The sequence below is a fragment of the Phyllostomus discolor genome, chromosome 8 (assembly GCF_004126475.2).
Source record: "Phyllostomus discolor isolate MPI-MPIP mPhyDis1 chromosome 8, mPhyDis1.pri.v3, whole genome shotgun sequence".
Taxonomy (NCBI): Eukaryota; Metazoa; Chordata; class Mammalia; order Chiroptera; family Phyllostomidae; genus Phyllostomus; species Phyllostomus discolor.
Window position 1 is genome coordinate 35930434 of NC_040910.2, and position 288358 is coordinate 36218791.

The window sequence follows — 288358 nt, forward strand, 5'->3', positions numbered from 1 at the left end:
GGGCCCCTGAGAAAGGCAGTGCCACGTGCCTCATGGCAGGCGAAGGGAGCGGCAGGCAGTAGTGAGCGGGGCCGCAGATGAGAACGCGAACCTGGAGACCCTCGGCCAATGTCGCTGCACCTACAGGGGGAGGAAAACCCTTCCATGGTTCTTTGTATGTAGAACATTTTATTTTTTGTACCTTTTAGGGGAAATAATCCTACTTAATAAACGTTTGTAAGATGCCACAGACGCTGGGGCACAGGGCTAAGCCATGCTCTTAACTGACCTCTCCAGGCTGGGTCTTCTTAGTAGGCTATTCGGAATTTACAGACAGACAGGTCTCTAAGCCAATCCTTTTCTTATTTTTAGATTTGGGCCCGTGTTGCATTTTTTTTCCATATATGAATTGAATGTTTCTCCATTTAAAACAACCCCAAATTCATCATTTTTAAAAAGATTTATTTATTTTTAGAGAGAGGGGAAGGGAGGGAAAAAGAGAGGGAGAGAAACAGCAATCAGTTGCCTGTCCTACGTGCCCTGACCTGGGACTGAACTGGCAACCTTTCGAGGGACAGCGCCCAGACAGCTGAGCCACCCACTCCAGTCAGATCCATCCTAAAGAATCAAATGCAGGGAACGGTTCCTGTGGGGAGGAAACCTTGACTAAGGGCCACACTCCCTAAGTCACAAGCGTGTCAGACTCCGCCTGCTGGGGACAGACAGGAGGGGGCGCCAAGCATTTCTCTGGGCGGAAGTGTCCACACAACTTTGTGGTAGTCAAGAGAGGAAGAAGTACAGATGAGAAATTGTGGCATTAAGGATGATTGTGATGGCCCATTGTGGATGGCAGATGAAAACATATGGAAATTTCTAGATTTCCACACATGAAAACAGAGGCTTTCAAGCTGGAAAGACAAACATACCTCAAGTTCTCCCTGTGCAAACGTCAGCACAAAACCACAATAATTTGCATTAAAACAAAAGCTCATTTTCTTGTGCTGGAAGGCTTTGTATGTAGTTTAAGTCCAGAGTTCGAATTCTGTCAGTTTTCATATGCTCACCCTGATTTTTTGTCCCTACACCACACAAGTAACTTACTCCTAACCTTGCCCCTCCAATAACAACACCTAGTTTATTTCAGGAATTATGGCATCTGGATGAGTTGACGAATTTGCTTTTGTCAGTGTGTCTGAGTAAGTCGCTTGCTAGCCTCACGCAGAATTTAGAAACTAGATACATGACTTAAGCTTTGAAAACTGAAGTGACTCCGCGAGAATGTGCCGAGGGTTGCACACCGCGCTTGGTCCCCAGATGCAGGTCCTGCCTGGAGAGCAGGTTCCGGTCCCCACAGGTGCAGGGTGAGGGTGCAGTTTCTTGCAAAGGGGGCAGGGCAGGCCCGTTTGCTTTGTGCAGCCTCTCTGTCGAGTAGTCAAGACTTCTGGAATCTCCCGCCAGAGATACTGCATCAAGGAGGACTGTTGTGGCCATTATTTTAGCGTCTTTACCATGTACGGGCCTTGTAATCTGTAGCCGATCTTTCTGTAGTAATTCCTGGTGCCAACCCCTGTGAAGAAGCAAAAATACAAAAGTAAGAAAAGAATCTCTACTAAGCGTAACTACAGCAACCCTCAAAATCCAGCAAACGCTCCCCTCTTAGCCAGGCTCATCCCCACTCTCGTCCACAACAGACCAAACTACATCTCAGACCGAATCTCGTTGTAGTAAGTGTGGACCATGTCTATCATTTTGAATTCAGATGCATCAACGTATGGAAACTGTATTTCCGAGCCTATGCACACACAGTCCTGTTGGCGGCTCCTTCCACTGGACTGGACGCGCACGCTGCCTTCACTGCGAGGAGGCCCATCCGAACTCCGGGTCCCGGGGAGTCGGGGAGTCGGGGAGACGTGGAGCCGCCAGGAGCGGAGGTACGCTGCGCCCTGCGCTCACTGCCACAGTCGCTGCTCGTGAGCGGCAGTTTCAGCAAAGTACCATCAGTCCCATTAAATTAATGCTACTTAATTTTAATAGTTTTATTTGTTTTGATTGGTAGATTTATTTTGATACATGGTCAATGTACATACCGAGAGTTTTTACCACTTTTATGTTTGCAAACATTTAAGGAACAGTAGCTAACTTAAGTCAGTCCAGAATACAGCACAACCACACAGAAGCAGCTGAGCTCCCCGGAGGACAGAGCATGGCTCACCCGGCAGGACCCACCGGGGTGGTCAAAAGAGTGGGCGCTCGGTCAGTGAGATAAGGCCTGGACCTGCCACGTTACAGGTCTGTGGGGTGGGCCAATCAGCTAATCTCCCTGAACCCCCATTTTACCGTCTGTGTAAATACCCGTGTTTAAGGATGCTGAGTATTAAAGGGGGACTCCACGAAGCGTGATTAGTCCAGAGTCCAGAGAGGCCGGTACCTCAGAAACACTGGCTGTTAATGACCTGGTTTCCGATGCTATTCCCAACTTCATCTTTTGCTACCATCTCCCCTTAAACACTATGCTTCAGGCTCAGTAAATTTTTAGTTTTTTTAAGTACCTGTGTGTGTGTGTGTGTGTGTGTGTGTGTGTGTGTGAGGCAAGAGCTTCCAGGTCTTTGCTCATGTGGTTCCCTCTAGCGAGTTAACTGAACCCGAGGAGGGGGCTGTGGGAGCCTGCAGTTTACAGCCCGTTGGTTAGAAGCACAGGTAACAGCCTGCATTTGTGACTGGACTCAGAAGGGGAAGCAGTCTCGTGGGACTGAACCCTGAGCCCGCGGGATCGGACACTACCTCCCTGGAGACAGTGTTGGAAATGAGCTGAGCTGCAGGACACCCAGCTGGTGCTGCAGAACTGCCCGATGTGTGGCAGACCCGCACAGCTGCGTCGGTAGGTCACAGGGCTCCGAGAGGAGTGTGTGTGCTGTAAGTGAAGACCATAGAGATTGTCTTTACAGTGCTTTGCCCCCCACAGCGAACCGTGATCGCTGGTCTGCCTCCACCTAGGATGAGCTCTATTTATCTTGTTCACCACCTTGTATGGCCAGTGATCGGTATTGTGCGTGAAATCAAATAATTGCTAGCTCTCTCACGCCTAGCCTAATTCTTTAGCCTAAACGTTTGCTCTTTAGGAACAGGATTCCCCATCATGTTTTGTTTCCTGCTCCCTTCGATGGAGCTAAGAAAACCACATCCTGCGCTAACAGATCACGGGAGAATCTCCCTTTTAATCCAAGGACTGCAGATACTCACCCCGCACAATACCACCTTGTCTCTGCATCTGTCATTACTTCTGTTATTCACTGTGGCTTGGGACAGAGCAAGGGGAAGACAAAAACACGAAGAATAACAGGCCAGGCAGCAGCTCAGACCCACTGAGTGCAGGAAGACATCTGAAAGCCCTCGGAGGGGCACACTTTATCGTTTGTACTATATCCTGAAGTTCTGTATCTGCAGGCACATCCTGCGAGCCAGCAATTACACCCCCAAGTGAAGAGAGAAGTGAATTCTTACATCCATTCTTACAAATGACGTGCTGTTCATAAAATCCTAAACAGGAAATAACCTAAATATCTATCAATAGTAGAACAGATAAACTGTGTCATGTTCACACAGAATGGAATCAATGAAACACTATAGCCATCTGCAACAACCTGGGTGAATTGCACATGTAATTTTGCATGAAAGGAACCAGATATAAGAGACTCCATCAACACAGAGGTCAGACACAGGCAAAACTAGTTTTATGGCAGCAGAAGGTGGAGTAGTGGTTACCCTGGGGAGAGGATTCGGACTGAGGAAGGGAACAGACACACGCAAAAATTAATCCAGTGGCACTGTACTACGTGTATGTCGTGTCTCATGGAAAACCTCACATTCATCTAATAGGTGTTTCCGTGTGCTCTGAGAGCTCAACCTGCCCACCACAGTCAGTGAAAAAGGGCAGAAGGAGCAGACAGACAGGCAGGTGGTTAAGAAACCGCTGTCAGAATGACCACTACACCATACGGGTGCCTCTGGAGTCACTCAACACAGCATTTCGTCTCTCTAGGGTCCCACTTGCAGAAACTATTTTTCTACCTCCTTTTCCCCCACTTTAAATTCCACGCTCAAACCGAACTATGCGGCATGGCAGCCCTCAGTGGAGACGCAGGTACTTCAGTGTGAAAACCCAACTCTTCTGCGTCTCCGGTTACACGCGGGGACTATTAGCACGGGCAGGCGAGCCTGAGGATTTCAATCAAAGGAGAGACGGACTGACTCGTGTTTGAAAGAGATCAGTGTGACTGGGGCTCTGAGAACAGAGGGGGAGCTCCAGGAGGTCAGGGCTTTTGTCTGTTGTATTCACTGCAGAGCTGCCAGTGCCCAGAGACATGCCTGGCACGTGTTCAAGAACTCAGATTATTTTTTCAATGGATGAGCAGGTGATCAAGGGCAGAAACGGGCAGACCAGGTAAGAAGCTATTGGGATAATCCAGAGAGATACAGTGATGTCGCAAAGTCATGGCAGTGAAAAGTGGGTGGTGTCTGGGAACGTTTTTAAGGCCGAGTTAAAAGGATTTGTTGATGTATACATGCTGTGACATAAAGAAAGGGGCACCGATGATGCAAAGGTTTTTGGCCCGAGGAAAGGAAGGGTCCTGAGAAAAGGACTGGCCACCTATGGAGACTGGGGAGTCAGCGAGAAGAAGGGGTGGAGGGGACATCAGGGGCTCGGTTCCGGCCACGCTGCTGACGAACCGGCTGTCAGATGTCCACATGGAGATGCCGAGTGACATGTGGCTCTGACAGCCTTTCTTGGTCTTAAGAGACACAGGGAAGATGGTCTCTTTACATGGGCATTGTGTTGGAAAGTAATTTCTGCCGGGACAGGTGTCTCGGAAGGGGAGCTGGCCGGGGATGAAGCGGTTGTGAGAAGGCGACGGCGCGGTCCTTTCTGAGTGCCGCTGACCCATGGGCTTCCTGAGCTCTGACGCTGCTCTGCCTCGGGGGCTGCTATGAAGTAAGACACTTTCCATCTGGTTTATGCCATTCTGTTTTGGAAGTGTTTTGTGCTGTGGTAAAACAGATAAAATTTACAGTTTGCACCATTTTCAAGTGCACAGTTGAGGGGCGTGACGTACATTTACACTGTTGCACAACTCTCACCACTACTCATCTCGGAACTCTTCGTCGGTAAAACGGGAACGCCACCCTCCAGTCCTTCCCAGTCCCTGGCAGCCACGTTCTACTTCCTGTCCCTGTGGGTCTGGTTCCTCTAGGAACCTCTGTCAAGTACACCTGAACAGCAGTTGTCCTTTTGTGACTGGTTTGTTTCACTTGGCACCTTCAAGGTTCCTGCGTGTTGAGTTGAAGCCATTTTGAGTTTCCCGTCACTTCCCGGAGTACTGTGACTGGCAGGTGAGCAGGAGGACAGCGAGGGATAAACCCATGAGACCAAGCCACCATGGAAATCACAGCTCAGAGTGGTGAACTGACTGTGCTACCCTCCTACTGGACCCGCTAACGGTGTGTCCCAGGACGAAGCTCACATTCCTCGGCCTGATGCACAAAGTCTTTTGTGCCCAGTCTGGTTCACTCCTGCTTCAGTTCCTGCCACAGCACGCCCCGCTGCTCACAGTCCGGGACTACCCAACCAGGCACCAATTCCCCAACCCACCGTGCGGGCTCTCCTGCTGCCTGTCAGCGGCTCCCCTCCTGAGTGCGCCCCCATTCATCAGCTAGGACACCATGCCCCCCCCATCCTCCCAGACACCTCTGCACAGATTTCACCTATCCACAGAGAAACTGGGATTCATAACCCCCTCCCTCGGTGCTGGCTGTTCTATTGTTTTGGTGATCAGGCCGTGCTTTATTTTACTTGTATGTCTGCATCCCCTCTTAGAATGTAAGTTCTCTGAAGTCAATGATGTCTATCATTAGGGCTCAGCACAGTGTCTGGCATGTAACAGGCAATAAATGCTTGCAGATTTATTGCACAGGCATACCACACTTACTGTGCTTTGCTTTACTCTGTTGCACTTCAGAGACTGGATTTTCATCAACACTGAGGCAAGACCCTCTACCAGCAAAAAGGTTATGTCTTGCTGAAGGCTAAGATAAATTAACACAATTAAAATGTCCATAATGCCCAAAGCAATCTACAGAGTCAATTCAATCCCTATAAAAATACTAATGGACTTTTTCACAAATCCTAAAATTTACATGGAACCACAAAAGACCCCAAATAGCCAAAGCAATCTAGAAAAAGAAAAACAAAGTTGGAGGTATCACGCTACCTGATACTAGACTATACTACAAGACTATAGCAATCAAAACAGCATGGTGCTGGCATAAAAACGGACATTTAGACCAATGGAACAGAAGGGAGAGCCCATAAATAAATCTAAGCCTGTATGGTCACTTAATCTATGACAAATGAGACAACACTATACAATGTAGTAAAGACAGTCTCAGTAAATAGTGTTAGGGAAAGTGGAGAGACACATGCAAAAGAATAAACCGGACCACTTTCTTATACCACACACAAGAATAAACTCAAAATGGATTAAAGACTTAAATCTAAGACCCAAAACCATAAAAATCCTAGGAAAAAACAGGCAGTAAATTCTTTGACATTGCTGTTAGTAATACTGTTTTCTTGGGCAAGGGAAACAAAGGGGACTACATCAAGTTACAGGGCTTTTGCACAGTAAAGAAAACCATCAACAAAATGAAAAGACAACCTACTGAATAGGAGAAGATATTTGCCAATGTTACATCTGGTAAGAGGTTAATATCCAAAATATAGAAAGAACTCATACAACTTAACAACCCCCCACCACAACCCAAAAACTGACTAAAAAATGAGCAGAGAACCTCAAGACATTTCTCCCAAGAGGACATACAGATGGCCAATAGACATATGAAAAGATCTTCAACGTCACTAATCACCAGGGAAATACAAATTGAAACCACAATGAGACACCACCTGTTGGAATGGCCGCCATCAATACATCAGCAAGTGCTGGAGAGGACGTGGAGAAAAGCAAACACTCGTGCACTGTTGGTGGGACTGTAAAGTGGTGCCCCCCCAATTAAAAACAGAACTACCATATGATCCAGCAGTCCCACTTCTGGGTATTTGTGTGAAGGAATCCAAAACACTATTTCAAAAAAGGATGCAACCCCCTGTTCATTGCAGCATTATTTACAATAGCCAAGATGGGGAAGCAACCCAAGTGTCCACTGATAAAGAGTGGTTAAACGGGATGGGGTGCATCTGTACAATGGACTACTACTCAGCTACAAAAAAGAAATCTCGCCATCTGTGACAACCTGCATGGACCTGGAGGGTGTTATCATGCTAAACGAAATTAAGTCAAATACCATATTTCACTTTTATGTGAAATTTGAAAAATCAAATAAATGAACCAACAAAACAGAAACACACTCACAGATACAGAGAACAAACTGATGGGTGCCAGATGGGAAGAGGTTTGGGTGAAAAAGGTGACGGGATTAAGAAGTGCAAACTGTCAGGTACACCGTAAGGTACAGCCGAGGAAATACAGCCAGTCGGTAATACTGTAATAACTATGTCAGCTGTTAGATGGTTATTAGATTTATCAGGGTGATCATTTTGTAAGTTGTATAAATGTCTAGTTACTATTGTACACCTAAAACTAATATAGCATCTCCACTGTAATTTAATTTTTTTTTCTTTTAAAGATTTTATTTTTAGAGAGACAGGAAGGGAAGGAGAACGAGAGGGAAAGAGAAATGGATGTGTGAGTGATACATCGACTGGTTGCCTCTCACATGCCCCTAACTGGGGACCTGGCCTGCAATCCAGGTATGTGCCCCGCCTGGGAATTGAACCGGCGACCCTTTGCTTTATAGGCTGGTGCTCAATCCACTGAGTCACACCAGCCACGGTAATTTTTCTTAACTAAAAAAAAAAAAAAAAAAAAATACAGTTGACCCCTGAACAGCTAGGTTTCCCCTTGTACAAGTGGACCTGCACAATTGAATCCCGCATTGTCCCAGGGTCAACTGTACTGTGGAAGTGCAACTGTGGAAGGTTAACTTGGTTACGTGTGGATTTTTGAATGTGTAGGTTGTCAGCACTCCTAACACCCACATTGCTCAAGGGTCAACAATATTTCCCAAAACATGCCACAGCCCGCATGTGCCCACCATAAACAGCAGCAGCGTGAGAGAGACGCAGTTCCTCTGTCTAACGCAGGACCAGACAGCTGCTGGATAACCACCGAGTTCAGTGACCAGCAGTGCCCTGATCTGCTGAGCTTGCCAGCTAAAAGAGCATCTCTGTCCCTCAGCATTCCTCGGTAACGAGCCCAGTCGAGCAGCCAGGTGCCCCGGGCTCTCTACTGCTGCCTCACGTGGGGTGGGCCCGGGCACCAGCACCTGGTGCGGGGGCACTCAGGCTTCCGGAGGGGAAGGCACAACGCTGGAGCTGGCTTGAGTCCTTGCTCTTTCCAACAGCACGCCATGGCGCTGTGATGGAACGTCTATTTCTGGACCCTCTGGGAAGCTCTAAGTATTCTGAGGAAAGAAGTCTGACCTCTAGCCAGTCTGAACTCCAACCTCTTTTTACTTAAAAACCCCCATTTGTTTTCTTTGTGCCTCTTGCTTCTTGAAAAAAGGACCCCCCCCCCCCCCCCCCCCCATTTCTGGCCAAACTATCAGTATGTCAGCCAGCTTGGAAGGGAACACAGCAGCACCTGGGCGGGATGAAGACCACACTGAATCTCTCCCCATGGTTAGGAGGGCTCCCAGACAGCCCTTGTCACAGTAACTTTCCTTTTGTTTGCCAGCCAAGAAAAAGCAATTACATTTCACGGCTGACGTCAGCCAACCTCCTGCACTGACGTGGGCAGGCTGTCTCACGAGCCTCAGCGTAACCCGCTCCTGCCCTTGAGGAGAGTTACTCATCCCCCACCTGAGGGCCTGGCCTGAGTGTGGTTCTGCTAATCCCCGGGCTGGGGAGTGAGTAGGAGTGAACCTATCCCAGTACGTGCGATGATCCTCAGGGTGCTCCAGCAGCACAGTTGGCAGTCGCCAGAGCCCTGAGGATGGGAGGTGGGGGCACAGTCCCAACGCTTGCTTTATTTTATCCCCCAAGTGACTTCACCCACTAGAATTTACCTGTATCGTGGGGCCTTATTTCTGTCCTTAGAGACAGGGTAAGTACTTTTATCTTCACCACTTTACCAGCTGTGCTGATGATAAAATGAGATAAGGTGACAAAGAATACCTGGAAATGTGCTTAGAGTGAAATTCTGAGATTTGGCTTTAGTGATCAGTGCTGGACACAGGTATTTACCTTCCTGGCCTCCACCTCAGGACAAACATGTCTTTTTGGGAGAAGAAAAGAAAACTTTTCTGTGAATGTATAAACTTTAGATATTAAACTGACAGGTGACACCCCAGCTGCAGAGACCTCAGACAGAGTGCAGCCCCTGGCAGAGTGCTAAATGAAAGGACACCGTCTGTTCAGCATGGGGGGAGAGGAGCAGAGAGCCGGTCGGGGCCGGATGGAGAGCCTCCTTTGGGTTTCCGTGGCTGGCTGCCACAGCTGCCTCCCGGGACCTTGCGAATAGGGACTCGTCCTTTCTCTAATCCCTCTTCTGCACCAAATGCCTTCAAGCCTCAAGCCCTTAGCTGTGGGAAAAATGATCTCTACACTTTCTGATCCTGCTTCCCCCCTCATCATCCCACCTCTCTCTTTTTAAATCCTCACCTAAGGATATCTTCATTGATTTTAGAGAAGGGAGTAGGGGAGGTGGAGAGGGAAGCATCGATCAGTTATCCCTGTAGGCACCCTGACCAGGGAGCAAACCCTCAACCTTTTGGAGTGTGGGTTGATGCTCCGACCAACCATGCCACCACCTGGGGCCAGGGCCTGCTCCCGCTCTTTGAAAGATGTACACCATTTAGCTTAAGACACAGTTTTGTTTATTCTAAATACTGAGGAAGAAAGGCAACCACACAAAATGCACATGCCAGTTGCCTCTTAAGAAGATTAATCAAAGATGAAAATGGAACAAACCTGGCTATTTACTTCAATTCCATTCTGATTAGAACACAAAGGGAGAAGAAGGCAGAAGGCGTAAGCTAGTTACGTGGTACCCGAACTGGCTGCAAAACAACTCTGAGCCTCTCCACGTCACTATAAGCCCTTTCTTTCCAAGGGGATAAATCCAACAGAGTATAGGCTCAGACACTGAAAGTAAACGCATTTTTCCTTTTAATAGAAAGTCAGGAGCAGGAAATGAGCCAAAACCCAAACTGGCTTATATTCTAACTCCATTTAAAAACAACCAAATGGAGCAACAACTTTACAGTTGTTTATACTGAAGTGTAATATAAAGCTAGAGGAGGAACACACTTTTTCAGTACTTAAACACTCACTGTAAGGCATTGTAAGCTAGGTGCTCGACATGTATCAACTTAATTTAAAACCTAACATGGCTGGAATTAGTCTTCCAGGAGAAACCTGAGTTTCAGAAAGGGCTGTCACTCAAGTTCACACAGCCAGGATGCAGCACTGGAATGCAGCGGCAGCCTGCCACCGTGGCTCACAGGGCACCAGACGCCGCTTCCCCCACGCTGGCCTTGAACACCGTGTCTGCTCTGGGAACGGCACGTGCTTTTCTATTACAGCACCGAGAGGACATCTGACTTACCTAGATCCCTGTACCTCCCACACAGGGGACCAGTTTTCCAGTGCCCTTTGCTGGACGCACCACCAGATGGGACAAACTCGACGACTGTACTTCCACCGCAGTGAGAGGGTTCCTGGGAAATGGGAGCAACAAGGCACACCAAGGGGCTGATGGCTCAGGCAGGCAGTGAGACACTTTGTCAACAGACAGTTTTACAGACGTGAGCACAACTGGGGAGGAAGCTTTTCAGTAAGGACTCGGTAATGCATGGCCATCCTTGTTAAAAGATAAAGACAATGTGAAGTTTTGAGGGAAAAAGCAGTAAAGATGGAATAATGATGGGAGCTAGACCCTACCGGAAGGGCAGACAAATCAGGAACATTTAAGCTCATGGAAAAGAAGGCGCTGAAAGGGAAGACAGACTCGGAGCTCGTCACTCAGTGAAAACCTCCTTCAAGAATGAAGCAAAATAAGGACACTTCATACAACCAATACTGGAATTGTTGTTATCAGCAGATTATTACTAAAATAAATTCTCCAGGCACAAAGAAAACAATACTTACAAATTACCCAAAAAGTCATCAGTAGTAAAACAGATATATTATTCAGGATCACTTAATATCCACATCATAGAATCATACGTACATAAGTGAAAATAAACAAACTAACTTAGCAAGGCTGCAAAAACTGAAGAGCACAGAGAGTGGGAAGTACACCAGTAAAGCTAAATGAACACAGACTGTATATAACAACAGTAACAATGCCTTGTGGATTTTTGAAAATATATCACACACAGAAACCTCAGAAAAGAGGACAGCTAAATGGTCAATAAATGTATGAAAAGACAGTCAACTTCATTAGTCATCAGGGAACATAAACTAGAACTACCAAGAAAAACCACTACACACTCGTCACAGTGAACTGAGAACCTCACACACTCCTGGTGGGAGTGAGAACTGAGAGCACTTCAGACAAGTCCTTTGCAGACAGTTACAGCTGAACATTCATACTCCCTGCAATCCAGCGATGCCAGCCCTAGGTACATAGTCTGGAAGTGTGTGTTTATGGGTCCCAAGACACGTATACAAGAATATTCCTAAGTCCGAACTGGAAGCTACCCAAACATCCAGCAAGAGTAAAACAGATCAGCTGTGAGGTATCTGCACAACAGGACCCTACTTATCAGTGAAAATGAATAAGCATGGCCACACACAATGGGATCCTCACAATATTGCACAAAAGTAGCCAGAACAGTAACAAAAAATACTTTAAAAAGGATCCGAACAAAACTATATACCTAAGGGATTCACAATTAGGTAGTGAAATACAAAGGAAAACATGGAAGGAAACACCAAAAACCATTAGGCTCCTGGGGGTAGGTGTGGGGGTGGGGTAGGGGACGGGGACCATGATTGGGAGGAGTCAGCAGGGGGCACTTCTCGGGTGCTGATTACGTTCTTGACCTTGTTTAACTTCTGATGAACTTTCCTATCTATTTGTTATAGTTTATTGTCAACTTCTGAAAATGAAAAAGAGAAAAGATTTAAGTAATTCTAACTCTGTGAATGCCTGTACAAATGGGGAGATAATTCTCCATGCACATGGAAATCCAGGCAAAACTGGGTTCAGTGGTTTCAGCCCCATAAAGAGAAAGAGTATGACATCACTAATGTGTTTTAATAGAGAAGGAAATACTGAAGAAAATTTATGTGATCAAGTATTTATTGAGTATGTACTAGGGAGCCTAGATATTAAAAGTTTTATCTCCTGGAATTCTTAAAAAAAAAAAAAAATTCTAGGCTTATAAATTAGACATTTTCAAGTCTGAAGTAGGAAAATGAATTGAAATCTGGAGGCACATTGTCTGTTATCTTTTTAAATTAAAAAAAATTTATTGATTTTATTGAGATGACACTGGTTAATAAAATTATATAGGTTTCAGGTGCGCAATTCTATGGTCCATCATCTGTGGGCTGTAATGTGTGTTCACCAGCCAAAGTCATGTCTCTTCCCATCATCACTTATCCCCTTTCTCTCTCTGAGTTTTCCCCCCTTAATCCCTTCAACTTTTTCACCCGCACCCCAAAACCCCCTCCCCTCTAAGAGCTGTCAGTCTGTTCCCTGTGTCTATAAATCTGTTTCTATTTTATTTATTTATTTTGTTCATTAGAGATTCCACATGTAAGTGAAATCATGTGGTATTTGTCTTTCTCTGACTGGCTTATTTCACTTAGCATAATACTCTCCAGGTCCATTCAAGCTGTTGCAAAAGGTAAGATTTCTTTCTTTCTTTTTTTTTTTACAGCCAAGTAGTATTCCATTGTGTGAATGTACTACACTTTTTTATCCACCCATCTACTGACATGCACTTTGGCTGCTTAAAAATATTGGCTATTATAAATAATGCTTCAATGATCATACGGGTGCATATACATTCCTATTCTAAGACATTACCTTTGTTAGGACATTAAGTTGTCCTTCATAGCTAGTTATGTGTTACACTGAATTAAAACTGAGCCCACATCACATTCCTAAAGCTAACCTTGAAAAGAGAAAGAAAATATGCTAATTCTATCTTTTGAAATTACAACTGATTTTTCTGATTAGATGCAAAATTGAGATGATTCATGATTACTTAATAAAAAAATCAGTGAAATAAAAACAAATGAAAGAAACTTTGTTTTAATTACTTCAGGTTTCAGTTAATCAACTATTTATTGAGTGCTTGATATATGCCTACCAGCATTAATTCAAGGCAAATGTATTCATTAGTTTAATCCATTTGCTACTGAAATGAGACTATACATCTCATTGATCTCTTAGTATGATGGCAATTTTTCACTCTTTGACAATGCACACTGATAGGAGAGTTGGGCAAAAGCTTTTATTATGAACATTTAAAAATGAACCAATTAACTCAATGACCCTAAGTCTCTGAAAGAAATATTTTTTCTTGAGCTATTAAAAAAACTTACAAGGTTACCCATACATAATCTCAGCTCTTCAAAGTAGTTGGTTATTGCAAATCACTATTACAACACATTAGTACATTATTCTCTGTCATTTTGGAAGACACAGAGACTATCTCAGGAGAGGTATAAGGAGCAACCTGCTACCTAAGGGTTCCTCTATCCATTTTGAGGTAGTGTACTAAGATAATAAAGTGAAAATGAACCGAGAATAAAAGCAGGTAACTTACAAAGCAAGTATGGAGAGTCTAAACAGAAGCTGCTGTGGCAACTTACTGTGTGGATGTGGTGATGCTAATGGGCTAGCCTCTAGTTCTCAGGTCTCTCCCTCCGACAGAGTCTGCCGGAGGAGGGCCCACACTCACCTCATTCAAAGCGGGGAGGCTCTGTTCCCACCGGTGTGGGATGTCTGCTGTCACAGATCTCTCTCACCACTTTGCTCATGTGCCGAACCATCAGTGTGCCATCTAAAGAGGGATCCCTTCTATCTGTGGTCTTTTTAAAAAAACAGACTTTTAAGAGGGAAAATGGGGCGTAGGTAATTCCAGAGACCACCCCTCCGCAGAAGCCACCATGAAGCTGGGAAGAGACCCTAGTCAGAACCAACTACGTTGGGACACTAGAATTGATGAAGCTCTCCCAGTAACCAGGGGCGAGTGCCTGATCTTTGGTGAGACAGCAGCGGGTGAGAGCCACCTACCCCTCTTTCCTAGAGTGGCTGGCTGTAGCCCCCAAATCTTTGGGCCTGTTCAGATGCTTGCCTTTGTTTTGTTCCCTCACTCCCCACTCTGCTGGCTTTCCCCAGAGTGTGTCTATTTTAAGACGGGAAAAGACATCATCCCTTCTCACTTCTTTTAAAGGTCCAGACACTTAAGGAAATCCCTGTCAGGTCACAGGCTGATTGCAGAGATAATGGAACAGAAACTTCAGTGGCCACATATAAAGAATATGCTCTGTAAAAGTCACTCTACAAGCTGATGACTACAGTCCTCAAGAGTAATCCCTGAGGAGGGGGAGAATCTTGACCTTTATAGTACTCAAATGTGCAGTTCTCAAAAAAAAAAAAGTGTACAGAAAACAGAAAATAAGACTTCTTCACAGGAAATAAAGAATTGGAGAGAAACTACACTTGAGGAAGCTTAGACACTGGGATGACGAGGCAAAGTCAACTGCATGAAATGTGCTCAAGAGCTAAAGGAGACTGAACAAAGAACTAAGGAAACAAACAACAAATGCAAAAATCAACAAGTGCAACTACGACAAACTAAAAAGCTTCTGTACAGCAAAAAAATAATCAACAAAGTATAAAGGCAACCTAGAAGATGGGAGGAAGTATTTGCAAACCACACAGTGACTAAGGGGTTCATAGCCAAAATATGCAATGTACAGATGCAATATACAGATTGTGGATCATAGAAATGTACACTTGAAAACTATATCATCTTATCAACCAGTGTCACCCCAATAAATTTAATACATTTGAAAATATATAAAGAACTCACACAACTCAATAACAAAAAAACAATCAGATTAAAATATGGGCAGAGGAACTGAACAGACACTTTTCCAAAGACATTCACATGGACAACAGGTACATGTAAAGGTGCTTAACATCACTAATCATCAGGGAAATGCAAATCAGAAGCACAGGGAGGTATCACCTTGCACCTGCTAGAATGGCCATCATGATGAAGGCGAGGTAAGCACTGGTGAGGATGTGAGGAGAAGAGGACCTTGTGTACTGCTGGTGGGAACGTAACTCGGTGTGGTCACTGTGGAAAATGGTATGGATGTTCCTCAGAAAATTAGAAACAGAACTACCATTTGATACGGCAATTACTCTTCTGCACATATGTCCAAAGAAAATGACAGAGTACTGAAGCAATACATGCACCCCCTTGTTTGCTGCAGCGTTATTCGGAATAGCAAAGATGCAGAAACAACCTAAGTGTCTTGTCAAAGGATGAATAAAGAAACGTGGTACATAAATACAATGGAATATCCCTCAGCCATAAAAAAAGAAGAAAACCCTGCCATGTGCAACAACATGGATGGACCCTGAGGGCATTATGCTAAGTGATGTAAGTCACAGAAAGGCAAATACTGTTCCATCTCACTTGCATGTGGAACCTAAAGGAGCCGAACCCGTGAAAACAGACTAGATGGTGGGCTGGCGAAGGAAGGGGAGGAAAGGAGAGAGATCGTTTAAGGGCGGAAACTTGCGGCAGTCCTAAAGATCTAATGCACGGTGTAATGATTACAGATAATATCATATTAAAGTCATCAAAATTGTTAAGAGACTAGAACTTAATTATTCCCACCACACATACACACAAAAAGAAAATTATGTGATGTGTTGGAGGTATTAGTAACATTACAACAGCAATTATTGGGCTGGCCAAAAACTTTGGGTTTTCTCCCCCCTAAAAGATGGTTCTAGTAGCGCTTAGTTGTCTTTAACTTCATTCGACACAATTTTGTTAGATTGTATGGTGACAGCTGTCATATCAGATGCATTTAAAAAAAACATTAAAATTGGTTAATTTTTGTGTAGACATTTTAATATTGAAGATGGAAGAAAATAACATTAAGCAACATGTTTGGCATATTATGCTTTATTATTTCAAGAAAGATAAAAATGCAACTGAAATGCAAAAAAAGATCTGTGCAGTGTATGAAGAAGGTGCTGTGACTAATGGAACCTGTCAAAAGTGGTTTGCGAAATTTTGTGCTGGAGATTTCTCACTGGACGATGCTCCATGGTTGGGCAGACCAGCTGATGCTGACAGTGATCAAATCGAGACATTAGCCGAGAACCATCAATGCTATACCATGTGGGAGAGAGCCAACATGCTCAGAATATCCAAATCAATCAAGTTATTGGTGAAAATAAAATCTGTCTTTTATTTTATGGAAAAAACTAAATGACCTTTTTGGCCAACCCAACATATTGCAATATATAAATGAACTGAGGGGTCCTCAGTAAGACTGACAGCTGATACCAGAAACCAGGGATGACAGAAGGCAGTGGGACGACAGAATAAACACCTGTCAACTAAAATTCTATATCCAGCAAAAGTATCTCTCAAGAACAAAGGAGAAATTGCTGCATTTCCTAATAAAGTAACCTAAGGAACTTTGTTACCACAAGACCTACCCTACAAAAGTCCTTTAGGCTGAAATAAAGGATATTAGACAGTAACTCAAAGCCCAATGAATAAATAAAGAACACTGGGGTCAAAGTAACTACATAGATAAATGTAAAAGCCGGTGTTAGTAGACTTTTGGTTTGCAAATCTCTTTTTTTCCATATATCATTTAAAAGGCAAATTCAGAAAACAGTAACTGTAAGTTTATGTGTGGTCACACGGGTCTAAAGATGTGATCTGTTCCAATAACAATGTGAAAGGGAGGCAGGGACGTGCTGGGAGCCGAGTGCTCACATGCTGTCAGAGTTCTGATAGGCTTTTATAAGTTTAAGATCCTAACTGTAATCCCCAAGGTAGCCACTAAAATATAAAAGGAGTGAAAACATACAAAGTATGAAAAAATACAAAGAAAAAAGATGTGCATCAGTAAAATTAGAAATGAAAGAGGAGACATTAAAACCAACTTCACAAACACAGAAAGGATAAGAGAATACTAAGAACAATAATGAGTATGTGCATCAATACACTGGATAACCTAGTTGAAATGGACCTAGTCCTAGAAATACAAACTACAAAAATAAGGAACAGAAAGTCTGTATGGTCCTATAACAAATAAGGAGATTGAATCAGTCACCAAAAATCCCCCAAAAGAAAAACATGACCGGGTGGTTTGCTGGTGATTTCTAGCAAATGTTTAGAGAATTAACACCAATCCTTTTCAAATACTTCCAAAAAAAAAAACTGAAGAGAAGGGAGGGACACTTCCTAACTCATCCTACAAAGCTAGTGATTCCCTGATACCAAAGCCAAAGACACTACAAATAAAACTACAGACCACTATCCTTTGTGAATATATATAGGAGAAAATATTTGTAATTTGCAGATCTTAAAAGAGTACAGTGTCCAGAAAATAACAACAAAAAGACAACCCAATTTAAAAAATGAGCAAAAGACATTTTTTCTAAAGAAGACACATAAATGAGAAGTGCACAAAAAATGTTCAACATCATTAGCCATTAAGAAAAAGCAAGTTAAAACCCCAGTAAAACATCACTTCACACCCAGAAGGATGGATATAAAAAAAATGAAAATAACAAAATAAAAGTGTTGGCAAGTATATGGAGAAATTGAAACCGTTACACATTGTTGATGGGAGGGTAAAATATTGCAGCCACTGTAGGAAACACTTTGGTGATTCATCAAGAACGTTAAACAGAACTACCATTTGATTCAGCAACTCCATTTCTGGGTATACACACAAAAGAATAAAAGCGGAATGTGAATGGATATTTGTACACCAAAGTCACGGCAATATTATTCATCTAGCCAAAAGGTAAAAACAACCCAAATACACACACTGAGTATTACCTTAAAGAGGAAGCAAAATCCGATTTGTGTTACAGCATGCATGAACCTTGAAGATATTACACTAAACGAAATAAGCCAGACACAAAAGAACACAAATTATATGACTCTGTTTGTAGAGACAGAAAGTAGATTAGAGGTTACCAGAGGAACTGGGAGTTACTGTTTGCTTCATGAGCAGAGTGTTGGTTCGGGGTGATGATGTTTTAGAAATAGAGGTGATGGTTGAACAACATTGTGAATTTAATGCCACTAACCGCACATTTAAAAATGGTCATAATGACAAACTTTGTAATATACAATTTACTACCTTCCTAAATAAAAAAAAAACAATGACTTTAAAGTACATTAACTATCTTCAGGTGTTTGTGGGGGAAGGCATGTGTTTTCAGGGTAGGATATGCCCAGAGGAAAATCAGGTACCCTCAGCCCAAAGATGGTCTCCTATGTTCTGAACTTAGAAGATGTAAACGGCCACTATCACAGACCTACAGTGTTGGTTGGACAGGCTCACAACGGGGGACAGAGGAACGTCCTCACGGAAGAGAGATGCAGGCAAATGCAGGTGCTACCTGTGAGGCCAGCCCAACTCCACTTAGGACAGTGTGAGGTGTAGCTCTGCTGCCGTGATTGGCATATGGAAATCTGATACTGGCACTGGGACAAGAAGCCTTGAAGGTCTGTCCAAAGATAGTCCTAAGAGAAGGCTAAATGAAGTTTCCCAGAAGAAAGACACTGGATGCCTATTAACTGCAAGTTAATGAAAACGCCTTCTATTGCTTGGTATCCAAAGATGGCCACCAGAGCCACTGTCTCAGAGAAGTGGAATTTACTTCTCCCTTTAAATGTGGGCTGGCCCAATGACTTCTTTAAACAACAGAATGAGGCAGACGTCACACTGAGGCAGGCAGTCTCAAAGATGACCCCGAAGTTCACTGTCTACTGGTGTTAACAGTGTGCAATCCCTGCCCTTTGAGGGTGGGCTGGACTCACCCACTTGCTTCCAGACTCGGTTCTAACGATCGTGGCTTCCATCTCAAGGCTCCCTGTCTCTATGGTCACTCGGCTCGGGGAAGTGAGCTGCCATGTGCTGAGCAGCCCCCGTGAAAAACTAAGACCAATGACCTGCGAGGGACAGAAGCCTGCCAAAACTGCACGGTGAGCTTGGAAGTGGATTCTTCAACCCCAATTGAATATTGAAATGATTACAGCCCTGGCTGACACATTTACTGCAGCTTTACAAGATACTTTGAGCCAGAGGCACCCAGCAAAACCACTGCCAGATTCCTGACCTACAGAAGCTGTGAAAGAACTGCTGGTTGTTTCTCAGTCACTAAGTAAGCCAACAGAAAAGAAATGCAAGATGACCTGGAGCTTCTAAGCCTAGGTCTTCCCTTCCTTCCCCTTCGAATCCAGCCTTCCCGCTATCAGAAGTGTGAAGAACCAAGGTGCTCATGTCGACAGTCTCAACTGAGCATCCCTTACCAGCCAGAACTAAGACTACAGACCAGCCACCTGAGCCAGCTGCCAGCCAATTAAACCACTCCAGCCAAGGCCCTAGACATCATGCAACGGAGATGAGTCATCCTCTTTATGCCCTGCTGAATTCTGCCTCACAGAATCACCCAGCAAATAGAATGGTTGTTGTGTTTTAAGCCACTACATTTTGGGGCGGTGTGTTACACAACGATGAATAGCAAAACCACCACTAGTCAGTAGGACGTGCAGTAAGAGGTCACAGACCCCGACAAGGTACAGATCTGGGGCTTCTGGACTGCTACACCAAACGTCAGTGATTCATTCATAAATGATGGATAACTGGACAACTGGATGCTTAGGGAGGTAAAGGATGGGGCTGCATAAGAAAACACTTTCTAATGGTCTAGCAGGTAATGTCTTGGAAATGTGAGCTACTGGCCTGAGACAACAGTTTAAACTGGCTGACCACATAAAAAATTGCCTGTGTATGTCCTGCTGGCATTTAAAATGCCCAAACTAAAAGGCTCTAAAGAAACCAGTATGTTGGTTGCTACTAAGAAAGGAAGCATCAATATTCTCCAGGATTATTTAGTTATCTGCTCACTCAAAGGGGAGGGATCTGTCAAATCTCAGTCTCTAGCAGATCTAAAAGAGAAAAGTTTTATCAAACTGAATGGATTACAGCACTATCGAATACTTAGAGACAAGAACAGTACTATTACATGGGAGTTACATTGAAAAGGTGTTAACAGTGCAAATGAACTGGAAAACAAAGTCTGCAACAGACAGCAGGTGGTGAGGAGAGAAGGCTTCCTTCCCCAGAAAAGAACGTGTGCAGCGTCCAACTCTACAATGAAGGCAGTCTTTGAAATCAAAGCTCCCAGAGCTCTTGGGAATATTATTAGGAACTTCATGATATAACCTATTCCTAGTACCAAGGGAAAGTGTACGACCATCACTTTCTGTAACCATAAACTAAGGGACAAAGATGGAGCGAAAAAACCTACAAAGGCAAGTGTGCCAACATCAGCAGGGCCATCCTCTGTGCCGTTAGCCTGCGTGTTTCTGAGACACAGGAACACTCGACAGCACAGACCTGGGAGGAGTCATGGCACTTGCCAACCACTGTTCCCTAAACACCGACAAACTACTGCCTCCTGGCATCACTGCTTCTGCCTAGAAAACGTCACCAAATACTCAGTTGCCCACAAGGGCTAAACAGTGGAAACTCACTAGTGGCCTATTCAGAGCTATCTGAAAAATATGCACTAGTCAATGCAGTCACGTGATGCCAAGTGAGGAACAGGTCTAACGCACCCAATATGCCATGTGCTACAAAGTGGTACCTGATTCACCTACAAGTGAGTCAACATCAAGTCGGGAGTGAAGAGCGCAGGGAAAAGCTGCGCCACACTGCCTTCCGAGTCCAGCTGCAGCACGGACAGCACTTAGCCAAATTTCGCTAATCTGTTACCTAACAAAATAGCATTCCATGTCATCACTGCCAGCCTGATTAATAATGATGCCGAAATAATAAAGTCCTTGTAAAAGCAGTTTTTACATTGTATTTATTATCTTTAATAAGATATTAACCACTCCAAAAAGAAAATCCCATTAGAACGTGCACCAAAAAAAAAAAAATGTATGATCACTGTAAGAACACCAAATGGAAGAAACTGAGGAGCATGCAGAACCCTAACAGTGTGCATTTAATGGGGGAACAATGTACTGGAAGATAAATCATGTGAAGAGATGAAACGGAAACCAGGAAGGAGTGCACCACCTTCCCCCTCCTCCCTGAGAGGCCCGCAGTCACACACGCACAGGCAGCACGAGCTGGTCTGCACTTGGCAGACTTCCTGTGTCCATTAGCAAGCTGAAACGAGGAAAAGCTTTTCCAGGCATTTTGTTAAGGATTATGAGTCCATTACCAGACAGATCCAGTTACAAATGTACCCTTCTTTTCTAGTAGATTACAATGCAAAGAGTGTAAAACTGCCTTTACCTCAAACGGAGGGAGACGTGTTGCAGCCTAGAACACAGGTGAAGTTTCTGGGGTCCAGTAAGTAAATCTCAACTATTTGTAGTTGAATGAAACAGAACAACTGTTATTTTCTGCCCACGTATCATTTTGTTAATTAGTGGTTGTGGGGCAAAGGCCATTCATTTCAGTCCCGAGAAGCCACGCTGGACTATACATGGCACAGGCGCGCTGATTTTTGTTCACCAGCAGGAACTGTAGACGTGGCTTTAGAGTCGTAACTGAGCATCACGACTGAGGATGATCTCATCTCCACAGTGACGCGTTTACTCACCCTGTATTTAAGCTCCTTTACCCTCTTCTTTGCATTTTTAATAGCTTTAAACAAAATGGCAATCAGTCTCTGACTTTGGTGATTTCTGTCATCAACCATTCAGACACTTTCCTCATTTCTCATCGCCATTGTGTGACATCAACCTTGTACAATTCCTGGCCAATGGCCATATTAATTTTCTACTTGAAAGAACACAAATAGAACACTGCTTATGACGAAGGTAGGAGGGGGAGCTTGGAGGATAGCTGTTTGTCCAGATGCATAGCAATTAGCTTTGCGAACAGAAACAGTAGCATGCTTGGATCTGACACCTAACCAAAAGTGCCACAAGGAAAATAAACCCTATTCTGTTGGGGGTAGGGGGTATTGAGTGGCTTTCTGAATAGTGGCCACTGACAGTTATATTTGCTTTTTTGGAAATGGTATGAGCAGTGTGACATCAGAGATCTTCAGTTTCCATGGTGATTATTAGTGATGGCATTTCAAATGTGGTTAGGTTCCACTGTATAATTTTTTGTACTTTACACCATAAGAGAGGGTGGAGAAAGGACTGCTTCATCTTAACATTTTTAATTTAATTTAATTTTATTTTATTTTAATCATTGTTCAAGTACGTTTTTCTGTCCTTTACTCCCATTCCAGCCCACCCACCCATCCCTCCCCACCTCCCTCCCATTTCCATCCCCCTGCTAATTTTTGTCCATGTGTCCCTTATACTTGTTCCTGTAAGCCCTTCCCATTCTCCCCATATTAACATTTTTAAAGGAAAGAATGCGGATCATCCAAGTACATAAACATCATGACTTTTAGGTAGCTACAATTTGTTAACCTTAAACATGTGTGTTGACAGAAGCTATACATCAGTAAGCTGGTGAGAGATACTAAAGCACTTGGACTTAATAGGGACTAATTAATTGCTTAGACATTTGGAGCAATTGACTGTTTTTTTCTACCTACAGATTATTTTATAAACCGGTTTTTCTTTTACAACTGATTTACCCACATTTCATATGCAGGAAAAGATCATTTTCTTACTCTTAAGCAATGAATCCTGAATTAAGAAATAGTTTAAGGGAGAAAAACTTATCTTCCTTTGCAGTGTAGGACAACTGCTGGGGGGAAGACCCAGAGCTCTTTAGCCCGATAAGAACATCCCTCAAAGGCAGGCCCACATCTCGTACTTCCCCCATCTCCCCTCTCAGCCCCTGGCCCCTCGCACACAGGAGATGCTTAATATACTTAGTGGGTTTGATGTTCCTGAAGCTAAATATTTCATTTTTGCTTTAATCTTCACATTCAGAGTTGATGGTTAAGTTTAAAACATTTGGTTTAGTTACTAAGAATTATACATAGTTAAAAATAGAAAAAAATAAGCAAAAGTCTAAGAAAGTATTTCATTTGATTCTGCTGAAAAACAAGTTTTTAATTTTCTCATGTAGCTGTGAAGTTAATCTTTTAAAAAAGATAAATCAGTTACAAACCTTATATTAATACCAAGCATTCTTTTTTCTATTAAAAAAACAAATTTATCTGTAACCTCAATATATTTTGTGTACAGAAAGTATATACTAGTTTTTCTGACTAGTGATTTAAATCAGATCTACTGTGTAGTTAATACTATTGTCTAGAGGCAGAATCAAAGATTACAAATCCAAGTATCAGAGAAAATCTGCTGGCAAAACGAAGGGAGGTCACAATGCATCAGAATGTAACTGAAAAACAAGTGTTACGTGAATGCATCAGAATGTAATTGAAAATGAACTCTACATGAATGCATCCTCACAGTCACAGCAGCCAGAAGGAGAAGGGATCTGTCCCTCCCTTACTCAAGCTACTAGTTATGCCAGGACAGAGTATCTAGGCCACCACTGTGCACGACGAGTTTTACAAAGGCCTACAGATCAGAACAAAGATGAATTTACAAGTAGATGACAAGGTCAAAAATAAAAAAAAAAAATTTAAAAAGTGGGACATTTAGGTCACAAAGGACCAGCAGTTGTGACTGAAGTTAAAATAGGATTAAGCTCCTTAGTCTTCGTTTTTATCATCAAACACCCAGCCCACAATGAGACTAAGGTCAGCTGATGAAATTAAAGGCTGCCCTAAAAGGGTGTCAGAAAAGAAAGTACTTAAAAGGCAATCAATAGAACAGTTGGTCACGTGGAGAGCTTAAAGAAATTAAGACACTAAGGGGCAGAATTCAAGGCTGTTAGGACTGTAAAATATGACGTAAACCACTCTTTTAGTAAGAAAATAAAGGTCCACGAAGATCAAGTGAAATTATCCAAGGTCACAAGAGTTGCGGTCAATGCAGAAACAGAATCTGGGCCTGTGTCCCTTCTTACACCCACAGCTGCTCAGGAGGTACTGGGAGCGAGCGCAGCACCCGAACACTGGCACTACCACAGAGAGACGTGCAGGCTAAGGATCAACCAATGGAGAGCGGCTGTTCCACTCTTTACAAAAACCAGTTTAAACACACACACACCAGTGTATATAACACACCATGTAAAGTCTATGATTGTCTAACCACTAAGCTGTATACCTGGAACCAATACAAAATAAAATAGAAAGCAAACTGTAAAAAACACACACACACCAAAGTAAAAATGAACAAACATGGAAGGATAAAAATATACAAAACATGTTATAAAAATAGGGAGTTCTGGCCAAGATGGAGGCATAGGTAGATACGCTTTGCCTCCCCGCACAACCAAAAGGACAACAACCAATTCAAAAGCAAAAAACAACCAGAACTGCCCGAAAACTGAACTGTACAAAAGTCTGACAACCAATGAGTTAAAGAAGAAATATTCATTCAGACTAGTTGGAAGGGTGGAGATGGGGAACCAGGGCAGAGAGGATGCACAGCAGGATGGCAGCTGGTGGACTCATTGGTCAAACATTTGCATGCAGATAAAGCGGGAGGAACAACTGGGGAATGAGACACCGTGCAACTGAGGGTTCCAGCGTGGGCAAGATAAGGCCTCAGAACCTCTGGCTGAGAAATCTGTGGGGGTTGCAGTGATGGGAGAAATTGCCAGTCTCTGGAAAGGAGGGCGAGAGCTGAGCAAGCGGCAGTGTCCCCTGTCTGACCCCTCCCCTACCTATAGCACCAACATACAGAGATGTGGGTTGCCCCGCCCTGGCGAATACCTAAGGTTCTGCCCCTTACAACGTAGCAGGTGTGCCAAGATAAAGGCATATGGCCCAAATGAAAGAACAGATCCAAACTCCACAAAAAGAACTTAGTGATAAGGAGATAGCCAACCTATCAGATGCAGAGTTCAGAACACTGGTCATCAGGATGCTCACAGAAATGACTAAGTATGGCCGCAAAATAAATGAAGAAGTGAAGGCTTTACAAAGTGAAATAAAGAAAAATATATGGGGAGCCAACAGTGAAAGGAAGGAAACCGGGACTCCAATCAATGATTTGGAATAGAAGGAAGAAATAAACATTCAACCAGAACAGAATAAAGAAATAAGAATTCAACATAATGAAGAGAGGCTTAGGAACGTCTGGGACAACTTTAAATGTTCCAACATCCAAATCATAAGGGTGCCAGAAGGAGAGGAGGAAGAGTAAGAAATTGAAAGCTTCTTTGAAAAAATAATGAAAGAAAATTTTCCCAAACTGGTGAAGGAAATAGACATACAAGTCCAGGAAGCTCAGAGAATCCCAAAGAAGTTGGACCCAAAGAGACACATCATAATTACATTACCCAAAATTAAAGGAGAAAATCTTAAAAGCACCAAAAGAAGAGAGTTACCTACACAGGAGTTCCCATAAGACTATCAGCTGATTTTTCAAAAGAAACCCTGCAGGCAACAAGGTGCTAGAAGGAAGTATTCCAAGTCATGAAAGGCAAGGACCTACATCCAAGATTCCTCTACCCAGCAAAGCTATCATTTAGAATGGAAGGGCAGATAAAGTGCTTCCCAGATAAAGTCAAGTTAAAGGAGTTCATTTTCACCAAGCCCTTATTATATGAAGTGTTAAATGAACTTATCTAAAAAAAAAAAAGATCAAAACTATGAACAGTAAAATGACAACAAACTCACAACTATCAACAACTGAACCTAAAAGAAACAAAAACAAAGTGAACAATTAGAATAGGAACAGAATCACAGAAATAGAGATCACATGGAGTATTATCAGTGGGCAGGGGGGAGAAAGGAGGAAAAGGTGTAGAGATTAAGCAGCATAAGTAGTAGGTACAAAATAGACAGGGGGAGGTTAAGAATAGTATAGGAAATGTAGAAGCCAAAGAACTTATATGTACGACCATGGACATGAACTAACGGGGGGAAATGCTGGAGATTCGGAATGGGGGTACCAGGCAGAGAAAAAAATAGGACAACTGTAACAGCATAATAAAATATACTTAAAAACCAAGTAAGTTATAAAAATAAACACATTAAATCTGTGTTCCTTGAAGTTCTGAATAATGGACATTTCAGGTGTCAAATATAAACAGAGCTGTAATGTATTACTAAATTACAGAAACAAAATGCACCATACACGGAACAAAGGTTCTAGCTTCATTTGAAGGGTGACCAGGTCTGGAGTCAGACAGAAAGCCAAGGCCCCATGTGGTTTTCCCTAAAGAAAGCCATGCGGGCTGATGGCCGCAGTGACCGGAGCAACGCTTCCTTCCCCCCAGAGGTCACAGAGGTCCTCTAGCTCTCCCAGGATCGCTCCTCCGGAAGCCACTGCCCGAAAGAGACACCCTACAGAAATCTAGCAGTCTTACTGTGGGAGCTGATAGGGACAAAGGCTCTTCCCTGTTATTTTTAGCAAGTCTCTTCTTGTTATTTAAAAAATTCTACAAGCAGAGGACCTGAAATTGCACTATTATTTAGATTATAATAAAAAGCTAGAAAGAGTACAGATGCTGATTTCCATTTCCTGCTCATAAAAAGCAGAAACTGAGGCTCTTATGGGCAACTGAATGTGCGCTCAGGCAAGCCAGGGGCCCTCTCTGCATGTATGATATCTAAAAAGAAGAGACACCAAGAAGCCAAATGAAGTAAGTGGAGAAGTGACAGAACACTGATGCCCTCAGTTTTAAGACTGATTAGGTCTCCCACAGATGCTAGAAAAACATGTGACTGTACTTCAGACTTTGAGAGTGCAGGCCGGGCCAGGGTCAGAAAGAGTATCCTCACCTTAACGGTTTGGAAGAGACATTACACTTGTAGGAGAATAGCAAACCCTGCTGCTCAGTCAGGGCTGAAGGTAACTGGCACAGGTAACACTGGGAGCTGGTTAGAAATGCTGGCTCTCAGGCCCCAGCCCAGACCCAATGAGTCAAAATCTGCATCTTAGCAAAACCTCCACATGATTCACAAGTGCACCGAAGCTGGAGTTCTGTGCTGGGACACTGCAGTGCTCTGGCAAAAGGCTACTGAAATTTCAGGTGACCATAACCCTTCTCAGATGCACGCTGAGAATGAGTTCTGGGTTGGTCTGGCTTTTCCTGGCACCACCAGGACAGGCTGCCTTCTGGTCAACCACAGACTGAACAGTGGAGAGGTAAACATTTATCATCACATGTATTAATAACAATCAGGCGAACCCCACTTAGTTCCCTCTTCTTTAGCGGGATTAAAGATAACAGAAAACAATTATAAAGCTAGCTGTGTTAAGAAATGCTCTATTAATCTGTCTGGATAACACCGAAAACCATGGCCAGACTAAACGATGAAGTGAGCTTGGGTCATTACATCTGCGTAATTATAATCATTAAAAGCTAGGCAAGGATACTGATTTATTAATGGGCAACAACTTACTGATTTTTTTAAAAAAAATCTCATTTCAACTTTCATTTTCAGAGAAAAGATTATTTTCTTTGAAGAAAACAATCTGTCTTTAGGAATGGAATAGTCTAATGAGAGAAAACAAACAGTGCAGGAAAAATAACCTAAATTTTGATCATGGTTTTTGCCACGTTAGCTTCTTACTGGGGACAGCAATTTCGGTAAGGACACGCTACTGAGGAGCAGGACGGAAAGGGTGCATACGTCATTTCTTGGTTCCGCTGACCTAGAGCCTCCTCTTCATGCCTGTTTCCCCAATTATCTGATGCCCTAGATAAGGTGTGGGGAAGCTTCCAAACAGGGAAAAGCTGTTCCCGCAGAGCGAAGTCACTGTAAACAACAGTTATGGATCAAGAAGCCCTGCCTTTGAACATCTTGTACTGGCAACTAAGATTCTATTTTAATTTTCTGAACAATACTGATAATCTCCACATTGGTTTACATTTTTCTCGGCTCCATACCTTCAAACTCGTATTTTCCCCAAATCTCTGGGCACAAAGCACGCGAGAGGAGATGAGCACAACGACCAGTACGATGGATGGCGAGGAAGCCAGGACCCGGACCACTGGTCCTGCTGCTCAGAGACGGGAGGGCTCCCGAAAGCTCCATCCCACCAAACTGCTCCGAGAGAGCTTCTGTGTGTTTGCGCGCAGGTCTTTCACGACTCAGTTCTGACCGACTTTTAACATGAACAGGCGCAAGAGAGGCCTGAGGTGGTTTTAATTGTGCTACCAAGTTAAAAATGTGAATGAATCTTGAACTTTGCCCTCCCCCACTTACCTGATATAACAGCTATTTTCCCAGATCCATGTTCTTCTCGAGCTATTCTTTCTGCTTCCTCCATCAGCAGCATGCCAAATCCCTGTAAGGAGCAATAAAGAGCGTTGCAGATTTAAGGAGAAAAGAAGTCACTAAGGGGGATCATAAAACAAGAAGACTAATACGTAGCACTTGCTAAAATCTGTTAAGAGTGGCAAAAAAACCATTATGGGAGTAAGGAAACAGAAACCATTCAATTACACCAAAAGGACACTATCGCAGCCTAGTAACAAAAGGAAAAGAAAACTCTGTAACAAAAGACAAAAGGTTATTTTATGGATGATGAAATCTACCCAAGACAAGGGGTAACTGCTTCTTAACTTCTGCCTGTTTTTAAAAAAGTTCTAAGCAATCTCCAGGCAATAGTCTTAATTCATCAATTTTGGGGTCTATGCTATATCCACCACTAGTTTTTTCTAAAATTTAAAGAAAGTGAGTTATTTATTTCTGTAGGTGGTTGGGGAAAAGTGGAATAATGTTCCACTACATACCATACAGCCTGCATTTATGAAGTGGTTTAATACTTCATAAGTGCTTTCGCATTATCATCTCCTTTGAGTCTGTAACAGTAAATCAGTAGAAACTGCCGGTATTAGACTATTTCTAATGTTCAAAAACAGCAATGTCATATGGTTCAATCTAACATTATATTTCACTCAACTGAGTCTCAATTTGCCTCTTCCTCCTCCCCATCACACCCAAAAGTGTGTAATTTGGAGAGATGATATCTCTAAATCACTAAAACACTGGTTCCTCTGTTTCTGTACTTCCCTTTGCCCTTTCTTCTTTTCCTGTCTCTTCCTCCGCTCCCTTCCAACCCCCATTCCATTTGTCTTTCCCTCCTCTGGGCAATTTCTTAACTAGAGTCAAACAGAAATGAAATACAGGATACCTGATGCTGAAATTTAGTGGGGTCCCGACTGCTCACAGGGACTACACTTCCATACACATGCAGCTCTCGGACTATGGAGACACCGCCAACCAATTCGAAACGGAAGGTCTCCTCTGAACACTTTCGTAATCGTAGAAGGCCAATCAAAATGTCTTGATCTGGGTCTTCGTATGATAAGAATGTTTCCCAGCCACCATTTGCAACATAGTCTCTCCTTACCAGTTCAACCTATGTAATAAGAAAAAATGAAAATAAAAATATCAAAACACATTTTTAAAAAAATTAGAGAACCAAGTTTATTTTTACAATTATATGTATTTATTTAGGCTAATATTCACAATTAGGAATAAAGAATAAATAATCATGACTTATGTTCCTTTCTGTCTAATGTTAATAGGAGTTCATGCCTTATATAAAAGAACAGCAATTTTACAGTTTCGTAAGTATTTGAACTTCATTAACCTTGAGAATCTTACAAAGATCTGGCTAGTAAAGCTTCCATGCAGTTAAATCTCCATGAAGAGTCTCTAAGGTAAAATTACACATACGTAAGATGCACAGTTCTGGGGAGAGCCCCTGAGCCCCAGAACTGTCAGGCACAACAGTTTCATTTTCTAGTCCTTACCTGCCCCACTAAAAACCCACTTTTGTGTGTGTGTGTGGGGGGGAGGGGAAGAACATGTGTCCAAAGTCACTTGCTTGTTCCTTGATGGCATTCCACGATGCCTTTAAAATATGTCTAGTTATGAGATTAAAACATTAAAGAAAGCCCAATTACTGGAGAGTGGCTTTTGGGGAAGGTTTTTGTAGTAGCAATCTACTTAGGCTTTTGATTCTTCAAGTCATTGTTAAGTGGCCCTTACATTTTGCATAAATATAAGCAGTATGTAACCATATGCATAGAGAGAAAAGCCAAGCCTTGTACTGGCAACAAGCCTACATATGTGAGAATGGTCACACTGATACATTCTGAAAATGGCCCGACTGTATCCATAGTGAGGTGAACAATTCAGACTAATAGTATCTTCCTTCTTTTTTGTTTGCTAAATAACAGGACTGCACGAGAATTTGGCAAAATGATTAACTGAGGGAAATGACAATGAAATAACTCGTTCTGAGACCAGAAATATCAATGCAGATCTCAACAATCCTAGCCTTTCCAAACAGGGTTCCACAAGAGCTAAATCCCCAAGAAAAATGCACACACAGCCAGACACTGCAGACACGCAGGAGAGAGGGTGATCCATCACAGACAATAAATGCTTTCAGGCATCAGGCTTAGGTTTTCTGGAGCCCCTGTCTGCTGATAAGGGCTGACCTAGCTGCCTGATTACTGCTGGTGGGCACACAATCAGATAAGCAGATTACATCCAGCTTTACCTGAATGTGGCCACTAGTCACAATGTGGTTATTACATTCAAATTCAAATTAAATAATATTTAAAACTCAGTTCCTCAGTTGTACTTGCAACCTTTCACCTGCTTAAAAGTCACATGTGACTGGTGGCTGATTCCACGTTGGAGGGCACAGATTACAGAATATTTACAACACTGCAGAAAGTTCTACAGAACAGTGCTGATCTGGAATGAAGTTCAGACTTGGGTTTTCCTAACCTGGCTCTTCTAGAAATTCAGCCCCCCTCACACTTGGCATTCCTGGCTTGACATCTGTATCTGATTCACAATTACTCTGTGCTCTTAGTTTTACTCATTAGCTTCTAGGGCTCAGACCCACTGGTAAGAAGGAGTGGATCCAGGCTTGACAAAAGATTGATGAACAGGACCTAATCTCTCAATGAAACGAAGAAACTAACCTGGTATGGCCGTACTTTGTGATGAATTTCTTGAATTCCAACCTCTCTGGTTCTTACATCTCGACACTGGCAAAAAAAAAAAAAAAAAAAAAAAAGGGAGGCAATTAATTACAAAACCAGTAACTAATTTCATTTTTACTGAAACCTCTCCACCAAACCCTGGGTTCAAAATTAAGTTTGGACATAATTTACATTGAGAAAAAGAACTGCATTTAAAAATGAAGCCATCTTTAATAAATCTGAGGACTGGAAACATGAAATGAAAAATGTACGAAGTTAGTATATAGCATTGCTTTTAAATTAAAGTTAGAATTCAAAGATCTATATATAATATTGGAAGTAAAGAACATGCATCCTAAAACATGATAATAGTTTTAACCAGGGAATGTAACTGTATTCCTGATTTTTAAAAACTCTCACCACTTTATGACAGTTAATATTTTTACCTGCCATATATTTTTAACTGCATCATCACAGTTGTATCACTTTAAAAATATCAAAAACAGTCTTTAGCTAAAGACTGCTGTTTTTTTTTGTTTTGTTTTGTGTTGCAAAGACAGGCACTGTGGAAAAAAGGATGGGAGGCAGGGAGGGAGAAGGAAAGGAAGAAGAAAGGGAAAAAGAGGCCCAGACCCATTTATCATATGACCTGGGGCACAGTCACAAACAGCTCCTTGAGTGTCCTTGGGAGGCATAGAGACACCGCTTGCAGATGATGTGCATGCAGGGGCTGGTCTGCACGGCCAAGCACGTGTGATGCCACTCTCGCTTCTATTCCACATGCTACGCAGCCTGACATTTATACTTACAAAGTCCTTCTAGTGTTCAACCGTGTGTCCTATGGTCAATTTTCCCTACAGAATAAATTATAAAAACTATTTTCCGGATTCTAACATATTCTACTGGTAGGAAAAGATCATCCTAGAAAATGTGATGATGTCATGACATGCAAGTGAAACTACCAACAGTGTATTTAAGAAGGACTGCCATATATAAACATAACTCCACAAGAAATATTAAGAGCTCATTATTCAGTCCTATAAAAACAAAGCTATTTCCATGCTGCAGGAAGCAGTCCAAGGCAATAATGCTTCACTGATGCAGATTTCATGAACTCAACAAAAATTTATAGCAAACAAAGACCACAGGTCTCTGTAACTGCACATCTATTATATTTACACCTTGTCTTTTATTAAAAACAGTAGCAGTTCTATACAGTAACATGCATGTGAACATACTACATTTACATGCTCTTAATCACAGTTTACTGAGAAGCTCTCGAGGTTTATGAGGGTGCAGGGTTAACGACAACAGCGGGATGATGTGGTTATCAGGACAACCGGGCCAGCTCAGTTACTCTGCCGCGGCATTCTCAGAGGAGACGGTCAGAGCAGGCACACCATCCTGCTTGGTGCTGTTAATTACCATAAACACCGTGAGCTGTTTCTCTGGAACTTAAAATTGTTTAATTTGGGGGGGGGCGTGGGGGGGGTAGAATGGGGGAGAATAATCCAATAATGTTCACAAGCTCTCCTGTGGACAATTTTATGAAAGTTTTTCTCCATAATAATTTGGGTAAGAGAATAAAATTTCTTTGGTAAGTCTTCAAACATAATATACAATTCTCAAAACAATTAATTTCCAAGTGCAGTCTAAAAAAAAATAAACCCCAGGATTTATTTATAAAAAATTGTGTATTCTTACATTTGAACTGTCACCTTCGAAGTACTCTCTATTTAATACAATATACCTATCAAGACATTTTTCCCACTGCTCAAAACAGTTTTTGAGCTCGTTGATTTTGATGCCCTTTTAGTGCTTCTGACATTTTGTTTCATCTCTTCCACATCAGCAAAATGTTTCCCTTTGAGGACTTTTTTTCATCCGGGAAAACAAAAATGGCCACTCAGGGACAAACTGGGTAAATAGGGAGGGTCATGGGGGTCATGCCGTTTGTGGCCAAAAACTGCTGAATACTCAGCACACTGTGGGCAGGTGGTGCGCTCGTAAGTCACCCATCATGAAATGGGCAACTGCGTTGAAAGAGTCTTCAACCACCCCCCCAAAAAAACCCAAACAAAAACCATGCACTGAGGCTGAACACAGCCGTCATAGCACCACCCGCTAGTACACTGCAGGTGGATGGGATGCTAGAACACTCACTAAGCAGGGGAAGCCTATACTACGGTGGACCCGCCCTCCAGATGATAATTCTGTTTTTGTCTGGGCCCCACCTCGTATTATGCATGTGAACACCCCACAGCTCCATTCTAGACCTCAGGAATCAGAATCTTGGAAGGCAGAGCCCAGGAACCAATGCTCAGTCTGACACCACTCCTGGCCTTCTCTCTTCAGCAGCTGTAAGTCGTTTCTAGGGCCCTGAGTCTGAAACCCTGTGGAGATTTAAGAATCATCTAGAGAGCCCTGGCCAGGCGGCTCAGTTGGTTAGGTTGCAGGTTCCATTCCTGGTCAGGGCACATGCCTAGGTTGCGGGTTTGATCCCCAACAGAGGCCCAGATGGGAGGCAACGGACCGATGTTCTCCTCTCTCACCCCCACTCCCCTCATTCTTCTCTCTTTAAAAGCAATAAACAAGTCCTTGGGTAAAGATTTAAAAAAAATCACCTACAAAGATTTAAATTGCAGACCCCTGGGCTCTTTGTGCTTCCAGGGGCAGCAGAAAGGACGTATTCAGTAAATACCTGTGAAATAAATAACTGAGCGAACAGACATGAGGGTGAGGTGGGGTGAGGGGGACTGATGCTGTGGCAATCGCACTGTCTGGTAATTACTTCATGCATGTAATCCTTTTTTCTTTAAATGCTGTATTCTCATATTCTTCTATAACCATCAGTCAAGAATTGAACACTCAATACTTTAAAAGAAAAATGTTTTTTAAAAAGGGAGTTGAGCACATAGTTGGCAATCTGAGTAGGTAAAAACACCCTGTTACACCAACAACTCTTTCAGAAGAGAACAGAAGGGGTGTAAGGGATGAGACGCAGCCTTCGCAACCACCAGCTTCAACTCCAAAATGTCATTCAGGAAGGATGCCTTCAACGTGTGAAAGCTTTTGGACCAAACTCATATGTTTGTAAGTGTGAAAACATTGCAGCTTTTTGTGTTTCAGAGTCCTCTGATCTCAACACTTACAGACAGACTCTTACCTGTATTCCCAGGTCTTTCATTCTTGCGAATGCCAGCTCTCTCAGGTTACCATGCTCGACTCCTGAGCTGACTAAGGGCATTGGGATATCTCTGCAGGAGAAAAAAAGATGAGTGGTTGCAAAATATAAATCATTCTCTACAGCAGTAGGGTAGGAATATTTTAAAAAGGAAAAAAAAAAAGCAAACAAAAACAGAAACCAAAAAAGAAAAAACCCTACCACGCAGATCAGAAAAGAAGAGGCTGAGTGTTCTCCCCTGGAGGCGAGGTTCAGAGCCTCCCTGCCCCCCAGTGTTCCCACCCATGTGATTATGGTTTTCACCCACTGCTCAGGGCTTTCTGAGAAGCACCTGATGGAAATCACTTTATGATATTACAAAGTGGAAACAACTATACAGTAACCATCAGTAATGATTTTTGACCGAAGAGACATTTGTACTAAACAAAACAACAAAAAAAATGTAACTATTTTTTCTTTTTTTAAGCAAAATCCATTTTGTTTATAGTTGCTGAATGACAAGTAACCAAAAGCCTGGCTTACCCAACAACTGGTCTCAAAGAATATTTTTTTTCCTATTTCCCAAAACCTAAATTAGAAGCGAGTCTGCATCAGAAGAATAACAGCTTGCCTACAGATACAAGGACACAGAATTTATCTCCCAGAATTAATATAGTGTCAAGGGCCAGACATTAAGGAGCCTTCAATCAGAAGTTGACATTATGAATTCCATTTTACATCCTCTTCTAGACAAAAATCAGTATCTGAAGAGAAAGCAGTTTTCAAAAACCTGAAGAATATGCTCAGCGCCCCCTGCTTTCTACTCAAAGACAAGGCCCCCATTTGTTCCAATATCTGGTTGACTAGAAGAAAGGTGCAGAATACACAATTATCTTTTCTTCTCATTTCTGCTTTTGAATCAACTTGAATCTTTTCCTTCTCTTTTTCCTTACCTCTTCAAATGTTAAGTAAACACAATTAGCTACTTCATCCATTAACCCTAATAAGATATTTCTCACTCACTAGAAAGTATCAAAAGCCAATTAATTAGCATTAAAAACTAGACACAATAAGTCTACTTGGCTCTGGAAGTCAGTAATTTCCATAAAGACACTATAAAACAATGATAAGTCAAAATTCTCTAAGACAACTCACCAGGGAATTCAGAGCAAGAATAACAGAGCCAAAGTTAAAGTTTTCCAAATGCCCTTTTTTACTGTAAAATATTTTATAAATAACTCACAAATATGTGCATGTACTTTCACAAAGTAAAATGTAAAAACATTTTATACATGATATGAACAAATAAAACCAATGGCAATCACTGTCAGTACCATACATGACAGACACATTCACCTCTTGGTACTCCTGGTGGCTGCATTGTGTTAAAGGCGCCGCAAACCCTGAACTAGCAAACACTGAAGCACTGATCCTGGGGAAAACGCAGGGTGAGGCTCCTGTGAGCCTCGAGTCACATTTTCCTTAACTGACCAGTACACAACCTTGTTCTATTTGTGTTTCCGTTTAAAGGCACTTTACTTAACACTGATTCACTATATTGCACCTGGGGCCAGTGGCACTATGACTCACGCCCCAATGAAACTTATCTGACCCTGTATTTTCTTCATGTAGCACATCGCAGCCTTCTTGTGCTTAGGAACACGAGAGAGAGTGCCCCAGCCCTACGCCTGGGGGCTGTTTTTAACAGCACAAAAACATTTTTAAAAAGTGTTATCAAATAGGCCGCAGAGAGGACACCGTTCACAGCATGAGAGTGGAAACACACACACCGTATCCCACCATGTCCTGCCCCTCCCTCATCAGCCCTGCAAGGGCCCGTCTGGCACGCACTGGTGACTCCTGTCGGTGTCGCCCTCCCTGCAATGGTGTCCGATGGTCCTAGCTGTTTCTACCATCACAGCTGCATTTATTCAGTGAGCTTGTATTGTAAGGAAGAGCCTTCCCCTTTCCCTGTTCATTCATTTATTTATGAACTCATGGATTCCTGTTTTATTCAGTGAGTTGTAATCCGGTATTTACACATTATTCTTTTGCTTAAATTAGATTTGGCCCGTGGGCATGAATTCAGGCTGGCTTCTGAATTCTTGCAACACGTTCCCATCATTCTTTGAATAGTTCCTTACTTTCTGGAAATAAGATTTTCCAAGTTTATCTTGTATGTTTAGCTGCACCAGCCCTGGAACCGGTCATTTTTCCAGGCAGCCCTGACTCCTTTCAGTGAAGAGTGGTATTTAGACATCAAGATCTGGGCACTCGCTGTGCTCACAACGGCTGAGGTGACACTCTCTCTAGACACTCTCAGTGCACACCACTAAGGAACATATGTATACACATTTACATACATGTACACAAACCATGCTTGTGGATGCCATGATAAAAGCTGATGGCAACCATTCTAGTATTAATTACACGACAGATACAGCAAAACAGATACCTATAACTATTTCCATATATAAATTAAAACGCCCATGAGTTCATGCTGAAAATTACAACTCTAATCCAGTGCTTAAGTATTCTTTCCAGCTTTTCATCATTCAGTGTTTATAAATCCTTTGAGAGAGGGACTGACAGTGAGAAATCTGGCTCTCTTATCTTTAGCATATTTACTTACTTGCTAAATCAGATAACTTATTTGTTCACGGTAAGCACTCTCCCGAGCATTCTGCAATCCCTGCAGAATTGCAGAATTCTGCACCTCTACAATCCCTTCCCTTACTCCATTTCTTCAGATGCCAGGGATGCTGCTGTCAATGCCTCTGTGGTACTGCTCCACAGGTGAGGGCTCTACAAATATTGCCAACTATGGGCCAGTACTTTGAAAAGACGCTGAAATTTGCAATGAAATTAAACACTCTAAGGAGTAGGTTTTATTATACAGGGTTGTTAAGCATTAAGTGGACAGAAAGAATTACCAGCAGGGCCCACTAGTGACTTGGGGGCCCAGTGCAAAATGAGAACAGAGGGCCTCACCTTAAAAAATTATGAGTAATCTCGAGAGAGAGCAGAGCATCAAGCCAAGTATAAGTTCCTACGAAACCACACGGGTCACGTGTCCTTGAAGGGGCTCTATGATCCCAAAGCACAAGTCATTGAGTATCTGATAAAACAGGGCTTTAAAATGATGTCCAAAGTTTCTGTCTTTAAATTTATGAACTACAAAAATGCAACACGGCTCTAAGGGCCTGTGGCAGCGACATGCCTGGAGTGCACCAGATGGGAGTTTCTCCTCATTAAAGAATAGGAATGTGGCAATCTCCACTTTCAGCGATAAAGCCTTTGTCACTGAAAATGAAGGAAGATAATTCTTTGTATGCAGAACATCTTCTATGGGAAAGCAGTGTGTATTAAGCGATCTGGACAGAAAGGCAACGTTACAGTCTTCTAGAACTTCGAAACCCACGTGAGATTACTGGCCATATGAACTTGCTCCATCCATCTTGGTAGCAACTGAAGTTATTTTTAGGTTTCTCAATTTGCTTCAATCTAGGTGCACTTTCTTGGCTTGAAGAAAAATTACATTTAATAATATTCACTTTTCTATTTCAACAGGTAGTATATTTTTTAAAAGTTTTATTTACTGATTTGAGAGAGAGAGAAATATCAATTTGTTGTCCCACGTATTTATGCATTCGTGGCTGATTCTGGTACGTGCCCTGACCAAAGATCAAACCCACAAACCTGGTGCATCCAGACGACACTCTCATCAACTGTGCTGCCTGGCCAGGGCTCAACAGGTAGTATTTCAGTCTTAGTGGTGCTAATATTTGCAACTTGCTCATCAAAAAAAACCTTTCAAAGTGATGTCCAGCGCTTTTTTGGCCTGAAGCTTCTCACACTTCAGAAGCAGGTTTTGGCGGCACACTGGCATTCCTTCCCTAACGCTCTGCAGTGATTTAAGTCTTGTACTGAGGAGGCTGCTGCCAAATAGCCAGTGGGCAGCCCCAGTTTCAAGGGTCTCTGCCGCGTGTCTGGGCAGAATCTCACAGACCGCACCCTTCAGGCCTGCAATGCAGAACCGTCTGTTAGGGTGCTGCTTCGTAACAACACCCGGTAAGAAGTTACTGACTCAACTGTCATAAAATTAGTAGTGTAAGTTAGTTAAGGGGAAAAACAGAGGGTGCAAGGGACATGACCAATTAAAAATATCAGTAATCAATTAGTAAAACATAGTATTTAGGAAAAAAGTATAAAACACTTTATTTTCACTTGAAATATCTTCCCTTCTACTTTCCTTCCTCAGTTCCTCCCTGTTGATAACCTGTCTAAAACAGTTTCTAAAATTTTATGAACACTACTTACATACGGCCTACAAATGGCAGAAGCTGTCATCGGTAGAAATGAAACAGCCAGATGTTCTGAAGACACAGAACACAAAGACATATGTGACTTCCATTTACTACGATTTACAGTAAAAATCAGAAATAAATCAACTATAATTATTAAAATTGCCTGGATGAAACACTTTATAAGGCAGCTTTCTCTTTCACCAGTAGTTAGAGATTCTCAGAATCTCTTTAAAAGTTTAAAACTGAAGAGAGAAGAAACGATGCAGAGTCAAAACCCTGTGATTCTCTTTTCTTCCATCAGAAGGTTTCTCAGCCACTTAGTCCTGTCTCTAAACACCTGTGCTTCCCCTGCACAGATGTGTACACACAAGGCTGCTCTGCCCGAGCACAGCTACCAAACTGCTGTGTTAAGTGTACTAGGTGACCGTGGACAAGGCTTTTTGGCTCCCCTGTCTTCTTATCTGTGCAGGAGGAGAGAATTCAAAGGCCCCTAAAAGGGAAAGGGAAAGGGAAAATTTATGAAGCTTCTTTTTGGAGCTATTTCAATAAAAAGTGCCATCTCCTTTTTGATCCAAATTCCATGACTGGAAAATTATGTATAAACAGACAACTGATATAAGAAGAAACATAATCAGTTACATGGAAAAAAATGTTAATCCTTGTTGTAACTAGGGAAATACAAATTAACACCTCTAGGTAAATGAAATAAAAAACATGATCATCTGTAGTGTTGTGGTAAAACCAGCAACTATTTATTTACCCTAACCTGGTATTATCCTTTTGGAAAATCATACCAATACACTTAGCGAAAATTAAAGCATTCATTTATACCCCCCTGTTCCAGAAACAACAACGACAGCAGCAGCAGCAGCAGCAGCAGAGACGCTTAGATCTCTCCCACCGTGTGTTGGGCTGCACCGCTCTGCCAAGTAACTCTGACGTGAGTAAAAGTTCTGCATACATGCATTTTAGCTGTAGTGGAGGCTAGGAAGATTACAATTAAAAAAATAAAAAAAACATAGAAGCAACTAATGTCCAACATTAGAGAACAGTTTACCGAATAAGACAAATTAAAATGCTAGACTACTATCTACATTAAAATTATAACTATGGAGATTATGCTAAGTCTTTAACCAAAAACTGCCAATATATAAAATGTATTTCTGTGTAAAGATGCATCCCAATTTTACAAGGAAATTTTTGGAAAAATAAAGTGAGACTGTTATTAATACATATATTGAAAGTGATTTTAAAGTAGCTTTACAGAGAAAATATTACTTTGTTCATATCAATATAGTACTATATAGCTGGAAATTAAGAAAATATAAGTTCTGGATAATCAGTAACATTCTACAGACTACTGGAAAAAAGTATAAAATCACACTGTTAAAGAGAACTGTACTGGGACTTGTGAACAGCGGCTCATGCCTCAGCACTGCAAAGGTCTGCTCTAGAATTTCAGTGATTACTGACAACGAAAAGCAAGTCAATATAAACTAAATCTGAATCATTTTTATGCAGTAACATACAAAGAAAATAGAAATAAAAGTGCGTAGAAAGTAAGCAAATTATAATTAATTTGAATAAATTCTTATGCAGGTATTCATAGTAATAGTTCAGTAATAGTCAATGCAAAACATGAAGTAAAAATGTATCTCAAGAAATTCTGCCCATGCTTACAGAAGAACAAATGCTGAATTGAACATTAATCCACAGTAAGTTAGTAACATTAAAAAAGCCAGAATTCTAATAGAAACTTGTATACCAAAATAATAGCTGTACTAAAAACAAAAAATATAAAAAATAAAGTGGAAAATACCATAAAGATTTTAATCCTTACACTAAAAAGCCTAGAAGAGAATCACAGTCAAAGTGAAGCGAGTTATCTGCCCCAAAGCATGGAAATCCGACATCACAGCTGGACTCCAGATGACTCGCTCCACCAAAGGCATTCACTGTGTCGGGAACTGAGTCATCACCACCTTCAATGACCAACTGTCCTCAGACTCACTAGAGACACTGCTAATTCCACACTTCTAAGGAGATTTTACCTCTTGTTTTACAGCATGTATTCCATTAAGTGCTAATTCACCTGCAACATGTGAAGTAACAGAGTGGCACTCCTGAATGCTAGGCCTGCGCTCACCGGTCCCCCGGGAACCGTTACTTGACGTGCTGCTGCGACGGAAACAGAAGGGCCAGAGCGAGGCCGGGGCTCTGCTGCTGGCTGAGTCCCCAGGGGGCCGGGGTGACGGGGTCACGACAGGAGAACTGAGCACAGGGAGGTCTCTTTCATCAGCCTCGAGTAGGTTTTCCCTACTCACACCTTTCTCAGCATACAGCCTTACAGCTGTTCTGTGTGCACGTCCCTACTTCTTCCTGTCACGGCCTCTCTACAACCTTTCTATAGAGACCGTCTTCGCTGCTCGTTTTCTCAAAATCCTCTCAGAACAGTGCCCCACGGTGATGTTTCAAAGTCTACAAAATTAAGCTTTTAATGTTATAGCAATGCCTCTATTGCTCCTGACTCACTGATTACAGCAGAAAGTGTAAAGCTGAAAGTGCAGGGGCGAGGGCAAGCTCTTCCTCTGACTGCCTGTGTGATCTGCGCCTCCTCCCCCTTGAATGACTATGAGTTACCTATCTATGTCGTCTGTGGCTGTGCAACTTCTGTCCTGTGATATCTGTTGCCATGCTGGGAGGTGTAATCTTTTGGTTACCCTGTAGTTTAAGTGCCTGACATTAAGCATTTTGATTGTACTGTGAATGCTTGACATTAAGTTTTTGATTGTCAAGGCATCCATTTCAGAAGGCATCCATCCTGAATAAACATGTTAGCAGCAGTCACAGCCACCAGCAAACAACCACATGAGGACTGAGGTGCCTCCACTCATGAAATTCACTCTTCCAGAAAGCCCTGGGTATCCTGGATAACTGACCATTTGAGCAACCCCATTTCTCCCTTCCTGTACCCTAACTCCCATTTTAGGCTTTAAATTAGCCAATAAAAAGTGAACCCTTAAAAACCTAGGCCCCACCCTCAACTCCTAAGAAAGGCAGAGCTCCAGGTCTGTGCTCTCTCCCATCCCCCCAAACCTGCTGTGCCTGTGGGCTTGTCGGGCACCCTCCAGGACCGTAATAAATCTTGTCCCTCACAGAGTTCCCCAACAATTTTGATAAAGTGCATTTCACAGTCACAGGAGAAAGCACAAGGGCTCATCCCACCACTATATCGCCCCCCGCCCCCCACCCCCACTTGGGGTAAATGTCTGTGGGGGCCCACCACAAGTAATCAGGCCGAGTAAGTGCCTCTGGCCTTCCTAGCTGAGACGGTCAGGATCCGCAGGCTGAGACCCACAGAACAGTGATACTGCCATGCTCTGCTGTTGGGAAGTGGTATTTTCACGCTGCTCTGGCTGCCCACATTCATTAAATGCAAATCATCGTTTTTTGTCTTTCCTAATAATACTTATTGCATCTTTGTTTTCCATCGTATTAATTTCCATTTTTTGAAACAATCTCAAAGTTATAGAAAAGTCCCATATGCAGTACAAATAACTGTTTTCCTTAACTATTTGAAAGTAAACTGAACCAAGATGTCCATCCCAACACCCCTAGAACACTTTGAGTGTTTCCTACAACGAGGATATTCTCTAACATAACCACAGGACGACCACCAAAATCAGGGAATTAGCATCAACACTTGACTACTGTCCCAGTCTCCACTCCAGCCTCACCAGTGTCTCACTAGTGTGGTTCACAGCAAAAGGATCGCGTTGTATTTAGCTGTCACGTCTCCTCAGCCCCCTTCAAAATGGGACCCTTTCCTCGATTCCCCTAATTTTGAAGATTATAGACATTTATTTTCTTAGAAAGTTCCTCAATTTGGGTTTGTCTGGTGCCTCCTCGGGATTAGATTCAGATTACGGAGTTCTGGCTGATGACACAGAAGTGACAGCACAAACACCACGATGTGTACCGCAACTGCTGACATTCACACTGAGTGGCCACCAGGCCTCTCCAAGGTCAGGTTACCCTTCTCCACATTGTAATCAGTAGGTACGCTGTGGGGGGCACTCGGAAACAAGTCAACCCCACTACCTGTGGCAGGTATGTTCTACAGAGTTGCCGTGAACACTTAATGACTGAATGTCATAACTGCTCCTAGAGGAAATACAGGGTTAGGTTCCTATGCGCCTCTGGTCACAACATTTCCATCAATGGATCAGTACATAACTCGCTTTATTGTGCTTGTGTTTCTGCATAAGGACACACATACATACACTCAGTAACCCCGGACTTGCAGCCAGTGGTGCTGTAACCATGGCTGGGTGCAGCTTACCTAACACATGTATTTTCTCATATGGCATAGCATAGCCTGCCTACACTTAGAAACACTACACAACACTTCCATTACTACACTGAGGCCATTTTAACAGTGAAATCACCAAGAAACAGCACAAAAATGCAAAAAAAAAGAAAATGAGACATTAAATAGACTGTGAAAAGGGGACACACACAGATGGCCTCCACCCCCCACCACTGCCATTCCAAAACACCACAAAGTACACTTTAATTTTCTCCTTTTTCATACCTGTAATTCTCTTTTCAGATAACAAAAAACTCAGCTCCCGTTATCCTCAATATTATCTACATATTAGGTCATACTTGCTAGATGAAGCTTCTGCAAGCACCCTGTGTTTTGTTGCCGTCCTCTCCTCTGCTCCCTGTCAGCCCGGGCATCCTGTGCCAGATCAGCCCTCTGCGGGATGCCCACTTCGCCACATTCGGGCCTCAGAGCTGCACCACCCCGCTGCTCCCTCCACAGGAGCTCACTTCTCACCCCGCTCTGGCCCTGTGGCTCCCGACTTCTCCAAGTGACTTGCCTACACTGTTCAGCACCTCCTAATGTCTTCTGGACTTGACTGTGCCGAACAGGCTGAAAAGGGGGAAGGACAATGCAAACGATTCTGACAGCTCAACTGTCTACTCACTCAACTGTCTCCTTAGTATTTTTAAGTGTATTTTAAAATACACAGATCATAGAGGCAATTTGGATCCTTAAGCTGGACCAGTAATTTAAGGAAGTTAAGAAATCAATATGTTGTGGCAGAAGTATGATCTAAATGTCCTTTGACCGGTAAGCAACTCCATTATTTTATAGCCTTGGTAATTTTCCTTTGGTTGACAATTCTGCTTATTCTCGGTGGTCATTATTTTGTATTATTACTAATGCCAAGTTTTGTACTCAGTGGGTACTAGTTGCAACAATAGGCTGTACGTGCATTTACATTACCTTTTGACCTTGTACAGTAGCTCCCCCCCTTATCTGAGGTTTTGGTTTCCTCAGTTTCAGTTACTGTTGGGGACTGCTCTGCCTGGTTTCAGAAGCTGTAACCCCCTTGGCTAAGGCTGAGTAAGAGACCTTAGGGCCATAAGCCACAAAGGAGACAAAGCTTATCTCCCTGGCAGGAACACCGCCTCTGTCCCTTTACTTCACCCTGCTTGGCCCCAGGCAGATGACTGGTTAGCCAATGATGGGTAAGATTCCTCAAGGGAGGGATGACCTAAGACAGGCACAGTCATGAAGGGACCCTCAGGGAAGGACTTGGGGGGCTACAGAAAAAGGGGGTGATGGACCCTCAGCCCTGGGCTTTGACATAGCCTGAGTCCTCATTCTGTCTGCAAGAAGTCTCCTAATCTCTTGGCCGCCTTACTTCCCCTGCCTGATTTAAGCCCAAAACAATGCTGGAGGTGGGTGCGGCCCTGGGCAGGAATGGGCGGTTCCCTGGGGCAATTCAGCCTAAGAAAGAATGCACAAAATCCTGTGAAACCTGCTTGCTAAGAACACTGTCAATTTTCTGATAAGGGTCCAAGCCTGAAATGAGTTTGTTTCCCCAAGGTTTATAGTCCTTCATCTAACTGACCCTGACCCAGAATAAGCCCTCATAGTTCTCTGTATGTTATCTATTGTTTGATCCTTACTGCCTGACAATGATTGATGAGCTTTACCTGTATTCCTGTGTAAACTGAACCCAATAAAAATCCACTAAGGAAAAGGCTCCTGGCCCTTCTCCTCTGAGAGTTCGGCCACCTCTCCTCCCCAAGCAGATCATGTCTTGGTAGACTTATTCTCATCCATGGCGGATGGGGGCGCAGGGCCCTGTGGGCAGAGCACCCCACACCTTATCTGTGGTCAACCTCCATCCAAAAATATTAAATGGAAAATTCCAGAAATAAACAATTTACAAGTTTTAAACTTTGCACCACTCACACCATACCCTTCTACCCAGGACGTGAATCATCCCTTTTTGGGCACATCTTCAATGTGCACGTCGCTCATTCATTAGTCACTCGCCGGTGTCTCGGTCATCAGACTGACCATCACACTGTGGTGCTTGTGTTCAAGTAACCCTGGTTTTACTTAATAATGCCACATTCATGTAACTTTTATCACAGTATACTGTTAAAATTGTTCTATTTACTATTAGTTACTGTTGTTAATCTCTTCCTGTGCCTAATTTATAAATTAAACTTCACGTAGGTATGTATGTATAGAGAAAAACACAGTGTATGTAAGTATTATCCACAGTTTCAGCGTCTGCTGTGGGGCTGGGACACGCCTCCTGCTGGTGAAGGGGGCCTGCGGTATTGGTGATACAGGACTCCACGCAGCTTTTCACAGGGTGGTGGGAATGTGCCTAATGGCCAGCAAATACAGGAATGGTTTTGTTCATATTGTAGGTAAATAGCTAATTTTACGGCTTCTAAATTTTCCCCTCAATGTTCTATTTCCAGTTAAAAAAAAAAAAAGCCCCATAATTGCAAGTGAGACCTTAATTTCTCTCTATGAAAAAAACAGTTGCTTTCCTTCATGCCATGGGGAATATGCCCCTCTTTCCCCATAGTTACATTAATATCTGCAAAGAAGGACTGTTGGTGCTCTGCTTTATCTTCAGCGGCTCTAGAACAGGGGTAACAGACACAGGGCCACACTTCCCCTCCCACACCCACTTGGCATGTACCTAGACTGAAGTAGACCTGGCAAGGAAATCCTGCCCTAGATCATAAGCTCCTGGACCAGGCAGCATACCTATTACCTGCATGGTTCTACCTCCTGGATTATGAACAAAGGGAAAGAGGAATCCATGGATAAATATGATACTAGCAAAGTGGCTTAGACATAGTGTCCTTTCATCTCCATCCCTGTCTATTTATGGTTAGCATTCCAGGTGTCCCTTTTTTAATTAAAAAAAAAAAAATCCAAACCCCTCCATATGAACTCAGACTGCTCTCATTAGAAATTGTCAACAGGTAGTCACTGACTACTTCCGGCACAACAGATAACACACTACCTCTGCACTCGGTACACTCGAGTCCATGGAGGCACAAGGGCAAGAATCCGAGCCACTAACTCGATCAGGTCGCTGGGAGAGTAGCTCTTGTATCTCCCTGATTTCCACAGCTCATACAGCCCGGTTCCGCGAATCACCAGGGTCGGGTAAAGTTTTAAACCATCAGGACGAAAAGCAGGGTTTTCAAAAAACTCCTGTGAATAGAGAACAGAAAATTACTTCTCCATTAGTTGTGTGTAGAGATTACATGTGCAAGTTTCAAACCTGGCCCAGCTTCTCTCACATACCCACTTGGTCCTTCGACTGCCTTTCCTTTCCTTTCCATTGAGGGAGGGGAGGCAGACAGGATTTACTGTTTATACAGCCTCACTGGAGCAAAGCATGTGTCTGCTGGACCCCAAAGTCCCCTCAGTCCAGCCTGTCCACTGCTGTACCCTCACCTCATGCCACTCTCACCACCTTGCCTTTCTGCCTCTGCAGAGGCAATTTCCTCTGCCTGGAAAGTTCACCAATTTTTCCTCATCTAGCTAATCTCCAGGACTCAGCTTAAATGCCACTTCTTCACAGAGGCCTTCCTGACCTTCAAATATAAGCTGCCTCACTTAAAAAAAAAATCCTACTGAATTGTATATTACTGCTTTTTTAACATTATCATACTGACAATTTATCCAGTGCCCACCTTTACCCCTCAACTGTATCCTCTTTCAATAATGAAATATATTATTTAAACTTTTAAAAAGCTGTGACAGAGATCATCAATCATCTGGCCTGCAAACCTAAAATATTTACTCTGGCTCTATGCAGAAAGTATACAGATCCCTGATTATGACTATTTTGTCCTCTGACCAACTGGCACCATTCCTAACCTGAGATACACACTGTCCATTTATTCTGGACACGGAGCAATACGTCTAATCCATCTACTATGACACAGTCATTTCCTGTACGATATCATCCCAGCTGGCTGCCGTACTTCTTTATTTGGGATATAGCAAGAAGACATACGGCATTCACCTTTCTATGACTTTGCACTGCTAATTTGTTCTTATCTTGATTTTGCATGATATATGATGAGGAATGAAGGTGGACTCGTACAGTTCCCTTTCACGCCCACGCTAGCATTAGCATCTCTTCAGCCAGCAGTACTGTATCTTGTGAACTGTAAAAAGGCTTTTTATCTTGTGCTATACTATTCTCGCAGAGCCATCCATTGTTTAACTTGCTTTACAAAGAAAGAAAACTGTAGCGTACTTGCTCTCTCACTGATTAGTCATATTCTTAAAGTGCTGTGTTCTTTGTGCACAATTTGGTCTTAAGGATATTCTTCAGTAATTGCATGCAATTTTCCTTGTAACATTTTTATATTGAAGATTCATCAGGTCTTTAATAAATATTCTATAGCCACCCATGAGGAACATGTATGCAATCATTCTCATCCTAGTTTGAATCCATACTGGGACATGGGATTTCAGAAAAGTACTTCTGATACTCGTATAGTGAATTTCAGAGACATAAGCGCTGACATTCTCCTTTAAAAAGAATGATATATGAAATTGGTTCTGGACTTCTGGTTAAACATTGAGAATTAAAATATGTGTTTCTTTTCCAAAACCATGGTAAAACAACAGGAAAGAATTATTTTTTAAAGTATAAACCTTGAAGAACAGAGAGCATCAGAGGAGACAGGAGGGAAACAGGTGATGCTGATAGATTTCTGAAAGCCAGAGAACGACAGGAGACTGGTAAATGACTTTGCAGGTGAAGAGGACCGCAAATCAAGCTCCTGTACAGGGGCACAGACAGCAGTGAAAGGCCAGCTCAGGCACACCACAGTCCCAGAAGTATCCATAAATCACCAGCAGCAAGAACTGGGCAGGATGGAAGAGAGCACTGGATCAAAATCAGCACCGGAAAGGATTTATCCTCCCCTCGTCCCTTCCTTCAGCAGCCACCTGCCTGTGTTTTCACTGGAGAAGCTGGAAAGCCGCTGGACTCTGAAGTCCCAGCCACAAAGGAAAGCCTGGGTGAGGGTCAAGAGTGAAAACAGGGAGCGTGAGTGAGGGCCAGCACACGACTGGGGGACTCCCTGCCTGCAATTTTGTGACAGGAAGTTAGAGGGTTCATCTCTGGGTCAATTAAACAGCACTAGATAAGAGTTCAAGACACTGACATCTGGGAATTCCCAGAAGAAAGGAGAACACATCACACGCACACCTCCAGTGAGGCGCACTAGCAGCGGGCCACATCGAGCCTGCAGTCTGACTGTTAGGGCCCTCCCTTACTTTGCAAGTGTGACCATTTGGCTAGGGGCCAACTAAAAACATGAAGGAAGCCTAGGACATGAAAAGCCGATCAAAACAAGAAGAAAAAAAGGATGTGGAGGACAACTGGGGCATTGAGTGAAGGAAAATAACTTAAAAAAATCAACTATAATTCCATCAGAAAGATAAGAAAAGCTATATTAATCCATAAAAAAAGAACAAGGTATTAGAGAAAATCACACAGCCAGAATATAGAAAGAATGCTTAGAAATTAAAACTATAACAAAACATAAATATTTAATAGGTAGGCCAAAAGATAAAGTTGAGCAAATAGTAAGCAAGCAGAAAAAAAGGGCACATAAAACCAGAAAATATCGTATGATCAACCTGGGATGGCCAACAGCTGCTTGACAGGTTCTGGGACAAGAGCATACGAAATGGAAGGGGGAAATCATCCCGCGCAGCTGGCCTGTACCTGAGGATTCCCCACGCACAGACTGAAAATATCCAGAAACAATGTTACACTGTTACTGACACATACTGTGTTGTTAGGCCTACAGTGGATGCACCTGTACTGAACGTGTAGAGACTTTTTTCTCGTCAATATTCCCTAAACCATACAATATAACTACTATTTTCATAGCATTTACACTGCATTAGGTATTATAAATAATCTAGAGATGATTTAAAGCATATGGGAGGATGTGTGTGTTAAATATAAATACCGCCCCATGTTATACAATGGACTTGAGCACCTCAGCATTGTTATCCAGAGGGGTTCCTTGAATGAAACCCAAGAGTACCAAGGCACTGCTGTAGTAAAAAAAGTTCCCTTGTGACAGGATCCTCCAATATCTAACACAATTAATTTAAAGCCTCTTGCCAAGATACACCACTGTAAAATTGCACTACACTTGGAAAAAGAGAATTTCCTAAAATATTTGTGAAAAAAAAACAACAACAGGCTTATATACATTACAGGACTCAAGAATGAGAAACACAGGGTTAAGAAGGAACACAGATTTGTTGGCTATCTGAATATCCTATTTGTGAGGCACCTGTTCAAGTTGTTTTGCCCATTTTCCTACTGGGCTGTCTGCTTTTTCTAACTGATACGCAGAAATTATTTTAAGGCAATTTATAAGTTAATTTTGCAGAGAATTTTTCTTTGGAGAGAAATCAGACTTCTCATTTTAGCTCTTTTTGTCACTCATTTGCGAGGATGTAGTTAGAAAGGCACACGGTTGTCTCCTCTTCCCTGTGGGTTTCTCGACAAGGATTACAAACAAGCAGATAAATCTATTAACATGAAGGGCTGTCTTTGCAGTATTACTACTGAACTAATCTTGAAGGCAGTCCCCCCTTTTCTATGGTTGTGCTTTCCATGGTTTCAATTATCTGTGGTCTAAAATTTTAATGGTCTAAAAATATTAAATGGAAGATTCCACAAGTATGCAATTCATAAGCATTAGCCTGCCTGCTGTTCTGAGTGGTGGGATGAGGTCTCTCGCCCAGACGTGGCTCATCCCTCGCCCAGCACATCCACTGTGCACATTACATACCCACTGGCCACGTGGCGGCCACTCAGTTCCCAGACCAACTGCCAGGAATCGCAGTGCATATGTTCAAGTGACCCTCATTTTACTGAATAACGGCCCCAAAGTGCAAGCTTGGTGATGCTGACGACTCAGATGTACCAAGAAGCTGTAAAATGCTTCCCTTATATTAAAAGATAAAAGTTCCTGACTTTACAAGGAAAGAAAAATAATCATATACTGAGGCTGCTAAAATCTATGGTAAGAATGAACCTTCTATCTGTGAAATTGTGAACAAGGAAAAGAAATTTGTACTTAGTTTTGCTGTTGCACCTCATACTGCAAAGGTTATGGCCACAGCGTGTGGTAAGTGCTTAGTAAAGATGGAAAAGGCACTTAAAGTGTGGGTAGAAGATATGAACAAAAAGACAGCGACGTGCTGTGCCAGAAAGATTGAGCCTAAACAAAGACTCCAGCAAAGGATTCCTTAAAAACGAGTAACTTCAGTCATATGACTTTTATTACAGCATGTTGCTGTCACTGTTCTATTTTTAGTTATTGCTAATCTCTCACTGGACCTAATTTATAAATTAAACTTCATCATAGGTATGTGTGTGTAAGGAAGAACAAAGTATATATAGGGTTCAGCACTGCCCACGTTACAGGCAGCCAGGCGACGTGGGAAGGTACCCCCTGTGGATGGGGGGACTACTGTCATTTCAAAGACACTAGGGAAATGAACACTGAGACTCAGCTACTTGCTATGACTTGAAACGTGACATATTTTCTTCCAAAGGTACTTATATGAATGCTGGCTATACCACTGGTCCACCTAGGAGCTGTGTTAAAGGAAGTAAGTTTCAGGTGCCTTTCAGGCTTGGAGTCTGAGTTCCCAGCTACCAACTAGTGAGGAGAGAGCCTGAAACCCACCACCCAGCCGATGCGGGGGAGTCAGTGACAGGGCCGTCTGTGAATTGATGCTGTCTCACAAGTAGGCCATCAGCTGTAATTCACTGGCTTCAAAATGGTAAACTTCTTAAAAGGAAAGAATTACTAACTTCACAAATAAGGCACAGTGAATTCCATGCTTTATTAACAAAGCAAAAGTTAAAGTATTTTTGTGGATGAAGATAACTTGCTAAGTATTTTCATCACCTTCTCCAAAAGGAAATCCCTAAGATACTTTCCTTATCTGAGAATCTGAAGAAAGTTTTGACCAGTGTCATTTCCCAAGACAAAGCTAACATGAATTAACACAATGATAGAGTAAAAAGAAAAAATCCCGAAAGTCCCAGAATTAAGTGTCAGAATTCAAAAAGCAGAAAGGGTAGACGAAAACAGTCTTTTCTTTCACTCACTAATGAAATTCTGGAAGAGAAAGGCAGTTCTAAGCTTAGAAGCATCTGAAGAAATCATCAAGGAAGCAAGCAAGCCATTTGAAAACAGGAACAAAAGTAAAAGGCCAAAGAGAGGTTGGCAAAAATATCTGTAACGAATATGAAGAACAATAAATCCAGAATGCCCTTACCTAGGTGTTCATATAAATTAATATTAAAAACATTTAAACCCAATAGAGTAACTGGTCAGAGGACACAAACACACAATTCTAAAATGATGAAGGAATTATAATTATTACATATAAATATAAAAATATGTTACTATTGTTATAAACTGCATGTTGAAGTGCACATTAGCAAACATAAAAATATTTTATATGTGTATACGCAGAAAATACAGAAGCAGAAGAGAACTGTTTGGAGGAAAGGTAACCCTGCTGAAATGAGTGTAAATAGCTACGACTCTCTGGAAAGCAAGTAATATGGTGAGATTCTTTTGATACTTATACCTTTACCTGATAATTCTAGCCCAGGGAATTTATCCTAAAGAAATAAAATTATTTTGCATAATTTATTTTGCATAAATAATTTTATGCAAAAATAGGCATAAAATTATTTACCTGCAGTGCTATTTACAGTATAAAAACTGGTAGTATCTTTGACTTAAAAAAAAAATCTGAAAGTGATTAAGCAAAGTATGACATGTTTATTCAATGGCAATTAAGCAGATATTGGAATATGCTAACATTTTAACAGAGACCCGACTATAACATGGGTAAATGCTTGTTACAATGCTAAGTGAAAAAGCCATTGAAGTAACTACCTGTCATGTAAAACTGTGTCTGCGTGTATACATGTATTAACCACTGCATACCCCCCACAAAAAGCCTGAGCACAACAGCATCCTAAAAGGGAATAAAATAAGATGTTAGGATTTTACTGGGTGTTGGGGCTGTGCGTGACCCCTCCTGCTCTAGTGCGTTTCCACTATCCTGTAACGAGAATTGCTGTAACATGGGAAAAATAGCCAACGGTAAGTCATCAAAAAGAGCAGAGAGGCAGTAGCATGCAGAGGCGTTCCACGTCAGACTGGTTCCAGGGAACACTTACTATAAACTGTTCAATGTCCCTCTCCAGGCCCACATTCGGCAGGTCGGGCATCATATGAGCCACAACTTTGAAACCACAATCTTTGGCCAGGTGAAATGACTCACACACTGCCTTCACGGTGTGGCCCCTGCGGAGAGAAAAACCCACCAAGTGTAACGCAAATGAATGGGCAGCAAGGTTAATGGAGGATACACAATCTCTGAGACGGGTAATGCAGACAGTGCGGTTGTGGGAAAACCTCGGAAAGTCATTTTTAACATCTCCACCTCTGAGAAGGTCTGGAAGTAAATAATGTTTACTTTTTTTAAAAGATTATTTTTAAAAAATTGCTTTTAGAGAGAAAGGCAGGAGAAGGGGGGGGGAGAGAGAGAAAAAGAGAGAAACATCATTCGTTTCACTTATTGATGCACTCATTGGTTGATTCTTATATGTGCCCCGAGCAGGGACTGAACTCATGACCCTGGCAGATTGGGACGATGCTCTAACCAGCTGAGATACCCAGCCAGGGCCTCATTATCACTCGAGGTATTTCTCAGAAACTCCCTTATGCACCTACTCAAAGTTCTGACACTAAAATTATTTGGTTTAGCATTATCAGGCAAAATAAGCTTACAAATGTAAATATCTAAGTTAAAAACCAGAATAATGAGCTCAAAAACCACACAGAAGCAGCATCCTATTATTTTCTTTCCGTTTAAAATCTTTTGAAATGAAAGAGTGAGAGAGGGAGGAAGAGAGGAGACACACACACACACACACACACACACACAACACCTGCGCACAAAACAGATTTCACTCTGGTGGGTTGGAGGGTCTTTAAAACAGGGAGAAGACAGAATGACTCAGTGACAAGACAGAGTCATTCTGGGCCAGTTGGGAAAGTCATCTTCATGTGCTTGTGCCCCATTCCCGTAGGAAACGAGCCCTAGTAAGAGTCTGGGGCTACTGGAGACGGAAGCCCCGAGTCAACCCTTTCCCCACCAACAGTGTTCCTGTTCTCCACGAGACAGTCCTGGAGACCGTGGACTCCATCTCAGGCTCTGGATGCTCTCATCCATTTCCAGGGCTTCAACGTCTAAGAACTTCCCAATTTATATGACTAGGCTAGGTCTCTCTCCTGATAACCACACCCAACTATCCAGTACTTGAGCACTGCACTGTGGAATACTATAGTTCGATAGAAACATGTGGTTACTCAAGTTTGCATTTAAATTAATTAAAATGAAAAGATCCAGTTCCTCAAACGTGCTATCACATTGGAGCGCATTGGGATAAAACTCTTCAGCCATCACAGGGCAGATCTGTTGGACAGCCTTGCTCTAAAGCCGAGTTTCCACAAGTACCTGACACTCGGTATATCTACAGTGAAACTCATCTTCCCTCCAAGCCTCCTCTCCTTCCCCGTCTCTCTCACCCCGCGCCCCCTCCACTAAGTCACCAAGCCCTGTCGCCTTCACTTTTCAGGGCATCACTTCTGGCTTAACTGCAACAGACTCTTAAGGGGTCTTCCTTCTAGCTCGTTCTTCATCCATTCCCACACCGTGCTCCTTATAAAGTGGTCTTTCTAAAATACAGATGTGCTCATATCACAACTTAGCTCACAACGTGTCCTTGGATTAAAGCCCAAACTCCCTGGCCGGACTCTAAGACTCGTAATTTGGCCCCTCTGTGCACCTTGAAGCCTCACCCCTCGCCACCTCAAGCCCCGCACCTCTGACCAAACCGAACCACTCCGAATTCCCTACATGTGCCATGTGCTCCCATCCTCAGCACTTCACTCCTATTTTCCTTGCCTGAAGCAATTTTCCTCTTCCCCACCTAACTCATACTCTTTCCATAAATTAGATGTCAGCTTAGATGTCATTTTCTCAGAAAGCTTCCCTAACTTTCAAGAGACTCTTTCCTCTCCACAGGCGCCTCCCCAGCACAGCCCTCCACTGCTGTAGCAGCCCCACCCATGTTCCCACCACCTCTCCCAGGGAGAGCGCCCCCGACAAGAATGCATTCTATTTGGGTTCATTTTCTCAAGCTGATTCCTCCCTGTGCTCAAAAATATTCAATAGCCCCCTGTTACCTAAAGGAAACCCCTCAGCCTGGCACTCCCCCTGACTGGTCCTAGGGTGCTGCCCGTGCATGTTTCTCTGCCTCCCCTGGACTTCTCTCTCCTGGCACAACCCTCAGCCATGTCTACACACGCCCTATTAACATAGCCTGGGAGGTCCAACGCAGCCTCCTCTGTGAAGCCCACCTTCCCCACCCGAGGTCAGTGATTTCTGCTGCTCAAAACACTCCTGAAATCTGGTGTTTTACTGATTTACCAATTAATCACAAAGCTCCTTACACAGCTAACCTTCCATGTGTATCCTTTCTCCTCAGCTGAGTGGTATGTCTCTAGAGAGAAGAGAACTTCATGTGGCTCTATCAACCCGTACTTCTTTCCTTCCTTGCACCCCCAAATTTCTCAGAGTTTACTCCCACTGCCTCACCAGCCTTCTCACTACCCTGTCTTCTGGAATCTGCTTCACAAAAACTGATCTCTTATATTTCACCTCCTTGCTGTTCCTTGCTGTTCAAACCTCTTTCTCTGTTCCCATTCTCCTTTGCCTTTTCTCCTGCTTTAAACTACTGACCTTGAGATCTGCCTTCTGCTTCCCACTTTGGAAAAGGCTGTGTATGACAAGACTAGTAAGAGATATACAAGCATGTGTATGGGCAACTAGAAAAGAGCCATCAGAGAAAGACAGAAAGAGGGGATGGGGTTAAGAGCACAGATGGAAGAATGACTCTAAAGGAGGAATACCTGTACCTCTTTCTCTAAGAGTAGGAAGAAGGGGAAATGAGTATGAACATATTTAATTGGTGGGAGTAAGGAAGGCTTGTGCAAGACCATTTGCCACCATCTTACCTGTTGGTATCTCTGGCCACATCTTCATAGACACTCTGCACCCCAATCTCCAGCCTTGTGCAGCCATAGGTCAACATGTCACTTAAATGCCGCTTCATGCAATAATCAGGTCTGGTCTCGATGGTGATCCCAATACACTTTGTGAGGCTCCTCTCAGAATACCTGCAGAGCAAACCTGAAAGTAAACAACCTGCCACAGCTTTAGGACACGTGCTCCGATTTAAAGGGTTGTCTTCTCTTTGTCCTCCCAGTATAAGGCAGTGGTTAAGACTGCAGGCTTTGGAGTCAGCGTGCCTGAATTCGAATCCTGGCTCCGCTACTTCCTGGCTATGCAAACAGGAATGGTATTAACCCCTCTGTGCTTCGGCTCCATTACCTTCGAAATGAGGATAACAGCACCCACACCTCACAGAACCGACACAACTGAAGCAGCATAATACTGTCATCATCATCATCATTATTCTTCTGCAGTATGCCGCGAACATAATTTCCTTAAAAGCAGTCATTTCAACCATGAAAATCCTATTTTTCAATTCCTAGCCAACAATCTTTTTGTATAAGTGAAAACCATCTGCATTATTTATTTCCAATTCTATATTTTTGTCATGTGATAAAAAAGGGAGGGAAGGTAGATGTAATGATCATAGGAATAATTTAGGTGAAGTATCTTCTACATACAAAAAAAGTCTGCCAAGCCTATTAATCTTAGCAATGATTTACAAAATTAGCAATCTTTTTTCTCTTTTACTAAAGCCACATATCACAGTAGTGAGTACCACATTAGATTCAAGCTGTTTGAGTTAATGGCCTTAATGCTGGCCCAAACCCCAGATAAATAAAAATGACTCGCCACGGGGGGAAGGTTGATGTGAGGGGACAGGAACTAATGTTCAGAGGCACTGCGGCCAAGCACTGCGCTATATACTCCATACATACGAAGTGCTCCGTCAGCTCTACAGAGTGTGTCTTATCAGCTCCATTCTACAGATGGAGAAACTGAAGTTCAGAGGGGTTAAATACTTGTCCAAGGGCGTACAGCTTCCTAAAACCCAACTTAGGATTTAAAGTAGAGTTCATCGGACTTCAAAATCCTTGCTCTGTACTTCACTGTATCACGCTGCCCAGACAGCGTCAGACACCAGACCTCTCTCCGCTTCACCTTCTCTGCTGTGCCAGGCCCCGGCGGTTCTCCAGGAGGCGCCCTTCCTCAGCTTTCTCGCTTCCTTGGGGACAGTGCGGGGAGACTTTTTTTTGCCACTAAATTTAATTTCCTTCTTTTCAAAGAAGTTCATAGCTCTTTCTTAAAAGCAAACATTATAAAACTTCCATAATTTTTGGCTACTCCTTCAGGTATACTCCTTTATTAACTGTCGATTAAAACTGACTTAATGTTGATGTTAATAATAACTATTAAGAAAGTTAAGAACCACAGAACTGGAAGACTAATTCTGAAGTTTTTCACTGTAGACATTCAAACTCTTTGGTACTCTTCACTACTGTATTCTATAAGGTTTTGTATAGGATTACAGATGCAGTAAGACTAAAGGCAAACAACTAATTCAGAGTTACTATTGGATGAACCATAAGACAGAAAAAGGGCTCATGTTTCATCAAAAATTCTAAGAAAGAGCACTAAGTCATCTGACTTCTCAGAAACAACGGAATCAGAAAGTCCCGTGCCTCTCCGACAGGCAGGCACCAAGGCCTGCAGTAATAAAGTACATAATGCCATACAATACATGTATCTGGGAAAGAAAAAACACATTATTTTTAAAACCAAAACAAACACATATATTGTGGAGAAAACAAACTGCATGCAAGTTGATTTAAAAAAACAAAAAGCAGAAAACTCTGGGCATAAGTAAGTGAGAACATCTCAGAATCAGACATCCTGCAAAACAGAAGGTCACCAGTTGCTTCCCAGTGGGGCACATGCCTGGGTTGCGGGTTCGGTCCTAGATGGAGTGTGCACAAGAGGCAACACACTGATGAACCTCTCCCTCTGTTTCTCCCTCCCTTCCCCTCTGTCTAAAATAAATCTTAAAAAAAGAATCAGACATTCCAAAATTATGTTATAAATCTTCCTCCTAATTGATATTTTTAAAAGTCTACAGTATTTGTTAAAGGACGCCATTAGGTCAGCAAGCTCAGTGGCATGAGAGCACCTCGCACCACCGGGAAGAAACTAGAGGGCAGGCAGTCATGCATGTGGGGATTTGTCCAGAGGAAAGAACATTCACTAGCTAACCCTTCTACTGCACAGCTTGTCAAAGGCCCAACCAAGACATACGGAGGGAGCGGCTACAAGGATGATAAGGTCTCTGCATAAGTAGACAGAACCTAGTATAGTACAGAGGCAAATCTTATTCTCAAAACAATTTACCTCCATTTCAAAAATGTCTTTCACCTGGGGAAATATCATTACCTTTCACAGGAGCAGAAATGGAAAAATAAAACATCATTCAAGTTTTAAAAAGCCAACATTTTATTTATAAAAGGCTTTTACCACTATTTTCATTTGAAAAGCATTAAGCAGAAATAAGAAGAAGGTCATCTTTCCTACAAAATCACTGTATTTTTATTAGAATTTTTTTGTTAATGTTATATTCAGTCCTACATATCACTGAACCTGACTTTTCATTTAACAGAGATGTAGAGATATCAATATGACTGTTAATATGTAAATATGTGCATTTACATATTTACATATTATTTCGACTTATCTAAGTAACATATTTGAGATGACATTTTATGGCCTGCTATAATTCTCTGTATCATTCAGACAGTCATCCAACAGTATGGCTATCTTAGTCCAACTCCCATACCTTCCAGGGGCCACAGACTTCTTAAGTTCTTGGTCATCCAGGAAATGTGCCAAACATCCTCCTGCCCTGACCATAAGCTTCTAAGAGACAAAGTCAGGACTTATACCCAAGTCTTCTGATTCCCATTTTATTGCTCTTTTGGGGGTAGTACAGGGTCTTAAAGACCTCTACCTATCACTGTGGGGCTATGTTTTCCATATGCCATAGGAGGGGCACCAATGATAAAAGATGCTACTCTTCTCTTAAAGCATAACTTAAGCCAATGACATGCTAACAGCACCTTTTTTTTTTCTTTTTTAAACAAGGGGAGGTAGGGGAGTAGATTGGACAACAACATGGAAATTTAAAACAAAAATCAAATGCTACCTACCCAATCTTCAAAACACAGGTCAAATCCATTTCTCCTCCCCAGGGACCTTCCCGCACCTCCCAGTAACTGACGACTCTGTGCCCCACTCCAAAGCACTCTGCCTGCATAACAAACACAGTTTGCCCTCTTATTCATGGGCATGCCTGTCTCTCCATTTTGACAGGAAGCTCCTGGAAGGCAGTATAAGCTTGAATACATTTGAAAGTAACTGCTTAAGGACTTCAGCACTAAAAACACTCCTTCAATATAAAAAAATGTAATCATGAAGAATGAATACATGAATTAGGCATAACTGAAGATAAAGGAGGTCTCTCTTCACTCCTAGAGCTCCCTCTAGATAATTCTGTTTACCTTTCATCTTGCAAACAACCAACCCTAGAAGACACCTAGCACTAGGTCAGGTATTCTATAGGAAGTAGAAATAATGATAGTTCTTGTCCCAGATGTGCTTAACAATCTAGCTGCAAGGATAAGACATGCAGATAAAACCAAGGACCACTTAAGAACAAAGCTAGAAGTGGCAGAAATAAAAACAGACATAGATTATTTCTTGGGAAGCATACTTCTATTTCAGAAAGGAAGAAAGTAGCTCTAAAAGTGACTTTACTGTCTGCTTGCTCAAGGGACACTGAGAGAATACAGCACATCGAATGTTAGTCTCTTTGTAGTCTTCTGGAAACTGGTGTTTGATTCACTCCAAGAAGGCTGCGGCATCAAAGGGCACTTCTCATCACTGTCACTGTGCTGTAGTCCTCCTCCAAAGCCTCTGTCATTACGGAAGCTGGACATGCCTCAGTCTAGCCCTGGGTGAAACCTCACCAGCTCCAGGCCCCACTTCCTGAACGGCTCACGGGAAGTTTCCTACATGGACGTCTCTCTACCTCCAACTCCACCTGCTCAAACCACGTTGCAAATAATAATAGTAAATGCTATTTACCATTATTAAACTAAATAATAAAAAATTAGAGTAATAATACAATTGAAAAGGATAATAGATGAAATATTAATTTTCATTAGTCACAATGTACAAACTCTTTTCTGCACCTACAGTCCCAAAATGAGTAAGCAGATTCTATAAACGTCTTTGGACGGCCAAAGATCTGACCCAGTAATAACCCCTGGGGTCCTGGGGTTCTGGGGTAATGCCTAGGAAGTAGCACCACAGAACACAGTTTTCCCCCTCTATAATCATATCTGGGAAATATCTCAATAAAATTCTGTTTTACCAAGGGTGTCCAACCTTTTGGCATTTCTGGGACATACTGGAAGAAGAAAAGTTGTCTTAGGCCACACATTAAATACACAAACACTAATGAAAACTGATGAGCAAAAAAAGGTTTTAAGTAAGTTTACAATTTTGTGTTGGGCCGCATCCATAACCATCCAGGGCCGCAGGCTGGACGCCCTGTGAGACAGCGCTGTGCTAGCGATATTCTAGACTTAAGAATGACTGAGCTAAATGTTTGGTGTGTTGGAGGATTAAAAATGAACTATCCCCCCACCTCTTGTTTGAGGTGGTGGTCAAGTCTGCTCCCTGGCTTTTGGTAGTTATGCCAAGAAGATCTATAAAATAACAGGGCTCTGCCCAACACAAACTGCAGAAACAGAGAGGAACAGAATTTTGATTTCTGAATGAGTCCTACTTATGAAAAACTAAACTGGTGACACTTTGGCTTAGGAACTAGTCAGGGACCCTTGTTCCTTCATTCATGCTGGTTGACAAGGTTTAACATGTATGAAAAACATCCCGTAACATTTTGAGTTTTGATTCTTTCAATTGCTGACAAGAATGCTATAATCTTATACTAATCAGACAGCAAAAAAAAAAAAAAAAAACAATAGCAACACACTATTAACAGGAAGGGGAAAAATCATATACGGCACTTCTTTTAATATTATATTCACATTCAAATATAAGGGCTATATACAGGGTCCTGCAGAAGTAAGGCCTGCTTGAGTGTGGTTGATATGGGTATAATAATTTATAGTTTTAATTTGAACATTTCACCTAAAATGTCATGTGGTGTGCTTGAGTGTGATATTGTTATGCTACAGAATTACATGCCTGTGATTTTGTAATAAAAGGAGGGGCATTATTTGTGCTGGACCCTGTATACAAATGAATCATGGAAACTTCTCATTGTCAGAAAGTGACTGCTCAATGAAAACTAACTTAAGAACACATATTTTAGATAAAAATTCTCATGTCAATACATATCCTTAAATCACAGAATGTCAGAGAAAGAAGTGATTTTAGAGATAATATAGTTCCACTTCCCACTTTTATAGACAAATAAGCAGCTTGAACCAGGATATAATGCCAGTTAACAGCAGCAGTGTGGAACCTGCACCTGCTGATTCTCGACACACAGTTCTTTCCCTGGCACTCGTCGCACACATACCACCCACTGTCTTGCCTTAAGGCACTGAACTAGATATAAGGGATCCTCTCTCATAAGAAGATATTTCTTTAAAGGATATGAAAAATGCATTATACAAAATTAGACAGTAACAGTATTCATTAACACTATTATTCTTGGCTACTGAAAATCAAAGGGAGAGGTGATTAAACTGACCGATGAAAATGCAATCATTTTAATAATTATAGTAAGTATTAACAGGCAATTAAAACACAGACACTGTAAAAATGGATTATAAAAAAATCCATCTACTATAGATTGCTGTCTGCAAGAAATCCACTCCCAATACAGAGACAAATACAGACAGAAGTACATGGATGGAAGAAGATGGACGATACACAGGAAAAACAGTAGCACATGTGTGCTGTAATGGCTAACTTAACCTCAAATAAAGGAAACTTCAGGGATAAAAGATGTTTCATAATGATAAAAAGGTAATTTCATAATGATATAAAGCTCACACATCAGGAAAACAGAGCATCTGTAGTGTGCATGCAGCTGATAACAGATCTTTAAAATAAATGGTCATAATATAGTTCAAGAAGTGGTAATTCTTCAACCACAGTTGGATACTTAATATTCCCCTCTTAGCAACTGAAGAACTAGATAGAAAAACCCCCAAAGATAATCTGAACGTTATAGCCAACCACCTTGACTTAACTGGTATTTACAGAACACTCCATCCGACAACTGCAGAACACACGTTCCCACAAATACACACACAGTGTGCTTACCAAGAAACACCATATATATACACCAGGCGATGAAGTCAGTCTTAATTAAAAAAACTTTAAAAACCGAAGTCATACAGAATAGACCCTCTCTGACCAAAATGGAATTAAATTAGAAATCAATAACAATAAGATGTCAAAAAAAACCTCCATGTATTTGGAAATTAAACAACCCATTTCTATATGCTCTATGGGTCAAAATATTAAAAAATTTAGAATTTTTAATTGAATAAAAATTAAAATACAATATATCAAAGTGTGTGAGATTCAGCTATAACAGGAAAATGTAAAGCTTTAAATACTTATATTAGAAAAGAAAAAAGGTCTATAATTCTGGCCAAACTTCTGTATCTTACTGAGGTCAATAAAGAACAAAGTAAACCCAAAGAAAGTAGAAGATAAAAATTAAAGCAGAAGACAATGAAGTAGAGGAAACAAAGGCAAAAATTAATTTTATAAAAAGAACACCAAAACTGATAAACCTCTAACTAATCAGGAAGAAAAGAGACTACAGATTACCAGCACCAGGATTTTAAGAGGGGTGATCACGACCACCCTACAGACAGACATTAAAAGTATAATAAAGAATATTATGAAAGTGCTCTGGCTAATGTGGCTCAGTGGACAAACTGGCGGCCTGCAAACCCAAGGGTCACTAGTTCAATTCCTAGTCAGGGCACATGTCTGGTTTGTGGGTCAGGTCCCCAGTAGGGGGCGTGCAAGAGGCAACCACACATTGATGTGTGTCTCTCTTTCTCCCTTTCCTCTCCTCTGTCTAAAAATAAAGTCTTAAAAAAAAAAGAATATTATGAACTTAATGCCAAAAAGTTTGACAACTTGAATCAAACAGACAAATTCCTCGAAAAATATCACATGCCAAAATGGACAGAGATGAAAACAGAAAATCTGAATATCCCTGAATCTATTAGAGGTGCTAAATTAACCACCTAAGGTCTCCTATAAAAAAAACTTCAGCTTTGGATAGTTTCACTGGTAAGTTCTTGGAATGTCTTGCAGACATTCATGGAAGAAATAACATTTATCTCATATGAACTCTTTCAGAAAAGACAGAACATTTCCCAGGTTTTTTCTAGGGCTGGCATAACACAAACACCAAAACCTGACAAAGAAATTAAAACAAGGATATTACAAACCACCATCCTTCATGACCATAGACACAAAGTGCTTTACAAAGCATCAGCAGGTTGAACCCAGAGGTAAATGAAAAGGATGTTATGACCAAATAGGGTTTATCCCAGGAATACAAGGTTAGTTTAATGTTTAAAAAAAAATCAACCAAAGTAATCTATATTATCAGGATAAAGGCGGAAAAGCATGTGAGTATTTAAACAGATGCAGAGAAATCACGCGATCATTAAGTAGATGCAGCGAAACCATCAGATAAATGAAGTCAGTGATAAAACCTCTCTCCAACTGAATAAACGTTATCTACAAAAAAACCCTTAAGTAACACTGCACTTAATATTAAAATATTAAAAGTTTTTTCTGTGCTACTGGAAAAAGACAAAGAGGTCTACTTTTACCATACCTGTTTAACACTGTACTGAATGTCACAGACACTGCAATAAGGCAAAAAAAAAAAAAGGAAAATCCAAAAGGAAAAATTAAAAACATACTGTATTTGTAGATTACATAATTGTTTATAAAGAAAATCCTAGCAGATTTACAAAAACTTTTAGAACTACATAGTGAGCTTCGTAAGTTCATGAGTTTAATATACAAAAATGAACAGTACATCTATATATAGTTGGTTCTCTGTAGGTTCCACACTTGCAGATTCAACCAGTCGTGGATGGAGAATATTAAAGAAAATAAGTTACCTTGCTGCTGACGTGTAGTTGGGGCCTATGATGGTTGCTGAGTGCGTCTGTACTGAACACGCACAGACTTGTCTTTCTGGCCATTGTTCCCTACACAATACAGTATGACAACTGTGTACAGAGCGTTTACACTGCATTAGGCATTGTAAGTACACAGGAAAGATGATTTAATGTGTATGGGGAAATGTGCATAGGTCACATGCAATACAATGCCATTTTATCTCAGGGGTTGAGCATCTGTGGAGTTTGGTGTCTGCAGGGGGTCCTGGAACCAATCCCCCACGGATACTGAGGAACAACTATACCAGCCGCAAACAATTTGAAAAAAGATTCATTTCTATAGCACTAACAACCATATTTTGAAATAAATTTAACAGAAGGTTCACAATATCTCTACATTTACTGTTAAGAGAAATGAAATGAAACCTAAGTACATGAAGAGACAGACTACGTTCATGGATTGGAAGACTCAATGTTATCACACTATTTTCTCTGAAGCGTTCCAAAGTTGTTTCTAATTTCGTAAATCTGAGAACATTAGTTTTTAAAATTTTCATTTATTGATTTTAGAGAGAGAGAGAAACTCGATTTGTTGTTCCACTCACTGATGCACTCACTGGCTGATTCCAGCGAGAGCCCTGACCGAGATGGAGCCCACCACCTTGGTGCGCTGGGATGGTACTCCCCAGCTGCACTGCCTGGCCAGGGCGAGTGCTCTAAACTGTTAACAACCCCAATCTCACCCCACTTTTTAAGAGGAATGACAAGCTAACTTTACACTTTATGTAGAAACACAAAGGACCTAGCGTATCCAAAGCAGTCTCGGAAAACAATGTCAGCACAGGTTTACACTATTTGACTTTAAGGCACACTATAAAGCTTAGTAATCAAGACAGGGTGGTATTGTTATAAGGACTGAAAAACAGGTCAGTGGAACAGAGGAGAGGCTAGCCTCACATGATACAATCGATTTTTGACAAAGATGACAATACAATCTTAGTGAGAAAGGAAAGTTTTTACATAAGTGATGTTGAAACAATTAGATATCCATATGGGAAAAACAGAAACATAGACTCCTACCTCAACACTACACACAAAAAAGAATTCAATATAGATCATAAGCCTAAATATGAAAGCTAATTATAAAAACTAGAACTAGAAGAAAACATAGAGTATTCTCTTCCCTTGGAAGCAGGCAAAGGTTTATTAGAGATAATATAGAAGGCAAAAACTGTGACAGGAAAAACTACTAAATCAGATTTCATCAAAATAAAAAATTTAGCCCTGGCCAGTGTGGCTCAGTTGGTTGGAGTATGGTCCCATGGACTGAAAGGTTGCCAGTTCGATTCCTGGTCAGGGCATGTATCCAGGTTTCGGGTTCTATCCCTGGTAGAGGCACATATGAGAAGATAACCAATCAACATTTCTCATCTCCCCGCACTCCTCTCCCCCCCCCCCCCCCCCCCCCCCCCCGCAACATTCCCCTTCCTTCTCCCTTCCCCTCTCTCTAAAAGGAATGAAAAAATGTCCTCAGGTGAGGACTAAAAACGTTTATGCTCAAAGATTATCATTACCATAATGAGTAAGTCAAGCCACAGACTGGGTTTTCCTATTTGCAAAATGGAGAGCTAACAAAGGACTGCTATTCAGGATATACATAACAGACAAAAAAAATAGGAAAATTTTAACAAACACTTCACAAAGAAAATATATACAGAAAGCATAAGCATATAATAAAGTGCTCAACATCATCAGCTAGAAAAATGCAAATTTAAACCACGATGTGGCACCACTGCACACCCACTAGGATGACTAAAGACTGACAACAGCGTCTGTCGGTGAGGATGTGGGACTGAACGCTCTTGTGTTACTGGTAGGAGTACAAATGGTGCAGCCACTCGGCAAAATGCCTGGCAGTTTCTTGTAAAACTTAACATATGATGCAGCAATTCCACTTCTAGTCATTACTCAAGAGAAATGCATGTTTATATTCACAAAAGTATGTTCCCTAAAATTTTATTCATAATAGCCACAAGCTGGAAATGGCCCTGGGGTCCATCCACAGAATGAATAAACAAACTGCTCTCTGCATGCACTGGGATCCTACTCAGCCCTCGAAAGGTAGCGACTACTGAAGCACCCAACAAGGCTGACAAATCTTTCCGTGCCCGAACCCTTACACGAAGGCACAGGCATACCTCCTTTCATTGCACATCACGGATACCGCGTTTTCTGCAGATCGAACATTTGTGGCGACCCTGCTTTGAGCAAGTCCATCTACAGCATTTCTCTAACACGCCCAGATGATGGTTAACATTTTTAGCAATCAAGTATTTTTAAATTAAGGGATGTACATCGTTTTTTAGACATAATGCTTTTGCAAACTTAACAGACTGTAACATAACTTTTATATGCACAGGGCAACCAAAAAATCCACGTGATTCGCTTTATTGCAATGTTACTCATTTTACTGGGGCAGTCTGGAGCCAAACCTGCAGTATCTCTGAGGCACGCCTGTATGTGCTGTATGGGTCCGTGACATAAAGTTCTAGATTAGGAAAACTGACCCGCAGATGGGGAAATGCACACAACAGCTGCCTCTGGGAGGTACAGATGAGAATCTACTAGAAAGGGCACAAGGAAACTTTCTGGGATGGTGACAATGGTCTCTATCTCAGAAGCATTTTGCTGCATCAGCATTTGTATTCGTTAGAGCTCATCAAATGATACACTTAAGAACTCTGCATTTTATTATGTGTGACTCAACTATAAAAGACACTACAAACTGAGAGCAAGTTAATCGTGTGCACAATAATGTACTTGGTACTGAAGTCTGCAACCTAGTTTGAAATGTATCTCAAAATAAAGTAGGAAAAAAGAGGGACTGATGGATGGAGGAATGAATAGTTTAATAAGTATGTGATAAATATGGGTGGTGTTCAGTTTTTGTTTGAAACAAAATGTTGGAACAAAACAACTAATACCACTTTTTAAGATGTCTAAGATTGTATCCTAGGTTAGGCTGTCATGAGAATAAGGATCCTGGTCACCATCTACAAAAATCCAGCTGACCAAGGGAGGAAGTAAAAGTGGGCAACATATAAAGGGCAGGGGAGCACTGGAGTCGAAATGCAGACAGGCCGGAGGTCTGAAGCCTTCCAGAAGTCAGGCCCAGGGCCGCAAGGCAGGAGACGGCCACCTTCAGGCATTTTTGGGCTGCTTTTTCTTTCTTCCTAACTCTGCAAGTCTATGCAATTGTCTCCTGGGGCTGGTACCCAGCATTTCCTAGCACCTAGCTTTTCTAATAAAAGCAAGACATAGTTGAAGTATTCAAAGTCATTGACTGGGGTGGAAGAGGGAGAGGAAGAACTGGAAACAAATTAAAAATTCCAATGGGAGAGGGTATGACTCACCCACTTCTTGATAGGTAACTATCCTTTTAAACTGCATCTTGAGAAAACAGCCAAGGAGCATTAAAGATTGACTGTAAAACTGCTTCTGGGCAGGTCTGATAAAAAGGAATAAAACTATTTAAAAAGGTGGTTCTGAGTTATTTGGCAACATTTGCATTCTGGTGAATGCGTGACTCAGCCCCTACTACCGGTCCTTTTCATCTCCAGAGCTATGACGTTTAGAGGACGACAGTCACCAGTAATTGTTCTCCCTGGAGAGAATGGAGGAGTCTCAGGCTAGCTGATAGAAATCAGTGATTATCACTTTGCTCGATTTAATGAGTCTTCACAGAAACCTCCCCTGCTTTGTCCTTGAGCTTTCTGTTCACTCAGCTTTCCAATTTTTCCATCTGCAAGGATGTAACATACTTTTTGCTACTAACTTGCCATAAATAACTAAGTTCACCTTTTTATGGCTTTTTCTTACTCTAATTATAATTTTCACTTGAGGATATGTTTACTGACTTTAGAGGAAAGGGAAGAGAGAGAGAAATATTGATTAGCTGCCTCCTGTACGTGGCCTACTGGGAATCAAACCTGCAACCTTTTGGTGCATGGGACAAAGAAGCTCCAACCAGCCACCCAGCCAGGGCTACTTTTTAATCTTTTAACTAAGAAACAAAACTTTAATTAGATTAGACACATGATAACAAAACAGGGACACATGAACTAACTTCGTGAACAGACTTTTAACCTTAAACATTGTTGACTCATCTGTCACAATATGTATTTTTAACTGAACTTAAAATTAACCTTTTAAATAAAAATCTCTCCTAAGCTAATGAAAATATTACATCTGTGTAGTTAGTAAGCAAAAACAACGAATACCAACTAATAGTAAAATAAATCTGAAGTTGTCCACTTTCTGTCTGAGAGGGCAGCCACCCTGGGTAGCCCCCTGCAGCTCCAACGAACACCCCCTGTGTAAGACCACACAGAGAGCAACAAGGTACCCCCCCCCCCCCCCCCCGAACATCTGCAGAAAACGCGTTGGTTCCACACCCCGCACCTCTGGGCTGCTCTTCACTTCACAAAGACGCTAACATCTGAAAAGAGTTTTCTATGTCTCTGGGCTAGAGCACGAACCAGGCTACCATTTCTTCAAATTATATGACATTCTCCTCTTCCCCTCCAAAAAAAAAAAAAAAAAAAAAGGCAACTCTATTCTTGGAAGTTAGTAGTAGAAATTTACCTCAACAAAGCAAACGAAATGCCACAAACCAGCTTTGTAAGGTTATCTAATAAAAGCACAGAGACGACGAGAAAAGAGCAAACACGTCAAGCGCGGCTGGGCAGAATTCCGGGTGACATTTACGCATGGCTTTACGGCTCCCAGATTGTACTTTTATTACTTCCCCAGAGCCATTCATGAGATCCGCTGCAATGAAGACTCAAGTTGTATAAATTTTCATCGGAAAGTAAAGTGTTTGTTGCCCTCTTGAGGTAAACTGGAGAACGGAAAGAAAACAAGGCTGGCTCCTCACCACAGGAGGCGGCTTTGTTCTCCAAAGAGCTTGTTCTACAGACTCTGAGAGCCAAGCTGGCCAGTTGAAATGCTGTTTTCACCCCAACGACAGACAACTTCCAAATACCACTGGGCATTAGAACATTTCTGCAAAAATGAAGTACAACCTCACACCAAGAATAAAGCAAAATTTTTAAAGTTTGGACTGATGAAAACATCAAACCAGGCATATTCTAGAAATTCATTATGAAGATCTTCAGTTGGCCCAGCTCACGGGATGCAGGGAACCTCCACTGGGCTGTGAAAAGCTTTGTGCCAAAATTTTATAGGGGTTGCAGAGGACTGAGGGGCAAGGCAAGTCCAGGATATTTTTATAGCTCGATTCCACTTAACAGGCAAGCCCTACAACTCAAGAATAGCTGCACTGAAAAACAGGGTGTGTGATATATAAGCATGGGCAGAAAAATTTAATGGTCTTGACACATTATCCTGCTAGGGAATTAAGTTTAGTCAGTAGCCCTCTGAGGTGCTGTTGCTATTCCAATGTCATGGGGTCTTGAACTAATCAAGGTTGTTTTCCTCAAATTATACTTTATTCTACACTATCATTTGATTTCAGTATTATTAAGAAGACTGAGTTGGACTACATCACCTCTCAGAAGTCAAAGACTTCAGAGCTTTACTAAAACGCATGACTCACACACACTTCTGAGTGACCAAGGTTTTGAATGAGCAGTAACAGTATGGTCACCATCTCATTCTGCTGCTAAAGCCCCAGTCGGAGGGAGAGGTCACACCGGCCAGCTGCCGCTGGAAATCCAGATTCATGGACACAGAACTGACTCGTCACATTCATGACCTGAGGCAATCCAAGCAGGCTGCTCACACACTCTCCCAGTGCTGAGCTCCTCACACAGGCCCCTCAAGGAACCATTGACACTCATTTCAACTTAAGAAAAAGTCTGTTTTTTTTTTTTTTTTTTTTTTCATTTTTACAAACCCAAAGGAAAGCAGAAGTTAAGAGGACAGGGGAAGTAGGATGGGCAGGAAAAGATGTCCCTAGCACCAATTCCCTAAGTATCATCTATGAGCAGATAATCCCCAAAACAGTACCACTGGCCCGGGCATCTTTTGTTCAGCCTGCCCAACATCTACTTGGATGTATCCTATGCATTTCAAACTTAACGCATCTAAAACAAAAACCGAAACCCTTGTAATTTTCTCCCACACACCTGTCTTCCCTCTGTCCTCATCTCAGTATACCACACTACTCATCAGCCATCTCCTACAACCCACACCTGAGGGTCATCCTTGATTCCTCCCTCTTCCTCACCCCAGCTCAACCCACAGTCCTGTCAGCGGCAACAACAAACACAGCTCTGATCAGTCCTCTCCTCTCCTCTCCGTGGTTACTGCCACCACCCGCACCCGAGCTGGGATGGATTCGACAGTCTTCTCTCTGGGTTCCCGCTTTGGCTCTCATACCCCTCTAACCTGTTAGCGAGACGATACCCAGAACTATCTTATTACCCTGAATATGACCCTCTCCTGCTTAAAACCATTCATTTACTTCCCACTGCATTTCAAACAGAAGTTTAACTCCTCGAAACCATACATAATCCAGCCCATCCCTAACTCTCATCACTGAGCAGGTAATCCCCTCTGTTCACTGGAATCTATCTGCCTTGGCCTCCTCTGTCCCCAGAACACCCCAAGTCCTTCCCCATTTCAGTGCCTTTCCCTTCTTTCTCTGCACTTGGTCTGACTGAGTCTTCCTTACGTTTCAAGTCTCAGCTTCAACATCACCACCTCGCCCAGAGACTAACCCCATTTACCCTCCAGCACAGCAGCCTACCGTCTTATTATTCAACTAGTAAACTGTGCGTGCTGTGAGGGCAAGGAGAGCACCGTCTGTCCATCAGGTTGTTCCCGGTGCTGGCAGCAGCGGCGCATGGCACCATGTGTGCCCTCCACAAACACCCAGTAAATGAAGAACCAGGGTACATTAACTAGGTGTTCCTGAAACTTCTGAAAATAAAAACTATTTTTAAGACTTTCACTTCTTAAATCCCTGAATTATGTATGAACATTGAGATATGAGGTAACAAAAGAATGCATAATTCTCTTCTGTTTTGTCAACTAGCATTTGGAATAAATGATCCTATTATAAACAAATTATTTAATACTTTTTAAAAAGTGGCAAATAATGAAATAATGGTTATTAAATAACAGTCACTTGTTTTGTTGATTTTATAGCAGCTAAACGTTTCAGGTAAAGAGAACCCAGCACTCTTTTTAGGTGGGCTGAAAAGTCACCTACCTCCATCACCTGCTCCTGCAGGTGAGGCCAGCCCGAGGCTGAAAAGACCCCCACAGCGACTTCATGAACCCCTCTTTCTCTGAGGACCCTGATGTCCACACACCTCATTCACACGCGCGTGCGCACACACACACACACACAGCACAGCACTATTTCCCTGGGAGCAATCCATCCCACAAAAGAAGTAACTCCAAGAACCAGAGACGGACGCGATGACAAATGTCACCGTAAACCTACTGTGGCAATCGTGTCACGACACAAGCAGGCCAGACCACAGTGCTGTGCGCCCCTGAACACAAAGTGCTATGTGTCAGTCCAGCCCAGTAAAACTGGGGAAATGTATTTAACCTTATGATCCATCAAAAGTATACAAATAAAAATAACGAAATCTGGTGACTTGCCCCCTCACCCCTGCATTCTCCGGAAAAGAACCAGGAATGGAGATGTCGAGCTGAAGGAGTTCTTATAAGCTGCTGCTAGGAGGGTGCACTGACACCCATTTGGGAGAATAGGACAAAATAAGGATTGCTTACTTGATTGCCTCGTAAATATTGTTGGAGGTATGTCCTGATAAGGCATCATGTAAGTTTCGAATAAAATAATCTCTGTATTCTTCTGGAAGGGCCATAAATGTTCCACCCATCACAATAAACTCCACTTTATCCACACTGTGGCCAAGCTGCTTCAGCTGAAAGACATGAATTCATCAGCATTAAAAAGATACAGTCACTAACCTAAGAGGGTATTGCAAATTTCTAATTTTACTTTGCAGTGTTTTCATCAGTATAGTTTAAAAATGAGGAGCAGTTAAACACATTTAGCAAATTCTGTGGATTAAAAAAATAGACTCCAGAGTCTGAAAGAAAAAAAAATTATAGCTCAAATAAGGAGGGAGAGTGAGAATTAAAAATAATAAAAAGTTTGCCCTGGCTGGTGTGGCTCAGTATGAGTGCCGGCCTGCAGACCAAACAGTCACTGGTTCAATTCCTGGTCAGGGCCCATGCCTGGGTTGTGGGCCAAGCCCCCACTTGGGGGGGGGGGGGGGCGATGCAAGAGGCATTAATTGATGTACCTCTCACACATTGGTGTTTCTCTCCCTCTCTTTCTCCGTCCCTTCCCCTCCCTCTAAATAAGTAAAATCTTTAAAAATAATAATAAAAATCTTGATGTTAATACCTACAGAGTTGAGTGGAAATTTAAAAACACATAAAGTATAAACTAGAATGCAGTAAAGGCAAATAAGAGGCAGTCTTTATCAACCATGTATTTATGTCAGACTATGTGGTAATCTTGGGGACAAAGAAGATAATTACATGCAATATAATCAGGACTGATGCAAATGAAAGAAAAAGACTGGATTAGACATAAGAATTAAGAAAGCAGTTTTAAAGTAACACTTTAAAGGTTTAAATCAGTTGTTAAGATTCTGGACATAGGTGATACTTCAAGTCTGCTTTTTGAGGGGAAAAAAGGAAAATAAAGTGTGATGGATAAAACATGAAATATGACATCTCTACTACTAGATATGTAATAGTATAGATCTTTGATTTTGTCAGCTACAATAAGCCAAAATTCTAATTTTCAAAACCAGATTTTTTAATTTCTTGCAATACCTTGGGCTTGAGAAAGACTGGGTGAAGTAGCTACCAAATTATGAACTCAAATTAATGTACTATGTAAAGGATGTCTACATTTAATATGTAAAAAAGGTAACTTTTTAAACATTTGTTCCTGAAAAATAGCAAATAATTTATACATATACTCATCTTTGTGTATGTATACATATTTAACATATACATATGCATAAATACATGCATATGCATATACATTAAAACATATACTGGTATACTACTTTCCATTTGAGATTTTGTAGTCGTCCTACGAGATGCTACTATGAAAACTACTGGCAGTGTTCATATTTTTTTTCAATTGGACAAGTTTAAACTTGCAAAACCTATAGAAATAAAACTGCACTAATGTTCAGATTTCTTGAACAAAAGCAAGGCAATTTACACAGCACTTGTTTTTAATCAGTTACATGAGGTACAGTTTATATACAATGAGCCACTGAAGTTTAAGCGTGAATGGGTGAGCCTGGGTAGACGTTCAAATTGCGTAACTGCCATCACAAGCACAATACAGGGCAAGCCCCCAGCCCTGAGTGCTGCTCCTGTCCTCCCGCAGTCGGTGCCCTGTTCCTCCTCCAGAGAGCCGGCCACAGAGCTCCTCCCCCAGCTGGGGGAAACTACGGTTCAACCCAGGCGCCTACTGTCTAAGAGTTTCCCCACATCTCCAGTCTGTAAATTTCATCCATAAATGACTTTCTACAAATTGAAAGAAATTCATAGAATATAAACCCTTAAAGAAAATAACAGTCTCTAAAGAAAAGTTAAAAAGATATTTTTGATCTTGCTAGCTATTGCAAAATAGTCTCCCTCCTTCAGATGGATATTAAAAAGTTACAATGGGGAAAAACATTTTTAGTTCTTATTTCGGGTACAACTCAAATCAAGCAATAATACCTTCTAAGTACAAAAATCTAATTTAAAACTGCTTTTAGAAAACTCACCTGCTCTATTCGGTGTCTTGTCTGTAGATAAGGGTCGTACCTAGCACGAATAGCCCGCATGGAGGTTGGCTACGAAAAAAAGAAGATCCTGTTATGCCCACACTTAATTAAAAATAAAAAGTAGTTTCAAAGGGTGCATTAATCTTTCTCAGGCTTCAAACTAATGTCCTGAATAGCATCTGGCTGGTCTCCACCCCGACTGTCATGAGTATCTGAGCAGCAGGGCATCTTCTTAGACCATATTTATCTTCATATGAACACTTATGGAAACCTATACAAATTGTTACACTACTCAGAGACACAGATGTACATACATATTCAAAAGAGTTATTTGGTAGAATAACCTTTAAACAAGGTCATTAAATGTAACATAGTTCCTTGTGGCTTAACAAAAAAGCTTTTATTTTTTTTAAAGATTTTATTCATTTATTTTTAGACTGAGGGGGAAGGGAGGGAGAAAGAGAGGAAGAAAAACATCAATGTGTGGTTGCCTCTTATGCACCTCCTACTGGGGACCTGGCTCACAACCCAGGCATGTGCCTTGATTGAGAATTGAACTGGCAACCCTTTGATTTGCAGTCCGGAGCTCAATCCACTTAGGTACACCAGCCAGAGCTCAAAAAAGTCTTTGTTTTTACATGATGGAATATTCTACAGCCGTGAACACACCGATATAATATGTTCTCTAAAATATACTGTCACGTGAAAAAGGCAAGGTGCAACATTTTGATACAGTAACTTGTGTGTAAAAAGTAGGATAAAGACTCTCTCTGTGCTTATACGCCCATATAGTATCTTTGAAGGATGTAGAGGAAAGATAATCTGATTGTCTGCTGGGGAGGGGGGAGCAGAAAGGGGTGGAAGGGGACAGGAAAGACAAGGAACTGTTTCAGTAAATCCATCTGTATTTTTAAAATTTTGAACTATGAAAAACAGGCTAAAAATGTGTGTGTGTTTATATATGTGTGTATATATATGTATATAGGTGTGTGTATATATGTATATATATATATATAAAGAAAAAGTCACACGGTTCGCTGGCTGCTGATCTCTTCTGGAGAGGCTGACTGCTTCAGAAGCTTGCTCATTGGCTTCCTGCTTTCACTCTCACCCCCACTCTAACCCTTTCCTGCCATCAAATGCTCTTTTAAAAACCAATATTGGATTATATCATTCCCTTAAGTCTTACTGGCTTGTCATGACATCTATAATGAAACCCAAACTCCTTGCCTTGGCTTCCAAACGACTATGGCATCTCTCTGTCCAATCTCATTCTTCCCCTGACCCTCCCTGCTCCAGAACCCCACTGTCATTCCTAGCACAGCTCCTTGTTCTGGCTATTCTCCCTGAAAGAAATGCTCTTTGCCCATATTCTTGAAAGTCTCCTTCTTGTTATTCAAGACTCAGTTGAAATATCACCTCCTCAGAGAATCTTTTTCTAACCACCACAGCTAAAGTATCCACCCAGCTAGACCCTATGATTTTACTTCTCTGCTTAGCATTTACTAGTACCTGGTATTTTTTCTCGCATGTGTCTTTACTGTCTATCTCCCATTATTAGAATGGAAATCCTGCAAGACAAGGACCCTGTGTTTTTTCACTGCTGCACACACAGGGAGTACAATGTAGTGACTGAGGAGCGCAGAATTCAAAACCTGGCCTGTCACTCATTAGCGGTAAGTTTTAAGACTTCTAGGCCCCAGTTTCCTCATCCATAAAACCAGAATTAATAGTGTCTACCTTCAAAATACTACTGGTAGGCTTTAAACTTGTAAAGCACTTATGTTTGATATATATTAATAACAAATGCTCACATAAGTATTTCTCCAAGTAACTAGAAAAATGTCGACACTTGGCAAATATCTGGTGAATAATTTTTGTAATCAGGGAAAAATAAAAATTTTAAGAAAGCTAGTACTTGTAAAAGCACATTCCAGGTAGAGTGCGATGTGACATTTCCTCAAGACGACCTCACACTACTTTACCTCATATCCAGTGTAAGACTGTGTCGAATACTCAAAGTCTGAATCAGGTCCCCCAGGGCAGTACCTGCCAGCACAACACAAGAATGAAGATGTCAGATACGAAACTTAGTTCCACAGGCCAGTTCAAACATGTGCTGTCCCCATAAAGTCTGGACATCAAACAAGCTTCCCTTTCAAATCCTAACAGAAGAGTCTACACTTTTGCAGTGTCTGCAAATAATACATTTTCTACTAACAAGAAAACAAGATAAACATATAAGGGAACATTATTACAGTCATTTTCAGAATATTGCAGTCACTATTTTTCCAGAGATTCAAGCTTTTAGGGACAATAACAGGACCTAAATTTTCCTAAGTCTGGACTGATATTCACAGTGCTCTACTGGTAACTATACTGGTAACTATACTTAAGAATATTATGCTCTCATTTACTCTTTCTACCTGGAATTATGCATATTCTTCTGTTAATTTTCCAATTACCTAAATTTTAAAAGCTTAAAGGTTATTTATAAACATAATTTTATTTTGGTTATTTTTCTGACCCAAATTTATTAAAAATTTCTGACAGTTGGAATTTCCATGTTTCATTTATCAAGTTAACAAAACTGTCTACTAAAGTTAACAGAATGTTTGTTTTGAGTTCTATATAACCTATGTATTTTTATTGTACATTGGAACAAATTAAAATCTTTGTTTCATTTCTGAAGCATCGAAATAGCCTATCTATGGTTGCTTGTTTCAAAGGACTAACTTACGAATTTATTAAATCAAAGTTTTAACTATTCCCTGCAGGCACTAGTCAAGGCTCTGGGGGACTTATTAGTGGAACTGAAATACACACACACAACTTATCAAATTCATCCTACTTACACACATATATTTCCTGTGAAACTGATGTGTGGACATCTGTGGGGCTTGCACATCACCGCCACAACAGCAATCTACAGAGGAAAGATGGATTAAGAAAGCCATCATGGAATAACCGGCAGAAAACCCTGGAGCGGGCTCGCTGTCAGAAGCGGGCGAGGAATGCCGTCGCAGCGGCACAAGGGGCTTCAAAGGCCCTGGAAAAGCTGTGGTTCTGCGGCTGAAGCAGTGGGTGCCAGGTGATCTCTCTTCAGTGGGATTTGAAAATAATACTGATGTCTTTCAAATGTACCTACGCACTGTCTATACTAGTTTGTATTATATTTTTAAATAAATAAAAAAATAAGCAATTTTTAAAGTCACAGTGATTTTTAATCTGGTTTGTTTTACTAAAATAGCCTAGGAGAAAAAAACTACCATACGCAATTCTGTACAATTACATCTAAACCTAACCTTTGTAACTCAAACTCCTCATGGACACACTAGATCTCAATATTCAGAGCAGAGATGATTAACTAGGAGTCGGACTTCACAGAGTGTGTGCAAAATATTCTCAGAGGGGTTTTCAGAGCCCAGGCCGGGTAAGGAGAGTGTCTGCTTGAGAAAGGGGGGGATGGTGGAAATAGAAGACTGGTTACACAGAGGAGCAGTCAGTCAAATACAGGCACACACTAAGGTGAATGCAAGCCAGCTTTCTTACTGTCAGAGAAGTTCTAAGTATGGAAAAGGAGGGAACTACAATGAACTCTGTGGGCTGCATGGACCTGAAGGTACTATTGTGAACTCACTGATTTCAACAGACTGATACACAAATAAATATGGATGTGGATGCGTTATGTGTGTGAATGTATGCATGCATGTATACATACACATTTCCTAGCTTGGCCCGCATAGAGGGCCAGGAAACAGCAACACCCTAGCAGCAGTGGGCCTATCTGGCACTCTGACCTTGGGCTCTAAATACCAATCTCTATAAAAAGAAACCAGGACTCCTGAGAGAAATAGCTCATTCCAGGAGCAAAGAAAAGTATATGATGAGCCTGCAACATTTTACTATGACCAAAAGCTAGAAACTGCTCTAAGAATGATGGGGACATGTAAAGAAAAAGAAAAGACACAGAAATCAGGTTGAAAGGGCTCCCGCTGGTCAAAGCTGGGATACTTTGTGCATCAGAATAAATAATGACTGTAACCCACCAAATAGGAAACCATTAATCCATTCATACAAATAAATGATAAGTAAACTAGAAGTCTGATAAGGAACAGGAGGATATTTACATAGTTACAAAATACTTTGCCACACAAAACTAAAGAAGGAAAAAGAGTAACTTTACAGAGGAGAAGCCTGCCATTCACCACTGGGATCACAATGAACGACACCGGTGGCCAGACAGAAGGGAGCTACGCACCGCCCGATGGGTCCAGTAAGAATGCAGAGTCACTTCTCTAACGTGCCAGCCCAAGACACAGGACCTGAATTGAATTATGAGGAAACACCTGATTAAGCCGAACTGAGGAACATGCTACAGTATAATTGGCCTGAAATCCTCAAGTGTTAAGGTAATGAAGTCAAGGAAGTAAGAAGTGTCCCGACTGCACAGGCGTGATAACTAAATAATGCAACATGTGATTCTAAATTGGGTCTTATAGGTCATTACTGCAACAGCTGGTGAGGCCTTGACCGAGGTGTGAGGATTAGGTAATCTGTGTTTATCAGTGTGAAATTCCTGATTTTGATGGCTGTATTGTGGTGATGTAAGAACACGTCCTTGTGTGTAAGAAATATGCACTGAAGTTTTCAAAGCCATGGGTTTCACAACTCACTCTTTAAATGACTGAGTTGGAAAATGTTCTTTGTACTGGACTTTTAACTTCCCTGTAAGTTTGTGATTTTCCTTCATAATAAAAATTATTAAAATATAACAAGTCATAGAGTAATGACCTAGAGAACCCCCCAAATATATATCCTTTCAGATCTGAATTAAAAAACTAAGAGTTTGAAACAAATGTTTTTATTTAAAATGAGACACGACCACATACACCGCTGATGAGGTCAATCTGATTCAACGACGTTTTCTTGAGGGCCGACGAGACAGGCCAGGTTCTGAGCTACACAAAGCAGGTGGGGCCTGAGACTTCAAAAATATTAATGCATTGCCTCTGCCCTCTAAAACCATATTACCTAGCAAAACTTCAAGTCATATAGAAATAGACTGAAAGAAGGTGAAGGATTAGTCAAAGAACACATAGGAGGAGCCCGCGGACATGCACAACAGTTGGGGACTGACTGTGGAAGTGGGGGGGTGGGCTGGATGGGGGGGTGAGGGGGAGTGAGAGGGACAACTGTAGTAGCATAAACAATAAATATTTTTTAAAAGGAACAGGCTACTTCAATACCACGTGCATGTGGGAAACACTAAGAACGCCAGAAGAAAGGAACAAACTGGCCCGGACCGGGGGAGTTAGGAAAGCCCTCCCGGGGCTGACAACCACGCCGAGCGAGAGCTGACTGAGTTGACAAGGCGGGGGCCGAGGAAGCGGTGCGCAGTTGTCCCCAAACGCTTTTAAGGAGCAGGATTCTCCTCTCAAGTCCATTTTACCCAGAACCCCAATTTATAAGGAAGATTAAAAGCAACAGCAGCCCTGGGCGAAGTGGAGATGAGACCTGCTCCCACAGCTTCTCTGCGCTATTCTCCATGGCAGAACTGCTAAGGAGCCTTGTGGTTTTGTGTGATATAGTTAAAAAGTTACTGATAGAGTAGAACAAGCAATGACTTTGGAGTCAGCCAGAGAGGTGTAGGTGTGAATCTTTTCTCTGCCCCTTACTGTGCATTTTTCAATTTTGGAAAATGAAGACGATACTTACCTATCTCTCAAAACTGTTCTGAGGATTAAATCAGAAAACACACCAGCACAGTGGCTGGGATGTAGCAGGTGGGCAACATACAGTAGCTACTGTTGTAATTAATAGTGACCTACTAATAAAGGATAATAATTACAGTGTTTTATGCAAAAAACAAAATAACAACAACAAAAAACCCCTCAAATACAAACTTAAAATACATCACTGACCTAAATATAAAATGCAAAACTATAAAACTTCTAGAATATAGCACAGGAGGCCCTTGGTTTTGCCAAGAGTTTTTACATACAACATCAAAAGTGCAATCCATGAAAGAAAAAACCTGGAAGTTGGACTACATTAAGACTTGGAAGTTCTGCTCTGAGAAAGATACTGTGGAGAGAATAAAAAGACAAGCCACAGACAAGACTGGAAGAAAACATTTGTAAAATACCTCTCCTGATAAAAGACACCTATCTTCAATATATAAAAAATCCCTACAACTTCACCCCCCCCCCAAATAACCCAATTAGGAATAGGGCAAAAGAGCTAAACAGACACCCCAACAAAAAAGATGGATAGCAAATAAACATATGAAAATATATTCAACATCATACAGCATTCAGGAATTGCAAATGAAAACAAGACAGCACTACACACACCTACCAGAATGGCCAAAATCCAGAAACTGACAATACCAAATGCTGACAAGCATGTGGATCAACAGGAAGCCTCATTCACTGTTGATAGGAATGCAAAATGGTATAGACATTTTGACAGTTTCTTACAAGCTAAACAGTCTTATCTTATGACCCAGCAACCACACTCCTAGGTATTTACCCAAATGAATTGAAAACTTACAGTACACAAAAACCTTCACACAAGTATTTATAGCAGCTTTGTTCACAACTTCCAAAAACTGGAAGCAACCAGGATGTCCATCAATGGGTGAACGAACAAACTGTGGTATGGACAGTGGAATATTATTCAGCACTAAAAACAAATGAACTATCAATCTACTAACAAGACATAACCTTACATGCATATTGCTAAATGAAAGAAGCCGATCTGAAAAGGCTACATACTGTGTGACTCCAGCTACATGACGCTCTGGAAAAGGCAAAAGTATGGAGACAATAAATAGACCAGTGGTTGCCAGAAGTTTGGAGCAGGGGACAGGATGAATAGAAGAGAGTTAAGACAGCGAAGCTATTCCATACGACACATGGCATCATGCATGTGGTAAAACCCATTGAATGCACAACACTATGAGTGACCCTAATGTAAAAACTATTAGCTTCAGTTAATAATAATGTAATAATACTGGTTCATCAATTATAACAAATGCACCCAACCAATGCGAGGTATTAATAATAGGGCAATCTGGGAGAAGGACAAGGAAGTATGTGGAAACTCTGTGTACTTTCTGCTCCATTTTTCTGTAAACCCAAGACTACACCATAACAAACAAACATAAAAACAAAGCCCTGCCAGGGTAGCAGCAGGAATAAAAGCATGGCGGTTAGGATGTGCAGCACACAGAGGAGGACAGTCAGCTGTGTGCTTGTGAGCGTGTGAACAGATGTCACTCTGGTGACACTGCAGAAGACAGGTTTGGCACAGGCACGACAAAGCAGACCAGTTAAGAAATGACTGAAATAATCTAAACGAGAACTAATAAAAGCCAAAACCTTCGTACCAGTGGTGGCAGAAATGGATGACACACCTCGTGTCTTTTGGAAACCGAGTGAGGGGGGGCACTGGGAACTAATGCGGACAAGAAGCATGAACGAGCACGTCTGAGGTCAGTCTGGGTTAGGTTACACTCGAGTATCTACAGGCAGCCAGCCGAAGGAGAGATGTCTATCAGGCAATGTGACGTGAGCTTGGCTTGAAGAGAGGTCGGAGCTGGAGTTAATGAGTGACATCACCACGGAAAGCATGAATGTTTAGAGGCAAGCACAGTAAGAGTAGCCCTCAAAGAAATGAAGCGAGGCAGGAGGAGGAGCAGAGAGGACGGGGCTATAAAAGCCAAGCATATCAGGCTGAAAGGTTGCTCAATCTTTGTCGTCCATAGCGGCAAGCTCATTCATAATGCCAGAACCCCAACATTCAAGACAATCTATAAAGCGTATTATTTAGGGATGTGGAAGTAAATGCCAAGTGATCAGCTAAGAGTTAAAACTGGCTGCCCTTTGTGGAAAAGGGGGGGAGGTGAGAGCTTTGGAAATACTGGTTTTAAAGAGCCTTTCCACTAGGTACAAAGAAAATAAAAACACTTGAGTACAAAGGAGAAAAGACCAGGACTGGTGGTACTTAATTAGCCGCAAAAGTGATATAACCCAGGAGATACGGCCCCCAAACAAGTCAACACAAGCTGCAATCATGAGAAACATAACACTCTCATTCAAATAACAGAATGGCCATCTTAGGTCACATCAGGAACACAGAATTCAACTCTGGGTTCCCTATTTTACGAGGGTCCAGATCCTCTCTCTCACACTCATCCTGTTCCTCTTAGAGCCCCTACCCTAATGCAGGCTCTCGCCACTTCACACCCAGGTCAAACCCAGACTATCCTCACTAGTTTTGTTGTCTCTAACCTGCCCTACATCTTGTATCCAAAGTAATTTTCTGAATATCTGTTTTGTTCATACCACTCCTTTTCTCGAAAATCCTTATAGTTCCCTACTGTCCAGTTTCTTTGGTGGACATTTAAGGCCTTTTACAAGCTGGCTTTTCAACCCAACGTCCCGAGTTCTCTCCCAAAGGCATGATCACTTGCAAGCTCCACACTTCTGGGCTCTCCCTGGTCCCTTCAACTGAAAGGATGTCTCTGTCCTCTGCACTCCGTGGCCCTCCCTGTCGTGTCAACCTTGCACAGTTACCATCTACGGAAGGTCAGCAACCATTAATTACCTTTTAACAGTGCCTTTTCTAAACAGCAATTATTTTGAAAGCCACAAGCTTAATATGACCAACAATATCACACTGTCAAAATCACCAAGCCTCAATCTATACTTTTAAAGACACAAAACATCATTTCCTCTTTTAAGCACAATGAATTTTTCCCCTCTCTGTGCCCTCCTAGCATTCTGCACACACCTCCACTCCAGCATGCCTCACAGCATACAGACTACGTCTGCCTGAATCCCCTCACCCCCACCTCACTACCTGGGTCATTCATGGAGGCAGGGCTTTCTGGCAGGACAGATACACAGACAACATTACATGAACAACAGCACTCACCCCACTGGCAGTTCTGATGGGTTTGGCCTTCAACTTGGGGACCAGGACCTTTCGATACTGAGGCGGGACTGCGGCAATGATGTCCACCAGGCGAGGCTGTGCCGAAAGGCCGTATTTGGCAGCTGTCTTCGTTTTCACCCTGAAAGTAAAGCATCCAGCATGATCAAGATCACAATATTTCAAGGACAAGCTACCAAAAGGATAACCTACAAATAATACCATCAAGTCCTGTCGCTCCCCATCCTTTCACCAGATAACAATAGTGGCTTTAATGCCCATGAACATTGGGGGCCCAGACAGTGACACCATGTAAGTCTTGTTCAAAATAGGGGCACAGCTTCAAAGCACTCTACCCTTTTCTCAACCTCAGCACTACCGCATTTGGAAACCTGAATTCCACTATGGGGACCGTTCAGTCCCCCACAACTGGGGGGCGTGGAGCAGCACCGTCAGCCCCTACTCATTAGCTCTCCTCTTCCTGCTCAACAACCAAAACCGTCTCCGGACTCTGCCAAACGTCCACAGGGAGGGGCGGATCACAGCTGGCTGCAAACCGCTGTCTCAGACCAAACAAGTAAAGGACAGCTGTGCAAAAGTATTTAAAAACTTCTAATACAAAATATCATACACATAAAGGACATATAAATATACTTTAACTATTATAAAGCAACCACTTGTGCAACCACACCTCAAAAAATAGAATATGATCAGAACTTCTGAATACCCGTTTGCCCCCTTCCTGAGTATAACCCTGCCCTCACCCCCAGAAGTAACTTTATCTTGATGAATCATTCCTTACACTGTCACCTTAACTTCTCATTTTTAACCCATCTGAAAATATTCTGAGGTGTTTCCATCATTTTCTACAACTGTTAACTGAGTACCTGATATATATAAGAGAACACCTAGGGACTTGGTGTGTGAGGAGGGAGAAGGCACAGTCATTTCATGCTCCATGTTTGCAGACAGGCATGAACGAAAATAAATATGTATGGTAACACACACACACACACACACACACACACGAGTGCTTCGAGCATTCAGGAGAGTAACTCGACATGTACTGGGGAGATATTCTTGGAAAACAGGCAGAGAAACAAGATCAGGCTCCAGACACTCCGAGCAAACATGGAGATGACACTGGGAGCAAACAGGATGGCTTCTGTGAAGATGCAAAAACAAAAATACACACCTTTTAAGAACTATGGGTAGGCCAACTTTGACAAAAAGCAAAAGATCTTCAATGTAAAAGTACGGAAGTTTAAAAAGATGGAAGAGTGAACTGAAGCCAGACTGCGAGGCCTTACATTACGTGCTGAAGCTCCTACGCAGGGAGATGACACACGAAAAGGTAAGACAAAGGAAATCAGCCCAGCGGGAGCCGAAAGGGGACCGACAGCACAGACGACGGCAGCAGTCCAGACCTCAGTTGAAAGAGCCGGAGCAGGGAGTCGGTGGTGGGCATCAGCGTGAGAGTCATGAAGAAGCCAGAGCAGGCGAACTTCAGGCCCTAACTGGACCGGAGGAAAAGATTCAAAGATGGCACTGGCTTCAAGCGTGGGTGAAGGTTAACAATTAATCAAAGAGGATGTCTGAGTGGAAACTGGCTTTAAAGAAGATGCTAGCTTTAGATGTCTAAGTTAAAGAGAATGACAAAAAGGTACAGGAAGTAGAAATGCTCACTAGAAACAAGAGTTGTATAATTAGGAATATAGTCAACAAAGGGAAACAACTGCTAAAGACGTGGTGTACAAAAAAGATTAAAATATGTCTTCATAGTCAAAAAAAGAATACTTATTCTTTTAGCAAATATTTATTAAATAAGCACAATGTTCCAAGGAAGAGGTCAAACATTACAGCGTCTCAAGTAACAGACAAAAGGTCATGCACGTGGTGATTAGATCACCGCCAGCCCCAGGGTAGGGAGAGAGCCCTTTCATTAGGGTAGGTTTATACAGTGAAAATACAGTGGAAAATACAGAGGCAGAGATGGAAGACCACTCTCATTTGAGGGTGCGGCAAAGCCAAAGCTGGACATAACTGCGGAGAAGTGGATGAACGTGTCAAGGGAGTTTTAAGTGGATAAGGGTTGGATTGGATCAAGGGAGGCTGTCCCAGAAGAGGGCTCCCGCCTCCCCTGAGACTGCGGAGAAGAGTAGGGAAGGGAAGGAGGATGTGAAGTCACCCACCACAGAAGAGCGGAGTTCTGGAAACAGACGACGTAATTCCAAATCCCAGCTCTGCCCATCATTTGCTCTTGGACAAATTATTTAGCCTTTCTGTTTCATAGTACCCATCTGTCCAATGATGATGAGTACCTACCTCACACAGTTTTTGAAAGAATCAACTGAGTTAATATATACAATGCACTACTAACACTGACTGGGATACAGTAAACACCCAGGGGCAGGGCAGGGCCGAAGGCTAAATTCTCAGGTAAAACAAAACAATACAAAACAAAACATAAGATAGGAAACAAGTAGAATTTGGTAATTTTATTTTATTTTTTAAAGATTTTATTTATTTATTTTAGAGAGAGGGGCAGGAAGGGAGAAAGAGAGGGAGAGAAACATCAGTGTGTGGTTGCCTCTCACAGGCCCCCTACTGGGGACCTGGCCCGCAGCCCAGACATGTGCCCTCACTGGAAATCGAACTGGTGACCCTTTGGTTGGCAAGCCAGCACTCCATCCACTGAGCCACACCAGCCATGACAGAATTTGATAATTTTATAAGAGATCTACTATTTAAGAATAAGACTGACTTCTATTTTATAGATCCACTTACTTATTTTTTAAAAAGTTTTATTTATTTTTTAAAGAGAGGGGCAGGGAGGGAGAAAAAGAGGGAGAGAAACATCAATATGTGAGAGATACATCGATCAGTTGCCTCTCTCAGGCCCCAACCCAAACATGTGCCGGGAGCTGAATTGGCAACCTTTTGCTTTGCAGGAGGACACCCAACCCACTGAGCCACACCAGTCAGGGCTCCACTTACTTATTTAGATCAATGTCTTTCCCCTGTTCATGGGCTTCGATTAGTTGTTTAATAACATCTCCTATGGTCAGCATCATTAGCTCAGCGGGGCTGAGATCTCCTGGAAAGATAATATTTAACAATGTAAAAAAAAAATCACATTATTCAGTAAAGACTTTTTTTATTAGCAGTTTTCTTTCCAAAATCATTCCAACCATGCAAATATAGCTCAAGTTCATGAGATGCTAAACTCCTACTGTTTACAACATGATCGTATCTTTTGTACCTTTAATTTAAAACAAACACGGTCTCACCTATATATGGAAAGAGCTCACTTTAGAAGCACATACACCGCGAGAATGATAGAGACAAACATGATGAGAAAGAACCTGATTGCACAGGAAAGGCCCCAGTAATTAAATTATCTTCCCTTTATCTCCAGATTTGTAGTTACATTTACAAATGTGAGTACATCCGATTCTCAGAACAGAGTGAGATAGAACGGGAACATATGTCTGTCCCACGAAAATGCTATCAAGGGGTAAAGGTGAAACTCAAACCCAAGGTAGTACTTAGTTTGTAATAGAAAAGACGTGGGTTTATACTTGTCTAAGGATCTTAATGCATCTTTAAGATATAGTCTGTCCACCATCACAACCCTCTCATGGCAACGGAGGCCCCCTTCTCATCTAAAAGGCAACAGCAGAAGCTGACGTGTCCTTACACACTCCCATTCCTGCAATCGTGGCTGATTCATTCAAGGGCCAGCACCTACTCAAGTCAGGCCCATGTGAGCTCTTCTCCTCCAGGCAAAAAATACCAGTCTCTCTTCAGCGATGAGAACTGAGATTTCAGCTTGGGAGCTGTGAGCAAGCACGTTTCCTGTCCTTGAGAAAGCTAGTGTTCGGTGATAACAAAGTCTCTAGGAAGAAGCACTGGTGAGAAAGCCTGGCAGCTACGAAGCCCTTTCATTTACTTCATCTCATCTGAAACCTCACAACCCTAGAAGGTATACTGGTATCCCACTTTATAGATGTGAAAACTAAGGCAAGTTAAGATGCCACTGCAAATGGCACAGTTAAAACTCAAATCCAGGTCTTTTCTACACAACGGCCATGGTTTTTTCACTGTACCAAGCTACAAGGCTAACACAACAATCCAAGAGGAAAAAAGTCCATATATAATCAAAGGCTAAACGCTTTCCAAACAATGTAACTCGGTACTTCCAAGTTCCTCACAGCACCTCACGGGCCAGGTAACAGGGGCAGGGCCAGTAGTGAAGGCAGAGGAAGGGGGAGAGGATGGAAAGGGAGGGTCTCTTTCTCCATTTCAACCAAAGCAGCTCATCTTTCACCTGTTTAATACTGAGTGTCTGCAAAAGAATTTATTTAGAGGGGTAAAAAGGACTCAGATGATAAAAATATAAAGATTTGAAACCCACTTGTACAGCCCTTTGGCATATTAAGAATTAACTAGAGAAGTAAACTAGTAAGAAGAGGCTTCATGGAGGAAAAGTCACAGCGATCTTTAAGGAAAGGGCAGGATCTGAACAGGCAAAACAGATACCAATTCAGAGGGAACAAAGCAGGGTAGAGGAACTACCTATCTTTGTATGAAGAAGCATTGCCTATCCAGAATACAGGCTTTCTGATGAAGTTCAGTAAAGAATGGATTACAGAGTACATTGGCTATTAGGCAGACATTTAAATGGAGTCCAAGAGACCGTGGAGAACTACACATCCCCAAGTTTGGAAGTAAAAAATGAAAGTAATGTTTAAAGAAAATACATAGAGAAAAAAATGAGGATACAAAAATGATTCAGAAGGTGAAAAATACATAAGATCTGGATACTAAGCAAAAGGCTCTTGAAAGGCAACATTGTAAAAAAAAAAAAAAAAGAACACCCAAGATTTATGTGCAGTAAAAATCTTAGATGACAGGCTTCCTCCGTAGCTTTCAACCCCTACTGGCTGTGTGAAAATGGGAACATCAATGACTTCTAAGTTCCATTTCTTTACCTGCAAAACTGTGATAATACATATACATCTCACAAGGCCATTGTTAGAATCAACTGAAATAACATCTATGGAAGCCAAAGTACTATTCCAATATTAGTTATTGATTAAGGTGGGTTAGGAGGACGGTAGCCAGAATATGAGGAATAAACTATGTCAAGAGACAATTTCTAAGACCTAATAGGGTTTGGTGATAGATGAAATTAAAAGCGTAAAGCTGTCTGGCCGACCTGAGGAGCAAGTTAGAAAAGAAGATAACCAATTAATTCAGGGTATGTCGGGTTGGATGGCACAGACAACTGAAGGGAACTAGGGCACTTGTTGCTTCAAAATTCTGCAGTTGATGTCAAGGGGCATAGTAACTAACAGATTTCTTTTTTTTACTTGATGGTTTTTTGTTGGTTGGTTGGTTGGTTGGTTGGTTTTTCACAGCCACAGCCTGACCAACCAGTTCCATGTCCCAAGAATAATTCTGGGCTGAAAAAGTCATTTAACTCTTTGAATCTCAGCTTCATTGGTAAAATGGGGAGGATATCGACTTCAAAATTATTAGCAAGGCCTCAACAAAAGGTAGTTACTATCAGACTGACTGCTCAAATTAGTGTGCAAACACCTTTGAGAAAATATTTGAAATCTGACTCCGTCCTGTTGAGAAAGTGAAGATGGAATTCCTCCACGCTAACTCCGGAGATAACACAAATGAACAGAACTGTCCCCCAGAGTTCAAGAATAATTCAGGGTTGTTTTTAACTTACGCCTTGGGGGCGGGGGGGGGCACAGGAAAATAAAGAACCCCCGTGCAACGTGTTCGTAAAAAAAAATTCCTAACAAATTAGAATCCGAGAATGAGTTAAATCGACCGATCACGTTAACTACGTGGAGGTCATACCGTGCAATAAAGCTTTTTGTGCTACTTCTGGAAAAGATCCCAACTGATTGCCAAAAAGGAAGACAGTAGGGTAGGGTGGTTTAAAAAGAACAATAGGTAAGACGAAAAGGCAGAGGGCTGGAGCGGACGAAAAAATTGACTCCAGGGGGCGGAACTCTGGATAAGGCAGCGGATTCCCGCGGGGGAAACAAATGGTTCAGCTCTGGACGCCCAGGTGTGCACCCCTTCCCTGCCACCCCAAACCCCCTTTTCCTCTTTCTCCTTTTACGCACCTTTCCGTTTCTGCCTCATTTCTCCGCCGTCGCAGTTGCCGCCACCACTGGTAATGTAGCTAGCAAGTTGGACCACGCGAAAGTTGACAGCCACCAAGCGCCCCGCTTGTCGTAAAATGCGTCGTAAAGCTCCTTGCAGACCTCGAGGCTCACAAGGCCCGCCCCGCCCCTCGGTGGTGTCTTGCGGGACCAGAGGAGGCGGCGCAAAGCTTAGGACCTGGGGCTTGGGCGTTAAAAGCAGGGTTTGGGTAGTTCAGAGACAGGACGAAGCTTACAGGTAGAGGCTGCGGTGTGTACTTGGTCTCTGAAAAAGGGAAAGGAGACTGGGCAGGAACATGTGTGGGAGATCGCATGAAGACGAGCGATCTCCCGCTCGTCTCATAGTGTCATGAAAACTAAAATCAGAACTTGGAAGGGATTAGGCAGGAGTCAAGGAACAGAGCAGGCTTTGACGCCAGTTGAGACCAGTTGAGACACCTTGGTCTCACATAAAAGGCACATGTCATTGATGGCTGGACCTCCAAGTAACCCCCGAAGGACTCACGTATAGAGCCACCTGACACCACCGAGACCCCTTCACATTCATTATCCGGACCCCTGAATATGACCAGACATTTTGACGCCCATCTTCCAGTTCACCTGACAGCCACCATCCTGACTACCCGACATCTGACTGATAACTGTCCTGGACCAATCCTGGCCTAAGATTGCAGGACGAATAATTACCAAGAAGGTGCTTTTTGCTACAAGAGCTTTTAACTTTTTTTCTTTTTTTGGAACATTGCTGGCTTTTTGCCTAGCTGTGATTCTAGTTTGCAAACTCTAAGACCCTTGAATAAATCTCGATCGTTTAGTATTAGCAAAGCCTCCAGACTTTCTGAGTTCATTCAACAGAGGTCCGAGAAGTGATGGAGTGGCGTGGAGCAAAGCACAGCTCATGTAAGACATTGTAGGCCATTGTAAAGCCTTCGGCTTTTACTGTGACATGATCTATTGGAGAGTTTTTAAGCAGAGATATGATATGATTTATAATTTAAAGTATTTCTATTTGCTGTGTTGAGAATAGACCGTGGGGAGTGGGGAAGAGTAGAGCCGGGGAGAGTCATTAGATGGCTATAATCATACCAGGAGAACCCCAAACCTTGATGCACCTTAGAACCACCGGGAGGGTAGTGAAAAATCCCAGTGCTCAGACCACACTCCATACCAATGAAATCAAAATATCAAGGGTGGGAGCCATTAGTATTTTTTAAAGATCCTTGGGTGACTCCAGTGTGCAGCCACATTGGCAACCACTAAATAAGGTTAGAAATGATTACGATTTGAATCAGTGTAGAAAGCAGTGAACGTGGTGAGATGTATTCAGATTCTGACTATATTTTGAAAATTTCAACAAGATTTCCTGACAAATCAAATGTGGGATATGAGAGAAAGACAGAGACATCAATGTCAAGTGTGACATCAAAGCTTTTGGGCCAAAGAACTGGAACTATGTCATGGCTGTTAGCTGAAATGAAGAAGACTGTAGCTGCAGTGGGGTTTTAAAGGGATGATGAGGGAGCTGATCTGGACATGTGTTTGGGATGCTTAGTGAACAGCAAGGCATGGAAAATTTGGGGGCTGAAGATACCAGTTGAGAGTCAGAGGCATAGAGGTGAAATTTAAAGCTACAAAACAGGGTGAATATGGAAAAGAGAGGAAAGAGACCAAAAACTAAGCTTTGGGTGATCTATTATTATCGGATTGAAGAGAGAAGAGGAGTAATAGCAGAAGAGGCTACGCAGGTGCCTCTGGGAAGGTGGGAAGAAAACTGGAAGAGTGTGGTTACCTGGAAGCCAAGTGAAGAAACCGTCTTAAGGAAAAGGCATGGACCCACCGAGTCAAATGCAGATGATGGGTCAAGTAGGATGAGGATTGCAAATTGACTAGAATCACTGGGGACTTAAAGAACAGTCTCATGGAATGGTGGAAGTGAAGGCTTGACTGGAGTAGGTTTATGATAGATCAAGAGATAGGAATTTGAGACAGAGAGTTTAGACAACTCTTTGGAGACGTTTTGCCTATAAGAACCAGAGAAATGGGGTAGTAGCTGACAGGGAAGCTGAGGCCAAAGGGAGTGTATGTTTATTAAAATAGAATAATTAACAGCAAGTGTGTATGCCTCTGGGAGTAATCCAAAGCAGAGTGAAAATTTGATGAATTAAGAGAAAAGGGGATCCCTGGCCAGTGTGGCTCAGTTGTTTGGGCATCACCTCACAAAAGTGAAGGGTCACCAGTTCGACTGCAGGTCAGGGCACGTGCCTGGGCTGCAGGTTCCGTCCCCTGGTTGGGACATGTTCCCAGAGGCAACCAGTCGATGTTTCCCACTCACATCAATGTTTCTCTCTCCCCTCCCCCTTTCTAAAAATGAATAAATACAATCTTTTAAAAGAGAGAGAGAGAGAGAAGAGGGGAAAGAAAGTGCTCTGCCTAGCCCTGCAGGTGGAGAGAGGGGATGAAATCTGGTACACAAGAGGGGATGAAATCTGGTACACAAGAGAAGGAATCAGCTTCCGATAGGCACGTGGGTGGTGAATCTGTTAACAAAGTGGAAGGCAGAACGTGTGAGTGCAGATGCTGACAGGCAGTCGGGTGTGATGGTGGGTGGGGCTCTGTGGATGTTCTCTTTCAACTGCTTCACTATTCCAGTGAGTGCGGTGAAAATTCAGTCTGGTAAGCTTCCCTACACTTGTAACAGACCTAGCATTCGGGTGTCTAAGAGCAGGTATCAAGGAACATCATAAAGAATCCAAGAAGCTTTAAAAATGAGCAAAATTAATTTTTGTTATTAGGTACTTCTGATAACTATTGAAACAAGAACCAGCCAGTAGAGGGAGAGCTAAGCATGTGGGACACAATTATAAGTGTAAGGTGTGATTTTACCCAGAGATAAGATCCAACGCTAACGATGGTATTCACATTGGTTTTTCTTTGTTTTAAACTTTATATTGATATTTCTATGGTTTTCTGATGGATAAAGCACACCATCGTGACATAAGTTCAAAGCAGTTTTTAAGACCACAGTCTAACTATCTTTAATTCTTTTTGACCTCTTTGTCTTCTGAATTCTCCCTTTGGACTAAAAACATACCTGCAGTTACTGAGGGTTATCCTAGTAATGATTGAGTCTGCCTTAGAAGGTCAACCACTGCCTGAGGTTGAAGTTTAAAAAACAAACAGACCAGTCTTTTCCCTGTATTTCACATGATTGTTTCAGTGGTCAGACCCAGCAAAGTGGAATAGGTTGCACTTTCTTCTCTTCTGGACAGCATTTTATAAATATTTGTTCTGTTTTAAATATAAGTGTAAAATTTAAATTCCAGAAGGAGTTATTTAAAACTGTATGACTCATTTCTACAATCCAATAATCCAAGTTGTTGATTTGTGGTGAATTTCAAGACTTTGTATCAAGAATCAGTTTATCTTCATCACCTCCTATCATCCCTCTTTCCCAGTGGTCTTGTATTTGGGGCTGTATGAACCAGTGCTCTGTCTCTTTTGGGATTCAGGCTTTTTTCCTATAGGCTCAAGTAAGTCATATCCATCGAGATAAGTCTCACCCTCAAGGAAAGGATGCTGCAGGGTGGAAGCTGCAACCTACTTAAAAAGGAAAAAGAACTAATATCTGCCTGCTTGCAGGAATAGGTAAGAGAAGACTGTAAGATCCCCGATTCACGTACTATGCCATTTGAATGAAAGGGAGGAAATAGCACGATTCAACTTCTGAGGAAGGAGGTTGTTTGTAAATAACGCTCTGATGGCAAATCAGTTTCATTTCCGCTTGCGTAAATGTGAACTTTGTGACCGAGGCCACAAAGCGCTGCCTGCCCCAGCCGGTCCCACAGGTTCTGTGCTAGGGCAGGGAAACTGCTACTGTCTCCGCTCTGGACCCCTGCAGCCCAAGCAGAGAAAGTGACGCCTGGTAAGTCATTTCTTTTGTGTCATTTATGCTGTCACTTATGGTTGGTTTCTTATAAAAGTTGACTTTAGACTTTCAGAAAAATTGAGATGACAGAACAGAGAGTCCCCCTATAACCTACACCCAGTTTCCTCTCTTACCTTACATTAGTATTTGTTACATATTTGTTATGGTGAATGAACCAATATTTATAACATTATTATTAACTAAAGACTATGCTTTATTCAGGTTGTCATAGTTTTTATTCACTGTCCTTTTGGTGTTCTTAGACTCCCATCCAGGATATCCCATCACATTTGCTTGTCACGTCTCCTTAGGCTCCTCTGGGCTGTGACAGTTTCTCAAACTTCCTTTGTTTTTGATGACCTTGACGGTTCTGAAGAGTGCCGGTCAGGTTTGGAGGAGCACAGATTAGATATTCTGTAGGATTCACCTCTACTGAGATCTGTCTGAGGTTTTTTCCCCATGATTAAACTAGAGCTAGGAGTTTAGGGGAGGTAGAATTAAAGTGCCGTTCTTGTCAGATCTCATCAAAAGTACACGCTATGTACGTGACTTAGGACTGTTGATGTTGACCTTGCTCACCTGGCTGAGGCAAGTGTTTGTCAGGTTTCTTCATGGTTAGTTTACTCGTTCCCCTCCTTTCCATACTGCCTTCTTCGGAAGGCAGTCGCTCTGCACAGCCTCGGAATTTGTGTGTGTGTGCGTGCGTGCACATGTGGAAGATTTGTTTCTTCTCCTTCTCTTGGTTTTCACAAAATAAATCATTTCTTGAGGGAAAGTGAATTCTACTTTCTTGTTTGCTTAAGTAAATTTAAGGTTGTGTAAAGGCCAATGAACTTGAAGTCTGGAGGAGCAGGGCTGAGTTTGAATTGTACTTAATCAGATGATTTTAGGCAAAGTCAGGAAGCATTCCCCTCCAAGGAAAACGCAGATTGCCGGCATCCTGGGGGCAGTGTTACTGTCATCCTGCGCTCCATGAACTTTTCAGCAGGCTTGGGGGAGCAACATGAGAGGATTCAAATTCTGATAAAGTACGTTATGAAAATACCTGCTTATTTTACTTACCTGTTTATCTGGGGGAGAAGGACGTAGAATATCGTGTCACTCCAGTGCCTTCTCTAATGTGTCTGCCTCTGGCAGCTGCGCTTCATCTGCTGCACAGTTCAGCTGACGTGTCGACAGTGAAAATAGAACTCTTTCCCTCGGGGGGTGGAAGGCCCTTGTTTCGCTTTTGCTTCTAAGCTTCTGTGTTTAAATTGCCCCTTTGGGACTTACTAGTCTGAAAAGTCCTGCAGTGCCCAATAGGGTCGTTAGAAAATGTCACCAACACCAAAACTATTGAAACCTTAAAAAAAGGAGATAAATCCTAGATGCCATCAACATTTCATCATTTTATTAAGCATCTCCTCCTTTTCCCTATTTCATTAAGTCACCTTTCTGTGGAAGGGGATGAGGCTTTACCAAAGACTCTTTTTTTAAAATATATTTTATTGATTATGCTATTACAGTTGTCCCATTTTCCCCCTTCACTCCCCTCCACCCTGTACACCCTCTCCCACCCACATCCCCCCCTTTAGTTCATGTCCATGTGTCATACTTATAAGTTCTTTAGCTTCTACAATTCTCATACTATTCTTACCCTCCCCCTATCTATTTTCAACCTACAATCTATGCTACTTATTCTCTGTACCTTTTCCCCCTCTCTCCTCCTCCCATTCCCCTGTTGCTAACCCTCCATGTGATCTCCATTTCTGTGGCTCTCTTCCTGTTCTAGTTTATTACTTAGTTTGTTTTTTTGTTTTAGGTATGGTTGTTAATAATTGTGAGTTTACTGTCATTTTACTATGCATGTTTTTTATCTTCTTTTTCTTAGATAAGTCCCTTTAACATTTCATAAAATAAGGGCTTGGTGATGATGAACTCCTTTAACTTGACCTTATCTGAGAAGCACTTTATCTGCCCTTCCATTCTAAATGAAAGCTTTGCTGGATAGAGTAATCTGGGATATAGGTCCTCTTCCTTCATGTTTTGGAATACTTCTTTCCAGCCCCTTCTTGCCTGTGAGATCTCTTTTGAGAAATCAGCTGACAGTCTGATGGGAACTCCTTTGTAGGTCACTGTCCCCTTATCTCTTGCTGCTTCTAGGATTCTCTCCTTCATTTTTACCTTGGCTAGTGTAATTATGATGTGCCTTGGTGTGTTCCTCCTTGGGTCCAACTTCTTTGGGACTCTCTGAGCTTCCTGGACTTCCTGGAAGTCTATTTCCCTTGCCAGAATGGGGAAGTTCTCCTTTATTATTTGTTCAAATACATTTTCAATCTGTTGCTCTAACTCTTCCCTTTCTGTTACTCCTATAATTAGGATGTTGGAACGTTTAAAGATATCCTGGAGGTTCCGAAGCTTCTCCTCGTTGTTTTCAATTCTTATTTCTCCATTCTTTCCTGTTTAGTTGTTTCTTTCTTCCTTCTGGTCCACTCTATTGTTTTGAGTCCCAGTTTCCTTCCCATCACTATTGGTTCCCTGTGCATTTTCCTTCATTTCTTTTATTGTAACCTGCATTTGTTCATCTAATTTGCGCCCAAAATCAATCAATTCTGTGAGCTTCCTGATCACCAGTGTTTTGAACTGTGCATCTGATAGGTTGGCTATCTTTCTGTCGCTTACAATAATGAGTCCTGGGGCATTGATTTGTTCTTCTGTTTGGGACATGTCTCTCTTTTTTTGGAGGGGGGGGGTCTGGTCGCTCCTGTTATGGTAAGGGGGGGAGCCTTAGATGTTCACCAGGGCTGGGCACCCTAGTCGCTAGATTGTGACGTTGTATGTGGGGGCGGGGTCGGGAGGGAACAATGGTGGTAGCTCCGTTCTCCCTGGGACCCCAGTCCACTCTCTGGGATCCTGGGCTGTGTGTTCTACCCTGCTCCACAATCGCCACCCCACTGGGTCTGCCAGCCACCGCCCGTGCACTCAGGGTCCACCCACTGTGACCCTGCGCACCCCAGATGCCCCACATGCCCCCGGCTGCCTTATGCGCCCAACTCTCCCTGATCTCCGCGCCACAACCCGTGCCTGGCTGCTCGTCTCCGCCCCTCCTACCGGTCTGGATGAACAGGTCTACTTCAACTTCTTGGCTGTCCGACTTCCATTCAGATAAATTTTCTGTCAGTTCTGAGTGTTATTCTGCCTCTAAATCATTGTTGTTCCGATCTTGGTTGTGCATGGAGGTACGGTGCGTCCACCTATGCCTCCATCTTGGCCGGAAGTCCCGCTTTACCAAAGACTCTTAAAGGAAGACGGGATAGAAGCCTCAAGGTGATTGGTCACTGGGGACATGAGTGAGGGTCAGTTTATCAGTTAGGGTGGCATCTGTGCTCCCACAGGAAATAGACTTTGTTCAGGTAAATACTAGTCCTGATTTTTAGTTTAATTGTCTTCACCAAATATTCTGAAAATAAATAACATCTGTACAGATGCTTAAGTGTTTATAGAGCAACTTTGTGTGAAATACTGTATTTAAGCCCCACAAGGAACTCTGGATATAGGTGTTTTTATATTCTCATTCCATATGAGAATAAACCGAGGCTCAGAGAGGTCAGGTGATGGGTTCAGTGTTATACTCAGTACCGGAGCAGGATCCTCAACTCCAGGCCTTCTGACTCCAAATTATGAATAACTTTTCCTGCGCCGTTCACTCCCTGGAGTATAAGTCCTGTGTGTCCACACAACTGGCCGTTTTGTTCCCTGACGTGTTTCCAGCATCTAGGACAGTGCCTGGTACACAGACACCCTCAACAAGTGTTTGTTGAGTGAATGAATGAATGAAGGCATACAATTCCTGCCATTATTAATCTTATCATCTAAGACATTTCAAAGATACACATCATTCACTCAACAGCTATTTATTCAGTACTTACTAGCACTTCTTACATTTATTAAAAATAGGGAGTAAACCAAAGTTGATCAAAATGCCCCTTGAAGAATTTAGCTAATTTAAGCATTTTGATTTTTTTTCCTCTTAGTGCTACTTTGGGGTGGGGTGAGTGGAAATTAAAGGAAAGCAAGAATAATGCTGGGAGGAGTCAATGATGTGAGAGGCAAGGGAGGGTGAGATGAGATTCTGACTGAAGGATGTTGGTCATTCTTAATAACTGCATTCCGTTCTGCGTCAGACACAGAGCAAATGCAGTGGCAGTGTACTACTCAGTCCTGCCCCCCAAACACACACACACACACACACACACACACACACACTCCCTCTTGTTTTGCCTCTGAAGGCTCTGAAGAATTTTTAGGCAGCAGCTTCAGTTAAGTCTCTAAGTACAATTCTGTCAAGTTTCTCTGCTCCCTCCTATTCAACAGCCTTCACTCCCCACCTGCTTTTGTCATACATTTGAAGGAGCCCCTCATCTGTAGACACTGTCCCCTCCACTGTCCCACCGGAGCTCCAGAGGCCTTGTTTAAATAGTACCTAGTAGAGGCTGCTTGACGGGTTGGAGAGAGCACTGCACTTGGAGTCACTCTGCGGCCTTGGACGAGTTCTCTCCCCTCTCGGGGCCTCAGTGTCCCTATCCCTAAAAGAAGGGGCACCAGAGTGTTCTTGGTATAATTCCACTATGTGAGGCTGTTCTCTCGTGTGGGAGAACTACTGCCCATGTGTCACCTCGGTTATGTTGTTTTAAGAAAATGACCTTAGGCAAACACAAACAAAAGAGAGAGTGGGAGAAGCAAGAATAACTGTCAAAAGTCATAATTATTTAGCAGGAAGCTGGCTCTGTGCAACCTTCCCATATCAAGCTAAATATGTAGAGAGTCTCATTTAAAAGGCTATTCTTAGGCTGAGGTGCACATGAATTCAAATAAGTACTAACAGCAAAGCTTAAGTGCTAACCACATAGTTGAAATACAAGTGAAATAAACCACAAATGAAAACCATGCCTGTATGAACCGTACATATGGGCTGTTTTTAATTGCTTCTCCACAGAAACCACACTTTCACGAAGTTACACCATCATTAACTGCTTCTCTTTGGGGGGGGAAAGCGAACTCCAGTATGATTTGCAGAAGGACTATGCACCTATGAATTAATTACTCCTTACAGCAAAACAAACCTAAATTCAGTCATCTCAGTTATGCTATTTTTTATTACACAGGAGCCCTAATTATCGGTACGGTCTTGGTTTCAACAATAGGTGTCATTTCAAAATAAAACTTTAATCTTTTTGGCACCCAGTGAAACCAGAGGACCTGCACACTTTAGGGACCAGTTTCATCTTCCATTCACAGATGGGAAAGCAAAGGCCCAGGGTGATGAAATGATTGGCCGAGTCCTCCAGTTCCTGCGATTGGTGCAAAGTCAGACCTGGACAGCGCGTGCTCCCCTGATTTCTAGCGCCCTGCCCTTGGCACTGCATCGTCGCTTACTCACTGCAGTGACTGTGCCCTGAGTGTCTGCGCCACGTTCCCTCTTCCTGTTAACTGGGGTCTTTGGTTATAGGTTGTTCTTGTTCAGGGCCCAGCACTTAACTTCATTTCCTGTTGCCTCCTCAGCCTGTTTGTAAATGATCGATCCCTTTCCATTTTCCAAGGTCTTAGTTTGCCAATCAAGTGGTCCTGCTCCTGCCAGTTTTTGAACAATGGCAGGGGGGATTTAAAGCCCAATTCACCACCGGCACAACGCAAATAATTTCCAATTTTTTCGAATTTCAAATGGCTCAGTACAGGCACCACAGACGTTGCGACAGTGCGAGGCCCACAGCTCGGTGGCTCCACTGCTCAGCTAAACCCCGTCTGGCCTCAGATGGGCACAAGCTGACAGCCGGGGTGGCCGTCGTGTGTGCGGGCCTGATACATAAAGTCCGATTAAATGAAGCTCCTCTGACTCAGAAGGGAGCCCAAACCACTGCCCATGCTCCAGAATCTGGTGAATTTGGTGGACTCCTGTGCTTCTGCCCAGCACCCACTTCTCTCTCCCACAGAAGGGCCTTCCTCACTCTCGGCGTTTGAGTGGTGGTGACACCGACTGATTCCTTCCTTAGGGCCTCCTCTGCCTCCTCTGTTTCTCCTGGAGCTTCCCTGTCAGGACACAGGTAGTCCTGGAGGTCTACAGTGCATGCCTCCAGCGGAGGACCGCACATTTTGTTTTGTTTCCAGCGCCCGCTGTGATATGATCCTCACATTCCGTGGGACTGTGGCTCATTGCGCTCCTGTCTTCAGAAAACAATGGGTCTCTTCCCCAGAGTTCCTTGTTAGTTCTGTACGGAAAGTTACCGATAGGCATTACTATAATTTTGTGCACATTATCTCTCACCAACCCTTTTTTCTCCTAACTCACTTAGGTTTTAATGTGGGTTAGCAATTCTAACTCAGCATTTCAAACTAGGAATTGCTTGGGTGTCTCATGAATTTGAGTGACTTCATGGGGTGGTGCTTCCACTGCTAGCTTTACTGGCGAACATTGCAAATAAGAACATAGACTCTTGGATTTGAAGTAGGCTTAAAATTCATCTAGTCTAAACCAGCGTAAGTTCACACTCCTCCACAGGCAGAAAATTCATTACTTTCTAAGGAAGATCATTCCATTTTGGACAACTCTTGCTACTAGAGAATGTTAAGCCAAAATGTGCTTCCCTGTACCTTCCACCCGGGAGATCTCGTGATCCCCCCCTTGGGGCCGCAGAAAACACGCATCGTACCTTTTATATGCTGCTTGAAAGTCACATATTTGAAGACGACTATGAATCCTTTCCAGATCTTTTGCTCTGGTCTGTGTCTTCCTTTCTTCAAGTTAAGCAATTCCAATTCCTTAATCATAGTACTCACTATTACTGTTGCTTTACCTGCACACCTGCCTATTTGTTCCTCTTCTGTTATACACTTTAAGTCAGGGCTCTAATCATACCAAAACCAAATTTGGTTTCTAAACGTCCTTTGGTGTAGACCCTCATCAAAAACTTCCCATTATTTCATTCACTCAGTCAGCATTCATTGTCAGTCATTGCATTTCATGATTGAAATGCAACATTGAAGGAAACACAGCCCTGCCCTTGCCTAGCTCACGGCTCTGGAAGAGGGAGAGACCTAAGCATGGTAAGCACTGTCACAGTGGTGTGCTCGGAGCACCGGTAACACACCAGGGGAATGATGGGGAATCAGGACACAGTTTCACTGGGGAAAAGCTAAAACGGGATCTTGAAAAAAGAGTAAGAATTCACCGAGAAGGAGAGGGGAAGGGTGCCCCACAGAGCAGGAATGGCATGTGCTAAACGCAGGGGAGTTCCATAGGGTACCCTGCCTTATAGAGTTGTAAGGAATTGGGGTGGTCTGAGTGGGGGGTGCAAGATAAGGAATGGAGAGATAAGGACCTGAGGCTCAAGACCTCGCACATAGTAGGGGTTCATATCCCTTTCAACAACACCCACCAACTAGAGAAACCATTTGGTTAGTTAATATCCACCAGCAAAACTAATAGCAAGAGGCTCTTTCAGCTGATGAGTTGTGATCTTCGTTTGGGGTTAATGTGTAAATGAGGCACAGCCTCCCTAACTAACGGCCCATGGGTCTAATGAGGGTTGACAGATCAGGTGGGGTTTTGCATATTTCAGAAGGGCTGGTGACTCTCTGCTTTGAATGACACAGCTGAGTGACCCACACAGCAACGTCAGATTTGGGGAGTAAGCACTTACAGTCCTCCCCGCTTTGTTCCCCGAATTCTCCTCTATACATGAAGACAAAGAAGGTCCAGGACAGCATATCCCCACCCGGCCTGTGCAGTGCCCTCTGCTCTCTGTGGGTCCTGTTCTCCCTCCACGCCCAGACCTTGTCGGCTGGTGGGCTGGAGACGGGCTGGGTCTGGCACACCTCCTTTTGGATGTTCCCCTCCTTCTCTCCCTGCTGCAGATAGATGCCATGTGCTCTGGTGCCGCACAGAGCTCCCAGCGGGGGGTGTCTTTCTGGCTGAAGTTGGGGTGGGGTGTTGGGGAAGATCCAGAGAACCTAGTTACTATGCCTCCCCTTCCTCACTCTGTAGCGCCCCAAAGCAACTCCAGGGAATCCTAGGAATACCCAGTGTTCCATCCATCTGTCAGATTCTTGCTGAAACTTCACCGGCACAAAGTCCAGGGCTTCCCTGATGGGGGCACCACTGTCACCAAAGCAACGAAGCTACATAACCTCACTCTCACAGTTCTGGTCACTAGAGACCATTCTCATTACAGAATGAGTTGTCTTAAAGATGAATAGAAAAGTCATATCAGTTTAAAGTTCTATGGCTGCAACTAGCATTGAAAACCAGTGGTCAAGGATTAATTTTTGTCATATTTAAATTAATGCGTAGTGTATAAGGTGTTGCGAGGAATTCAAAGATAAGTTAGGATGGTCTTTGCCCTTTGGGCTTTGGAATCTAGCTGGGGAAACAAAGCATTGGCAGATTTATATGTTTTTCTGTTTTTTTTGCTTTTTTTATTTATAATTGTGCTGTCCCCCCCCCGCCCCCCCCCCACTTTGTATGTATTTTTAGGCTGGTTCTCCCAAGTGGATGGAAGTAGGCGTTTACATAACAGGAAGTGGCAGAGATGGAGTATTTGGTGGGCCAGGAGCCACACCCAGGTAACATCCCGCAACATCCCCCTCATGAGTAAATAGAACTGCTTACTCTTATATGATCAAGGGCAAACGATTTGAGACTGTGTTCAGCTATAGTCGTTGTTCCATGCTCTTTATTCAGAAGCTGCTTTCTCATGATACTTTTTAACAGCGAATGACAATATATTCACCAACCACTAAATTAGTCTGTTCATAATGTAGTGGACTGTCTGACCAGCAATTAAATTTGGCTCCCCTTCCCCTTTAAAAGGATCAAAAATCATTTTGGTTGCTGTCCTTACAACGGGAGGTGTAGGGTGAATCACATTGGAGTCAGCGAGGGTGCACCCCCTACAAGTCTGGGTGCAGGGTCCCTGGAGCCACGGAAGGAGCCTTCCCTAGGAAGATGAGGGGAGTAACCCCTAGGTGCAGAAAACAGCAGTATCACATCTTTTGTGTTTTGAGAACTGCAGAGGTTTAGGAGCAAGGGACTCTTTGTTTCTGGGTCAGTTGGGTAGTGGCTAGCCTCGGGGGCATGGCTGAGCACGCAAAACAAAGAATTGCAACCAGTGCCGTGGTTGAACTTGGCACTGAAGGAGTGGAGTTGTTTTGCTTGGAAGATCCATGGCAGTCCCCGGCAAAGGTCTGGATGGGCAATGAACCGGTTCATCCTGGAGTCAGGCTCTTTGGGATCAGTTTTCAAAAGTGACATCTTGTGGCAGCAAGAAGCAACAGCAGCAGCAGCAGCAACAGCAGACTAAAATTTCCTTCGGATGGACCCCGCGCACCCGCACTGCTGTCTTCTTGATCAGCGTGAAATGCTGGAAAGGGAATAGTAACAGACGTGCCAGTCCAGGCCACTTCATTTCAGTTACAATTTAATGTAAAAATGCTTCCCTTAAATGGTATAGATTGAAGATAGAACACTGTCTCCTTTCCAGGTGGTTTTTCATTTTAGAAATTGAAGAAAAGGTTTAAAACCCTGATGTTTTATTTGACTTCTTCACTTCTGTTTTGGCTGAGAAATAAGCTTCCAGTTGTTCATCCGATTAATTGCCAGGGCTTATAAAGTTGAAGGAAAGTCTGCCGGAATGGACCCATCCCCTGTGTTATACACGAGGCTAAGATACGGTGCCAACGCTGTTTACACAAAAGAGCGCCCGTGTTACAAAGTCAGATCAAGGCCCGACATCCGCGCACTTTCTCCTCGCAGACAGCTTGTAGAGCACCCTGGAATCTGCTCTGCAGCTGGCCTGCGGCCGGAGCGGCGTATTCTTCCCTTCTGTGCCTCTTCCTTCCCAGCTCCAGCCCCTGAGCCAGCAGCCACTTGGTGTTTAGTTCCAGTGCAGTCCTGCGGTTGAGCCAGCATGAATTCTTTGAGTTCAGCTTAACCATGAAGTCAGAATGTCTGAGATAGAAGGGTCTTTCAACGCCCTGTCACTGCGTGAGCTGCGGTGGCAGAGGCGCAGGCTCTGGCACCTCCGCACTGCGCCCCTCTCTGGGCCACAGGCCGGTTCCAGGAGGTGCAGAGTTTGCGCTGGGACGCAAGGCGGAGCAGAGGGGAAGGGTGCCTGAGCTTTGTGGGAGGCTTTTGTCCGGAGCCCCACGGTGGAGGCTGGGCCTTGTGCTTGGGTTGCCATCCTGGGTCCCCACGCGGAACTCCTCCTCTGTGATTCTTCGGGAAAGATGGTCTCTTCAAGGTCGCACTCAGTTTTGGGGCCTCTTGGCCTTAAGAGTGTTATGACTCTTGGGGAATCGACTCATCTTCCTGTTCTCCTCACATACAGTTCCGAAGCTCAAGCCAGCCCCAGGAGTACTGGGTCAGGGCCAGACCTACTCCTCGACCCTTGCTAACTTCGGGGGCGGAGGTGGGGGTTGTTTGATAAAACCAACCCAAAACATAATGTTTTGGTTATCCCCTTTCCCGAGGAGTGCGGACCCTCCCAGCCATTTACTTCATAGCCAAGGGAAACCACCGAAGTGAAACAATCGCCACAGAACTACAGAGATCTGCATCTTGGTGATTTCTGTTCTTGTCCGTGTAAGGAAGCAGCTGTTGAGGACGTTCAGTGAGGAAGGGGAAAGCATTCCCCACATTTAATCTCCAAAGGGCCCCAGGAGTGGAGCACCCTCCCAAACTCGCACTGCGTGCACTTTCTGTCAGCCCTCTCACTTTGTAGACGAAGAAACAGGTTGGCGGAGAAGTGATTTGCCGTTCTCCGTTCTCTCCTCTGCATCCTGCTCCCGACCGATTTCTTCCCCAATTTGCAAAGACCTCCCGGAGGCCTTTCTGCACTCCACACCCAGCCCCGTCTCGGGCTTCTCTCTGCTGGCACTTGGTGAAGAGTATCAAGCCATTTTGGCTTCTCAGCATTTCCAAACAGGAAGTTTTCATTTCATTTTCACATCTCTTCTGAGGGGATAGGTTGGACCCTGCATTCTGGAACTCGATGCAGAGTCCTGGGAAGTAGAACCAGACTGGAACCGGCCGACAGTGCCTGCTTCTGAAATGAGCCCACAGGCACGCAGGGCTGGCAGGGGGCCTCGGATACTCTCTGGGTTTGTGTGCTGATAGAGATCAGGCAGCTCTGCCGTGGCCCCAGAGCTGTGCTTTGAATAACCTCTGTTTTTCTCCAGTTGATGATGACTTATTCAAAGAACCGATGAGAAAAAGAAGACGATCAGATAGAGATCAGCGGTTCCGAGCATTTCCCTCCATAGAACAAAGTGCTCTTAAGGAATGTGAGTGTTACGAAACTGTTATATATTTGTTTTTGTTTTGTTTTGTTTTTTTTTAAGCTGGCTCTGTTCTTTTCCAAATGTGTTCAAATGGGCAAAGGAAGAGAAGGTTAAGTTCAGGAGCAGAATGAGGCATCTTCAACTGACCCGGACCCAGGAAAGAAGGCCTCATGGTCCGTGCAGAGATGTAATTTGACAATTTATCTCTGGGCTTCTCTGGAGAAGAGGGTCATTGTCCAAATACCCTTTTCCTCATTAAAGCAAAGCCTGGAAGTGGTTGGTTTGTGCTTTATGGGTATTTATGTGATGCCCTTGCCTCTTTTTTTCCTTTTTTTTTTGTTGTTTAAAGTATAGTTGTTACACAATGTTATATTAGTTTCAGGTGACATGTTTTTTCCTTTTTGTGACCCCAGGAGAGAAGACTCTAGAAGGACCAGAGGCCATGGCCCAGCCGTGCTGACTTCTGTCTCGGGGGTGTCAGGGCAGGCGGGTCCTTGAGAGGGAGTTGGCCAGGGGTAGCTGTGTCCCCTGGGCACTGTCTCTGGTGTCAGAGGACCAGCTATGTTGTCTGACTGGTTTTTCATTTCATTTCTTTTTCTCTCTTTCTGTAATGCTGAGCAGACTCTTCCTGGGGAGATCTAGTACTGACCCCTGCCCGGTCCATCCCAGCTAATACACCTCTGTTGGTTGCAGATGAAAAATTGGAGTCTCGGACCAGAAGGGTTTTGAGCAACACTTATCAGAAACTCATCCAGTCCGTCTTCCTGGATGACAGCATTCCAAATGGAGTCAAGTATCTCGTGTGAGTCTGACATTGACCGTCAGATCCTAGTTTCCTTAGGTGATTGTAGGTGCTTCTGTCAGACAGCAGAAGGAAATTTTCGATTAGAAACTCAGCAAGAAAGCCGAAAATGTCCACAGCTACAGGCCACTGTTTATATTACTGCTCATTGGGTTTGTGGAGCTCTCACTGTTGCTAGGTGATCTGATTTCATGTAAGGGTCCCAATACCCTTGTAAAGTAGAAGCTATTACAATATTATCATCTGATTTCACTGAAATTGAGGCTGGTCACCGCTGGTCAGTCAGTCAGTCAAAGGCCCCAGAACCTGGCCCGGCTAAGAGACTCAGCTTCGCCCACCTGGGCTACTGTGCTGAGCTCACCTGAGGGGTTGGAGTGGTGTCCAGGCCACGCTTCCTGCTCAGCGGGACTCCGTGTTGCTCCTCGCGGTTCTTTACCTCTGCATAAACTTCACTTCTAGGGTTGAAACTATGTGATTTCCACAGAACACAAAGAAGGGTGCTTCCCAGCTAGAGTTTGCATAGAATTATCATTATTTATGAGTAGAAAGGGCTTTTACCAAGTGCTTTTGCATAATCTCATTTGATCCCCGTGACACCTCTGTGTGGTAAACAGGGATTAATATTCCTCTTTGACCAGAGGGCAGAGGCTCAGGTGTTGTGCTTGCTCAGGATTAGAACTCAAGTCCTCTGTGTTCTAGTCCAATGCTCTTCCCACTGTGTTCTGATGACCATGGCAATGTGCTTTTAAAAACTGATCTAGAAACAGGCTTCTCACTTTAATTGAAAAACCACCATTGGACCCAATCTACATTGGATTATTTGGAAGCACCGGGGCCGGGAAGAGCTCCCTGATCAATGCCATCATCCAGCAAGCCATGTTCCTGCCGGTGTCTGGAGAAAGTATATGCACGTCCTGTGTTGTCCAAGTGAGCTCGGGCTGCTGCGAGCAGTACGAGGCCAAAATCCACCTTCTGTCTGACCAGGTAGTGTCTCCTTCCTCCCTCGCTCCCTCCCTTTTTTTTCCTTTCCTTCTCCCTCTCTCTTACAAATTAACATTGTGTTTCTAGTAAATATAGCTCATGCCTTTGTTGAAGGGCGAGAATGTAGTATGGAATGTGAACGTTCAATAGAGCCAGATGGGGGTTCTAGCCTGGGTCCTGTCACAGTTCTTTGTGGGACTTTGGGGGATGGTCATGTACCTTCTTAAGTCCCTGTTTCCTCACCAGTGAAACAGGGGGGTGGGGTTAGACAACCCTTGCTGGGTTCAATGGTCTTAGATCTCCCCAGTGTGCAACACCCCCTGCCCTGCACAGCGACATGGCCTCCGCCCTCTGTCAGTGCTGTCTGTGTCTGTGTCACGAGGCAGCTTGGCCCTGCTCTGCCTTGGCAGGAGTGGAAGGAGGAGCTGAAGAACTTGACCAAACTCCTGCACAGAACAGAGGAGTTGGACGAGTGGGACAGGGACGACGCGGTGGAGGAAGCCGTCTGGAAGCTGCGAATGCTTTATGGAGTTGGGGCAGAAAGGAAGAGCTATGAGGAGTTACTACGGGCAAAGCCCAGAGGAAAGATTCCCACCTCCAGGATCATCACCCTCAAGGCAGAAGAGGTAAGTAACCTCAAGATGTTTTTCTTTATGTATCATGAGTCTTCAGTACAACCATTGAATCCATTTAGAGGACTTGCTCAAGGTGTGGTGTTTTATATTTGAAATAAGTTGATTCCAAAATCAGAAGTATCCATGACCAAATTACTTTTCATCATTTACAGCTGTCAAATGGGAATTTTTAGTATCTTACTGAGGGGGATCTTACTGAGTATCTTTTGTGCACAGGAAGGACTATTTATACTTGAGGAATAATTAAGGATGCTTTTGGCAGTAAATCATTAAAAAAAGCAAACCCGACTCACAATGGCTTACACAAAGGGGGACTTATTTATTTTCTCACATGAGAAGCCTGGAAGCAGTTGGCTTTGTGGGTCGGTGTCATGGCTCAGCAGTGTCGAGATCAGTGTCTGTCTGGTTCCTTTGGCCTCCATTATCCTGGTCTGGCCATTCCATAGTCATGAGACAGCTACTGAGGTGCGAGACCTCAGACCTCGCTTCAAGGAAGGAGGCAATGATGGGCAGAGAGGTGGCGCCATCCGCAGCTCCCCTCTCATTGGAAAGTGAAAGCTTTCCCAGAAACACCCCCAACACATTTCTGTGTAGATTGCCTTGTTCAGCTCTGATTCGCGCGGCCTTTCCTAGCTGAAAGGGAGACTGTTTAATAGAGAAGGCAGGAAGCAGGCTTGTCAGGATGGGCTAAGACCAGCCTCAACCCACTGCCTCCACAAACCATCAGGATTCTTGTAGCGTGGGTGGAGGACAGGATGGAAATTAGATGCACAATTAACAGATTATATCATGCTGGTAATCAATGTTAACTTTATTAAGTTAAAATTCAATTTTAAGTGAAACCAAAATACTGGTGGAGCAAATATTTAATTTATAAATGTTGTTCATTAAAAAACCTAGTCTTTCCTACACCTTAAAGTTCATCTTTAAAATATTGTTATTCTATTTTGAAATCTGACTTTTTAAAATAAAATAATAATAATTACACTTGTTCTAGAATTTAGTGTTCAATTTTCTCCTAAGTTTAACATAGTGTATCCTCCTTAAATAGTTAATGCTACTTAATATAATTAGTCAAATTTCCTTAGACTTTTTATATTATAGTCCAAATTTAATATATTCAATTATTCTTTCAAAAAAATTAAACTGAAAAAAATAAAGGCACACTTAGGAGTCAAATGAACCAAACTTTTTAAGGCACTTAGCTTCTGTTAAGGAAATCAAAGACAGGTATAGTAGACACTCCTTATATCTAAATGAATGTTACTATTATAAATAATTATGTTCTTAATATCTAAAACATAGAACGAGCCTGTCCAAAGAAACACAATGACTATAAAACCGGTTACTTCATCTGAATATATAACTTATGCTAAGGTGTCAATATAATATTTATTTTTGAACTACTCTGTATTTAGAAATGCTCCTTCCCAGTGTTGCAGACTTGCCCGTTGAAACAAGGGAACAGGAAGACCCTCCCAGGGAGCCAGAGGGCACTGATTCACAGTGTGGGTCGGGGACTAGACTGGCCTGCGGGAGTCCGAGCTCGCCTCCCAGGACAGTTTGCCCTGGGCCAGTTCATTGGGCTGAGCCCTCTTTTTCTAGCAAGAGATTTTCCCTTCCCAGTCCGTGTTTTTTCTTTCAGGTAGCCCTTAATTTGTCTACCTTATTTTTTAAATAAAATATCTTAAAGAACTTTTATCATCTCCTCTTTCATAATTTCCTGTTATTTGATTAGAATGGGTGAAATCTGTCACTCCCTACTCAGAGTACAACAATCCCTGATCTAATCTCAACCCTTTCAAGAATGTACTTCCTTATCTTTCTTCTAGGACCAGTCTATAGATATTTAGGAACAATGACCACCAAACATCCCAAATCTCCTGTCACCGGAAGTAGTCCAGTAGAAATTTGCTGCCACACATAGTTGCAGGTGGGAATGTGCCATTGTCCCAGCACATGTTTAAGTAGGAACAATAGGCTGAGAGCAATTCTGCATCCCACCTACCACCATCCACACATCCTGGAAATGCCTACATGTCAAGATATTTTTTGTACTTGAAAGATAAATTTTAAAAACCTTTTAAAGATCATATTCAGATCAATTTTTAATGCGGAAATTATGGTCACCACATCACTATCGATTCTCTGTAGTGTGACCTCTCTGGTAATTATAACATTCACATTAGCCATGCCAGAAGAATCCTCTCTCTCCAAAATTTAGGAAATTGCATATTAATTCCATTACTATTATAATTGAAATGGAATTTAGGAGATACCATCATCCAGTGAAGCTATAACTTGGCTGAAGTCCTTTTATAACTGACTAGTTACTTTGTCTGTATGGTCTGCTCTGGTTCTGAGTCCAGGCCCTGTTGACTGGCTGCTTCTTACCATTATTACTCAGTGTGCCTTCAGTGCACCTGTGTCACAGCTCGTCCCGGGTGGAAATGCCAGGGAGGGCTGATGTGTGTGACTCTGCCCTCCTTCTTCAGGCAGGAGAGCTGTCTGTCAAGCTGGACCCCTACATCCGGACTAAGAGGAGAGACTGGGATGGAGAATCAGCTGAGTCGCATATCTGGCCCTTGATCAAACACGTGGAAGTGACTCTTTCCAAGTCAGAGCTGATCCCAGAAGGGGTTGTGCTGGTGGACATTCCGGGCACGGGCGACTTCAACAGCAAGAGGGATGAGATGTGGAAAAAGGTGACTCTCTTTCCTACGGCTTTGTTCCCTCTTCCCTCAATGCCTCCACCCTTTCTGAAGCAACAAAGAACTCTTTGCTTTTAGCTGAAGGAATTTTATGAGTTCACTGGAGTTAAATTCTTCCACTTTCTGTGTCTTAAGCCTCAGGGCAACAGCTAGGCATGGGTGGCCAGAGGAGCCAGTGAGTCAGGAGTCACGAGGTAGGCCCGGTGGCCGGAACAGGAATGTGTATAACAGGGTCAGCAGGAGAGTAGCGTAAGAGTAAGCAGAGGGAACAAGGACAGAGTGGGGGAGGAAGGCCAAGAGTTGGGTGTAAGGCAGAGAAGCCCACAGCCAGGCTCCAAGGAACCAGGAGGTGGCTGCTGTGTTTGGTTGTTAGGAACAAAAACTCAAGAAAGCAATCCCCAGTAAAGTGCAGCTGATAGAAGGATTATCGAAGGATCTCATGACACCTGGCCTGGCCTCAGGGCTGTCTCTAGGGTGGGAGCAGCTGTATTTTTCTCATCCTCTTCTTGGTCTCTTGCGGCTGCTTGTCTTTGTGCAATTCTCACGAGAGTCCTGCTTTTCTCTTAGATGTTTCTACTTAGCCATTAGGGTCCACATTGTGGAAAATGATCACCCTAGCCCTTTCTCTAAATGACATGTAGTCCATGTGCCCGTGACTATCTGACTATCGTCTCTGTGTTTCAGTTTAAGTTCCCAAGAAGGAAAAATGTGATTGATCATTGCTCTCTCTGGATTACATATCCAACCCTTGTGCAATTAGCTGTGGCTGCTGGTGGGGGGAATGAAAAGAAAGTCCCCTGTTCAACCAAACTCTTAGGTTGGGATTCAGTCCCCAATAAATGGGGTCTGAGCTGACCAGGAACCCCCAGGTGTGTCTACACCAGAGTTAGGCATTAGAGTAATTTGATCTGCACCTAGACACTGAAGTTTTTAAGAATTTATCTCTTTATTTGTGCATTTGCTTTTCATTCATCAAACACATGTAATATATAACAATCTACTAAGCACTGAGGATGAGAAGATTATAGATGATGATGATGATGATAATAATAATAATAATAATAGCAGGCATTTACTGAGCATTTACTTTGTGCCAGGTACTGTTCTCAGTGAAGTAAGTTGCCCTTTATAACACTGGGGATTTTACCCTGGGCAAGATGGCAGTGAATGAACAGAGGCACAGTATGACCTCTAAGAAGTAAGTGTGTGTGTGTGTGTGTGTGTAATGTTTAAAAACACCCAGCAAAAGTGCGATCCTGCCTTCTGGGAGGATACGCACCCAACGGTTGGCAGCAGTTGCTGTGTTCACCACCACTCTTAACTTTATGCACCTCTGTATTGCTTGTATATTTTGTATGGACACGTGTGACCTTTACATTAAAAAGTAGAAAGCAAAATAAAACAGTGTGGAATGAGAAGTAGACCTTTCCCACAGAGGGCTTATTATCTAACAGGAGGAAAAAACAGATGGCTAAGTACACAGCAGAAAGTCATGTAATAGGGGGTTCAAGGCGCCGCAAGCACTGAGAAGTAGACATTGCCTCTGATTAGCACTCTTATTTCTTCAACAAATACCCATTGAACATCTACTCAATTTCTTAGTAGATTCTGGACGGACAGAGACAAAGTCCTTGTCCCGGGGAGTCTCATAGTCCAGAAGGGAATCAATTAGTCCTATTAATTAACAAACCGCATCACTTGAAAATGAGAGCACACATGGTCATTTCATTTTGGAAGGGGTGAGAATTCAGAGAGGACGCTGAAGCTCAGCCTCCACCAGGTGGAGAAGGCAGCTAGAAACGGGACCACTGAGCATGGGCCAGACAGCCAGTGGGCTGTGGGAGCTGGGTGTTGGGGGAAGGATGAGTCTGCCTGGGTAGCTGGAGGGGAGTGGGGGGGGGGGTGTAGGGAGAGGCACAGAAGACAAGCCTGGAAGTTGGGGATGGGTTTTAATACCCCGTTTCCTAGGGAAGACAAGAGGGACTGGGGTGCACGGCTGAGGAAGAAAGGGCATATTTAGGCAGAAGAAGCTTGGGAGCACAGGGTGGGAGCACAGGGGACACAGGGTCGGAGCTGCAGGGGGACTGGGAGGGGGCGCCCATATCAGTGAGTCAGGAGTAGTGCAGCAGCGGTGGGACCATGGGCTGGGGAGCTTTGTGACTCGTTTCTAGTCAAGATCAGGATGAATGGAACAGGATGGCAGCTTACAGAGCATCAGCCTATGCCCTGGTTTTACAGAGGAAGAAATGAAGGCTCACAGAGGGGAAGTCATTTGCCCAAGACCACATAGCTGTTGAGTGGCAGAATTTGAACCAGAGGGTAGAGAATTTGTACCAGCTGAGGCTTTATCTATCACCCCCTGAGGATGTCCCCTAACAGTTTCTTTAGGAGGAAGGCAGTGCCCTTCTCCTTGATCAGTCAGCTCAGGCCTGGCCATGAGAGCCTTTGTTTCTGCCGGGTCTCAGCTCTTGAAGTAGAACTGCCAGCCTTGGTGGGTTCCAGGCCAGCCCCAGGGAGCGGCAGCCTCGGGGAGGCAGCCAGCCTCCCTCACCGGATGGAGCCGTGGTTGCTGCCAGTTCAGATACGCCGGGCAGCTTATCAAAGGCCACTCAGAATAGAGGAGCCAGCAGATCTGGCTCCGAACATCCACTCTGAGGAGGTCGAACTTAAGTGAAGGGATGGTTCCCAGAGTGCTCTGCTTGGCCTTGGCTCCCCTGCATTCTTGTGGTTTCGCGATCTCCTCTCACAAGAAGTTACTAAAGACTTCCTTCTTTCCAGGGAGAGCGGAGCCAACACCCCTGGCCCTTCTCTGGAGCTGCCAGCTTGGCCTCCCCTAAACCAAAACAATTATGAACCCAGACCTCCCTGTTCTGCCACCTAGAAGTCCTGAGACTCTAGATGTATCACCTGACGTCTCTGAGGGCTATTCTCGACTCAGAGAAGGAGGGAGATGGGGGTGGCAGGGGTGCCAGCCCACCCACTCCTAAGTCCAGTCACTCTTGGCCTGTAGACAAGCTTTTTGGTGTCTTCAGTTCTAACTTTACCAAATCCTGGCAAATAGGGGCAATGTGTAGGGCCTGAGATTTAATCACAGCAGGCTCTGTGAGTACAGTCCTCTTCTCATGTTAATAAACATGTATTAAGCCCCTGTAGTTTACCAGGGCCACGGGGAATACTGTTGACCTTTAAAAAATACCCAGATATTCTTCTAGCAAAATGGGTTGATATGAGAACAATGAAGAACTGCAATTCAAGGAATGCAATCTAATGAACTCCATGGAAGTCCAGAGAAACAAAGGAAGGGGATGGTCTTTTATGGACTTGGGAGGGGCTCTTGTCAAGGAAGAGTCCATTGGAGGAAACTGAAAGTTCAAAATAGAGTGACTTTCTATTGGCTGAGTTGTGGCAGTCTGCCATTGGCTGGGCTGTTACTGGGCAAAGGGAACTCTTTTCTTCTTCCTGCAGAGGTAGTAGTGTCACTTCCTGTTGGAGATGCAGGGTACGTGATTTCCTGTTGAGGTCAGTCGAGGGTGTTGAGTGTGTGCGAGTTCTCTTTTCTACCCTCCAGACTCCATTTCAAATGAGTTTTTGCTATTTTATTATTAAGTTTCACAGTACAAAGGTGGCAGAGACCCGCCACTGAGGAGCCTGCAGTCTGACTAAATAGCCTGAAGATTCTCTAACTTGTTTGTAATTTGGGAAGTGGGAGGGAGCAATGGTTTAATTTTTTCTGCCTAAATGTGAGCTCATCCACACAGGGCGGAGATTCAGACCCATGGCCACGTGTCCTTAACCTGGTCCTGTGCCTTGCAGGGCCCATGACCTTCTCTAAAGACAGTCAAATTTGTCCGACTCTAGAAACTGATGATCTCACAACAATGATCCATGAAACCAAGAGACTCATGGACAGAAGGTGGGGGGGCGGGCAGGGGTTGGTGGTGGCTCCGAGCAGGTTGGGACTCTACATCCTCAACCCCCAAACCCGCTAGAGCAGTTCTACTTTTAAAGATCAAGTCTGGCAATTGGAATTCTTCATATGATTTCATTTGAAAAAGTCTCCACTGCTGAGAACAAGTTTGAAACCCACTGTTCTAGAGCAGGGTTTCTCAGCCTCAGCACTATTGACACGTGGGCAGAAAATCCTCTGTGGTGGGGGCTGACCTGGGCATTGCAGGGTGTCTGGCAGCCTCCTGGCCTCTACCCTCTAGTGCCCCCCAAGTCATAACAATTGAGAAATATCTCCAGACATTGCTGAATGTCCTCTGAGGTAGAAAATCCTCACTAGTTAAGAACCACTGGTGCCCTGGCTGGTGTAGCTCAGTGGATTGAGCTCGGGCTGCAAACCAAAGGGTCGCCAGTTCCATTCCCAGTCTGGGCACGTGCCTGGGTTGCGGGCCAGGTCCCCAGTACGGGGCATGCAAGAGACAACCACACATTGATATTTCTCTCTTTCTCTTCCCCTTTCACTAAAAATGAATAAATAAAAGTCTTTAAAAAAGAGAGAAAGAACCTCTGGCATAAAGCGAAATAATGATTTCGTTAGCAAGTCACAAGCTTGTCACCCCTTTATGTGCACAGAGCTGTTCTGAGGAACCACAAATAAACTTCATCCTCGAGTTGGATCAGTTTTGCACTTATAGGGAGAGATAAGACAGTGAAACAATACAGCAAGAGAAATATCACATGAAAATTACTGATTTCATAAACAGTATTTGTACTGTTAACCGTAAATAAGTCGTCATTTGATATTCATTGACATTTGCAATTTGAATCACACGGTTCCCGACTCCCTGCTGCCACATAGTGGCAGGGTGCTGAATATGCAGGGACAGTCAAACATCAAAATGATGCCGCGATGACAGTTTTGGGGCAAATTCATGAGCAGAACTCATTTTGGAAAAAACAATAATTTCCTCTAAAGGACAACTGGGGCAAAGCAAGCCAGTGATGGATCTGGTACTTAGGGCCTGACTTCTTGAATTCTATCCATCGCTAATGCCACAAACATCAAGGCAGCCTCAGCTATGGCCACACACTGTGCTTGAGGTGATGTGGATTCCAAGCTGAATGGTGCAGCCCCTTCCCCTCAGGAACCCCACAGTCTGGATGGGGGAAGGTGCAGAGAGCCAACCCTGTGTGATAACTTGGCCTGAGAGGTACTATGGCAGGGAAGTCCAGGTGCTGTAGATGCAGAGGAGGTGTGGCCAACCCACCCTCGATTGGCCCTTAGCAGAGTTTCCAAGGGCAAGTGGAGGTCAAGCAGAGATTGCGGCAAGTGCAAAGGTGCTGAGAGATGGCAGAGCAAGTTACAGCTGAGAAAATGCAAGGGGCTCCGTGTGGCTGGAGGAGCAGAGAGAGCGAGGTGGGAGTGGTGAGAGTGGGATGGGGAGAGAGACAGGCAGAGTGCGGAGCACGTGATACTTTAGGGAATCCTTTCCTCTACAACTGAGACACCGTTTATGTTCTTGACATAATGTGGTCGTGCTTCACAGACCATCGATAAATGCTCAGTGATCTGGGTGATCAGTGACATCGAGAGGGTTTCTGGAGGGAGAGCCCACGAAGACCTTCTGAATGAGAGCATCAAAGCCTGCCAGCGGGGTTTCTGCCGGGACGTGGCCCTGGTGGTCACCAAGACCGACAAACTCCATCTGCCGGAATATCTGAGGTACCTACCGTGTTGGGCTTGCAGAGATGTGGGCTTTCCTCCGTGGGCCCTGACTGCTGTAATGATGGAGCTTTGACCTAGGGGTGTGGTGGGAATTGTGGACTTCGGGAAGTGACCACAGGGGAGCAAAGAGAAGTCTAGATGACTTCCTGGGACCTCGGGACCCTTGAGTGGACTGGCTCAGCACTCTGACCACTGGGGCTCCTCTTCTGGAGTAGCTGCTTAACACCCAGCAGGTTATTCAGAGCTCAGCGGTGCCGCTTGCACGTGTGAGATACTAACAGCTCCTCCTGGGGTTGTGCCCTGTGATGGTCCGGCCTGGCCCCCATTATGGGAAATGTGGATGCCCACAACTAGTAGGCACTTTCTAGAGAACCCTCCGGCACAGTGCAGCTTTGAAGTGTGAGATTCTGTTTTCAGATTTGCCTACTCCTGAGATTTTAAATCCATTTGTAACCAAGTTCTGAAGTTTTAGAACCTTGGCCAAAAGAAAAGCATTCTTACAGAGGGATATTCTAACTACAACAATGAACGATAAGCATTTTAGAGCTTAGTAGATGTTAATTTATATTGATTTCCATGTAGATGTCTGCCCCCCACTCCTGCCCTGTAACTAGGAGGGCTCTAACTTGTCTTCCACATTGGGACACTTTGAAAGTGAAAGTTGCAGGGGGTCAGCAGGTCCACACTGGGCTGTGCTGGGCACTTGGGCACCTGGGTCAAGGGACACAACACTGTTAATGCTCCTCTGCTCTAACAAGACTTCTTACCTGTCACCTCTTCCATTTCCCCCACACCCACTGAAACTTGAGTCTGGTGTCTCCAGCAATTTACTAAGCAGAGAAATTTTCTCCATAAAGAAACAGGCTAAGGCTTTCCCCCCTGGCTTCTTGCTCTCGTGGTCCAGGTTGGAATTTCAGCTTCACTTTTCCCTGCAGATTCCATCCACCCTAACCCCTGCTGCAGAACAACACCCAGAGCTCTCCCTTTCTGATGCCCACTCTGAAACGAAACCTAAGTCACTCTAATTTAATCGATGTTTATTGAACACAGTGGTGGACCTGCCAATTCAGGGATGCATATTGCCTTGCCACTAAGGCCACCTTCTTAAAAGAGGGCTTAAGTTTAGATGAGAGGGACAATCAAAGTGCCATGGAGAGGCAGAGAGGGAGTGAGTGAGCTACATTTTCACGGGGTCAGGGGTGAGGTCACAGAAAATTCCACGGATGAGAAAACATGGAGAAATAGACACTCTTCCCAAGTGGACCCAGGAGGGGGTCAGAGGAGAGAGCGCCCAGGCGGAAGGAAGAGCCGGTGCAAAGGCATCCAGGTCTCGACAGGGGTGCTGCTTTCAGGGAAAGTCAGAGGCTGCCTCGACACATGATGAGATTAGTAATTGTAATTTTCTACTTTCGTTTCAGGGAAAGGAAAGTGGGAAAGGTAAGTATGGACCAGCTATTTTTATTTTTAATTTTTAAACTTCTACTGAGATAGAGCTGATATACCAAAAAATTGCACACATTTAATGTAAATATCTTGGTGAGTTTGGACATAGGCACTGACTAGATTTCTTTTAATTTTGAAAAATTGATTTATTGATTTGGAGGGAGAGAGAGAGAAAGAAACAAACATTGATTTGTTGTTCTACTTTTTTATGCATTCATTGGTTGACTCTTGTATGTGCCCTGACCAGGGATCAAACCTGCAATCTCGGCATATTAGGACAATACTCCAACAACTGAACTATGTGGCCAGGGCCAGACTAGTTATTTTTAAATAATACTTTCTGTGATTAATATTATATAATTTGAATGTATGCACATTGGTCTGGGCCAAGTGAAGATCTGTCAATAAAATGTGCATCTTACACTTTATCACTCTTGATAATCGTATACTCTTTGCCATACTTTTATTTCCCTTCACAACCTAGCAAGCTATTCAAAGTCAGCGAGAGGCTGTTTTAGAAAGAAATGAAATGATAAAACTACAAAGGAATAGAATTCTCAAGGAAAAACTAAAGGTGAGTTAACAGATTTCTCTGTGTACTTTTCTGTTTTCTGCTTTTCGACTACTCAGGTTTTGAGAAATAAATGCCTTTTTGGTCTTGGGTAGTAGCCAGGGCCAAAGTTTTGGAGTAGACAATTTGTACTTACCTTAGTTCTTACCTGTTCTTGTTGATTACTAACTCTGTGACCTCAGGCAAATTACTATACCTCTCTGAACCTTCACTTTCTGATTCGTAAAATGGGAAACGATGCATCTACTTCCTGAGTGTTGGAAGAATTGAATGAGCATGTGGTCTGCTGAGAAACATGCGCGGGTAGAGTCAGGGATCCCCGCACAGTCTGGCCAGAGGAACGTCTGGGGCGGTGTGAGAACACGGAAGGACGATGCTCAAGTCACATTGGCAGTTGGGGAGGTGGCGCTGGGTAGAGGTTCTGGGAAGACTCTCAGCTTCCGGAGCGGAATTCTAAAGAACCAGTAACTTTAGTATGGTGAAGAAGTAGGAGAAAGAGCACTTGAGACGGAGGGGAAGAACATGATTGAAAAAGACCTGTTCCGTGTGGTGAACTAGATGCAAGTATTTTGAGCAGCTCGGCAAAAGGCGAGTGGAGGGGCGCTGGGAGATACGGCCTGAGCCGTCATTTTCAAGCTTGAGTAAATGTTCTGTGGGGCTCTCAGTGTTTCCTTAAATTATTCTTATTGTCTGTCACAGAAATAAGTACAAACATAAAACTCCTTACTATCCTAGTCTTGTACAACCATCAAACTGAAACCAATTTTCAGATAAAATATACACAAAACAACATAAGGAGTACAATATATCAGAGTTACTATAATGTGGTAGATAATATGGTTTTGCTGAAACTGTATCTCCAGTGCTGGGTTTAATAGTAAAAACATATGGCTGTAGGTCCATTTCAGTATTTAATTGCTTTCTATATTTTGACTTCAATTATATCCAAACAGCAAATGTCTGAAGTACAATGTAGAATTGAAAATTTCAAAGCTTTTTTTTCTGAGTCAGAATAGTTTGACCTCATATTTAAGCCAAAGTCTTCTACCAAGCAATTCTTGAATGCTGGTTTTAATGAGGCAATAAATCAATAAAGCTGTTCTTATTCCCTTTAATTGTTTCTGTGGCATTATGAAATATGCATTTTATGAGTACCTAATTGTATTGCTTCTGGAAATAGAAACATAAAATGCTTTAATACACAATTCGCACCTACATTTATCACTCACAATGGGGTAAATTGGTGTGTACGGGAGATAGGACAGGGTGTGGGCAACAGCGCATCAGCCTGTAGGGTGAGTGCGGTTTGACTATTACAGCACAAGCTCTTCTGAGGTCTGCACGGCTGCACCTCTGATGGCTAGCTGGTACTGTAATTCTCCAACCTCTTCATTTCAGTTTGAATTATTGTGAAATCTTACCTATACTGCACGCTTTCATTTGGAGCGCATTTAATTTTAATTACAGAAACTATGAGGCAGGGTTGACTATAAAGCAGTCCTTCATATAGATGTCCATGCTGGTTTTTTAATTATAAAAAATGAAAGTTAAGAAAAATATTGTAAGAAAAATGACAGATCCTGGAGGGTACCTTTGCAGATCTCCATTTGGAAATACAGTTGCCCTTGAACATGTGGGGTTAGGGGTACTGACCTCCTGTGCAGTCAGATAACACGTGTGTATAACCACAGGTGGCCCTCTGTGTGCAAAGATTCCCAAAGTGAGGAGATGAAAACGAGGTCAATTGAAAAAAAAAATCCACATATAAGTGGCCCCACACAGTTCAAAGCTATGTTCTTCAAGGGTCAATTGTATTATGCATTTTAGCAAGACTGTTTTCTCAGCTGTATGGAGAACGGAAGGTTGGGGGGGAGGGTTGAACGAAGACCATTTGGGAGGGTTAGTGGAGAGTCTGAACTAGGCAGTCACTATAGGAAACGAGTAGAGGAGATGCATTCAAGAAATATTAGGGAGGTGAGATCTACAGGTCTGGGTGACTAATTACATGTGGCAAGTAAGAGAGAGCAGGGTTTTTACTTCCTTAGACATGTCATTTGATCTGGTTATTATGCAGCATTTACCTTTGCTTTAGCACACCTGTAAAGAAAACCTAGCCTTCTCCTGTGTGTGTCTCCTTTACTCTCACACAACTGCTACTCAAGTGTGTGGGGCTCCTGGAAGCCTACCCAGCATCTCTGGTCCGACCTTGACCATGTGGGCTTACACCTCGCCCATGCGGACTCTCCCCTCTGCCAGGGACCCACTCATCAGCTCTTTTATATCCTTGCATCAAAAAGGTTGATGACTCTCTACTGTTTTCTGCCACCCCCAAATAACCATGCACATACATACACACTTACTTTATGGTTTTTCTCTTTTAAGTGAGATGAAGGAAAGATTGTGGAACAATATTTATACATAATTTTAGTGTGACTTCTCTGTGATGATGTTTTTCTAATCATAAAAAATTTTCTTTCACCTGACTCTTAGTTTCTTGATATTTAAAACCATCATTTGTTTAAACATCACTTTGTATTTAAGTGTGTATAATACTCACTAGCCACCCAGCTCAGAAATTTGCATTTTTATAGAACCTTTTCCCAGTATTGTGTTGTGTTGTGCTGACAAGTGTTTAACAATCAGCTCTCTATTTATAAAAAGAAATCCTGATTTGCAGCATGTGCCGATTTCCATGGTGTAAAGACACCCACCGTTGCCAGTTGTAACCCACCTGTGTGCTGTCAGTGAAGGCAGAGTTGAGAAGAGCTGTGTCGAGTGGCACTTAGGGCTGGTACAAGCTGCCTGCAGTGCATCGCTGCCTTTTCCAGGGTTGTGCTTTATCTGAAAAGGGTCCTGGTGCTTCTCCTACTCTGAGCATTTAAGTGCACTTTGGAACTATTTACTTAACGCATTTCTTTTTAGAATTATCATTTTAACTCCCAAGAGAATAGTTTCTGTGCAGCAGTTTCTAAACAACTTCCAACTGTGTGAGGTGTGGACAAGATGGGAGCGCCCCACGTACAGAATGTTGTCTGTTCCTATGGGCCCTTGTAGAGCTGAAGGTCAAGGAGCTGAAATTTGCTGAAGGCTCCCCTGAGGCCTGTGCCATTTCTTTGGCCACGCTGAGTAATTCTTCCCCTGTGTGCCTCTCTCCCCTTAGAGGAAACTGCCCGTGGAATCCAAGGCCCTGGGAGCCTCAGATCTGGTGTACACGGTCAGCGCCCAGGAGTACTGGCAACAGGCTCTCCTCACGGAAGAGGAAACTGGTAATTAAAAAAACAAATCTCAATCACTAAAATTCTCAAGATTAAATTTGGCACTCGGAACTTTTTATCTGAGAACTTTTTGTCCATACTCCCAGCTTGCCACAGTTTCAATACCTATTAGCAAATATATCTGTTGTTGTTTTTTTCCCTCTGCCTGGTTGTGGTGCCTGAGACTACAGTTCGTCTCTCCTCCAAATATCACCACCATTTCACAAAGGTTAGCGACTGGGTTAGTATTTGGCTTGAGCTTCTGTATGCACCCAGTTATGGGTATATGAAGAATTCTCTGAGTATCTATTTTTGCTTTGTTTGTAGCAGGAAAAAGTAGAAGACATGGCCCCTCTCTTCATACAACTTAAAATCTAGATGAGGAGCTAATACTAAGTCATGTGCAAAAGTCAAAGTGAAAATAAGGCTTAGTTCCACAGTGCTATGAGTACCATCAAAGTTCAGAGAACCTGGAGATCTGTGAGCCTGGAGTTCTCAGTGAGGACTGGTGAGCAGGCGGGGCCTGAGCTTGACTTTGGTCTGAGCTTAAAATAGCTTAAAATGTGCGTGCCTTTCACTAGACGTGGCCGAGTTAAGGAGGAGAAGGTGTGAAATGATCCCAGAAATTGGGGAACTGCTTGAACAAGGATATAAAAGAAATAATCAGCATGCCACACGCAAGAAACAGTGTAGGAAAACTTCCACTTAAAGGCATGATGGAGAGAACAGTAGAGTGACAGCTGTTATCTTCTGACTAACAAAAAAGTTTACAACTAAAATAAATTCCTACGCTGGAATCCCACTCCCCGACCTACACCCCCCAACCCCATCAGAGGTTCTTATGCCTTCTGACAGCAAGTGGAAGCTATTTTGATATTAAGGGTTATTTGATATAGACAGAAAAATCTAGGGGGACTGAAGAGCTGAGACTCTAAAAACGTGAGCACCTTTGGTTTCCTTACTCAGGTAAGTAAGTACTCATCCAGAAGGAAGTGCCAATTTTTAAAAACCAGCTTGCACTTTTCTACATAGTTTGTTTTATGCCACTAAAAAAAATGGATGGTCGTCATTGCTGACTCATCCTTTGCTATTGCTGACCCAAGACCTGAGACAAAGGTCCTCAGAAAGGTGGGTTTAGCGGGTGCCCAGCCCCCGTGGGAACTTGACGGCAGTTCATTCAGACTGCCGTCCTGAACTGGTTATTGTGATGAATTCTATGTACTGTGAACTCTGGTCTTATGAAATTGTCTGTGCTGCCTGTGACTCTCAGAAATCCCCAAGTTAAGAGAATATATCAGGAAAAGGCTCTTGGACAAGAAGAGGAGGATGGTGACCAAGTACGTTACCGAAGCCTTCGGCCTGCTGCTCCTCACGGACAGTTTCAACTGCCCGGAAATCCCGCCGGTATGGACGCCGCTTGGCTGTGTTCTCTGCCCCGTGCCCAGGGTGGGACGTTTTCTTTTACCGTGTTAGGAACTTAGGATATTTTTACTTTTCACATCAAAGGAAGGTACTAAGCTCAGAGACTCTAACGAGAGTAGAAAAGTAATTAGAGGTTAAACCTGTAACATGTGAGTAAGAAAAGAAAGAATATTTTCCTTGGGACAAGTGGACGGAGGGAAGAATGTAAAAATAGTTAGCAGCAACTCTCCCCTCTCCTGAGACTTGAATAAGATGGAACGTGTTTAGTGGTGGCAGGAGTGATTTGTTTACCTCTAGCGGGGTAAGACAATTCTTGCTTACCCTGCAGAGCCGTGTGTAGGCAGAGTCCAAAAAGGTTTCGTCTGTCCGTGGACGCCCGCCATGCCCTGGTGCTGTCAGGATCTCAGACTCAGAGCAGCAAGTCTGCGAGAGGAAGGAAAGTAGGAGGGACTTTCAGCCAAGAGTTTAGATATTTACTGTCACAGTTAGGATGCACACCTTCTGTGTGACCTGCTAAAACTACTTTTCTCATAGTAATGGACAAAGCTATCTTTTTGATGGTGGTTTCTTTTTTTACCCCAAAGTAAAAGGAATGAGCTGCAGAAGTAGAGGCTTAAGAGAGTTCTGGAGGAAAATCTGCTGCTGGAGTCAATCACCAACCGCATTTCCTCCTGGTGAGGGACCTACTGACGACGAGACAATCACAGACAGTTGACCCTTGAACAGCACATGTTTGAACCGCGTGTGTCTGCTCATACAGGAACTTTTTCAATAAACACACATAGTACTGTAAATGTATTTCCCTTATGATTTTATTACTAACATTTCCTTTTCTGTAGCTTACTTTACTGTAAGACTACAGTATATAAACATATAATATACAAAATATGTGCTAATTGTTTTTGTTATCGGTAAGGCCTCAGGTCGACCATAGGCCGTTAGTAGTTTGGTGGAGTCAACAGTTGAATGTGGGTTTTCGACTGCACAGGGGTCAGCTCCCCTAACTTCTGTATTGTTCAAGGGTCAACCGTGTAAAGAAAAAGTTCAGACCCAGGCCTGCAGCACCCTGTTGAGGAAACCAACCCTCCTTCAGGGTTGGTTTCCTCAACCCCGGGAAGCCAGCTCGGCTACACATTAGGCTTGTAGGAGGTCAGACTGCCGTCTCTCATAACGATCCGAGAAACTAAAGGATAACTTCTGTCACAATTGGCCCCAAATGGCCAGACCTCAGTTAACAACTAACAGCTAAAGATTAGCTTCCCTAATCTTTATCCCTGCAACCAACTTAGGACCAACCAGAGAACGCCTAATAGGCACTCCGCTGAGTCACATAGGCTCCCTGCTCCTAGTTAGCCCGCCTGCAGCTACCCCCTGCCCATGGCCTGCGGTCAGGGCCTACCCGAGGCCATCCTACCTCCTGCCTTCAAGTCTCTGCCAAACGCAAGTGACTATGGCTGACTGCTTTGCTATAACAGCCTCTGAATAAATGGGCTTGGGTGTTCTCATTGGGTTGCTGTTCTTTTCCACACCATCAGATTTATGCAAGTTGTGTGACTTGTTGGTGTACAGAACAGGAAAGAGGTGGAGAAAGTAGACTAGTAGGGCTCTATGAGAGTTCAAGGTCCTGGGAACGTGGGAAAGTGAGCCTGGGATGGCCCTGAGAAGTGGCAAGGAAAGGCAGATAACAGAGCCCGACTGCAATGTGAAAAGTATGCAATGCCAACTATAGATGGTCCACGCAGTTTTGGTCAAATGTCCACATTTTAAAAATTATATACACAGATGAACTATAGAGAAAGATTCACTTTTTAAAAAGATATCCTATTTCTTATGCCTTTCTTATACCAAAAGGTCTAGTTCTGTGAGGGGAAAAAAAAGACCCTTCTGGAATCTGAGACTTTCTAATTTGAGTTTGTCCTCTGAAACACTGGGGAAAGGTTTAACCTCCTAATTTCCCGAAAAAGTTCTTTAGGGTGAAAGTTGCCTCTCTGCCCAGCAAAAGATTGCTTTTGGAAGTGCTGGTGGAAAACCAATCAGATGCGGTGCTGTGTGTGGTTGGTTTGTTTTACAAACACAAAGACGGAGCCCTTTGCAATCAGTCGCGAAAGGCTGGCCCCACCCCCTACTCTCTGCTGCTTCGGAGGTGGAGGTGCGGTCCTTGCAGGGGCTCAGCCCCTTCTTCCCAACGAGACTCCAGGCGACAGAAAACACAGAGGAGGGGGCTGGTTGGCACTTCTCTGATAACCTTTCAGAGGGAGTTGCCAGCAGCTTTCTTCAAATTTCTTTGGCCCCAGATACTGGTCTCCGCTTCAGTTTTTTGATGGAAAGTTGGAAGGCAAGAATTTAGTCAGTTCCTTTGAGTCCTGAAAAATATCAGACCTAAAAATGTACATGATTGATCATTTTTTAAGATTGTACCTTAAAACATATACACAAAATGACAGTTTGGGTAGTTAGTGATTTTAAATGAACAGGGTACTAGTCATTATTTTTTAAGGACCTATGGGAAGTTGATTATGACATCTCAATGTCAAATAACCCTGCATTTATTCAAAGCAGGCGCCAGCCCTTCCCTTTCTTATCATTTTTTGTTGTTTTTTTTCTAACATGGATTTGTTATGAGACTTTGTGAGAATTCTATCCATAGATTTTGTTTTTGTGACTTTCTTCCAGCCACAAATTCAAAAGAATGTGGAAGACAGCATGGGGGGGGCGTGGAGGGGTAGAAAGTAGGTTTAGAGAATTCTTATCAGTGAAACTATGAAAATCCCCAGGGCACGCCTAAAGCTAAATAGACTCCTTAAACTCTTAAGCTCATCAACTGTAAACCCCCAGAGTCTTCTCTGCAATCAAGATCCAGAGAAGCTAAGTCATCTGTTAAGGTCACACATCAATTCAAGGGTCATTTCTGTCCTCAGATTTGGAACAGAATTTATAAACCTGCATTATCCCCAGTTCTCCGGGCCACTCGTTCACCCCATAAATGTTTACGGACTGCACTTGCTGTGCCATGCCTGGGAATGAACAGACATGAACAACACCGTCTGTCCCTTCAGCAAGTCCCCAGTCCAGGGGAGGAGACGTGGAATGAGAGAGACACAGCACAGCAGGAGGAATGCTGTGACACAGGGGTGTGCAAAACGCAACAGGAATGTAGGAAAGAGAGCCCCAATCTGCCTGGGGGGTCAGGGCGGGCATCTCATGGGAAGTCAGTGTTGAGTTTTGTCTGGAAGGATGAGAAGGTGGGAACAGCATGTGCAAAGGCTCGAGGTCAGAAAGGAAATGGCATGTTTGGGGAATGGTAGCAAGTTCAGGGGCAGCTGCGTGGGTGGACATTTCAGGCAAGCAGAGCTGGTGGCGTTGGAGAGGTTGCTTGAGCCCTGTCTCTGAAGGACCGTGAGGGCCCAGCTACAGAGTGTGGCTTATGTCTGCTGCAGGACCCCCCAAGGTGCTGGCACAGAGAATGGACTGGGGTTTCCGGTTTGAACCTAAAGGCCGAGGTTGTCCCTGGTGGTCCCTCCCTTTTATGATTTGAATAGACATTTTCCTCCCTGGCTAGCTCATATTCTCCTTTGAAGAAGGGACCAAGCCTTTATTTTTGGTCCTGTAGCTTTGTTATTCAAAGCATGGTCCAGGGCCCAGAAGATCAGCCTCACCTGGGGGCTTGCTAGAAACGTAGAATCCCAAGCTCTCAGATTTGAATCTCCTGCTGATTTGTATGCATAATAAAGTTTGCGAAACACTAGACTCAAAAACTGCTTGGTGCACAGTCAAAGCTCATTAAGAGTTTTTATTTGGACAGCTATTCCCCAAAATAGTCTGATGGGCTATATGCCTGAAGTAAGCTGCAGGAGACATATAGTTGTTTGATTCTCCAGTCCCACAAAGCTTAAGGGATGCTTTATTGGGACGTTAAGGAGAAGTCACCTGTGGGTGATTTGCTCAGGATAAGTCAAATTCAAAGGAAGCAGAGTTTGAGGAGAAAGTGCCTTTAGGGAGGTGATGGCCTTATGCTCTCTATGGCCCTGCCCCTAGAACGAACACTTGCACATGAGTGGCCTGCGGAGATTTGTGGAAGAGCAAGTACAGCTGCTGGAGAAGGCCATCGACCAGTGCTTCGCCCACATCGCACAGCCTCTGCACGAAGGGGTCAGAAATGCCAGGACTTCCTACCGACGGATCCTTGGGGCATGTCTGGTGGTGAGTGACCCTTTCCAGGGAAAGCCTGTGACATCTGGTGAGGTCAGCCTGATCCCCAAGGTCAGGGTTTGGTAGTGACCTGCAAGAAATGGACACTCAGGTCTATAGGAGCAAAGGGCATTGAGGAGTAGGAAGAAGGACAATAGTATGGCATAACCTCAAACACAGGCCATTTAGGGAGCAGAGTAAAGAGGAGCCAGGAGAGGGAGCAGAGAAAGCTTAGTTCGAGGGGTAGTAGGAGAAGGAAATAGTGTAGTGCTTACTTTCTTACTTTTTTAATGCTTACTTTTAATATAACGCTTAAGGTCTTATTTTCTAATAAGAAAATCAAGCAGGAAAGACCACACATCTGTTGTTAAGGAGATTCTGAGATACTCCTGAAGGGTTAAGGGAAATTGGGGTAAGAAAAGGCAATTGGATGTGGCCATCGAGAGTCGTCATTGGTGACTGTGATAGGCAGCCCCAAGCTGGCCCCAGAGAGCCTCCCCTCCTGGCCGTGGTGCCCTGGTGGAGTCTCCTCCCTCGCTGAGTCAGACAGAGCCACTCTCCGTGGGCAGCAGAGTGTGGCAGGTAGGATAGTGTGTGGCTTCCAAGGCTCGGTCTCTTGGATCACTTGCTCAGTGGGAAGCCAGCTTCCCTGTGCTAAAGTCCACGAGGAATAGTGTCGTGGCTCCCCACCAATGGCCAGAACCACCTTCCCCACCCTGTGATGAGCCTCCTTGGAAGCAGATCCTCTGGCCCCAGTCAGGTGACCATAACCCCCATTGACACCCAAGGGAACCACACAGAGAAGCCCTGAGCCAGAACCGCCAGCTTTGGCAAAGACCACTAGTACATGCAGTCTTTTGACCCTCACTTGGCCACATGAGAAGGGGCCTTGGGCCTGGAACACTTCCTACAGAGAGATAAAGAGCCCTCACAGCCTCTGCTGGGCTTATCTGGCTTCTGTGGGAATATCTTTCCCTGTTTCATGCTCAGTGTATACTCCTTTGTTCTGCTCAGAGTGGGCACCTAAGGTCCTCAGCCAGGCCCCCAGTTTTCTGTATTTCCGATCTGTGGGGAGGGATTGGGTTCTCCTACCGCAGCACAAAGTGGGCTGTGAGCAGCTGTATCACCTCCCTCGGCTGTGGAGTGGGTCCTCTGGCCACAGGGACCCAGGTATTGCAAGGGGCTGGCTGGATCTTGTGCACAATTTTTCTCCTCTTGCTGTGAGTAAATGCTGTACCCTTGAGCCAGTTATCCGTTCCCAGTGACCTTGAATCTATGGGTCTCTTTTCTGGGTGGCACTTATCTGCCTTTTAACCTTGGCTGCACAGCCTGGCCACCCAGTGAACTGTGAAACACCAACCAGCCAACACCAGTCTGAATTCCTGACCCTCACAGCCCGTGAGAGATAACAAACGCTTATGGTTGTTTTAAGCCGCTAAGTCTGGGGTAACTTGTTTCATAGCAATAACTGAGTGACCTGGAGAGAACTGTTTCTCTGTGAGGGTAAGAGATCCCAGATCCCAGGACGTGAATCAGCAAGTGGGTGCTGAGAAGGTGAAGGCATGAGGTGGAGATGTCTCCTTGGGGACAGGTTGCTTGTGAAAGGAAGGAGTGCATCAGCCAGCTGCAGGCCCCCACAAGGGCTTCGTTCCATGAACTGTCCTCCTTCTGATTAGCCCCTTAATAGCTCCTTTCTCTGTGCCTGTAAACATACCTAAAGTCCCTATTTGTCCCTATTTGACAAGCGGCTTTGTGATCAGAAATGGGGGCAAACATTTATATGCTAACATCATAGCATTATGTAGCAGAGTAAAATAACCTATGTGTCTAATAACACGAGAACAGTAAAATGAATATGTCCATAGGCTGTATTTGTGGTTACTACCATATTTTTACAAATTATTTATAATGAGTTAAGGGAATGCTCATGTTATAGTATTAAGTGAAAAGGGAAGAATAAGATAGGCAGGTAGGTAGGTAGGTAGGTAGATAGGTTGGTAGGTAGGTAGGTCGGTAGGTGGGTAGATAGATAGGTAGGTAGGTAAGTAAGTAGGTAGATATATAGGTAGGTAGGTAGATAGAATGATGTTAACAGCCATTCACTTGAAAGGAATTCTCTTAAAGCTTGTGTCATGGATAACAGTGTGGTGATTGCAGGGGTTGGGGGGAGCGGGGTGTAAGGGGGATAAGTGGTAATGGAAAAAATACAATAAAAAATAAATTTAAAAAACAAAAGACATATATCACTGCATAATGATCTCAAAGCCCTCTACTGAAATTTTGGTCAGGTCAGTGCAAATGTATTTTTTTCTCTTCACTAAAGATCTGCACCTGGCTAAAGTTTATTGATGTCTCTTACAGCTCTAGCTTCATAATATTGTTCCCCTCTGATTTGTGGATTTATTTCTCTGGGAAAAATATTGCAAAGATACACAAATCAAATTACATTTTCTTAAATATTTAACAAAAAGTATAAAAAATTGTGACGGTGCTTGCAAAACTCAGAAACAGAAACCTGCCGTGGGGTTGTAGCACTACTTTCATTTCGTCACTGCTCACCCGGTGGATGTTCGTTCGTCAGGCACTAGTTGCGCCCTCGACAGATGGCACGGACATCACGGTATCAGATGAGACACGGTGCCTGATCTCAATGCTAGAGGAGCCCACAGAGTAAACAGACAAATGCAAAACTGTGCGAGAAGAGAAATGAGCACAGGGCGCTTTGGAAACCCAGGGCAGGGGCACGCCACTGACTTACGGCATGACTGCTGTCCTTTCTGTCTAGCTTAGTAATAAGTGGAACGGGTATGTTGCTGCCATTGTGATTCTTGGTAATAGCCTTCAGCCACAGGCAATGCAATTCTGATCTCTGATGCTCTAGTCTGTGCCTGCTAAGTCCAACAACCTTTTGTTCACTTGTCTAGAGGAGCAGAGGAAACCAGGGCTTTCACCAGACTCTGAAGGCCGTTTGCCTGAAGAATGGCATCTACGCCTCCAGGACCCTCCCACGAATAGATCTGAACGAGGCCATCACGCAGCCCATCTATGACCAGATCGACCCTGTTTTTGGAGGCATTTTTAGGTAAAGGGTCTTCCCTCTTGTTCCTTTGTGAACGAACATCTGAAGGATGATGGGCCAGAGTCTCATCTTGAAGAATTTGTACTCTGGATTTGGAAGTGTAGAGAGTAGCTTGCCGCTTGAGGAAGAAAGCTTACTCTTTGGCAAAACACAAAAGCCTTCTGGGTTTGGTTTACTTGGAAATTTCCCGTGGTGACCTGGAGAGCAGATAGAGATGTTGCTTTCAGACTAATATTATGATTCCCATTATTTTTCAAATATCTCATACATGAGGCGGGGGATACATTTTCTTATGGATCTAAGCCCAGGAGAGGGTATTTTGGTTGGAGAGTGTGGAGTTAAGCAAACACACAGCTTCCATAGATTTCCCTGAATGCAAAAAAGTGACTCACTGAGGACTCCGTGTTTGGTTTTGACTTACTGCGGGCTCAGGGACATGGCACGGGAGGGGGCAGGTGCCTTCCTGGTGTCCCCTCCTCCCGTTATTCCTTGACCTCCATCAGCGGAAACAGAAGCTCCTAATCTTCCAGCCTTTCCCCAGTCTCCCTCCTTTGCCTCTAGCATGCCATCTGGTTCACCACCTGCTGCGGCTTGAACCATTCCTATCTTTGCTTGATTCTTACCCACTGCCCCCTTCCCCACCCCCACCTTCTTTTGAACTCTTTTGAGATCATGCCATTCCACCTATGCTCACCCACTGTTTACAGGTCTGTAGGGTAAACTCCAAAGTCCTTAGAATGGCATTCGAGGCATTCTACCTGCCTCCAACTGACCTTTCTAATCTCTTCCCGAGCTGTGGCCCAGTGTCGTCCCTCAGCTTTAGACAGCCTGGAGGGAGCAGAGAGCAACCGAGATGTTCCAGGAGCCACGCTAAGTACTTTGGGTGCATTGCATCATCACCTCCTCCCAATAACCCTCTGAAGGGTTTCTGCCTTTTTTTTTTATCAGTGAACAAACAGATTCACCCAGCTCATAAGGAAAGAGCTAGGATTTCAAGCCCATGCTCTCTCTTGTGAACCTGTTGCATCTTATTCCTGGGCTGTGCTGAAACTTCCTTTACTATCTTGTGCCTAGGATGCATAACCCTCCTCATTTTCGTTCCCTTAAATCTTACCCATCTCTGAAGGTATAGTTCCAGTCCCACCCTTTCAAGTGGTAAGGCTGAGTTCTGAGGTTAAACAGATCAGTGTCCAAAGCCTGGCTCTGCCACTTACTAGCTACATGGCCTGGAAACACATCACTCATTTCCTCCAAACCTCAGTTTTCTTATCTGTAAAATGGGCATAATTGTACTGATTTCAGAGGCTTTGATGCCAATGGTCTGACACAGCACAGTGCCTGCACTCGTTATAGGAACGTAGTGACTGTCAGGTCTTGTTCCCTTTGCTTAAAAAGGGGTGAAAGCGCGCCAGCTGGCTTCCTCTTCGTTTTAGCCTCACAGTAGCCACTGTCATCTCTTAACATTTTACGTTGCTTTCTTCTGCAGGGCTGGAACACCCACAGGTTCAGCTCTGATGCCACACATAGACGCGTTTAAGCACTCCCTCCAGGAGAAAATGACAGAAATTGGGATAAGAAATGGCTGGAAGTATGATAACTACAAAAAAAGTTTCCTGATCCAGGAGGTAAGATCCTTATATCTTAAGAAGAGCAGTGAAGTTGGTAGTGGCTTTCTTCCCAACAGGATTTTTTGGCTGCTGTCTGTCTCTCCCAACCTCGTGGTATCCCGGGTCTGTGGGGATCTTAGAGCAGGAGCTGCGAGATCCACAGCACGGTGGTGGGGAGGGGGGTGAGCCGCAGGCCCGAGACAGCCACGGAGGGGCAGGGCAGCCGGCAGGCTTTGTTCGGCTGGTCCCCTGGCACCGACAGTAATGCTGAGATTGCACAGTAGACTCAGGTCCTGGGAAGAATCTTCAAAGACTCCTTAGATGTACAAAGGCTTGAATCCACATGTGACATTTTCACTCACCTCTCTATCGTATTTACCAATATTATGAAGTACTACCCAAAGCAGGGGAGGGTGAAGAAGTGTCATATGTTTGCAGATCATTTTTCAGTTTTGAGTGCTCGAGATTTTGTCTTCTAGGCTGTCCTAGTCCACAGGGGATGAGCTCACAAAATACCATAAACTGGGTGGCCGATAAAACCTCAGACATTTATCTCTCACACTTCTGGAGCTGGGAGTCTGGTCCAGGCGCAGGCAGATTTGGCGTCTGGCTGGGCCTGCTTCCCAGTTCAAAGGGGCGAGGGAGCTCTCTCAGGCCTCCGCTGTGGGGGAGTGATCCCAACCACGAGACCCCCTTCCTCCTGACCTCATGATGCCGTCACACTGGGGGTTAGGATTTCAATATATGAATGCGGGGTAGAGGGCACAAATATTCTGTCCACAGCACAGGCCCTGCCCAAGTCACGTGGCAACACTAGAGAAATTGCCTGTCCCACCAAAGGGCCTGTTTCAGCACCTCGCACGTGCCGGAGTTCATCTCGGCACACATTTCACAAGACGTTCGCAGGTGCCAGGCACGGTGGGAAGCCCTTTGGGCTCTATGACCCAGAAGACAAAGTTAGCCCTCCGGCCTAGGCGAGGCTCACAGCCTGGCCGTGGAGGTGACATGAGAACAGCCAATGGTAATATAAGGCAGAGGGAGCGGGGACTATGCACAGGAACGCCTGACCTACCTCTGTTGAAGGAATTGTCACAGGTGGCCTTTTCTTCCTGCGGTTCTCAGATAAGTGCCATCCTGGGGGGCCTGGAGGGGTACATCCTCAGGAAGAAGAGGAGGATCTACGAGTCTCTCACCACCTCTGTCCAGAACGACCTGAAGCCTTGCTACGAAGGTAAGGCCCTGGAGGCCGCATTTTTTTTTTTTAACATTTCCGCTTCCTCTTTCTGGCAGCTACCTTAGCATCCTTTTCTGTGGTCCCCCCTCAGAGTATTTGTCCTGACGCCTCCTAAGTCCTTGTAACTCCCTTGGTCTACAAATTAAAACCAAATAATTGCCAGGGTGTGGGGGAGGTAGTTCATGAGCCATTATTATCTGTGTTTCTGGTTCCTTCTGTCTGTCCTTTATCTATACATCTTGCCTCTCCTTTCCATGCTTCACTACAGCCAATTTAACTGCAAAATTCATCATCCAATCTCATTCTTATTTTCTTAAGTACTTGTAAACTTATTTGATAGTATCTCATTTTGATAGCCTTATTATTTATTATTTCCTCTCCAAGGCAAGGGGTTGGAATTTTATAAGCTCCTGCTTGATTCACTCATTAGATTTTCTGAATGATAGTTATCTAGATCAGGGGTGTCAAACTCGTTTTCACCAGCGGCCACATCAGCCTCGTGGTTGCCTTCAAAGGGCCAAGTGTAATTTTAGGGCTGTATAAATGTAACTACTCCTTAACTAGGGGCAAGGAGCTCGGCACTGCCACCAGGTAGAGACAAGGTGCGGGGCCAGATAAAGTAAGATGGAGGGCCGGATTTGGCCTGCGGGCCTTGTGTTTGGCACCTGTGATCTAAATATTGAGCATATTAACTTTTATATCATGTTATTAAACTATTTCCACTGTGTGAAAAATGGTACTACATATATTAATATATAAATGTATATATGTATATATGTATATTGCATGTGTGTGTATATGTGTATACATATATATAGTATACATATAGTATGCATGTCTTTCTCTCGGGGCTAAAGATTTCTAAGCAAGCCTTTGCTGTGGTGTCATTGTGACTATCATTTTTTCCAGAGGCAGCTCAGATCACTGGCAAAAAAGCATGCGAGAAGATGAAAGATGTCATCAGAAGAGGGGTGGACCGGCAGGTGGCTGAGGGCATGTTTGAAAGGGCTCAAGAGAGGATGCAGCACCAGTTTCAGCAGCTGAAGGTATTCTACAGCCATAGTCTTACTTTCCGTCCCAAAGAGGCTCCTGGGGAAGTAGTGGAAGCCGGCACAGTGGTAGTCATTTGGGCCCAGGGAGAGCCAGATGGCTTCTGCAAAGTGCCCAACCAGTGCCCACAGTGCCAGGAGAGGCCGGCTGGCACTGGGCATTCACCTTCACTGCCCCCACAGGCTGGAGGCACGCGCCGTCCTGGGGCCGTGACTTCAGAAACACAGCCCCTCCAGCCCCCTCCTGCACCTTTCCCCTCTAATGAGTCACCAGTAGAACTGTAATATCTCGATGGGATTGTAAGCCCTTCATATACATTAGCTCATTGCCTCCCCAGTGAGTCTGTGAGGTAGGCACAGTCGGCCTCCATGTCCACAGGTTTCACATCCACAGAAACAACCAACACGGACTGAAAGTATTCGGGAAGAAAACCCCAGAAAGTCCCAAAAAGCAAAACTTGAATTTGCCATATGCTGAGCACTACACTGAATCCATGTGAATGAAGTGAGGGGTACGCATACCCTGCTAGAGCCTGTATGCAAATACTACCCCGTTTTATATAAGGGACTTGAGCATGCTCAGATTTCAGTATCTGTTGGGGGTGGGGTCCTACAACCCATACCCTGTGGATACTGAGAGATGACTGAACTATTACTGTTTTCATTTTTTGGATAAGAAAACAAGGCAGAGCAGCGTAGCAACAGGCCACATAGCCAGAAAGTTGCAGAACTAGGATTTGGGACCAGGTAACCAGGCTCAGCATCTCCAACAATAGGATAATGTCTTACAGGTCATCCACTTACAGTGCCTACCAGAGATTTAGGTTTGATTTTGTTTGTCTTGGAAGACAGTTCCTAGCACTTTCCTGGAACCTAAGTGCCTCTGTCAAGTCCACTCGGGCCAGTTGTCTCAGCTCTGGGTCTCAGCCTGTCACCCCTTCCTGCCCAAGAAATAGAAATTCTTTGTTTTAGTCCAAGCTGCTGTTGGCCCTTGGCCATGTGAGCTTCCAAATTCTGCCTCAGCCCAGGCGTAGCTGACTCTCTCCTGACCTCCCCGTGGAGCTGGCCAGTGGCTCTTCAGGCCCGCCTCTGAACCAACCTGCTTCCCGAATCAGCTCCAACCTGCTTCTGCTTCTGCGCACCGCCCCCCACCCCCGCATCACTGCAGTTGTGGAAAATGCATTTACCCCCAATACAAAGCATGTAATTTCTCTTGGAATAGGCTAGAGATTTCTGGTTTACCAGTAGCAATTTACTTCCTGTCATTTAACATATTGTCACAGTCTACAAACATGCAGAAACTGGCCAGACTCTACAGCATCCAGTCCTCCGTGGCTGTATGGAAATAGGCCCTGAAGGTGCCCAAGAAAACAACTCCACTAAAAAAAAAAATGATTAGTACTTTGACCACATACAGATGTATCTTAAGTGATATAAGTGTAGGAAGCTGCAGCTGGGCAAGACCATAGACTGTTCCCATTCCCTGGTCTCATACACAAGGAAGCTGACCCCCAGTGGGCCTAAGTTACTGGCTGAAGGCTCAAAGCTGGAGCCAGGGCTGGAGCTTAGGGCTCTAGGCCTGGTATGTTGAAGAGAAAAGCACATGACTTGGAGTCACAAGCTCCAGGTTCAAAACTAGGCTCTGGCAGACTGGAAGAGAGAATCAGGTATTTTTCAAAGGGAGACAAGGGCTGGTTACAAGAGGGAACATGGTTTTAGGTGACAGAAGGACTGAGAGGAGCCAGAGACATTTGCCAGGCGGGCGGGAGGAAAATCAGGAATGCCAAGTACAGCGTGTCACACAAAGCAGGTGCTCAATATGCACGTATCCAGTGACTGAATGCGTGATAGGACGGTGGGAGAGTGAGCAGCACTTCCCCCTTTTTCATCTCTGTGCTGGCTCTGATCTCTCCCATGATCCTTGCACCCTTGTTGGCTCCTGATTCAGTCCCTCAGCACCAGAAGCACAGTCCCTCTTACAGGCAGGAAAGGAGATGCTCAGACAGGTGGGACCCCCACAGAAGTGTTGCCCTGGTGACTCCTGAGCCTTTCTGGGGCCACCTCGGACCTGACTTTGACTTTGGCCATCCCATTCTGTACACTCTGATTGGGAAATTGGGTGGGGTCCCTTTCATAAAATTCCCTTTCCTGTGGGCTGTGCCATACTAACAGAATGACTACCCTTTCTTGTGCAGAATGGAATCACGGAGAAGGTGAAGGGCAGTACCGCCACCATGCTGACCCTTGCTTCACCCCAGGGCGATGGTCTCTACAAGGAGCTCGCAGGTAAATACACAGCGTCTTTGCATAAGGGTGATGACCTTGCAGACCTCCCCACCTCCAGCTGTGGTGGCTCCTTACTGGATTTAAATAAATTAGGTTAGGAAGAATTTCCAGGGGCAGGAATAGAGAAGATGATGACAATTATAACTCCCTCACCCTTGGCTGAGCACCCGATGGAGACCAAGCATTGTACGCCGGCTTTGTGCAACAATCTCACCGAATCCGCACATTAGCCCTCAGGGGTAGATGGTACTTTTCCATTTTGCAGATGCAGAAACAGGGACTTGGATGACATAATGTGCCTAAGAATCCACAGCTGGAAAGTGGCAGATTCAAATCCATAAGTCTGCCCTGCTGACAGTGTGCATTCACCCCACAAGTAATTATAACCCCTCTCTGTGTGCTGAGCAGTGTTCTAGGTGTTGAGGATATAGCAGTGACCAACACAGACAAAAGCCTCTGCTCACAGAGCTTGCAGCCCAGTGGTCAGAGGGCAGGCGATAAGCCAACCCTTAGACAAAAATATGAGGCATGCCGAAGGAGGATAAATGCTACGGAGGAAAATAAAGCCAGAGAATACCCTCTCTTGAGGAAGAGGCCACCCTTTCGTTCCTGTGGGGCCTTCAAGTGATTAGATGAAGAGCAAATCTGCTTTACTCAAGGTTGGCCCATTTCAGTGCAAATTTCACCCAAAACCATGCAGAAACAGCTGGAATAATGTTTGACCACATACCTGGGCACCACCGCCCAGACAAGCTAACATAAAATAACCATCACAAGGCATCTTTGATTGCAGGTGGGGGCTGAAACCCAAGGTGCACACCACAGCAAATTTGTGTAGAATGGGGACTGCTGGGAGGGGAGGGACAGGGACGGAGAGGAGGGCCTGGACGGGACCTAGGGCCAGTTATCACGGGGTGTGCGTTGCGTGTCCTTGCCCAAGCCCCTGGAAGGCCCAGTGAAGGCCCAGAGAGGGCCCAGACCTGAGCTATGGGTTGGTTTTGTCATTTGCCGGTGAGCCCTGTGCTGAGAGAAGCCTCAAGGTAAGAGCAAGAAGGACAGGTGTGACCAGCCTATTTATGAAACACATCAATTGGACGATCTGATCCTTGCGCTTTATTCCGGACCTCACATTCTGGGACAAGTGACTCAGGTCACAGCATGATCCTCAGGGGGCTTGTTTTCTGGGGACATCTCTGAGAAGGACACTGACCCCTGCTAATGCTTTCTGCTCCTCCGTAGACGTCAGAACTGAGTACAAGGAGATGGAGAAGCTGCACAGAAGCCTGAGGGAGGTTGCCGAGAATGCAGTGCTGCGGCGGGGCATGCAAGAGTTCCTCCTGAGGGCGTCCCCCAGCAAAGCCGGCCCCCCCAAAGCATGCATTTGATTGTTAGGGCTCAGCACCAAGGGGATGAGAAACCACTGGGGAGCCAAATAGTGAGAATCACTTCTGTCTTGTAAAATCTAATAAAAAACATCTCCCAACTGTTTGGGCTTTATATGTAATGCAAAACTCAGTATGATTGTTACTTGTGGCATAAGTTGGTTACTGAGAAACATCAATTCATTTCTATTCCATAGTCCAAGAGAGTCATTTTGAATCCCTAATGGGGTTCTAAAGGATTAGGGACAAGAAAATTGTGTTTCATCAGTAAAACATCTCTAACCATCAGAAAACTTAAATATAGTGGGAAAAAAACATTACAAAATAAAGCCATGGGGATTCCACTTTATTTACCACTTTACTACTGATGAGACTTTTGGGTAAGGAGGTAACATTGTGTCACGGAAACAACATGGCTCGGGAGCCAGCCAGGCAGGGGACCGGCCCCATCACTTCCCAGGGTGCTAGTTACAGCCGGGGCGTCTCCAGCATTTTGACCTCAGATGTCACACCGCCAAGTGTGCACTTAACACCTACCATCCCAGTGGGCTGTGCCTACTGATGTTCACTGTGTTCACGGTTAAAACTGATTGAAGCTGTAAATAAGTATTTACTAATCCATTTAAATGTAACAATAATAAATCTATTATATGTTCATATAAATACCATTTTTATGGAAAAAACTTTCAACATTAATTTAGTGAGAAGAATGACATCATTTTACACATTTTCCATCTCTTTATCTCAGACTTAGCAGAAGACAGTTGGGCTCCCTTGTCTGTTTCCGTACTCCATTTGTCACAGTGTGTCGTGCTGGTTGATGTCTGTGAAGAAAACAGTCTCATACAGACAGAGTTGGAATACAGAATAGTATTTTAATAGCCTTCTTGGATATTTTTTGAATATTCTTTGATACAACAGAATTGACAAGTGGTAGTTTCTTAAAAGTTAGTTGCAGTATGGAATCTGAAACCACATTGGTGAACTTCTAAAATATTCTGTCACATTGAAATTCATGTTTACCTCATACTTCCAATGCATGATTTTGTGGCATCAGGCATTAGTCATTTTGAAAATATTTTTCGTTGAATTAAGCAGGTCTTCAAAATTGTTGACATATTTTATTTATAATTAACAAAAACATCGCATTTGTTAATATCTTTACCAACTTCATCAGGAAAGTCTTGAAGTATTGGGTGTGTCAGATTCATGGTGGAGAATACAAGTTTGGCAAAATTTCATTTTCCCCTGGAAGCTTGTCTTACCATCGGCAACAAATACTGTCAGTTGTTTTCTCTGAAGTTATACATTTCGTTCATTTTTGAGAGAACGTTCACCAGGTAACCTAGTATGATTGATTGACCATAGTTTGTCTGTTAATAGTTGTTTCAAGTAAAAACAATGTTCTGGGGCAAAGAAATGGCGAGCTCAGCTTGCAATCAATCCTATAAATGCTTTTCCTTGCAACGCTGAAAGTGATATAAAGGAATGGGTCAATAATTTATGGAACTAATGCACTGTCTCACTAAGAATATTCTTAAGCAAAACTACCTTTTATACCTGAAAGCACACAGTCAAAGATACAGTAACCAGTATACTTGGTGGCACTGCCTTGGTTTGCGCCGAAGTGCAAGTGCTTCACCCACCTTCGTTTTTAAACCTTTAGTGCAAGTGTCAATGTGGTAAAGAGACATTATAATATTATTATAAAAATAGTTTGCCCTAGCAGACCTCCAGGAGCATTTCAAGCACCTCACTTTGAGACCTGCTGTCTTAGACAAATTATTTAAACTCCTTCTCCCTGAGCTTCTGGTTATTTATCTTTAAATGGTGATGATAATAGTACCTGCCTTGGCACTACTGGGGTTGTCAGATTACACAGTGCTTACAAAATACTGACACATAGCACCTAATAGTCCTGGATGGACGGGGGCAGGAGAGAAGTAACGTGGTTTGATGGCTTCTCTGTTGGGAGGCTCAGGCTCTGATCCCACCGCGGTCCAGTGCGAACAGGACCCTCGGCAGTTCCGAGGCGCACTCCTTTCTTCATGGAGCGCATGTGGGGTGTGCCCTGCCTTCGCAGTGGGGCCCAAACTGTCCTAGAGCAGAGCCGTGGTGCACCCACCTAATAAACTTTAAACACAAGCTTCGGAAGAATCCAACGGCTTTCGGATATTTTCAGAACCCTCTACTGAACAGCAGCAGCAGAGCACAAATTCATTTCTAAGGTACTTAGAACATGTACCAAGACAGAGCATACCCTGAGCCACAAAACAAGTCTTGATGGATTTAAAAGCATTGAAATCATACAGCATTTGCCCTCTGACTGCAGTGAAATTAAATTAGAAATCAATAACAGAAAGAAATCTGGAAAATCTCCAGGTATTTGAGAAGTAAACAACATACTTCTAAATAACTCATAGGCCAAATGCAGGCTGTGGACTGACATCTTGTTGGGTTTATAGCTCTCTCCCCTAAATCGTAGTTTTGCCCAAATGAAATTACCTCGTTGCTGTTGCGAGCCACGGCATTAACTTCAGCCAAAGCATAAAAGGTTATGAGAACTGGCGCAGGCAGTCGGGCCGCTCGCTAACTGCCTGAAGGATGTGACCAAGAGCTGCCTGCCAGGAGGGCACGGAGGCTGGCAGCGCGGAACACGTGGGGAAGAGGCTGGGATAGAGTCTTGGGTCTTGGTAAGATGCCTCAGGCTGATACTAACATGAACCCAGGAGAGAAGCTCAGAACTGATGCCAGAATGAAAGGAAATGCTTAAATACCAGGGGTAGAATCAAGAGGCACAGGAGATTTTTCAGGAGGTTAATGTTGGGAGCCGAGTCCTTTCACTCTGTTTCCATGGGCTCTGTCATGGCTTCTGGGTCACAGCGGATGCATCTGCCCTGGGAAGGGAGGACTGGCTAGGGTTAGGCGGGGAGCTCCCATAAGAGATGGTAAGACTGGGGTGCAGGGCACATCTGGATTCTAGAGGAGACCGGAAGAGAAGGTGAGCTGCTCAGAAGACTGACGTAGGCAGGGAACACAGTACTGTCTTTTAAAAAAAATTTATTGATTTTTAGAGAGAGAGAGAAAGACAGACACAGAGAGAGAAGCACCACTTACTGATGCATTCATTCATTCGTTTGTTCCTCTGTGTGCCCTGACCAGGGACTGAACGCACAGCCTTGGCTTATCAGGACAACGCTCTAGCCCGGGCAATACTGTGTGTTTTGAAACAAACTTTAAATGCTTGTACAGGAGTCTAGTGGATAGATGTACTATCATTTATTTTAGTAATGGTAGTAGATGTTATAGCGTTAACCTGTTGTTGGACTTGTTGATGGTGCTGTTTTCTCCATTATAAATTACACCATAGAGAACATTCTCACCCAGACCTCTCTGCTCCTAGCTCTGATTTTTTCTTTAGGATAAAATTTTAAGAATTACTTGACAGGGTCTGGGTATAGAGCATTTTGAAGTCTCAAACTGTTTCCCAGAAACCCTGTCCACTTACCAGCAGGAGTGAGAATTCCCGTGACACCTTTTCATTTATTTACTTTTTTAACCAAAACAGTGAGTAGGATCACATTGTTAACATTACTGTCACGCACTGCTTGGGTTGTTACTGCTGCTGGGACATTTTTTGTGTTGATTTGGATTTCTTCTATTTGAATTGTCCTTTCGTGATCTTTGCTGGTTGGGAGTTTCCCATCACTTCATGGCAATCAGTGGGGTAAACGGTGATGGAAGGAGACTTGACCTGGGCTCCTTGTATTGAACACTCAATACAACATACAGGCAATGTGTTACAGAGCTGTACACCTGAAACCTGTATAATTTTATTAGCCAATGTCACCCCAATACAATCAATGAACAAATTAAAAAAAATTTTAAAGAGTTGCCACCTTGCAAATTCTGTGAGCAAGTACACTTCTCTGAAGTAAGTGTTGTTGTTGTTGTTGTTGTTGTTATTTTTGGACCCAACAGCACTCTCTTGTCTCATACGAGCAGAGCTCACTCTTGGACTCCATTTCTCAGCCTGGCTGTGCCCAGGTGCCTCCAGCCTTCAGTCCTGGGCTGGAGTCACTGAAGCTGCCACTGGAACAGAGACGGCCCCGGTGAACCCGTCTCAGTCTGACGGTGCCAACTGCCAGCGACTTTTCTCACCCCAGGGCTCTTCCTTTGGGGGCGCCACACATACCTTTCCATAATTACATTACAGTCGTCATAAATGTAACGGTTGTACTCAATAGTCATACATTTAACAGTTTAACTCATTAAAACAATTGAATTGAGCCAATTAGCTCTACTGCTTAAGAAAGCAGAAAAATGATCATTTTAGACCGCACCCCCCCACATCTATTTTTAAAAATAAAAATCTGTCTGTGCCAAATGACAAAAGGGAATATGTCATTTGCGAAGCACTTTGTTGCCTGCCCACGCTGGGCACAAGCACAAGCACAGCAGCGTCTCCCTGCCCAGGAGACGGTGAGAGGAGACCCCTCCCTCCCTCTGCTAGCGTATCCCACGCGCAGCCAGTGCTGGCGACTGACCTTCGGCCCTCCTGCCTCTCTCACATTTCTCCCCATCCTAATGGGTTGCCCGGAACAGAATACATTCATGCCAGTTTATTTTCTTCAATCTAAGTAATGTCCTAATTCACTTATCTCCCCCTTTCCCAGCCACACAGTCCAATCTGATTAGAGACAGAGAGAAAATTGATGATGATCCATTAATCTGGCGAGACTGTGTTCTAGATACCCTCTGTGATAAAGCCACTCTAAATCCCTATTTTTTCAAATCTTGCTGCATAGTCTATAGAAAAGGTTTTTCACTTATTTCCCCCCTGGAAGAAACATGTGGGATATTGCTGCAGGAAAGGGGACAAGTTATGCAATCATGAACTTTGTGTTTTGGCGTCACGGGGAGGAAAAGGCAGATTTTGCCTCGAGCTAAAAGACTAAAAAAGGCTGATGACCGCCATCTGGGAGGCCAAGTTCGAGGCAGTGGATTCTTAAACCCTGTCCCTCTCCCCTCTCCCCACGTCTCTCAAACCGAAACCTGTAGGAGCAAGAAGTTTTTGACAACCTGGTAGGGTTGCTGACACTATGGCTCTCCCTGTGTCAGAGGAAGGGCTGAGGGTTATTGGACATTCCCACTCAGGCCCAGAGTGGGCAGAGCCACCGTTAGGGGGCAGTAATGGAGGACAATGAAGGCTGTGCTGAGGCACGCCTTTCTTTGCATGGAGACTCTTTCACTGAGACCCTTCAGTGCTTGTTGCTTTGATAATGGCTGTCTCCTCTGAGGCCATCCACATGGAAGGGGAAGTTTCTCCAGGTAAAAATGCACACACCTTAGTCCTGCCCCCTCCTGCCCGTATATATATACTGGTGGTATACCACCAATCCCTTCCTTTCAGAGTGCGGGGAGTTGGGTTGTCCTAAAAACAAGGGCACATTTAGAGGTCTCTGTTGTTTCCTCCAGGACATGGTGAGGGTCAGTGCTCAGAATTTTGCGTGTGTACGTGAAGTAACAGGAAAGTCTTGTTTGAAGGCAGGTTCTAGTCCGGCAGGCCTGCACTTGGGGCAGTGGTGCTGCCTTGCAGAAGGCTCCCAGTGGCCTACGGATCATTCCCTGGGGAGCAAAGGTAGAGATAAAATCAGGAGCTCTGGCTACAGGTCCTGCCCCTCTGCCTGGGATGCCCTGCACAAGTTACCCGGCCTCTTCAGGCACAGCCTCTCGTCTCTAAAATGAGGTAATAATGTGTCACTAAACACAAAGGTCCCTTCCATCTCTCACGTTCTAAGAGACTAACTTGAAGTTGGTCAAAGGGGTAGAGCAATTCTCCCAGAGGACAAAGAGACTGGAGGACAAAATAGAAAGGAAAAGCAGGTATCAGTGCCGCACAGGTCCCAGGGTGCAACTGCCAGCAAACACAGTGGGAAGAGTGCCACTGGGTACCCTAATAGTGTGTGGTGGCGCAGCCCTGGGGGTACCAGGCACGCTTCTCTGTCTGTGTATGAGTATACTCATGGAACTGTTGAGTTCCTGCTAAAGTTCCTTTCCACGTAGAATACATTGGCAATTTTAAGAGAACTGCTATATGCTGGAGGGGTCAACATCCCTCCAACAGCCCACTAATGGCAGGTCCCATAGTTCCCAGAGAGGTATTCACCCCCTTCCATCAGAAAAGGTGAGGCACAAGAGGACCTGGTGCTTGGAGGGGAGAACTTCGGAGTGACTGCACAGTGTTTGAATGTGGGCCAAACTGTGCTGGGTTTTGCATGCTTGAATGTGCTGAACCAAATCCTGGGATGTCAACACCATGGGGGCCTGGGAGGCTGCCGGGGCTCAGAGAGGCCAAGGGAGTGGGCCTGGCATGTCGGCACCTGGATGCTTGGGCTTCCATGCCTCAGCAAAGTGCCTCTGGCCTCCGGCGATATTGCCACCCAGCTTGAAAGTCAGTTGCACAGTAGACCAGGCTCAATGCATGTTCAGACTCAGGGATGAGGCTGGAGAGAGGGTCCCTCAAAGAAAACTGAGAAAACAGACCTTGTTCCCTTAGGAGGATGGCTTCTAAAGGAGGGATCCTTAAATCAAACCCGCAATCAGAGAGCATCAGAATTGGAAGGGACTGTACAATCCATCTTGAAGAATCTCTGGTCCAAGACACACAAGCTGGGAATTCAGGCTCTGAGGAGAGTGTGGAGGGAGAGGAGGCTGGAAGGGCTTTCTCTTTCCATCTGCTGCGGCAGTGGATGGCAAGGAAGGTGACCAAGTGGAGAGTCACCTGTGCTCACACAGATACGTGCCCTGCTGGCACGCTGGCTGCACCCGGGGACACAACACATGGGCATGTGGAGGCTCTGAGGCAGAAGGGTTGTTACTGCTCGTGAGCAGTTTCCCTAGCTCAGGTTCTGGCTCCAGCTGAGATCTGGGTCCTTGGTGGTTTCCCTCCACTCATTCAAGCAACCGGGAGAGCTTCCAGAGAAGGACAGTGAGATTTGTGTGCAAATTCCTGGTGGACACAGTCTGCCCTGGGAGGGGCACGGTGGCAGGTGCATGGCAGAGAGCTGGTGTGTGCTGGGAAAGTGGCCGAAGGCACCCGTCCAGAGGAGGAGAGATGACCCAGGGCACTTGCTGGCGCTCCTTGCCCCTTCAGCCCCTAGAACCTGGCAGCCTGTCTCAGACTCTCCAAACCAAAGGCTGAATGATAAAACAATGAGAAAAAAATCTTAAAGACAAACACCAGGGGTTTCCTAGTAAAGCAGCCCATCCAGATCACCCCACACAGCAAAACTGAGTAGACCCACCCATGGCCACAGAGCTTTGAAATAGCTTTTTTAGTCCTTTGGTCTTAAATATAAAGAGATAACCAAGACTATGGAGAAAATTCTCCACCATAAAAGATAAGGACCAAAACAAACAGACTGTAAGAAATGTAGAGGAAACAGAGACAATTGCAGGGAGAAGAAAATATTTTTTTAATATTAGTCATATCTTTAGGAAGATGCATAAATATATTGCATCCATGAGACAAAAAAGTGCTATCATGAAAAATTATCCCAGAATGAGAAAGTCCTGAAAATTAAAAATATATAGTAGAAATTTTTTTTAATTATGAGGAACACTTGAAAGATATATTCAAGGAAATGTCCCCCAAAATAGGACCCCCCCAAAAAATGAGAAGCTGGAAGCTGGAAGAGAAAGCTGGAAAAATTAGAAAATTTGTCTGGGAAGTTCAACATCTAAATAACAAGAATTTGGGGGGGGGGGGACGAGAGCAGGAGAAAGAAAAGGAAATTATGAAGAGAATAAATTTAAGAAAATTCCCCAGAGTCATAGAACCTGAGATTTTAGATTGGAAGGTCTATTGAGTGCCTGGGACAATGGGTAAAAACTTACCTACACCAATGCTCACTTTTGTAACATTTGAAACGGTGGGTACACAGAAGATCTCAAACACTCCTAGGGCAGAAGAGAAGATCTTACATAAAGGTCAGGAATAAGAATGGTGTGGGGCTGCATCACTCTGAAACTAGGAGACAATGGTAGAATGCCTTCAAAATTTGGAGGGGAGAATATCTCAAACTTAGAGTTTTAGACTCAAACTGTCCGTCAAGGGTGAGGGTAAAAGTAAGGATATTTCAGACGTGCCAAGGTCATTGTAAATGCATTCACCACTAACGTGCTTCATCCAAACGAGGAAGTAAATTAAGAAGGAGAAGGCAGGATAGTAAGAAAGCAGAGGGCCAACCCAAGATAGTATTAAGGTGAAGAAATGTCTCTACACAGCAGGCATGAACTAGGTGCAGAGAGCAGGTGACCAGTGGAAAGCGCATCAGAAGATTTGGGGGAGATGTCTGCAGAAGCGTAAACGGAGAGACTGCCTGATGCGTTTGACCGTATCCGGAGGAGGTGGATGCCGACGGTGCAGGGCGGGGGACTGGAGAAGAGTTAGTGGTAACTAGAAGACTACATAAGCAGAAAAATAAGACCATAAATAACTCTAGGAAACAAAACGTCGTAGAATAAAACATACTGCGTGTTTGGCTGTGAACAGTATTTCTATGGTCTTAATAAATCAAACTGAAAAAATGATCAAAACAAAAGCATGATAGAGCTGTACGAGGAGGAGATGGGGAGGAATGTGCATGGAACGTGAGATAAAATTAATTTCTTTCTCCATAGTAGAAAGCGGCTAATGCACAAAACACCAAGAAGTAGCTAATGCACAAAACTCAAGAAGTAGCAGCACAACAGCATCGTGTAGAAGTGCGGACATAAATATCGAAAAAACCCACTGAAGGATGGAAGTGGGTGCCTATGGATATCAGGGCATGGGGAGGAAAGGTTAGGAAGTCGTTATGAAAAGGCTTTCATAACAAGCCTTGCAGAACGATTTGATTACTTTTAAAGATTATTAAAATGTATGCATATCTTTGATAAATATAAAATCTAAATGAAAAAAGAAAATCTACATTTTGCACTAGTCATGGTATGTGGCCAGCGCTTCAGGAAGAAAGAAAAAAATAAAAATATTATATCATTTTATATTCTGATTTCTTTCCCTTTATTCTTTCCCTTCCTCTCCCTCTTCTCTCCCTGTCCATCTCTTTTTCCACTTATTGTCCTCTATTTTATCTCCATCATTCCTTCTTAATTTCTCTTAATCTTTCCCCCTTTTTTCTTTTCTCTTTCTGGCATAGATTGCAGCCAAAATAGCTTTATTTTTACTTATTTATTGAATATAATGTTTCCTGTTCTTAGTTCTTAATATTAAAATCATGCATGGGATTTTCTTTCTTTCTCCCCACCAAAGCAATCTAAGAAGCAAAATTAGTTGTAAGCTATTTTTTATCAAGGTGGAGACATTTTCGTGTAAAGGCTCTCTGAGGCTTGGAAGAGATACCAGAGATCATTGGGTCCAGCCGGTCACCTGATGCAGGAGACTCCTCTGTAGTCCTCTGTCCAGCACACATTTTGCAGGCTCTGATCAAACAATGAGTGTGGGAATGTTGAGCTATCAGCCAGGACACCCAGATTCAGACAGCTCAACTGTGAATAAGAGCTTCTACAAGGTCTGCCTGAAAAAGTTCGGCCATTGTTAATATAACAAGATGGGTTGCCCAGCATCAGTGTAACCTGGCAGCCAAGGAGAGGGAACTGGAATGCATATGCATGAACAATGATGACCTCACTGTACTAGTCCTTGGGGGCAGTAGATACCATTGAGGGAGCATGTGTACTGTGTGGCCATAATATGAGCATTCAAAATGACTGAGCAAGTAGAGCAACAAATCTGTGTCAAATTTTGCATTAAGCTTGAACATTACTTTGCAGAAACTATTCCCATGATTCAGAAGGCTGCAACTATGGGCAACTGGTGACTGGCAGCTTCATCACGACAATGCGCCTGCCCATGCATCTTGTCTCATGCAGAGACTTTTGTGAAACATCAAATCACCCAAGAGACTCAGCCCCTCTACAACCCAGATTTGATGCCCTGTGACTTCTGGCTTTTCCCCAAACTAAAATCACCTATGAAAGGGAAGAGATTTCACACCATCAGTGAGATTCAGGAAAATACAATGAGGCAGCTGAGAGAGATTGGGAGAACTGTGTGAGGTCCCAAGGTGCTTACTTTGAAGGGGACTGAGGTGTCATTGTCCTATGTACAGTGTTTCTTGTATCCTGTATCTTCTTCAATAAATGTCTCTATTTTTCATAGTACATGGCTGGATACCTTCTGTACTGACCTCGTATATGTTGAATGGAAGCCTCTCTCTCCCTCTCTCTCTCTCTCTCTCTCTCTCTCTCCCTCCCTCTCTAATAGTTAAAAAATAACCTAACACTGCTCCTCATGACAGCTCTTGATATATCTACAAACAGAAACATGTCCCCTTGAGTGGTTTCTGCTCTGGGCTGATCACTGATCTTTTCTGTTGGTTTCTGGACCCTTCACCACCTCAGTCTCTCCCACAGGCGCCCTCTAAGCTATGAATTAGTCTTTCATTGAGCAGCACCCAGAACTGAATATGCTTCACCAGGTATGAGCTCACCGATGCAGACTGCAGGAGCTCTGTCACCTCCCTTTTCTGCTCACCACGCTCCTACTAAAGCAGCCTAAGATTTGAAGTAGCTGTTTCTCTCAATTCTTGCTGACTTATATCAACCTCAAGGTCATCTAAAATCTTAGGGGTTTTTTTTTGTTATGGGCCCCTGAAAAGCCTGGTATCCCATACCCTGTGTGTGGGCAGATAAGTTTTTCCAACATTGCTGTCTGTTTCACATGTACCACACAAAATCTCTTCTGAGTTTTGGCCCATATTCTCACCCTGTTTTGTAGACTTTCTTATGATTCATTTGAATGAGCATGTTTGGCCACCGGTTATACATTCCTCAAAGTAGAATGATTTCATCATGCAACTCCGATGCAAAATTTGTATCATCTCAGCTCCAAGACCCCCTTCAAGCCCTCACCATGTGGCCCATTTCGGGCACCCTGGGCCATTGAGTTTGACAATGGAAGAAGGTCCAGGCAAGCCCTATTCTTGGGTCTCTGGCCTGTGCACATGACAGGGAGGGGGCTCATCACCTTTGCTGCCTATCACCCTGGACCAGTGTCAGAAAACCTGGGCTGTCTCCCATAATCCATCATCCCCACACCTTCCAGGAAATGAATGAACATGAGCTGAGCACATGGAGGTGCAGCAGATGGTTGGGTGGATTCCATGATGGATGAGGAGCAGGGAACTGCACAAGGCAGAGGCTCCTGATCCCACTGTGCTGGACTCTGTGCCAGCTGTCAACAGCTGGACACTCGAGAAAGAACCATGCAGTGATTAATACTCCATCTGTCGGGGACTGTTGGCTCTGAAAAGTAATAGCAATGACTAACACTCACGAAGTGCTTTGAGTTTGCAACATTCCTCTTCCTTGTAATAATTCTTACGATGGGAAGGCAGGAGTTAGCCACCCAGTTTTATAGATGAAGTGAATATTCATAGAGGTGACTTGCCCACTCCCACAGCTCTTAAGAGGGTGGAGCTGAAAGTCCAGACCTGGTGCCCTGGCGTGGAATCCAGCCTTCTCTCCACAAAGCCTCTCTGAAGCCGACTGCCCAGGTTACCTGTCAGTAAATGTTGATCCACCACCTGCTTGGGCCTGGCCCTGGGCTGCCTGCTGGAGGGGGGCACAGAAGAGTGTAACACATGGACCTGGACCTCGGTGAGCTCAGAGAACCTAAAGCATTTTGTCAGGTACCTGAGCAGGTGGAACAGCCCCTGAGCACTAGAGCCACTGAAAGAAGAGAAGGCCAAGTCAGTGGAGGAAACTTCAGGGCAGACACAGGGCGGGGCTGGTCCTGAAGGGTGAGCTGCATTGGAAAGCCTGAGAAGGTAGTGATGGGGGGTGCGCAGTGGGCAAAGTCTCAGTAGGCAGGTGTGGGTGTGGGGAGGTGAGAAGGGGCTGGCCTAAGTGCCAAGGATGGAGAGGGTGAGCCAAAGGTAATGGGCAGCCATTGACCTTCAGCAAGGGCGTGAAACCCATACTTCAGGTATCCAGCTGACATTTATGGGGTATGCTGCAGGATGAGGAGACAATGATAAGTGGGACATGGTCCCTCCCTCAGGAAGGTGACGGGGGGGATTGCCTCATGGTCCTCTCAGAATGAATGGCCCTTCATCACACACCAACAGCATGGGACACCTTCCACTATTTGGCACTCAGAGGAATAAGCCTTCCAGTTTTCTCAAGTTTGTTTTTCTTTAAATGTAAACAAGTCTGTTGACTATCTTAGCTCAGAATTTCCATCAGTGTGTCCTGTGGAACACTAGCCCTGTCCTCTGTTCAATAAGGATGGAGAAGCCTTAATGCTCCACCCCCGTCTTGGAGAATCTCTACTCAGTGGCACCTTTGAGGCTCTGATAAGTCCTGCAGTTACAGGACACCTTTCGTTTTGACCAGAGAACCCTTTTTCAGGGAACTCCAGGAATATCCACAAAACCAGTGGGTTCCCAGTCACTGCCTTAGCTCATTCAACCCTCACAACTGCCCCGAGGTGTGGGGCTATTATCTTTGTGTCCCCTGAGAACACAGAGACCAAGAAGTGAAGTGACTTGCCCAAGGCCACACAACTAGGAATGGTCAGATGGAAGTCCAGGACCTGACACTAATAAACCCGTGGCGTTGTCCCTAATTCGGCCTTCTGATGCCTTTTGAAGATGTTATTGTACTTTTTCTAATTAACAAAGTATACCTAAATATTTTGTGGGGAAGATACAGAAAATTATGGAGGAGGAAATAATCACTAGCAGGGACTCAAAGCTGATCAGGCACAGACCCTCCCAGGGGCCTGGGCTGCTTCCCAGTTCAGAGACGCGTCTTCCCCTGGATGCATTGGGCCACCCCTCAGGTGCATCTCCTCCTGGCAGGGGGCTGGCGCTGCTGGCTGAGGGTGGCTGATGGGTTTCAGCTAAGAGCGGACAGGTGCTTTGAGGCAAACAAGAAAAATCAGAAAGCATTTATACTACCGATCAAGCAAAGTTTTATAAAGACCACAAAAACTAAATTTCTATCTCATTTTACAGGTACGGTAATTACTTTTTACCAAAACTATCTCCTAAACAAGACCTACATGGAGGAAATTGATGGTGTAGTTAAAAAACTACTTTTTTAAAATGGTAAATTCAAACTCAGGGTCTTGACAGTCCACCCTTTCACCTGGATGCTCCCACACAGCTGAGCACCAGCAGAAAAAGATGAATGCTGGTCAATGCACAGCGCATAAAAAATGGTTTTGACATACTTGTATTTGACATGAAATAGGTGAAAGATAACAAGAAATACTAAAGGTAAAAATATAAAGAATACATATTTTTTGTAGAGCAGGCCACAAATAAAGGCAAAGCAAAGACACCTAGACAGACCAGTTCACAGAAGTGGAAAGCTCCCAGGAGTGGGGTTGGGGTTCAGGGAGGGGAGAGCAGGGAGCTGCTCAGTGGGCAGGGAGTTTCAGGCTTGCCAGGTGAACAGCATTTTGGAGATGGACAGAGATGATGGTTGCACAACAATGTGAAACTGTTGGGTTGGCCAAAAAATTTGTTCTTTTTTTTTGTACACTGTCTGTAGTAGCGTTTAGTTGTCTCTGACTTCATTTGAATGATTTTGTTAGTGTATTGTGACAGCTGTCATATCAGCGTGCATTTAAAAAAACGTATCAAAATTGGTTACTTTTTTGTGTAGCCACTTTAATATTGAAGATGGGAGAAAATAGGCAGCATTTCCAGCTTATTGTGCTTTATCATTTCAAAAAAGGTAAAAACACAACTGAAACACAAAAATGATTGGTGCAGTGTGTGGAGAAGGTGCTGTGATTGATCGAGTGTGTCCAAAGTAGTTTGTGAAGTTTCATGCTGGACACTTCTCGCTGGACATGCACGGTCAGGGAAACCAGCTGAGATGGATAGTGATCAGATTGAGACATTAATTGGGAACAATCAATGTTATACCACACAGGAGATAGCCAACATACTCAAAGTGCCCAAATCAATGATGTTACTGGTGAAAATGAAAAACGTCTTTTTTTTAATGGAAAAAACCACGTGGACTTTCTGGCCAACCCAATATTTGACATTGCTGAGGTGTGCACTTACGGGCTGCTTGCCCTCGGAGAAGTTACCGAGTTCCTTCATCTCTGTAAAGCGGGAATAATAACAGTACCTACCCCACGGGGTTGCTGTCAAGGTTAAATAAATGAGTTCATATAAGAAAAACACTTAGAATTGCCTAGCACATGGTATATACCATAAAGTGTTTTCTCCTCTCTTCGTCTTTTCCCTCCTCCTGTTATTATTATTACTGTTAATATTATAACTATCATATCATTACTATTTTCCCTCTGTGATGCAGAGTCTCACAGTGGAGCCGCCCCCAGGGACTGTCGGGAGGCGCAGCCACTGACAATGACTGAGACATTTCTGACTCAGCTGTGGGTGGGCCGCTGTGCGGTGAGGAGGGCTGAGCCTTGGCAGACTGCTCCCCTGCACGAGAACTGACCCTCAAGTACTGAGGCTGAATTTCCAACCAACAAACAGGGGCCTGTTTATAAATGTTACCCTCAGAGCTCTGTCCTTGGCGGGACTGTCCACATAGCTTGACGGTATTGCCATAGCTCAAACCATTTTTGCAATTTCCCTAATGCCTCCACCCATCTCCACCCTGATCGGAATGTGATTGGTCTCCTAACATTTTGGTTGGACCTCCTTTACTGAATGTGATTGGTCATGCTTAGGGCTATAGTTACTTCTGCCTGAGCCCTCCTCTCATCCTGGATGGCCACGCCCTGAGGACAGCCAGCTTGCCCTCCGCACTCCTGCATCCCCTGCCCTGGTGTGATGTCAGTGCTTCGTAAGTGCTGGCTTTCCCTCTGAGTTAGGCTGAGGCTGGCTTTGGGAATCACGGGACACTCTTCTGAATATCCCCAGTGTGGCCAGTCTGTGTCCTTTGGGGGTGGCTGTGACTCTAGGAAGACACAAAGTAATTTTAAGCTAAGTTTGGTGAATGCATTAAAACAATGCCAATTCTGTCCTATAAATAAGTTTACAAGGCTGGTTTCCTTGCATGGCTGGTCAGCCATGTCTACCTGCCATTCTCCAGGAAGATTTCCAAAAAGCACCGTGAATCCAGCTGTTAGAATAGGCTTATGAAGACCAAGGCTGACCTCGCAGCTCCAGACCTAGTAGCCATTCCTGTGCGTGGCTGTCATGCCAAAATTGGCCACCAGAGGGAGAACGTGTTCCAGAGCCCAGGGAGGGGGTTGCCTCCACAACTGCTCCAAAAACTTTGTATTTAAAGACTGGCCGCCAGAGCAGCGGCAGTTCACATCTCAGTCAGTACTTAGCAGAGCTGCTGGTGCCTCCACAGAACATCTCCTGAGCATTGCCCCTGGCTGAACAAGGCAAGGCACCAAGCCGAGGACACCCCAGCCACAGGCCCCGCCTCGGGCCCAAAGCTGTCTTGCCTCCTGACCTGATCCTCCTGGAGAAGTGACTCCCCAAGGCGAGTCACTGCCTATCCATCCCTACAGCCTCTTTCTATGACTCTGTCTGGATTTGGCAGGCTGTGGGGACAGGCTCCAAGGGGCTGCCTGGGTCTCAGTGCGGCGGTAGCAGCCAGCTCTCCAGCCACCGCGGTGAATGCCGGGAACTGAGGGGACAGCCTCTGCAGCCTCAGTGGAGGCACTAGGGTGAGTCTTTATCGCTTTGACGCTTTGCCACTAACTCTGTCCCAGCACCTGTGCATGGTGTCCCAGAGGCAGTTGGAGGACTCTGAGATGTGGTGGATGGAGCAGGGCACGGTGTTTAGGGACCCTCAGGCTCTGGAGCATGGAGGTGCCAGCCCCAGGCGGGAAGGTCCCAGGTGCAGCCTGTGGAGATCCTCAGGGCCCTCGTCCAGCTGCCTGGACTGGTGAGGGTGAATCCGCAGGTGCTACAGGAAACTATTGCTTTAGTGACAACCATTCCCAGCTTGTGTCACTGCTTCAGAGCCTACTTAGGGAGCAGATGGTACAGGTGACAGTCCCTCTACATGTGCAGAGCGTGTGTATCTGTGCATTTGCATGTGTATGCACACGTGCCTAGTGGTGGGATATATGAAGGGGGAGCTCACTTATAAAACATCCACGCCTTTCCAGCGTTGGGTTACGATTTAGGTAAACTATGTGCAGTTAGAGAAGGAAAGGCCTCAGAACCTCCTCTGTGATGCTCTCTCCAGAGAGGGCTACATTCGTGCTGATTGATTTTGATGAGTTTCACGCCAGGCAATCCATAGAAGAGCTATGAGCCCTGCAGAGCTAGGTGCTGGAACCCAGAGACAGCATCTTTGCAGCCACAAGCAAGGCTCATGCCACCCCCTCAGCAGGGAGAACTGGTCCAGTCCTCTGCTGCCCAGAGTGGGACTGAGAGTCAGGGCCTGGGTTTTGGCTCTGGTCTGCATTCACAGTGGCCTTTTGCAAAGGGAGCCCTGAACAGCATTGTTTCTGGCACTGTCACAGCAGGGCGGAGGCCTCAGGAACCTGCAGACCCCTGACCTCACTGCTTGGCACAATCAGAAGATGCTGGGGGCTGCTGGTTCTCACCAGACTCTGCCGCCGGCTTCCTGTGTGCCCTCGTCCGGGAAGCCCTTCCACGCCCACTCTCCCACGTGAAGCTCTCGATAACTGAGTGGCTGGCAGATATGCTTCTCCCCATCACAGAAATGATGACCCGAGGCTGCATGAGCTCAGCTGATTGGGCCATGTTCCCAAGTCATGAGAAGTGGAGCCAGGCTAGGACCCCAGGTCTGCTGGCCTGCACAGGGCTGCCTGGGGAGGGGCTGTGGATGGTTGAAAGCTTCAGCTCTAAAATCCATCATCAGGACACTCGACGGGGTCAGTGAAGTGTCCTGTCCATGGTGGTGGTGGGGTGGCAGGGAGCCCTACTCTGACTCAAAACACTGAAGTCCAGGCTCCTTGGACTCCATCCACAGGGCACTCTGGTGTCCACACATTGCCCATGTTTCCATGGCCCTTGTCCCCTCCCCTCTACTCTCAGAGCCTTCCCGGGGCCCCAGAGCCCCTGCCTGGCCCTCTTTACTGACTCACGTGGATGCTAAAGGTGGTTGCCGAAAGGGCTGGATACATCCTTCCTGGATGAAGCAACCATGTGGCTGAGCCAGTGCCTTGGTTTGGAAGTGTTTGCATGGCACTTCACTGCCTCTGACATCCATTGGTTCTTGCCTCCTTGTGCCTCATTTGGCCTATCTTTAAAACTGGAATGACAGACTGACAACACCTGCCCCCTCACAGTGCTCCTGGGAAGACCGAGGGATCCCAGATGGCCGATGGTCTGTAATTTGTGGGGTGTGTGCACACACAAGGGGTTTTGCTCCATCGTCAGTACACTCGGCGGTTAGTGGTACGTTGCCCGAGAGCACAAACTTGGCCCAAAGCCCCTAAGACCAATGATCGAAAGGTCCAAAAGAAAACCTGGGGCAGACAGGACCTTCTTACGTTTCATTCCCAAGTTAACAAACATAAGCAGAACTGGCTGAGCATCTGCAGCCTCATCTCGCTCGCATCTGGCCTCCTGCTCGGCCAGCCCCCCTCCCCAACAAGCTCCCCAGGGCTCCTGCCCTACCAGCTGAGGGGCGGGGAGAGAGCAGAGCCAGGCGCCCTGCAGACACATTCCAGATAACAAGCGGTGCGTTCTAGCTCTGGTCCGGAGCAGAGGAGCAGAGGGGAGGACAGAAATGAAGTCCCGACGCCTGCACTCCCAGCCTGGCAGCTCTGGCTCTGTGCAACCTCTGGGCAGTGTGCCTGTTGCCTTTGGCAAAGAGAGGATTGCCGCCTGCGGAGGACACTGGCTTCCTGCTTCGCCGCTCTCCAGGTTCCGGGGGAGGCCAGAGGGTGGGGTGCCACCCACAGTGCTGTGAAACTAGGGAGGGTCCCCTGCAGCTTAGCAGGGCGCGCAGCTGCTCAGGGCCCCACCTAGAGGCCCTTGCTGGGTGGAGGACTTGGAAGGACGGTGGGTATTGGGAGACTAGCAAACCGGACACAACTACAGCATGGAGAAACTGGGGTGGGAGCTGTCTTCGGGTCTTTGGGTCTTTGGGTTTCTGGGAACCCCCTAGGGCAGGGAGGAGAGATCATGGCAGAGACATGGGCTCCCCTTTGTTCCCCCCCCCCCCCCCCCCCGCAACAGGCTGGAAGAAAGGATGCAGAGACTAGGAACACCCTGATTGTGCATGCATGTAAGAGCATGTGTCCATGTGTGCACACGTGTGCATGAGCCTGTGTGCGCACGTGTGCACACACAAGTGAGAGCATGTGTATGTGTTGGGGTGCATGTATGTGGGCACACACGTGTGTTGCAAGCGTGCACAGATATGCAGACGTGGCATCTCGTTACTTGAAAAGACAAGAGCAGAACATGCTGCCCATCCCTTCTGGCTGTCAGAAGGACGGCTGAATGGGAACTGATCATTTATGGCCTCTTCTCCGCCCTGAAGTCAGTGGTGTCCCGAGGCCAAGGTCATGTCGTGAAAACAGGGGAGGATTTGTTTGCTCTGCTGGCAGGGCCCATTGGCCAGCCTCCCCCTTCATCATCCCTGTTCACTGAAGGGGTCCCAATGCCACCTCCCCAGCCTCTGATGGGGAACTCGCCGAATGGCTGCTCCTTTCAGTCAGCAGGCACTGTCCCTCCCCCCTCCCCCTCCCCCTCTGCCTGCCAGGCTGCTGCCACCTCCTTCCAGGTGGCAGACCCCTAGCTGGCATTCTGGGCCTCAGAACTGAGTTTGCCCCACGCTGGACCTGGGACCCATCCATCCTCCCAAGGACTTGAATCTTTCAAGAAATTCACTTTTTACAAGTGGAGTTTTCCGATTCAATATCCATCTAGTCAAAGATCATCCGAATGCAAGTCAAGCTAAACTAATGGCTAAAGGAGAGAGTAACTTATAAAATCATTGAGCGCGCATGCAAGAAAAGAATATCAAGTATTTTGTGTAAATAAATACTTTGTAATCTGGCTGGAAAAAATGAATTCTCTCATTATACAAAGAACGCATCAGAGCAAACCCAGCAAACCAAAAGAGGCACACCTCCCCGACTTTTCAATGCACCGGAAGGACTAGGATGCCCCCCCCCCCCCAGTCTTCCCGTCACATACACGGGACATGTGTACACTACAAAAGGGGGTGGTGTTGCACACACCTGTGTAAATGGGGCCGGTTCACTTCGGAGAACAGGGCACTTTCCCCGACGCATGGGTGTGCTCCTGGGACAGCCCCACTGAGGCCAGCCCGGCTGGATGGGAGTGGTGCTGGTCTGAGCTGTGTGGGCCGGTGGTCTCTGTGCCTGCTTTTGGGTCTAGTTCCTCTCGGTTCCAGCCCAGAGTAGAAGCCCAAGTCTCCAACAGGCTCAGGGCTCCAGAGGCTCAGAAACTGCTCCATCTGAGTTAGAAGAGTTGGCTCCTCCAGGCCCCACCCCCGGGATGTTTTCTGGTGGCACCCACCCCCGTCAGCTCAGGGTGCCAGCCCCACCACGGGCTGTTGAAAGAAGCAGATGGATCCCACGATCAGAAAGCTGCGAAGGGCCTTGGCCTTCTAAGCACAGAGGAAATGGGGGAGGGGAAGTCAGAGTCCTAAGGACCCAGTAGATGCCACTTGTTATCGAGGGCAGGGCCCCAGTGTTCAGGCTCAGGGTCACAGGGTAGACACCCTGTTCTATCCATGTGTTTCTGTTTCCACCTACAGTTTGTTCTCTGTCTCCCCCTGCCCCCCGCCTCCTTCCTCCCTCTCCTCTTCTCTCGCTGCCTCTCCTCCTCTCTCGCTGTCTCTCCCGCTGCTGCTGCTGCAGGACGGGATGGAGAACAAAGCCACATACTTGAACACCATGAGCGACCGCGACACCGGCTCCATCTTCGAGGAACCCTTTGATGGCAGGAGCCTGTCCAAACTGAACCTGTGCGAGGATGGTGAGTGCCTCTGGCTCGGTCTCAGGGAGAGGGACCTGCCCTGAGCCCCACACCCAGCCTCCGCATTGTCCCAGGGTGGGCTGACCTCCCGCCTAGTGCTGCGTAGGCTGAACTTCATGTTTTGAAAGGTCTTTTCCACGTGTCTTCTCATTCATGCATCTCAGCAAACTTTGTGATCAGCAAAATTTACATGGTAAGATGTGAGTACCCATTTTATAGATGAGCTAGTGGAGGCTGAGAAAAGCATTAGGGGTGATTCAGCTCATCGGTTATGGAGGGGCCCCAGCACTGAGTCTCCTGACTCCTTTTGCCTCTGTCCTCTGAGTGAGTGAGGCTGGGGTCAGGCAAAAGCATCTGAACTGATTAGCCTGGACTTTCTCAGGTGAGGAGCCTCCAATCCATTTCCACAAACTTTTGCGAGAAGAAAACATACTTCTCCAAATGCTCAACTTCCCCCTGGGTGGAAAACCCCTGGTTCCCCATCCCAGAGACCCAGATGGCCCTGCATCTTAGGGGGCTGGTTACTTGCTAGCACTTTGGTGATGAGCCACTGTAGCTTCCTCCAAAAACAGCCCAGAGCTTCGCCGGCAGCCTGACTCCTGTGTATCCAGCACAGAGCCTGGCATTTAATAGGTACTCTTAATAAATGCATGCTGCCTGGACGCACACACTTCTCTTTGCATTAAGCATAGGAGTGGAGAGCATTGTCCGCTTTTCAAAGATGAACAGAAGGAAGCTCATGGAAGTCTTGCAAAGACTTACGGTCAGTGAGATAGAGACAGTCTGTATTACTCGGGGTTCTCCAGATGACCAGAACCGGTGTGATGTATATGTACACATGTAAAGAGATATATTGTGCGGAATTGACTCACATGATTGTGGAGGCTGAGAAGCCCCACAATCTGCTGCCTGCAGCTGGAGACTCAGGAGAGCCGGGGGTGTAATTCAGTCCCAGGCAGAAGGCCTGAGTGCCAGAGGAGCCAATGGTGAGGGCAGGTGAGGATGAGACAAGCTGCCTCCACTTTTCCTTCTCTTTATACCCTCAACTGATTGGACGAGGCCCACCCACACTGGGGAGAGCAATCTGCTTTAGCGAGTCCACCCATTCTAAACTTAGTCTCATCCAGAAACACCCTCTGAGACACAGGCAGTGACATCTAATCTGGGCGCTGTCATGGCCTGGCCAGGTCACCACATAAAATTAACTGCCAGGTGGCCTTTTGTCGGGCACACATTTGGCTGTGCTGCACTTGCTGCCACCTCTGTTGTGAAATTACTCACTGAGCCTCCCTCCTGCCCCAGCCGTTCCTTCTCCCACAAGGTGCTGTGTATAGGAGGGGGAGCAGGGACTGAGAACGGCCTCAGCGCAGAGAAGTGACAAGGTCTTGTTGGGGTGGTGGCCAATGTGCCCCCTCAGCCGCCCTAGTCAACTGCCCGCCATTACCTCTCCTCCTCCTCTGGATCCCACTCAACACACACATGTTGAGAACCCACAACACATCAAACTTTTGGGTAGGTGCCGGGGTGTTGCAAGGAGAAATGAATCCATCCCTGCCCTCAAAGGGCTTAGGGTCCCAGTGGAAGGGGCTGGCTGGGGACGACTGGTTACCCACCATTTAAGTAGCGAACACACGTGTGATGACTGAACTCCAGCAGGAGCGGCCTTCCTGGAAAAGGCCTTAAGACTGAAGACAACTTTGTGAGAGAAGAGGCGGGTGGGGAAGAGTGTGGCAGGCTGAACCACACTGTGCCCGGCCAGTGTTTCTGTCAGAGCAATGACACCAGGGAAGCGAGGAAGGCCCCTGGGGCACCTGGTCCTTGGCCAGGGCTCAGCACATCCCCCCAGCACATCAGCAAAAGCCCCGTTAGCTTTTGCATCCCTGCTCCAGCCTCTTCCCACCAGCCCATCCCTGGGGAGGCCTGGTTTAGCAAGGGAGAACCAGGGCCCAGCCCAGGGAGGGTGACCGAAGAACCACCAGCCCCATGGGGTGGTGGGTGCCAGTGTGGGAAGGGCAGGGTAAGGGGCCCACAGGGTGAGGAATGGCGTCACTGGGTCACCGTACCCTTTTCCTCTTACCTTATCTTACTCTCTATTTTATGAACCCCAAACTTAAAAAGAAAAAGATTATTGGGACCAGAAGGACTGAAAAAGAACAGTAACCCCAGCCACTGTGCTTCCCAGGCCCCCAGCTGTGAGGCGGTCTGATCAGAGCAAGCACCCCGGGGTGGGTGGGCACCTGTGGTGCAGCGCCCCTCGGACTGCGGACAGCAGAGGTCGGAGGATGTGGGGCATTGGTTGACTCACCCCTCCCGGAGTGTGTGGCCAGACCAGGGTACGTCCCCTCTCTGGGCCTCAGTGTCTGCATCTGCCAAATGGGGGCAGAGGGGTGACTCGGAGGTCCGTCCAGTTCTGAAAGTCTGTACACAGAAACAGATTTAGTTGCTGCATGGGGGGTGCGAGCCTTTTCGTCGGGACACGTCGCTGCCCCGAGCAAAGCCAGGGAAAGGTTCCCACCTCAGTGGGAGGAAAAACCCAGGCACTGACATGGCTGAGGGAGCTGACTTCCATGCTGAACCTGCTGGCCCGCTGGCCAGGGGCCGCAGCCCCTGGAGGTTGCTCCCGACTGGCTCGGCTCCCTCCCTCACCTCCCTCCAGTCTTCTTCACGCAGGTCCCACCTTCCCCAGTAGGCCTCCTGCCCCTTCCCGCGCCGCCCGCCCCCCCACTCCTGACCCCCTCCCTGCTGCTCTTTTTCCTGGAGTCCTACGTCCTTCTGAAGTTATACATGTGATTTCCTTTTGGTGTTTGTCATTCACCGCCTATTCCTCAGGGGGAGAGCAGGCTGGACAAGGGCAGCATCTCTGTTTTGTTCACTGAGGTCTCCCAGCCCAGTACACAGTAAGTGCTCACAAAGTGTTTGTTGAATGAATGAATGAACAAACAAATGAATGAACACAGGTGTCCTTGAAATTTAAAGGCACAACACAAATTCATTCCAAGTCTGATTTCCAAATCATCTCAATCTCCCCTGGTCTTCATTCCTGGATCCCAGGAACAGGGGTTGGGAGGGGGAGGGGGAGAAACCCAAAAAGGACTAGACTGCTAAGATGCAGCCAGCTACTCAGAAGCTTGTGGGTTTCTGGTTGGTTTTTCCCTTCCCCTTCATTTCTGAGAGGAACTTGACCTCCGACATGCAGAAGTTCCAGCCAGGTTTGAACTGTGTCCCCAAGACTTAGCTTTTTCTTGACCTTGATCTCTGGGGAGTATAACAGGAGAGGGGAAGGAAGGGTGGGGCTGGCGGGCAGGTGGGTAGAATTGATGGGAAAGAGGACAGAGGGCAGAGGTGGGGGCAGGAAGGAGACCTGAGCCACTCGTGGCCCTGAGTGGATTAAAACAGTGTCTGGTGGGCCTCACAGGGGCTCCAAGTCCTTTCCCGGTTTTTCCCCTCGAAGGCAAGAAGACAGGGAGGAGAGGGGGTACCTCCCCTTGGCCCTGGGGATACTGGGCCTGGGGGAGACAGAGGCACAAGAACGCAGCCCAGACAGGAGGGGTGACCTGGGCTGTAGGGGTAACACGGGGTTCCACAGGCGGTGCTGCGACAGCTTCCCCGCCCTCTCCGCTGCTCTCCTTCCCCTTCCGGTCTCTCCTCCTCCCACCCAGGCCTTTATCCCTTCCTTCCTTTCCCTCACCAGGTGCGAAAGGGAGGTGAGGTCTGTTAAGTGCCTTGGTTCCTCTGTCCCCTCCGTGAGAAGCCACCTTGCCAACTCCCGCCTCCCTCAAAGCTCACTCCCACGCCCCACTGTGTGATGTCATCGGGGCTCTCCCTCCTCTGCACCCGCGAATGGAGCACCTCTCAGGACTGGCATCCTCATTGGAGCCCCCTGTTGACGGGGAGGCCCCGAGGGCAGGGTCTCCACCTGGAGGGATCATTGGTTCTACCTGTTTTGCTGCACTCCCGCGGAAGGAGAAACTGCAGAACGCAGCCTCCAGGGTCCTTTAGCCAAGCATCCTCCCCCGCCCCCGCCCATGCCCACCGAACACCTCCCTTTGGACAGAAACCCCTCCCTTTGAACAGGGTCTAGCTCGGCCTGCTTACCCCTCTCCCCTTCCTCTCCTCTTCTCCTTCCTCTTCCTCCCCTCTCACCTTTCCCGTCCTTCCCTTTCTCTCCTCTACAGCCTGTAGGCCTCTCCAGTCTGGGCGCCAGGACGTGGAGGCGGAGGGCTGGGCGTGGGTGGTGTTGGCCGGGCCCAGCTCCTCCACGGCCCTTTCCGAGGGTCAGAGAGAGGTGTTAGTGTCAGGAAAACATTGCAGTCAGCTCACCCAGCGGCCTCAGGCCCTCCACCACACCGGTGGCGTCATCCGCCGGCCGCAAATGGGAGGCTGGCGGAGTAATGACTTACACATGTCCCTGGCTGCGCCGGGACGCCTGCTTGCTGAGTTCAGGGCCCATGCTCGCAGTTCCCGTGTTCCTTCCCCATAAAATTAAATTATTCTCCTAGGGGAACCCCCACATCTACTTTCTCATCAATCAAATCTTCCCAGTTCTTCTGGCGTCGCTGAACGCTGCTGGGCAGCTGCCCAAGGGGAGGAGTGATTTCCTGGGAGGGTCTGCCTGGGGCCTCAGAGGGGTGGTCACCGCCCTCTACAGGTTGGAGACCAGCAGAGACTTTAACTCGTGCAGCACCAAGGTGCTCTCACGGGTCTGCCCTGTTAAACCATAGCAGGGAGCCAAGTACTGCTACATGAATGTGTGGTCCCTGGGGGTGGGGGCCAGGCTGGGTCCTGGATCTCTGGTGCCTAAAGGACCGTCCTATCGCAAGTTGGGGAGCAGCCTGAGGAGGTGACAAGAGCCTGGACTTTGAAGCCTAGTAGGTCTGGGCCTGAATTCCCTCGACCATGCTGGCTGTGTGGCCCCGGGCTTGGTGCAGGGCACCTTCCGCCTGCCCCTCCATTCCTACTCACACTGTTCACCTCACTCTCTGCCACGCTGGGGCTGACAACTGGGGAGCGTCCCAGGATGGGAGAAAGGGGGGCTGGAGTAATTACTCGCCCAGCTCCTGCTCTGCGGAGTCACCTCAGGCTGCTGTGTCCTTCCACCCAAGGTCATAGCTCCTTGTAAGCCACCCGCTCCACACTGGCTTTCTCCACCCAGGCTCCAGTGACTGCTCCCCTTCTTGACCCTGGGGGCCAGGGCTGGTTACAGCCCAAGGACACCACTCCAGCCCTTGTGGGCATCTTACACCCCTACCACTCTGTTTACTAGGTCCTGTGAAGTTTTCTAGTTTGAGCGGGCTGTGTCCCTGCCCTCATCCTCAGTGCCCCCACCTGCAAAATGGAAACGGTGTTACTTGGTTCATGGGAGCAGTGGTGAGATCAGGTGGCACACTGGCATAAAGTACCTCGCACCCAGCCAACCCACAGTGCACCTGGGTTTCACCTCCCTGATCTTTGGGAAGTCCCTGGAAATCCTGGGAACACGGCGGGGGGCGGGGGGGAGAGGGAGGCACCCAAGCCGCTTCTCAAGGACCCCCAGCCTGGAGAGCATTTTAAGGCTGGTTCTTACCTTCTGCTAAAAAAGCAGAGTTTCAGTTGGTGAAATTCCTCATGAAGCTTAGATACTCAAAGAAAATGAGCGAGTTCTTTTAGACCTGTTTCCCAAGTAGTTGAATCTTTCAGAGATGTTCTGGGTCCCAAGGGCTGCCAGTTTGGTGGCTTGTGTGAGGCTGCCCGTTCCCCCACCCCGATTAGAGCAACTGGCTTCCAGAGACCTTCCCGAATGAGGTCTGCTGCCAGAAGGGTTGAGAGATGCAGTTTGTCGTCCCTGGGCGGGTGGCGGCTGGAGCCTTGCGGGGGCCAGGGGACAGGGAGAGGAGCCCAGACACCCCGAGGGCTCCTTCCCACACTGATGGTGTGAGGGGAGCCTGTGCCTCCTTCCTTCACCCAAGCCTCCATCGCCCCCATCACTAAATTGTGCCATGTCCTATGGGGCGTTACTCTGGGGCGTGTGGGCTGTGAGGATGGCTCTGAGGGGAGTCTACCAGCCTGGGACACTCTGGGGTGGGGGGCCAGAGGAGGACCTACAGTGACAGCCCGGCCATAGGTGGGAAGAGGGCTTCGGGGGGTGGCCTGAGTGGAGGGCGATGAGCTTCTTCACTGTATCACCTGTTTCTCCCTACCCGAGGACCTTGCTCTTCTGGTTCCTGCCCTTCATTCCCCTGCTCATTCATTCCTTCATTTTTTTTGTCTTCATCTCTCAACAAAAAAGGCGATTTTTCAAGCGCCCCGCAGGTGCTATGCACTGGCTAGGGCAGTGAGGGCCGCTAGGAGGCCTGAGACAAGGCCCCGCCCTCTGTTGTTACCATCTCGCTAGCTGCTTTGCCCCTCTCTCCTCCTGCCCTTCCCACTGCCGACCAGCTTGGTCCAAATACAAAGCTGACCTGGAGGTGGTCCAGCGGGAAGGACATTCAGGGTGTGGACCACAAGGCTGTTGCAGATCACATACAGCCTCACTCGTCCCGGGTACCTGTGTCCAACTTAACACCACGAACAGTCTCGCCCTCTCCATGGTGGGGGTGGCACTGCATGGTGGCAAAAAGCCCAGGCTTCAGAGCCCACAGGCTGGCCTCCGACTCTGGCTGGCCACTTGCTGTCTCACTGTGGAGCCCTGAGCAAGTTCTTGGCCTCAGCTTCCCTTGCTCTGTAAGACGGGGTGCTCACAGCTCCTGACAGGGGTTATTGCAAGGGCTACGTGCATTACTCCACATTAAGTCCCCCCCATAGCCTGGTGTATATGCTGAGCACTCATAAATGTTAGATCTTGGTGTGAGAACTGCTGCAGCCTTTCGGTCTGTCTGGTTCCACCCCGGAGCACACCCACGGTGGTCCAGCTCCTCCATACTCTGCTTTTGGTCTGCAGGACAGCGAGCTCCTCTCTTCCCTCCTGTCCAGGTTCACCCATTGTCGATTCCTCGTGTCAGAGGCTGAGCAGTGGGACTGATGCCCCTCGAGTCCAGAAGCCCTGGCTTCTCTCCATCTCTTTCCTAGGCCTTCGGCTCAGGCTCCCTGGCCCTTGTCAGCTGTCCACTCACACGTAGGCTGCAGCGTGTACACCCGAGTCCCCTCTGGACTCTAAGTCCTTGAGGGCAAACACTGTCCACCTTGGGTTCATCTTCATGTCCCCAACACCTTTAGCACTGTCTTGCACATGGAGACACCTCTGCTTGTGGAATGACTGAACACAGGCCTGCTCACCAGGCATAGAGGTATAAGCTTAAGACAAATTAAAGGAACTATGATTACATTTATCCAGACTACAGGGCTTTCCCGTGCTGCTGGTGCACGCAGAACCAAAAGGTCCTGGTTCCTGCCTGCAGGGGGCTTGAAGTCCCCTGAAGGCACAGACAGGTAAACAGATGTCGCATTATAATTTGATTAACACCCGGATGCAGTACAAGCAAAGTGCAGTTAGAGGGGAGAAGGAGGAGCCCTCGGTCTGCCTTGGGGAGGGAGGAAGGCCTCCTGCAGGGATGGACAAGGGAGGAAAATATCGAAGGGCAGGCTGCAGTGTGCCTGTTAGAAAGGGCAGGGAAAGGTTTTCCGAGCCAAGGGAAGGAATGCTCGGGCTGAGGAAGCATAGTAGTGGGAGGAGGTAATAAACACTCACTTATCGAGCTCTGCCAGGCCAGGCACTGTTCTAAGCATTTTACAAGTATGAGTTCATTTGATCCTCACATCCACCCAGTGAGATGAGTCTTATTATTATACCCAAGTGCCATGTGAAGAAAGCGAGGCACAGGCAGCTGATAACTTGCCCAAGATCACAGAGTTAGGAAGGATTGGTGTCTCAGTCCATTCGGGCTGCTGTAACAGGATAGCAATGACTAGATGGCTGATAAACAACAGAAATTTATTTCTCACAGTTGTGGAGGCTGGGAAATTCAAGGTCAAGGTGCCGGAAGATTTGGTGTCTGGTGAGAGCCTGCTTCCAGGTTCATAGAAAGCTGTCTTCTCACTGTGCGCTCACGTGGTGGAAGGGGAGAAGGAGCTCTCTGGGGTCTCTTTCATAAAGAGACTAATCCCACTCATCGGGGCTCCACCCTCATGACCTAATCACTCTGCGGAAACCCCACCCCTAGTACCATCACACTGGGTGTTAGGTTTCAACATATGAATTTGGTGAGGCATAAGCGTTCCATCTATAGCAGCTGAAGTCCGATTCACTGACTCTACAGCCCACACTCTTAATTATGTGAAGCTAAAGCCAAATCATGGAAGGTCTCCTGTGCCATCTATAGGAATCCGGGCTTCTGGAGGAACTGGGAAGCCAGCAAATGGGTGGAGAGCAGTGAAAGCATAAGGTCCGATTTGCATTTTAGAACGGTTACTCGAGCTGCAGCAGGACGGTAGATTTCCCAGCAGGAAGGTCACCAAGGACCTCTGCAGAGCCATGCCAGTGCAGTGGGTGAGGAGCAGCCCCCGTGCAATGGATTAAGCCTGACTTGGAAGAGAAGGAGAGGACCCTTGTGCCTTGAATGCAGACTCTGGTTTCCAGGCACCTGGCTGTGAGGTTGGGAAATAATCAGTGGAGTGGTAGGGGGCGAATGGGGTCGAGTCTAGGTAGGATAGGCCAGGTGAGAAATGCGGGTGCCTCAGAAGGAGTGGAGGAGGGGAGAGGTGACCCAGGGCCGGTGGTGCACTTGTAGATTAGAGCTGCCAGGCTGGTGGGGTGTGTGACGATGAGAAGAGGTCTAGAAAAGAACTCTGGCTCATGCCGGGAGAGGGGAGGAGATAAGGAGGAACAGCAAAGGAGGCTGAGAAGGAGCAACCAGTGAGAGAAAAAGCAAGAGTGTTGAGCCCTGGAAGTGCATTGAGGAGGAAGGGGTGACCAACCATGCTGGTGTTGCTCAAAGGTCAAGTTGGAAGAGCAATGAGCATTGGCCATCGGGCTGAGCCATTGGAAGTCAGTGGTGACCTGGTGTATTTATTAGTCAGCTCGGGCAGTGTAACAAAATGCCACACAGACAGTGTGGCTTCAATGACAGACATTTACTTTCTCATCGTTCAGAGGGCAGGAAGTCTAACATCAATCAATGTGCCTCCAGGGCTGGTTTCTCCTGAGGCCTCTCTTCCTGGCTTGCAGAAGCTGCCTCCCAGCTGCGTCCTCACCTGGTCTCTTCCCTGTGTGGATGTGCCCCTGGTGTCTCTCTGCCTGTCCCAGTCTCCTCTTCTATTGAGGACACAGTCAGATGAGATCAGAGTCCACCCATTTTAATGTAATTGCCCCTTTAAAGGCCCCGTCTCCGAACACCATCACGTTCTGAGGTGGTGGGGGTTAGGACTTCAACGTAGGACATTTGGGGGAACACAGTTCAGCCCATGACACCTGCAAGAGCAGTTTTGGGGAAGGCGGGTGGGAGGAGGCTGCGTGCAGCGGGTTCAGGAGAGGATGTGAGGAGCGGACGTGGATGTGGTGCGAACCTGCAACTCTTTGGGGAAATTCTGTACAAGAGGATAAACATGGAGGGGGAGGGAAGGTCAAGAGAGATTTTTGTTTTGTTGTTTAAGGCGGAAGAAGTAGCTGTACGATATGCGCTGGTGGAGGGACACCTTGTGGAAGGAGACATGGGCTAAGCAAAGTTGCTGGACTTACGTCCCTGAATGAGTAGGAGACTGAGGGGATCTGAGGAGGGGATCTGATGTGCAGGTGCGGGTGCTGGTTCAGCCAAGGGCACAAACACTCCGACGGCAGCGATCAGACTGCAAGGTCCACAGTTACGTTGTGTTGGGAACGTAAGGAAGCTGTTTCCTCTTTGCTCAAATTGTGAGTGGAGCAGGAGGAGGAGGTCTGGCACAGGCAGCTCAGAGGTGAGTGTGTGCTGGACTAGGAGCAGGTAGCAGCCCACTGGACAGCCTGCCGGGCTTGCTTGGGTTTAGTGACCATGAGCTTACAGCCGGACCAATCAACGTGTGCTCAGCTCTGTGACGGGAGGGAGTGCGGAGAGGCGGAGTTAAATCTAGGCAGGGCTAGCGTGTAGCCGTGGGGTATGAGGAAGCCAGAGAGGGACGAGGCAGTGAAGGGTGGGTGCAGAGTGAGTAACGCAGGTTACAGAGCGCGCAGGTCAGGTAAGAGGGGAAGGAAGGACGCAAGGGGGAGAGACGGGGGAGAGGTGATGGGCCGTGGTTTGTGGGTGTTGGCGAGGTGAGGCAGAGCCCTGGAAGGAGGGCCGCAGCACAGGCTGGTGGGGACATGGGACTTTGGCTCATAAAAGGGTCCCGTTATGGGTAAAGCCAATAGAAATGTAATGGGAGCCCCACAGGCAACGTTAAATGTTCTAGTAGCCATGTGAAAGGGTGAGCAGGCGCAGATGAAACTAATTTAAAGACAGTAAAACATTTTATTTAATCTGATGTATCCCAAATATTATCTTCTTGATATGTAATCACTATGGTATTTACATATTTTTTTTCTCATGCGGAGCCTTTAGAATCCCGTGTGTATTCTGCATTTGGAGCCCCGGCTAACCCACGGTGTTCACGGCAGGCAGAGGAAGGCCTGCGTGCAGAAAGTCCTGCTAAGATGGTTACTAGACTTATTGTGGCGATCCCATTGTAAGTCATGTAAATGTGCAGTTACTGCGTTGTACACCTGTAATTAACATAGTGTTGTATGTAAACCATACTTTAATGAGATACACAATAAATTAAATATCTTTCTAAAATGTTCTGTTATGAGAGGAGGCTGCAGGGAGGGGGCGAACTGCTTCCCTCCTCCCCTGACACCTCACTGAGGGCTCGGGCTTCTGGCCTCACCATCATCGCCATCCACACGTCTCCTTGGGGAGCACAGAGAATCTAACTGGCAGAGGAGGGGTTAGGAGGCGGGACTTACTGCACACCTGAGGAGGGCAGATGGCCGCAAGCAGATAAGGAGGGTCAGTCTGAAGACTGATGAGGACAAGGGGAAACTGAGGACAAGCGTCCCCAGGGGCAGCCACACCCCCCAGTTTGCAAGGACTGCCTGGGTTTATGCCTGCTCTCCCTGCGTGTTGCTTAATAGAGCACGATTCCCTCTTAAAAGTGTCTCTGTTTGAAAGTGATCTCATAGTTTGTGCTTGAGTAAAAATGGGCTTGACAGTGTCCCCTCCCTGGGGAGGTTTATCTCATGCAGCTTTGTTCTCCGACCGTGAGGGCCTCCGTCGACTCTTCCAGCTGCAGGAATTCATTCTGTCCTTCCAGAGTGATGACGGTCCCCCAGCCCTGACTTCCGTTAACATGAAAATGCAATGTCATAAGTGTTCGAAGCATTTCCAGGGTGTCCAGAGGAGTTGCCTTAGAGATGTAGGTTTATGTCTTAGATCCCTGAAGGGTGTTTACAGACTAAGGGAAGAAGGGGCTGTCTTGCCAGGGGGTGGAGCTGAGAGGAGCCTGTCTGCTTCACGATGCCTAGCGGGCAGCCTTGGGGACCCTTGGCTTGCTGGTGTGCCCTTCCCCCACCTTCTGTGAATGTCCCCCTCGTAGGGCAGTTCTGTTCTGTGATCAGAAATGTGAAGATGGTTGTTCTTGCTGCTGTGTTCCTGGATGTTGTTAACGTTCCAAAGTCTTACTTAGGGCCTAGATTCTAGGAGATGTTGAACCTTTTTTGATGAAATTCCATCACCCAAGGAAACCCAGAAATGGAACAGCTCCTAGGTCCAATGGTAAACTGTGGTTAAGAGGAGGATGCTTCCTACTCCTTGCTACCTGGCTACAGTTTCTGTCTTGGGAGAAAGCAGAGATAAAGCAAAAAATTTGGGTTCTCCCTGGGTGTATCGGAAGCAGCTAGCCTTGGGACTGGGTGGCTGGACGAGAGGGAGCCGCCCTTTTCTGGGCTGCGCTGACTGGGCAGGAGGGATGAACTCGAAGTCGGCACTTACAACCATGATGTCTTGCTCAGGAAAGGGCTGCTGGGTGAATGAAAGGGTGGTTCTGCGGCATTTCTTCCCCCAACTTTCCCATTATCACACCATTGTCCCTCCTCCTGACCTTACACCTCCTCCCGCCTGCAAGGCTGAACTCCCAGCTCTGCTGCTTGCTTTGGGCAAACCACTCACCTCGCGGAGGCTCAGCTTCGTCTTCTGAAAGCAGGAGGAACAGCACCCTGTATGTGATGGTTGTTGTCCTCAGAATAAACGGATCTGAGTGTTCAGCCAGATGGATGGTTCAGAAGTGGCGCTGTTGTTCCATTGTGTTGCACTGTTGGTGATTCCGAAGCTGTTTTAAAAAGTAGGTTTTGTGATTTTTTTTAGATCTCACAAGGCCAACAGATCAGGAGTAGCTGCCATTGAAAAGATGCCTGGTTACCCACGGAGGCAGAGGGAGCGAGGGGAAACCATAGGCTAGAGTTTCCATTGTGGTTTCCTTGGGAAGGAGCAGGGGAGGATGGGTAAACGGGCTTGAGGCTGGCTCATTCGGATCACTCCAGGGCTGTCCCCAGTTGTCTGGTATCTGCTGGCCCTAGGACAGGTAGATGGAGGCCCCAAGTGCCAGAGCTGATAAAGGAGGTGGTGCGGTGAGGGCTCTGGATTGGTGGTTCTGCATGTGAAAGGCTTGGTTGCAGGAAGAGTCCTTTATTTCTGGTAAGCCTGGGAGCAGCAGTCTCCCCAGTCAGCAAGGCCACGGGGCGTGGAAGCATGAAATAGAAGCCAGAAAAAGCGGTTATTGCAAAAGCCTAAACAATGCTTTGGAGTGTCCAGTAAATCTGTGTTTAGTTATTAGTCTCATTTACCTGCAAATAGCCACAGATGTTAATTGAGCACCTGCTATATGCCAGGACCTGTGGGATCCAGAGAGGAGTCACAGACCCTGCCCTCTGGGAGCTGACCCTCAACAAATCTGTATTCTCATTAATTTATGGGTTCAATTCTACTCACCTTATTAGCTATACCATCATTGCTATGTTTTTTTCAACAAAGATCCATACATGAGAAGGGTGGGTTCCAGGCCTTACCAGGTGACAGAGGTCCATCATCTCTCAAATTCACTAAAATCCCATCTGTGGCTCAGCCTGCTCTGCTTTCTGTGCTGAGGCCGTGGAGCTGGGGACTCCTGAGTCTGTAGGCTTCAGGGACATTTCCTGCTCGTTCCCATACAGGTGGCACGGGTTGGGACCTCAGACTTCCTGTCTCCAAAACCAGATATGCAAATGGCCCTTCTGACTCAGTGGGTGAGAGAGTTGGAGGAGTGAGGCAGAGGGTGCTACCCATTCCTGCCCTGAGGCTGGACCGATTTCATCAGACGAAGGGGCCAGGAGAGATATTGGGACTGTGTTTCAGGAGGACCCAGGACATTCGGTAGGAGGAGAGTTGTTTGGTCTGAATTTAGGTAGAACCCTTAGCCTGCTGTTGTCTGAGTCTCTCTGCTTTGAGACAGCATTTCTTCCCATTCCCACACCGCCCACGGTGTGCAAGGGCAGGCATATTCCGACAACCCCAAGATCTATTTCTTCTTCCTGGGGACTCCCTGGCTCCTCCCTTCCTCTTCAGGGGGAATTCAGGGCCAGCTTGCCTTGACTGCCCTCCCCACCCCTCTCACCTGGCCTCCTCTCCATCCCACAGCTTCAGCTGCGTCATCACCTGCACACCACCCAGAGCCCCTTCCTCCTCCTGCTTTCCTCCTGCAGAGAATAAGCACACAAGCTCTTGATTGTCATCAAGAATTTTTATGCAGAGTAACTTGGGAAATCCATAGGGGTTGATAAAAATAACAAATATTGCAGGGAAGTCACGAAAGTACAAGATATCTCTATAAGTACTAGGAGAAATTGTTCTAGGACATAACAGAATCTAAAACGAATGAGCTTTGGCCATCCTTCCACCTTCTCCCCTCTCCCTTTCTTGGGTTTGGATGTGCAAGACTCAGACTTACCCAATCTTGCGTTAGACTATTGTCTCCTTTGTTTGGCGCCTTCACCGGGCATCTGTCTGGAAGACTCAGGTCTGCAGTCCAACCAGGCAGAGAAGGCTGGTGTTCACTGTACCCCAGCGGGTGGGTCAGGACCCTCCCACACTTGGGTCACATGAAACTGCGGGAGGTGTCTGCCCTCTGCAGTGTCCCTGCCTTACACCCTCCTCTTCCACTTACTGAGGGAAAGTAAACAGAGGTCCCCATTAAAGCCAGAAGGGGATGGCAGCTTCAAAGACAGAGGTTATTTGGGGCTGCGAGTGGTGAGTAATCAGAGTGAGGATAATGAAGCCGGCCTTCAGCCTTCGGGGTTTAAGAAGATCCTTGGATGTGATGAGCGCTGTGGTCCCTTCCAGAAATAAAACCTTATCTCCACCTGCTGTTTACCAGCTGTGGGATCCGAAGAGAACAAAAAGAAAAGGACTGTTTGTCCTTGGTAAAACTCATTAGGTGACAATGGCATCATTGCATCCTGTTTTTTGTTCATAGACCCAGTTTCTTGGGAAATAAGTATTTAAGTACCCACTGCTGTCAGACATAGTTTGTGAGTAATTTGTTAATGAGAGGAAAATAAATTCAAACAGACAATTTCCCACATGCTCTAAAATGATGATTAAGAAATTGAGAAATTGGTTTGTCAAGAAAGGGCCGAACTGAGGAAGGGGCTTGCTCACCATGATTTCTCAAGGCCTCGCAGTCCGCATGGGACAGAGGAGGCTTTGGATCTGCCTCCACGGAGCCCTAGCCCCATGCTGTCCCCCGTGGGAGTGTCGGGGAGACTGGGACCCAGAGTTCCCGAGCTGTTGACATTGGGAGAGGGCAGTGTATCTCCTGATTCATCCTCAGCTCAACTGTCTGGGGTTGCATGATTTTCAGATAAACTTTCCTTTTCTGATCTTTAATCCTTGCTCCCAAGCACCTCCCCACCCTCTGCAGACAACATTTTAACCAAAGCTCTTGAGGGCGGTACTTGTATTCATTCCCATGATCAAAAGGAACCCTTTGCAATGCTATCCTCCTGGAATAATAAAATAGTTTGAGACAATCCCATTTTGACTGTGTCCTATTAAGAAGAAATCAAAATTTAAAAAATAAGCCAATCTCGCATAATAGCAAGCCTTTGCATTGATTTTCCAGGAACGCGTCTTCGCATTTTTTCGATATGACAAATGCCTTACTCCAGAACTGTGTACCTCTGTGCCCTAGATGTGCGGTTTCCTCACCCAACCAAGCTCAGAACGTCCGGGGGTGGGGCCCAGGCCTCCAGATGGCTATGTTCCATGTGTGATTATGCTACTCCGGCAGGATGAGTGTCGGTTCAGTTCCAAGAAATTACTCCCAGGGTTTACCTGTGCAGGCACAGAGTGGCAGGCAATCCAAAGTCATGGGTGAACAAGCAAAGCCAAGGTTTTGTCTCTTTTTCAGACCAAAATTTTGCTCAAAAACATGTTTTTACAGCCAACAAAAATGTGTCAACTAGTTGCGTAAGACAAATGTAAGAGATGATCTTTGCAGCAAAAAAACAAGTGCCTTTCACTGGTCTTTGTTCTTGCAAAGATCTTACCGTGCTGTGGCGTGCTGGTTGATGGGGTGAGAGGTCAGCAAGGTACCCCCTGCCCCAGAGGACCTTTTAGAGCCCGGGGCAGATGGAGCTGGAGACACACAACCGTGACTAATGAAGTTACTGCTGGAGGTGTGTTCAAGGTCCCGACCTTCTTTTGGTGGTACTTAATCCTTGGTGTTGTATCTTCCGGCTTGTTCTAGATCTTGAACACTCAAAAAGTTTGGTTTTGCTTCTCTATAAATAAGATCTCCTTGGAGCACACCAACTTTTTTCTTTAAAACGTTGAGATTAAATGATTAAAGCTGAGGTTGAATGGCTTTGACCGAAGCCGGTGTCTCTCAGAGGTGACCGTGTGCAGCACGGTGGTACTGGAGAGACCGTGAAGCGCTGTATGGGTGTACGTTTGTTATTTTAACGGCTAGGTATTTATTTTAACGTGGAATAGGGAGATGCCGAGTTTCCACTTGTGATGAGGCAATCCCATTTCCTTCTCCAATAAATTCAAGTTTTAAAACTGTGGAGTGACAAAGAAAATAACCGCCTGGGGACACACGGCCATGTAAAACGGCCCGGGCCAGCTGTGGACGGGATGGCCAGAGGTGGGAACACCATGCGTCTGACAGCTCCCAGCCCACGGGCAGCGTGCGCGCCACGCCGAGATAAACAACATCTTCCCGGCCTGGCACTGGGGACTTGTTCTAGACGTCACTCTGCTTTTCTTCATGTTCTACTTCCTTTCTTGGAGCCACTGGCTTTGCCTTCTCCAGGCCCCTCCAGCCCCCTTCTCTTGGCTTTCTGATCTCCTGAGATGCCACCCTCATTTCTGGAGGCCACTGCACGATGGGAAAACCTCGTCCCTGGATCCTCCCGCATCTTGGGAGAGCTTTGTTTCTGTTTTGTTTCTGTGTGCCATGTTCTCCTTGACCCGGTCTCGTGTGTGACCACGTCTACAAACAGCTATGTTTAATAACTCACACATTTGTCTCATATTTTCTCTGGAACTGTTCTCACAGGAAGGAAGTCTTCTTCTTAAAGTCACAGCTTTCTGTATATAGCCGTTAATCAGATGGTAAAGCTGCAGTGGAGAGACAATGGGTTTCAGCCTGTCTGCCTCGCCAGCTGCTCTCTCCTTGGTGCGGGACCACCTCCCAACACAGTGACACACGGCCTCCACGATGCAGCATTCTGTTTGTGTCTTAGCTCTCTTAGCACCTACATCACTCACACCCGTGTAATAGTCACCTGCTCACATGCTGTCTCCCCCGCAGATGTGAGCATCTGAGGGGCAGTGGCCACATCTTAATTTCTTGTTCAACAAGTGGTGTCTGAGTGCCTGCGATGAGCCAGACACTGGGAAGTGGCAAGTGAACGAGGCTGACAGAGTCTCTCCTGCACGTGGTTTGTCACCTTTGCACTTCCTATTGTTTAACGTAAGTGTATTAGTCATCAATTGCCGTACAACAAATTACCTCAAAACTCAGCAGCTTAAACAACTAAAATTTAGTCTCACCTAGTTTCTGAGGAAGTCATGGGTGTGCAAGGAAAGCTGAGATTTTGTTTATTTTTTCCAATCAAACTCTGGCTCAGAAATATATTTATGTATAATATAGCCTGGCAGGAATCTGCGCAGCGTCACTAGGTGATTCCGGCTCAGCATCCCTCCTGACACCGCTGTCAAGATCTCAGCCAGGGTGCAGTCATCTGAGAGCTTCACTGGCTGCAGCATCTGCTTCCAGGCTCGATCCCACGGCTGCTGGCTGAGGGCCTCCACTCCTTATCATGTGGGCTCCCCATACGGTGTTCATTGACACGGCAGCCGGCTTCCCTCCAAGTAATCGTTCCAAGAAAAAGAGAGAGTGAGCAAAAAGGAAGAGGCAGTGTCTTTTGTCTAATCTCAGAAGTGACACGCCATCACTTCTGCCATAGTCCATTCGTCCCACAAACTGCTCTGGTGCAGTGCGAAAGGAGACTACACAGGGGTCAGGATCATCCGGGGCCACCCTGAAGGCTGTCTCCCATAGCAGGGTGCTCGATGGTGGGTGCTCAATAAATGCTTGTTGAAGTATTACCCAAACATTTCGCAGGTAAAAGTCTCTTCTTTTTAAAAAATATACTTTATTTTTAAATCAGTTTTAGTTCACACCAAAATTAGTGGGAAGTGCAGGAAGTCCCCATGTACTCTATGCACCCCACCCCTGCCATGCACGGCCTCCCCCACCATCGGCATCTTGAAACACAGTGGTATATTTGTTACAATTTATGAACCTACGTCAACACATCATTACCATCCAAAGTCCGAAATTTACATAAGGATTCACTCAAGGCGTTGTACGTTCTATGGGCTTGGACAAATGCATAATGACGTGTATGCATTACTGCAGTATCACACAAAATAGTTTCACTGAACAAAAAGTCCTCTGCACTCCACCTACTGATCCCTCTCCCCTCCCAACCCCTGGCGACCACTGTCTTACTATTGTCTTCATAGTTTTGCCTTTTCCTGAATGTCATAGAGTTGGACTTCAACAGTATGCAGCCTTTTCTGATTGACTGCTTTTACTTAGTCATATGCATGTAAGGTTCCTCCATCTTTTTTTCATGGCTAGATAGCTCATTTATTTTTTAAAGAAACAAGTAAGTGACCATGCTTATGCCCTGGCATTACTGATTGTGTCCTTCTGGAGTGTTTTCAGTCTTCCACTCATTTTAAATAATTTGAATGGTTTACCCGGCTAACCTGCTGCTGCCATGTTACATGAAAAAGTCAATAAATGTGTTTTGAACAGACCAAATAACTTGTCTGTCCCCTAAATGTCTTCTTCCCTTGATGGTCCAGTTCTCTACCATCCTGCCAGCACCATTCATGTTCTGCTTGTCTGACAGTTTGTGGGAAATCTCTATTCGAAACCCTTGTTATGTTCTATTTAAAATAGACTGTGTTGCATGTGCAAAGTAATCGAGTCTTGTTAAAATAACTAAGCTCTCTCAGAGAAAGGTCTACATTCTGTGTGTTAGCTGATGAAGGGACCTCGCACCAGAGGGTTGTTTCTACCAGATTGAAGCCTCAGGTGGAGGGGAAGGGAGGCACTGCTTTTTGGTGGGAAAAAAACAGAGCTACATCATTGCACTTGCCTCTTACAGCGAGCTAGCAACACACATGCAAAGGATGAAGGCAAGACTCAAGTTAGCAGTACTGTTGGCTGTGTGATTTTCCTCTTCCTGGTCTGCCAAGATTGAAAGTCAGTATAGACTTTATTTTTTATCCTCTGCTGATGACATGCTTATTAATTTTAGAGATAGAGGAAGGAAGAGAGAGAGGGGGGAGAGAAACCTTGATGTGAGAGAGAAACATTGATCAGTTATCTCTTGGAGGTGCCCTGACCAGGACCTAACACACAAACTAGGCATGTGTCCTGACTGGGAAACGAACCCACACTCTTTCAGTTTATGAGATGTCACTTCAACTGACTGAGCCACACCGGCCAAGCTGAAAGTCAGTACAGACTTTAAATAAAAGTTGGTGTTCTAATGAGCAGAACTAAAGAAAAAAATAGCCCTTACTTTTGCGACTGATTGGTTTAGGAAAATGTTTTCATTCCTAGAGGAATGAAGAGTGACTTACTTTTTTGTTTTCCTCCACAAGCGAAAAAATTCCAAGCTCCATGACAATTAGCACTAATCTGGCACTTTATAAATTGTGATGTAGTCACCATTTATAGGCTGTGAATGCATATTGTTTGCACTTAATCCTTAACTGTATTAACATTGAGCTTACTAAATGGTGCCTTAAATTCAGGCAAATTATGTGCCTTGTGCCTCAATAAAAATGTTGCATACAAAGAAAAAAATCTACTTTTTTTCTTGAGAGAGAGAAAAGGATTTCTTGTAATGAACCCATAAGACAAGATTGAAACAGTAAAAGAATATAGTTTAACTTGATTAAACCTCCAAAGGAAGCAGGAAGAGGGTCAAGGAAAGCCCGTGAGTGGAGAAGCCCAGGGCTGGCTGGGATAAATCTCCGGGTAAGAGCACTTTGGCATGGGTGTCTCCCGACCCATCCCAGCAGCCGGTCTGCCATCATTCCCATCTTCATCCAGAGAGGAAGCTGGGCTCAGAGCAGGGGCATCGGAGTGATCACTGAGACCTTGACCGTGAGAACTCCCATTTGTACCATACGCAGCGCTATGCCCACCACTCTGACTCTCAAAGGAAACAGACTTTAACGCTTCGCAACCAGATAGCCAGTGACTCTCACAAGAATAAAAAAAGATGAGATGATACAAGAAGCCTGCATATTTAGGAGCAAAACAGTTTATAGATCCTAGTGTGTCACAAAGGATGAAAAGTTCTGGCAAAGGAGATTTAGGGGGAGTTAGAAAGATGCACTTTGGGCGAGGCTTAGTGGAAAATCAGGTTAATGCTTCAATATCGCTAATATTGAAGGGCTGACGATAATGTGTCTTCTTGACAACTTGCTCCAAATTGTGCCTGATGTTTTTTGAAACTATTATGTGATAGCTTTCTACTCAGCGACTTTAACAGCAGTATTTTAAATACGACAAGGTAAATGAGTGAGAAAATCTCCCTTACCTGACAGTACCTCTGGGGGGCTGGGGCCCCAACCTCATCACCCCACTTCCCTCACGGTCCCCAAACCTCCTGCAGGCCGCAGAGGAGCTGGTAAGACCTGAGGGGTGACAAGCAACCCCCCAGGTAGCGCCCTTGCAAACCCAGAGTTACCAAGGAATTATAAACACCATACCATCTTTAAAAACCATTTTGGAACATCAGTTATTTCAGCCTCTTGATGTCAGCCTTTCTCTGCCCACACACCGTCCTCTGGGTGCAACGCACTCCAGGTGCGGACTGTGAGAACTGGCACACCAGGGGTGTCGTGTTTTGAAAAATGCCCTCCAGTGCTTCTTACTTGCCGAGCTGGGGATCGGGGTAGGTGAGCATGCCTTCCTTTCCGCTGTCATGTGACGTCGCAGGCGAAGGTCAGTGAGCTTCCAGCCTCGGCATGGCTGCAGAGAAGGGTGACTCAAAGGAGGAGTCCATCCGAAAGGTGCCCAGCAGCCAGAGCACCCGGGGCCCACCCACAGTCTACCGCCGCATCTGACACCTGTGTTGAACGGGTTGGACTGAACTATTCATTAGGTGCAGCAGAGTACTGCTATTTGCTGTTCTGTCTGGGCCAGAAGCTGGTGAGGCTGGGGTAGCTTCTCAGAAGGAAGTTACTACGTTTTCCCGTAACTCTAAACCCCAGGGTGCGGCCAGTGGTCAGACCCAGCACACAAACGTGCTTGGCTCATACTCCTTAGTGGCTTTTGTTTTTGTCTTGTTTGTTATTGTTTTAAATTAGTTGTTAACACTTGAAAACAGGGAGGTTTCTCAAAATCCCTTCTGGCTTGTCTTAAAAACTTTGGATCTGGCAACACCTGGCCTTCATCTCCATACCGCCACCTCTTCCAGGCAGGGCGTGAGCTGTTGGGGTCCCGGGCCCACCCGGCCCGCTTGGCTCGTTTCCATCCCTTCCCGGGGTTTGCAGACCCTGCCTTCAATTCCCTCCGTGTGCTCCAGGTCACGTGGGACAAGGATGTTTTTATAAAGAACACATATCCCAGGCTATTTGTGCTTTCTCCACTGCTTGGACTAACTCCAGGAGGCGGGTTCCTGTGGGCACGTGAGCAGGAAACATGCCCGGAGGGCTTGTTCCAGAGCACGAAAGGTGGCCACATGATTTCACTTACGTGTGGAGTCTAGAGAACAAAATAAGGGGACAAACCAGATTGAAACGGACTGGAAGATCCAGAGAGCAGACTGATGGGTGCCCGAGAGGGCTTGAGGGGCTGGGTGAAAAAGGTGAAGGGATTAGGAAGTACACATTAGCAGTTACAAAACAGTCTTGGGGATGTAAAGTACAGCATCGGGAATGCAGTCCATGACATTGTAATGCCTGTGGAGGGTGCCAACAGGTATGAGAAACAGCAGGCAGAACACCCTGTGAAGTGTGAGATTGTCTGACCACTTTGCTGCATACCCAAAACTACTACACACTAATAGTGGATGTCAACTGTAATAAAAAATAATTTAGACATCTTTTGAAAGACTGCAGAGGATGGGGGGAGAGGTAGAAGCTGCAGAGCTCCGCATCGTCACAGCTGCATCACAGATGTGTGAGCGGCTCGCTCCGTGTGCACATCTGTGAGCATTGGGGAGACATGGGACCGAAGGCGGGAAAAGCCTGTGGTTTTCAAGTGTCTTTTCCTTTCCCTCCTCTCCTTACCCGTATCGCCTAGATCCGTGCCAGAGACGCCGGGCAGGCGGCTGCTGCACCCAGCTGGGCTCCCTGTCGGCCCTGAAGCATGCTGTCCTCGGGCTCTACCTGCTGGTCTTCCTGCTTCTCGTGGGCATGTTCATCTTAGCAGGTAAGACTGCCCTTTTCTGCCCTGGCCTTTAAGAATGTGAAAGGAGCCATGGAGGTCATAAGGAACTGCCAGAGAGGAACTGGAGAGCTGAGGCCTCCACCCTGTTCCCACAGCTGCGAGCCTCAACAATGCCCATCTCGCCATGGAAATGTGAAGGAGAAAGTTTTCCCACCAGGCACCACTGTTAGCAGAAGTGCCTGTTTCATTTGCGATGAGTCATTGGCAGGGGCTGTGGGAGCTTGGGACATCTCTGAGTCCAGGAACAGGGACCTGGTCCCTCCCAGTGGCTTCTGACCTTTCCCAAGTCGTTGTGTGGCACTGTGCATTGTACTGGGTCTCCCTGGAGCTCTGAACTGTGGTTTGTGCAGAGCACGCTGGGCCCCTCATCCTGGGCTGTGATGGAAATAGTCATGAGAGACTTTGCTGCTGAGCTCAATCAGGGTCATGGTCAGCCTGCTGTCCTTTTGCTGTTACTAGGGTGGGATGGGTTTGCCCCAATTCATTTGGACTCTTCTCCCTAGTTTCTGTCTGCAGGACAGGCTGGCGGTGATGGGCTGGAGTCTGGAACACTTACTGTAGGCAGGAAGGAGAAGAGCAGGGATGAGGTAAGGGATCAGAGGGAGGGCTCTGTGCTCTGAGCAGCCCAGTTCATCGCCCATGGGTCATCCCACTGTGACGGAGATAGTGAAGGTATAGAGGCTGTGGTGGTCCCTCCTGACTCCCACCAAACGGGAGAGATGCTCAGTGCCCACCTTTCTCCATGGAGGGATGTATGTGAGGCTTGCCAAAGTAAGTCAACAGATCAGTTTATTCCAACCTCACTTGTCTTACATGAGTGCCTACTTTGTGCCAAGTTCCCGCTAAGATTGAAGGCACAGCTGAAATAGGAGCCAGGGGCTTCCTGAAAGGAACTCCCAGTCTAAGGGATGAGGCAGGGACATGCAGATGGAGCCCTGCAATGGGGGCTGTGGTGGGGACTGTGGTGCTAACACAGAGGATGCATACACAGTGCAAGTGTGGGTGTGGTGGGTGGGGTGGGTCAGAGCAAAGCCACGGGCCAGGCAGGCCGAGCTGACTGGGAGTGCTGAGGGCAGGGTCCTGGGTTAACTCTAGGGAAGCAATCTGGAGGTTAAGCCCTTGCAGATGACCCTTCGCTAGAAGTTCTGAGGCAGATGCTTAGGACCTCCCTGGTCTGGCCTCACTTTCTGGGAAGTGAAAACAGTCACCTGGGCCTGGCGACAGGATGTTCAACGCTGCCTTCACTCTCGGGTTTCCGTACTCAGGGAAAAGGGCATCCTCAGGGTGGCGTCTGTCCCACCGACCATAGACCTGAAGGGCAGCCAACAGCAACAAGGAGGGAAACTCATGATTCATCTCAGGAACGATGTCCAGCTGGAGGATGATTTGAACATGTTCTTGGGCTGTTCAGGGAGAGATTGGGATCTGGGTTTTGTGGGCTTAGCAGCCACAACCATAACAAATTTCCAGAATTTTTGGAAAGTGTTTCAGCCCAGCAGGAAAGCAGGGCTATGGTATTACAACTTCCCTGCTAAATGGGAACTTTTAGGTGGCAGAGGAAGGTCCAGAGCAGAGTCAGGCTGTGGCAGGGGGGACCCAGGGGCAGGTCTCCGGAGGCCCAGAGGGCCTGGAAGGGTGTCCTCTCTTGGGAAGGGAAGGGGATGCAGGGGATGAAGCTTGTCTCCCTAGAACTGCCATGCTGGAAAGAGAGGATATACTCTATATGGCCTCAGAGGGTAGAGATATACAAATGGGGGGATTTCGTCAAGAGACAGATTTCCATTCAGAGGAGAGGAGAGCCCTAACAAGTAGAGCTGCCCAGAACGGTGAGGGAGGGCCTTTCTCTCGGCTTGGGGTCTGGGTGGAATGTACGACAACATCCAGAGAGTTTCAGAAAGGAAGATGAGACACAGTTTCTCAATCTAATGAAAACGTTACCACACTTCCTTGGTTGTCCCATGTGGAAACAGGGGGGGAATTGTGATCATTACCTCCTTTGAACCTGAAGTCCCTGGGTACCAGATGGCCTGCATGAAATACAAATTTCGGCTGGATTGGAACAGATCTGATGAAATGAAGCATCATCCTTTTACCTCTCAGTTCATTGGCGTGGCCACTGTCGCTGCCCCAGGTTCTCGTCTGAGAAATCAGGTTGGCCTCTGGGAAAGATGTGGTGAGGGGTCATCAGTGAACGATACAGTCACCAGCTGTCTCTCCCCTAAGGAGGGGCCTTAGGCATTCATTCAGCGGACAAGCCTGGGCGTTTTGAAGGAGGCCCTGCCTAGCCTTAGGCAACAAGGAAGTCTTCTCAGATTACCCCGACTGAACACCTCCAGCGAGGCTTCCTTTCAGAAGATACCAAGAGGATGGGGAGACCCGTGGTTCAGAGTAAGCCAGAGCTTGCCAGGGCCTCTGTTAGCTGTCCTGCTGTGGCCATTTCCCTATCTTGGGCAGGACGTGCTCTCCAGTGCTCTGCTGAGGTCACCTTGCACAGGACGTGCTACGGGCTGCACTGCATCTGCCCCCCAAATTTACATATTGAAGCCCTAACCTTCAGGGTGTTGGCATTTGGAGGGGGGCCTTTGGGAGATAATTAGGTCACAAAGGTGGGGCCCTGATGATGGGACTAGTGCCCTTCTGAGAAGAGATGAGAGACAGATCACGTGAGGAGACAGGGAGAAGGGGCCATCTGCAAGCCGGGAGGGGCGCCCTCACCAATAATCGGATCTCCCCGCACCTTGATCTTTGACTTGCCAGCCTCCACTGTGACAAAAATGTCATTTGGTTAACCTACCTCATCTGTGGTACCCTAGCTAAGACAGGAGTTCTGTCTGAACCACTCTTAGACTTCCAAACCTGCTCGTCAATAAAAAGGTCATACATCTTACAGCTGGGTGACGAAATTATCCCCCACAACCCAGCGGCATGTCTGCAAACCTTTTTGGTGACACGTGGTTGGCATACAAATGCTTGCACTTACTGTTTTTCAATATCACGAAATAATAATCTAATTATACAAAGTCTTACTCTAGAAAACCTCACATGGAACTTCTCTCAGTTCACCTTTCTATCTAAACGTCATTCCAGATTCATTTTTGAATGGTACGGAAGTCCTAACTTCATGAACAAGAGAACTGAGATTGAATGACCGTGTGGTCAGGAAGTCCTCAGTCCAGCACTGTAGCCAAGATGTTCCCTGCTGGACTTCAAGGGTTAGAGGAGGTTCTGTCTTATCCATGCCTATTTTGGACGTCACTGTGGTGATCAGAAATCACCTCTTCCTCCCCTGTCTTGTCATCAAGGAACTTGAACTCCCAGGGTGAAAATGAAACAGCAGAAAGGGGAGGTGTGAACATCTGGGGGCCTACCCAGTGGGAAGCTGGAGCAGCGCAGCAACCTGGGCCACAGAACAGGACCGGGGAGGGCTCCCGGTGAGGTGTCATTCCGTCACACGGGCTGACTAGGAGGGCCTGGGGAGGAGTTATTTTCTGTCTTAGAAGGAGCTTTGCTGTCCTTGAGGAATTAGTTTCCACCTTCAGGAGACTGAATCTGAGAGTAATTAAAATTTCTTTCAAGGAGGTAATTAATGCACTTTGGGAGTTAGTTTTCATCCCACTGTAAGATGTGTGAATTTGAAGGTAATTAAAATGCAAACCTGGGGACAGAGGTGTGGTCCACCCACAGCAACTTAGAGACTTTGTGGGAGCAGCTTCCTGTTGGCCTGGCTCCTCCCTCCTTTTTGATGTTCCCACCTGTTTTCCCTGTATCTCGTTCTCCTCCACTGTTACCTTGGTGTAGTGTAGGTGTCTGTATAAACTGCCTTAATCCTTTCTGGAACAAGAAAGGCTGTTATGCATAGTTTTGCCTTTGAACAAATCCTGCCTCCTCTATTTAATTCTGCAAGTGCATGATTTCTCACATACATGAACGGCTAAGTGAACGAAAGAGACAAGGAACCTTGGGAGGGATCTTAGCTGTGGGAAAAAGATGATTATTTCAGTCTTAGCCAGGTATCTAAATACAGGGAAATACAGAATCACTGCTGAAGGGCATGTGCCAGTAGAAGTAGGTGTGTAATTAATTATGTCCACGCACACGTCACCGTGTACACTGTGTTGGCATCCGAGCATTTATGGACACTGTCAACACAGGCAGGATCGTGCATTACGGTACGTTTCTGCTTAACACCGTGGACTTTCGGATCGCCTGGCTGGGTTCAAGTTCCTACCATGACCCCTCCGTTCCCAGCTGTGTGATGTTGGCCAAATGACTTGACCTTTCTGGATCTGAGTTTTCTCATCTGAAACTGTGAGGAATAAGTATGTCTGCCTCACTGGGTTGTTTTCATAGTAAGCATGATAAAAATAGTAGCTGTTATTGTTGCCGTCATTATAGTATTAGTTCTACCACTACCATTAGTATTATTGCTTGTTTTCTCTTGGCTTTCTTTGTAGTCAATTAAGCTGGATGATGATGATGTGAACTGAGAGTTAGAAAAACTTGGGTTTGGTCCCAGCCCATCCATTAACGCTCTGTAATCTCACGGAAAATCTCTTCGCTTTCTGAGCCTTAGTACACTCACTTTGTAAAATGAACAGGTTGGACTGGATTCATCTTTCTCAAACTCTTTGGTCATGACCTACAGTAAGAAATATATTTTAGACCTGGCTGGTGTGGCTCAGTTGTTTGGACATTGTTCTGTAAGCAAAAGGTCACAGGTTCGATTCCAGTCAGGGCACATGCCTGGGTTGCAGGTTCGGTCTCTAGTTGGGGTGCATAGGAGAGGCAACCAATTGATATTTCTCTCTCATGTTGATGTTTCTGTCCCTCTCTTTTTCCTCCCTTTCCCTCTCTCTAAAAATAAATAAACAAAATCTTTTTTTTTAAAAAGAAATATACTTTACATCACAATCAGTTCACACATGTTCACATATATACACAATAGTCTTTTTTAAAAGATTTTATTTATTTATTTTTTAGAGAGGGAAGGGAGGGAGAAAGAGAGAGAGAGAGAAACATCAATGTGCGGTTGCTGGGGGCCGTGGCCTGCAACCCAGGCATGTGCCCTGACTGGGAATCAAACCTGTGATGCTTTTGGTTCGAAGCCCACGCTCAATCCACTGAGCTACACCAGCCAGGTACACAATAGTTTTAAATGTGTGATGCATGCTAATGACTTTCTATTCTATTCTATTTTTTAAAAAAATGGTCACAACTCATACATTTATTTCATGATTCATGAAAGGGGAGCCATACAAGCCATAGTCTAAAAAACAATGGGCTAAAGGATAGTTCTATTATTCTATGTGTCCTTAAATTCTGAGAGAATAACTATATTATCTTTAGGATATGGGTTTTAAGGGTAAACTTCTGGATTCAGATCTGGGCAGAACCACTGAATGGTTCTATAATCATGGGGCAAATTATTTAACTTCTCAAATTATTGTTTCCTCATCTATCAAATGGAATTATAATGGCACCTACCCCATTGGGTTGTTGTGAGGACTAAATTAACTGATACACGAAAACTCTTAGTACTTGGCACATAAAAATAATCAATATTGGATGCTGTCATCATCATCATCATTATTGGAATAATCAGGGATTATTGAGGGATTTTGCTCTCAATAGCAAAAAGTTAGAAACCTATTCAGTCAGCCTCAGCACCTGGTGGTTTTGCGTGTGAACGAGGGCTCTGGGCGTGCTTAGCTCTGTGTGATGGGAGGATGTGGTCCTGTAGCCTACACGTTTCTCATGAACACAGGGGCAGCCTGGGTGGAGACCCTGTCTGAGGGACCTTGGGCTTGCTGTGACAGTGCAGGGCCCAGTATGTCAAAAACAGGATGGCGTTTTCAGCACTGTGGCTCCTCGGTGTGGAGAGTGAGTGAGCAAGCCAGCTCCGGGAGCCGGTGCCGCACCTGACACCCGGGAGCACGGCCCTCACTCCCACTGTCCCAGACAGATGAGGCATTGTGTGCTTCTATTGAAAAGAACAGCTGCAAATGACAGAGACTTTTGCCTGGTCTTCCTTGACTGTCTCAGACACTTGGTTTCTAGTTCCTCTTGCAGGAACATAATAAAGCATCCTCCTCATCCTTATTTTCTTCAATGAAGTGAAAACACCAGTAGCTACTTCAACAGTAGCTCATCCAGCCTGGTCTGGAGACCTCTGTGTGTGTACAACCCTGTCTGCACAGTTGCTTCATGATGTTGAAATCATCAATGTATGTGCTTACTCCTCTTCTGGTCCAAAAGGAAGCTCTTTCATGATAAGATGCCATGTCTTGTTCACCTGTGGGCTCCCAATGCCTAGCCAATGCCCTGCACATAGTAGGTGCTTAGCTAATGGCCTGCCAAAACTGAACACCTCAACATAATGGCTGCCCCTGCCACCATCCTCACCCGACAAGCTCCAGGCTTGTGCAGAAGGTGGAATGAGAGACCGTAGAGCTGGTGGGGTCTGGCCCGGGTGGGGTGTGCTGGCCTCCGGCCCACTCTGATCTCGGCACCCCTGTGTGCTGATGTCGCCTGACTCTGCACGAGCCTTTCTCGAGCCAGCTCAGGGCCGTGCATGAGACCACTTCTAGCAGATGGCACGCTGTGTGGCCACCTACTAACCATGTCCATCCTCCACCCGCCTGCACACCAGATCTCCTTTAAAGGAAATGCCACTCAGTGAGCGCCCCTCCCTCCCGTATCAGTGTAACTGGCTTTTGCTAGTGGTGTTGTTGCTTTAGCTTCAATGTGGATCGTGCTAGCAATCTCAGTTTCCTGTCATCACTCTGGTTGCTGCCAAGACCTGCAGCCTGTGCGACCAGTTTGAGTCTGGATTCGGACACCTGTCATTTAGCTTCTCCTTCCAGCCTGTGTGGACAGGTCTAAACACGTCCAGACAGTCTCCCAACCCAGTCCCCATTCTGCAGCCTGCAGACTTGCGTGCGCTTCCCAGGAGCACACGACCAAAGGCATGTCAGCCCAGGCACATGTTTTACTGTCGTGAGGTGTCATGGGGTCACCTCACAGACCCTCCACCCACACGCTTCCTTAAACCTTGACCTCACTCACCTGAGAAACTGCCTTCCTCCCATCTTGAGCTTTCCTCCCATCTTGGCTGGGTGGACCTTTCTGAACTCTCAGAGCTTCCCCAGCAGAAGGCAACCCATTCTCACCTTAGCTCCAGGGGAGTGGGAGGAAAAAGGAAGAGAGTTTTGACACCTTGAGTTCTCCATGAAAGATTCCACTGCCCTGTGTCTCTGACTGGGATGGATGCTTCCAACCATGCCCAGGTAAGAAAAATGGGCATGAGGGGAAGCTCACCTGCAAACTTGACAATAAGCTCTCTGAGTCTCCAGTCAAATAGTTACAATAATTAGATAGGACAGGGCAGAGGCCCAACCTCAGCTACCACCTGCTGGAATCCTTCCTGTAGACAAAGGGTCAAATCTGGCCACTGCCTGTTTTTGTCAATAAAGCTTTATTGGCACACAGCCATGCTCATTCATTTATGTGTTGTCTGTGGCTGCTTTTGTGCTACAGTGGCAGAGTTGAGTAGTTACAACAGAGACCGTATGATCTACAGAGCTGAAAATAGTTATTCCCTGGCCCTTCACAGCAAATGTTTGCCAACCCCCTCCCCTCCACTAGGCTTATGTTGACCATTAATTAGCCCTTTATCTTTTACCTCTGGCTCGAGATTCAGAGTTCTCAAAGAATTTTCACATACATTACATCATCGAATTCTCCCAGCAACCGAAGGAATCCAGGAAAGAGTTCCCACATGAGGGTGAGGAAACAGGCTCGGTGGGGCTGCCGGTTTGGGTCCTGCAGCCGGGGCTTCCCTTAGCCCAGGCTCCCATTGGAAGCAGCATCTAGGGGCGAAATGAATGGGCACCGTCAGACTGCCAGGGTCCGACCCTTGGCTTTGCCACTGATTGCATGACCTTGGGTGAGTCATTCAGGCTACATGAGCCTTAGTGGAAACACTCCCCCTTGAAGCACTGCAGTGAGGATTAAGTTCATTCATCCACTGCCGACAGCATCCCTGGCACTCGGTTGAGGACCACCGTTGTTGTTGGGTGGCTGTCACTGAGCATGACCTCCACCAGCCACACCACAAGCCAGCCCTCATCTAACCATGCTACCCGGGAAGCAAGAGGGACTTGTCAGCTGCCTCAGTTTCCACCCCAGGAGCCAGGATGGGAGGGAACTTTGGGGGCCCTGGGAACACAGCAGCCAGATCTTGCTAAGAAAAGGGCTTTCTTATTTAAGCCAAACACACACACACAAGATGGGAGTGGGCTAAAATTAGTCTCTTTCTCCTTCTGTAGCTTGTATTTCCCTCTTCGTGGCTCAGCCCTTGTACCTTCCAAACCTACCTTTCCTTCTGCATTCCAGTTCTACCTTCTGCTGCGTGGGCAAAGTTATCAAGTACATTTTGTCACTAACGGGTGGTTTCAAGTTTGGACTGGGGTTGCAGCTGAGCTACTGATAAGCTCTTGTCCTCTGCCCTTTGAGATAAGAGAAGTTATACACTCTTGGAATTTCTGCGACCCTCCCACAGGCATTGTGCTTGGACTGCCCCCAACCGGGGCCTGACACAGCGAGACAGGAGGAGGGACGAGGAGAGGCCCCTGCCATGAGGACTGCCCCAACTAGAGAGCAGATATGCAGAAAGTAAGCCATCAGACACAGTGCAGAGGAAAGAATAGACATTTGGGGACCAGGCAAACCTGAGTTCAAATGTCAGCTTGTTCATTTACAAGTTGAGATCTGGGGAAATTATTTAAGCCTCATTTTTTAAAAAAACAACATTAAAATGGGGATCATAATGGTCACTTCTTGGTATTGTAACAGTTCAGTGAGATGGCAGATAGAGTGCCTTGCACGATGCCTGTCTCATACCAGGGGCTCAACAAATGTGTCTCTGTAAATCTCAAAGTGGAGGTACTAGAGTGTTCTGAGGCGTTCTGATGTACCGTGATTCAGGGGAGCAATGGCTGGGTCTTCTTTGCTGCCTAACCCCATCCCGCTTCACCTCTAAATCTATGAGTAACTAGGTCTTTTTCTCTTCTTTAATTGAACTCTGTTCCTGGTGACCTTCATCAAATTCCATCATTTCACCTCGGACTTTTACCCTGAATTCCAGGCCAACGTGTTCAACTACCAATAGAACTCTTGATTTCCCCTCCCCCATTTTCCTCCATCTCTGTAAATGACACCACAGTCCACTCGGTTGTATTAACCAAGGACCAAGGAACCCTCCTAACTTTGTCTCACCTGCCGCCCATGTTCGCTTTGGCAGCAAGCCCTAACGGGCTCCACCGTCTGTTGCCTGGGCCCCTCCAGTTGCCTCCCCCATGTAGGGGTGGCCACAGTGAGCCAGTAAAAATACAGGCCACCCTGGTCAAGTTGAATTTCAGATAAATGGTGAATAATCTTCTAGTGGAAGCATGCCTGCCGTATGTGGTGCGAGGGCCCAGGAGGAACCCAAGGCTGAGAGCTGCTCACGTGACCAGCCAGTCTCTGGGGCGGGGGCAGGGGGTGCCAGTGATGGTGGGCAGTTCCACTGCTGTGGCCTCCAGGCATATGGTCTTGTTAGGATAATGTCCCCGTGCCTTCCATCTCTGAGAAGTCCCTCAGAGACAGAAAACCCAAGTCTTATTGGCCCCAGCTGCCCTTCCAGCTGGCAGCCCAGTGTGGCCTGATGGCCGGCAGGCATCCCCTAGGCTCCTGCACTCTCTGAGCTCCTTCGAGAGAGCCCCACGTTTCCTGGGTCCCCTATGGAGCAATCCAAGGGAGGCGGGAATTGGGACACGGACCAGGCGTGAGCACTTCCTGTATTCCTGTCTCACCCTGCTGGTGCGGTTCCCAATCCATAGCCTCCCATCCGCAGGAAATCCCAGAAGAGATGTGGGGCCAGGTGTTGTTCCAGCTCAGGGGACATGAGCAGCCTCTCCCAAAGGTCCCGCACCAGGCTTCTCTCTGAGGAGAGCATCGGTGTGAGCTCAGCTGTCAGCTGGTTGGGGCCGGTGGGGCTACCTGGAGCCAGCATGCCCCCACCCCATGTTGCAGAGATTCTATCCATATGAGCCAGCTTTGGAGCCCCTCCCCGACTTAGCACCTGCAGGGACATGGGCGGGTGTCCCAAAGTGGCCTGTTGGGGGCGATGGTGCCAGTTCCCAGGGTGGGAAACGGGGGAACCACAGAGTCCTGGCCGTGCTGACTCACTGAGGGAGGGTTTCGTTCTGCAAAGCGCTTTGTTTCTTCTTCTTGCTGTTGTTAACGACAGTGGGATCCGGCCAGTTGTCCTCAGTGAAGCATGTTATCTGCCAGAGTTTTGGAAAAACTGCATCTTTCCGGGAGGAGTCAGGGAAAGGAGTCTCCTGCCCATTAACCCTGGTCCCCTGACCATTAGCTGTGGCCACTGAGCAGGAATAAACAAGCAGATTGCCTTGAGGAAGTCCATGGCCTTTCGGTGTCTATAAAAGTCCTTTATACCCTTGAGCTCAAAAATCCTACTCCACTGGCCTCAAGGGAATGATTACAAAGGAGGAAGGCAGCCTGTGTACAGAACTCTTAACATTTTTCACAGTCACGCAAAGCTGGAAAGCCCATAAATGTCTAACCTTAGGGGGTCATTTAGCTAAATCACGGTCAATCAACACCTAGGAATATTACACAGCCTTTCTGAAGGACACGGGGAAATGTGTATGGAGCTGTGACGAGGGCTGCCCGGCTGTGTGTAGGCACTCTGAGAGCAGTCATGCATGCGGATGCAGGCAGACCCACGGGGGAAGGGTGGGAGGGGCCTTGGAGAAAGGAAAACAACTGTGGTCAGTTTTCCCAGTGGTTGGTGTTTTAATAAATCTGCCCTTTTAAAAAGCCATGGGCACCCTTGGGTAATGCTGAGAACACCCCACAAGGTATGACTGCCCTAGTGCCACCAACACGCTCTCAGGTGAGGTCCCCCTCACTCCCTCCCCGGACGTGTGTGTGCGCGCTGCCCCCACCTGGTTCCGGATGCTGCCAGCAGAGGCTCCCTGGAGCCTGAGCCTAGAGAACATTCTTGCGGTAGGCAGGAGAAGCTGGGCAAGAGCCCCAAGGGCACCCAGCAAGGGAGAGGCAGATGACAAAATCAGAGGCGGGAAGGGTTAGTCCTGACCTCACCTGTTGTCAATAAAACTGAGGCCCAGGATGGGGACGTGCCCTGCTCAGGGTTTCCCACGCTTCTCTGGCCTAACGGGAACTTGTATTCAAGGCTCCAGGTGCCCCCAAAGCCCTGATGCCCCAGGAAGGCCTGTCTTCCTGTGCACCCTCCCCAGGGAACCCAGATGTCACTCAAGCTCAGGCACATGCTTGCTGGTGCCTGCCTTGGTTCTTGAAGTTCACTGCTTTGCTGATTTTTTAAAAAAATAACATCTACCTTCTTTGGGAAGAAAGTCATTATTTAGGAGTTAAAAGAGTAAGTTGAATGTTCCAAGTTTGCCTTTAAACTGTTTTCCTTTTAGCTGTCTCCCCCCAGCTTTACTGAGGTACAATTGACAAGTAAAAATTGTGCATATTTTTGGTGTACCATATGATGTTTTGATATATATCTAGAGTGTGAAATGGTCACCACAATCGAGGTAATTAATGTAACTGGGACATTGCAGGTCACCATTTGTGTGCGCACACGTATGTGGTGAGAGTGTGTCAGGTCTACTCTCTCCACGGACTTGAAGCACAGAACGCAGCACAGCCGTGCGCCACTCTCCGACAGGGATGCGTTCCGAGAAATGCGTCGTTCGGCAATTTCACTGTGCGAACGTCATAGAGCACATGGACACAGACCCGGGTGGGGCAGCTCCCCGCATGCCTAGGTTAGACGCGATAGCCTGTACGCAGAAAGAGAACACTAAAATAATGACGACGGTATAGTCTAGTAATTACATAAAGTAGTGATGATGTTCCATAAGGTGGTCCTTTATTACCATTATCAAGTTTATGTGCTGTACATAATGACACGTGCTATACTTTTGTTTTGAAATTTTTCCAGTTATTTCATTTTTTCAATGACACTTGACATTCAATATTATTTTATATCAGTTTCAGGTGCACAGCAGAGTGGCTAGACATTTCTATAATTTGAGAAGTGACCCCTGATGAGTGTAGCATGGCGCCCCGCTGGCACCACACATAGGTACTATGCTTTGACACGACTGGCAGTGCAGCGGGTTTCTTTGCACCAGCATCACCACAAACACACGAGGAATGTGTTACACTGGGACAGTGTGATGTCACTAGGCCATGGAAATTTTACAGCTCCCTTGTCATCTTCCGGGACCACCATCGCATAGGTGGTCTGCTGTGGACGGTATTGTTAACGACTGTCACCAGGCTGGAAATCTCCAGAACTTCATCTTGGATGACTGCAACTTTGTACCCTTGACCAGCATCTCCCCACTTCTCCCTCCCTGTTGCCCCTGGAAACTATCCTTCTACTTTCTGATTTTATGAGTTTGGCCTTTTAGAGCCCACACATACGTGAGCTTGTACAGGATCTGTCTTTCTGTGTCCGGCTTATTGCACTGACCTAATGTCCTCAAGGTCCATCATGTTGTCACAAATGGCCCACCCTAATCCAGCGTGAACCTAATTTAATTCGATTACATCTGCAAAGACCCTCTCTCTGAACAGGCCCGCATTCACCAGTTCTCCGTAGACATGAATTCAGCGGGGAACACCATGCCCTCTGGTATGCCCAGGCATGAAAGTTCACTTGAAGTCCTCCCTGGGCAAAGCGTGAAAGAAAGGAAGCATTGTGGGCCTCGTCTTCTGCTACATCTTAGGAAAGCTCCCTGTTTTGCGGGTTTCTTTTTTTCAAGATAGGCTTAGTCAGGTGCTGCCTCAGGAGGAAAGAGGAGTGGCTCAGGTAAACAAAATGTGTTGCTCCCACAGATCCCAGAGACAGGAGGATGGCACGCCACGCAGGCGAAGCACCGAGAGGCAGCAGGCCCGGGATGAGGCAAGGGCCTAGGCCACGCCCCTTAATGGGATTTCTACAGGACAGTGCAGAGCAAGCAGTTCAGGACTGGCTAGTCTGAGGAATTTCAGTGGGCTTTGGGCTGCTGGGGTGGTCTCTGGTACCTGGCCCAGGGGTGGTCAGGACAGAGAAAACTTGCCTGCTGGGTGCACAGGCCAGACGGATAGAGAAGGTGCAGCTCTGCGTTGGCTGGTTTGCATCTTTGAAGGTAAACTGGGGCTCTCTGCTCTCTCTAAGCATCCCAGGGAGGGACAGCTTCTCCCAGCCAGGAAGATCTGTTTAAGTTGTCGAGGCATCATAACATACAGAACATTTGTAATAAGAGTAATAGACCACCACCACCACCCTACCCCCATGGAAAGAGGGAGGGTCTGGTGTCCTTTGCTCCCAGGTCCTGCACCAAAGTACAGCCCTCTGGCCGCCCGGCAAGACTCGCTCATGTTCTAGACTGGCCTCTCTCCTGCCTTTCCCTGTGGCCGCGTGCAAGTCAGCACCTGCACCAGAGAGGAAGGGCTGCCGCACTGGCGGTCCGGCCTTTGGCTCAATGTCCCAGCACTGTCGCTGGCTGTGTAAGAGCCTTGGGAACCGCTCTTTGGCACATCGGTGGTTATCAGTTGTTCCATTTGGAAAACCCACGTCCACTTTGGGGCTCTTTAGAGATTATATCAGGGACCCCAGGTTGATAGTTATTGGATGAGGCCTTCAAAGTCCCATCAGCTCTGATAACTTCTAGCTCAGGACCCTGTTGGCTCCCTCAGCCCTGCCCAGGCCCAGCCTGCTTGTTCCCACACAGGGGTCCCAGCAGCCCGGCCAACTCACTGCGGCTCCAGTACTTCCTGCAGGACACCTTTTCCCTGGGGCAGGGGCGGTGTCCCACCCACCGCAGCCCCCAGCTCCTCTTTGGGGTCACACCTGTGTCCACCAGCCCATCCTTGCCCAGGCCACCTGTAGTGGAGGATGTAGAGGGGGTTTCCCATCCGGCTCCAGTCTCCGTGACCGTCACAGTTTCCACAGGGAAAAGCTCTCTTAAGGGGCGTGGTTAAGGCCCAAGCAGGCCAGTCAGGGGTGAGTTATGTGTCACTGCTCACCCGCACTCCTCTTGCCTCCTTCACACTCTGACTTATCACGGGCAGCCTCGGCCTGGTTTCTGCACTGCCCTGTTCGTAGTGCCCAAGGCCCCTGTCTCCCACCCTCACCACCAGTGGCATGGTGACATCAGAGTAGTGTCGTATTTCACATCGTCATTCCACTTGATCCTCACACTGTGCTGTGGGGGAGACATCATCAACCCCGTTGTAGATGAGGATAGGGAGGCCCAGGGAGACGGAGAGTCCTCACAGGTGGGCAGGTCCTGGGTAAATGTCGATGGCACTTGGCAGTGCGGGGCTGAGCTGCACTCGGACTCTGGCTTCCTCGTCAAGCTCATTCCACAGATGCCCACCGCTTGCACAGGGTCTCCACCCAGCCCCACGGGGGCAAGGGCGGGGGTGGTGGGGGTGAGAAATGCAGATCGGCTGGGAACTAGAGCCTTGGGCCAGGCAGGTGGGGCTCTGTTCACACGTGACCAGAGCAGGCCTGGGGTGGGATCTGCCCGAGTCCACTGCCCCGTCCTCCAAACTGCATGGCCTCTGGGCAAGAAGTCGATAGGAAACTGAGGCACCTGGTGGTCAGGGGGAGGGAGGGTGGTTTTCCACAAAGAACACTGGTTTTGAGCCTATTCTCTGTCCCACCCATTTGTGCCGGTTCACACGGCCTGGCCATGTGGGGTTTTATGATGTTTGCTGTTACAGCCCATGTTACACAAACAGACCTACAAAAAGGGCTGTGACACCACATTTACAAACAACTGTAACACCACATTTGCAAAGGACTCTAATACCACATTTACAGAGGACTGTAATACTGCAATTACAAAGTAAAACGAACTCTCAAGGATGGAGTTTTAAATTTTCTAGATAAAACTGCAGGTTATGGAGAAGTTGCCATTCCTTTCAACAGCCATTGCTTTCGACTTAACTAGGCGTTTGGGGCTGCAATAATTTTTTTTTCTCTCAGTCTTGGAAAGTGTCCCACAGCTGGAGCCGCCTGCACTCAGCTGTTTGTTTTCCCTCCTCAGAGCGGGACTTGGGAACGTTACCCCCAAACCCCGGAGGAATGGGCCGTGTTAAGAGCTCTCATGTGCCCAGGACACAGACCCCAAGCACTCGGGCCCCAGGCTGCACTCTTCCTCCCCATGGACTGAAAGCCCGGGCCTCCCCACGGAGCTGGGCCAGCCCGGGGCCCCCACCTTTACAGTTGAGGGCAGAGCAGACGGGGGAAGGGAAAGAAGATCCCAGCCCAGGCCCCAGGCCAGGCCCCAAACTTCAGTTATGAAAGCCGAGCTGGGCTTGCATCAAGTGGCTCCCAGGTGGCCTGTTTATCATCTGGCCTTGGGTGGGACTGGGCAGAGCCTGAGTAACGCTCGTCTGGAGCGCCTGGACCCAGCCAGGCTCTCTCTCCCCTCAGTCCCACCCTCACCCCGGGGGGTGAGTCCCCAGACCTGGCTGAGGCTTAGCGCATCTTCCTGCCCCACCCCATCCCGGCCCTTCTCTTAATTCCCCTTTAGACATGTTTTGAATTGTGGTAAAATAGAATAACATAAAACTTATACCATAGTAACCATCTTTAAGCACACACCTCAGGAGTGTTAAGGGCATTCACATTGTTGTGCGAATTGTACCACCATCCACCTCCAGGACTCTTTCCATCTTCCCAAAGGATACTCCATGCCCTTTAAACACTGACTCCGTGTTCCCCACCCCAAGCCCCTAGAAACTACAGTGCTGCTTCCTGTCTCTCTGAGTTGGATTACTCTAGGACGCACATACAATATTTGTCCTTTGTGACTGCTTATTTCACCTGGCATAATGTCCTCAAGGTTCATCTATGTAGTAGCATGTGGTAGGATTTCTTTCCTTTTAAGGCTGAATAATATTCCTTGGTGTATACTTTCCACTTTCTGTTTCTCCATCCATGCATTAACGCACACTGGGGTTGCCTCCACTTTTTGGGCCATGAACAGTGGCCATGAACATGGCGAAGACTTCCTCGTTGAATCCCTGCTTTCAACTGTTTTGGGTGTAGGCTCCGAAGTGGGATTGCTTGCCCTTCGGATGTTTAAGCCAGATTGGATTTGAAGGTCGAACATGACATTCTGACCTCCTGGGACCTCTGTTTGCTGGGAGAGACAGAAGAAGTTAAGGGAGCATAAAGAAGAAACCCGAAAGCTAAAGGGATCGTGAACCTCAGTCATTCCACAGCTCTCTCAGCACAACTATGCCAGTGAAACAAAACCAGGGCAAAGCTGTTATTAGAAATGCAGATTCCAGGGCCCGCCCCATTTCTAAATCAGAATGTCCAGGCTCCAATCTCAGAGTTACTCAGGTGCTCCTGATTTGCAGGAGGTTTTAGAGCCACTCCCGGACTCCACTTGCTGGGCTGAAGATGGCGAAAGGAGCCTCCTTCGATTCTCTGTGGTCCTGGGGACACAGGAGTGTCGATGACGACCCGTCCCGTGCGCCCAGTCTTCTGGTTGTCAGATCCTTGGAGGTGGCCCTTGGCCCTGCCTGGCCGGGTTGTCTGTTACAGCCTGCGTTGGTTTTCTAGGGCTGCCATAATCAAATACCACAGACTGGGTGGCTTAAGTCATAGAAATTTGTTTTCTTGTAATTCTGGAGTCTGGAAGTCCAAGATCAAGGTGCTGGCAGGCTTGGTTTCTCCTGAGGCTCCCTTCTAGGCATGTAGATGGCCACCCTCTCACTGCCCTCGGTGGGATTGTCTGTCTGAGAGTGTCTTTTCCTCTCTTATAAGGGCACCGGTCATGTTGTATTAGGATCCACCCCGATAGCCTCATTTTAACTTAATCATCTCTTTAAAGACCTGATCTCCATGTACAATTAACATTCTAAGGTACTGGGACTAGAATTTCAACATAGGAATTTGGGAGTAAGGGACACAGTCCAGGGGTGTCCAACCTGCAGTCCACAGGCCACATACAGCTCAGGATGGCTATGAATGCAGCCCAACACATAATCATAAGTTGACTTAAAACATATGAGATATTTTTGTGATTATGTGTCATAATGTACTTAATGTGTGGCCCAAGACAACTCTTCTTCCAGTGTGGCCCAGAGATGCCAAAGGTTGGACACCCCTAGTTAGCCTGTGACACTATCCTTTTCTCCTTTCAGTAGATGATAATTTTAAGTTCTTTATGTTGCTCAAACATAGTAATGCCAAGAGGAAACATAACATCACTCATAATTTCAATAGTCTAAAAAATCAATTATTTTCAATAATCCCATTTTTTAATCTTCCTTTTTGTGTACATATTTGCTTAATATTTTGGCACATGCATTTCCCACGTCATTATAAACCCGACCTCATAGCTGTCATTTTTAGGGTTTCATCCAAGTCCACCTAGTTGACATACCATGATTTTATTATCCTGGATTTTTCATTCATGACGCTCCAGTTTTTCACTGCTACAAATGAGAGGGCAATGAGTTATTATCTCTGTGCTATTGTGTTCCCCTTCTTCTGGATTGTTTCCTCAGGGTTAGTTCCCAGGGGTGAGATTCTTGAACAGAGGATGTGGACATTTTTATGATACTTGATACATCTTGCCAAATTGCTTTTCAAAAGTATTTTACACTATCATCAGCAATGTATAAACACACTAGTTTCCACCATAATCTTGCCAGCATGATGTAGCACTTACCTCATTATTTTTAGAGAGATTTTGTTTTGTTTTATTTTGCATTTCTTTGATAGCTAATAATCTCATACAATTTTTCATACATTTGATTATTACTTATATCACCTCAAGGAAACTGACTCTTTAAGCCTTTTGCCTGCTTACAGATGTGAGGCCAAATCGCACATTTATTAAGCACCTACTATATGCTCACTACCATGGGGTGCTATGAGGTGACCAAAGAACCTTGTTGACTATAGGTGACTATAAGAACCATGTAAGACCTCGTTCTTATAGTTTCCAAAAGCCTACAATAAACAATCACGTTGTTTTCAGTTATTGCTGACTTTTTTATACTCAGTCTGTTGTTTTGCACATTGTGTGTGCTTCATAAACTTTGTTAAATGCAGTTTAATCCCAGAGAGCACGTTTATGTGCTTTGCGGCTCACAGAGGTATGCATTCAGTTCACAGGAATGCAGAGCCAGAAGCCAAAACGAGCTGAGATCCAGAGGAAGAGCCCTGACTTGAGAATCTACTATGAATGGATGTGAAGTCCTTTGCTTGAGCATTAGGGAAGATACACTCGACAGCAACTTGAAAGCCAAGTTTGGGGTCTAGAGGTGTGGCATGCAGGCTAATGGAGGTGACTGCCCTTTGGACTTCATGCAGACTAGACAACTCCACAGCCCTTCAGTGTAGGCCTTTGTTTATTCAATTTTCTCATTTTGAAATTGTTTAAACCTACCAAGGAGTCGAAAACATTGTATAATGAGCACCCTTATACCCTTCATCTTGATTCATCAATTTTTAACATTTTGCTGGCCTCTTTCTCTCTCTCTCTCTCCCTCTCACCCCAGCCCACTGTAACTGCTGTGTTTATTGTTGTGGAGCCATGTGAGAGTCAGTTGCAAACTTCACCCCTAATTAGTTTAGTATGTATTTTCTAGAACAGTAACATTCTCTCACATCACCCCTTAGAGCTATTCAATTCAGGAAATTTAATGTTGGTACAATAGAATTATAAATGTATAGTCCACAATTTACTTTCCTCAGTTGCTCCAGTAATGTCCTTTACAGCAATTTTCTTTCTTTGCCCTGATGCAGGACATAATCCAGGGTTGCGGATTCCGTTGTCCCACCCCTTCCGTCTTCTTTGATCTAGAATGATGTCTAGCGTTCGTTATTTTTCATGACATCAATGTTTTTGAAGAACACAGGTCAGGTGCTTGGTAGAATGTCCCTTAATTTGAGTTTGTTTAATTGTTTCTGCATGACTAGATACAGGTTAAACATCCTTGGCAGAGACACTTGGTAAGTTCTGCTCAGAGCATCACACCAGGGGCAGGCATACTGTGTCACTTCGTTCCTTGACTGGTGATGTAAAACTTGATTACTTGGTCGAGGTCTTTACTGTGAAGGTACCTCCTGTTCCCTTTCTAATGAAGAAGTGACCTGGGGGACACACTGTCATACTGTGTAGAGAGACACCGTTCTCCACCGATCTTTCTCTAAACGGTATTAGCATCTACTGATGATTCTTGGCCTGAATCAGTTATTCCCAAGCCAGTCATAAAGTGGTGTTTTCTTCTAGCTTCTAGTGGTGTTTCCTCTCTGAGCTCCGCAGTTGTGCATGGATGCAAACACTGGAGGCCTGAAGTCACCCCAGTGATGTGCGTCTTGTCCCCACCCCATCATTAGCGGTGTCACGTGGGCAGTTTGACACAGGCCGTAGTGGGAATATTCACACCTCTGGGACTGGCCAGCCCTGCACAGTGGGATTGTAGGTTTTGTCCCACAGAACCAGTTGTTAAACATTCACCACTGGTGAATGTTTCAGGCAGACAAGCTGAAACACATTTAAAGAAGAATGATTTGCATGGTGAAGGGACTTGAAACCTCAAGGAAAGGGGATCTATCTTCCAATATTTAAATAAGTGTCTTGTTGGGAATCTGTACTGTATAGGAGGTGACCACTTAACACCCCACCAGCCACACATGTCACTGACGAGTCCCTTACCCTTCTTCTACCCCACCACGGGCCTTCCTGCGGAGCCGGCAGGGGTGGCCCGGGACGCAGAGGCTGCAGGTCACCTGGGGAAGGGAAGGGCTTGCTTCTCACTCGGGTCCTAGAGGAAACAACGTGGATGCAGACAGACGTGGGGTGCAGAGGACGTGGAGTTCCTGCTACATGGCATCCGTGTTCTTGGGGAAGTGGGTGCAGAGAGTTGCTGCTGAGAATGCGAGGCTAAAGCAGACTCAGGTGGTGAGGTGCATGAAGAAGGTTTTGAAGGGCAGCTAAGGGGATGTTTTTCCCTCCAGCCCAGCAATTCACTCAAGGCAGTTCCGCAGGAGAGTGAGCCAAGATGGCACAAGTCTTTGGCAGGGCTGTGTGGTCCAAGAGGTAAAGCAAGAAAGGGAGGTGGCTGCAGCTGCCCTGGGCTGGTCACTGATGAGCACAGAAGTAGGCCCTCTGCCCAGAGGCTCGGGGTGTTTGCCAGCATCTCTGACCCCGGGCACAAGAGTGATTCGGGCACAGCCGGAGGAGAGCTCACGGGGAGGGTTAAGTTATAGGGTCAGTCTGCCCATCGAAGACAGTGGACAGGTCCCCTTGTGGTGACAGCTGATGCGCTCGGTGGCAGTGGTTGAAAAGTGAGGAGTCAGCATTCTTGATCTCTTTGGAAAGTACCAAATAATTTTCATGCCCTAAGGAAAGTAGGGCTGGGGGTCCCTGGGGGTGAAGGGGTGGAAGAGCTGTGTGTTCAGGCTTCCAGAAAGTCACAAGCACGAGGCAGGTGAGGAGTAAAGGTGGGTGGAACACTGTCCATTTAGAGCTGCCAGACTGAGTCTCAGGGCCTGGCCGTCACCCTTAGCTAGAGGTGTAAAAACCATTTCTTCTCTCTGCCCTCAGTTCTTTGTCCAGCACAACTACGGATTAAATGCTGGTCCAGAATTTAAAATTAGGTAATGTACGTAACAGCACTGTGTAAAATGTAAAACTCTACAGAAGTGTTAGCTTTATGAGCATGAGTCAAGCAAGTCCGATAATGAAGAGAGGGGAGGCAGCTTGAGTAGAGGATCTCCGTGAATACCAGCAGTATGAATTTGAATAGGGCTTTGCAACGTATGTGGGGCTTTCTTCCCACATGTCTGATTTTCTCAGACGTGATAACACCTGCCTAAAGCACGTAACAGTGCCCGGCCCATAGTAAGTGCTCAGCTACTCTTCCCTTTAGTCCTCGAGACAACCCGAGGTAGATGTTCTTAATTCTACTTTTAGATGAAAAGGGAGAGACTCATAATGATGACTTTCCTTGTCCAAGAGGGGCAAGTTAAGTGGTGGGTAACACTTGAACCCAAGCCTTAGGGCTCTAACTTCACTATTCCTTCTTTTCTAATCAATGTCTAAGAACCCATTGAATTCTCAGAGTCTATGAAATCCTAAAATCTACTTTCTTTATGTATTCTTTTGTACTTCACGTGATGCTGTTTTTGAAAAACTGGAGACATGAGATACAGTTTTTATTACAGCATGTTAAAAGTCATTATCAAAATTTTTTCCTTTTGTAGAAACATTTCTGAACCCACAGAATACCATACGTGATTGATGACTATCGCTGGCACGATTTCACGTTACTCTTTTGCAACACTGAATATTTGCAACACTAAAGACATCCAACCTAATAATGCAGCATACTCTGGGGACCAGTTAACATCTCAAAGCAACTCTAACTCCTAGTGTCAGTGTTTTCAATGGGAAAAACTCTGCTTGTTGGGGTGGGGATGATTTTTGTGTTATTGTTAGTGATGATTTGTGTGGAAGGGTAGGTGGGTAGATTGACAGATGAATGGGTGGTTGGGTGGATGGATGGAGGGGTGGATGGGTGGGTGGGTAGATGGACACCCAATCCTGGTTCCGCTAACGGTGGAGTGGTGTGGTAGAAAGAGAGTGGAACTGGGTTTCAAGGGATATGAGCAGTAGCCCTGGTTCTGCCACCAAACTCTCTAGATGACCTGGGACATTTTTCACTTTTTTCAGCGTTTGTTTCCCCATCTGCAAATGAGATGTAAATGATAATTAAGACCAACTTTGGCTCCAAGCCTCTATGATCTTCTGGTGCCACAGGCCCACTCGTTGAAGAACAGCCGTGTGAGAGGTTTGACACATGAGCTGCAAACCTCGTGTCCTGGAAGAGGAAACCCAATAAGTGCCTAGATTCCTGGCAAGTCTGGCCCAGATATTTTACATGTTTATTAGTGAGAATAATTTCCAACCTCCTTAGAATATTTTATGACAGGCTCGACAAGTGAAGAAAGACGGAGCTGAGAAAATTGGCCAATGGGAGAGCTCACAGGGCTCCAACTCAAAGCCACGTGGAAACTCTGGGGAGCTGAGACTGAGCTGTTTGAAAACAAGCGCTTGCAGAACAAAGTGTCCGGACAGATAGAAGCAGAGAGACATGCTCGCCTCCCTCACTGATTTTAGACTGTGGGCTCACGTGACTGTGCCAGGAGGCATACTGGGGGATGCGGAAGGGCCCCTCTATCCCAGCCTCCTGCTGGTGGGCCCCTGCTGGAGCAAGAGGGACAGACCATGCCCTGGGAGAGAGCAGATGGTCTGGGGTTTAAGTCTGCACTTGCCACTCACGAGTAGTGTGGTCTTGAACAAACCGCTCAGTCTCTCTAAGCCCCCTCTGTAAAGCTGGATGCAGGAACCGATTTTGTGTTTTTTCATGAAACGGTCAGTCAAGTGTGGCCACAGAGGAGATGGAGGAGGGGCTCCAGGATATAAAGTTTATTGCATCCCTCACAGGCTCTGGAGACAGGAGGATGGCACACCATGCAGGGCAGTGGCAGAAGATGGGAGTGAGGGGAGCCCTGAGGCCACACCCTTTATTGGAGTTTGTGGGAGAAAGGCAAGGAGGAGGAAGGGGTGATAAACAAATTAGGGCTGGCTATTCTGAATTATTTTGGTGGGCTTCAGACTACAGAGGCGGTCTCTAGTTGCCTGGTTCCTGGCCCTGGGATGACTAAGGCACAGGAATATTGCCTCTTGGGGCCTGACAGAGGAGGCATGGTCTCAAATTGAATATCACAGGCATGCTCCCGGCTGGACTGTTTGGTGTCTCTAAGAACTGGCCAGCTCAGCAGGACCCACTGGAGCTTGGCAGGGTGACTTCAGGAGCAGTGTTAGGATGACCACACGGAGACATCTTGTTTACAACGCCCGATTACAGCCTCAGAACATTTGCTCTCACGGCACACGTGTGTTTGTTTTCCCACCGTGACGTGAAGCCGGGAGGAGGGTCTGGTGGGGAGACGCCGGAGCTGGCATCCCGGCACCCAGGCCCAGTTCCAGCGTGGTCCCCTCTTAACGATAACACCTTCGAACATTCGCTTGGTTTCTCTGAGCTTTAGCTTTCTGCTCTTTAAAACAGGGATAATAATGCTTACTCCCCAGGTCATCTTGAGGGTTTGGTGGCGTGAGGCACGTGGAGAGTCTGAAGTACAGGGAAGAATTTGATAAACCAGAGCTAACTAATGTGGAATCCAGGGGTCTCCTTCAGAGTCTGATTGTAAATGCAAACCGCCACACCCGCCCCTTGCACAGGCAATCCTCCCGCCTTCAGCAGAGCGTTCCCATCGATGAATGTTGCTTTGAATTCTGTCATCTACAATATCCACTTGCCAGCTTCCATCTGCTGTTGGCCATCAATAGCATATCGGTTCCACCGGTCTGAGGACTTCATGTCCCCGGACACCATGTCATTCAAAAGCACCTGAGCCTTCCTCTTCTTCCTCTTCAAGACACCAAACAGTCCAGCCAGGAACACGCCTGTGATATTCAGTTCGAGACCATGACCCCTCTGTCAGGCCCCAAGAGGCAATATTCCTGTGCCTTAGTCATCCCAGGGCCAGGAACCAGGCAACTAGAAACCACCTCTATAGTCTGAAGCCCACCAACATAATTCAGACTAGCCGACCCTCCAGCTCCAGGAGGCCACAGATTCCTGACAGTCTCGTTTCTCACCAGGTCTTGTGTGTGTCCCTCCCCACTGGCCTGCCAGGCGTGGCCCTGTCCAAGGCCCTCCTCTGTCACCGGGGCTACAGCTCCCTGCCCCACTTCCCTCCTCCAGTTCCTGTCCTTTCCGGTTCCTTCTCTGCGCTGCTCACAGAGGCATCGGACAAACACACGCAGAAGCCGTGTCCCCAGGCTACTGAAGAATGGTCACTAATTGCACTAACTGTATCCAACTTCTTCAGATAATCTTAATGTTGGGTTTAGCGGTTTTTGGTTTTTTCCCCAAGGAACATTTGGAAACACTTTCAAACAGAGGAGCCTTAAGACAGGGTCTTTGTGTGTGTGTGCAGTTTTCTCCCGAAGTAAACGGGGAGGCAAGGAACTTCTTTCGACTTCTCTAGAAATCGACCCTCATTATCCCCAGGGGATTGATTCCAGGACCCCCTCAGATGCTCCAGTCCCTCATATAAAGTGGCAGAGCATTTGCATATAGCCCATATCTGTACATAGGCTGCAGCAGGGCACACCTACACATCACCTCATTTGTAGTGCTCCACGCACGGCAAATTCAAGTTGCTTTTTGGAACTTTCTGGGATTTTTTTCCCCAAATATTTTCGATCCACGGTTGGTTGAATCTGTGGGTGTGACACCCTGCGATACAGAAGGCCAACTGTATTTACCACTACCTGACCCACATCGTGAGTTGGTACCTCACACATGTATGGAATAACTTATTGCATGAATAAACAAATGAATATCCTAAATTCGAACTTATCTGTGATCTCTTAAGACAATGGAAAATCAAGGTGTGACGAAGCAAAGCTCCAAAGGAGGGCCAGAAGACAGAGAACCTCTTTATGCTGGGGGAGGAAGGGATGCTTCTTGTCACACCCTGGGATTTCTGTGGAAGTCAGAGCTCGAGGCATGGGCTTGGTAGTTTACTGTGAAAAGTGATCCCAAGAAGCAGGAGCAGGGAGCTGGGGAGACCGGAAAGAAGGAAAAGCAAAAGCAAGGATGTGTCCTTCAGCTGGCTTCCACTGTGGCCTCGGGGCTCAGTCCTGCCAGGACCTTCCAAGGGCGTTTGTATTAAGAGCTGCAGAACTGTCTTCCGTGGAGAGTATGCCTCCACCAGTTTCTGCCCACATAGGTCAGGGTTTCCCGAGGGTCAAGGCCATGCATGGCTGAGGTCCGGTTGGGTCCTGCAATCCCGAGAAGTCCCAGAAGCCCTGGGGCAGACAGTAAGGGATGAGTGGTATGGATGAAGTAAGGGGCTGCCAGGTTGTACCCACCCACAGTTGGTCATGGTAGTCCCGGCTGGAGTGACAGCTGGGCTGAGAGAGTGGGAGGTGGGACCTAGGGCTGGCCTGTCAGTCTCTGCTAGTCCAAGTTCTTCTAATGCCAAGAAGGGATTTGGGCACTTCTGGGCCTCATAACACTTTCCATTTTCAATCATTCACTTATTCACCTGTTTATTGACTACCTACCAGGGTTCAAGGTTCTGTGTTGGGCACTATGTTAGTCTAAACAGCCAAGTTCCTAACTCCACTTGTGAATTCACAAAGAATTCGTCTCTTTCCTGTTAGATTTATTCGCTCTACTGAAATGCTGGGTGTCCTGACATTGTTGGAAATGATTGCAGATCCTCCAGCCTCTGAAATGGCAATCCTGGGGTCAGTCCCTTCGATTGGAGCCTTTTGCCTTATAGTTCCTCCTGGATCCCTTTTCCACAACAATCACAGGGAATTATCGAAGCCTCTGTTTGCCTGGCCCCCCAAAGGGGACACTTGTGCCAGGAGCACAGAGGATCGAGCCACACCCCTGGAAAAAGTAATAGACCCAGTGCCCTTGGGGCTTTCTTCCACTGGGGTCATAGCTGTCGGCTGGCCACCAGCCAGTGCTCGCGCTGCCCACTCTCCAGTTCACAGCTTTGCTCACCAATGTGCCCGCCAGAGACAGGGCCTGTTTGTAAAGGACAGGCACCTGGGCTGCAGCCACCCCCGTTTCAGGGGCAGTTTCAGGGGGCAGTTCCTTTGCCTGTGTGTTGGATCCTGCCTGTAAGACCTAGCTGACCACCTTCGCTCGCTCACTTGGAGAGCCCTGCTGGTCCCTGAACTGGCAAAGGCACTGCAATTGGGTGCTCAGGATGTCATACCGATGCAGGCAAAACTGGTGCCCCTGGGAGCCACTGGTGGGGGCATCTCCAGGCTGACAGCGCATTGGACAGCACAGGCCACCTGTGCAAAGACGGAGTCTGCCTGGTTTCTTTTTCAAGGGGCCCCTTCTGATCCAAGGAGCTGGCTCCCTGCCGTGTACGTTTGCTGGGCTGGCGGAACTGCAGGCCAAGGGGCTGGTCTCCAGTTTGTAAAGGCTCATCCTGGACATCCTGCCGAGCTAGCCCGGGGCATGTGGTGCTTACACAGAAAAGCTCGCCCCAAATTTACCCATCTGCTGCCTTCCTCTTGGTCCTTATGAATGTTCCCTAATACCTCCTCTCCCCCATCTGCTTCATTTCCCCTGCTTCAGCCCTTCACTTACAAAACACAAATTCAAATGTAAAAGTATCAAAAGTTTCCGGGGAAACACAACAGGATGTTAAGCCCCAAGCCCAGGGCCCCTTGAGCGTGAAGCCCTGTGATTAGCGTGTCACACCCCGTGAGGCCGGCTCTGCATTCTCCTCCATCTAGGGTGAGGGGAACCCTAATGAAAATGTGATCACCTTAAGTGCTAAAGCTGTACTGCTAACCTCTTCATGAGGCAATTCTGAATGACTATTATTATCCACTTTTTAATTAATTTTCTGTGAAAGTCACATGTGTCCAGATCCCAGTCAAGTCTACCTGGTTTCTCAGACTACCTGAAAGAAGGCCCCCTGTCTTTTTCTCAGTGTTTATGTTGATGTGCTGGCTTTGCAGGCTCATTTCGGCCCCACCGTTCCCACCCTCTGCCCTCAGTGTGATGTTCTGTGAGTTCTGATGCTCTCCTTCCTCCCAGCAGCGTCGCTGGCCTGCAGGAAGCAACGAAACAAGCCCGGACCTACAATGAGATGGGTCCACCTCCTTTTTGCAGGATGGCCTTGAGCTAGTTAATTGCTCTAGTTTCCTTTTTCCTCCTGTCAACTGGTGATACTGTCTGCCCGAGGGCATGGGGGGACCACACGAGAACTGTGAGGCATGTGGCAGGGTTCCAGCCTCTGCCTTCCCGTGGGCCCCTCTGTGACACTCCTCGAGTGCCACTTCTTCATGCTCTCCCAAACCTCGGACAAGACCCTCCCACTTGCACTTCTGGGGCTGGTACAGGGCCTCTGCGTGGCAGCTGCTGGTGCCTGCCCCCACGGCTGTGTGCCTGCCCCCAGGGCCGCCTGCCTGGGAAGGAAGGGGGAGAGAGTCTGTTTGTGCTATTTTGGGCAAGGGAGGGAAAACGCGGGGCTAGCAGGGCCTTCAGATACTCTGTGGCCTCAGTCTGCTTTCATGCTCCGCCACCTGCCTGAGCACTTTCATCTGAAAATGGGCCTTGAAATTCCACTTTGCACGGTGGTTGGGAAGATTTGACTTCTAGTAAGAGACTAGGACCGAGTATGGCACACAGTAGGCACTTAAACAAGTCATCCCTGCCCTGTTTCCCCATATGGATTTTGGAGTTCAGCGTGTGGCTGACTGTCCCAGCAGCAGATGTAGAGGACAGAGTGTGGATGGAGGGGTGAATGACCCAGTTCATCCTTATTTTACGCTTATAGCTCTCTCTAGACTGTTCTGTTTTCACCCTTAAATGAGATTATGAATATGTGCCCGCCCTGCCTGCTTCCCGAGATTAATTATGTTGAAAAGCGAGGCAAAAGATGTGAACTTGTATACAAATATGAAGGGCTGTTAACATCAACATCCCGGGTTTATGTCACTGAGCATCAAACAGAACTCTTTGCTCTCTTCCTCCCAACGCACACACGGGTCTTCTGCCCTCGGGCATTGTTGGTGTGCTGGGGAAGATGGCCTCTCTGGTCGGTCACACTGGGGCACCTTGACTTTGCCAGCACGTGGCTGTTTTCCTCACGACCGGGAAGCTGACTTGGGCCTGGGGTGTGAGTGGGAAGGGGATGCTGGGCAGATAAGGAGGCTTCAGAAGAAACCTTTGTACCAGCCACCTAGCCCAGGGCATGGCCTGAGGCCAGCATTAATACATTACTCATATATTCTTGCAAATTCTACATTGACACATTAATTAGTGGTCAGAAATTAACACTGAATCAGAATCCACATTTGAATCTCTGCATGATTCCCACCAAGCAGCCTGACTCCAGCTCAAAATTTATGATGGAACTCACTGCCTTCCTAGCTCCTTGGTTGTTTGTGCGTCTCTCAAAAAGTTGGTTCTGTGCCTCCCACCCTTCCAGCATATCTCATGGTGGCCGAGAGCCGGGAGCTCTGGAACCACACCGCCCGGCTCGGTCCCTCTCCTCCACCTACTGGCTGTGTGACCTTGTGAGCCACCTAGCCTCTTTGTGCCTCAGTTTCCTCATTTGGAATGGGAGGATGGTAATAGTAGTTATCTCATAGGGTGGCCGTGGGATGGGGTGTGTGGACAGGGCCTGGCATATAGTGGGGACTCTGGAAACGCCAGTCAGTACTGTTAGTCTCTGGTTTATTTTCCTCTTTGTGAAAGCATAAAAGTCGAAGAATAATCAAAGCACATGAAAAGTAAACGCACCAGCAGGGAGATAAATGAACTGTCTGCAGAAACACGAATTAAGGGAGTTGCACTCAAAAGGAATTGTTCCCTGTTGACAACAGCGAACATCTGGAAGAAATTAAATGGGGGAGACGGTGGGTGGTGTGCCGTGTGGGCTGAGAGCGCACTGTGGCTGTTAGAAGGAGAGGCTCCATTTCTGGGGTGGGCAAGGCAAGTGATCCCCCAAAAGGGAGGCTGCTCTGGGCTCAAACAGCACGACTTGATGCCTGAAGAGTACTCACCCCTCAAGATAATTTCTGTTCTGATTAGCACAGGTACCTAAAATGTCTGGATCGTTCCTTTGAGCTAATGCATTGTCTTTAAAAGGCTACTTCCAAAATGCAAATACACTTACAAAAACAACATTTTATATCTGTGAAATTACAATATGAAAATTATAATACTCAGTGCACCGAGATTTCACTGAAACTGGCACAGTTCAAAATCTATAATGTACGTATAACTTCTATTGTGTAGGCAAAAGTTTTGGGGAAGTGATTTGGCTGGAATTTTTGAGTCCTAAAAATGTCTATATCCTCTGATAGTTGATTGGTAGATCCCACTTCTGGGAATCTATTGTTAGGAAACATTTCAAAAGAAGGGAGACCTTGCCACATTTTTTTTCCATGATAGAAAAAAAACTAGTAGTGAGAGAATGGGTGAATTACAACACAGCCCCCTGCCCCAGATCCCAGCCCTCTAGATCTGCTCCACACCTGGACTCGTGTGCCTGAGTCCACGCAGCCCACGAGCTTCCGGGAGCCCCTGGATGCCAGATTCTAATGCTTAAGGTGCATGTCCCTCCCCTCAGCACTGTGAGGTAGGTGCTTATAACCAGGGAAAGGAACCGCGCCACGAGGAAGAGTGGGAAGTCACTGAGGAGAGGTGTTTGCCTGAAGAGGGACATATGGGATCCAGAAGAAGGGTCAGAGGAGGCAGAAAAGGGAGGGTATCGATATAAAACATGCACCCATCCGGAGGAGACCTTGACACTGTAGGTGGGCAAGAAGGAAAGGGACCCTGAACGCAGGAGGCTGAATAATAGTGTTGCCCAGAGCGTGGCTGAGTCTGCTGCAGGTGGGGCTCCCGCGGGCAGCTCTGGGGCAGGCACATAGGGAAGCACCGGGTTCTGGAGCCAGCAAGTCACCTGGCTCCGCATGACTGACTTGCTGGGCTCCCTTGAGCCACTTTAACAGCTCTGACCGTGAAAGAGGACAATAATGGTCCCTGCCCCCTTGACCTGAGAGGATAGCAACACACAGTATCATAGGGCAAGCCTCACGAAACTGCTCATATTCGACAATTTTCAACATGTAGAAATGACCATTTCATGTCGATCAACCTCATACATATGAGGTTCCCAGCAGTTCCCAAACTAGTCTGCACCTTGGAATTATCTCTGGCTTTTAAAAATTTCAAAGCAAAAAAAAAATAAAAATTAAAAAAATTAAAAATTAAAAAAATAAAGGCCCTGGCTGGCGTAGCTCAGTGGATTGAACCAAAGTATTGCAGGTTCGATTCCCAGTCAGGGCACATGCCTGGGTTGCAGGCCACGGCCCCCAGCAACCGCACATTGATGTTTCTCTCTCTCTTTTGCCCTCTTTTCCCTCTCTAAAAATAAATAAATAAATCTTTAAAAAATAAAAAAAATTTTTTTTCAAAGCACAGGCCACACCCAGACTGATTAAATCAGAATTTCTGCAGGTGGGACACCTGGCCAGGTGATTCTAATGGGCAGACAAGTTTGGGGACCACTGGCTTAGCACAATGCTTGGTTACTGTTAAGGCGCTCAGCCATAGCTACCTCTGCTTTCCCTTCATTCATCATTCATTGAGCGCCTATTGCATACTATGTTCTGGCAGGGCCCGCCTCTTGGGACCCAAGGACCTCCCTAGTGGCACTCATTTCTCGCCATCCTTATCCACAGCATCCAGGCCCCGAAGCTCCCCAGATGACCTGAAGGTGCTGACACGCAACGTGAACCGGCTGAACGAGAGTTTCAGGGACTTGCAACTGCGGCTGCTGCAGGCTCCGCTGCAGGTGGATCTGAGCGAGCAGGTGTGGAAGGTGCAGGACGCGCTCCAGAACCAGTCGGACTCGCTGCTGGCGCTGGCAGGCGCGGTACAGCGGCTGGAGGGCGCACTGTGGGGGCTGCAGGCGCAGGCGGTTCAGACAGAGCAGGCGGTGGCCCTGCTGCGGGATCGCACGGGCCAGCAGAGTGACTCTGCGCAGCTGGAGCTCTACCAGCTGCAGGTGGAGAGCAACCAAAGCCAGCTGCTGCTTCGGCGCCACGCGGGCCTGCTGGACGGGCTGGCGCGCAGGGTAGGCGTCCTGGGCGAGGAGCTGGCGGACGTGGGCGGTGCGCTGCGGGGCCTCAACTACAGCCTGTCCTACGACGTGGCCCTTCACAGCACGCGGCTGCAGGACCTGCAGGTGCTGGTGAGCAACGCCAGCGAGGACACGCGCCGCATGCGCCTGGCGCACATGGGCATGGAGCTGCAGCTCAAGCAGGAGCTGGCTATGCTCAACACCGTCACAGAGGACCTGCGCCTCAAGGACTGGGAGCACTCCATCGCTCTGAGGAACATCTCCCTCGCCAAAGGTAGGGAGCCCGCAGTGTCTGCCTGGGCCCCTCCTGTTCAGGACTTTTCCCTGTGCTCCCTCCCCGAAGGCCCTCCCCAAGCTGACTTGACATTGGAAGCCCACACCTCATTTATTAAAGCTTGCTCTTCGGGGCCCTGGAAATTTCTGCCCAAATGGCCTATGCCCATTTTCAGGCCTGTACACGCCCCTGTGCGTCCCTACCCTCAGAGAGTGCACTCAGTGTCCACTTCCCAGGGCATGACAATGGCCAAGCGTGGCAGTGGGGGAACCGAGTAGTCAGAGCTTGGATGTGCCAGGTGGAGTCTCGAAGGGTTGGTGGGGGGTAGGGTCAGGCTGCACTCAGGCTGGGGGGAGCAAAGTACCCCTCCAGGGAAATGGTGTTCCAGTGGTAGAGCTACAAGGAGTTGGAATTCCAAGTTTGAACCTGGCCTTCCAGACTGTGATAGAGCAATACAGGGTTGGGCAAGAGTAGGTTTCCAGTCGAGAGCACACAAAACACAGAGTTTGTTATGATATTATTTATTAAGTATTATATTATTTTCCATATGAACAATTGGAAACCTACTTTTGCCCTACCCTGTATTTATCACGTTAAAAGAACATATTTAATTTAACAGATTGTCAGCTTCATTTATAACTCTTATGTATAACAGCAAAAAAATGCACAGGCCTCCATTTGTACCCTTGCTCAAGGCCTACAAATATTAGAGCCTTTTGAACCAGCCTCCCTGTCTCCCACTCCCCTGTCACTGGTCCCTCCCCACCTCTCTCCCACTCCTTTCTTTTCCTGTCCACCCTGCCCATCACTGTCGGAGGAAGCTTTTAGAAAATGCACTTTTCCTGCATCACTCCCTCCCCCCACTCAGAACTCACCATGGACCCCCCAAGTTCTGCCAAATTCATTACAAACTCCTTAGCTTCAGAGTAGACAATAACAATACCATTTTGAACACCAGCTGTGTCCAACACGGTGCCAAAGGCATCCTCTTATGGTGTCTTTTTAAAACAACCCGTGCCCGGGGATTCAGAAAGCTACTCACAGTTGCCCGCTAGGAGGAGAGGGTGCCAGGGTTTGGACCCAGGCTTCTCTGATCCCAGCACTGATGAGCTTTCCATCGCACACACACATGCCCCCAGCCTCTCTTTCCTGCCTGCTCCTCCAGCTGTTCCCCCAGTGAAGCGCTTGCAAACAGACCTGTCTGTCAGGCCAGTGCAGCTCTGTCAGTCAGTGAAGTGACCTCAGTGTCGGGGGAGTGGTAGGGGACATGTCAGGTCCAGCCCATCTCGGCCAGGCAGGCATTGACAAGGTCTTCCTATTTTTCAAGAGAAACCAGAAATGTGGAATGTTCTAGAAATCTTTAATTGTTTAATACTGTGAGCCAAAGGCAACACATCTGGGGGCCACATATGGTTCAGAGACGGCCAGCTTGCATCCCCTGTCCTGTGTGAGGCATCCAGGCCAGTGGAAGACGTCTCGTCACTGGCCCAGGGGCAGAGCCCGCCTTGCTGACGGCCATAGCTTTACTCCAGCTGTACCTCCCTCTTCCTCTTCCTCCTCAACATCCAAGTCCTTCTGATCTCACTCCAGCCCTTGTCCTCTGAGAACCCTGCTGGCCTCTCTAGCTCACCCAAGTCTCCCTCTTCTGAGCTCCTGCACTTGCCAGAGCTGAAAGCAGTAATGATGGAGCCTCCCGTTCACATAGTACTTCCCAATTTACAGAGTGTTGGGGGTATGTTATTTTGTTCTGAAGTGGGTCCCCATGACTAGCTGTGAGGCTGATGGAAGGCAGGTTTCCTTATTGAGGGCGGGGTAGGATTCCTGCAGAAAAACAACTGAGGCTCCGGGAGGAAATAGCTGATTTACTCAGGGCTGCACAGCTGGTAATGATCCGACCGTGGACTTTGGTTTTCAACAGCTTTAATAAGGCATAATTTACATGCTGTGAGATTCCCCCATTTAAGTGTACAGTTCGATGACCAAGCCAGGACTTTTAGCCCAGTGCCCAGCGCTCGTTCTGCTACACCAGAGTCTACCCTTGCCTCTTCGTCCCTGCGTCCTCCGGTGCCTGACAGCACAGCACATGTGACTGGGACTCAGTAATGTTTGGGGAACAGCCATTACATCTTGAGCCTGGGCAATCAGAGGACTGGTTTTCTTGTCCTGGGTCATTTTGGGTTTTACCTGTCAGAAATCAAAGGAGGGCTAGAGGTAGAATTTCTCCTTTCAGATCCACACCACTGGGAACTTAGCTTTTCCCATCATCTCTTTTCCTTGACCTCCCCTTCCCGTAGCAGGTGCTTAGTCATAATAGCAGCCACACCAAATCATGCATGACTTACTATGAACCAGATGTTTTGTCAGCATTAATTCTCTAAATTCTCATTAATTCTTGAAGATATTCAAGACCCCTAATCCTCCTATTCTGCAAAAAGGTATTATTGTCCTCATTTTATAGATGAAATAACTTTCCCACGGTTTCTTATGCAATTGGCAAGTGGCGAAGGTCAGAAAGTGGGTCATTTTGGCTCAGAAACTATATTCTTGTCACTGACCACCCTATGTTCCAGGTGGAGAGAGGAGGCATGGTCCCTTGGACTGCATCCCTCTACTTGAGGAGTGGTCCCCCCCCACCTCAGGCTCTAGTCCCTTTCTCCTTCTTCTAGTCAACAGGCATCACCATGCTTCCTTCTGGTGATCCTCCCGGGCTCTCTGAGTATTTCACATCCTGGTTCTTTCATTTCCAAGCTCTGGTCATTTATTTGCCAAGGTTCTTCCACTGGAATCCTCCAAGTGGTCTTTCTTTGGCTCTTAAACTAAGTCTCACACTCAGTTCTCTTGAACTAAAAGTTTCATCTCAGTCCTACCCAGGCCTGCCTTCCAGTCTCCACACTTTGCATTCCTGATGGGCCGCTGGCTCCTCAGAGGGGACCCCACTCGGCCCCTCTGGCTCTCAGGATCGCCACTGCGTCTGGTCTCACCCTTTCCCATGTCCCTCTCTCGTGGTGGTCAGGGGCCCAATTGGTATGAGTAGAGAACTCCATTGGGCATGTCTGAATGTAATCGTCATTCGGCTTGAATGAGACGAAAGTCTCCCCAGGCCTTTGAAAAGGGATGCTTTATCAGATGAGTTTCCCTGCATTTCTAGACTGCTGTCCGAGCGGCCTTCCTGCCCCGCCTTTGTTCAGCTCCACTCTTAGTCTTTATGCATGCACACACACACATTTTCTCCTTCCTCGCTCAGAATCCACAAATATCCAGCTATGTATATTTTTCAATATGAGCTTATTTATGTTATTCTTGAGCTTGACCCCAAAAGGTTTTCATTCTCTTCCTTTGTTATAGTTTTCCCTGAATCTCGTCTCCAGTTTGTCTTTTGTGTACATTCACAGCAGTGCTGCTTTCTGCTTTGGGTTTTCAGCACTAATCAGGTCTGTTGAAATCTGCCTGTGGCTTTGAGAGCAGCAAAGAACCTAAACAACCAGAGAGAGGAGGCCCCTGGGTGTGGTGGGGAGGGGGCGATAACCAGAGAGAGGGGGAAGGCGAGAGCAAAGTCCTGGAGGCAGAACTCCCCCCACGGTCAGATGGCTGTTTGCTAGATGGTCATGTTACAGAATCACAGAATATGAGCGTAATAATAGGTCTCTGAAATCACCCAGCCCACTCCTCTGCTTGAGGACCCCGAGGCTCAGAGTGGGGAAACGACTTGCCCAAGCCAAGTCCTGAGTCAGTGGCTCAGCTGGGAGTGAAAAAAAAGTCTCTTGGTTTACGAAAACAAGCTGGCAAAACAAATTTACCTGTGGGCCGCTTTTTTGAGGAAAAAAAACAAAAAACAAAACACCATCTGGTAGAGGGTCCGGTTCAACCAGTGTTTGTAAAGGGATGGCATGTAATGTTGGGGAGCCTCGGATCCCAGGCTTGAGCGTTGGGACGGGGCCGTCAGTGGACAGGGGCGGGTTGGAGGTGCTGCGTGTTTCCGATCCGAGCAGCATGGAGACAGTGCTTCCCCTCCACCAAGGACGGGGAAGCATGGGCTGGCGACTCCCTGGGAGGGTCGTAAGGCGCTCTGTCTTCTCCCCTTCCACGCCTGACTCAGCGGGGGAGGAAACGGAGAGCACGCTGTGGGAAGGAGCAGTTGCACTCAGCCCCGCCCACCACCACCCCGTTTCCCTCGAGGCTCTGGGGAGAGCCGGCCCCCCAGGCCAGGACCAGGCCCGCAGCGCTCCTGGGGCCAGGTGTCCTCACTGGTGAGGCGGGACTGACCGTCCCTGCCCCGTCTGCCTGCTCAGGGTGGCGGAGAGAGGCGTGCATGAGGGAAGTGAGGGAGCTCGAGAAAGTGTCCCTGTAATGGCACTCAGAGCCCAGTGCCCAGGTGACGGTGACATCAGGGAAGCGGAAGTAGAGTGAGTGACTCAGGAGCTCCACCCCTGTCAGCTGCCCCGCCCCTGTCAGCTGCCCCCAATTTAGCCTGGTTCTGGAGGTGGCGTTGACGTCATGCTTTTGGTCACTGTTGTGCTGGCATCAGCCCCGCTCTATCAGCTGTCGTGAGAACTTGTTCTTGGCAGGTTGTGGTCAAGATTCCGGCACACACAGGCCCCCCACCCATGGCTACTCCCAGGATCCGGGAAGGGAGAACGGATTGCTTTTCCCTCCCTGTGGGCTGGTTCCCAGAAGAATCCTGGTGTTTCTCCCACATGCTGGGTCACATATTCTTTGTTTTGTTCTGGAGACACTCTAGCTGGAGCGGCTCACAGGCAGCCAGGCGAGGGCAGGGCAGCCCTGGGGGCAGCGTGGGCAAGCAGACCAGATTGGTGGGCTGGCTCTGAGAGCGGGCCCCAGGCCCCAGGGTCCTACTCTCCATGCCCCTCTAGGAGGCCGGCAGGAAGGAGAAACTGGCTTATCAGACCAGAAGCCCTGTGGAGGGGGCTCTGGGGCTACTTTCACGATTGAAGAGAGATAGACCCTACTCCTCCTTATCTGAGCCTACCTCCATGCTCTGGCCTCTCAAGTGGTGGAAAAGATGAGAAAGTGACAGTGTGCAAAGTTGAGAAGTGAAAAAGCCTGTCTGGGTACTACTGGGGCCACTGATGCCATAACGGCTTCTAGGACTGGCCAGAAGCTGTTCTTTGAGTCTCTACCATGTGCCAGGGGCTATGTGAGGCACAGGGCCACAGAGAGGGAGCTCTAGACCTTCAGAGAGGCCTGTCCTCTTTGGGGACCAGAGAGGACCACTCTTGAGGTGAGTGGCCATGCCCAGCAAGTGGGCACAGAGTGACCTGACCGGGCTCAGGGGTGTCCCCCATGGGGAGTTTGTGCACAGAAATGTCCAAGGCCCTTTCCAGCTCTGAGATGTGGGGGCCGTGCTCTGGGGCCCTAAGAGATCAGAAGGGTGTGCATGAAGGTGAGCTTGAGGGCTGAGGGGGACAGGACTCTTCAAAGGGAAAGGATTTGGGGACACACTGAGGAGAATGTTTTTGCTGAGGTGGGAGACAGTTTGTGTCCAGAAATATTAAGAGTGCCGAAGAATGGACCAGTTGGGGATGACCTGCAGGGGTCACCCACAGAGGGGGCCGTGGCACATCGCCCTGTGAGGGGCCCCCATGGGTACTGAGTTCACTTGCTTCTGATGAAATTAATTGACAGAATGAGCATGATGGGTTGGAGGGAGAAACTGGAGACAAGGAGCAAGGCCATGAGGATCCCCGATGAGCTTGGTGCCGGTGAGGAAGGAAATAGAGACAGGACATGGGCGTGTCCCCAATACAAGCCTGGAAGAGTGACAGTCTGGGGAGGCAGAGCAAAGGGAGGAGAGACAAAATAGCTCAAGATGTTTAGCCTAGATTCCTGATAAAATGACAAAATGTCAGAGCCCAGGACTGCATTACGCATGGGCAGCAATGGCTGCAGAAATGCTTGCTCCTCAGAGCACTAAGCAGCCTGATCCCACAAGACTGGGACTGGCCACATTTTAGTCTCCTTTGAGTCTGCTGGGCCAGTACTATCTAAGGAGGTCACTAGAGTCTGAAAATCTTTACTGTCCACCCTGACTTCTTCTCAATTAATCTCTAGTACAGGAAGGCCCTCAGGAACCACTGTTTGTGTCTTAAAAACTATGTCCACGTGGGGGATGTTTTTCAGACTTCTCTCTGGATGACCCAGCCAAGCGTGGCAGGGCAATTTCAGGTGCAGGTTAGAATCCTCACACACTGTCGTCTTAGAATCATTCTGATGAGGCGTTATGAAGGTGGGGCATGGGTTGGTAAAGATGGCCTTGCTACTCAAAGGTTACCAAGCCCCTTTACATCTATTATGTCCTTTAATCCACTTACTCCTCACTACACATGCCCGAGAAAAGAATTTTTACTTAGATTTTGGAGAACCAAGACCTGGAACCCAAGATGCTCTGAATCCATAACCAACCACTACCTTCTAAGTGACCTCTGCTACCCTGGTGCCCCACCATCAGGGTCATTCCTCTGGGCAGCATCCTCCCTTTGTGAGAATTACTCTAGAGAAGGGCCATTCATCGAGTCACACATATCAGAGCAGAAAGAACAAATTGGAGCGTCTGGTCCATTATATCCTTGATGTGCTCAATTCCTGGAGCTGTGAGTTCTGCACTGGGAGGGGTGGAGTGGGCAGAGGAGAGTGAAGCGGGAGGGGTGGAACAGGGGCAGGGGAAGGCAAGTCCGTCCCTGTGGCAGCTCATGGAGAGCAGAGACCCCGGGACCTCTCTCAGTGCCCTCTTTCAGCCTCTCCCTGGACAGAGATGGCTGGAAGGGGAGCTGGGAAGCTGATCTGATTCTTCACTATGTCTTTCCTTTGCTCTATAATCTTGGCTGTGTTCTAAACAGGTTCTGTGTCTCAACTCTGTCACCTGAAAACTGGGATCAATGTGGCCTGTCTGACTTTGCTTTTCTTCATAGAAAGGAGGAAGATGTCTCCAAACCCAGTCCACCTTAAATGATTTGTGTAACTCATGCATTTTTAAATTGTTGATTACTTTTTCTCTGTGTATGTGCCATTGAATTATTAAACAGCTGTCTACTTTTGTTAGGGTCTAAAAATAGTGCCAACTTCTGGAATGTTATCAGTACATCTTGATCTTGGCCTTCTGGTTGTTTTGTGTGTATTAACACCCTCTGACCTCATATACTCATTCATTTATCAAATATTTATTGTGCAAGACATCACTGCTCTGCTGCGAGTATGCATGTTTTGGTTTCCTAGGGCTGCCCTAACGAAGTACTACAAACTCGGTAGTTTGAAACAACAGAAATTTGATTCTCTCACAGTTCTGGAGGCTGGAGGTTTAAAATCAAGGGGTACCCAGGGCCACATTCCCTCTGAAACCTCAAGGATCCTTCTTGGCCTCTTCCTAACTTCTGATGTTGCCTGAATCCTTGGCATTCCTTGGCTTGGAGAAACACCACTGCAACATCTGCCTCCATCATCCCGTGGCATTCTCCCCATGCGCCTGTCTGTGCTTTCTCTTCTGAGAAGGACACCAGTCCCATACTGGAGTTAGGGCCCGCCCTACTCCAATATGACCTTATATTAACTAATCCCACCCACAAAGACCCTATTTCCAAATAAGGTCGCATTCTGAGGTTCTGGGTGGATGTGAATTTTGAGGGGATACTCTTCAACCCAGTGCAATATGGTCGGCGTTCTCATTGGTTCTCCGATTTTCTCACAAAGCAGCAGGTGTGGGGAACTTAGAGCCTGGATCTTTGTAGCTGGAGCAGGGAAGGCAAGGATGCAATCCTGTCCCGGGGAGCCGACCATTTGCTAGGAAAAAGAACACACACCCCCATGACTATAGGACAAGGCGGTGTGAGGTAAATGCGAATGGCACCAAATCCATGCACTCACACAGGCCGTGCCTCCTGCAGGCATTCAGCAGGAATGGTGGATCAGAGAAGGCCTGGCCAAGAAGGTGGTGAGGAGCAGCCCCTGGGGTTGGAGAGGCAGGTAGTGACAGCACAGGCACAGGAGGGCTCCCGGGCTTGCCAGCCTGGGAACAGCAGGCTGCCGTGGGGGGAAGGCTCGGCTGTGGTCTGGGAATGGGGAGATGTCTGGCACGGTGAGTGAGGCCGAGTGGATGGGGGCCAGACAGCCCCGAGTTAAAACCGTGGCTCCTTCACTCACCAGCTGGTTGTGTGGCCTCAGACAAGTCACTTCAATACCCAGCTTTCTGGTGGGAACCGAATCCAATCACACACACTAGAATCCCTGCCACGCTGGAGTGTTGCCCTGGAAGGAAGCCCCGCTCAGGAACAGTCAGAACCCCCTTCTTCCACCCAGGTGCTTCTGCCAGAAATCTGAACGCGATCCTGGCCGCCTCCCCTGCCTTCACCTACTCGGTCTCCTCTCCTTCAACCAGCCGCTCAGGGCCCTCCTGACTGCCACGCCCCTGATTCAGGGCTCCACCACCCGCACCTGTGGCATAGCCTCCTCTTTGTCCTCCCCATCTCTGCTTTCCCTCCTGCTCTGAGCCATTGCCAACACCTTGTGCGCAGATCTGGTCACACTCTTCTCTCAGGTTCCTCTGGTTGGGTCTGGTGCCGCCAGGGTCAAGGCCAGCACTTAGGCCAGGACCCCAGGGCCCTCTACTTTCTCACCCTTCTTAATCCATCATGTGCCCCTCTCCAGCTTCTAATCCCATCATGGCTCACGTATCTTTAAGCTCTCATAGGAATTGTTCCCTCCTCCTGGGGCTACTGCCTTGCACTCTGACTTGGTCCATTCGGGCAGCTGTAACAATGTACTGCAGCCTTAAACAGCAGACATTTGCTTTCTCACAGTTCTGGAGGCTAGACATCTGAGATCAGGGTGTTGGCAAGGATGGTTCTGATGAAAGCCCTCTTCCTGGCCTGCAGAGGGACGCCTTCCTGCTATATGCCAGAGAAAGCACGCTCACCAGCGAGAGGGAAGAGGGGAGCCAAGAGAACTACCTGGTGTCTCTTCTTTCGAGGGCACTAATCCCATCATGAGGGCTCTACCCGCATGACATCGTCTAACCTGAATCTCTCGTCAAAGGCACCATCTCCTAATTCCGGCACGCCGAGGGTCAGGGCTTCAGCGTATGCCTCTAGGGGCCACAGGCATTCGGTTCATCACACATTGTCTCTCCTCCCTTTACTTAGTCACTATCTGTTCCACCTTGAAGTTTCGCTTTGGATATTACTTCTTCCAGGGAGCTTTCCCTGGTTTCCCCACCCACACCCACAAGACTGGGCAAGGTGGTACCCTGGGTGCTCCTAAAGCACCATGCTGACCCTCCCTCTCTTTAGGAGGGAGTTTTGTTTCCTCTGCATGTGGCCTGTTCCAGAAAGCCACCCTCTAACCTTGGTGCTGTTTGTAACCCTTTCAGGACCGCCGGGCCCCAAAGGGGATCAGGGTGATGAAGGGAAGGAAGGCGAGCCTGGACTCCCTGGATTACCTGGACTTCGAGGTAATGGGGAAGACCCCGGCGGGGACCTGGGCAGGCCAGGAAGGGGGGGCTCCCAACGCATGCCCAACCCTGTGCTTCCTTGTTGGTATTGGTCATGGGGCTCCCTGGGACAGTGCCCCATCAAATGCCCTGTTCTGTGAAGAGACTGACGTCATTGGTGTAACACTAGGATGGAGCAAATACTTTTTCATAGCAAGTACCATGATTTGAAGGACAAGGGTACATGGGAGAGTCGCAGCTCCCTAAAGCCACCTTCCACCCCAGGCAGGAATTAGGGTCCATGTGCCCAGGGCCTTCAGAAAGAATTGCAGGTGTTCTGCAATCCAGGCAACCCTCCACTTATGCCTCAATGAATCGCCAGGCACCGGACGCCCCCACCTCCTGCCAAACCTGCGCAGGCCAATAAACACCTGCCCCTCTCCTGCCTCTGTCCGGCTACACACGCTGGCGACAGCCCTGAAGATCCGGTGGCTGGTAGGGAGGGGACTCTCTGGCCTTCTGAAAAGATACAGTACGTCCTCACGTGTCGTCATGGACAGGTTCTGTGATTTTAAGTGAAACAACATGTAACAAAACCAACTTACCATAGGCTAATTGATACAAACAAATGAAGTTCCTGCAGCACCCATCAATGTTATAACAGGACGACGTTGAATGGGACAACGCTATCCAAGGACGTGCTGTGTGTTCTTCTTAGTCTCGTTGGCTCAGAAGCTCCTGTTCTGTTACTTGATCGAACTTTGCACCCCAGTCTGTCCATGCAGGAGCCTCTGCTGGGTGCAACATTTTTCTAGGAGAGTGTAAAAAGTCTTCTGAGTTATGTAAGAAAAGGAGAAGTTTATCGGGAAAAATGTGTCTTCTTATTTATATCAGGAATCATACCTCCAAACCATCTTCTTTCTAAATCTCTAAGGAGGTTGCCAGGAGCAGAGGCAGAGGCTGGTGGAGGGAGAGCCCATGGCCTGGCCTCACTCCCTGCCTCCCCCTCCCAGGGAAGCTCCCCAAGCTGGGGGTGCCCAGGGACTCCCAGTGCTGTGGAACCCCTTTTCCTGCTTTAGTAAATTGTAGAATGGGGAGCACCGGGCACATCCTGTCCTCGATTCACAGTTCTGTGGTGTCAGAGCCACTGGACTCTAGGAACGTTGTGTTAGGAAGGGGAAAACAAAAAAATCCCTTCACTGAGGTCCTGCCACCCTCTTGGGGCCACCTGTCCTCTCCCAGCCGTCTGACATCAGCTCTGGAGGAATAATAAGTGGGAGACAGGTTTCTCCACGTCAGAGAAAAAGCCCAAAGAAACCAACTAACATTCAAAGCAGCAAAGAATTAATCAGCTAATTAAGGTCACTCTGCTTTGCAGAGATGTCTGTGGACTTCGGTCAGGCCCCTGGGGGCCCAGGGCTGCCACTGGGTGACAGTGTTTGTTGATTCTGGCTCTTGCTGTTGACATGCAGGGGGCGGGGCTGTGGGGCCCCCTGGTCAGGAGCCCCAGGGCCTGCTCTGGTAGCAGGCCCCTCCTCTCAGCCTGCGACCCCCACCTCTGTACTTCCCTGTGTTTGCCACAAGGCAGGGACCTTTCGGGTTTTTTCTTAACTGTGATGGGGAGCTGTTTCATCTTCTTCCCACCCTATGTACCAGTAAACCCTGTTCATCAGTGCGAAATGAAGCCAACCAACCCTGAGCTTTTCGTTCGGAAAGGCCGGGGCTCAGAGCCTGCCTCCAGCACTCTGCCGTGTGACTGTGGGCAGGTTACTCAGTCTCTCTGGTAACACAGGTAAAGTGAGACTTACCTTAGTTTATTATGAGGGTTAAATAAAATTCTTTACACAAAGCATCCAGAACAGTGCCTGGCACATTTAAAAAAAAAAATCTTGCCAAATCTAAATCTCCAGCACAGCTAGAGGAAAAGGGACATCTCCCAAATGGGGCTGCCACCACCACTGTCACTCACAGTAGAACTGGAGTTTTCCAGGCGGGGGTGGGAGGCAGTGTCCAGCCCAATGGGATAAAAGGTGTTGATGAGGCAGGTTTGCACTGACCTTGGGACACTGCCTTTGCAGCATCTTTAAATTCCCTGAAAGGAATCAGGAAGCAGAGGCAACGGGAGGATTAACGGTTGAAGGCAACTGCTGGGCCAAACAATGACTTCTAAGGACCCCAACTTGTCTCTTGTCTCCCCAGGTCAACCAGGGGAGAAAGGAACCCCAGGACAGCCCGGCCCCAAGGGTGATGATGGGAGGCCAGGCGCCACAGGAGCAATGGGCATGCGCGGGTTCAAAGGTAATAATGGACCTCAGAGCACCCTGGCTCCCTGCTAGCCTCTGGGCACTAGCCTGGGCATTGGGGTGGGTGGGCCAGCTCTGAATTCTGGCTCTGCCACTGACCAGCTAGCTGAGTGACATCGAGCAAGTCACTTAATCTCTTCATTCCACATCAGTTTCTTCATCCCCAAACTAGAAATCCTCATGAAGCCATATTGCACAGAACTGCCGTAAGAATTAAATCAGATGTATTGAATATGTATGTGAAAACACTTTGTAAACCCTGAAGTGCTGGTGAAATGCATGGGGGAACCAGTATTACTAAGGGTGGCAGCTCAGGGGAAGCCAGGCCGGGAGAGCGGGGCCGCAGGAGGGACAGAGGCTGCAGTACTGCCACCTGTGCTGCGGTGCTGCCACGTTCCTCACAGTCTGCGCAGTCTCTGTCTTCCCCCCATTCGCCAGACTTTAACCAGTTCTCAGGTTACATGACCCACAGTGTTTCTTCTCATTTTTTTCTCTTCCTATGGATAGTCACCTGGTTCATTTTTAGAGGAGCCCACTTTCCACGTTTATTTCAAGAGTGCCCAGACCTCCTATCATCCTTGCAGAAGAAGATGATGAAATATGATGCTTTTTCCCCAGGCTCAGCCTCTTCACTTCCTAAGATGAAATCTAAGAAAAATGAGCCATTAATCATTCCCACCCCATGTCTAGGGTGGTCTCTTAATCTTGCATCACTAAGGAACTTTTATTCCACTTTCTGGTTGGTGGTTAAACAGGCTGAGGCTTCCCTCCCTTTCATGATCCACATTTTAAAAAATTGACTTTGAAACAGAGTATAAAAGCAAGCATGCTTGTTGAAAAAAAAGAGCAGTACAGAAACGTAGAGTATAAAGTCAAAAGTCAGTCCCCTCCCCTTTGGTCCCTGAAGCTCTTACTCTTTAGAGTGACTACTATAAACAGTTTGGAGCACATCCTGCCAGACCTTTTTCTAACCACATTCGTATTTACATATACGGTTGCCGTTGTTTTTTTTTTTTTTTTTTTTTTTTTTTTCAGAACTTGGATCACACTTAGTACCCTCCCTTAGAACTTGCTGGTTTGCTTTTTTTTTTCACAAGACACCATGCCACGGACTTTTGGTCTGTAGATAGCTTTCTGAAGCTACTTGGAATAGAATAATAGAATTGCCTGGTCATTTTAATGCCTGCTTGGTGGTGCCAGGACCTCCTACTTCTTTATAGAGTGAGATGCTAGCTGGGAAAAGAGCTCTGCTCTTTCACCCATATTTTGGGAAGGAAGTTCTATAATTCCCTGGGGATTCTCCCTCATGTTTTATAGCCGCGCCCCCCAACTGGTACATCGCCTGACACAGAACCTAGGCTCGCTCTCTCTATGTAACTGAAGACTGTCCCTCCTTTCCTCTTCCTGTGCTCATTAGAGCAAACTTGGATGTGAACTTCTAAAACCTTGACTATTTAATAGGAATATCTTTGCTTTGTCTTCCTTCTGCTGAACACCACATACCCCTTCAGGCTTTAATAAGGAGGAAATGAAACTTCTCAGCCAGGTGCCTCCTCCTCCCCAGGGCGGAGTAGCCAGAACAGGCAGCTCTTTGCTGGACACTGTGCCCTGCAGGGCTGCTGGCTCCGGCTGGAGGTCCTCCCTGGTCTCGGGTTAATAAGTCTCCTGCAGATAATGCTTTATTTACCATTAGGGTTCATTCACATTTCTTTTTTTTAAATTTTTTAAAAGATTTTATTTATTTATTTTTAGAGAGGGAAGGGAGGGAGAGAGAGAGAGAGAGAGAAACATCAATGTGTGGTTGCTGGGGGTTATGGCCTGCAACCCAGGCATGTACCCTGGCTGGGAATCGAACCTGCGACACTTTGGTTCCCAGCCCGCACTCAATCCACTGAGCTACGCCAGCCAGGGCTTCGTTCACATTTCTAATGCCAGTTTTTCTCCTCTGTTTCAGGTGACCGAGGCCCCAAAGGAGAAAAAGGAGAGAAAGGAGACAGAGCAGGAGATACTAGTAAGGAAATTTTGTTGGGGTCACTGGGGTCACTGCACAAGAGTAGCTGTCACCCAGAAGGCCCCACAAATTTGGGGGTCCAGAGGCTGGATCCATGATCCAAGGCCTCAGTGTCAAAGGAGCCCCACTCCTGCTTCAGGGCTCCGGCGAGAGAGGGGTACTCCAGGGGCGCAGGTCAGACATCCTGGTGTGGTTCAAGCCCAGAGGTGCATAGAAGGATCTGGAGGCAGGCTGCCTGGGCTCCTCACTGCTCGCTGGGTAATCTCTGTGCCTCAGTTTTTCTCATCTATAGAATGAGGATAAAAGAGCCCTAACCTCACAGGATCACGGTGGCATTAAAGGAGTTAGTCCACATAAAGTCTTCATTACAGTGCGGGGACATGTGGTTAGGACTCAGGAAGGGTTCACTATTATTATTATTCTATGTAATACACCGATTCAGACATACTTCCTAAAATCACTGAAATTGCTTGCTAAAACTCAGTTACTGACCTTGTTAAAAATGCACGACTTCCCTGGGTATTTACATGAGGAAAGGCAAGGAGGCAAAGCAGAATCCCTTTTGTTTTCCCCCTTTGCTGCTAACTGAGCAGAGATGCGAGGGAGCTCAGTATCGGGCAGACCACCAGGTCTAGGGAAGGGCGTCTTTCTGACAAGGGTCCTCCCTAAAATGTTTACAAAGCGAGCCAGCTTATCTAGTTGACACTCCTTTCTAGGGTTTATTCCCACCCCACCCCCAAAGGGCTACATGTAGAACCTTGGAGAGACTGCCAGAGGAGAATGAGCCTCCTAGCCAAGTCTCAATGAATAGTGTCTCCTCGCCAAGTTGCTAAAAAATACCAACGTCTAGTATCTGTTGGGTTCTGAAATGCTGCCACCCTGTGTGAGGCAGAAGCAGAGGGACCCCTTCAGGGTGTCTGTGACCCTGCCTTGGCTCTCGAGGGAGGCAGGGCTGCCTCCAGGTGAGACACTCGGGGACACAGAGCTCTGCAGATTCACACTCTGGACCCAGATTGAGGATTTCCCTGAGGGCTAGGATGACACTTTCATCCCAGTCATGTGAGACCAGAAGAAAACCTTGCTCCTCAATAGTGCCCTCTCCCAAGGTGTCCTGAAAATTCTGCCTGCCTCCTGCTTCCTCAGCCTTCCCCTTCCCCAGGGCAGTGGTGAAGATCAAACAGGAGAAATGTTTGTGCCAGCACTTCGTCGCTGAAGTGATGGACACACCCATAGACCGGGTAGGCCCACACTCACGCTGGACTCCACACACCCACCTCATCTCAGATGCAAAATCCACAAAGCGATACGTGTGCTTCGCAGTCATTCTAGCATTATCTAGAGTCGCTTTCAAGGGCAGCCAAAGGCTGAATTAGGAGTGTCCTGGCTAGATGAGATCTGCTGGACCCTGCGGGAGCCAAAAGGAAAGTTTTGATGGCAAAGGAAAGGGGTCTGGATATGATCTAGGACATCTGTGACATATCTGAGTCGCATTTATGAATTGGGCTGGGCACTGTACTTTGTCTTTGGGCAGCTGCCTTCCCCGGCTCTCTTTGTTGACCGTGCCGAGGAGGAGCGTGGCATTCAGCTGTGTGAAGTAAACAACTCCTGATGGGGTGCAGGAAGGGAGGGGCTGTGGAAGGATGACCTCCAAGGGGAGATCAGAAACGCTGCCCACGTACGAGAGGGATGCTTGTCAGGGACTGTTGGGCGGCTGTTGGTCAGTGGGCTTGAGGGCAGAGAGGAGGTCTGCACTAGCTGAGCCTGGGGAGAGGTGGCGGCCGTCCGCCCCCACTGATCCCAAGGACGCTTTCGTCACCGTGTAACTCACCTCTGTGGGCTCTGCTGGCTGGTCTCTGCACTTGGGTTGGGGCTCTGAGGCTGGGGGCCCAGTGTGGGAGGTGGGGGCTGAGGCGCAGTGGTAGAGAGCCCCACCCACCCCTGAGCCTGGGTGGGGAGTTTAGGGAAAGGGCGTCTAGTCCACTTGGCTCTGGCGCCTATTGACGACACCCAGAGAGGCTGATGTAAGCTCTGGACAGCCCGTCCTCAGGGACTGCTGGCGTTCTTTCCTGCCCTGAGGAGCCCAGAGGTCAGACCACAGCCCTTGCACAAAGCTCTAAGCCTCTCCTTCCTGCCCCTGATGAGACCCCAAAGTGTGATGGGCCGGGGAAGTGAGGTGGCTCGGCAGAGACAGCTGCATCAGTGGGAGCCTTTCCACAGCAGGCAGAGGAAGGTAGGGGACACACAGGAATCGTGAACAACAAAGCCAAAGGCCATCCATCCATCTCCCTGTTCTCAGAGGCCCCGAGTGGAGAGCTGACTCCCCCAAGGCAAAGGCGGGGGCAGAGCCCAGAACCTAGGCCTCTGACTTCTCTGATTCTGGGATGACAGCTTAGGCCCCTGGTCTTGAAGAGTAGGGCTGGGCTCCCTAAAACCCCCAGTGATTCATTCCCTCACCTGGACATATGGATTTAAGGGCCTCAGGCCGAAGGGGGCCACCGCAGCAGTTCAGAGCTGAGCTCGGTGCCTTCCCACGGCCTGCTCCCCCCGACTCCCGGCCTGCCTCTGACCACATAAAACCCATGATGGGATGAGACTCCCTGTAAGGTTTCCAAGGACTCCAATCCCAGAGGCATTAACTCGATCCCTGGCACTGAGACTCTGAGGAGGAAGCCAAGGATCATCTTTCAGGAAAGTGCAGAAATTCTGACCCACACAAAGTACCCACTTCTGGGGGCTGTTAGTCATCCCTGGGCCCAGGGCAGCCCCACCGTGAGACCTCAGGGGTGGGAAGAAGGAGTTCTCGGCCTCCGAGGTCTCCCCTCCCTGCAGAAAGGAACATAGCAGAGGCTTGCGCTGAGGCTGTGGAACCTTTACGAACACCTCACTTGGGCAGCACAAACCTCCAGTTCCAGCAGGTGGGGATGTTACTGCATGGAAGGGGTGGATGAAAAAAATAAGATTGACAGCTTAGAACTGGAAATTGGGGGTGTTCTCTGAAGAGGGCATTATGGAGAACACCATCCTGGACCCAAGCCGGAAGTCAATATTACCATGTGTTTATACAAGACCTCGCAATTGTTTACTTGTGCTTTGATCGAGCCATAGGGTTTCAGAGTTGGGTGGGGTTTCAGACCCACTCCTCTCCCACGCCCAAGCCCGCCCCGGTTTGGAGTTCACTAGTGACAGGGAGCAAGGGCAGAGGGCTGGGGAGACTTGCCGCAACCCGCAGGTCAGGTCAGGGCACGCCCCGCTGGGTCTAGAATCCCGATCTCCTGTTTCCTGCTCGATGAGAGGGAGAGGGGTTTTTTGTTTTGTGGGGAGCGTTTTTGTTTTTTTGTTGTTGTTTTTTTCCAGGCAAGGGTGATATTAGTCATTCTGTTAGATGTTTGACTTTGGGTGGGGAGTTTGGCCAGGGGAAAAAAAGTTACATATATACATCTCAAGACAGAAAGACATTTGTTTTACCCTTGTATATGGTCCATTTGCAAGAAAAATAAATAGTATTTTTGCACTTAGGGGGTGGGTAGAGGATCCAGTTTTGTTTCAGCCCCACAGCATGAATTTAAAGCAGGATGTAAGTTCAGATTGTTTAAAATTTTTCCCTCAGTTTCGTTTCATATGGAAAATACATGCAGAACAACCCGAGGGTTAATTCGGAGCCAGCGCGTGTTGACAGTTATCAGTGGCATCTCAGAGAACCCGAAGGCCGTCCAACATCCTGCGTGTGTTTTGAGTAGTTAGGGGTGTAAGTTTGGGGGGGTGGGCGGTGGACACTCCAGTGTGTGGGGTGAGCTCAAAATACAGGACTAGGATGGTGGCTTCTAGACCGTTTTTCCCCCCTGGCTGCTGAGATGTTTCTATCTCTGTTTTTGTTTTTAATTTATTTTGTATTGTCTCTTTTCCATCACCATTTATCCCCTTATCCCCTCCTCCCCCACCCCACAGTCACCACACCATTGTCTGTGGCCATGAACCCTTTTTCCTTTTTGCTCGATCCCTCCACCCCCAGAGCTGTCAGCCTGCTCTCCATCTCTGAGTCTGTCTCTGTTTTGCTTGTTAGTTCAGTTTGTTCATTAGATTCCACATATGAGTGAAATCATGTGGTATTTGTCTTTCTCTGACTGGCTTATTTCACTTTGCATAATGTTCTCCAGGTCCATCCATGCTGTCACAAAGGGTAAAATTTTCTTCTTTTTTTACATCCAAGTAGTACTCCATTGTGTAAATGTCCCGTAGTTGTTCTACCCACTCATCCACTGAGATGAATGGTCTGTCTCTGTCTTAGAATAAGGGATGCAAAGACAGTCCTTTGCTGTCCATGAATTCCTCTTCTCCCCTCCCTGCCCCTACAGCTGGTTGTAAGGAATCTGCTAAGGATAAGGTAGCCCTGGGAATTAGCATTTTTTCAGGCAAGGAGAGACAGAGCTACTGGACCTTTTACATACAATTATATTTCTTTATTCACTTAGTGCATCAACATCCTCTTTCCCTCACACACCTTGAATACCCCAACAACAACATGATTTAAACGTTAACTCCTAAAAAAAGGAACCATTCACATAATACTACCGACAGACTCATACCTGTCACTGTGGGGCGGGGGGGTAGCACCTGTGCATATCACTTCACTTAACTCTCACAGCGATGTGCAGGAGGCATGACCAGGTGCACGTGAGAGAGGCGCGGAGGCCGGGTGAAGGGTAAGGGCCCTGCCTGGAGTCGCCGGAGTTCACACAGAGTGGAGCCAGCACACAGGTCAGGTCTGCTGGTCGGCCAGAGTCCCTCTGCTACCACCCTGAGTCATCTTTCATTGTCCCGGCCTTTGACAGCACATGGTCCTCGTGGGCCACTCCTTCCTGTTCTTACTGCTTCAGTGCGCAGGTGCTAACTCCTGCCCCAGCAGCGCTCAGTTACCTTTAAGGTACTTTCCCCCATCTTCCTGTTTGCTCTTCACTTCCCCAAGCCGTGGCTTCCTGACCTGCCTCTGGCACTGACATGGGCCAGAGCAAACTTTTCACAGTGGGTGCAGGCAGGGTGGGGGGCGCGGTCCACACTTGACTGAGAAGCCCTTCCCGTGTCACTGGTTCCCCTGTTCTTTGAGATCGTGTGAGCTGAGCACAGTAGCCTTACTAAGATACTCTGTGCAGATGTACCTGGCAGTGCTGATGCCCTCACACGTGCGTTTCATTAGTACATCCTTTCATTCCTTCTCTCTCCCCGGGAAGAGTGAGGGAGATGACACCAAAGGATGTGTAGAGGTAGAAAGGTGTTTTCCAAATGTCTTCTCCTCAAACTTCTCCTCCCCTAAGTTTAATGACTAGTCGCACCGAAAATATGCAGGGACACAAAATTCACTCCAACAAACTGTCCTGCAGCAAACATTGCTTCCGGTCCTGGCTGACCCACAGCAGGAGACATCAGAGAGAGGGAAACAAGGACAAGGACATGGCTTATGAGGTGACAGTGGGAACCAGATGAACACTGGGCAGGGACAGCCAAGGCTGGGGCCTATGGACTGGAAAGCCAGGGGACATGGAGCTGGCCTCGGAAGGCGCAGAAGAGAGATGGGTGAGGCAGAGCCGCCAGGAAGGGGGGTCTTGGCCCCCTCACTTCCATCATAAAGAACAGGTGGATGTGTGGAAGGAAGGAAAACATTTAGGAAACAGAGCATGGGCTTATTCACTGCTCTAGCAATCATGTATTGAATACATGTATTGAAGGTGTCTTGAAGGGCAAGTAGGTGTCCAACAGGTGGTTGTGGAAGGTGAAGTGTTCCAGGTAAAGAGAAAGGTGCATGAACTGGCAGAGTATTGCCTGATAGATCCAAATAGTTTGCATGGCAAGGGTTTGGGGCATAAGAAAAATACAGTACAGCCAGAGAGGTATGCGGGGACCCATGGTCAGGAGTTCGAGCTTGACCTCCGGGCACAGGGCAGCCAGTGTGGGCTGTAAGCAGGGAGCGGCATGCCAGCGACTGACCAGGGATGGGGGGAGGACCAGCACTGTCACCGGTGCCGGGCACAGGGTGGGCAGACCCTTCCTCCTCATGGAAAGGCCCACATCCCAAGTTCCTGTTTCTCTGTGGCTCCTGCTCCTTCTCTAGTCTGAGTCGCTCCCCGTTTAGAAAGTCCTGCTTGTCAGAAACACAGCTCCCGAGAAGACGGCACGTGAGCCCTGGGGAGCAGCACAGGCCTCGGGTGGCAGTCTGGGAACCCGAGGCCCCTTCTGTCCCAGCTCTGAGGCCAGTCCCTCAGCCCCACCCCACCCCACTCCCACGCCCCACCACCCACCCCCACCGGCTGCAATTTCCTCTTCCCCCGGTTCTACTCGGAGAATGCGATCTGGCCTTCCAGATGTTCTGATTTGCCAAAAGCCTGTCTTAAGCCTTCCAAAAACAAATCCTGAGACTCTGCCTGAAAGCTTCCTAGTGACCCCTTCCAGGAGAGCATTTACACAGCCACGTGCAGAAAACAGTTCCGTTCAGATTGATCCATGCTGCCCTTGGTCTGACGGCTTCAAAAAGATTCAAGAGGGGCTGGAAAAACAGAGGGCCTGGCTCCTTTAAGAAGCCAGGTGATAAAATGTGGGTGTGTGGTGGGGGTGCCTGAGAAAAAGTGTTGAACCCAATGTAAGAAAGAGTGTTCCGTTTCTGGGAACAGCTGAGCTATCCAGCCCCGTGCCTTGTGCCTTATAAAAGGCAAGAGAGAAGAGCTGTAGCGCGGTCCACTAGAGGAAAAACAGCTTAGGCAGGAGGAACGGAGCCCCCTTGGGGAATCATGGCTGAATGGTGCTGAGAGGGGCTAGGAGGTCATGAACGGGACGGCTAACGCTTCTCTAAGTAAACTCGAAGTGAAAGCAGGGACCAACTGAGAGCTGAAACTGAGGGCTAACTGGAAGGAAATGAGCGTGCCAGGGTTTGGAGGTTATGCTAAGAATTAGCAGCCAAGTATGCAAGTGCAACTCGAGAAGGTTTGCTCTTTTCAGTTAGCCTAGTGGGGTATTTCAGGCGCGTGAGCAGAGGTAACTGGTGTGACTCTTCCCCAAGCACCTCTCCTTTCTACGGTGAGTAGCAAGGGGTCTGTCGCAGGCTGTGTCTCCATGTCCCTCCTAACCCATGTGTAGCTGACACTGCGGTGTCCACCCTTCCAGAAGGGCCCGGGGGCGGCTCCCACTAAAACTGTCACGGCCGACTCCCTGGGTGACAGGCGGTGGTCTCCCAGCTTTGCCCTGCCAGAGAACTCCTTTAGAAGCACAGATTTTCAGACTGAAGGTGATCGAGGAATTTTCTCCAAAAACAATGCCTTGGTACCACTGACCAGGTAAAGTTTGGGTCTTTGATGTGGGTTTACGAAGAAAAGTTTTATGTTGAGATGTACTGTAAAACCAGGAATGGTTGAACAGTTTATGTAGAAAGCAATTCAAACAATCTGGGGAATTGTTCTTCGTTCCCTTGACCCGCACCCTCTCCCCTTTGGGGTGCGGGAAGGCATGTTGCAGGCTCGCAGATCAAATCCTGGAGGTGCCTCGCAGCCACTTTCTGACGTAACTGAATCAGCTTTAGCAGCATTAACTGCGCTGCCCCACTTAGACGGTGGGAAACGCCCTCAGGCTGTACTTGGAACCAGTTATCTAGATGGATTTACCTCCCCTGGCTCTGGATTTCAGTCTCTCTCCCAAAGAGCCTCTGGTAGAATTCCGACTGAACAAAGAAGATAAAAGACAGAGGCCAAGCCAGTGGACATCCCAGAGGTCTTGTGGGCACTTCGACAGGAGGGGGTCATGGCTGGTTTCCTCGCAGACTTGGCCACAGTGCCTCCGTTCCCCAGCACGGTCCTTGGGGCTTACATTGAGTTCAACCCTACTTCATGAGAGCCCCAGCCACGGAGCTCATGTATCGTTCAGAGTAACCCTAAGGTCTGCGTGGTTATCCCAGATGAGAAAACTATTCTGAGAGGTCGACTTACTTGCCGAATGTCATAGAGCAAAACGGTGGTCAACATGGTGCTAACGGCAGGCTCTGTTTCCAAGGACTGAAACTATGGGGAGAGGGAAGCATTCCGGCCAGGGGTGTCTCAGGCTTTGAACTTGAAGGAGAGCAAAACTGAAAAAAGAAACAGGGCACGGTGGGGACAGCGTGTGAGTGCAGGCAGAGGGCGTGGGAGAGCCTTCTTAGGCAAGGCCCCTAGTTCTAGACCTGTGGTTCAGAGGTCAAGACAGTGGGTCCATGAAGCCTTTAGAGGGCTGCCCAATGAGCATCCCGCTGCCTCAGCTGCACATGAAACAAGAGCTCAGCATCATTGACTTTCTCCTGGCCCCCACGCATTCCTTTCTAGTCCTGGAGGTCAGCTGCTCTCACTGCCCTTTTAGAGGCCCTGGGAGCACAAGCAAGACAAAGGACTCACCTCCACACGGGGCTCCGCAGGAACTTCCTACAGATGAGCTCCGAGCAGAACTTCTGGGCCTTGGGGATGTCCTCCCACTGTGACGGGGAGAGCTACTGCTCTGGGCCAGGCAGGCAAAGTGCCTCATTTCCTGTTTGATCAGACAATTTTCCCCCGCACACCTACTAGGGGCCAGGCAACCACGAGCAGGGCATTGGAGAAACAAAATCAGCCGAGGCAAAGTCCTCGTTTCCAAAGGACATGCACAAGAATGGGGAAGACCAACAGGCGAGTCAACAGTTAAAACCAATCCAGCATGACTAGCGAAGGGTTAACTTGGGAGATATTTCTGCTACTCCTTTTCACCAGCGGTGCCTGAGCACCTTTGTCTCTCCAGACGCAGAACTTTGGTCCCACTGGGCTGTGGGTCTGGAGACTCAGGCGTGGCCACTTTATTATGTGACCTTAAGAAAGTCACTTTCCACGCTGGTCTGTGCAGCTCAACTGGTTGGGCGTCATCCTGTGAACCTAAAGGCCCCAGATTCGTTTCCCAGTCAAGACACATGCCTAAGTTGTGGGTTCGGTTCCCAGTCGGGGCACCTATGAAAGGCAACCAGTCGATGTTTCTCTCTCTCTCTTTCTCTCTCCCTCCCAGTCTCTAAAATCAATAAGCATGTGCGGGTAAGGATAAAAACACAAACAACAAAAAGAAAGTTACTTTCCTTCTCTGAATCTCAGCTGCCTCACCTGTTAAGTGGGTGTGATACCACCCACCCTGGAGGAGGACCAAAGATCAGATGAGACCATCTCACAAAAGTGCTTTGAGGAGGCACAGAGCACCATGTTACCAGCATATTAAGTTTCCTAATTACCATTAGGAAATAGCATTTTATAATGCACACCCACAGGCCAGACCACATTTCGAAAGCAATGCCCTCCAGCAGAGCCTGACCAGAAATTCCTGAGTTTGCTTGTGGGATGGCTCCTGCTCCCCCACATGAACCACATTTCCCACGGATGTTGGGGGGGGGAGAGGGGGAAGAAATGTCATCTTTGCAGAAGGACAGAGACTGACTTTCCCCACCTCAGAGAGGTGGGGCTCCGAGGCCCTGGGTGGCTGCGGGCACAGGGAGTTCTTTCTTCACAAGAGAATGAAAGTTCAACTTCCTTCGCAGGCAGCTGGTCCAGATTATGCCCTGGGCTCTACTCTGCAGCTGCAGAACATCAGAGCCCATTTTCCCAGCCCCATGTGTTTATTTCTCTTCTCCACAACCTCGGGCCTGGAAGTCAGGATAAACAAACCTAACAGAGCGGAGCTGCGGTGTTGCCGGCTCAGGGCGGGTTTCCCTCCTGTCCTCTTCTTTAGAGGCCAAGTTCCCTGAGCGTTGGGGCCCTCCTGATGCACAGCCAGGCAGGCTCTAGGGCACTTAGGGATCAGTTCTGTTCCCAGAGCCCCTCGCAGGGCTGGGAATCCCACTCACCCATTCACTCACTCGCTCACCCATTCAGTGCAATGTGTTGAGCACGGCCGTGCACCAGGCTCCCTGCCCGCAAGTGGGGTTGCGGTGGGGAAGCACGTGGGTGCCGTGGCCCCGGCTGTCACGGAGCTCACCCTGGCCAGGGCAGAGAGACTTGGGAAAGGAAGTGGCAGTGCAACATTTCTTGTGTGTGGAAAGTGCACACCAGTCAGGGAACCCCTCCCGGAGGAGGTGACAGCCATGGGCCTTCCTCACAAGGTGTGACAGCTGCATAGCTGGGACTTGATCCCAGATCCATCCCTTCAAACCGTGCTCTCAACCCTGGCAGTGCATTTACATCACCTGCGAACTACTGGAAACCGTTCCCCCACCGCTGGCAGACGTCAAAGCGCCACAGGAGAGTCTTCCATGCAGCCCTGGGCTGAGAGCCACTGCTTTAATCCAAGGCTCTTTTCCTTCCCTTTAAAGACACTAGTTACTGCAGCCACCATAGGGCTGTTTGGAGGTAGCTGAAAGGTATTTTATGTACAGAGAGTGGTGTTTATTAAATATTTGTCTTAGGTATTCAGTCTAACAGTTATCTCTGTGGTTTGAAGAGGAAAGGACTTTGCACCCTGGTGGGCGATGTATGGAGCATCGTCCCATACACCAAAAAGTCACGGGTTCGATTCCTGGTCAGGGCACATACATAGATTGTGGGTTTGGTCCCCAGTTTGGGTGCATATGGGAGGCAACTGATCAATGTTTCTCTCTTTCTCTCTCTCTCCCTCTTACTCTCTCTCTAAAATCAAGATTAAAAAATCCTCGGATGAGGATTACGAAGGAAGGAGGGAAAGAAGGAAGGAAAGAGGGAAGGAAGGAAGGAAGGGAGGACTTTGCTCTTCTCCCAGGCTCTACCTTGTAACAGCTGTGTGGCCATCGGCAAATTACTTGACTTTTCTGGGCTCATTTTTTTTTCCTGTTAAGTGAGAGCCATAATAACTAACTCATGGGGCTGTTGCAAAGAATAAGCGAGCAAATAAATGCATGTATGAGGCACTCTGCACAGTGTCTGACATGTAGTGGACACTGGGTATGCATGAGTTCCTTTCACTGGCTGTCCTTGACTTGAAACCTCTCCTGAGTGGCACCCAGGACTTGGCTTTCTTGTAGTTGGGTTTGAGGGCAGCTCTGAGCCAGGTGTGGACAAGCTCTGCAGGTAGTAAGTAGTTCTAAGGCTACCCCAGCCCTGGAAAGTGGTTCCGAGACAGTAGCTACTGCCAGTTAAGCTGTCTTCCCAGACCCTGGGCCCAGCTGAGGGGCCGAGTAATGAAGCCGCTGCCTCAGTGGTGCTCCACAGATGCTGGAGGAAGGGGAAGGTATTTCACACCTCTCTCCCCACTTAGAAGCACAAAACTCAAAGCATAGAGAGTAAGACAAAGGTAGAAAATAATTAGGTGAAGAAACATTGGAGCCATTTGGAGATGCCAGTTCCTGTGAATAAAACCAGATGCTGGTTTAGAAAGCCTGGAATGGATTCCCGGGAGATACTGTCAAGCTCCCTTCCATTCCCAGGGGCAGGATGAGCAGCTGTCAGGCATTGGTACGAGTGGAGGGGATTCCTGTGTTTGAGGTGGGAGAGGGCTGCACAACCCCCTTCCGGCTCTGGGGCTCAATAGTCAAAGCCAGGGGAGTCTGGCTGGGGTAGACTGAGCCTGCTTGTCTGAGACCTTGCTTTTCCTATGTAAGTATTTAGAAGGCAAAGAGAACAATAACAACAACAACAACAAAAAACCCCATTCATTTTGAGGAGAGTCTCCCCACATATGAGATTTGTAAAGTCTGTACTAGGCCCCCTCGGTGGCCTCAGGCCCAGCACCACATTCCTGGACCATTCCAGAGCTGCCTTGCTTAAGGAATCGCATCCAGCTCACATCAGAGAGAAGAAAGCTGATGACAGCAGGAGCCGCAGGAGCCCCTGTCCCCATCCCCTAGTATGCTGAAGAGCCAGGAACTGCGTGTGCCCTGGGGAGGGCAGAGGAAGTTAGGAGGAGATGAATCCAATTGGAGGGCTGCCCCCCACTCAGCTCCCCCTCCCCATGCAGGAGAGTTGCTTTGCAAAGAGGGTTTCAAAGATACGTTCCTGCTCTGGCCAGTGTATCCAAGCAATCCGCAGCAAAGCATGAAGATGCTTCAGAGCTGACCCACGTGTTGCTGGGCAAAGTACTGACCAGCCAAGGTGGGAGCTCTCAGTGAGAGGTGTCCATAACTTGCCATGTGCTATTGCTTCTGACTGCCACCATGACGCCCATTTTAAGAAGAGGGTAGGTATAAAGAGGTCACATCTGGCAAGGAGTGGAGCCAGAATTCAAAGCCAGTGCCTAAGTCCAGATCCAACCTCTTTCCACTCTCTCCTGTTGCCTCCCCACAGCAATCACTGCTGCTGCATTTCCCCCGTCCAAATTCCTGAACCCAGCCAGGGCTCAGGAGGCAAGTAGCAAAGCAGCCCTTGGATTGGTGTGTTGGATTCACAGAGGCTCTCTTTGGATATTTTTGGTGACAAGGGCTAGGGACTCATTGGGTCACTGCAAGTGAGAGGGGCTTATAGAGGGGGCACCTCCTTCAGAAGATCAGGGCTCATGGTCAAGGTGGGCCTTGCAGGGCCTGGAATGGCGAGGTCATTCAGATGCGAGGCAGTTCTGGGGCCATGGCACCAGGGGTTCACGTCCACACGCTCGTGTCTCACTTTCAACATGGCTCCTTAATTTCTGTCCCTGTCTCCTTCTGCGTCTGCTTCTGCTCAGCTCTCTGCATTTCCCCTGGCTCAGACTCCTGACAGAGTCTGGGTGGTCCTGCCAGTGATCATCACAGTGGTTTGGACAGATGTGCTTACCCATGTGTAGGGAAACGTCCATGGGCTCACACCTCGATTGGCTTGTCGAATGCCAGTCTTACCGCATTTGATGTTCAAGATAAACAAAGCCAGATGATGGTTACAGTGGACAGGACAGATTTTCACCAGCAACGTACAATTGCAATAGAGAAAAGAGACCAGCACAAACTGAACGCAGTTTTGATTTGTACAGAGGAGAGTGGGCGTTTTAAAGAGAGGATGAGGAGCCTTGGCCGGTGTGGCTCAGTGGACTGAGTGCCGGCCTGTGGACCAGGAAGTTGCCCGTTCGGTTCCCAGTCAGGGCACGTGCCTGGGTTGAGGGCAGGGTCCCCAGTAGGGGGTATGTGGGAGGCAACCACACATTGGTGTTTCTCTCCCTCTCTTTCTCCCTCCATTCTCCTCTCTAAAGGTGAATGAATGAAATCTTAAAAATAAATAAAATAAAAAGATGATGAGGGGATAGGAAAGGAGGCAAGTGGAGGCTCAGTAGATCAGGGATATTAAAAATCACAAAAACCGGGAAGGGGCTTGGTCCCTATCACACCCATTTGGCGCTGATCCGAGCTCCGTTCCTCCCCTCCCAGGGAGCCTGGGAAGTGCAGCCCTATCTTCAGGAGTTGGCTGGACCAACAGTAAATCCTTTCAATAACCTTGAGTTTTCTCAGGCGGGCACTTTAACGGAGGCTAGGGCCAGCCAAGGGATGTGGCTTCGAGCTGTTAAAAATTATGCTAGTGTTTTGTTCAAGTCTTTATAAACCAGGGTGGAGCCTAGGGTTTGGTCAAGGAGAGAAACTTTGTCACTGAACTGCTTGCCAGCCCTGGGAAGTGAGTGTGACTGGTGAGGAAATGGGGAAGACTGAGCGTCTCAGTGCCTCCCAGACTTGAGAAGAGCAGTGGCAGCGGCCTTGACCAGCCCCCAGCTGGTCCCCTCCAGCTGGCTCAGCTCCCTCATCGCCCCCCACTGCCTGCTTCAGACCCACTCCTGTGGCCCTTAGTGAGGGCATTTTTGCCAAATGTCTCGGGCATTGTTACATGCAGAGAAGAAGCAGGGTTAATATACCTCTGTGTCCCCGTGGCTGGCTCAATACATAAGGATGAAACAATATATAGGGAGTCTACCATGATCTACAGAAAGGCAGCACAAATAGATGCAACCCAGAGGCCGGACCCCCAGTGACCGTGTGGACCGTGAGTGCACAGCATCTTTCCTGGAGTGCCACCATTCCTGCCTGAGCTGGCAGGATCAGTGAGGGGCACAGCACCCATTCTCAGCAGCCAGGCACTCACGATGGAGGCCGGAACCAGAGAGATGCAGAAATTGTGAGGCACTCGGCTGGGGATTCCAGTTGTACCTACTAGCAAAGTCATGTATCCATGCACCCTTCTGTTCTTCATCCCATCTGTTCTTCAAACATTTACTTGGCATTTTCAGTCAGCTAAGTATAATATTAAGTATTGCAGGGTCATGGACAAAGAAAACATCATCTCTCTCTCTCTGCAAGGAGCACTTCCCTAGGGAAAATAAGAGATGTACATGTAGCCCTTACAGACAAAGCTTTTCTTGAGCTCTCTCAAGCTGTGCCCTCTGGTCTGAGGAGTGCCAGCCTGCCTCCGCCTTGGCCCCGTCAGTTGAACCTCGAACCAGCTTCACTCTGAGGCATGGCTTAGGCAGGACTGAAAGTGGCTGGCATCGGAAAGAGCAGTGGTCTAGAAAGAGAGGCACCCGGCATCCCAATAACAGCTGGTCACTTCCTCTCTCTAAACCCTCAGTTTCCTCATTTCTAGATGAGGGTTTTCACTGGGTAGTCCCTGAGATCTCCACCAGCCCCGCCATTCTGTGTTCTTATCTAGAATGCCTCAAGGACAAATACATGCATCCTCAGCCCCTAGCACAGTTTTGGAATGTGGCAGGGGTTCTGTATGTACACCTGGATGGATAAGTAAATGAGTAATAGAAAAAGAAATGCATACATTGATAAAGAAACCTATAAAGAATGAATACACATAAAGCATCTTCAGCACCCCAAATCTGTGCACAGGAAGCAGAATGACCCTGGACTTCAATGAATATTGTCACGTTCCTCAAAAGCTAAGGCTGGTTTATCTTCCCCTGACACGTTCATTTTCAGTACAAACTCAGCAGTTCCCAAGGGCATCCTACCATCTTGGTCCTCCTATAACTCTTAGGAGAAGTCAAACTGTTTCTGTGAACTTGGGGGTAGAAGCATTACAGTTCAAGGTTAGTGTAACTAGGATCAAAGTCATGAAGCCCAGAGATCTCATGAAAACTAAAGACACTGGAAGGAAAGAGAAGGTATAGACAGAATTGGCCCAAGAGTTAAGTGTCAAGTCCAGGCCCCAGCCCTTCTACTGCTAACTGCGGGATGACCTTGGGCAAGACACATCACCTCTCCTGGCCTGTTCTCTTGTGTATCCCATGAAGAGTTTAGACTGTGTGATCTCCAAGTACCTGCCAGCTGGACGATTCAAGGCTTCTCCATCACCTGTGATGACTAGGAAAGCCCAAAGACTATGGGAGTGGTACCTAAAAACAGCTCCATGCACTGAGTGACGATGGTGTCTGTAGCCCACAACGAAGCTGAAGAAAGTTGTCACTGGAGGTAACCCCAGGAAATGCAAGGCTCCCTAGTCCAGACACCATGTCTGTTCTTCTCCGTGACCTGACCCCATCTGTGCCTCAGCTACACCCTCTTCACTGAGGGGCCAGGTCAGGACTGAGCCAGAGCCGTTTCAGGCGGGTGGAGGAAGCCTTTGCGGTTGGTACCCGGAGTGGCTTGCGTAATGGGTGGGTGGGTAGAGCAGGTCAGGGAATGAGGAGGTGGGTTCCATGCTCTGGAGCAGCAGCTGGGCGGAAAGCTCCAAGCAGCGGCTAGATCTACTGATGTGCCAGGAAACTCGACAGTGGGGTGATCGAGCCCTTCGATCTGGGAGAAAGCAAGGAGGCAGCCCAGCTAGAAAGGGCCAATTCCCTGGGTTCTTCTTTTTTTAAAAAAAAATATTTTACTTATTTATTGCTAGAGAGGAAGGGAGGGAGAAAGAGAGGGAGAGAAATATCGATCAGTTGCCTCTCACATATCTCCCAACTAGGGGCCTGGCCGGCATCCCAGGCAGGTGCCCTGACCACAGTTCCCTGGGTTCTTTACATCAGCGTCTGGTCTGAGCTTTTAATTTGAAGGAATTCTCCTCTGTCTGCTTCTCTGTATAGAAGCAAGGAACCTCTGACCCTAAATCTGGGGCAATAGGAAAAAACAACAACTGGGGCCCTGCCCTGTGAACATCTGGGTGTCCCCCCTCTTGGGGGTTCAAGGAAAAGCCCTGCCCAGGTCTCCCCATCCAAGACGGCGCCTCCACTCGCTGTCCATTCCCTTTCTGTATCTCTGTGTCTATCGATGCCCTCATCAATACTTGGGCTATATTTGGGTTAACTTGGGTTATACAAATATATTTGTCTTTGTTTTTTGGCTTCATTGTTCATCTTTCCCACTAAAAAAGCAGTCTGTGAAGGCAGAGACTGTGTTCCTGGATTTGCCCACAGCTTCTAGAACAGGATCAGGCCCCTGAGAGGCGGTCAGTCCCTTATTTCGCTAAACAGAAGTGAATGGAGTGCATTCAGGTTGGCCAGAGCAGAGAGGCTAAGGGGGCTCTCTGAACGCCAGTCTCGGCTGCCCAGCACCCCCACCCCCAACCCAGCCTCTTCCTATTATTTCGACTTGACACCCCGAACTCCACTTGGGCTGCTCAGACCCACAGAGCCCTCCTGCCACTTTCTTCTCCTTATGCCCCATTCGAGGGCTTCCGTGGAGGCCTCCTGGCCTCAGTTGGCCCACGGCCACCGTGACAGAGGCGAGGCCGGCCTGTGAGAAATCAAGCCTGACATCTCAGCCTCGGCCAGCCCCCCCCAGGGCCAAGCGCCCAACCAGGGTCAGGCCTCATTGGCCGCTGCCAGCTCTGGGCTAGCAGGTCACTGCGGCCACTAGGGGCTCCTCTGTCTCAGACCCGGCCTCTGCATTCCAGCCCCTCCCCAGGTGTCCCTGCTCCAGATTTGCTGTGTCCCCTGGCTCATCCTCTGCCATTGTTGACAACCTGGTGGGAGCCTGTGTTTTCAGTACATCTCTATGGGGAGAACAATGAGAGGTGTGGGGGCAGAGCAAGTGGCCTTGGACATTTCGAGGGGCCTGTGCGAGCCGTCGCCCTGTACTTGTTTGGTGTCTCGGGAACAGTGTGGTTTCCTGGTGACTTCTCTGGTTCCCTGTGCAGAATGTGCTGGGCTGCCCCAGCCCGGGCAGCATGTCACCGGCACATGCCCCGCCCGGGCTCCTCTCCTCTCTTGTGCGGGGCAGATGCCGGTTGATCAATTCTGCCATCTCCCCCAGGGGCCTACCAAGGTCTTTGCCAAGTCACAGTCATTGGAAGCAGGAATCCCCCAGCCCATCTGGCCAAAAAGGAAAGAGAAAAAGCAGTCCGAGGCGGCAGCGCTCATTGGGAGCAGAACTCCACCGGGTTGCAGAGTTGTCTCTAGCAGCTCACACGGGGGTTTTCCTGCATCGAGCCACCCACGTGCCACTGGGTCACAGTACCACGTCCCCACCTGCACCCTGCACAACCCAGCTGATTTCTGGCTGCAAAAAAAGAGACAACTTTGACATCTTCCTTGGCCTTGGAGTCCCTGAACATTGGAGCTGGAAGGAACATTGCAGAGCATCGAAGCCTGTCCCTCCCAGTGCCAGCCAACGAAATCATTTCTCACTTGTGAGAAAACAGATCCCTGATTGCTGCCACCAAGGTTCTGACCCAGTAGGTCCCAGTGGGCCCGGGAGCCAGCATTTTCACAGGCAGAGCACAGTGGATTTCAGGGCAGCAGAACTAATCTCTACGACACTATACAGGTGGATGCATTTGTCCAAACGCACAGGCTGTGCAACATGGGCTTTTGGTGACAGTGACGTGTCCGTGTAGGTTCATCGGCTGCAACTAATACGCCACGTTGGTGGGGGATGTTGGAAGTGGGGGAGGCTGTGCCTGTGTGGGGGTGTGCGGGAGACCTCTGTACCCTCCTGTCCACTTTGCTGTGAACCTAAAACTGATCTAAGAAAGTCAAGTCTATTGTCATAGACACAGAGAACAGACTGATGGTCACCAGAGGGGAGAGGGGTTGAGGGACTGGGTAGGAAAGGCGGAGGGATTAAGAAGCACAAATTGGTAGTTACAAGATAGTCATGGGGAGGTGCAGGCAACCACAGAGGAACAGCTCTGTATGGTGCCAGGTGGGGACTGGAATACCCGGGGAGCACTCCGTGAGGTGTGTGGCTGTCTGACTTCTATGCTGTGCACATGAAACGAATACGAAGTAATACTGAATGTAAACTGTGATTTAAGAAGGAAAGAAAATAAAGTCCCATAAAGGAAACTAAGAGGTGGAGAAAAGAAGGCTGATAAAGGGCAGTGGGAACACCACGACTGGCGCTGGCCGCAGCTTCGGTTGTGGCGGCAGCCCGGGGCCCCTCTTCCCTGCCAGGAGGGGTTGGTGGAGGGGAGTCAGGGGAGATCCCTGGGGGGCCCCTCCCCGACCTGTGCATCCAGAGTGGAGTGGTGACTGTGGGCTGTTGCCGGCAGGTGGCTTGGAGGCGCTGATGATCCGGCTGGTGAACGGCTCCGGCCCGCACGAGGGCCGCGTGGAGGTGTACCACGACCGGCGCTGGGGCACCGTGTGCGACGACGGCTGGGACAAGAAGGACGGGGACGTGGTGTGCCGCATGCTGGGCTTCCGCGGCGCAGGGGAGGTGTCCCGCACTGCTCGGTTCGGGCAAGGTAAGGGGCATTAGAGGAAAGGACACAGGGAAGGGGCCTGGGAATCCCAGGACTGGACTCCTCTCCAAAGCTCGAGTCCCCTGCGCAGCAACCCTGCCATATGTCACCTGGCCTCAGTCCAGATACTTCCTGCGACAGGAAGCTCACTGTCCCCCAGGCAAGCCCGCCTGTCTCCTACAGTTCTGATTATCAGAACATTCTTTCTTTGCCCAACCCACTGTGCCACAGGGCTAAAGGGACCTGGGGCCGGCCTGGGAGGAGGGGCCGCGCGTCCTGCCCAGAGAGGGAAATGGAGCCAGGTCACATGCAGACTGGCCAAGGAGCCCCCACTCCTCACAGCTGCCTTTCTCCCCCTCCCCATGACGGGCTGCTGCAATTCCTGTGCAGAACCTTGTCCCTGAGACCTCAGTCTCGGGACTGAGTGTCATGAGTGTCATGGACTGAATATTTGTATCTGCCTCAAATTCCTATGTTGAAACCCTAATCCCCAACATAGTATCAGGAGACAGGGCCTTTGGGATGTGATTAGGTCACAAGTTGAGCCCTCATGATGGGGTTGGCACCCTTATAAAAGGGACCCCTAAGCCCTGGCCAGGTGGCTCAGTTGGTTGGAGCATCATCCTGCACACCAAAAAGTTGTGGGTTTGATTCCAGGGCACATACCTAGTCTGTGGGTTTGCTCCCGGTCAGGGTGTGTACTGAAGGCAACTGACCGATGTTTCTCTCCCACATCAATGTTTCTCTCTTTCTCTCTCCCTCTCTCTAAAATCAATAACTCGGGTGAGGATTTTTTAAAAAAGAGACTCCCTGAGAGCCCCCTTATCCTCCTTCTGTGAGGACACAGAGAGAAGTCTAAACCCGAAGGAGGGCCCTCACCAGCCCCCAGTGGTGCTGGCAGCCTGGTCTCAGGCTCCCAGTGTCTAGGGTTGGGAGAGATATCCCGGCCACCCGGTCTCTGCTGCTTCGGTACAGCAGTCTGAGCAGACCAAGAATCGCATTGACCGAAAGTGACTCTTGGTGCAATCTGTTGTGACAGCTGGTGGAGAGCAGCCACTTGGCCCCACACACACAGCCACTTGGCCCCTCGAAAGGCCAGGGTGCACGGGGAGTTCAGAGGGCCCCGCTCCACAGGGGCAGTCCACGGGCACAGAGCGCTTGCCTAACACTGAAGGTTGGGGGCTGGATTTCAGATGGTTTTCTTCAAGAAAAATTGCCATTTTTGTTTTCATAAGGAACAGAAACAGTAGGAATAAGTTCTTGCTTTTCAATGTTTGAGTCTAATGAGGACTTCTTCCTAACAAGTGGAAGTAAAACCTTTTTCGGGGGGGAACCCTCAAAAACTCTTTTGGAGAAGCCACAATAGGCCACTTGAACGTCATGGGTGGCGTTAGCCCAAAACTGAGACCTCGTGGCCTTTCTCATCCCCTTTGATGTTGGTATCAGATGGCACGTGGGGAAGTTCTCAGACTGCAACTCGATTCCTTCGGCCAGTCGGCGGGAAGTGGCCTTGCTTCCGTGCACACATCAGATCTGTGCCTTCTTTCTCCCCGTCATGGTCCGATAACTTACGGCATGCGGCATTCAAGACCTTGACAGGCGGGCCAGCCAGGTGTTGTGAACTGGTGCACAGAGGGAAATGGGGGCCTGGGGAGGGGAGGGCACCCGCCCAGCCCAGCCTGGTCTGGCGCCCTTTCCCCTAGCCCAGCTGCACTCCCTTCTTTCCATGGCAGTTTCTAGGCACCGTCCGTGGTCCAGGAGCTGGGCTCAGTGTGGCAGCGCCAAGATGAGTCAACCGAGACTCTGAGCTCAATGTGTTCCATTTAGAAGTGAAGGCGGACACAGTTATAGATCCTGAATAGTGTCGCCAGGGCAATCACGCCAGGGCGATCATGCCTGAGCAGCCCTGGTGCAGAGGGGAGGGGATGCTCCCCCATTCTGGCGCAGGCAGGGCTGTGCATCCGTCCAGACACCCCTCTGACCACACCCCCGCCCCTACTCGCCCCCCCACTCTCAGCCCAAGGATGCCCGCTGCCCAGCCTCACAGGGTCTCCCATGCCCGTGGCCCCTCCCTCCGGCCACTCTCACCCACTCCTCTTCCCCTTGTCTGGTCCCCTTGTCTCTGTGGGTCCTGTACATTCCCCCGGGGTCTACCTCTCCGGTGTCCCTGGAATCTGTCTCCTCCTCTTTGTTCTCACTACTCCTGTCTTAGGACCTCAGGCAGGGTAGAACAGTGGTTAGGAGCTCAGGTTCAGGGGTCAACCCGACTTAGAATCCGACGTCTGCCGCTAGCTGGCTGGTGACCTGGAGCAGATTTCTTAAGCTCCCCATTCTTCACTCCTTCCACTTTTGAAAGAAGATTACAAGGGCCAGGTTTGGTTTCCTTAGCTTGGTCCCTCAGGCCCTGCCCTCATCTGCCCCCACCCCTTCCCGTCTCCCCTTCAGCCACATGAACCTGCTTGCATTCCCTGGGCTCGAGGAGCCATTCCTTGTCTCCTCTATCTGGAACGCCCTTCCCTTCTCTCCTCCTGGCTGTTCCTGCTCAGCTTCTACAGTCAGCTCAGTTGTCCCCCCCAAAGGCCCCTTCCATCCCCCTCTCCACCCCCACCCCATTCGACGCTATGCTCCCGGAGCGATTTTTGTGCTCGTCTCTACCACAGCACCTCCCACACTCCCTGATCTCTGCCGTACACGAGAGCGTCTCGTGGGCTTCGCCTTCATAGCTCCGACCCCCGGAACTGCGCCCGGGGCATAATAAGTACTGGGGAAACGTGAGAGGGAGGGAGCTGAGGGGAGGAGGAAGACACGGAGGAAGGGCTCCAGTGCCCGCCCACTCTGAACCCTCCCCAGGGCTCTACCAGAAACTGCCAGTCCCTGGCAGTGCTCTCAGTGGTCTGGCACCGTAGCAACTTTCCTAGACAAGGCTCAGTAATCAAATTATAGCCGCTCTGGGAAGACCCGAGTGAGACAGGCTTGAAGACGTTTGATTTAAGGTTGGTCCGAGAGCTGCTGGAGAGGAGGCGGATGTGGACAGAGAAGGTGGAGGGGCGGGGCTGGGACGAGGTCTGGGAGGGGACGGCCGGGACTAGAATCTAGCACAGCTGTGAACTGCACTTGGGCCTGCAGAGGACGTCTTTCTGTGGGACAGATGAACAGGAGGTGAGGATGCGTGCAAGTGCAGACAGGCTTGCAGGTGGGAGTAGGTGCCTTAGAAGTGTTCACTTCTAATCATATCATTACTAATTTTTGCCCCTTTTTTTCCTAAGAAAAAATTCAAACACTGGGAGATGGCTTAGTGCAAGGCTCAGCAAACAATGAAAGGCCCAGCAGTAAATATTTCAGGCGTCGTGGTCCAGACGGTCGCTCTTACAACTCCACTCTGCAAGTGTAGCATGAAAACAACCATCGACAAAATGCAGTCGAGTGATGAGGCTGTGTTCCAATAAAACTTTATTTACAAAAGCAGGCAGTGGGCTGCATTGGCCCAGGGTTTTCCACCCTCTGGCTTAGTGTCTGCACTGTGTGCTGTGCACTGGGGTTCTATAATGAAGGAAGACTGGGTCAGCGGGACGTCAGAGGCCTGGGTGTTGGTCTCTTACCCTTGATGGTTATGGGACAACTTACTTGATCTTTCTGGGGCCTCCGTTTCCCTGTCCCTTAAACATCTGTTCAGTAGCTATCCTGCTGCTCTCTGTGTGACGCTCCCATGGAAGCCTAGGGGATTCGGTGTAATTTATTCCGCTTTTTAATATTACTCTAAATAAACGTACAGAAGCTCAAATGTCGGCTCCATGAAGCAGAGAGATTTGTGTCATTGTTATTCTAGCTTTTCTGTTCAATGATGTGGTCCAAACACCCAGAACAGTGCTGAGCACGGAGTGGGCCCTTAAGTAAGTGTTGAACAAATGAATGGCAAGGAGCAAATAAAATCTCCACTGACTCACCCCAACGGCACGAGTCAGAAGACCCGGCCCCTGGTTCCGATGTTGCCTCCTCAAGATAGAACTTCAGCCCGCTGCTCCATCGTCCCGGCCTATAAAGTGGGGAGCAGAGGGCCCAGCCTGCTACCCTGCTGGGGCTTCGTTACGGAGCTCCAAGGGGGCAGCCGAGTGGGAGCGCACACTGAGGCAGGCAGGGCTTCCCAGGCCTGGAGCCCTGCATACATCACACAGACCCGGTTAGAACGCAGGCTCCGACTCAGGTCTGGGTGGGCCTGAGACTGCATTTCCAACGAACACCCAGGTGAGGCTGCTGCTCCTGGTCCTCCGGCCACACTCGGAGTAACCAGCAGGTCTGCGTGCATCTGCGTGATGCATGAGAGGTCAGTGCCGAGGCCAACGTGACCCTCGGTGCCTGGAGTCCCAGGAGTTTTCGCCTCTCTGACGTGGGGGGAGCAGAGGTGTTTTATGGGCTCACTGGCCCCTCACCCCTGGGCTGTGTAGTAGCTGCAGATACTCAGCGCTGCCGATTTAGTGACCCCGCTCTCATTTGATCAGCTCCTGCTCGATGAGCCTCAGCCAGGGCTCCCTGGCTAACCGCCAGCTAGAGTTCAGAGCTTCACGGTCCTCTGTTCACATTTGGGCCCCTAACCTTGGGCCTCTTCAGTACTTGTCAGCCCCCTTTATTTGCTTCTTTATTTGTTTTGGGCGTAACTCACCCCACATTGCTTTTGGGCCTGCAGCCTCTCCCTGGCTGATTTGTAAACTGACGTGTTTTCCAGGAGGCATTTAATCTTCGAACCATTGCTCGGCCTCAAAGGGTTCATTGTGTAAGAAGCAGAGGGTGTGTGGCCAGGGAAGAGGTTCTGGGGAAGAAACAGCATCCAAGACAGCGGAAGGAGGCCTCTCCCTCCACCTCTGCCCCAAATTCCCTCTGCAGCCCCGCTGACAACACATGCTGCAAAGCTCCGCACAACAAAAGTATTAGTTCGTGTGACTGGTTCTAGAGGGAATGACAGTGTTAGGGTTTACCAGTCGGTGCTGACAAGCCCTCTAAAAGGAGAGGTGGTCTGGCTGCTGAGAGATGGGACAGTGGGCGTGGTGGCAGAGCTAGCATCTCAGTATAGGGACTATTTATGATCGCATTTGACCTGCTCATTTGACACAGCCAGTAATGTGGAAACCCATTTGATGACCTTTAACTCCATGCTTTTGGGTGCCAGTTCGTAGTCCTAATGAGTCAGGGTGCTGGAGTGACCAACCATTGCAGTTTACCTACAACTTACCCCGTTTTAGTGCCAAAAGTCTCACATCCCAGGAATCCCCTTCCCGTTTCAAAATGGAAATGGTCCCCTAGATGGGACTGGGACTTGAGTTGAAGTCCATCCTACTTTGCAAAGCCGCACTTCTTCTGCTGTGCCAGTGCCTCCCACCCTCGAATGCATAACCACTTGGTTCAAAGGTAGCTCCTGGTTCAGTGGGTGCAGGGCAGGCCCCGAGGCTTCGCATTGCTAACAGGCAATGCCCATGCTGCGGGCGTGCTGTGGGCCAGGACCACACTTCAGCTGGCGAAGCTCTACACACTGCTCCCCCGGGAACCCTGAAGTGCAGCCATTCTTGCCAAGGACCCCCAAAGGGGCTTCCACCTCGTAGGGCCCAGCAAGGCCAGCAGCCCAGAGAGCCCACCAGAACCACGGGTGATGGTCCTGCCAGTTCCTCAGTGGGGACTCCAGGTGACTGGTGCAGCCTACTCCCCTCTCCACCAGCCCTCTGGGCTCAGGCAAGCCCTCCCTATTCCTTCCTGGAGCCTCCCCCAGCCACCCCATTCCCCTGACACTTGTTGAGGGAACTTAATGCCAAGTTTATGTCTCTCAAGGCTCAGGCACAACCTTGGAAAAGGCGTGTAAAGGTTCCCCTGCGTGGGCACCTTCAGACCTGTAGGTTGGTCCCCTAAAGACCTGGGCAAACAGAGCTGACTGCAGGCAAAACTCAAATGGGTTGTCTTAGGGACCCTGTGTGTTGGCAACTGAACTAATTACTATGGTTAGGGATGCTTCTGCCTGCCATCAAACATATGTCTGGTTACAATGTTAACTTCCAGGGTCCTCTGCCATTCCAGCACCGATATTTGGGCCTCACAGAATAGGAACTGTCTAGGTTAAACTTCTACATATTGCACATAATGTCAGCACTGAAATACTTGGTAATGAGGCACTGGGTCTGCTGAATCCAGTACCTGTCTGACATTGTCCCTCTGACATGGCCCTGCCTGAGTACTCATCAACAAAGACAACCACATGTCTTCTCTCAAAAGTTATGCAGGGTCTCTCTATAAAGTATAGGCCTGGAATGCAGTAAGACTTGGGCTTGAGTTCAGACTCTGCCACTTGCAAGCTGAGCCATCTTGCATCAGTGGCTTCGTGTGCCTCAGTTTCTTCATCTGTAAAGTGGGTTTCTTAATACCTATCTCGCAGCACCATCGTGAGAATGGAGGAAGATCCTATGAGTAAGATGCCTGATGCAGGAAACAGTCAGTAAATACTGCCATCACCACTATCAATGATCGTTATCCTGCCCTCAAAAAACAGAGCCCAGAAAATAGGTGTTTGAACTCGGTGGGGTGGAGAGGGCAGGTGGGAGCCACTGGACTCGCCGGGACAGCCTAGGGCAGCCTGGCCGGGGACAGACCGAGCACTGCTCCCTTTGCCCCTACGTCTGCTCTCCTGTGTATCCGCTAAGAAGCTGTGTTGACTTGTCTCCACAGGCACGGGGCAGATTTGGATGGATGATGTCGCCTGCAAAGGCACAGAGATCTCCATCTTCCGCTGCACCTTCTCCAAGTGGGGGGTGACAAACTGCGGACATGCTGAGGATGCTGGGGTGACATGCGTCAGAGAGTGAATGTGGACACGGCCAAGGTCCGGACCCTACTGGCCAGCCTCCTTCCTGCACTTCTGGGGTGGGGGCCTCGTTTTGGGCTCCCCTGATCACGCCTCTGCCCTGCCCAGCCCAGCGTCCCCCTGGCCTCCTCCCCATCCCGGGGCTGCAGTGGCCCGTCGCCATCCTCCTCTGGGACATCTGCTCCAAACTGTAACTCTGGGACCTACTGCCTGCTTCCCCTTCCACCAGAGTTCCTGAACGTGGAGTCCTGGTCAGCCGGATCGCCGTTTTCCCCAGCCTTCTGATGGCGTGCATCCCGCCTCAATACGCGTGTTCCCTTCGGCCCATTAGTTACGGAAGAATGCTGAGACGGTGTTGGGACAAATGCCACAGGGGGGATGGGAGGGAGGTATAACAGCATTCCTGCTTCGGATAAGTCCCAAACCTCGGTTCAGCCAAGAGCCTTGACATCTCCCTTCCCAACAAGAGACAATACTGAACAATTCCTTTCCCCCTCCTTAGGCTGCCTCTGCATCCTTTTGTTAGTTTGGGGAAGTGTCAGCTGTAGGGGTGAGGGGGAAATGCAAATCACGTGCAGGAATTCGGTTGGATTTGGAGAAGGGGAATGAAACTAACACTTACTGAGTGATCCCCATATGTGCTACATACTATCTTGGGTGCTAAATGTATTTATCCACTTCGCTGCATTTCTACAAGGCATGTTAGCTTAGGTAGGACCTTACTCCATTCACCTGGCCTAGAAGTTGTAACATTGACAACGACTGAGACCATTGTTTCTGCCGGAACCTTGGTGTGTCTTTGCTAGGCTTGAGCAAGGAGATCTTGGTGCAAGACCTGTGTATCCAGAAGGTTACAAACTCCAAACCCTATGGAGTGTGAGTGCAAGACCAGATGTGGCTGTCTTCCAGGCCAACCATCCACGCAAAAGGAAAGGTGGTTTGGAGGGTGACGTGGGGCTATTGGGGTTAAACTGAGACCAGCACTCTCAGTCATCTGGCAGTCAGGGGTAAAGCCACGGCTCCTGTGTCTCAGAGCTGTCTGGAGGTGGTGATATCGAACCTCCCAGGCCCCTTTGGGCGTGATCCTATGCTCAGGAGAACATGTGCCCTGATGGGTCCTAGAGGAGTCGAAGGAAATGAGGGTTTCTTATCATCTCCAGGGGAAGAAGAGGCCCTGGTCTTCTGCACATCCTCCATCTGCACCTGTCTCCCAGTGAAGGGGGACCACATTCTGCTGTTGACACCAGGGGGCAGTCCAACTGGGCCACCTGTGCATCCCAGGGCTAGGGGAGCTACATGGTGCTGAGGGAGCGCGACCCACCTCAAGCGGGGGAGTCACGCACTCTCAGTCAGGCCTCGGACACACAGCCACCTGTCCTATCAGATGAGCATCAGCCTGCCTGGGCGGGGGGTGGGGGGGGAGTGGCACCTGGGACCCTGCAGGGGTGGGGCCAAGACAGTTCCTGTCTGACCAGTAAATCAGTCTGTGCTACTGGTGGTTCTTTGCTCACAATATGCTTGTTACTCACTAACGTCCCGACGATCAGAGACTCTCCTTCGGACCAGCTGCTGTTTGCACACCTCACGTGTGCTCATGCATTTTCCCCAGCACCGATACCTGTATGCGCATATACACAGGGCACTGTTTACTGCATAGCTCAGCACGTTGCAAAGTTCATGTTTAAAAAAGATACCAAAGGTGGAGAGATGTCACGTCGGGTGAAATAGATCCCCGAGCTGGTTCTGGCAGAGAACCCCGCTACCCCGCCGCTGAAGACCCACGTGACGTTCTCACTCGGTCTTTTCATTTGGGAAACCACAAGTCTTGTTTTACATCCAATAAAAATGACGGTGATAGGTGTTTGAACCTTAAAATGAAAGTCTACTAGTTTACATACCTACTTAAGAGGACATGGAAATCCCCATGGACCTGCATTTCAGGGACTACAGGAAATTAGGCCTGGCCTAAAGGACATCAGATCTTTTGTAAGAAAGAATTTCAATAAAGCTTAAAATTTGTCACTGACAAGCTTCGAGTCACATTTTTTTCTCATAAAAACCCGGCGAGCCTGGGGTGAACTGGTAAGGATTGGGCGGTGGGATCATTTCTCAGCGGGGATGGCGAATGGACACCTGATGAGAAGGAGCCTTCAGGCTCCTGGAAGACGATAAGCAGCGTAGACCAAGGACGTGGCGGGACTCAGCGTCTCGAGCCTTGCTCGGCCACCTGCGGAACGGGTCCCAAGCAACAGAACGGTAACCGAGGCTCAGCTTACAGGAGAATTGCTTTGTCGTCAGTAAAGGAAGCAACACTTGCCCGATTCCTCGCACCACCGGAGGTTTTACTTAGAGACGTGCTTGCATCTGGAGTTCTAGTCGCCCGTGAGAAGACTGTCCAGCTTCAGGTACGAGGTCTGTGAGGTCGCTGAGCCTCAGCACCTGGTGAGAGGCAGGACCTCCCAGGCTCGGGGCCTGAGCAGTGCCTGGGGATGGCCCATGGACGGGATGTGTGGAAAGGGGGTTAGAACTTTCTCCACCATCGGCACCCCTTCGTTTCTTCAGCCACATTGTCTTATGGCAGTAATTCTAACATTTCCATAAAATGTCAAGTGCGTGAATCACTTGTCTTTATCTTTCTAACTAGCTCTCCCTTCAACCCTTCAGAGAACGCCCCCTCTCTTCCCTCTTCTCCTCTCCTTCCCCTCCATCTGCAGCATTTTGGAGCTGAGATGGGGTTCTGGTGGACGGGAGCCTTTCATTTATCCCTCTGCACCAGCACACACACACCCTAGTGAGAAAAGGCTGAGGAGCTGCTGCCAGGACTTCCGGCCCCTGGGTTACTCTCCCACCCCGGGGAAAGGAATGTGAACCAGTCTCCGCGCTGCCTGGGCTCTGGTGACGCTGCTTCCTCGGAAGTCCCTCTGGCAGCCTCATGGGGTTCACACAGACTGCTGTTCAGCTGACAACTCAAGGGGTCTTGCTGGAATTTTCTCTGCGTAGCTCCTTACTTTCAGATACTGTGCCCTATAAATCCCAGCCCCCCTGCCCCCCCCCCCCCCCCCCAGTGCCCCAGCCTCTTCACCTTGCTGCACTGGCCAGACTCTGGGCTCCCCTCGGCCACACTTGCACAGAGGGCCTGGCCAGGCTGGGCTCCCCTCATTTGTTGTCTTTTCTCAGGGACCACAGTCTCGGGCTACCTGTGGGCCAATGTCTGGAATTATGTTTCAAGTATCTCGGACAATTCTTGGGTTATGACAAAGGAAGGATAATTTTGGTAGGTACTCTCTCAAGGCCCGAAGTGAAGTGCTTCCTGTGGGTATTTTCTGGGCAGACAGAACCATAAGAGAAGGGTCTGCTTTGTTAACACACGGCACCCCCTGAGGATTCAGCAGAGACTAGCTCCAGAAGGAGTGCCTCCTTATGGGGAGGGGGCTCCCCTTCACACTCTCTCACGGCCCCGCCCACTCAGACTCCTCCCAAAGGTCAGGCCCAGCCGCTTGTTTGGTTTTCCTTAAGACTAGCTGAATTAACCTACGGAGGCGCAACAAGGAAATGATATCAGAAAACTACAAACAGCTTTAGCCCTTGCCGGGTGGATCAGCTGGTTGGAGTATCATCCTGCACACCAAATGCTGCAGGTTTAATCTCAGTCAGGGCACAGGCCATGGTTACGGGTTTGATCCCCAGCTGGGCCTGTAGGGGAGGCAACCGGTCAATGTTTCTCTCTCGCATCACTGTTTCTCTCTCTCTCAGATCAGTGAAAGCCTGTCCTCAGGTAAGCATAAGAAAAGAAAGGAAAGGAAAAACACAAACAGCTTTAAAACAGACAAGTCTCCAAAATATAAGTCTTGCACTCTTCAAATAACTATTCGACTTGTGGTCCCAAAGAGCTGGTAGAAATGTCCTGACTCCTTGTCTGACCCACTTGCCTCTCAGCTCCACCTACGTCCACACAGTGGGTGTTGCCTTACTTCCCATCTCGTGTTCTCCAGTGGAAAACTGTGTTCCGGCTCTGTGGTCCGCCAGGGCCGCAGCCACCGAGAGCACATCCTGGGTCTCAGGGACAGACCTCGTCCTTCTGCACCTGACGGACCCAGGTCCGTCTCAATGACACAGTGACTCGCCTGTCTCTCCCTGTGGAAGCCCATGCCCTGTCCTCAAAGGGGAGCAGTTTTGACAAAATTCTTGCTCTTCTTTCATTTATATGGTCATGTAATGAGTATTACTGAGTGTCTATTCTGTGTAAGGGCCCATTGTGCTACAGGACATGCAGGGGTGGACCAGCCCGCTTCGGTTCCTGCCCTCCCAGGGCTTACATCCTGGCTCTTATTCCTTTTCATGGGTTTTCACATAACATTAAGTGCACAAGGAAAATAATATACAACAACAGAAAACACACAGGTGAAGGGGACGGTGCAGTGTGGCTGCTTGTTAATGTACTCATGCAAAACACAAATAACTCAGTCGTTTAAAAAACTTTTAAACACCATCTTTATTGCTGGGCCAACAATAGCACAGGTGGCTCTGGTTTTACAAATAATCAACAACAGGAAATGGGAATGATCAAACACGGAGACTCTAAGCCCATTCATTCAAAACAGTAGTAGTTGCTCATGAAGAAGCAACAGCTAACATCCCCTGGGTATTTACTGTGGGACAGGTTCTCCGGGCTTCACAAGACGGAACCCCGTGAATCTTTATAGCCACTGGTTCTGTTCTAATCTTCCCAGTTTTGCAAGCCTGGAGGGAAGACTCAGGACTGTGTCGATCCCACACTAAACAGGGAAATTAGGACCAAGAAATCGTAAACACTACACTCTTGCAACACAAGTAGTCATGACTCCAGGATTCTCAAAGGTTAACGCTGAGGAAAGTGGAAATAGAGATAGCAGATCACTGGTAGTACAAAATATTTGAGCCCTTGAGTCCTGTTAACGTGCTTACAGGAATAAAGAGCTCTGCCTCCAGTTACCTAAATTCAAATGACCCATGCACCACGTGCAGCGTGAACCCACGGCCATCTCTTACAGTAGGACCAACCCACAGGCAGCCGAGGAGCAATAGCTGTGCTGTGTGGTCTGGGCGTGTCGTAGGCTGCACCACCGGGGTCTGTGTGAGTGCACTCTGTGCACTTCGAGCAACGACAAAATCACCTCCTGTCGCACTTCTCAGAATGCATCCCTGTTGTTGAGCGACACAGGACTGCACGGCTGCAAAACCCGTCTCCGCTCTTCTTGTCGGACTGTCTTTGGGACAACAGAGTGCAGCCTAGTTGAGCACCCGGAAGCCCCCTCTTTTTAGGTCTGCTTCTTCTCTCCTTCCTTACCCCTCTGCCCAACTCCCAGGTCCCCGCTCCACAGGCCAAGACTCTGTCCTGCATGGCAACGACCAGTCCTTGTGCCCTGCAGGGAGTGCACGTATGACACCAACAAACCTCTGTTATTTCTCCTGATTGCCTCTCAGCCTGATGTTGGTGAGCAGCTCAATGATGCCCGCCCCTCCGAAGGGAGGACGAGGAGGAACGAAGGGATGGAGGTACTGAAAACCCCATCCTGCCATAGAGAAACATTTCTGAACGATGACCTGCTTTTAATTTTCTTAATTTGTACAATGACAGGATGTAACACATTTAAATGTTTATTGAGCCCTTTCCTTCCACCAGGCACACTGCCCATTGCTGGAGAAACAGGTTGCAAAAGACAGTCTGTTCACATGCCTCAAATGATTGCAAAGAAGAGAGCCACTCAAATGGCTCACCTAAAAGATTCTGTGCATAAGCATAAGAAAGCATAGGCCACTCACTACTTGGTCTAGTCAACTGTAGCCCATCTAGAGGAGCCAGTGAGAGGACACAGTCACACGGTGGAGGCTCCCCTGCCTTTGTGTGAGGGAGTGGGAGGCGTGTTCATCTCAGGAGCAATGGGAAGCGAGCAATACTAGCATCTCTGCACACAGTCCCTGCCCTCAAAGCGCCCTCAACTTCATAGAAAGAAGAACAATGAAAGTGGCAATAACCGAGTTTGCTACGTGGAATGGCCAAGTTAGGCATCGAAATCACAAAAGCACAGAGAAGGCACATATAACTCGGATGGATGGCAGAAAGAAAGTTTTCAAAGAGTGCTAACCCCTGAGGTGAACCTTGGTGAGCTCAAATAGCTACATCAGAAGGGTAAAAACTGAAAATGTGGACAATACCAAGTGTACCTGAGGCGATGGAAGACAGGAACTCCTGTGCCCAGTTGGTGTGAGTGCTGATACAACTATTCTGATGAGCATTTGGACAGTATTTAGTAAAATGAAATATGGTTAAGCCTATAACCAGGCAATCCCACTCTGGAATGCATGTCAGAGGAATTTATGTCAAAGAAACAGGTAAGTAAAATGTGGTGAGTGCATATTTTTGAGTATCACTTAAAGAAAACAATGAAATATATACACATATATGTAAGTATATATACATGCATACATATAGCAACATGGAAAAAGCTCAAAATAGTATAGAATGAAAAAAGATAGAAATTGAAAATTATTATACTTCTACTTCCAGCCAAGATAGTCAGACATGGATAAATATAACCAACATTTTCCTTGGCATTTAAAACTCTTTGAAAGATAATAAACTGTTCAAAACAAAATTAATAACAATTCTTTGTGTTGGAAAGAATGTGAAGCAAAGGAACCCTCGCACATTGCTGGTGGGAACATAAAATGATGAAATCACTTTGGAACACAATCTGGCAGTTTCTTAAAAAGTTAAATGTCAATCCTAGGTATTACCTAAGAGAAATAAAAGCACGGATTTACACAGACTTGTATACAAATGCTCATAGCTGCTTTATTGGTAATACACAAATCTTTGAACGACCTAAAAGCCCACTGCGAGGTGGAGATGAATAGGCAAAGTGTGGTGTGTCCCTACAATGAACGGAACTGTGGACAAACAAAGCCAAAAGTTGAAGATTTAAAAAGACAAATAGTATTGACAGATACAAAGTAAAATTGATCAAGAAGGAAAAGACAAAATGTCTTCAGAATGTAAATGAGGACAAAGTAGAGAATAAAAAGAAAGAGAATATCGTAAACAACCTTATGCCAATGTAATTTTTTAAAACCATAGATAAAATTTAGATAAACACTGAAACGAGACGAGAGGCTCCCTAGGGTCCTGGTGTTCTCTGGAAGGGTGGCCACTGGTAATTGGTATTGTGGACAGCTTCACACTACACTCCGCAGCCCATGTTTCTGTAGCTTTACTGGATAATCGGCCAAAGAGCTTACGGGAACTTGAAGGGCAGGAAGGAAGAGTAGACATCAAGTAAATGAGAGGAAAAAAGGTTACTGTAGTATTCTATTTCCCTCCTCTTCAGTAAGGCCACTGTTGGCTCTCTGGTGACACCTACAGGCGAGTGAGAGAATGAATGGTAACTGAAAGCCCTGGGGAAGGAACAAAACGTCTAGGGCCAAAATCGAGATTTCTGAGGCCAGCTGTAACGTGCATGTGAATCACCTGGAGGTTTTATTCAAATGCAGATTCCCATTCAGGTGGTCTGGGGTAGGACTCAGATTCTGCAGCATCCAGGTGACACTTCAAGGCTGCTTGGTCACAACCACTTGTTGAGCAGCAAGGCTGTGTATAAGGGATCTTCAGAGTAGGAAATGCCAGAGGCGGAAAGGATATTGGAAGTCATTGTGTCCAACCTCCTTATTCTGCCAGAGACGAAGCTGAGAACAGAGAGAGAAGGCAGGAACCACCACAAATGTAAATAATGTAAGGTGTTTCATTTCTCTAAACCTGGCTTTCTTGTCTTTAATAGCAAACTGCGTGAGCCCAGAAAGGCTTCCCACCTCTAATATTCAGTGATGACATCACGTGCCCAGACCCCACCGCCTGGACGGAATGGCACGGGTCTGGCTTAGTCTCCTCTGACGGACTCAGGAGATCAGGTTGGATGGCAGAGGCCACCAAAGAGTAATCAGATCGCCAAAGGCCTAGGGCATGAAAATGGCTGTTCTGTATAATGGATGATTCCCTCCCCCCACCCCCGTTTCTCCTGAACATGCTGCTGGCTGGGGAAGTAACCAGTTCTAGATGAGGTAGCAGATGCTCCTGGTTTCCCAATGAAATTTCTCCTTCCCAGAGGGTAAGAGCCCCATCCAGACTGCTGAAGTGGAGTCACGGCCAGAAATCACCACGGGTTCTTCCTCCTGTCGTCTCTAGCTGCACAAACACAAAAACGCCAACTCCCCAAACCGTGGCTCCGGCACATCATCCACCGGGTGCAGCAGGGTGGCCTCAGGCCTGACCCTTACGTGTCTCCGAGCGTCCACTTCCTCAGTTTCCGTGGAAAGCCCCTGCCCCACGCCACAGTTGCTCCTGGCAGCGAGGCTCTGGGAGAAACAAACAGGACGACTGATTTCTGATTCAAGGACATTTAGAGACAAATCCCGGTAACTCTCAGCTGCATTAGGTATAACTGGCCCAAGATTTGGAATGAATTACCTTGAAAAAGCAGCTGACTCTGTATTTTATAATCCAGGGCCTTGGGATGAATTACATTTCCAAACCACAATTAATTGGCAGAATATAGAAATAAGTACTGACTCATGGAATTCATTAACATTACCATTTAAAGCAACGGTTAAACTGTATGAACTTAGAAATGAAGAAACTGACACTTATATGTATGATCTGGTGTGGGGTGATGGGAAACTCCCTGGGCTGGGAAGCAAAAGATAAGGGCTTCATCCCTGATTCCACCACTTGCTGAATGCGTGTCCTCGGGCAAGCTGGCCTCCCTGGGACGCGATTGTCTCCGTTCCTTAGATGAAGGGCTGCAGTAAATGATTGCTCAGTTCCCTTCCAGCTCCAAAATTTAAGACCTTTTTGTTTTACACAATAAATGTTTTTGTTTTAAAAAACCGATTCTACATTTTTCATATAAGAGATGAGATTTTAGCCCATGGTTTTTTTTAAATAAACACGCGTGCCAATACTAGCCTAGGAGAAAACTCACAATTCCTACAGAAGAAAGATGTTGCTGCTGAGACGCCTCCTGCACCTTAACGGTGTGCCCAGAGCGCCTGTTCTGCTTGGGAGCTGTACGCACAGTGAGGCACTGGCCCCCCGGGACCTCGGTCCTACCCTGCGTTGTTTCCTCAGCAAGTGCCACGGTGTTTGGCACATAGCAGGACCTCCTAAATGCTGAGTAAGTGAACAAAAAGAGTCAAGTCATAGTTTAGAAATTGTAAAATTCTGGCAAGGCTTAAGAACGGTTTCCTTGATCCAATTTCCAGTTACTGTCCTATCTGTCTCCTCTTTAAAGCCAGATCTCAAAAGATGACCTACTGACTCCGTTTCCTCACTTCCCACTGCCTGTTCAACATGTCACAATCTGACATCCACGCTTTTAGGGGCCCCGACACAGTCACAGGCTTACCAGTGGCATCTGTGCTGCTGTGGTAATGGGAAATGTGTATATACAGCTAGCTGAGCCATACCATCCCAGAAAATAGCCTTTGCTCTTTTCAGAAGGCTTGATCTATTTTCTGTCTCTTTAAATTTGCCTATTCTAGACATTTCATATGAATGGAATCATGCAACATGAGGTCTCTTGTGACTGGCTTCTTTCACTTAGATATATGTTTTCAAGATTTATCCACATTGTAGCATGTATGAGAATGTACTTCATTTTTTAAAAATTGGTGAGTAGTATTCCACTGTATGGATATACCATACTTGGCTATCATTTGGCAGATGCTTGGTTGTTTCTCCCTTCTGGCTATTATGAATAATGCTGCTGTGACTTGTCGTGCACAAGTGCTTGTGCAGACGTATGTTTTCATTTCTCTTGGATCTATATACATGAGCAGACTAGCTGGGTCAGATGGTAAATCTATAATTAAACTTTTGAGGAACTGACAAACTGTTTCCCCAGGCAGCTGTACCACTTCACATTTCTACCAGCAGGGTATGAGGTTTCGGGTTTCTCCACATCCTTGCCAACACAGAGCTGGAGCTGATGAAAACTTCTGCTTGCCTGCCCCTCCCAGGAAGACGCCACATCCCTTAAGTGAGAGCTGGGAGAAGACGCAGCCCTGTGCTCCTGGCCTCACCTGCCTGGAATGGGACTTCTGTCCAGCGGAGCAGGAAGTGGGGAGGGAAGGAATGAGTCATAGCGCCAATGCTACAGACCCTCACTGTTCTTACCAAGTTTTACTAGGCTCTCTTGAATAAATATTTCTTTACTTTCTATATGCCTTAAAGACACTTGCCAGAGATTTCAAAAAATAGTTTTCAGCAGGAATGTTTGTTTGCTGGAGACGGCAGAGCTCCCGATGCTGTTTTTACAAAACTGGAAATCTAAATGTCTGGTGTTTAAAGCTGCTGAGATGGTAGTCGTTTGTGATACAGCATAGAAAACTCTCACACAGAGAACTAGAGTTCTATAAAACATACTTTGAGAAACACTAATGGCGACTAATCAAGCACTGCCATACGTTGAGAATTTGATTAGTAGAAAGTGATAATATTTGATGATTAATGAAAATATACTGATGGCACCTGTTTCAACAGTGAGAGCATTTCATGTAAGAGTATAAAAGGAAGAGCATGTTTTTCTCATTTGATAAATTATGCAGGACCAAAGCCCCACCACCACCTCATGCCAGTATGTATCAATTACAGGCAAATATGTCTTAGAAGGTTAAGCAAGCCAGCATGTTCCATACTTTTATGACCAGATAATTTACACAAAAATATTTGGAGACTGTTGTAAGGTTGCTCACTTTTAATATTGTTCATTTAAGGACATTATTGAAAACCCAACCGCACAGCCCTCACCATTTGGGATCTGAGAGGGTGTTGAAGCATCAGGAAAGAAGGAAGGCCATAATCTCAGGGTTATGAAGGGTAACCTTTTTAATCAAATGCATTTTCCCTTCTAAAATGCCACTTACTCCCCTTATTTTACTCTTTTTATAGCAGACCTGTGTTACAGACTGATCAGAAAGGTGGCATTTTGGAACCACTGAAATTTGCAAGCAAAACAGATAAAATGGCAAACTTAATGGGCTCCCTTGTTTTGGCAAAGTGCCTCTCTCCCATTTGTACATTCTGGATGAAGCCAGGACTTATTTTCTGTGAACATATAAAAATCAAAATACAGAGTGAATATTTACCTTGCCAAAATATTTAATAAACATTTCTCTGAATACATAGCTATCATCGTATACTATATTTACATTTTTATACTCAAGTATTTGTTAAAGAAACCTGGAGAAGTAGAGGAATTGATAAGGTAACAATGTATACATTGACATTCAGCCATAAGTGGAGACGAAGCATTTTTGAAATTAAAATGTACTGAATGGGGAAGTGGGATACAGTATGAAATGTCAGATTTACACAACATTTTTCGGGAACATGGTAATTTTGTAAAATAAGGAATACTTAGGTTCATTATTAACATAATTTGGGTTAAGCCCCCCAGGATACTTTTCTGTTATCATAACATATCTCTGAGTAATTCTCCTGCACTTGGAGAGCAGCACAGCTGCTCTGGGCTTCATCCAGCTCTGGCTAATTTCTCTATAATTCTTTATGTAGCCAATAAAGTCTCTGGAGCCTTCTTACTGTGATTAAACACTAGCAAAGGCCTTGCCAAAGCCACTTAGCAAAGAATTGGCATTGTTGGTTTCCAGAAAAGATCAAAATCAAATTCTGCGGAAAATATGTCACTTTTGAAAAAAGGGGTCAGCATTCATTCCTGGCAGTGTGGAGTCTGTGGTCAAGGCATCCCCTCCGCAGCGTTTGCTGGAGGTAATGGAATGCATCACCGCTGCCTCCTTTTCCATTTTTAATCCCATGTTGCTCCTCCAGAGAATTATAAGAGTTATTTTTCTCCTCCTTTTTTCCTCTTCAAGAAAGATCAGGTAATGTACTCCTCCCACAAATTATCTGGAAGATGAGGAGTAACTGGGGCAAAGCAAAATATATTCCAAGCAAATAATGTAAATGTCTCTTCCCCACTCTTCCTTGCAATGTAACATGGTTTGAAATAAATAATAATTCTGGCCAGAAGTCTCCCCTCTGGACTTAAGGTGGGGAGAAAAGCTCAGATTCCAGCAAGCCAAAGGGAGCTCTGGGTTGATGACGCTCCGGGCTTCATAGACGGATCAGGATGGCCCTTCCCTAAAAGTGGGCCCGCTAGGCTGTAAGGGTTTCTGTGCAGCGGATAGCTGACACGACAGTAAAGTCACCTGGGAGTCAGAGCCTGGGGTCACACTCTGATGGGTCAGTCAGCAGCAAGGTTACTAACCAAAACAGGACCCTAACCCTGCCAGAATCGGAAAGTCTAGGTCAACATCCAACACGTGTTGAAACTAGGGGTCTTTGGGATTGCACAGGTTTAAGATTTAAAACCTAAATGATGAGGCAACTGACAGGGAACATGCATGGCCAGGTTAGGGACTGGGGTGAAAGGAAAAATGCTGTCCCAGCATGTCCTGGTCTGACCCATCTTGTCACAAGCAAGACCAAGAGAGGGGAGTTCTCTTCCATAAATACTAAGAAGTAACAAAGTCTGTACTCGGAAAAGAATCAGAAATAAAGGGAAGACTTTCAGAGCTACAAATGGTACCTTGGACATGTGCACCTTCTTTCACTCCCTCCCAAAACCCTGGTGAAAAAGAGTAAAGCGATTTTGTCTTTTAGAAGCATAAACGTATAAGAATGGGCTAACAGCAGAAGAGAAGAAAGGCAGTGTTTTGAAACTGGCCAAGCATGAAGTGAAGAAGGTGACAGAAGTCCCAAATAGCCTGGGACTCAGAGGCAGTGGCTGCTTTTGGAAAAGAGGATGAAGCTGGGCTTAAAACTAGATTGTTAGTTGAAAGTCTGTTTAAGCAGCAGCAACCACACCAGAAGCAACGATCATCCCCAGCACCCCGATTGCCATCTTAAAGTAAAACTCGAGAGCTTTTTGGCTGATACCAATTCTGGAGTGAGAAATGTGAGAAGAAGATCCTGAAATATTTCCTCATATCAATTAAAAATGAAGCTATCAAAAACTATTAAGATCATGTAAACAAGATTTAGGAACCAATTTGAGGAAATTCCCACTGGCCAGTATGGACAATAGCTGCAATGAATTAAAATCCATCAAATCTGTTGAGATGTTATAAAAATGTTTTTATAATAATTTTTTAAGTAGTCACCTATGGAGGATGATTGACAATCAATTATTTTAAAAACTGGTAAATGAGTGGAAAGAATGCAGCATTTATTTTTTTACCATTTTTCTAAATATTTTTATTGGTTGATTAATTTTAGAGAGAGAGGAAAGGAGAGGGAGAGAAACATCAATTTGTTGTTCTATTCATTTATGTAGTTACTGGTTGATTCTTATATGTGCCCTGATCAGGAATTGAACCTGTAACGTTGGCATATTGGGACAACACTCTAACCAACTAAGCTATCTGGCCAGGGCTATTCCATCTTTTAAAATGTAAATGGTATAACTGGGTAACAAAATAGTATTTGAGAGGAAACTAACAAATGAACAATGACTGATAGAGTTAAAATATCACCATTTTATTTGCACAATGGAATACTACATGGCTGTGAAAAAGAAGGAAATCTTAATGAACAAAATAAACAAAACAGAAACACTGATAGATACAGGAACCAGATTGATAGCTGTGATAGAGGGAAGAGGGTATGCGGGGTGGGGGGTGAAAAATGTGAAGGAATTAAGCAAAAATAAAAAACTCAAACTATTGGGAAGCACCCTGCCTGCTTTCAGAAGCTGTAACCCCCTCCAAGGCTAAGGCTGAGGGAGCGACCTTGGACCGTTAAGCCACTAAGGAGACAAAGCTTATCTCCCTGGCCGGAGCAGCTTCTGCTCCTTTTACTTCATCCATAACTGGCCCCCAGTGCCTGATTGGTTAACCAACAATGGGTAAGATTCCCCAAGGGGGGAACAATCTAAGCCAGGCATGATCACGTGGGAGACCCCCAAGGAAGGACTTTGGGGGTTACAGCAAAAGGGGGTGATGGACCCTTGCCCCTTGGCTTTGACAAAGCCTGAGTCCTTATTCTGTCTGTGAGAAGTCTCCTAATCTTTTGGCTGCCTTACTTCCCCTCCCTGACTTAAGCCTGAAACAATGACAGAGGGTGGTGCAGCCCTGTGTTGGAAAGGGTGGGTTCCCCGGGCAATCAAGCCTAAGAAAAAATATGTAAAGTCCTGCTTTGTTTAGAAAGCTCTCAATTAAGTGATAAGGGTCCAAGCAAGAAGTAAGTTTGTTCCTCAAAGTTTTACGGCTCTTTAGCAATCTGACCCTGACTCAGAATAGGCCCTCAGAGTTCTTTGTTATCTATTGTTTGATCCTTACTGCCTGACAATGATTAATGAGCCTTATCTGTATTCCTGTGCAAATGAACCCAATAAAAGCCCATTGAGGAACAGGCTCCTGGCCCTTCTCCTTTGAGATATCGGCCACCTTTCCTCCCCAAGCAGGTCATGTCTTGGTAGACTTATTCTCATCCATGGCAGTTGGGGGGGCCCTGCGGGCGGAGCACCCCCACACGAAACTCATAGACACAGACAACAGTATGGTGATTACAAGAGGGAAAGGGGGGCCAGGGGAAAGTAGAAGAGGGTAAAGGGGGATAAATGAAGACTGAAAGAGACTTGACTTTGGGTGGTGAACACACAATACAATACACAGATGATGTGTTATAGAATTGTACACTTGAAATCGATATAATTTTATTAACCAATGTCACCCCAATAAATTCAATAACAATAAATAAATAATCACCATTTTGTAACTTCCAATAAATTAATGGATCTGGGAATTGACAACCGATAACTACTAACACCATAGAAAGAGAGACAGACAAACATGTGACTCCTGGTGAAGAAACGTGCCACCAATTAGGATTTGATACACGTGAAACAAAATCTAACCAAACTATAAGAAGAGAGCTCGGCAATCATGATTAAAGATTTTAGCACCCTTCCTTAAATAATCAATAGTACAAGTAGACAGAAAATCAGTGAGGATATAGAAGACATCATATATGTAGAATATATGTTGTTCTATGTGTAGAATAACTCTACTGAGCAACTTGATCTCATAGACATTTATAGGTCCATCCACTCCAAACCGTAGGATATATCTTTTCTATACATGCGCATGGAAAGTTCTCTAATACAAATCAGTGTTGGGTCATAAAAACAAGTCTGAATAAATTTAAAAATAAATTTCAAACAAAAAACTTACAGAGTATTTTCTCTAAGTGGAATTAAATTAGAATTTAATACTAAGATAACTGCAAATTTTTGGAAATTAAAAATCATCTTTCATTAAAGAATAAATTACTAGAAAAATTTGACAATATTCTTAACTAAAATATAATGAAAATGTGATATATCATTAATCTGTGTGGTTCAGCTAAAGTGATGTTTACAGGGAACGTGTAGATCTAAATACTTATAAAATAGAAAAAGGCTTTAAATCAATTTCCAAATCTCTACCTCAAGAAGTTAGGAGAAAAGAAGAAGATCAAATTCAAAGCAAGTAGAAAGAAAGAAAGAAAATAAGTGTAGTAATTAATGAAATAAAATATAGACAAGCAATAGGGAAAGTAAGCAAAGCCAAATGTTCATTCTTTGAAGAGATTTGCAAAGTCAGTTATATGCTAGCAAGACTGGCCCCTCCCCACCAAAAAGGAGGAAAACACAAATGACTAAAATCAGGGATGAAAGAAGGTCACTACAGATACTACAGAGATAAAATGGCAACAGGTGAACATAATGAACAACTTTATATTAATAAATTTGAGGAATTAGACAAAATAGACAAATTCTTCAAAAGACATACTTATCAAACCTGACCCAGAAAGAAAACCTGAATAGCTCATATCTATTAAAGTAATTAAATTTGTAAGTCACAGAGGAATTCTATTAAACATTTAAGGAAAAATAATACTAACTTTAAACAAAGGAAGTGGAAAATAGAAAAGGAAGAAATAATTTCCCAATAGTTTGCAAATTCAGCATAACTTTGATATCAAAACCTAATATGGATGTTATGAGGAAAGAGAATTACAGGCCAGAATTCTTCATAAATATAGACACAAAAATCCTCAATAAATATTGACAAATTAAATCCAAAAACTTCTGTGTGTGATTATTTACATAAAGTCCAAAAAATCAACTAGAACTAATAAATAAAGTAAACAGCAGGACATGAGCTCAATATGCAAAAATCAATTGCATTGTTTATACTAAAAATAGAAAATGGAAACCAAAGTGGAAAACAAGACTATTTACAATAGTATTAAAAAACATAAAATACTGAGAATATATTTAACAAAACATATGCAAAACATCTGCCCCCAAAAACTATAAAACCATTGCTAAGAAGACCTAAATAAACAAGGGATATATTTTGTTTATGGTGTGAAGACTCAATATTGCTAAGATGTCAAATTGATAAGATATTTCAAAAATTTGTATGGAAAATTAAAAAATCTAAAATAGTCAAAACATCATTGGAAACAAAAACCTCAGTTGGAAGCCTTCATCTACCTGATTAAAGAAGAGCTGTAATAGTACACTAATCAAGACAGTGTGATTTTGGTATAAGAACAAACGAATTGATGGAATACAAATTAGAAACTTCAGAAATAGGTCCACATACATATGGCTCATTGATTTTCAACAAAGTCGTCAAGGTAATTCCATGGGGTAAAGCCTTTTCAATAAACAGTGCTGGAAGAAATGGATAGACATGTGGGGAAAGTGAACCTTGATCCTCTACTTCAGGCCACACACAAAAATGGAGATGACCATAAATCTAAATTAAAAGCTAAAACTATCAAGCTTCTGGAAGAAATGGGAGAATATCATCACGCTCTTGTTAGGCAGAAATGACATGAAAAGCCCTAACTACAAGAAACTGTTAAACTAGATTTCATCAAAAAGTTTAAAATCTGTTCCTAAACAGATGTCAAAAAAGTAATAGTGAAGTAAGTCAAAGACAAGGAAAAAATATTTGCAATACATACACCCAATGAAGGTTTGTTTTCAGCGTATATAAACAACTCACACCACTCAGCAATAAAAAGGCACACAACCCAATTGAAAAATGGGCTCACAGTCTATGGCCATACCAGCCTGAACGCGCCTGATCTCGTCTGATCTCGGAAAAATGGGCTCACCACTTTAACAGACACTTATAAGAGAAGTAACATGAATGACCAATGGGAACGTGAAGGGTTGCTCAACAGCACTAGCATCAGGAAATAGAAATTAAAACCACAGTAAGGTGCCACTTTGCACCCACTAGAGATAAAATCACGCATTGTTAGTGGAATGTGAAATGGCACAATTTTGGGAAAGCGGATTGGCAGTTTCTTTTAAAGTTAAATATACACCTATCCCATGACCTAGACATTCCACTTTTAATATTTACCCATAACTAGTGGAGAAATATATCCACAAAAAGACTTGTATAAGAGTGTTTGTAGCAGTCATATTCATAATATTCCCAGTTTGGAAACAGCTGAAATACTTGCAAGAACAGGTGTTCTCCCACCAACAGAAGAGAGAAAAGAACTCTGGCGGACACATCTGGGCACAGTGAGCACAGGCCGGCTCTATGACGTCTTTGATGTGAAATTGACTGCCCTTCGGTGGAAAGGGTTACCTGGAAGGGGATAAGAGGACACTTTCACATGGTGGAAATGTGTGTTATTTTGATTGTAATGTTTGTTACCTCGTACATATTTGCATTTTGTGTGAGATAAGTCAAACTTATCACGGTGCACTTAAAATCTATGCTTTTCATTTTATGTGAATTTTGATCCAATACAAATTAAAATAAATACATTCTCAAGTAGTTTTCTTTAAAAAAAGGAACTTAAGATGCAAAAAGGCATGACTTCAGTCTTGGTTCAACCTGGACTTTTTAACCATATTCTATTGGGAATTTTAGGCCAAAACCACATATGAATTCAATGTGATGTCAGCTCAGCTGGGTGGGTGCCTTTCCGAGCTTCCCTTTCTTGCCTCTCCCTGTGGCCGGGGAGCAATACATCCGGGAAAACCCTTTTGGCCTTCCTCTTTGACCACATTCCAACACTCTTTTTGAGGAACTAACCTCCTTTTGTTTTGGTAATAGGTCTCCAGTGGCCCCATGGGTCCTGCAAGATGATTCTACCCCATAAACACCGCCCACATTAATTTTGTCCTTCCCAACCCATGGCCGCTGGCCAGTTAGCCCAGCTTGATTTCTCACGTGGACTTTCACAACACTCTCCATCGTCTGCCTACCCGCCCAACTCGTCCCACCCCCACCCCCCAATACAGACCAAGGAGGCGTCTCCTCTAACACAGGATTCTGGTCTTACCACTCTCCTGCTTTAAGTCCTCCCATGGACTTCAAATTCCTACTACTGGAAAAGCCTGCGATCTGGCCTCTACCTATTTTCCCAGTCATTTTCCTCCACTATTTATTGCTGTAATCGATGCATCCTTTTCTTTCTCTTGTCTCTGCACATTCTCCTCTTGGGAGAGCCCTGCCTCTCCCCCGGCCCCCAAGTCAGAATGGCCATGGAAACTTACCCATCAAGCCCCACGACAGTGAGATCTTTCTCACACCCCAATCACGGTCCAGCTCCCACGATCTACTCACCACATTGTATTGTATCAATTTGTTAACTTCTCTGTACACTCCCTGAAATCAGGCTGGGTTTGTATATGCATTGCTTGTCACCTTTTTAGCCTTCAGCCTCTGGCTCAGGATCACTTACTTGTTCAATGAATAAGTGAATGAATACGAGAGGGAGGGAGGAGTGAATGAGTTCACCCACTTTTGGTGTTTTCAAAAGCAATTCTTAAAGTGCAATCCCTCTTCCCACACCCAGGGAAGAATCTTATCAAAGTCCACTTAGCTCAGGTTTACATTTCTTTGTTTCTATCTATCTATCTATCTATCTATCTATCACCTCTCCCCCATCCATTATAATAAGCTACATACCTAGCTCAGGACTGATCTTTGATTCAAGAATGCTAAATACGCGCTGATAGTACTAATAGATCTGCATAGGTATTGGGCCTTTGGTGGGGGCCTTTCCCTTCTGATATCCACCTATCTGTACAGGGTGCCTGGGAGCAATTATTCAGAAAACTGGGTGCATCATGTCACTAAAAAATGATCTCTGGTTAAAGGAGGTCTGGTGGTAACAAGCTCAGGCTTGGGCTTCGTGCACACATGTGTGTACAGCTTACCCAGCTTCTCCACTTAACTACCTTCTTGGAGAAAAGGGCCTGAACTTATGATTTCCATATGCCTTGAGGATATCCAGTTTACTTCCCTTCACACCTATGTACAGTAGATGCTGTTTCTAACTGGCAAGATTATTTCCAACAGCATGCAGTAAACAGGACTTTCATTCCCCCTAAGCCCTCTCTCTGGCCTCCCTGTAGATTCCAAGTAGATATTAAGTAGTTAAAAGGCAAACCATCAAAAATCCTTTCCCATTGCCCAGTATACTGATCCACCCTAGGAAGTATATGCATGGCCCATGGTCATGGACAATGGTGTGGTGAAGGCCTGAGGGAGGGGAGGGCGGGGGCTGGGTGGAGGGGAAAAGTGGGGACAACTGTAATAGCGTAAACAATAATAAAATTTTTTTAAGGACAACATTTAAGAAAAAAATATTTTCTGGCTGGATTAGAAAGCAAAGAACAGAGGGGAACAAAAACTACGCCAAGGTGCCGAGGTCGTGGCCAGATGTCAGGGCCAGCTCAGAGGTCTTGCACAATCGCGGAGGCTGAAATCCTCATCTTTGTGCGGCAGTGAGTGGGCGTCTTCCCTGAGGGAGGGTTAGAATTCCCCGTCACATCTTCTCAGCTTGCTGGACCGCAGTGGAGGAAGGAACTCATTCATTACCGGCCACTCAGATCCCAGCACATTTTCCAAAGCACTTTTGTTTTTCAAGTCCCTTATGCCCAGGACCAGCAAAATTTCTCTTTTTATTGGGAGGTAGGAAACGTCAGAGAGCTGCAAGTGGAAATCTTTAGCCGTGGAGGAGGATGAGTAAGGACCGGCGGAGTCCAGCCTGCCGAACAGGCAGCTGCGCGGAGAGCCTCCGGGCTCCTGCTTTGCTCCGAGGCTGCACCTCGCAGCGTTAGGAATCTGCTTCCGGCAAGCGGAGTCCCGGTTAGAGCTCACCCGGGTTCCCAGTCTTGTTTCCACTTCATTATCACCATCCACCTAAACTGTCCCTAGGGAGGAAAGAGCAGCATAAAGCCAAAAGTAATTAAACTATAGTAAGGCATTATGTTTGCCCCGTGTGTTACTATTCCCCTACTTCACTTAGGTGCACCCGTGAAAGGCCAGAGGTGGTTTCTCTGTGAGATTAAGCGGAAACGGCAAGCATGACAGTCCCACTGGCTGAGAGGCGGAGGCACATTTTGCAGGTTTTTGGAGCCACGCGGAATGCAGAGTGTTAGTGAGGAGATTAGGGGATGGTGTGTTCTCTGCCCCCTGCAGTTTCTGGTGACCGCCGGACCGCCTTGGTTTGTGGCCACAGGCCGTGTCCTCAAGGCCAGTATCTTCAAGCCTCTCCCAGCTCATACATTGCATTTTCCGTTGTGAGTCTGCGTCAAATCCCCTCTGTTTCCTCTTAGTAGGACACCCGTGATTGCTTAGAGGCCTCGCTGGATCTCCCAGCAAGGTCTCCCCATCTCAGCATCCCTTAGCTTAACCCCATCTGCAAAGACTTGATTTCCAACAAGCCCACATTTACAGATGCTGAAGATGAGAACCTGATGTCCCTGGGGGCCAGCCAGTATTCAGCCCATTTTCTTTCGCCCATTTTCTGCCTGGGTTGTTTTTTTCTACTGTTGACTTTTGAGAGTTTTTGATGTAATAGTCTAGATACAAGTGCTTTGTAGATATGTGGGTCACAAACATTTTCTCCCGGGCAGCAGCTTGCCTTTTCGCCCTGTCCACACGGTCTTTTGCAGAACAGAAGTTTTTCATCGTGATGAGGGTCAGTTTATCAACTTTTCTTCTTTATAAAGCATGCTTTTAGCATCGAGTCTATGAACCCTTCACCCAGCCCTTGGTTCTGAAGTTTGTCTCCCAGCAACACCAGTCTGTTTCTAAAGGTTTTATAGTTTGTGTTTTACATTTTTTCTAAAAGTTTTATAGTTTTATATTTGAATCCATGATTTTTCCTGTTGTTTGCCATGGTGAGCTTTATTACATCATTATGAAAATTTCTAGGATACTGTGCTAGACTGTATTTCTGTTGCATTATTCACTCTCTCGCTTCCCTTTATGAAGATTATATATCTATGACCATTGCCAGGCAGAAGACTGAGACTGAAAATGTCAAGTCCAAGGATATGCACTATAGCTGTGATCCAGGAGTCAAGAGACCATTGCTACCACTTTAGATAATCTTTCAACACCCAGGAAGTGAGTGATTAGGTGCTAGGACACAGCTGTAGAAATGCCTAAACCACACACACAACTCTGCTTGCCAGGGAACACAGGTGAAGGGGCAGGAAGGTGGCTCCACATCACGTCTGCCGTCCGAGCTGCACCGTGTGCCTCTCACTGGCAGGATCAAGTTCTCATCCAGAAAAGCCTGTTCACTGTGTCCACTGTACAGGTCACTGAACTTCCCAGGTGCACTTTTCACCACATACTTTCTCCTTTCTTTCCTTTTAAAAAATAAAGCTCATTTATTATAAAATAGAACAAAAATACAGGAACCACTGAAAACAAAATGTTTGGCTCAATGATTCATCGAAGCGAACCTGGTGTAGCATCGCGCAGGTTGAGAGCCAGACTGCCAGCACCCGGGGGCCCTGCCCGTCCTCTCCTCGCCCCCCCCCGGCGCCCCCCCCCCCCCCCGCCGTCTCTTCCTGCTCACACCCTCCTAAGGGGCAACAAACCTGATTTTCAGGGTCACCACTTTGATGAGTTTAAAAATAAATGTTGCCAGTTAAACACACACTCCTAAATACTACAGTTTCGTTTTGCCTGTTTATGAGCTTTCTATACATAGAAGTATGCAGTATGATATTTTTGTGTCTAGCTTCTTTGCCCAACATCACAAGGTGAACACACTCGGTGCAGGCAGCGACAGTGCCGCGTGGCATTCCGCTGTATCAATACACCACCATTCATGCAGCCTGTCTGCCTTGGATGGGCACTGGGGTGCTTTGCCGGTCTGGCTGTTACAGACACTGCAGCTATAAACAATTAAGTGCATGTCCTTTGGTGCACATATGTGTATTTCATATAGGTATATATCTAGATGAAGATGATGTTATGTTTTGAGTTAATTTTTGTATGAGGTGAGGTGTAAGTAAAGATTCTTTTCTCCTCCTCCCTCCCCCTCCTCAGCCTCCTCCTCCATCTTCTGCCTATGGATGTCCAATTGCTCCAGCGTCATTTGTTGAAAAGGCACACAGGTTTTTTTTTATGTTCTTATGTTCCAGCCAAAGTGAACCCCTACATTAAAAATCAGACCATGTCATCCTCTGGTTTAAACTCTTTGATGGCTTCTTATTGCACTAAGAGGACACCTACTCTCCAACCTCATTCTGGGCCACTTTTGCCCGCTTCCCACTATGCCCAGCCATCCTATCTTCTCCCCCAAACACTTCAACGTCTTTGCACCTGTCTTCCCCTCTGCTTGGAAGGCCCTTCTTCCACTAGCTGCCCCTGAACAAGTAGTTCTTCTGATGCCTGAAATTTCAGCGTAGAATCACCTCCTCAGACAAAGCTTCTCTGACTACCCTAGGAGAGGAGCACCCCCTACACACCCCCGCCGTTCTCTGTCATAGCAGCCTGCATACGGCCTCCACAGCCTTGATTGCCATGTACCAGTGTTTTCATTACTTAACTTCTACCTTCCCCAGTAGACGGTAAACTCTATAAAAAGGGGGGCAAATATTTTATCTTACCCACTATTGGTTCCCCAGTATGTAGCCCGTGTCTGGCATACAGTAGTCCCATCAAAAATATTAGTTAAAACATTATGGTTAGGCCATAGTTTGTAATATGTCCAATTTTGTCCCAGTATTAGGGAGCATGTCCTGTAAACTAGAGCTGGATGAAGAGGAATGGGCTGCTTGGCATGTCAGAAGCCCTCTCACTGGAACGAGATGACAGAGAGCATTCCCGTATCTTGCGGACCCTCACAAACAGCATCGGTAGTTCCTCTCAACTGTGGGACCGAGGTACTGGAAGAATTGGTATGGGAGAAGTGGGTAGTGGCATTACCAATGAGTTCATATTTTAGACAAATCCACTGAATGACAAGGGACTGCAGTCTGGTTTGGAGAATCATGCATTTTTAGTCATCAAACGAGAAGTTATTAGGGAACAGGCAAATACAAGAATGAGGAGGTTTATGGGAACCAAAACTCCTCAATTTCCTTGTGATTCTTTTCTTCATCATCCCCTATGCTGGAGCTGAGTACTCTCAGAGCTGGTCAGTGACTTAGTCTGCTCAGGCTGCCATAACAAAATACTGTAGACAGAGTGGCTTAAACAGAAACACGATTCTGGGGGCTAGAAGTCCAAGATCAGGGTTGGCATGGTTGGGCCCCAGTGAGAGCTCTCTTCCTAGCTTGCAGATAGGCAACTTCTCCCAGCGGTGGGGGAGATGGGTGGGGACAGTGCTATCTCTGGTGTCTCTTCTTATGAGGACACTAATCCCATTAGACTAGGGCCCCACCCTCATGACCTCATCTAAACCTAATTATTTGCCAAAGGCCCCCACCTCCAAATACCATCACAGTGCAGGGTTAGGATTTCAGTATATGAGTGTGGGGGTGGGACACAAATATTCAGTCCACAGCAGTCAGCAAACATTGTTTCAGGGAACATTGTTAAGACATTAAGTTAATTCAGACCAACTTCCCAGACCAACAGGCATATTCCTTGTCACGGAATGGTGGATGGAATTCTATAGGCGATAATGTTTATCCATCTTGTCATCCACTCATGTATTCACCAAACATTCCTGAGCACTCACCTAGGCATGTGGGGGAGGGTACAGAGCTGACACTCCAGAGGGGAGATGGAAGTAGAGAGAAAAGTCCAGGGCACTGGGATGTATGCTGGGACAGGAAGAATGGGAAGGCATTCTAAGATCTTGGTGGAGGAATAACCTAGACTGGAGGCGTCAGAGAGAGGATCTGGGGCAGGCAGCAAACTACCTGACGGCAACAAGGACAAAGTTTTCATGCATTTACAGTTCAGCACACAGACTTGGTGCTGAAGGTTGAGGAGATGCTAATCCAGGCAGAAAGAGGGTCAAGGGCTTCGCTGCCTGCAAGGGAAATGTGTGCATGTGCTGGAGACATGAGAAAACATGAGTGCTGGGAGCTACCATGAATTCAGTGTAACTGGAGACCAGACTTGGAGCTGGAGGGACCCAAAGTAGAGACACACAGGGTCAAACCCTAAGAATTTCCCCCCCTGAAGTGAATGAGGAATCTTGAAGGATTTCCATCAGGGAAGTGACCTGACCAGATTACACGTCAGAGAGAGTAACCAGACAGCAGTGTGGCAATCACTGAAGGAGGGGAGTGACCAGGGGCAGGGGGGGCAAATCAGGAGGCTATGGAAGTCATCAGTAGTGAAATGTGAGAATTTACTGTCCAAAGCAGAGGAAGATGGGATGGGGAGGAGGAAAGGGATTTTAGAGATGCATGAGGAAGAACTCTGGCTGGGTGAAGGAAAGGGAAGCTCCTGGCTCCTGTGCTGGAATAGATGGAGGTTCCATTCACTAAACTTGAGACGCAGAAGAGAAGCACGGTTGGCGGAGGGGGAGGTGGGGGGTGTACACAGGCAGCCCCAGCTGTGGACCCAAAGGCTCCAGGACGCCTAAGCAGCACCCTATGGATGTGTCGAGTTCGTTGATTAGATATGCAACTGTAACGAGATGAGATTTTGAAATGTTAATTTTTTCCCTCTTCCCTAAACGCTCTCACCATTCTTCTAGCCAATCAGCAACATAGATATGGCCTCAAAGAGAATTTAAATGTAACAGCAGTAGAAAAGAGGAGAAATGTTAATATTCTTTTTCCCTCTTCAAACTAGAGTCCTGAAAATTAAAAGGGGAAGTCCTGAGTGGAAGAGCAGTTGGAGTTTATGCCATAACAAGGTGACGGTGCAGATGTTCCTTGGGTGTGCAGCCAGCCAAGAGTGAAATATGGAGTTTGGGGCTTAAGCCAAGGAATCCGGGCCCTTCACACACTGAGAGAAATAACTGACTCAGGTTGGAAGCTATTTCCCATGACGGTTAACTGGTATGCAAGATTTTGAGATTAACGATCACATTTCACTAACATTAAGCTTGTGGAGTTGTGATGTTTCTATGAATAATCTCTAGAGGTACTTTTATGGTTACAAGATGGGGAACAGAATGGTTATGAGTATGTTTTTACCCAAGGGTCTTCATTCTTGTGAATATTTTCTGCCTCATCTCACACCTGTGTCAATATCCTCATCTCCTTAGAGTTTCTTTTCACAAGCTGGTTAATTAAGCAGCTCTCAGTTTCTGGCTTTACATAGAATTTTAGTAGCCAGTAAAAATAGAAACTAGAAAGTTTGTAAAAAATGTAGGACTTAATAAAAAGTATAGAAAATTATAAATATTTTTATAAGGTGGTGAGGTCTGTGTTATGCCTCCACAAAAAAAAAATTAGAATGAGACTAGAGTGAAGGCACACTGTGATCATCTGTACTCGGAGACAGCGCCCAGAAAGGGGAAGGCTGTGTACATGGACAGGGCTGTGTGTGTGTGCCTGCCTGTCTCTGTGTGTGTGTGAGACGGAAGAGACTTTGAGCACATTTGTTAAAGAGGAAGTCTAAGCTCAACAGGGGTTCATATCCTGACTGTACTATTTATTAGCTCTGTGACTTCAGGCAAATTAGTTAACCTCTCTGTGCCATAGTTTCCTCATTTTAAAAGTGAGGTATATGATCGCAGCAACATACACCAAGGTCCCTTTTGTACTGTGAAGTGTGTGTGTGTTTCTTAAGGCACTTCCCCCACCCTCCCCACTGCCCCCACTCCCACAGAGTCTAAGCTCCTCCTAAGCAGGAGGGAGTTCTGTGACTTAATCACAGTTGTGTCTCTTGTATTAAATGACACAGTATTTCCTATGCAGTGGCATTCAATGCACACCTGGAACATACTAAGTGCTCTATAAATGCTTGTTGAATGAATGAACAAATGTTGAACTGAGTGTGGTAATTAAAGTTAGCAGAACTTCCAAGTATCTATTTTTCTTCTAAGCCAAACATGATTCCTACTCTAGGCTAATGCATTTTTAGTTATGTTTCAAGGCCACATAAATTTGTAATAAAAAGTTATATGATAATCATTACACATTCTTAGTCGAGTATTTGTAATTGAGGAAGAATTTCACCTTTAACTATAGACACATTCTGTTAAACCAGATTGTTCCTCTAAAGGGCTGACAGCGGCTATAAAAAAGCTTGTTCTTTCCTGCGCTTCTCTTCCTTTCATTTGTCTTCAAACAATCCCTATTTGATAATAAAATAGAATCGGTAAGAAGAAAGACCAAAAAGAAAGGCGAAACGATCAGTTTTGACCTTCGCGCCACCCCGTAGTTCGCTGCCCAAGCTTGGGCGTGCGCGCGCTTTTGAAAGTGAAAAGGATCTCAGTGTCAACGACTGTTGGCGAGTGTTTCGGCTTTCTGGCGGGACGCTGAAGTGGTCGTGGGATCTTGTTGGGGGACACTGGGTACCAATTTGAAGACATTCTTGGCCTGGACTTCTCGCCAGCCGGATCTCTTTCTATCCGGAGTGTGACTGCGGCGGACTGCGGCGACCTGCGGCTCTAGTAAGGGGAGCTTTTCTCCAGCCCCTGACTGCGCGCCGGCCTCGGTGCGGGGTCCAGGGAACAAACACACCCCGCTTACCCCCACCTCCACCCCCGACCCCCGGCCCAGGTCTTTGTGTTTGCTTTCTTAAGGAAAGTTGAAGACGTTGGAAATAAGACGTTAAACTGGGAATTGCCTTAGGGTTCATCGTTGCGACCCCAACTCGAGTGCGCATCTGAATCACCGGGTAGGGTGGGGATTTCATGAAAGAGATTGCCCTTTCTCTAAGCAAAGCTTGACATTCTGTACTTTTAACGGAAGCTCTCTAGGAGAATATGATGGTTAGACACGTTTGGGGAACCCCCGGTCTAGCAAGCTGCCATTGTTTTGTTTTCAAATACATTTTATTGATTATAATGTTACAGTTGTCTCATTTCCCCCTTTCGTTCCCCTCCGCGCTGCACACCCCCTTCCACCCCACATTCCCCCCTTTAGTTCATGTCCATGGGTTGTACATATAAGTTCTTTGGCTTCTGCATTTCCTATACTATTCTTGCCTTCCCCCTATCTGTTTTCTGCCTACCATCTATGCTACTTATTCTCTGTACCTTTTCCCCCTCTCTCCTCCTCCCCTGTTGCTAACCCTCCATGTGATCTCCATTTCTGTGGCTCTCTTCCTGTTCTAGTTTGCTTAGTTTGCTTCTGTTTTTGTTTTAGGTGTGGTTAATAATTATGAGTTTGCTGTCATTTTACTGTGCATATTTTTTTATCTTTTTCTTAGATAAATCCCTTTAACATTTCATATAATAAGGGCTTGGTGATGATGAACTCTTTTAACTTGACCTTATCTGAGAAGCACTTTATCTGTCCTTCCATTCTAAATGAAAGCTTTGCTGAATAGAGTAATCTTGGATGGAGGTCCTTGCCTTTCATGACTTGGAATACTTCTTTCTGGCCCCTTCTTGCCTGTAAGTTATCTTGAGAAATCAGCTGACAGTCTGATGGGATCTCCTTTGTAGGTTACTGTCCCCTTATCTCTTGCTGCTTCTAGGATTCTCTCCTTCATTTTTACCTTGGCTAATGGAATTATGATGTGCCTTGGTGTGTTCCTCCTTGGGTCCAACTTCTTTGGGACTCTCTGAGCTTCCTGGACTTCCTAGAAGTCTATTTCCTTTGCCAGATTAGGGAAGTCTCCTTTATTATTTGTTCAGATAACTTTTCCACTTGTTGCTCTTCCTCTTCTCCTTCTGGTACCCCTATAATTCAGATGTTGGAACATTTAAAGAAGACCTGGAGGTTCCTAAGCCTCTCCTCATTTTTTCGAATTCTTATTTCTTCATTCTTTTCTGTTTGGTTGTTTCTTTCTTCCTTCTGGTCCACACCGTTGATTTGAGTCCCAGTTTCCTTCCCATCACTATTGGTTCCCTGTACATTTTTCTTTATTTCACTTAGTGTAGGCTTCATTTTTTCATCTAATTTGCCTTTGGTAGATTTTCATCTACCAAATTCAACCAATTCTGTGAGCATCCTGATTACCAGTGTTTTGAACTGTGCATCTGATGGGTTGGCTACCTCTTCGTTGCTTAATTGTATTTTTTATGGAGCTTTGATCTGTTCTTTCGTTTGGACCATTTTTTTTTGTCTTGGCGTGCCTGTTACATATGAGGGGCAGAGCCTTAGGTGTTCACCAGGGCGGGGTAACCCATGTTGCTTAGTTGTGACACTGTTTGTCGGGGAGGGGTCCAAGAGAGAACGGTGGCGCTTGCTCCTCTCTCTGCTGGTTCTCAGTCACTTCCCCTGCTCCCTACAAGCAAATTGGGCCCTTCTGGTGCTGATTCCCAGGTGGGTGGGCTTGTGTATGTTTTAGCACTCTGTGGGTCTCTCCACTGAATTCTCTTGTGAGGGTGGGAATTTCTCCTGCTGCTGCCTCAACCCCTACAGGTGTTTTTAATCAGAGGTTTGAGGCTTTATTTCCCCGAACTGGAGCCCTGGGTTGCGAGGTCTGACTTGCTCCCCGGTTGTTCCTCCTGGTTTATCTCAGGGCGAATGTGGGATCGCCTGCTCCACCAGCCGCCCCTGCAACCTTGCTCGCCCTGGTCCTCCAGCCACCGCCTGGCGTGATCCTCTCCGAGCACCTGTCTCTGCCCTTCTTATGGTCTGGATGAGTGTGTCTTCTTTAACTCCTTGGTTGTCGGACTTCCACGCAGTTCAATTTTCTGTCAGTTCTGGTTGTTTTTTGTTTTTAAATGGTCGCTGTCCTCATTTTGGTTGTGCAAGGAGGCACAGTGTGTCTACCTACGCCTCCATGTTGGCCGGAAGTCTGCCATTGTTTTATTGCACAAATGGCGTTACTGATATCGGGGGCCCAGGCAAGACCTCGGGCTGCAGGTGTATCTTAGTTGTGCACCAGCTCCAGGCTCAGGGGCTTGTGCCGCCTGAAACAGTTCATTGTTTCAGCCCAGTGAGTCTCAGGTACAATCTTATGGGAGGCTAGAACTGGTGAAAGATTTCTGGTGGGAATGGAGGCAGTTGGAGGTTGAGAAAGGAGCGTGAAGCAGTTCCCTGCTTTGCATTCCACAACTAATGTTGCTTCTGATGTTCAGGTGAGCTGACTGCGCAGGTGGAGGAAGGACTGTAACAACCGGCCTTCTGTAAACTCCTGGGCTAGGGATTAGGTACGGAATGAACAGTCTGTGCCTCTACTCCCCAGGAAGCCTACTGAGGGTGCAAGTGTAAAGGACCTTCGGAATAATCTGATCAGAACTTTCCCTTTCTGTAAATTCTGCATTTTCCCTCTATTTTGTTTCTCTTTTCTCAGTTATCTTTTTCTCTCGTTCTTTTGTTTTTCCTTTTTTCTACTGATTATCTACGTGTTAGCTTTGCCAGTAGTATCTATTTTTTTAGTCCTAAGGTGGCTTAGAAGTTCATGAAAAGGGGACCCTCTGTTTTAAATTAAGGCAAATCTGAAGACATTGGTGATTGTAGCTACATTTAAAACAAATGAACAAACTTCTTGTTGGAAAATTAAAGCTGGGCCTTTGAGGTGATTTCTTTGTTCTTGGCCCAGAGTTTTTAAAGATGGTATTTATTAAGGGGTCTATAAAAATTATAGAAAACATTCTCTGCTTCCACATTTTCCGTAGACGAACCAAATGAGCTTACAGACATGTCAGAACAACTTGCTTTACAATAAATAACTCAGTGTTAAACCTAACTTTTTTAAAAACATAAAAGCAAAAAATATTTTTGTAAATTAAGAACTATGCTACAGAAGAAATGAAAAGCTTGCATGTTATGTGCAATATGTGCATTTTATTTGCATAGACAACTTTTATAATAGCTTATTGAGATACAGTTCACATAGCATACCTTTGAAAGTATATAATGCAGTAAAATATTCAAGTCTAGATTTGAATATATTAAACCACTACCTAATTTAGAACATTTTCATCACCCCAAAAAGAAGCCCCACACCCACTGGCTGCTACTGCACCTCCTCCTTTTCCCCCAGCCCCTGGCAGCTGCCGATCTGTTTTCTGTCCGGACTGGCCCATTCTGGACATTTCATGTCAATGGAATGAAATACGTGGCTTCTTGTGTCTGGCCACTTCCACCTAGCATAATGTTTTCAAGGTTTGTTTATATTATTGTATATACCAGAAGTTTATTCTTTTACTCCTTTTTATGACTGAATAATAATTGTATAGAATGTGTATTTTGTTGAATAATATTTTGTCATCATCTGGTGGATATTTCTGTTTCCTTTTTTGGCTGTTGTGACTAATGCTGCTTGTATAGACAGTCTCTTTCAAGGGTATAAAAGACCTGTTAACTCTTTCCAGGAAGTGCAAGGAGGAGACTTTACCTTTTTGTACCAGGTGATTTTTTTTTTTAACCAAGCGCATGTATTTTTAATTAAGACACAAAAAATCCCAATTACTAACAGTATGGTCTTGGGTAGGTAATTATACCTCTGGGTTTCAGTTTTCTTATTGTAAGTAAAATTGGACTAAATATTTGCCATGGTCATTTTCAGTTCTCAGATTTTATGTTTATATGATAAAGTGAATGATAGTATTTTTTTCACGAATAAGTGTTGTATTCTTTATTACTTGCACTGTAACTTTCCATTTATTTTTGTGGTAGGTCCTAGAGTGATTATTACGATGGAAGAAGTCAGTAATTTCAAGACACCTAGCAAATTATCTGAAAAAAGAAAATCTGGTAAGATATAGAAACTTTTATTGTTATAGCTATTAGAACTGTCTTATTATTGTAGTTTGATGTTTTATCATACACAGTTTTTAGAGTAAGTCCTCTTTATAACATTGATCTTAACAAATTAGATTTATTTTATAGGCCAGGATATGGTTATCTGTAAGCTAATTTTTTTGACATTGTAACAGATTTGGAGGTTCTGTCTAGTGAAGAATCAACTTACCTTGAACCATTAAGGAACTCCTTATGTTTTCATCCTCTCAAGTAGGCATTGTTCTTGTAAGGGAAACAAATTTTTAAGGTAATTCAAAGGACAATCTTCTTAACAAAAACAATTGGGTATTGGTATGCAAATCAACCCTTACCTCACCTATACACAAAAATGGTTACCATTATAAAATTTCTTGATGATAACAAGGAGAAAATCTTGTCACTCATTTGTAATAGGTAGATTTTTGTGTATTGACCTGGTATGCTGCAAACATGCTAAGCTCACTTCCTCTAGGAGCTTTTTTCTAGATCACTGAGGATATTGTCCTTTGTACATAATTGGTAATGTGTAGATAAAGACAGTTTTACTTCTATTTCCTCATATGTATTATTTCATTTCCCTTTTCATTCCTGATGGCACTGGTTCCAGCATATTTTTTAATAGGAGAGGTGTGAGTAGATCTCCTTGCCTTGTTCACATGAAGTACAATATTATATTAGATGTAGGGCTTTTGTTTGTTTTTTTCTAGTAGGCTATTTTTAGAGTAGTTAGAGTCAGAGTGACATTGAGTGGAGAGTACAGGGATTTCCCAGATTCCCCTTCTGCCTGCAGCTGGGGCCCCTCCCAGTCCCCGGTTTTCACAGGTGCCCTTTACCAGGTTGATAATCAGGAACTTTTCTCTAATTCCTGATTATTATCTTCATGAATGTGAGTTGGACTTTGTCCAGAGTTTTTTCAGAATCTATTGGGATTTTTTTTTCAGTCTGTAGATATGTTAAAATAAATTATGTTAATTTTCAAATGTTAAACCAACCTTTCATTCCTGGGGTAAAGCAAATTTAATCATGATGTATTTTATATATTGCTTGATTCAGTTTGCTAGTATTTTCTGTGTTCATGAGGGATATTTGACTGTAGCTGGGTTTTTGTTTTTGTTTTTGTTTTGTAATGTCTGTCTAGTTTTGGTATCAGGGTATTGTGTATTCATCAAGTAAGATGGGAACCGTTTCTTTTTCCTGAAGAGGTATGGGTAGAATTGATAGTATTTCTCTCTACCTGGTAGAATTCACCAGTACAGCCATGTGGTCCTGGAGCTGTCGTAGTAGGAAGACTGAACTGTGACTTGACGGTTAATAGATACCAGTTTGTTCAAGTGATTTCTTGTTGTGTGAGCTTTGTTAGTGTGTTTTCAGGGAATTTGTCTGTTACCGCTAAGTTGTCAAATTTATTGTCATAAAGTTATTTATGATATACTCTTATTGCCTTTCTAATGTCAGCAGGATCTGTGGTAATACCTCTTTTTTGATTTCTGGTACTGATATTTTATGTTTTCTTCCTTGGTCAGTCAGATGTGCTCGGTTTATCTATCTTGGTGACTGTTTCATGCACTTGAAAAGGTATTTCCTGCGGTTGCCGGGCGCAGTGCTCCGTAAACACAGCTGGGTGGGTCTGGTGGACGGTCTGTGCCGTCTTGTGCGGGTCTCCTGTATCCCGGCCCGTCTTCCGTCTGGTCTGTTGCTGAGAGAGGTGTGTCTCCAGCTGCAGCTGTGGGTTTGTCTGTTTTTTTCTTTCAGTTCTATCCCTTGTTGCTGTGCGTATTTTGAAGCTTGTTATTATGTATGTGTACATTCAGGAAGGTTATTTCTTTGATGAATTTACCCCTTTACTGTTATGAATTGTTTTTCTTTATCTGGTATTATACTCTCTCTTTGAAGTTCGCTTTATGTGATACTAATTGAGCCACTGCAGTTTGATTCATGTTTGAATATTATGTTTTACCACTCTTTGCTTTTAATCTATTTGTGTCTTTGTATTTAAACCTTAATAAACTTAAGGTTTATTATACAGCATGTGCTTATGTCTTGTTTTATCTATTTGGGCAACTTCTGCCTTTAATTAGACTGTGTAGCCACTGCCCACATGTGGTGACTTAAGCTTAGGTTGAAATGAATTAAAACTAAATATAGTTACAAATTGTTTCTCAGTTGTACTAGCCACATTTCAAGTGCTCAGTAACCACGTGTGGCTAGTGCAGCGGCACTGGGTAGCAGGAGTAGAACCTGTTCATCATAGCAGAAAGTCCTCTTGGAAAACATGTTTAGACCATTTACACTCAATGTAATTCTCTGTGGTTGGATTCGAATCTGTTATTTTTCTATTGTCCCACAGCAAATGGTGATTTCCTTATTTTTTTTCTAATATTTTCTCTGTGCTTCATTTTTGGTACTTTTTGTTGCTTTGTCCTAAAATTTTTGTGATCTTTTGCTCTATGACGATGTTATCCTTATCCCTTGTATTTTTCCACTGTTTAAAGTACCATTACGATTTTTTTTTACTTCTCTGTCTTAACTTGTTATGGTCACATTTTCCTTTACATTTTTGAGAATGTTTTTAAAGATTTATATCTTAAGGCTTTTACCTGTTACTTCTACATCACTGTCATTTTATGGTATGTTTCTGTTGACTTTTCTCCTGGAGTGGGGCATATTTTTTTGCTTCTTTCATACCTGGTAATTTTTTTTATTGGTAGGGAGACATTTTACATTGTTGAGTGCTAAACTTCTTAAATTCTTTTGAAGGGTGTGTGATTTTTGTCGTGCTCCATCTGCAGTTACGTTTTCTGTACATTCACTTGTTTCTTTTGAGGCTTGTCTTTTAGGCTTTGTTCTAACCTTTTCCCTTGGGCTAAAATTTAGCTGCGCTAAGTACTGAGTCATGGCCCTTTAGAGGACCTCACTCAGTGCCCTGTGTGTTAGCGAGTGACCGCGCTCCGGCTGGCAGCGACTACTCCTGGACTGTGTGATCTCCATAATGAGCCAGCCTACTGCTGGGGTTTGGTGGTCTCCCCCGTGCTAGGGAGTCATGTCCATCCCGTGTCAGAAAGTACTTCAATGCTTAAATGAAGACCTCTTTTCAGACCTCTGGAGCTTTCTCTCCTATTTTGTGGCTCCCTCTTTAGTTCTGTGCTCCATAAATTCTAGCCAAGTAGATCTTCCTGACCTCTGGTCTGTCTCCTTCATTTGACAAGATGTCTGAGCTGTGTTTCTTTGTGCCGTGGCCTGGAAACTGCCTTTAAGCAGTAAGAGCAGTGACAGGGCTCACCTCACTTGTTTCCTTCTCTCCAAGATCACAGTCCTTCTCTGCCTATTGTCCGGTGTATAAAGATGTTATGTTTTGTCAAGTTTTCTAGTGGAAATTCCAGGAGCAGTTAGTTATTCATTAGCAAAACTAGGGCTCCTCTGTCTCATTTTTTATGACTGTATAATGATCTGTAATATAGATATAATTATGACTAATGATGATTACTTAGGATTTTTTTGTTTGTTTCTACAGCCACAAAAGTGAATCCTGATATTCAAATATATATGCTTCCACACACGTGTGTGTAGGTCATCTTTGGGCACATGCTGTACTGTAGGCATCAGCAAACTCTTTGTAAAGGGCCAGATAATAAATAGTTTAGGCTTTGTGGGCCACATAGGGGCACTATTGAATATTCCTTTTTACCTTTTTTTTTTTTTTAAGAGAGAGAGAGGGAGAGAAACATCAATGTGTGTTTGCCTCTCACATGCCCCCCAGGCAGGAACCCAGCCCGCATCCCAGGCATGTTCCTTGACTGGGAATCGAACCAGCGACCCTTTGGTTTGTAGGCTGGTACTCAGTCCACCAATCCACACCAGCCAGGGCTTTTACCTATTTTTTTCAATCCATTAAAAAACAATTTTTAATTTGTGGGTCATATAAAAGCAAGCTATTTTCTGACTAGTACTTCAGTGTCACTGTAAGACAGAGCTCCAAAAGTAGACTTTGTCAAGGGGTCTCCATTTAAAATTAGGATGCAGAGTGTCCTAATTAGGCCGAATTAGAGCAATTAGGATTGCTCTCCAAAAGATGATGCCAATTAATACTCCTAACAATAGTATGTTGCAAATGTTAGGATGCATTTGTAGAAGTTTTTTCAAGTACTTATTTTTTATTTCTTTCTGGCATTTAGCATTGTGTTCAACTCCGTGTATAAGTATCCCTGCCTCCCCGTTTATGCAGAAGCTTGGCTACGGCACAGGGGTAAACGTCTACCTTATGAAAAGGTGAGTAGAGGATTTGAGATAAACCTTTTTGAGTGAAACTGTAGTTCCCCTGTACTTGGAGACAAAGGAGTATGCATATTCAAATACTTAGATTTGAGACATGTTCCTGATCCTCTCTGACTGCTATATTCCAGTCTTAGAGCCTTTTATAACTTTATCAGCCTGCAATACTTTTCACCTAGCTTTCTCCTGATGGATTATTAAAGGAGCAGTAATTCATCTTATAATTTTTCCTCGGCTTGTAAAGGAAGGGAAGGGGAACCTGACCAACACAGCATGTTTTTAGGTTTATACTGTTTCTGTGGTAGATAGAAATGCTTTCTTTAATAAAAAGCTGTTGAATTGAGAGTAACATGGCAACATGATGGAAGTGGGTATTCTTGAAGCATTTGTTCAGTTTAAACACCCCTTTGTGTTTGAACTTTTTTGTGTGTGCCTAAAAACTCTTGTCTAAGTTATTTTAAAAAATAAATTCTCATAGGTTTATGGCTAGTCTCTCTCTCTCTCTCTCTTTCTTTTTTTTTTAAGGAAAAATGTCTTTAAATGTAAAGTATATTGTTAACAAAGATATACGGTGTGTAACTTAATCAGAAAGCTTCCTGTGGCTGATAATTGAAAAACAGCAGTCCCCACCTGAGCCTTCCTCTCCTCATAACGTGTCCCCGTCAGCCCAGGACTTGCCCTCCCTCCTGGCGACCCGGAGGTCTGTCTCCTTTGCTTCTCTGGTAACCTGGGTCCTCTGTTTCCCTGTGTCTCATGTCTTACTGTTTCGTGGTTTATATCTTGTTTTGTTTGAGGGTATCTAGTAGCTCCCTCTAAAAAGGTATACAAGGAGCTACATTTTTGATAATTTGCATTCTGAAAATGTTTTCATTTTACCCTCATCCTTGAATGACCTTTTTTGTTCTTCTGGGCCAGAATTCTCATTTGGCGGGTCATGAATTACTCTGTTCCTGTATGGTTCACAGGGATTCAGCTTTGCCACTAAACCTCAAGCTAAAGACCCTCTGCTTTAGCCCCTTTCAAAGTTAGTCTTCAGCCTTGAAAAGCAAGGCGGATAGGGAATGAGCAGCTGCCTGATGATGCGGAATCAGGGAGGCGTCTAGGGAGGAATCCACCCGCTTTTGGAATAACTTTCAAGAAGTTCACTGGGCCTGTTAAGTCATTTACTATCATCTGCCTTCCAGCTTCCCCAAAAGTGGGTTGCTATTATCGCTTGCTTATTATTCCCATCCTTGTTGGTGGGTATATGTCTTAAAATACCCCTTTGCTTTTATTTTAGTGAGGCTTGAGAGGGCTCAAAATTTTATGTGTATTTTAAGCAAATGTTTCTGAAAGTATAATTTTAGTGTTAAATCAAGTTTGTATCCCTAGATTAAACTCAATATACTATAATAGTTTTTGATGTATTATTTTAAAATAAACTGATAGATACAGTTTGCTATATTTAGAATTTTTGCATCTGTGATAGAACTGAAACTGGCCTGTGATTTTCCTTTTACTGCTGTGTCTGTCTGTTTTTTTAAATTAAGGTTATACTAGACTCTTAGCTCACTTCCTTTCTGTTCCTTGGAACAGGTTGAATGATAGGTTCCTTGAAAGTTTAGTAAACTCACTTGGAAAGTTATGAAGGCTTTGTATTTCTTGTGGGAAGATTTTAAACTCTTGATTAAATTCCTTCCTTCATCAGTTTTCTTAGATTTTTCTAAGAATTTGACCATTTTGTCTTTTAAATTTATTGGCTAAAAATTTTAGTATTTATTCACTTATATTTTTAAATCTATCTGCCTAGTAATGTCTCTATTTTTTATTGTAATATTATTTTTACCTCATTTTGCTTTTTTCCTTGTGCAATCCGTTCAGTAATCTGTCTGCTTTATTAGCCTTTTCAGTAACCTAACTTCTAGTTTGGCAAAGTATTTTATTCAGATTTCATAAATGTGTTTTTTGTCGTTCTGTAGACTAGGATATGTTATGGAAAAGGTGAAGATGTACTTGATCACTGTTGATTCTAAACAGTCAAGGCATATGGGTACCCCTTGATAATTGAAAAAAAATTCTTTTAAATAAAATGACACGATAGAGGTTATCTCCAAATACTGTTGTTATCTAAAACTGGAGGTGTAAGAATAGTTTAGATAAGTCTGTAGATGACAGATGTATATCTATTAAGAAATCTAGTGATCCTTTGAGTACATGTATGTGTGGTTTTTTTAAGATTTCATTTATTTATTGTTAGGGGAAAGGAGGGAGAAAGGGAGAGAAATATCAGTGTGTGGTTGTCTCTCATCCGCCCCAACTGGGGAGCTGGCCCACAACCCAGGCATGTGCCCTGACTGGGAATCAAACTGGCAACCCTTTGGTTCACAGCCCATGTTCAATCCACTGAGCTATACTAGCCAGGGCCGTGTTTTTTTATTTTTCATTTTTTATTTTTAAAAAAGGTCCTGCAATCATGGAGCTATGCTTATGAGGTAATACAAAGCTAAACAGATTTTTGGTTCATTCTGTTAGGTTCTTATAGATTGACTTTAACTTTTGAGGCTGTTTACTAACTTTTGTACACTTTGCTTTCATAATTCGCTGTCCTCTTAAATAAATGGCTACCTTGTCAGGTAAACTTCTCTCCAACTTTGTTATACCTGTTTATTAGGTAAAACATTTACACTTTAAATATTAAGATGGCCAGTCTTCCTAGAAAATAGACAACTTACATTTTTCTTATTTGTATCTTTATTATTATTGCTTTAACTCTTGTCTTTGAGTACGCAGGGAAAGGTGTAAGATGGATTAGTTAGTGGCAAGGCACAATATTCGTTGGTGAAGAACAGTCTGCTGTTTGGATGATTACATATGTGCCAAGTATTTCTTGTATGTCTCTTCTTTAAGTTTTTTTCTTAGGGTCCTGACTGGTCTGGCTCAGTGGATTGAGTGCCAGCCTGTGAACCAAAGGGTTGCCGGTTCGATTCCCACTCAGGGCGCATGCCGGGTTTCAGGCCAGGTCCCCAGAAGGGGGTATGTGAGAGGCAACCACACATTGATGTTTCTCTCTGTCTTTCTCCCTCCCTTCCCCACTCTAAAAAAATAAAATCTTTAAACAAATAAGTAGTTTCTTAGAGATTAGTGTTTATTACTTTAGTATTCTAGAACTTGTCTCTGGTACCTATAGTTAAATGTTTGATAAGTACTTGGTAGTGTGATATGCTTTAATAGAAAAATTTAAAAAGAGTAATCTTGAAGTTTAAAATTTATAACATTCCATCTTTTTCTTCTCTTTTTATCTCCTTCCTTCCAGCAATAGATATTCAGACTATTCTTGTAATCAATAGATATGTCAGCTATTTATCTCAGTTGAAAAGGAAATGTAGCAGAGATGTTGATAGTATAAAATTTGTAAATATTCTTAAAAAACAAATCATTATCAAGTCCTTTTCAAAATTTGGCAGTTCTTGTTAGTCATTTGAAATGTATAGTTATTAATCTTTATACATTATGATTATTTTTTTAAGATCTCCAAGAGGCTTGTCTTACTCTCCTTGGGCTGTGAAAAAGATTAATTCTAAATGTAATGGTCATTATCAAACTATGTATCAAAAGAGGCTAACTGATGAAGCTAAGATTTTGAAAAGCCTTCATCATCCAAACATTATAGGTAAGTTTAAATTTATTTGGTAGCAGTTTGTGATTTATTACTCTATTTATCAGAAAAAGTTTGTGTAATTTCTTAACCAGTTTCAGTAATAAAAGTGAAGAGGATGGTGGTAGAGTTTGGTAAGAATCAAATTAATGTGAACATTCTAAAATAAAAATTATATAATATTCTTAGATGCTTAAGTATAAACTTAATACTTCATGGAAATAGATAGTCATGCTGGTTCTATGGAGGATTTGGGAATATAAAGTGATCTTCATTTGGATAATTTCCCTGTTTGCATTTTTAATATAAGGAGGGCTTGTGAACCATTATATTTAGGAAAGCATAAAATATTTCAAAATTATTTATTTGCAAGCACTGATGGCATTTTAAGTTAGATCTATTGAATTAGTTTTGTAAATAATAACTGTTTCATTGTATATTTGTCAGTGTTAATCCAGATCCATTTTCAGTCACAGCTTTATGTAAAACATAAGAACTGTTGTTCTTCTCTATTCTAGTAAGAAAATGTTATGTTTCTTAAAGGTTATCGTGCTTTCACTGAAGCCAGTGATGGTAGTCTGTGTCTGGCTATGGAATACGGGGGTGAAAAGTCTCTAAATGACTTAATAGAAGAACGAAATAAAGACAGCCAAGGTCCTTTTCCAGCAGCCATAATTTTAAAAGTTGCTTTGAACATGGCAAGAGGGTTAAAGGTAACTATGCCATTATATTTTATATGACTTTCATGGAACACTAATAAGCTAAATACTTGAATACCTAATTACATGGTAGGATTCCCCCCTACCACCCCACAAAAAGGGGTTGCCTTAAGTGAAAGTTGCCTTATGGAATCCTTTATATTGCAAACTGCACAATTTTCTTGATCAACAAGGTTGATTGGTTTGAGGCCTTTGCGAGTAGCCTGAAATAGCCCAAGTCAGGTAGTTTTGCTTATAGAAGATCACATGTTAGATTTAGTTAAAAAAGGATTAAATTTAATATACAGTTACTGATTATGCCTGAGGATGTAGCCTACGCCCCTATTGATGTAAACAAGTGTCTTAAAGATTGCTCTGTGGGATAAGTTTTGAGCATCAAGAGTAGTCATCTACAAGTCAAATGAAAAAAAGCTCTTACTTCCATGCAAATAAATTATTGTGCCTTTGGATGGACACAGTGTTAGAAATAAAAAGAATT

The 288358-nt window shown here is 46.2% G+C and overlaps 4 protein-coding genes across 8 annotated transcripts in view; 3 read left to right on the forward strand and 1 right to left on the reverse strand.

Moving 5' to 3' along the window:
* Positions 1–668: 668 nt before the first annotated feature.
* ELP3 (elongator acetyltransferase complex subunit 3) lies at positions 669–88432 on the reverse strand. The gene is made up of 15 exons (XM_028521182.2): positions 88320–88432; positions 85165–85264; positions 82171–82309; positions 76083–76153; positions 75213–75276; positions 73228–73296; positions 71192–71346; positions 55235–55396; positions 52330–52456; positions 46087–46280; positions 34428–34518; positions 31262–31327; positions 29449–29676; positions 28518–28599; positions 669–1546 (listed from the first exon to the last, which is right to left on the reverse strand). Exons 1-15 carry the CDS (start codon positions 88336–88338, stop codon positions 1470–1472), a joined length of 1644 nt encoding a protein of 547 aa, XP_028376983.1. The 5' UTR covers positions 88339–88432; the 3' UTR covers positions 669–1469.
* Positions 88433–92151: 3719 nt separating this feature from the next.
* On the forward strand, positions 92152–136034 carry NUGGC (nuclear GTPase, germinal center associated). Of its 3 annotated transcripts, none has more exons than XM_036032041.1 (19): positions 92156–92280; positions 100793–100881; positions 103495–103599; positions 104290–104398; positions 105166–105382; positions 105790–106005; positions 108510–108719; positions 114218–114393; positions 115815–115833; positions 116324–116413; positions 119571–119676; positions 120935–121068; positions 125122–125286; positions 128199–128356; positions 129840–129978; positions 131083–131191; positions 132104–132240; positions 134439–134529; positions 135769–136034. In XM_036032041.1, the coding sequence occupies exons 2-19, from the start codon at positions 100848–100850 to the stop codon at positions 135912–135914; spliced, it is 2361 nt and encodes a 786-aa protein (XP_035887934.1). In that variant the 5' UTR covers positions 92156–92280; positions 100793–100847; the 3' UTR covers positions 135915–136034. The 3 variants fall into 3 exon arrangements, with proteins under 3 accessions (XP_035887935.1, XP_035887934.1, XP_035887933.1); XM_036032040.1 differs by having other exon boundaries at positions 92157–92280; positions 105160–105382; XM_036032042.1 differs by lacking the exon at positions 100793–100881 and having other exon boundaries at positions 92152–92280; positions 105160–105382.
* A 14780-nt stretch (positions 136035–150814) lies between these two features.
* On the forward strand, positions 150815–250142 carry SCARA5 (scavenger receptor class A member 5). Its single transcript, XM_028520623.2, has 9 exons — positions 150815–151653; positions 155803–155920; positions 177722–177850; positions 208297–208971; positions 218348–218428; positions 220607–220705; positions 222665–222721; positions 241087–241281; positions 247981–250142. Exons 2-9 carry the CDS (start codon positions 155809–155811, stop codon positions 248115–248117), a joined length of 1485 nt encoding a protein of 494 aa, XP_028376424.1. The 5' UTR covers positions 150815–151653; positions 155803–155808; the 3' UTR covers positions 248118–250142.
* Positions 250143–274820: 24678 nt separating this feature from the next.
* PBK (PDZ binding kinase) overlaps positions 274821–288358 on the forward strand; it is a 19112-nt gene continuing 5574 nt past the window's right edge. Inside the window, exons 1-5 of one of the 3 annotated variants that reach the window (XM_028520079.2) lie at positions 274821–275027; positions 279154–279231; positions 283431–283524; positions 287034–287176; positions 287705–287874. In XM_028520079.2, coding sequence (XP_028375880.1) covers positions 279174–279231; positions 283431–283524; positions 287034–287176; positions 287705–287874 — 465 coding nt within the window. In that variant the 5' untranslated portion in view covers positions 274821–275027; positions 279154–279173. Of the gene's footprint in view, positions 275028–279153; positions 279232–280942; positions 280964–283430; positions 283525–287033; positions 287177–287704; positions 287875–288358 lie in introns of those variants that run through there. The other 2 variants (XM_028520076.2, XM_036032048.1) reach the window with 2 other exon arrangements.

Excerpts from the sequence above, each read along its gene's own strand:
- SCARA5 (XM_028520623.2), top strand. The coding sequence starts at position 155,809 with ATGGAGAACAAAGCCACATACTTGAACACCATGAGCGACCGCGACACC. Across the intron at positions 155,921-177,721 it reads ACTGAACCTGTGCGAGGATG|ATCCGTGCCAGAGACGCCGG; the intron begins GTGAGTGCCTCT and ends CGTATCGCCTAG. Across the intron at positions 218,429-220,606 it reads TGGATTACCTGGACTTCGAG|GTCAACCAGGGGAGAAAGGA; the intron begins GTAATGGGGAAG and ends TTGTCTCCCCAG.
- ELP3 (XM_028521182.2), bottom strand. Across the intron at positions 34,519-46,086 it reads CGAGTGTACCGAGTGCAGAG|AGATATCCCAATGCCCTTAG; the intron begins GTAGTGTGTTAT and ends TTTCTCCTGCAG. Across the intron at positions 28,600-29,448 it reads CCACTAAATTTCAGCATCAG|GGATTTGGCATGCTGCTGAT; the intron begins GTATCCTGTATT and ends TGCTCCTTACAG.
- NUGGC (XM_036032040.1), top strand. The coding sequence starts at position 100,848 with ATGGAGTATTTGGTGGGCCAGGAGCCACACCCAG. Across the intron at positions 121,069-125,121 it reads ACTGCCCGGAAATCCCGCCG|AACGAACACTTGCACATGAG; the intron begins GTATGGACGCCG and ends CCCTGCCCCTAG. Across the intron at positions 125,287-128,198 it reads TCCTTGGGGCATGTCTGGTG|AGGAGCAGAGGAAACCAGGG; the intron begins GTGAGTGACCCT and ends TCACTTGTCTAG.